At 44.5% G+C, this 283,984-nt stretch overlaps 9 protein-coding genes, 1 long non-coding RNA gene and 3 pseudogenes across 21 annotated transcripts in view; 5 read left to right on the forward strand and 8 right to left on the reverse strand.

Moving 5' to 3' along the window:
- The first annotated feature begins 23,186 nt into the window (after positions 1–23,186).
- Positions 23,187–41,409, forward strand: Spty2d1 (SPT2 chromatin protein domain containing 1). The gene is made up of 6 exons (XM_021167409.3): positions 23,187–23,502; positions 31,626–31,740; positions 32,495–34,027; positions 35,447–35,615; positions 36,993–37,070; positions 38,264–41,409. The coding sequence occupies exons 1-6, from the start codon at positions 23,443–23,445 to the stop codon at positions 38,355–38,357; spliced, it is 2,049 nt and encodes a 682-aa protein (XP_021023068.1). The 5' UTR covers positions 23,187–23,442; the 3' UTR covers positions 38,358–41,409.
- Positions 41,410–43,771: 2,362 nt separating this feature from the next.
- Positions 43,772–48,204, reverse strand: Misfa (mitochondrial sheath formation associated). Of its 2 annotated transcripts, none has more exons than XM_029480091.2 (4): positions 47,976–48,204; positions 47,435–47,527; positions 44,546–44,583; positions 43,772–43,887 (listed from the first exon to the last, which is right to left on the reverse strand). In XM_029480091.2, the coding sequence occupies exons 1-2, from the start codon at positions 48,042–48,044 to the stop codon at positions 47,435–47,437; spliced, it is 162 nt and encodes a 53-aa protein (XP_029335951.1). In that variant the 5' UTR covers positions 48,045–48,204; the 3' UTR covers positions 43,772–43,887; positions 44,546–44,583. The 2 variants fall into 2 exon arrangements, with proteins under 2 accessions (XP_029335951.1, XP_029335950.1); XM_029480090.2 differs by having other exon boundaries at positions 47,426–47,527.
- Positions 48,205–56,296: 8,092 nt separating this feature from the next.
- LOC110297513 (elongin-B pseudogene) lies at positions 56,297–56,632 on the reverse strand (annotated as a pseudogene).
- A 5,727-nt stretch (positions 56,633–62,359) lies between these two features.
- LOC110297510 (thymosin beta-10 pseudogene) lies at positions 62,360–62,540 on the reverse strand (annotated as a pseudogene).
- An 8,138-nt stretch (positions 62,541–70,678) lies between these two features.
- Uevld (UEV and lactate/malate dehyrogenase domains) lies at positions 70,679–107,256 on the forward strand. The gene is made up of 12 exons (XM_021166869.3): positions 70,679–70,813; positions 73,603–73,687; positions 74,858–74,923; positions 79,263–79,426; positions 81,971–82,106; positions 84,732–84,850; positions 86,150–86,252; positions 89,728–89,898; positions 91,860–92,033; positions 99,470–99,533; positions 102,730–102,853; positions 103,949–107,256. The coding sequence occupies exons 1-12, from the start codon at positions 70,772–70,774 to the stop codon at positions 104,114–104,116; spliced, it is 1,416 nt and encodes a 471-aa protein (XP_021022528.1). The 5' UTR covers positions 70,679–70,771; the 3' UTR covers positions 104,117–107,256.
- A 3,633-nt stretch (positions 107,257–110,889) lies between these two features.
- Positions 110,890–141,972, forward strand: Tsg101 (tumor susceptibility 101). 3 transcript variants are annotated; one of them, XM_021166906.3, is made up of 10 exons: positions 110,890–111,054; positions 117,820–117,904; positions 120,469–120,534; positions 122,178–122,341; positions 124,089–124,215; positions 127,759–127,825; positions 130,063–130,154; positions 138,696–138,898; positions 140,294–140,533; positions 141,642–141,972. In XM_021166906.3, the coding sequence occupies exons 1-10, from the start codon at positions 111,013–111,015 to the stop codon at positions 141,729–141,731; spliced, it is 1,176 nt and encodes a 391-aa protein (XP_021022565.1). In that variant the 5' UTR covers positions 110,890–111,012; the 3' UTR covers positions 141,732–141,972. The 3 variants fall into 3 exon arrangements, with proteins under 3 accessions (XP_021022565.1, XP_029335623.1, XP_021022566.1); XM_021166907.3 differs by lacking the exon at positions 110,890–111,054 and having other exon boundaries at positions 122,255–122,341; XM_029479763.2 differs by lacking the exons at positions 127,759–127,825; positions 130,063–130,154.
- Positions 141,973–154,640: 12,668 nt separating this feature from the next.
- On the reverse strand, positions 154,641–171,915 carry LOC110297509 (L-lactate dehydrogenase C chain). Of its 3 annotated transcripts, none has more exons than XM_085841717.1 (8): positions 171,835–171,915; positions 171,224–171,356; positions 166,256–166,373; positions 162,910–163,083; positions 160,574–160,747; positions 156,861–156,978; positions 156,066–156,189; positions 154,641–154,953 (listed from the first exon to the last, which is right to left on the reverse strand). In XM_085841717.1, exons 2-8 carry the CDS (start codon positions 171,347–171,349, stop codon positions 154,789–154,791), a joined length of 999 nt encoding a protein of 332 aa, XP_085697843.1. In that variant the 5' UTR covers positions 171,350–171,356; positions 171,835–171,915; the 3' UTR covers positions 154,641–154,788. The 3 variants fall into 3 exon arrangements, with proteins under 3 accessions (XP_085697843.1, XP_085697844.1, XP_085697845.1); XM_085841718.1 differs by lacking the exon at positions 171,835–171,915 and adding an exon at positions 171,760–171,800; XM_085841719.1 differs by lacking the exon at positions 171,835–171,915 and adding an exon at positions 171,556–171,578.
- Positions 171,916–174,142: 2,227 nt separating this feature from the next.
- LOC147003256 (uncharacterized) lies at positions 174,143–178,752 on the forward strand. The gene is made up of 3 exons (XR_015047951.1): positions 174,143–174,211; positions 176,342–176,454; positions 178,700–178,752. It is a non-coding gene; the product is annotated as an uncharacterized LOC147003256 (long non-coding RNA).
- Positions 178,753–178,812: 60 nt separating this feature from the next.
- LOC110297508 (L-lactate dehydrogenase A chain) lies at positions 178,813–188,787 on the reverse strand. Of its 3 annotated transcripts, none has more exons than XM_085841716.1 (8): positions 188,687–188,787; positions 186,868–187,017; positions 185,335–185,452; positions 184,282–184,455; positions 183,381–183,554; positions 182,460–182,577; positions 180,377–180,500; positions 178,813–179,506 (listed from the first exon to the last, which is right to left on the reverse strand). In XM_085841716.1, exons 2-8 carry the CDS (start codon positions 186,991–186,993, stop codon positions 179,342–179,344), a joined length of 999 nt encoding a protein of 332 aa, XP_085697842.1. In that variant the 5' UTR covers positions 186,994–187,017; positions 188,687–188,787; the 3' UTR covers positions 178,813–179,341. The 3 variants fall into 3 exon arrangements, with proteins under 3 accessions (XP_085697842.1, XP_085697841.1, XP_085697840.1); XM_085841715.1 differs by lacking the exon at positions 188,687–188,787 and adding an exon at positions 188,155–188,171; XM_085841714.1 differs by lacking the exon at positions 188,687–188,787 and adding an exon at positions 187,232–187,458.
- A 13,323-nt stretch (positions 188,788–202,110) lies between these two features.
- LOC110299356 (interferon-induced transmembrane protein 2 pseudogene) lies at positions 202,111–202,533 on the reverse strand (annotated as a pseudogene).
- A 9,188-nt stretch (positions 202,534–211,721) lies between these two features.
- Positions 211,722–238,713, reverse strand: Gtf2h1 (general transcription factor IIH subunit 1). 2 transcript variants are annotated; one of them, XM_021166118.3, is made up of 15 exons: positions 238,493–238,713; positions 231,750–231,918; positions 229,532–229,724; positions 228,409–228,571; positions 226,449–226,542; positions 225,006–225,155; positions 224,813–224,892; positions 221,629–221,756; positions 221,443–221,530; positions 219,994–220,082; positions 218,431–218,548; positions 217,390–217,480; positions 216,848–216,963; positions 214,402–214,494; positions 211,722–212,186 (listed from the first exon to the last, which is right to left on the reverse strand). In XM_021166118.3, the coding sequence occupies exons 2-15, from the start codon at positions 231,901–231,903 to the stop codon at positions 212,100–212,102; spliced, it is 1,644 nt and encodes a 547-aa protein (XP_021021777.1). In that variant the 5' UTR covers positions 231,904–231,918; positions 238,493–238,713; the 3' UTR covers positions 211,722–212,099. The 2 variants fall into 2 exon arrangements, with proteins under 2 accessions (XP_021021777.1, XP_021021778.1); XM_021166119.3 differs by lacking the exon at positions 238,493–238,713 and adding an exon at positions 235,350–235,478.
- Positions 238,714–238,764: 51 nt separating this feature from the next.
- Positions 238,765–274,769, forward strand: Hps5 (HPS5 biogenesis of lysosomal organelles complex 2 subunit 2). 3 transcript variants are annotated; one of them, XM_021166117.3, is made up of 23 exons: positions 238,765–238,874; positions 243,859–243,990; positions 245,762–245,872; positions 245,970–246,034; positions 246,615–246,807; positions 248,159–248,292; positions 251,104–251,316; positions 251,602–251,673; positions 255,567–255,655; positions 256,729–256,907; positions 257,681–257,839; positions 258,766–258,952; positions 259,778–259,901; positions 261,460–261,609; positions 262,185–262,256; positions 262,733–263,307; positions 265,930–266,050; positions 266,251–266,406; positions 267,172–267,291; positions 268,121–268,234; positions 270,916–271,022; positions 272,460–272,730; positions 274,237–274,769. In XM_021166117.3, the coding sequence occupies exons 2-23, from the start codon at positions 243,883–243,885 to the stop codon at positions 274,295–274,297; spliced, it is 3,381 nt and encodes a 1,126-aa protein (XP_021021776.1). In that variant the 5' UTR covers positions 238,765–238,874; positions 243,859–243,882; the 3' UTR covers positions 274,298–274,769. The 3 variants fall into 3 exon arrangements, with proteins under 3 accessions (XP_021021776.1, XP_021021774.1, XP_085697846.1); XM_021166115.3 differs by lacking the exon at positions 238,765–238,874 and adding an exon at positions 238,952–239,352; XM_085841720.1 differs by lacking the exons at positions 238,765–238,874; positions 266,251–266,406 and adding an exon at positions 238,952–239,352.
- Positions 274,770–281,549: 6,780 nt separating this feature from the next.
- LOC110298809 (serum amyloid A-2 protein) overlaps positions 281,550–283,984 on the reverse strand; it is a 2,493-nt gene continuing 58 nt past the window's right edge. The window contains exons 2-4 of one of the 2 annotated variants that reach the window (XM_021168287.1): positions 283,488–283,582; positions 282,304–282,442; positions 281,550–281,893 (exon numbers count right to left, since the gene is read on the reverse strand). In XM_021168287.1, coding sequence (XP_021023946.1) covers positions 281,755–281,893; positions 282,304–282,442; positions 283,488–283,578 — 369 coding nt within the window. In that variant the 5' untranslated portion in view covers positions 283,579–283,582 and the 3' untranslated portion in view covers positions 281,550–281,754. The remainder of the gene's footprint in view (positions 281,894–282,303; positions 282,443–283,487; positions 283,583–283,984) is intronic. The other variant, XM_021168288.1, reaches the window with a different exon arrangement.

The following is a 283,984-nucleotide window of genomic DNA, read 5'->3' on the forward strand; positions in this document are numbered from 1 at the left end:
CAGATGTCATCCCCAGCTGCCTCCCAGAGCTGCACAGGTGATGAGCGAGCATGGCTGCATTGCATCAGACCCTCTGACTCAGTGCTTCTCAGCCTGCCTAATGCTGTGACCTTTTAATACAGTTCCTTAGGTTGTGGTGACCCCCCCAGCCATAAAAATCATTTTCTTTGCTATTTCATAACTGTGGTTTTGCTATGGTTATGCATCATAATGTAAATATCTGTGGTATCCCATGGTTTTAGATGACCTCTGTGAAAGCACTGGTCGATGCCCAGTGGGTCTCGGCCTGCAGGGGCAAGCCCAGCCCTCCCACCCCCACCCCCAGCAACTACAAGGTAACTTTGTAGTTCTGGTCACTTAGGCTAAGCCGGACTAAATCCCATGGTCTCTCTGCAGTCCCACCACGCTCTGCAAAGCTATGAACATCCCTTTCTACAGGGACTTTTCTGCAGACTCTGATCTTCAGGACCGCCACCATGCCGTATGTGGTAGCTGTCTCTCCTGATAAAGCTCCTCTCCGGCTTCTGGAGGGTAAGGTTCTCTCCCTTGGGCTGGAGAGATGGCTCAGTGGGTAAGAGCACCGACTGCTCTTCGGAAAGTCCTGAGTTCAAATCCCAGCAACCACATGGTAACTCACAACCATCCATAATGAGATCTGATGCCCTCTTCTGGTGTGTCTGAAGACAGCTGCAGTGTACTTAAAAAAAAAAAAAAAAAAAAAAGATTCTCTCCCTTTAAAGGTCCACCACGCTTCCTCTGACATAAGGCACTGCCCCTACTAATGTTCTCTCACCTCAAGGCCCGACCATGTCACTCACACACACACACACACCAACACACCAAGGTTTGGAAGATCTTTCTTATAATCCCGCTCCTTTCTGAAGGGTGACTGTTGTCTACTTTCTTCTCCGTAAACCTGCAACTCCGTCCTAACAGTAGGGCGTACATCTCAGTTCTGTGAACACTTCAGAAAACTGGAAACTTCAGAGCTAGCAGCAACCAGCTCCACTTCACACCAGCGTGGCCACCTTGCGTGAGCTCTCAAAAAGTTCAGAAAGCCAAAAGCTGCAGCAATGGCTCTGGCCTCAAAAGAACTCCAGAGCACCCTCACCCCCCACCCCCAAAAAAAGGTCCAGAAGACTCCAGGGGCCTGCCCGAGGATCCTGGTTCAGTTAAATAACCACTGTGGGAGCGTCCAGGGCCTTAAACTGAGACAACCTTTCTCTTTCCTCTTTTCCCGCATGTGCTAGAGGCATAATTGTATCACTACAAACTAGTAAACAACACAGTTTTTAAAAAATGAAATAAAGAGATCGCTGAGATGCCAACTCTCAGCGAGGCTGCCTGGGCCTAATTATGGCTAAATTTTAAATGTCATTTTTGACAGGAAGTTTCTAAAATGTAAGTGGAAAATGCTGTGGCAAACGGCCAAGTAGTTCAATTACTCAGTACATTTGCATTTAAAAAAAAAAAAAAAGACATAAAATGGTCCTTTCAGCCGGGCAGAGAGGTACACGCCTATTATCCCAGTGCTTGGGAAATGGAGGCGGGTCATCCACAGCTATGTAGCAAATCAGAGAGACCAGTCTGAGCTACATTATAAAAACAAAAACAAAAAAGAAAAAAAAAAAACTGGATTTCCCTGACAAATACTTAGGAGGAATCTCACAGCCAACCATTGGACTGAACTGGGGGGAGGGGGGTCCCCGATGGAGGACATGGAGAAGGGACTGAAGGAGCTGAGGGGGTTTGCAGCCCCATGGAGGGAGCAAAAATGTAAACAGGCCAGACTCCCTGGAGGTCCCCGGGGACTGAACCATCAACGAAAGAGTAAACATGGAGCCACCCATGGCACTGGCCACATATGTGGCAGAAGATGGCCTTGTTGAACATCAGTAGGAGGAGAGGCCCTTGAGCCTGAGAGTGTTCAATGCCCCAGTGTAGGGGAATGCCAGGGCGGGGGGATGGGAGTGGGTGGGTGGGGGAGCACCCTCATAGAGTGAGGGGAAGGGGAGAACAAGATAGGGGGTTTCCAAAGGAGAGACCTGGAAAGGGGAAAACATTTGAAATGTAAATAAAGAAAATATCCAAGAAAAAAACTGTTTTACAATATGCTCACCTATACTTTGGATATTTTCTTCTATACTTTGTATGTAGAATGGCATTATTTCACATCTTTTGCAGAAAATAATAATTATTTTCTTCCACGTAAAAATACATTGTGAAATTTGCACGGGATAATGTGTATTGTGCATTTGGAAACGTGATGGTTTGGGAAGCTTTCAACGCATGGTGCTTTATTTGTCGTTCCTGTGTTTATTATCTATTACTCTTAAATTTAGCAACTTAAAGACAGGCATTTGCTCTCTTTGATCTCTGAGGATCAAAACCAGAAGTGGCTTGGCAGAGGTGGTTCTGGCTCAGGGTCACGTGAGGCTGATGTGGGCAGGCAGGCAGTCACTGGGGACCTGCAGTCGTGCCAGGGCTGAGCTGGGGGGGACACCTGGTCTCCAGGCTCGCTCACGTGATGGACGGCAAGCTTCAGTTACTAGCTGGGCAGAAACATCTCCTCTTCCAGGGGCTTCTCCTCCACAGACTTTCACATGGCACAGTGGGGTAAGCTCCACAGAACAAAGAGCTCAAAGGGACAAAAGACCAAAGCCACAGTTACTTATCACCTTGTCCCAGGAGTGACAGTCCCCCTCTGCTTCTGGTCACACATTCCACTCCCAAACAATGTGGTACACAGGGCTTCTGCTCCAGAAACAGGAGCCATTTTGGAGGCCATCTTGGAGGCAACTTACTACACTGCTTATTGTTAATCTTGATTGAGTTCCTCTTTCTGGCCCCAACCCAAGGGCTTCTCCTTCAGAAGTATTGCCATAACCATGAAAAACAGACAGGTGAATTACCCAGCAGCCGATTAAAGCCTGAGTTCAGTGTGGGTCAGCACATCTCAGAAACAAAAACACTAGGGAAATATTTTAGATTTGATGTGTTTTTTTTTTTTTAAATAAAATCATTACCCTGGAAAATTCAGAGTTTTTCAGACTTATGCATTGTTGCTGTTTAAGGGGTGTTTGTTTGTTTGTTTGTTTTCAAGATAGAGTTTCACTATGTGGTGCTGGCAGTCTGGCCTGGAACCCAGTGAGATCCACCAGTCTCTGGTTTCTGATTGTTGGTATTAGAGATGTGCTCCACTCAACCCCAGTCTTGTTTTTGTTGGCTGGCTGGCTAACTGCTTGCTTGCTTGCTTGCTTGCTCTCTTGTTGTTATTTGACCGGCCGGTTGGTTGGTTGGTTGGTCAGTTGGCTGATTGATTAGCCAGTTGGTTAGTTAGTTGGTTGGCTGGCTGGCTGGTTGATTGGTTGGTTTTTGAGACAGGATCTCACTAAGTATCCTTGGCTGGCCTGGAACTCACTATGTAAACCAGGTTGACCTCAAACTCAAAGACCTACTGCCTCTGCCAGCCTCCTGAGTGCTGGGATTAAAAGTGTGCACCACCATGGCCACATGGTCTTAACAGTTTTAAAATAGTCTCTGTTGGGGTTGGAGAGATGACTCAGCCATGAAGAGCATTGGCTGCTCTTCAAAGGTTTTCATTCTAACATCTACATGGTGGCTCACAACTGTAATATAACTGTAGGATATATTACAGAATATATTCTATAGGATCCTATGCCTTCTTCTGGTGTGCAGACATACACACAAACAACACCCATATGTATAAACTAATACGTCCTTTTTCTTTTTCATTTTATGTTTTATTTGTTGTTATTTGGGGTGTTTGGTTGGTTTGTTTTGTTTGTTTGTTTGCTTTTTCAAGACAGGGTTTCTATGTGTAGCCCCAGCTTGAGTGATGGGATTAAAGGCATGTTCCAAGGCAGCAAAGCATAAATCCTTGATTTGTTTGTATTTGTTTTTGTTGTAGGGCATTGCTTGTTTTGGTTTAGAGTTTTATTCATGAACAGGGGGTCTCATGAATTTTAAGTTAGCTGCAAATTCGTACCGAGGATGACCTTGAATTCCCAAGTGCTGAGATGACAGGTGTGCCCTGAGATGACTGACTGACAGGTGTGCCCTGAGATGACTGACTGACAGGTGTGCCCTGCCACTAGACTTTACTTTTCAGAACACTTTTCAGTATGCAACCAAATGGGATCCTTCATTCTGTCTCTTTATTTCAGTTATGTCTACAGTAGAAAGTGCCTCTGATTTTCTTGGTTAGGGCCTTGACTGGGGTCCACACTTCAGGAACTGCGATTCTCACACCAACTTCTAAAAGCATCTTTCTGTTCCCCAGTTTGACACCTACCCCATGTCCAGTTCCCCCTTTCTCTTCTCGCTACTGCTAATCTTCAGCACCACCACCCCCCGCCACATATGAAGGAGTATTTGTGAAGGATGGCCCCTTTGCATGGGACCTAGGTTCAGTTCCCAGCACCCACAGAGTATCTTACTCCAGTTCCAGGGAATCCAGTGTCCTCATCTGGCCTCCAAAGACACCAGGCACACAGGTAGCAACTTACTTTTACACATGTGCAGGCAAAGCACCCACACACATAAAATAAAAATAAATCTTTTTAAAATTAACACATAAAAGCTTCCCTCCATAGGTGAAAGGTATCTTAAATACCCATTAGGAAATGTTCTTTGACTTTATATGTGTCTCCTCTCTCTCTCTCTCTCTCTCTCTCTCTCTCTCTCACACACACACACACACACACACACACACACGCACACGCAGAAAGAGCTATTGTACAGGGGTCTACAGCTTGCACCTTGTTTTTTCTTTTATTATTTATTATAATTATTTTATTTTGCTTATTCACTTTATATCCCATTCACTGCCCCCCTCCTGACCACCCCTCCCACAATCCTTCCCCCCCCCACTCCCCCTCTTCTTCTCCTCTGAGAGGGGTATCCCCCGACCCTGGCACATCAAGTCACCGTGAGGCTAGGTGCTTCCTCTCCCACTGAGACCAGACAAGGCAGCCCAGCTGGAAGAACATATCCCACAGGCAGGCAACAGCTTTTGGGACAGCCCCCAATGCAGTTGTTCAGGACCCGCACGAAGATCAAAATGCACACCTGCCACATAATCTCGGGGAGCACCTTGCTTTTTGAACTACCAAAATACCTTAGAATTCTTCCCTCTTTATCATATAGATCTGTGTTTATGGCTTTGGGTGTAAAGGAACTGAGACCAGTTCTGGGGAAAGCGAGATTATCTTGTGAGAAGGGGGTTGAGCAGGTCTCAGTGCCTGGGCAGCTTGGAGTAAGGGGTCGGCGATCATTGAGATAGGTGAGAAGTGAAGAATGCATAGGGACATGATCCTGGCTCAGCCCACAGAGCAGCCTGAATGTGGGTGGGAGGTCACGCCAAGTTCAAAGTTTAACTGTGGAAGTGTCTGTGGTCATTATTAACAATGACCTCCTGACTCCATGTTGAGTGCCCTGAGCCAGCGCTGCCCCATTTTGACTTACACTCCTTGCCAAGTCAGCATCATTCTCTAAGGCACGGCAGGATTCTATAATTATACTTCTACCATAGAGTACGTCATCACTAATTCACCCAGCTGCCCTTGGGTAGATGACTGGGCTGCCTGCTTTGTTTTTGTCTGGTACGGACTGCAATGAATATTTATCTGTATGCCTCTGGGAATAAAGACGAGGAACTTTGCTGAATAAAACTTTGGGTTTCACTGATTTCCCTAATTGAAGGTTATATATTTTTCTGGCTTTGGGGTGTGTGTGTGTGTGTGTGTGTGTGTATGTGTGTGTGTGTGTGTGAGCGCACATAAGCAGGTGTGAATGATGTAGGGCAGAGGTCACCTGTGGGTATCATTCCTCAGGATACTGCTGTCCACCTCATCTGTCACTGGCCTGGGCAGGGATTAGCTGACCTGGCTAAGCCAGCAAGCCTGAGGGGTCCACCTGTCTCCACCTGTCCAGTGCTGGACTCAGCCACCATGCCTGTCTTTCTTTTTTTAACATGTTTTTATTAATTCTTTGAGAGTTTCATACACACATACAGTGTGGATAATTTAATCACCTTTACTCACCCCGCCCTCTCTGTAACTCTGTAAGATCCACCCTCCCACCTCCTCACCCATTCCCAGCCTCATGTCTCAAGATCTCTCTGTTTATTTCCCTCCAGTCTATGCTGGAGGTACATACACGCCATACACTCATGGGTCATGGTCAACCTGACCAGAGCCCTAAAGAAAACTGACCCTTCCTTCCTCAGAAGCTGCTGTCAACTGTCAATAGCTCCTCAGCCTAGGGCCAGGAACCCCAGAACCCCCCACTTATGCTGGAATGTTAACAGACATGATCGTGTTCAGACAACCACAGTTGCTGTGAGCTTGTGGGTGCTGCTGCATTGTTCCCCTCTGTCCTCGTGACCTCCAGCTCCTATAGCCCCCGCTTACCATGACAGTCCCTGAGCCTTGAGGGGAGGCATTGTATAGATATGGCATTTGTGGCTCTTGGCTCCACACTTCCTCTCTGTACTTTGACCAGCGTGAGTGTCTGCTTTAGCCACCATCCACTCATGCCTGGCTTTTGAAGGTTGGTTCTAGGGATTGGACTTGGGTCCCCAGAGCAAGCCCTTTACTGTCTGAGACAGCGAGCTCCTCCGACCATTTTTGACATCAAGATGACGGATGCTGCTGTGTGCACTCACTCTGCCAACACTGTGACAAATCGTGCTTGATATTTTAACCTCCGCAAATCTGAGATAGAAACAATTCATTTACTTTCCTAAACTAGTAATGCATGGAACAAAGCACGTTTTCATACTAACTATACATTGTTTATTATGCACACTTATATCATGTATACATTGGTTTTCTGTGAGTTGCCACTGTCTTTTATTGCATGAATTTGAGGATATGTGTGTGTGTGTGTGTCTGTGTGATATATATTCACTGTAGCTGTCTTCAGATGCACCAGAAGAGAGCATCAGATCCCATTACAGATGGTTGTGAGTCACCACGTGGATGCTGGGAATTGAACTCAGGACCTCTGGGAGCACATTTGGTGCTCTTAACTGCTGAGTCATCTCTCCAGCCCCAAGGTTTTTTGTTTTGAGATTTTTCGGGGGTGGGGGGAGGGTTACATTTATTTATTTATTTATTTATTTATTTATTTATTTATTTATTCGTGTGTGCACGTGAGCAAGTACATGCACAAGTGTGGAGTCAGAAAACAACTTGTAAGAGACAATTCTGTCTCTCCAGGAGTCGAACTTAGGCCATTGTGCTTGGCAGCAAGCATTCTTACCCACTGAGCATCTAACTCACTGGCCCAGAACAATCTGAAATTTTACAAGGGGTCTGGAGTAGACACCTGTGCTGTTTAGTGCTCTACTGCCACCCGGTGGTCAGGCAAGGAAGTACCACAGGCCCTCTCTGAGGTTCTCATTTCCTGATGAAGTCACGCCCGCCCTTGATTTCTAAGCAGGGATGCTGAAACATGCAAATCAAAATGTAGGACACTCCCAAATTTAAATTTTGGATGAATAGTAAATAATTTTTTACTTGAGTTATACCTACAGTTAAAAAAAAAAAGGAATTCACTCATCTAAACTCCAGATTTAACTAGGTAGCCTGTAGTTTATCTGAGAATTCTCTTTCAAGGGCTCTGTAAACTGAAGTTTAAAAAAAAAAAAAAAAAAAAAAACCTAACAAAAAGAACCAGCCACACCTGTGTTGACAAGGCTGATTGACAGACTAGATCACCATTACTGAAGAGTTTGGATGTTGCAGCTCTGGAACCAGAATTACCTTGGGCTGTCTCTACTCTCCTAATTGCCACTTGCTGGCTATTTCCATGCCTGGCCTAACATTTTTTCCCACTATATGGTAAAATTTTATTATGTACTAATTTAGCAGGCTATCTTTCCCTAACCCAAAAGCTAAGAATGTCACCAGCCAGCTTCTAGAACCTCTCTATGTAGACTGGGCTAGCCTCAAACTCATAGAAATCCACCTGCCTTTGCCCACCCCCACCCCAACCCCAAGTGCAGGAACTAAAGGTGTGCACCACCTTGCCTGGCAATCTGTGACTTTCTTACATTCCATAACTGTAAAGGACTCTGCAAAGCCATTCCATAATGGAATAGATTGTTTGGAACAAGAAGAGTCTGCAGCTGGGCCACGGTCACTCAAAATCGCCTCAGGAATGGATGATCTCAGCCAGGCAAACCTCTAAAAAAGACTATCTGGCCTGGGCAGAGACCTGAGACTCCAGATGAGCTGTCTCAGTCACTTTGACTAAGGGACTTCCCCAAGGAAGGGAGCTCCCCTTACACCATCCAAAAGAGGTCGGTGGAGTAATTAGTCCTTTTTAACGCAGTGTTTCTCCACCTCCCTGGTGCTGTGGCCCTTTAACACGGTTCCTCACTGTGCCACCGGTGACCCCATGCTACTATTCTCGTTGCTACGTCATAGCTGTAATTTTGCTACTGTTATGAATCATAATGTATCTGTCATGAGACCACTGTGGGGGTAGCAAACCACAGGCTGAGAACTGCCTTCAATGCTACTGTATTGTTCCTGCCCAGTGGAGCCTCAGGGGGCTGTGGCTGTGTGAGAGGCAGACTGTTTTCTGGATTACTCGGAAGTGTGACCTTTCCTCCTCCTCCTCTTTTCTAAGCAAGCTTTCCTCAACACTTTGGGCTTTCCCCCAGCATTTTGGCCTCTCTTCCTCATTTCCTAATGCCTGTCTGCCTGCCTGCCATGTGGCTGCATGTCTACCATGTATCTGACTTCTCTGGTAAGTTAAATAACATGGCTTTTTCATCCATTCCTTCCTTGTCCTTCTCCAGATAACTTCTTGCCTGCAATAGGGTTATTTTTAACTCTAATAAAATGGTCCTTAAGTTTTGATTTGAGTCTACTCCTAAAACCTTTTTTTTTTTTTTAATTTTTTTGGAATGGGTGTTTTGCCTGTGCAACCCCACATGTGCCTGGTGCCCTATGGTACCTATGCTTCCATGCAAGCATTCTTCCTGCCCTAAACCACCTCTTCTGGAAGATTCATAGCAACACAGCCCATAATGCTTCCATACTAGAAACTGTTAAATGCAGGGCTGGAGAGATGGCTCAGCAGGTAAGAGCACTAACTGCTCTTCTGAAGGTCCTGAGTTCTGAGTTCAAATCCCAGCAGCCACATGGTGGCTCACAACCACCCGTAATGAGATCTGATGCCCTCTTCTGGAGTGTCTGAAGACAGCTATAGTGTACTCATATACATAAAATAAATAAATCAAGAAAGAAAGAAAGAAAGAAAGAAAGAAAGAAAGAAAGAAAGAAAGAAAGAAAGAAAGTGTCAAACGCAAGGAAAGGCAACAGCAGCAGTTAGCCCAGAAAGGAAAATGGCACGTGATCACTTCCAGAAGGGTGCAATTTATTAGGAGAAAGGGTCCCCAGGCCATGCTGGGCCTTGAGGTGGGAGGAGAGAGGGGGAGAGAGGGGGAGAGAGAAAACTAGACAGAAACAATATGAAGATCTAAACATGGCTGGACTTTAGAGAGAAGAGTCGGCATGACTCTAAAACCTGGAGAGGAGTTTTATTAAGAATGAGAATGAGGTCTTTTCGCCTCTACAATCAAGCTCTCCCAATAAACGTGTACAGAAGGAAAAAAAAAAAAAAAGAATGAGAATGAGAGCGATAAGAAGACCGAGAGACTATGGATGTGTACGGGGATGTGGAATAGACGCTTCTTCAGAGAGCAGCCTTCCAGGCACGGACCTGAGCACAGGTCACCCGAAGAGCCTCAAATCCAGTCCTCAGAGCAAAGGAGAAGTCTGACTTCTCATAACCTTTCAGGAGTGGGGGAAAGGTTTATAACACGATTTAGTTCAGCACAGCGTATCCGAAGAGTACTGAGGGAGGAGCCAAGGATTCATTCACTGCGGCTGTTGGGCCACAGCCCGGCTTCTTCATCCTCTGTAGGGAGCCGAAGAAGCCCTGCGCGAGCACGTAGTGTAGACATGGGCGTGGCCATGTCAAGAACTCCAACACTTCAGCCTCCTGCAAGTGCCAAAGTCTTCCCCAGGTGAGGCTAAAGGGGATGGCAAAGCCTTCCTTTGGAGTCCTACTGTGAAGGAGTGACCAGTAGGTACAAACAACAGCAAAAACAACCCGGCAACTTCAGGTTTCTTCTCTCCCACTCACGTTTGGCAGCCTGAGTGAAACTGCTCACCTACATAGACCTCCTACTGACACTTATCCTCCTACTGTGCTCCAAATAAGAAACACTCTGAGATTCTGGGCTGTGTGGCACTTAGGTGGCACTTCATCAGCGTGAACACACCCTCACCTGACCCCAGCTTTTCTGCGCTGTGTCTGTCCTTGCTTCATTCCCTCAACCCTAGCCAGGGTTTCAGGACCCAAGCCTTGAAGCTTCGAGGGATGTGGTGGCCCTCTATGCCAGAGAGAGCCGCAGGGAGACTGAAGGATATGGCTCTTTAAAAGCCATGTTCTTCCAAACAACCATATGTCAGCCAACAGGGAGTAAATTGTGACGTACCCATTCAATCACTATGCATAGAAGAATGATGGAGGTGTTCATTGGTGCTTTGTACCACGTGGGACCATTTCCACGAGATTCAAAAGTATGCAGAACCAATCTGCACTGTGAGACAGTGCTGTCCCTTAGGAGATGGGTCGTGACCAGAACGAACGAAGGTTACAGGGACACTCCCTACAGGCCTGACTTGATTCACCCACGGCAGTACACTGTCTTTGAGAAGAATGATGGAGGTGCTCATTTTTAACGTGTTCATTTTCTACTGTTTATGAAAATAACAATAACAAATTATGTAGGCGAGGTGGCTTAGCAATTAAGAGCACTAGCTGCTTGAGTTCAAATTCCTAGCAACCACCTTTGGCTCACAACCATCTGTGATGGGACTTGATGCCCTCTTCTGTCATGCAGGAACACGTGCAAACAGAACACTCATATACATAAATAAATAAATCTTTTTTAAAACACAATAAAAAAATAATAACCCAGGAGCTGGAGAGGCGGCTCAGTGATGATGAGTGCTTAAGGCTCTGGCGAAGCACCTGAGTTCACTTCCTGGCACTCGTGGTGTGAAGCAGAAAGGACTGATTGTTAGATATTGGCTTTTTCAGTGATTTACTCAAAGCGCTGCTTGCATTGCCCCTTCGTCAAGCATGACTCCTTGGCTACCTGGGACAGAATGACCTGGGGAAGGAGCTGCAACAATGGGCCGTTGCCCTTGACAACCGGCTGACTGCCTCTTGTGCTTCTGTAAAAAAAAAAAAAAAAAAAAAAAAAAAAAAATCTCACTTGCTTGCCCACCCACGCTGTGGTTTTAGAGTTTAAAATGAGAATGCAAATGGGACCCAGATGGAAGCCCTTCAGGAGCTGTCCTGGCTTCAGTCCACTGGGGACAGCTCCTCTCTTCCACCCTCACTGTGTTGGAGTGCGTATTCCAGAAGGTTCCTTGCAACTGTTGGGCAGCTCATAACTGCTGTCTCAAGCTCTATGCCTTTAGTTCCAGCACTAAAGGCGAGAGAAGCAGGCAGATCTCTGTAGTTCAATGTCAGCCAGGTTGGCCAGGGCTACAGGGTCAGATCCTGTTTCAAAATCGTGGTTTTTGTTTAATTACTTAAAAGTCAAAAGTAGGAAGGATTATCATCCATAATCTTATCAGAAAACATAACTGCCATGATTTGGGGGTGTAACTCTTGGTAGATGCCTGTCTACTATTCATGAAGCCCTGGGTTCAATCTCTTGCACCCACATGGTGACTCACAGCCACCTGTAACTCCAGTCCTAGGGGATCTGATACCTTCTTCCGGCCTCCACAGGCACCAGGTGCACATGGAGACAAAATACCCATACGCATAAAAAATAAAAAATTAATCAATACAAAATACCGTTATCATTTTGAGGTAGATCTATCTGGGTGAATTTCTGGCCATGAACATTTTAACAATAAGCTCAGGTCCTTTCTATGTTCACCTTTTCCCACTTATCAATACACATTTCAAACACTCATGTGATACTTTAAATGTTTTAAGAATGTCCATCACTCTTAGGTGTTGGTTGTGAGCCTAGCCTTTAACAGCTGAGCCATCTCTCCAGCCACACATTTGGAAGAGCCCACCCCCCCCCTCTCTCTCTCTCACACACACACACACACACACACACACACACACACACGCCTTGCCTGGGCAGCACAGTAGAGCTGGCCCCAATGGTGTGAGCACAGGGAGCTGTCAGGCTGACCAACTCAGCTCCCACCCAGGCCTAGATCCAGGGCTCTGAGTGGGCCCACCATCTACCCCATCTATGAACTGCTGGAGTGCATAAAGGGCTGATCCCCCAGAACCAAAGCTGCGGGAACTCCATGATGCAGGGCAACAACGGGTATCTGAGAGGAGTCCCGGTGAGGATCCAGGACTGATAGCATGGCAGAAGCCAACCAGACCGACTCATTAAAATGAATATTTGCAAGAAAACATGTTTAGGCAAAAGAGTGTACCATCAAGACACACCTCAGCTTCAATGGCAAGATTTGTTTGTTTGTTGTTGGGGTGTTTTGTTTTGTTTTGTTTTTGTTGGGTTTTTGGTTTTTGGTATTTGGATTTGGGGTGGGGGTTGTTTTTTGTTTTGTTTTGTTTGGGTTGGGTTTTTTTGTTTTGTTTTTGTTGGGTTTTTTTGTGGGGGGTTTTTATTTACTTTTTTTTTTTTAAATTTGTCACAATCATTTTATTTTTTTTTTATTTTTATTACATATTTTCCTCCATTACATTTCCAATACTATCCCAAAAGTCCCCCATAGCGCCCCCCACTTCCCTACCCACCCATTCCCATTCTTTTGGCCCTGGCATTCCCCTATATTGGGGCATATAAAGTTTGCAAGTCCAATGGGCCTCTCTTTCCATTGATGGCCGACTAGGCCATCTTTCGATACATATGCAGCTAGAGACAAGAGCTCCAGGGTTCTGGTTAGTACATCATGTTGTTCCAACAATAGGGTTGCAGATCCCTTTAGCTCCTTGGGTACTTTCTCTAGCTTCTCCATTGGGAGCCCTGTGATACATCCAATAGCTGACTGTGAACATCCACTCCTGTGTTTGCTAGGTTTATTTACTTTTTTTTTTTTTTTTTTTTTTTGGTGAGAGGTTGCAAGGGCAGAGAGTAAATACGGAGGGGCAGGGAAATGACTGGGATTGATGTGCACGGCGTGAAATTCACAAAGAAGCAATTAAAAAAAAAGGAAAAAGGAAAAAAAGCATGTCTTGCATACCTTAGTTAACTGAATCAGCTTGAAGGAGCTAACCATGTAAGTCATCTCTCCCTTTCGGCCAGTAGAAAGTAGACTGGGGGTGTAGCTAGACACTTGCCTAACATGTTGATCCAATCCTCAACACCACAAAATAAACCAGTAAGCAAATAAAAAACACAAGGCCTGGGGGTGTGGTGGCACAGCCTGGATAGCTCACCCTCACCCTGGGGGGAGAGGCTAAGGCCCACAAGACTCTTTCTGAGAGAGGGAGTTGAGAAGAAGGCAACAAACCAGTCTAAGTCTTTTATTGTCTCCTTTCGTCAGTTCATCCTCCCTGTGTTTTTGTTGGAGGTTGCGTGTGCGGTAACCCCCGTGATTCCGAGGGCCTGGTGTACACTGGGTTGTTAGTGCAGTATCCCCCGTACTAGGGACAAGTGCTAGACCTTGAAGCTCTTTGCAGACCCAGGCTCTGTCGAAGATTCTTTTCTTTTCTTTTCTTTTTTAGATGGATTTATTGTATGACAGTACACTGTTGCTGTCTTCAGACACACCAGAAGAGGGCATCGGATCCCATTACAGATGGTTGTGAGCCGCCATGTGGTTGCTGGGAATTGAACTCAAGACCTCAGGAAGAGCAGTCAGTGCTCTTAACCGCTGAGCCATCCCTCCAGCCCTGAAGATCCTTTTCCAAAAAGGACTTTATGTATATGAGTGTTTTGCCAGTGTGTGAGTGCACTGTGTGTGCCTGGTGTTCCCAGAGGTCAGAAGAGGGCAACAGATCCCATGAAACTGTCATCACAGATGTGAATATTCGCCACCACGTGGGCTCTGAGAACTGAAACCAGCTCCTCTACAAGAGCAGCAAGTGCTCTTAGCCAATAGCTATCTCTCCGGTCCCGCTTGGAGATATTTTTATCCCTGCAACCTTCTTTTCTTCTGTCCTTTATCACTTCCCAAAAACAGTTATGAGCCCTTAGAAGCCAGGTGTGGTGTGTGGTACTTGCCTGTAAGCCAGTACTAGGGAGGTAGAATCAGGAGGGTCAGGAGTTCAAGGTTACCCAAAGTCAACCTTTGTCACACAGTGAGTTAAAGACTAGGATCGTCTACACGAGACCCTTTCTTTAAAAAAAGGAAGGAAGGAAGGAAGGAAAGAAAAGAAATAAAATTTAAAGAAGCCACCACTCCTAAAATCCCTCCAGGACAATGGATATAGATCTGTCACTTTCTCTTAGTTTTTGTACTGCTGTTTTGTTAGGGGTGTTGGGTTTTCTTTTTCAGAGTCTCACAGTGTCTCTCAGGCTGGCCTGAACCAGGCTAATTTCAAGTCATAGAGATCCTTCTGTCTCGGAACCCTGGGATCACAGGTGTGGCTTGCTGACTGATACATTTTAAAGTGTCTGCCCCAGCACCTCACAGAATGAGTGTTCAGTAGTCTTGATTGGTTCTATCGCTGTGAGAATACCTAGGTTCTTTCACTATCATTTTGAGGATGTCCAGGTCATTTCTAGTTCTTAGCCATGACGAATAATTCTGTGGTGTTTCCTTGTAAGTAGAACCCTACCAGTTTGGTTATTGTACTGGCTAGTTTTGTGTCAACTTGACACAGCTGGAGTTATCACAGAGAAAAGAGCTTCACTTGGGGAGATACCTCCACAAGATCCAACTGTAAGGCATTTTCTCAATTAGTGATCAAGGGGGAAAGGCCCCTTGCAGGTGGTGCCATCCCTGGGCTGGTAGTCTTGGATTCTATAAGAGAGCAGACTGAGCAAGCCAGCAGAAGCAAGCCAGTAAAGAACATCCCTCCATGGCCTCTGCATCAGCTCCTGCTTCCTGACCTGCTTGAGTTCCAGTCCTGACATCTTTTGGTGATCAACAGCAATATGGAGAGTGTAAGCTAAATAAACCCTTTCCTCCCCAACTGCTTCTTGGTCATGATGTTTGTGCAGGAATAGAAACCCTGACTAAGACAGTTATCAATTTATTGTCTCAGATCCAAATTTACCCTTTTTGACTGCTTCATGGAAAACAGTTCTAGGTCCTTTAAATATTTTTCCTTTGCAGTGATGAAGTTCTGTCATTAGAGGGCAGCAGAGAAACATGGAAAGAACGGGTACTCTATGTCCTAGAGCCTCTCTGCGCCCTGCCCAGTCCCCCAACCCTGGACAGGCTCCATTCTTGCCTCTGGGGCCCCAGGCTCCTGCTGTGTGAGACTGTGTGTTGAGCCAGCTTCAGGCTCCTCCCACTCTCACCCTCAGGCAGCCCTGCAGGAACTATGATAAGAGATAAGACGGCCCCCAGCACCCTAGGAGGCAGACGGCAAGTTCCACCAGGCAGATTTCCAGCAAGTTCCACAGATCTGTTACCCAGTGACCCATAATCCCATCATCTGCAAGAAGGTCTTAATCTCAACGGTAGAGACAGGGAATTCTTTCCTGGATGTTATTTCCGAGAGCTGGTGGTGAGCTTCTGTGGACATGTTGGAGAATTCCATCACTGGGCCAAGAGACAGGACTGTCTGTGGGGCTCTCTGACTACACAATAGCCTACCTTAGCCAGGGAGCCACAGGTCCCAACGAGAGACCCTCTCTCAAAAGCCAAGTTGTAGCACATGAGGGACCCATGGACACACGAGAGGGAACTTTCAAGAACTCTTCTTATTAACCAATCGCTCATTACTCAAAGCCCGTATACTACAGAATTCTTTCACATTAAACTACCTCACTCCAATATCATAGGTTGAGTGGGTCGCCGTGAGTGTTCCTGCCCTCCTGAGAGCATCCGAGTCATTTCCAGGGTTTTGCTGAAACACATAAGCCTGCAGTAAATATTGCACACGCATCCTTGTGTGCTGCTGGGTTTTATGTCAGTGGAGTGTCCTCCATTTCAATGGCTGCTGCACGGGTACCAAAACTTCAACTGCTTCACAATGAACTAAAAAAGTGTCCACAGACCGTGACCTGCCCCGCCCATCTTCCTTGCCTTATGCTTAGTCAATCTTCTTGCCTTTTAGTTGAGGTGGGAAAACATTGTGTCACTTCCTGGCCTCTGGCCCTTTAGTTTAACGCAAATATCTTAGTTGTCTTTCTTCTTCTTCTTCTTCTTCTTCTTCTTCTTCTTCTTCTTCTTCTTCTCCTCCTCCTCCTCCTCCTCCTCCTCCTCCCCCCTTCTCCTCCTCCTCATCCTTCTTCTTTTTATTTATTTTTTTTATTTTTATTTTATTTTTGAAGCAGGGTATCATTATGGAGCCCTGGCTGGCCTCAAACTCCAGCAGAGCCATCTGCCTCTCACTTGACCCTTACGAGCAGTTACTTTTCTAGACTTCCTCTTTTATGAGTCATTTGGGTCAGGTCCCACAGTGACCTCACTTAGCCTTGATCATTAACATTAAGGGGCCTGTCTCCAAGAACATTCATGCCGGAGATTAGACTCTTGATACGTGGTTTTGGAGGGGGCATGGGAAGAACACAGTCAGAAGGACCTTACTTAACACGTGTACAAACAAGCAGTATGTGTGTAATTTCTTTTTTGTTTGTATGATTGTTTTGAGACAGTCTCATCTGTAGCCCAGGCTGGCCCTAATTTTCTTTTATTTTTTTAAATCCTCCTGCCTCAGCTTTAAAACTGCTAATACGATTAGTCAGGTGTAGTGGTACATGCCTTTAATTAATTTAATTAACTAATTAATTTAATTCCAGCACTCAGGGGGTGGGGGGATGGTGGAGTTCCAAGCCAGCCTGGTCTTGCTAGAGCATACCAGGATAGCCAGGGCTACACTGAGACCCTGTCTCGGGGGCTTGAGGAGTGCTAGGTTTACGGGCTCTATCAGAAGCCCGTATCTTAATGCATAAGCCACAGACACAAAATTATAGTTATAAATAAACATATTTGTATATATAACGGGGGGGGGATGGCGGAGAGGCCTGGAGCACACTGGGTTGTTTGTGTAGTACTCCCAGTTAAACCTCGGGCCTGGTGCACCCTGGGAGAGTGCTACTTATACATTTCTTGTATAACTGTATACTTGTATACCAAGACAGGAGTATAACTTCTTGTTATACAAGTAATGACTTGTATATTTCTATTTTTTTAATTTTTTTATTTGTAAGTACACTGTTGCTGTCTTCAGACACACCAGGAGAGGGCATCAGATCCCATTACAGATGATTGTGAGCCATCATGTGCTTGCTGGGAATTGAACTCAGTGGTAAAGCAGTCAGTGCTCTTAACCACCAAGCCATCTCTCCAGCCCCTACTTGTATATTTCTTGAATAAGACCGTTCTTAACTCACCTGTTAGGAAAAAGCCCTTGTACTCCCCTAAAGGACAGACCAGCTTGAGAAGAGGACGAGTGAACTCCTGACCCTCAGCTTCCCCTTCAAAGCCTTGGGACTCAAGGTGGGTCACTCATCCCATCACTGTACTTTGAGACAGGGTCTTGGGCTTTCTGGGCTGACCTCCACTGGAAGCCTTCAGCTAGGCAGGCTTCCACAGCCCTGGGATTGGAGGAGTTTCTGGCCGTCTCTGTTTGCCTTCCTCCCAGCAGCCGTGAGGTGCCCCTCCCTAACTGCACACCTCTCTCGTTTCTTCATCTCCAACCAGCTTAAAGCCCACACACCTGCTTCCCCTCGCAGTTCATTAACGCGAGTCCTCTCTTCTTCTTTCACCATCTGCTGAAGCCTCTTTAAAAGTGGTGTGTCAGGGTGAGGCTACTGAACCATGCAGAAATGATGCTGAGTAGGCTGAGCCCATAGGGCCAGCCCTGCCCTGCCCTGCCCTGTCCTGCCCTGCCCTGCCCTGCCTCTCACTAACCATAACAGAAGCTCCACCACAGCAACCCTGAGGACCAAAGGATGTGCTTCTTGTGAAAAATGACTCTCAGAAAGGGGCAAATACTGCTAAGCCGTCCTGGAGAACTCTGAGGAAGAAACTCAGGATAACTCATGAATCTAAAACGGCATGGTATCATATCCCCTTCCAAAAGATAAAACAAAAAAGAAAAGGAAAAAGAAACAGTAGTAATGGAAACGTTTACACAAGAAAGAAGCATTCAAACAGCCGAAACGTGGTGGGAAACCCACTTCCTTCCTGACTGGAACTGATTCTTTCCATTTTCTAGACCATCTTCTGGCCCGCTGTAACCCATCTATAGACAAGCCTGTATGTGTGAAGATACTTTAAATTTATCTTAAGAAACAAACAAAACAATCCTTAATTTTCTCTTGGTGCTGGGGATTGAGGCTAAAGTTCTGCATGTGCCAAGTGCAGGCTCTGAGCTGCCCCTGCAGATTACACAGTTTAGATTGACTCGCTTTCTTTTAGAACACACTTACTTCAGGCCCTCTCTAACAACGGATCTCAGGGATAGTCCTGGCACACATACAGATCTAGTTCCTTCTTTGTCGGGGATACAAACTCCCACTCCATTGTTCCCCAACCAGCCGACACTCATGACCTTTTCCATGTTGTTTTCCTTTGTTAATTCCTGACTTACATTCTATGGTGCGCTCGTGTGCGCGCGTGTGCGTGTGTGTGTGTGTGTGTGTGTGTGTGTGCGTGTGCGTGTGTGTGTGGTTGGGGGTGGGGTGTAAGTGTAGGTGCACATGTCACAGCAGGCACCGAGATCAGAGGACAACTCGCAGGAGTCAGGTCTCTCCTTTCACTGTCTGGGTCCTGAGCCTCCAAGTCATTTGTTGGACTTGGAAACAGGAGCCTTCTCAGCTGACCCAGTCCTCTGCTCTTCTAAAGCATGCTGCCGTGAATACCTAACTGTCCCAGAGACTTTGTATACACACATGTCGGGTTTTGGCAGAACATACATCTAGAAAGATAACTTCTACATCTAAGTAGTTACTTAAAATTTTTAAATTAAAAGTAGGGAGAGTGGGGTGGGAGAGGTGGTTCAATAGTTATGAGGACTGAAGTTCGGGTCTCAGATTACACATCAGACAGCTCACCACTGCCAAGAATTCCAGCTCCAAGAGACCAGACGCCCTCCTATGCTAATTAATGTACACATATCTACCGACGTACACAAAATTAAAATACTAAGGTCAGGTTTATAATCCAGGGAGGCAGAGGCAGGCAGATCTCTGTGAGTTCAAGGCCAGCCTGGTTTACAGAGCAAGTTCCAGGTCAGCCAAGGCTGTCAAGAAACACTGTCTCAAAACAATCAAACAACAACACTAATAATAAACTCTAGGAAACCACATGAAGTCACTGCTGACACAGACAATATTTGGGAAGAACTCAGGCAGTCATTTGACCCAATTGTTTACTATGTAAAGGCTACTTAGAAGAGAGTCTCGTACACAAGCGTATCTGCAGCATTAGACTTCAAGATATTTTACCAAACTGATCTCAAATATTCATGATAGTATATTCCCCTCGCCTTTATCAGCATTGCTTATTTGGAATTTGAATTGTGTCAATCTAAAGGGAATAAATACTATGTCATCGGGACTTCCATTTATTTCTGCCTCCCTGCTCAGAATCTCACTATTGTAACTCTGGCTGTCCAGGCTGGACTCAAACTCAGAGATTCACCCATTCCTGCATTTCAAGTGCTGGGATTAAAGGCGTCTGCAGCTATCCAAGCTCTGACTGCTGTCTTAAATGCTTCTTCCTACCCTCCTACTCTGGCTCTCAATGCCTTCTCAACCTTCGTCACATTTCTGATCTTTCTTTTTTTTTTTTTTTTAAAGATTTATTTTATGTGAGTACACCATTGCTCTCTTTAGACACACTAGAAGAGGGCATCTGATCCCATTACAGATGGTTGTGAGCCACCCTGTGGTTGCTGGGAATTGAACTCAGGACCTCTGGAAGTGCAATCAGTGCTCTTAACTGCTGAGCCATCTCTCCAGTCCCTGATCTTGAGAGGCCAAAGCTTTTCAATTCAGACTTCATTTTAGAGAACCTGACCTAAGTTTGAACTCAGGTAGACTAACAGGCTGGTATATAGCATTAGTTTTACAAGTTGCTCCCCAACAAAACCTGAACCTAGCTCCAGTCTCTAGGCTAACCCCCAACAAGACCATCAGCTCCAGGTTAGTCCCCAAGCAAACCTGCACCCCAGGTTACAAGCCCACCCCTTGAATAACGACCACCCATGCAGAAGGGAGCATCAGTTAAATTTATGAGCTGATTCCCAGCAGCAGCCAATGATGTTAAAGGCCACAGGAGCTTTCCAATGAGATGCTTGCAAACGTATTCCCTGCTTGCTGCTTGCTATAAAGCCTTGCCTTGATAGACATTCAGGGCTCCCCGACTACCAAAACTGTCCTGTGTGACAGTGGGGGGCAGGGCGGGGCCCAAGCTAGCTCGAACAGAATAAAGACCCTTCTGTGAGTTGCATCACATTGGCTCCTTTGTGTGTTTTGGGGGATCACCAACATTTCCCTGGCACAACAATCTTATTTCTTGTTTGTGTTTTTGTTGTTGTTTGTTTGTTTGTTTTGGAGACAGGGTTTCTCTGTGCAGTCCAGGCTGTCCTGGAACTCACTCTGTAGACCAGGCTGGCCTCAAACTCAGAAATCTGCCTGCCTCTGCCTCCCAAGTGCTGGGATTAAAGGCGCGCGCCACCACTGCCCAGCTAACAATCTTATTTCTTATCATCGTAAATATACCTGCTAAGTCCTTGATTCAATCTGCACTCACGTTCCAACTGCAGCTCTATTAAATGCTAATCTTGCCAGCTGAAGCATAGGAGACCCAACTAGATCTAATTTCAGAAGCGTAGGAAAGGTTTTAGCTGCCACTTTATTTGCAAACTCTAGCAACTCTCCACTCGGCACTTTTCTTAATCAGTGGTGACAACTTTCTGTGTTATGGTTACTCGTGATCAATCTGCTGAGTTAATTGTTTCTACTTGTAAAGGTAGTGTGACGGCTATTCCTGGTTGTCAACTTGACTAGATCTGGAATGAACTACAATCCAGAATTAGAGGGCTCACCTGTGATCCAGATCTTGAAGCTGGAAGACACAAGTTTCTGACCTGGATCTTGGCAAGGAAATTTCTGAGTTCAAGGTCAGCCTGGGGCAAAGCAAGTCCCAGATCCAGGCTGGGTGGTACACACACCTTTAATCTGGGTCACACCTTAGGTTGGACCACACCTTATGCAAGGCCACACCTTATGCTGGAGCCTATATAAGGACACTGGAAGATGGAAGAATCACTTTTTTTTTTTTTTTTTTTTTGCCTTAACTTACTTGCCAGCAGATCTGTTGGAACTTCCACAGAAGACCAGCCGAGACCACTAGCCTTGTGGGACTAAGTACTAGATTCTTGGACTTCCCATTCATAGTTGGCCATAAATTCCCTCAATATAGAGACATTTCATAAGTTCTGTGACTCTAAAGAACCCTGACTAATACAGATAGGGATTCTGCCTTTCCCTTACTCCACAAACAGCAGCAGTAATTTAACATTAGCTACTGTGCATGTTCTCTCTCTCTCAGACATACACGCATGCGTGTGCGCACACACACACACACACACACACACACACACACACACACACGCTCGTGCACACACACGCACAAGTGCACATGCACACAAGCACAAGTGCACATGCACACACACGCACAAGTGCACACGCACACACATATATGCATGCTCATTACTACTATATAGTTACTGACAGTTTCATCGGTACACATTTACAGCAGCTCAAATGAGCTAATTTAACATGGAAGAGACATGCCCTGTTTAGTGGTGCACAACTAAGTTCTGGTATTCTATGGAGCCCTGCTAATATACAGGCAAAAACACCCACACACACAAATCTATATATGTATGTATTAAAAAGCATCTATAAGTACAAAAAAAAAGAATCTATAAGAGGAATATTATGTTGAGTTAGGGAGAGTTCTTAAGATATCTGAGGCTGAGGAAGAGGAAAATTTCTACACTGCCAGCCAGTGATGGTGTATGCCTTTAATCCTTGCACTTGGGAGGCAGAGGCGGGTGGAACTCTGTGTGAGGCTAGCCTAGTCAACAGAGTAAGTTTCAGTACAGCCAGAGCTACACAGACAAACCCTGTCTTTAAAAGGAAAGGAAAAGAAAGGAAAGGAAAAAATTCTAGGGGGAAGGCAGGCTTCATCTTGGTCTTTTACTCAGCCTGAAGTGGAGCCATTCCAATACAGGAGTTCACATCAGTTCACAGAATGAGGTCTATTGTATACACTCACCCTTTCAGCTGTACAAAAAATAGTAAATAATGCAAGCACCCCCACAGTCCAGTTTAGGGGTATTTCCATCACACCAAACCGGTCCGTGGCCCATTCCCAGGCCCAGACTCAGGTATGCCTAGTTATTCACGTCTACTTTACTGAGTCGAAATGACCAAATTCAAGATAACGCAAAAGAAAGTCAAGCTAGACTCCCAATGAATGCACTATATTCTGCAGTGCGTCAGGGTCAAGTTCTGCTTGGCATGTGACTAAGGTCTTCGCTCCTTCCCTAGGTTTTTAAAAGAACATCAGGTGCCTCCAGGAGATAACTGGCGTCCCAGGGACAGGATTCTTGTGCGCATGCGTAGCTTCGGGGCTCCAGCGAAACGAAACCGAGATCCCTTGCTCCAGACCTGTCGCACCAGCTGTTGGAATACCGTCATTTGGAATCTGTACATCCACGCGTGACACCTACAGAGCCCAGCTCTAGAATGGGGTCGGGTCTCTCCTCTTCTCCACCCCCACCACCACCACCGGATCTCGCTCGGAAACCCTCTCTCGCCGCGAAGATCCTCGGGCTGACCGCTCTCCCCGCCCCCTTTAGCCACACCCCTAAACTGCCATATTGCGTCTGATTGGCTGGTAAAAGCCTCAGTCCCACCCATTTGAGCCAACGCCAACGGCCACGTACCCGTTTTCCGTGTCTTATCCCCAAAAGCGGAAGTTGCGCAAACACTTGCGAGCGCTGCGGAGGCGCTGAGTGTGTGTGTGTGAGTGTGTGTGTGTATACATACACATACACATACATCGTATTCGGCTGCAGCGCGGAGGCGGTACACGGCATTAGAAGGCGCCGGAAGTGTCGGTGTCGAGGGGCGGCGAGAGAAGGGCCACCAAGGCAAGCCAGTCAGAAGCGCTTAGGCTCAGCGAGAGGCAAGACTCGCATCCGCCGCGTCCCGAGTCCCCGGCCCAGCCGGGCTTTTCTCTTCGGCCAGACATGGACTTCAGGGAAATCCTCTTGATCGCTTCCAAAGGACAAGGTGTCAACCACGTACCGGTGAGTCCCCGGGGTTGCTGTAGGAAACCTGGGCGTCAAGTTCGTGTGTGGTGGGTGGAACTTCTCGGGGAGCGTCTGTCGGCCTCGGGAAAGCCTGAACTACGCACGCCCTCTTCTGGAGTTTTAGCGGAGGTGTGGGTACACAGGAGCTGGGGATGGAAAAGGGAGCGCTTTCTTGGGGTCGCTTTCGCCAGCTCCTGTGCCCTGAAAGGTGGTAGGCTTTGCGGCTTTCGGTGTTTTTAAGAGTTGCGCAAAGTCGGGGGGGATAAGCTGCGCCTGACTCAGTACAGTGTAGCATTAGTAGCGCCTGGCTTCGAATAAACTTCAGCCCCTAAATTGAGGACCAGTATAGTCAGGAAACTCGGAGACTTTTAAAAACTTTAAGGACTTGTCCTGATAACCTTTGGGTCTTTTTAGCGGGTCGAATACGTATTTTCAGGTGAACGTTTTGTGATTTCTTGAAAGCGTTCTCCGGTTCGTGGCCCCACCCACTGAACCAAAGATGGTATCACCTGCCAAGGAGGTATCTTCTGTTGGAAAGAGTTCAGGGCTTTGCAGGAAATCCATAGCCAACCGTGAGGTGATCATGTGGGCTGCGGGTGTGCTGGAAGACCTTTTATTTGCCGTATGTCCCTTGGATCTATCGGTTCCCTGTGCGAACGGGTTGGGCAAAGCCTTTTTCAGCTTTCATTTCCTAGTGGGCTTCCAGATTTTTAGGTTCCGTTTGCTCAGTAGATGTGTGAGTTCGATGGTATTTTCAGAGGTAAATACTGAGTGGCCCCACATCTGCTTTCTGGGGTTTTAGCTGCTTTGCATAAACTAATCATTTCTGGATCACCAGAAGGTACCCACAGAACAGCTGTAAACCGATATATCGCATTGTGATACCCGAGATTTAATCAGTGAAGTGTCCAACTTAAAAGAACCTTTCAGAGTCAATCAGGTGGAATTTGCGATCTCACTTGGATTCTGCATTTCCTAATTTTGTATGTTGCAGTATTTCTTTCCTATCTTGTCACTTCCTGTCAAATCCAGCCTATTTTTTAACTCTTGAGTATATCTACCTAAATTAATGAGTAAAAGTAGTTATATTTGTATGCATGCACACACACATATTATATATGTGACCAATCATGTCCCACCCTGATAATAATCACTCAATAAGATTCTTCTAAGCCACATTACATCAGCCTTGCAGGTTTTGCTGTGGGCACAAGCCTTTCTGCATTTGTACTTTATGCACTTGTAGATTATCTAGTCACATTACTGTTAGATCTCATAATAATGTTTGCATAATTTGGTCTGTATTTTATCTTAAATTTTCTTGAATCTTGAGAAAGGTTTAAAAAAAAAAAAAAACAGATACTAGCTTTAATGCCCAAGAACTGTCTTGTGGAAGAATCAGAACCCAGATTTAGAAAGCCAATATCTGGTTGGGTGTAATGGTTCATACCTTTAATACCAGCACTCACAGAGGCAGGAGGATCTTGTGAGTCCAAAGCCAGCTTGGTCTACAATACTGGGTTCCAGGACAATCAGGGCTAAGAAGAGAGACCCTGTCTCAAAAATAAAAAAAAGAAGGGAGGGAGGGAGGGAGAGAAAGAGAGAGAGAATGAGAATGAATGAATTATTAAAAGCCAAAGCTTCTGGGAAAAGGACAGACAGATCATCCTAGAGCAGAAAATTTTAAAATGCATGATATTTAGAGTGTACTTGTATTGGTTGCTTTGTGATTGTACTCTGTAAAGTGATTTATATTTATAAATCATCCTTCCCTTCCCCTAAAAGAGATAGTAAACTTAGAGGTTTGGCTCAGTTTGCATCCTTAACTTCTTTATCTTTTACACAGAATGAAAGCCATAAAGAAAAAAAAAAAAAAAAAACAATTGGAATAAAACAAGCTAAATAGTGTTAAATTTAATCCATGATCTTGCTTAATCTGACCCATCTATCCAGCTTAATTTTATCAGCTCAGGATAATTTGAATGCTGATTAAACACCGAGTATTAACAAGTTCCCATGTCCCGTGCTTTATATTTAATATACATTAACACAGGTTGTATTACATGTGTGTTGCTTTCATGTTGCTGTTTCCTCGGTGCTCTGCTGTTTTATTTCCGGGCCCTATTTCCAGATCCCTCACATGCTTCTGAAAAGTAGCAAGGCCCCAAGGCCCCTCCTACTTTCATGATGTGGGTGAGTGGGTGAGAGAGAGAGTCACAGAAAGATCCACTGAGTTTAGATAGTGTCACATGCATGAGCATTGGGGAGGCATGGCCAGTTTACCAGAGACTGCATCACCAAAGAAATCACGCCCCCTCCCTGAGCATCCATTACCCATTAGCTCAGCCACCTTTATTCCCTACCTCCAAGAGTTCCTTTCCTATTGCTGTGATAAGACGCAATGACCAAGGCAGCTTATAGAAGAGTTTACTGGGGGCTTTGAGGGTTAGATTTCATGACTAGTATGACACCAGGGCGGCAGGGATGGCACTGGCATGTAACCGAGCGCTCACATCTTGATCCACACGCAGAGAGCTAATGGAAACATCATCTTAGGAAGTCCCAAAGCCCAACACCAGTGATCCACCTCCTCCAAAGCCACACCTTCAAATCTTGGTTCCAACTAGGGACCAACTATGCAAACATGTAAGCCTATGGAGGCAGTGTCATTCAAACTACCACGGGTCTCATGAGCCCCTCTCCCACACATAGTGTTCAGAATGTCAATTCCATCTTGTATGGGTCTTGTACAACTTAAAGATTCCTTTTGTTCCTCTTTAAAACAACTTTAAATTTATTTTATGTGTATGGGTGTTTTGCTTGTATGTCTGCACCACGTGCATGCAGTGTCCCAGAGGCCAGAAGAGGCCTCAGGTCCCTTCCAGCTGGAATCACAGAAGGTTGTAAGCCTCTCTGAGGGCTGGGAACTGAACCTTAGTCTTTTGCGGGAGAACTAAGTGTTCTTAGCCACTGAGCACCTTGGAGCACCACTGCATTGACTTTCACCCAAGGTGTGAAGGCAAATATGCAATTTTCCACTTGTTGTGTCCTATTGTTGGAGAGGTCAGAGTTTGGGGTGGGTGTTTCCAGGTTCTTGGCCTCTTATCCAAGAGTTGAAAAGGGTGTGTGTGTGTGTGTGTGTGTGTGTGTGTATACACATTTACTAAAGAAGCATGATATTTGCAGCACAGCAGTAGTACAGTTTAAAGGCAATAATACTTGACAGCATAAGAGTGACTATAACTCAGGCCCCAGGCTACAGCCTGGAGATGAACAGCCTGGTTTACTATGGGTACAATTCTTTATTTTGATTGATGGGTAGATTATATAATCATTTCTCTACTGTGCATGTTTCTCTACATCTGATTTTAACCCTGTGCACCCCCAGTTCTGCAGAAGCATAAGAAGGTAAATAGAGATTCTCCTTAAAAGGTTACAAGAGGGTGCACTTTTCCCTCACTGTGCATGCACCTAAAACCATTTCAAGCCTAATTGGCCCTTAGAATTGTCAGACCTGGAAATTGGAAATCCGCTTGAGTAGAAATTGTAACTTTGATTGTTAGGTTGGGAAAGTATACCATTGTTTCAGAGATGGGAGAGTGTGTAACTCATACAAATGGGAGATTGAGTGGTTTGATGTTGCTAGGTGCATTGTTTAGAGTGGCTATATGTGTGTGCAAGTAAAGGAACTAGGCTACCAAGGACAGTTTTCCAAGGGTTTGTGAATAACTCAAAACTAAATAGTGGTCCCACTAAGTTGTCTCCTATACTTTTACCTGACTTCACTATCAGTCCCTAGGACATTTTAATTTCTGGAGCATGTTGGATTCTGGGTTTTTAGATTAAGGATGCTCAGTTTGTACTAACATTTCCCTTATTGCTCTTGTTTTTAAATGGAACAATCATCTTAATGTTTTAGTTAAAACAAAGGTAGGATTGCATCATGTGTGGAAGTATTAGGCAGAGACTCTTTTTCTCAGTGGAATTCTGAATGCAAAAATAACAGCTGATCAGGATGATGTAACCAGTCATTGCCAGTGGCCTTTCTTTTAAAGACAGGATCTTGTGTAAGGCTGGCCTATAGACCAGGCTAGCCTCAAACTCAGAGAGAGCAGCCAGCCTCTGCCTCCCAAGTGCTAGGATTGTAAAGAACTTGTAAAGAACGGTATGGGCTAACAAAGGTTTTTGCTGCAGTAGCGACTGCTCTCTGGAAATTGGATCTTGGCCTTCTCCTAAGGGCTAAGTAAGTGCTGATGAAGACATGCCTGCTATCTCAGGCAGCTGCTCTCTAGTCTAGAGCAGTCCTAGTCAACCAGAGCTTTATGGACAAGGTCTTTAGGAACCGTGCTGCTTCTTTCTCCACAGGGATTCTGTTGTCTCTCTTCCCCCATAACACCTTAGAGAATCTCTAAGTAATGGTGATAGCAATTAACTTTCATTGTGCTGAGCCTGTGCCAGATTCTGTTGTAAGGACTTCATGTGTTAATTAATTTAGTCACAGTAATGAGCATATGAATGAGATTTTATTTTAGGCTGAGGCCTAGTGAGGTGAAGAAATTGCCCAAGGCTGCATAGTGAGTTATAGGACTGGTTATAATGAAACAGGGGATCTGACCCAGCAGACTGCTTCACAGCTCCTGCTCTTAACCGCGGCCTCTGTTGAGTGAGAGGGTGTATTGAAGTGAGAGAATTCACCATCTTCATAGGCCTCGGCCCTTCTTTAATACAGCTTTAGCCAGTATCACTGTTGGATTTTTATGACAGTCAAAATATAAAGTTGGAGAAGAAATACAAAAACCAAACCAATAGCATTTAGAAACTGGAGGACAACTCTGCCCAACACCTGACCGGGCCTACCTGATCATGTCTGAGCTCTGCCACTCAGCAGGATTGGGCCTGGGTAGTACATGCATGGATGGGAAACCGGTAGACAGAGGATATTTGAAGACTGTTCTTAAAAGTGTGGGAGTAGTTACTCTCCCAAGGGGGGAAAGGATAATACATGGAAGGTCAGCTGTAGACCTGTCTCTGGTAGACATGCGTGGAATTTAGGGAATTCTATTTAAGATTGAAATCTGAGCTGCAGAAAAAGTGTTGGAGTTAGAAAGTTAAAGTATGCAAATATGTTTGTTTTCAGCTACAAAGCTTATGCCTAAGCACCAGGAAAGCCCAATTACCCCTTTTAAAGACAAAGACGTATTCATTTAAAGGGAGACTTTGTTAGATTTGAATGATACACTAAGGATTGGACCTCAACACGCTAGCAAGTTCTCTATCATTGAGCTGTGCCCTGACTCTAACCAAGTGTTTTATAAACCCTTTAATGCTTTGTTTTGGTCTTAACACATAGCCACCATGAACGGATGCTCTGGGAGTTTTCTTCTCACTGTCCTTTCTGACATCCTGCTGAGCTAGCTTAATGCAAAGAGCTCCTGCCTGCATTCGTTCCCTAGCTAATGCCTTGAGAAGGTGTTGAAAACTTGGTATGTTGATTAAAGTTAATATGTTATTTGGCTACTCTAATCAATAGTTAAGTGATATAAAAATCATCAGAAGATATCTATTTTCTACAAGAGCCTCATTTCTCCTCAGGAGCAGTTTGGAGGTGGAGCATGCTGGCTCTGATTAAGCATTCTTGCTGAGCAAGGTTTCCAGACTGCAGGCTGCTTCTTAATCCGCTCGAAACTGGATAGTTTCAACGCAAGGAGTGTTTTTAAATAGCTTGATGTTTTCTAAACCCATGGGCTTTAGAATTTCAAATCTTGGCAAACTGTGATACCAATATTAAATGATAGAAGTGCCGTGATTGTGGATCGTTCATCAGGGTCCAGGGGTGCATGGCTGTGCAGGGTGAAGAAACTTGTCCAGCAGCTTTTCATGAAGCCTAGACAATGAAGCAGCCTTGGGCCTTGAATCAGGAGTCAGAATTGATGGGTACATCTTGATGTGCCGCTGCTATGGCCGTGTATGGCCATCTGATGCAGGAGACATGCCAAATGACGTATAGAGAATACAACGTGCTCTGACCGCAGGCTTTTTTTTTTTTTTTTTTTTTTTTAAACATCATTCTCTACTGTAAGTTGGGAGAAATCTTACAAAATCTTCTATCAAAAAATATTTTGGTCTGCTTAGAGCCCTTTTTAGAAAGGTCTACGGAGCTCAGTGTTAAAAATATATAATCATATACCCAAGAGAAATTTAAACATACATCCACCTAAAATATCACAGCAGCATTTTTTTTTATGAAGCCAAAAAATGGAAATAGTCCAGCTGGCCAGCTGGGAACAGATAATATGTTGTGTGTCTATGCCCTGCAGTATCATTCAGCTGTTTAAAGACCGAGCTCCTGACAGCAACATGAGCCTGAAAACCTTACATTCATCAACAGGCCAATTGAAAAAAACTGTTCTGTCAGTCGCTAGTCTCCAGAGAAACACAAGTAGGAATGATTTGAGGCAATTATTTGTGGGGTTGGCAAGTCCAAAATTTGTATGGAAGGCCAGGCAGCCTGGAGTGAATGCTATCATTCTGAGGTGGTTTCATCTCTGCTGACCCAGAACTGTTCTGAAGTCATTGAACTAAGTAGGAGACCATGGACATTCTGGAAGTTAATTTTATCACTAAAGTTCCTCCAAGCAGCATAAGATAAGCACCTGCTTAGGCAGTCAAGTGAGCACTCAGAGTTGACTATCAATCACATTGTAAGTTCTCATCCCGTTAGCTGTTTAAACAAATGCATCGTGATAGAATGTTCACTCATGCTTGCCAGACCCATCACTCAAGAGTAAGGGATTCTTTTTGAGGTTGTTACTATATTCTGAAACTCTGCATATACCAAAAGATATTTAACTTGTGGAATGCTGCCTATGAGCTGTATGTCTTAGTAAACTTAAATCAGGTGTCACATTCATGGTAGTATTTCTAGATCTAAAGAGATCTAGAAATTCCCAATTCAGTTTACAAAGAGGTAGACTAATTATAGGATCCGATTGTTTCCTAGCCTGGTTGACTAGAAAATAATTGGTGCTGTCTTGGGATTTCTCTGTCAGGGATGAGTCAGTGGTGAACACTGCCATCATGCGGGATTTTCAGGTTGGATGAGGCCTGCCTTCTCAACCAGCTGCTTTTTAGTTGACTAATTTACTTGGAACTTGAGCCTGTTCCAAGATACATTGTGTTTGTCAGCCCTGTAGTAAGCAGATCCTTTGGCTTTCTTCCAAGGATGTCATACACAGGATGGGAGATGGGGGTGATAGGCTGTCTGTCATACACAGGATGGGAGAGCGTGGGGGTGGGGGAGGTGATAGGCTGTTTGTCGTACATAGGATGGGAGAGCTTAGGGGGAATGCGGGGGCGGGGGGGAGTGATAGGCTGTCTGTCATACACAGGATGGGAGAGCATGGATGTGATAGGCTGGCTGTCATACATGTGTTTAGAGAGCATTGGAGTTTATAAACTGCTAGCTTTTTCCACAAAGATGGTTTTTACAGCCAGCACAGACACAGATTCAGTAGATAAAAAGAGCATCTGTCTTACATAACAGAAAGGGTTGGAATATAGCCCAATAGTACAGTGCCTGGCATGTGTGAGGCCTGGGTTTCTTCTTAAGCTGTGATTTTTTTTTTTTAAACCTACTGGCCCATAAATTATGTCCAAAATGGTCCCAGACCTGAGATTTAGCTCTGTTTATCATGCTTCTTTAATAGATATTTAAGAGATTGAAGTCTTTTTCTTTCAAGGTTCAAATCATCCTTATTCCTGTTTCAGTCACTTTCTTTCCGCAGTTACTTAAAAACCAAAGTCCATACATCTGTGCCCGGGCAGTATTCATGATCTTGGGATTTTGGAGACCAGTGTAAAGGAGCTTGTATAGCAAATTAATATTTAATGAACTTATATGCCACAGTTGAAGAGTACAGAGAGCTGTGCTCTTTCTTTAGATTCCGTCCCTTCCTCTTCCTTCCTTTCCTCACTTTGTTTTCTGCAGTACTGGCTGGGGATTGAACTCGGAGCTGATAAATGTCAGACAAGCATTCTTGCTCTGAGCCTCACAACCCAGCCCCTAGACTATATTTGTAAAGTGTTGTTGCTTATAGCTTTTATTCTGCTTTTGTTTTTAGAAAAGATACAGTTTGGCGGTGGGGCCTCCAAAGAAAGACCCAAAAGTGAAAGGTGTCCAGTCGGCAGCTGTGCAAGCTTTCCTTAGGCGGAAAGAAGAAGAGCTTAGACAAAAAGGTATGCGCTTGTACTGCATCTTAGCCTGTCTGCCACCAAATCCGTGTGTGTGTGTGTGTGTGTGTGTGTGTGTGTGTGTAAACATCCTGACAGCTTAGTAGTTGGGAGATGGTGTATAAGTGTCTGGGTTAACTTTATAGACAAATATGTGTGTGCATGTTTGTAAATGTGCTCATAGGTTGGTTTTTTTGGGTTGTTTTTTCTAACCCCGTCTCACCTACCCCCAAGGCTTTGTGGAGGTGGCACAGTGATGTTCACCTGTCATCCAGGTATTCAACAGGCTGAGACAAGATCATTTACTGAGCTCTGGAGCTTCAGAGTAGCTGGGACAACGCATCAAGGCCTTATCTCTTGAAGGAAGGTGGGGAGACATGAAAAGGCCTGGTGTATCAACCATTTAACTAGCCACAATATGTCTCCAATTCTTTACCATGGTCCTGGCATTGTTATAGATATTCATTGATTCATTCTTAACAGCTCCAGTGAGTGCTGGTGTCCTATTGACTTGGTATATTTAAGAGCCTTTTTGTGCATTTTAAGCAAAAGCCAAGTCTTTTATCTGCTTAGTCATAAAGAGAAGCTCATATATGACCCACTTGTGTAGTAATTACTCAGTTTTGTTAGATGGCTTCCTCATTTACACAGATCTCTAGAAACCATAACTCAGATTGAGCTTTGACTGTGGAGTGGCGTCACATGAGCGCTGCTATGCTGAGACTGTTGAGATAATGTGCTCTTGTTTTATTCCTTTCAGCCTTGGAAGAGAAAAAAAGGAAAGAGGAACTAGTGAAAAAGCGAATTGAGCTCAAACATGACAAAAAAGCAAGAGCTATGGCCAAGAGGACAAAGGACAATTTCCATGGTTACGATGGGGTTCCTATTGAGGAAAAGGCGAAGAAGAAGCAGCTGGTGGAGAGCCACCTGAACCAGGGAACTGATCAGGAGTATGATGTGGACGAGGAAGACTTCATAGACTACAATCAAGCCGAGCTGGACCAGGACTATGAGGAGGAGCAAGAGCCACCCAAGGCTGAAAGCAAACCAAAGGCCCCCCTTAAAAGTGCCCCGTCACCCATGAACTTCACTGACTTACTGAGGCTAGCTGAGAAGAAGCAGTTTGAACCAGTAGAGATCAAGGTAGTGAAGAAAGCAGAAGACCGGCCCCTGACGGCAGAGGAACTGAGGGAACGAGAGTTTCTTGAACGAAAGCATAGGAAAAAGAAACCTGAACCCGATGCTAAACTACCTCCACCCGTGTTGAAAAAGGCGCCCTCTCATAAAGACATCATGGGTACAAAGCCCAGCAGAGGTGCTGGGGACAGGCAGCTTGCTTCCAAAGGACTGCCTTTTCCTCAAGCTGAGAAGAAATTCAGACCCAGCACAGCCAGTGAGAAGCAAGTAGCTTTGTCTTCACCCAAATCCCTGCCAGGCGAGAGGACCAAGGTAGGATCTGGCAGCAGCGCCCAGCCCTCTCTTCGGGAGGCTCACAACAGGCCTGTCTTCAATGGGGCCGGAAAGCCCCACCCCAGCACCTGTTCACCAAGTGTCCCAAAGACTCCTGCTAGCGGGACTCAGAAATCTGCTTCTGAGCACAAAGCCAAAAAACCTCTTCCTTCTCATCCGAGCCATTCCAAGCCTGGGCCCACGGTTCTCTCACACAACAAATCTAAGAGTCCAGGTGTCAGACAACCAGGCAGCAACTCTGGCTCTGCTCCTGGGCAGCCTAACCCAGGGACAGCTCGACCCACACTTAGTTCTGGCCCTGTGCCCAGGCGCCAGAATGGCAGCTCCAGCTCAGGACCTGAGCAGTCAGCCAGTGGGAGCAGAAAGCTGGCCAGCAATTCACATCTCTCTGGACGAACACTCAATGGCACAAATGGTCCTGGACGACCTGCAAGCAGCTCAAGTGGCCCTGGGCGACCCATCAGTGGATCTGCTGGTTCCGGGAGACCCGTGGGCAGTTCTGGAGGCCCCGGGCGGCCTGTAAACAGTCCACATGACCTTCGACGACCAATGAACAGTCTTAGCTCTCCTGCACGGGCAGTCAGTGGCCCTGGGAGATCCATAAGTGGTTCCATTCCAGCTGGACGAACTGTCAATTCAGGCCCTGGAAGACCAGTGAGCAGCCTAGGCCCTGGACGAGCAGTTAGTAACCCAGGCCTCCCTACAAAGCCCAGATGTACTGTTGTCTCAGAAACAATTTCTTCGAAGAATATTATTAGTCGGTCAAGTAATGGACAGATAAATGGAATGAAACCTCTCCTCTCTGGCTACAGATCTGCTCAAGGTACAGTTGACCCTTATCCCAAAGAGTATATTTATCACTATGCCTTTGGAGAAAGTACCTAGCTTTATATAATCAGGAACCCTATGACCACTTTCACAAGCCCTGTAATGTGCTCATTGCTGATAGTGGAAAAGAGGCTTATCTAGGACCCGCTGTTCACACCCCCCACCTCGTTCTCACACGCAGTGGTGTGACGTGTGAGAGAGGGTGACTGGACGCAGCTGGTGGTTTGTAGGATAATGTTCTACATGAAGACTAAGACTTGGAGATGAGAGGATGGTTAAGAACTTAGAGCCTTTGCTGCTCTGTCATTCAGCAGGTGTTTATTGAACACCTCCCCTGTAGCAGCTGCTATTTTAGACTGTCCTGAGTTCTATTCCTTTTCATGGTGGTGTCACTTGGCGCTTTAGGCATCTGCCGTCTTAAAATTGAGAGTCATTGACAGCTGCATGTTGTAGGCATTGCATGCCGCACAGGCCCTTGTTAAAGCACTTGTTAGGACCCATGGAGAGGACAAAAAGAAACCTATGGCAGAATTCCTCACTTTACAGTCAGACTAGAAAGTTGCTCTCAGATACCGGTCTGTTGTTGAGTGCCTGTCTTTTGCAAAGTTGTTCTTCAGTTTTTGGGATGTTTGCTTCTTGTTTTGTTCTTGTTTCTTTTGTTCATTTGGGGTGGGGATAGGGTTTGTTTTGTTTTGTTTTGTTTTGTTTTAAGACAGATAGCCCGTATTGACCTGGGATTTACTGTATAGCTGAAGGTGACCTTTAATATCTAGTCCCCACCTCTACCTCCTGAGTGCTGGATTACCAGTGTATATCAACATTACTATGTTGTCCAGGACTTCAACCTGTTAACTCAAACTTTCAAGCCCAGAGAGCTGAAACTTTGAGCATGTGCTGGTCGTTGAATTTTTTTTTTTTTTTTTTTTTTTTTTTTTTTGGTTTTTCGAGACAGGGTTTCTCTGTATAGCCCTGGCTGTCCTGGAACTCACTTTGTAGACCAGGCTGGCCTCGAACTCAGAAATCTGCCTGCCTCTGCCTCCCAAGTGCTGGGATTAAAGGCATGTGCCACCACACCCGGCTCTGGTCGTTGAATTTTTAAGTGAAAAGAAAATTTCACTTTCTTCAAAGAAAAATGGGGAACCACTTTTGGTATGCTTATTTGGTAACTTGACTCAGTTTCAGAAATTTTACTGATCTCTTAAATCCCAGAAGTCTGCATAACTAAGCTAGAAAACATGACAGGGCACCAAGGCACGCTAAAGTGCCACAGCAGCTTGGGGACTGGAGCCAGTTGGTGTACTCTGCTTTCCGGGGTGCCGTCTTAGTGTCAGTTTCTCTGACTCCTAGTGCCATGGTTCCCACAGGAACTAATTCTCCATACAGTGTTCTTACAAGTCATGGCTTTTGTTCTTAGGTCCTCAAAGGCTTCCCTTCCCTACTGGCTACAAAAGGCCTCGAGAGTATGAAGAAGATGATGATGATGAATATGACTCAGAAATGGATGATTTCATCGAAGATGAAGGAGAACCTCAGGAAGAAATATCCAAGCACATTCGAGAAATCTTTGGCTATGACCGAAAAAAGTAAGCTGAAGATTTACCTAAACAAACCCTTATTATCTGTAGGAGAGAAACTAACAGTAGAGGCGTTAAATGCTTAGCTAGAAACCTTTGGGTGGTGATGGTTCTCAAAAGATTTAGTCTTAGAGCACGAGCTGACTAGTTTTTGTCAGCTTGTCACAGCCTAGAGAGAACTTAAAATTGATAAGAAAATACCCCTAGTGAGATTGGCCTTTCGGCAAGTCTGTAGTGCATTTTCTTGATAGTTGATTTGGGAGGGCCCCCAGCTCTCTGTGGGCAGTGTCACTCCAAGGTTGGTAGTCCTGGGTGCTGTAAGTAAGCTGGCTGAGTGAGCTCTAAGGAGCAAGCCAGCAAGCAGCCTTTGCATCAGCTGCTACTTCCAGTTCTTGCCCTGGCTTCTCTGGGTAATGGACTTTATATACAATAAAATTAACCCTTTCCTCCTAGGGTTGGTTTTGGTCATAGCAATAGAAACTTTAAGATAGGGCACACGATAAGTTTCTAATGTATTCATAGTAGTTAATGCTTTTGTATGTAAGCTGCTTTCTTTAAAACAGAGATGGGGAGTGAAGCAGGTTCATGGATAGAGATAGATGGCTGTGGCGCCAGAGGTAAACTGAAGCTTTGGAAGAGCTAAGTGAGGGTCTATGTGTGCAAGACAGATGAGGCCTAGCACACTTCCTATGACAAAGTGTTTACACGCCTTTAGAAAGCAGCCCATCCGAAAGCATCCGAGATACACAGCCCAGTTGGAGGAGGAAGCAGTTGCTCTGGAGCTAGAAGCAGCCAGTGGAGAAGCAGCACTGTCTGCTAGCCTTGCCGTTAGCTTCTCTGCCTCAGTTTACTGTTGGGAAGGTCTTGTCTCCAGGTAGTCGTGAGGTCTAGTGAGATTTAGATAAATTTTCATATAACGATTTCAGGATTTAAATTATTAGATAAATGTAGCTGGTTGAGAACACCTTGTCGAGTTTGGTGCTTTTGCTAATGCTGGGTTCTGGAAGACTTGCCTTGCAGACACCCAAGGCTCCTTTACTACAATACCCATTTCTACCCACTCTGCCATTCTCACTCCCAAACAAGGCAGGAGGAAGCCTAACACTGAGTAGTTTAGTTGTAATTGTTAGCAGGTTGGTTTTGTTGTAATGAGAGGCTGTAGCTCTTTAAGAAAATTGAATCTTGCTGGGCAGTGGTGGCACACACCTTTCCCCCAGCACTTGGGAGGCAGAAGCAAGACGATCTCTGAGTTCAATGCTAGTCTGGTCTACAGAGAGTTTTGCAGGACAGCTAGGGCTATTACACAGAGAAACCCTGTCTCAAAAAAAAAAGAAAAAAAAAAAGGAAATTGAATCTGTTCATTTTTTAACTTTGCTTTCTTGCCAGATATAAAGATGAAAGTGACTATGCCTTACGTTACATGGAGAGCAGTTGGAAGGAGCAGCAGAAGGAGGAAGCCAAGAGGTGAGCAGGAGATGGCATGTTGTGTAGAAACATCTCAAAGCCTGCAGCTGCCTGGGCCCCAGTTCTCTGGATGGTGGTGCTGCTGGCTGGCTGTAAAGGCCGCAGACAGATTCCCTGCCTTTCTAAGGTTTTCCCATTTGTAAAACTAGAATATACTGCTTTTCTCACTGAAGCTTGTGAGGGTTAGGACAGTTCTGTAACCACGTGCTTGCAGCATCTCCTGTGTGATGTGTAGTAAGGTTAGCAGCCTCCCACGTCTGCCATGGGCTGCTTGCTTTTCTGTGCCCATCAGACTTGTCTTGGTGTTGGAACTTGTAATTGTGCTACCTCAGGGACCTCATGGGAGATTAGATTAGATTCCCTCCACCTCCTTGTTTGACTGCCCAGTTGTGAGTTCCCAAGTTTCTCAGGTAAGGGTAACAAATGATTACTTTGCTTATAGTGTTAATAATTCCCTATTATAGAGGAATAATTTACCTCAGTCCCATCAAGAATATGGACTATTATTAATGAATGTTTCCTGGGTCTTTATACTTAAGTGTGTATGTGGGGGAGGGTCACTTCTCTTCTACCTTTATGCGGATATCAAGGATCAAACTCAAATCATGATGCTTATTTTGAAATGTTTTTGAAAAGGATGGAAAGATTGCTCCGTGGTTAAGGAGAACTGCTCTCCTAGAGACCCGGGGTTTAGTTTCCAACACCCATATCAGGTTGCCCAGAACCGCCTTTTACCCCACCTCAGCCCATGGAATCTCTCTTCTTACCTAAATAGACACCTGCACTCACGCACATAGACTTTTTTTTTAAAGGGGGGGTTGTTTATGTAGCCCTGGCTGTCCTGGAACTCACTCTGTAGACCAGGCTAGCCTTGAACTCACAAAAATCTGCCTCCCAAGTGCTGGGATTAAAGGTATTCACCACCTTACCTGGCCTCACAGTCTTATTTTACTTTTTCATCATTCTTGTTGTGAAATCTTTATTCTACATTTTTCTGTCTGTGAGCCTGTTTTAAATTGTGTATATGAGTGTGTGTGTGTGTGTATGTGTGTGTGTATTATGTCCCTGTCACATAGGGAGACTCATCAGCCAGTCCACATGAAAGTTCAGTTGAGATGCCAATCTTGCTTTTTTTTTTTTAAAGTTGTAATTTCATGTATGTTAACATTATCCTTTAAACAATTTCTCCATAGTTTAAGACTTGGTATGCAAGAGGACTTAGAGGAAATGAGGCGTGAAGAGGAGGAACTGAAACGTCGAAAAGCCAAGAAGCTGAAGCGACACTAGCTGCTGCTGCTGTAGATTCTGGAAGGGACACTGCAAGGATCGCCTGCCTTCAGACTGAGCAAGCCTCTTCCCGGCTTAGATTCACACTTGGGCCCGCAAGAGGAAGGAATACATACTGTCGTTTGCAGGCTATCATTTGAGTGTGCAGTGTTTTCAAATAGTCCAGGGTGGAACCTATAATGGAGATGATACGATGCTGGCCATGTGCTCTGTGAAGTTAGCCATTCACAGGTGCCGGCCTTGATCCTGATGAGCTATGCAGGCTAATGTGGGACCACTCACCAGGCAGCTGATCATTGTTCTTTTGCTACTTCAAAAGGAGAAAAAGATTGATGTGTGAGTAGGGTACCACCCAGATCGCAGTCTGACTTCCTTAGGAAGGGCCTGGCCCTTCTGTGAATGCTGCCAGCAATAAAGTGACCTGTCCTAGTCTATGTTTGAATTGAAAACCCAGGAAAGAGTAGGCTTTATAGATATTAGTCTCATCCTTGTGACTTTGACACACAAAATAGAATGAATTATATTGTATTTAGCTTATTTGTGGATTGGATGCTAAGCATTCTTAATTGATCTTAGGTAATAAAACTTTTAAGTTAAACTACAAATTTTGCCAGAAGAAGAATGTTCTTTTCCAGTTTTCTTTCAAGCTTTCTGTTACGTTGATTTTACATGAAGTAGATGTGAGGGCCCATACTATGTGGTGATTGTTTGTTGTTTGTTGTTTAATTCCTTTTTATAGTAAAGAAAGATGGCTATTCAGATATTAGATATTTGAAAGGGTAGTTTAAAGATTAGCAAGCAACATGTATTTTGGCCCCTTCTGCTTTATTCTCCCCCATTACAATGCTATTTGGGACCCTAAGGTGCCCCTGTACCTCTTGATGTTAATAATTAACATTTCATTTTTAGCTTAAATTCCTTAGAAAATGTTAATAACCAAAAAGCCAAATGTTTAGTGTATCAGGAATACCACCTTCTCTTTGTCCGCGTTGCACTTTTATTTCTAACTATGCACTGTGAAGAGAATGTTTCCTGTTGGTGTGAAACCGTCTTAACTTCTATCCTGCTTAAAGCCAGACCTACAGACTTAATGCCATTTCAACCTGGAGTCCATCCAGGCTGATGTATGGTCTGGCTGGAAGGAAGCCATGTCTCAAGGACAGTCAGCAACAGAAAATGAAATGACATGCTAGAGACTGGAGTGTGGAGGTTGGGAGCAGCCAGAATTTGGTTTGTGGGATGATCCACAATGTATCTGGCTTTCTTATCTGTTAAGCCATGAGGGGTGGGAAGCCGGAGAGGCTCTCCTACAAAGAATTCTTACTTTTCAACAGGTCCAGACTTTATGCATTTGTCCATGATGTCTTCATTCTTAAGCTTGAGTATTATGGGTAATGATGTTTTGCCTTCCTTTGTGGGACCATTTGACCCAGTTCTTATAACAAACTCGTTTTGAATTGAGTTTCAAACTTTGAGAAAGTGCAAGGATTTAATTTTAGAAGGTATAGAACACTTCTAACTCTCCATGTAGGTCTTTATACACTGGTAGCAGAAAGTCTATTGTTAACTTCCCTTTCCCTAGGCCCTGGTTAATATAAAGGGAGGAATATTCCACTTGATAAGTAGGTTTGGAACATTGTTATTGCTATCACTTGTGTGCTTCCCCACCTCTGTGATTTTCATATTCATACTCTGGAATCTGTAATTGCGGTCAAAGTTACTGGTGGCTGAAAGTTTACTGTACTCAATTTCAGGGTGCAGCTGTTTGCACAGAAAGGCGCCATTGTGCTAGATTAAAGTTTCAGAACTTGGTAGAGTGAGGTTGTAATCTCTCATGTATGAATGCATTTCTGTAACAGGCATGCCTCAACTTTTACATAAGTACTCTTGTGTGGCTCATTAAAAAAGAACACAGGAAAGATTGTAAGTCCAGGGCCGGGCGTGGTGGCGCATGCCTTTCATCCCAGGCAGAGGCAGGTGGATTTCTGAGTTTGAGGCCAGCCTGGTCTACAGAGTGAGTTCCAGGACAGCCAGGGCTACACAGAGAAACCCTGTCTCAAAAAAAAAAAAAAAAAAAGATTATAAGATTGTAAGTCCAAATCATGTCTTCCATTTTGCTCTTCTGTATTTCCTGACCACTTAGAAAAAGTTCACAAGCCTTTGAAGAAACAGCAGCAGGCTGTTATTGTTTTCAAGGTTTACAAATTAAGTGCTTGATTTTTAATGTATTCTCTCTATCTACTGTTTTGATTTTCAGATTTTGACTCAATATTTGAAGATGTGCCTTTTATTGGGTGTTGTTAATTCTCGAATGTAGTAATGTTTCACAATTGTAATGTTACATGATCATTGGTGTGACATTCTCTAACAAATTATGCGATAAGAAAGTCATTTTCATGGAACTCATGGCTCTGATTGCACAGTCCCCTTGCTAAAGCAAAGGGCACTCTTTTAAGGCTACTTCAGAACTGGTCTTTGTATTTTCTCTAAGTGATGGATGTAGTCATGTCCATTTAGAGGCAGGGTACCACATGTCACAGGCAGCCCTACGTGTGTGCCATGAGAAAGTTCAAAGACTATAACAAAGTCTACAGGAACTCAAAATTTCATTTTTGTAATGGTAACCCCCAAGATTTTCTCCAAGAAATAAATTATTTTGTATTTTATAACTTAAAAGCAGCTAGTAGTACATTTCTGAGATACAGCAGGAGACCAAAACATTTTTCGAAAGAGAATAAATATATAAAGAGAGACTGGTTGTTTTATTTTCAGTGTGCTGATTAGACTATTTATTTTGTGAGTGAATGTGATGAAATACATATTCAGGTGTTTGGTGTGTGATTAAGAGTGGAATATAGATTTCTTTGGCATTACTAAATCCATGTCTTTTACATAATGGACAAATCGAATATGAAAGAAGGACACTTTGACATAGCTTAGCTTGTTTCCTGGTGCTGTTGGCCTGCAGAAGAGTTTACTTTTGCATATACAGGTGAATGTTTTGCAATTTATGTATACAAGAAATTGTAGGCATTAAAATATTTTATTGATATTTTTACTGGTTTTCATTTTTTGATCAAAACTTGAAGCTATTCCTTATCACCTGGAACACCGTGCTAGCTAGGAACCTCTGTAGGCTTACTAGATTCTAAGGTGAGGCTTGTCCCTTGGACACACTCCTGCTTGTTGCCTCTTATATACCTGTGTCTGCCTACCACTGATTTCCCCTCTACCCTCCCACCTCAGCTAGAAAACCATTGTGTCCTCAGACACCAAGTTAAAAAACGGAAAGTGGGTCCTGGAGAGGTTGCTCAGCGGTTAAGGGTACTCTTGTTATCCTTGTAAATGACTCAGATTCAATTCTTATCATCCACACGGTGGCTCAATGCCAGTCCCAAGGGCTCTGACACCCTCGTCTAATCACCAGTACCATGCAGGCAGAACACTCAAAACATAAAATTTCAAAACAAACCTGGATGTAGTTAGAGCCATGGAATCTAGCTTTGTGACGTGGGGTTTTGAAGGTTTATTCAAATGGAAAAGAAACAGCAGAGCTGATATTTAATTCTTCTTGGCAGAATTATCAGTTCAAATTCCCTCTAACAAACAAGCGTGAGGAGCTGGAGAAACGGCTCAGTGGTTACAGCATGCTCCCTGGACACCCTTCAGGACAGGAGTAACACGTAGCACACACACAACCAGATGAGCACCGTACACCCACGTGTAAGCCCAGCTCCAAGGATGGCAGGACAGGAACTGGGGCTTGCTGGCTTCTAGCCAAGCCTGGGGAAAAAAGCCCCCAGCTTCTGAAGACAGCTTACCTGGAAAGCAAGGCAGTGATAGAGGACACCCAGTGCATCTGGCCTCAGTACAAGCACAGAGACGCACATGGACTGACATGGTGGGTGATAAGACAAAACCTTAGGAATGTCAGGAGATTCGCAGCCACACCCATGCATGCAGGGAATGTAGATAACTACAGTGTGCTGAGTCTGGGTCATATGAGAAATGGAAGCTAGACTCCCTAATCACTACGAGTTACATGTGTGGAATTTATATTCATTCTCCTGTCCATTGGCAGGGTAATCTTGGGGGCCAGAGGATGAATTGATGTATAAAGTGCTTGCCAAAAAAAGGAGTCTTCTGAGTTCAGAGTTGCAGCACATAAAAGGGAGGCATGATGTCAGCCGTCTGTAAATCCAGCACTTTGACAGTGCAGAGATGGGTTCCCAAGGCTCCCTGGCTGCCCAGTCTAATCAAGGTAGAGAATAACACCAGACACTGACTTTTGGTCTCCACACAGGTGAACATAAACACACTCTCAATGCAGGACCTCTTAAATGGTAAGAAGTCCAAAGAACAGAATTTTTCTGTGTAAACTACAGGGCTACTTTGCTGGGGGCAAATCTGTTCTCTTAAACAGTGGGACCAGAGATTTATCTTACCTCCCCCCACCTCCATCACACTCGTCTCCTGATTAGCTGCTTAGATCTCAAAATTAGGCTCCCAGCCCTGGACTTAAATTCACTGGATCATATTGAGAGCTGGTTAGGTTTTGTTTCTATATATCTTATCCTTTAAAGGATCATCAGAGGTCTAGAGATGGCTCAGATTAAGAGCAGGACCTACCCAAGAGCTCTTGCACAGAGGACCTGCTGTACCCACGTTTGGCAGCTCACAATCACTTTAAAACTCCAGAGGAACCAGAGGCCTGTGCATAGCTGTCCTTCAATGCACAGGGCATGTCTTTTAATCCCAGTACTTGTAAGACAGAGGCAGGTGGAGTTCTGAATTCACGGTCAGCCTGTTTTTTAGAATTCCAGGACAGTAAGAGAAACCCTGTCTCTAAATATCAAAAATAAATAATAATAAAAGTAAATATTTTGAAAGGAATTTTGGGCAACTTCTTTGTTTTGTCTTGTTTTTCCAGGGGAGGGAGGTATTTAGGCAGCACGTGTTGTTTGACCATTGCGTTAGCACATAAGGCAGAGGTGTTCCTGGTGAGATCCTGTGTCTCAATCTCTCCTGTGCTGGCAAGCAAGACACCTGAGCCTCTTAGCTTCTTTGGTCACTTGGTAAAATGAGGCCAACACCCAGCTTTAATGGGTTCAGGTGAAGATTAAAAGCTCACATTAGCATCTCAAATTGGAATGAGTCATCCACACACAGATCCCCTTGCCCCTCTTCATTCCTGCACAGGGTAATTTTTACCTTTGGAGCCTGGACTTGGAAACTGGGCCTAAAAATCATTAAGATTACAGAACAAGGGGCAATTTAAACTAGTTGTCTCAGTCTTAAAGGCTCCAACAAACAGAATGTGGTCATCTCCCATTCATGCCCACCTGCCCACTCACCCTCATTCTCTATTAGAATGTTGCTTTTGTTCTTAAAAAGTGTGGTAACTACACAGAATATGACAAAATAATGTGCGATTACTTTATGCGAAACCTACAACAGTAACTGTGCAGTTGGGTGATCTTCACAGCTGCATTGGTTCACCAGGGTCATCTTTGTTTACTTCCAGAGGGGTCTGGGGGGCAAAAAAAAGCATATGTCAGGAGGCTCTAGCATTGCTTATGTGTGGAGCAGTCTGATCCTGTTAGCAGGAGGTGCTCAGCCCTGTGGGGATCTGACAGAGTGCAGAGATGTCTGCCACCAGAACCACTGGTAGGTTTGCAGAAGTGGGCTGATCTCGAAAATCATGCTACCAGCTAAACATTGTAAACATCCTGTCAGCTTTACAGACATTAATGTTGACCCTGGGCCACAAATACTCTCTACCTCCATTCTTAAATAAATATAAGAAAATGGGAAGCTGAAGTGTGTCTCAGACAGTAGGTGCCCACCATGCAGGAGGCCGTGGTCTGATCCCAGCACCACATAATCTCAGCAGTCAGGAGCCAGAGGCAGGAGGACTAAGGCAGCCTTGGTTCCATTGCTCTTTCATCCTAGGCTGTGTGTGACATCTGCTCCTTAAAAGTACGTGAAAGAAACCTGGGAAGCTAAGCTCCCAGTTCTGAGTAGCCCACATAGGAGGAGGTAAATTACTGGGAACTTTTTCTAAAAAAAAAAAAAAAACCTGGAAAGAATCTGTTTCTAAAGTCACTAAGGGTTAGATGGTCATGTTTCCTGTGTTAATGCTGCCAGCAGTAAAGAAGTCACTTACAGCAGTAAAGACGTCCACTTACCCCTCCTGGGGGATATTTATATCCCTTCCACATCGTTCCTGCAATGAGAACCATCCATAAGACCACGATCATTCTGGGCCGCCTTGGCTGCTGGTGGCCCGCTGGTTCTTGGAAGGCCTGGATCTATCTGCAGAGTCCTGGGGATCCCTGGCTTCATTCCAGACCAGATGGTGGGTGGCCCAGCATGGCACTTCCTGACTGGTGAACTTTGAGGTCTAGTCTAAACTAAAATGGCCATTTTGAGAGGCCAGCCTCAGACACTAATTGTGACATCAGTTCCTATGACATGGGGAGTTGGGGGGCTCAAGGGTTAGAGCGGCAAAGGTTGGCCAGGACGTTAGGTTTGTTTGGATGAAAGAAACCTGGAAAAGGAGCTACCCCCACTTCGGTTTAGAACCTTAATAAGCCATCTACATAAGCTATGTATTTGCTTAAACTATTCAAGGCAGAAAAGGATTGCTGTGAATAACAGATCAGAACCACCTGGGTTGATTTGGGGGCCATGTAGGATTAACAAACTAAGCAGACAGCAGCTTAGCTATTGTTAAGCTATCCAAGGAAGAAAAGTCTTGCATTTTGTGAAATGATACCCAGCCCCCATCTTGCTGCCTTAAGCCTCCTAGTAACCTCCCTGGGAAAGGAGCAAAAGGAAGATAGGAGCTGCTTCTGGGGCTCTTTCACGGCTGGCACACGGGCTTAGAGTCACATAACTCAATAAACAGTGACTCAATAAACAGATGGCGCTTCTTCCGTTACACCCGCACACTGTGATCCTTTGAACCAGTGGGGCTGAGGGAGAGCCAAAGACCAGCAGCTACCATCTCCTGCTTTTATTATACCTAAGGCTGGGGCTACCATCCCCTGCCTTCTGGGGTGCTTTCCCCCCAAATCCTTCTACTCTTGACTCAGCGTGTTAAGACTATGAAGAGTAGGCTTTATTTATAAATGGCACTGCTCTAAATAAAATAAAATAAAATAAAATAAAATAAAATAATCTGGATGAAATGGGTGGACGGCTGGAAGCCCAGACCAGGGGTTACTGAAAGGGTGTCGCCCTCTGTTCCCAGTGGGAGGAGTGTGAGAAGCACTGAGGTCTGGCTCGAACCACACACACACACACACACACACACCAATAAGGTGGTTGTGCAGTGTTGAGGGTGACCCAGCCACTGTCACCAAAGTTCACTGACAGGTTCTCATTTTCACTGAGTGAAATTTGTAGGGGCTGGAGAGATGGCCCAGCAGTTAAGAGCACTGACTACTCTTCCAAAGGTCTTGAGTTCAAATCCCAGCAACCACATGGTGGCTCACAACCATCCGTAAAGAGATCTGATGCCCTCTTCTGGTGTGTCTGAAGACAGCTACAGTGTACTTCCACTTAATAAATAAATAAATCTTTTAATAAAATAAATAAATTGTAGTTCACTAGTTTTCAAGCTTTGCATTAAACACCTTACATAGATTCCCAAATGTGACCTTCACAAAAATAGTGGATGATCAAAATATCTCCAGTTGTACCAGTGAAGAAACGGACTTTCGCAAGATTTAAACCTCTCAAGTTCTCTCAGTCAGTTGCAAAGTTAGGGCTTAATCTCAAGTTTATGTTAATTCTTGTTTCACAGACCTTCAGAGAGATCCTGAACTGACTTATGCAAGCTAATGCCAGCCATTTAAAACTCTAAGAGTCTTTTTTTAAATGACCAGACCAAGAGTGGGCTTGTGCCTCCAAAATGTTTCTTAGTGCCCAAGCTCAGGTGTCCAGTGTTTTTTTTTGTTTGTTTGTTTGTTTTTTTAAAGATGTATTTATTTATTATATGTAAGTACACTGTAGCTGTCCTCAGGCACCAGAGGGCACCAGATCTCGGTTACGGATGGTTGTGAGCCACCATGTGGTTGCTGGGATTTGAACTCTGGACCTTTGGAAGAGCAGTCGGGTGCTCTTACCCACTGAGCCATCTCACCAGCCCCCTAGTGTTTTTTAAGACAAACACCACAATTGCATCAGTAGCGGGGCCAATCACATCAGTGATTTGGAGTAACCTAGGAACATGTTTTCTTGCAAAACTCAGCACTGTTTTCCAGATACCAAATGACAATTATCTTTGATTTGCACAGCCTCTTAATTATTTTAGTTTTATGTTTTAGCTTGCACAAGATTCAGGTTTTTTTGTTAATATGTCTGGGCCATGTTTAGGGTCACAAAGGTGTTGCTAAGACAGATGCAGCTGCTGGGTGGGTGGGTAGAAGGCTGAGAAGTATCTAAGCAGCTGCAAAGGAAAGCTATGACAAGATGGCAGTGCCTTTGTCATTTCAGTATGAGCCATCTATGGTGGCACATGACTGTAACACTAACACTCAGGAGGCAGAGGAAGATAGAGACCTCTGTGGTCGAGTTTGATGCTAGCCTGATCTATGTAGTGGGTTCCAGGGGCTGCCAGGGCTGTGTCTCAAAAAAGAGAGAGAACAAAGACTCTATTTAGGAAGTGAAAGGAGATGAGGGAGGAGAATGAGAGAGAGTAAAAAGGAGGAGTAACAGGATCAAAGTCTCATATACATGGATACATAGATGCCCTTAATATAATTGTTATTACATATGTATGATAAAATAGCTTATATGGTTAACATACACTAATATGGTTTGAGAAAGAAGGGATTAATAAATGGGAGTTGTTCAGAAGGAGCCCTGTGAGGCACCGTTATTGACAGACTGCCCATCCTCAGCCTGCTTGCCCCAGCAGTAGCCCCCAGGCTTCTTCCCTTCCCTGCATCTGCAGCCATTCCCCTTCTATGGTTTGCCTGTTTCCCACAAGGGTAAAACTTCCCCCTGAGCCTGCAGGGTGTTGGAGCATTCTGTGGCTCAAAGGACCCAGACCAACAGACCTGACTCACTCATAGCAGCAGCTCCTCCTCCAAAGCTTGGATCCTTCTTCGTGCCTTGTTCTCCCGACCAGGCAACCTCTCTTTCCACTTTAGAGTTGGAGGCTGAGTCAGAAAGAAAATTACAGGTAGACATGCCCCACTCATTGATGCCAAGGAAAGTCGCTGTGTGTGGTGATTGAGGAGGGACTGCTCAAACTATACCCCCAGCCCGATGTCCCTAATAGAAACTCATCTACTTGGTTTAAGTTAGTCACCGTGTTCAGTGTAAAATGCTGTAAAAACAAAATACAAAACAAAAACACACAAACAAAAGAATGAAAATGTCATAAAGCCTGGATACAAGTGACATCTAAGCAGAGGTAGGGGACACTAACCTCTCCAGAGAAGAGTGCCCCCCCCCCCCCCCGTGGATGAGGAGAATATACTGGCTTCGTTCTGTCATCCTGACTTCCAATTAGTGGTAAAAACCCTTTCCTCAGAAATCCCAGATGGGATGTGAGGCAGAGCCAGAATGAGAGATCCAGATCCGGGATGCAAGGCTGATACTTACCATCGCCTCTGGAAATGTGCCCATGTAGGTCGCAAGGCCAACAAAAAGCATCCAGCCCAGCACGATCATCACCAAAAGAAAAATAATTTCTGAGCCTCAATCACACGGTAAGGGACTGTTCGCCAAGATCTTGGCAAAGGAGCGAACTCATGAAACTTTCAGTTGACAGACTGTCGCATGTTAGTTCCATTCCTTGGTTCCAAAGGATCTGAGACTCTCTAATGAAGAAGCTGGAGTCTAGGGAGGCATTGTGACATCATTGGTCATGCGACTTGGATTCACTATGTCATAGGTACTTCGGCCATAAGTTCTTTGTGTACATTAATGCACAGCACTACCAAAAAGTAGGAACTATTGTTATAAATAACCCCATTTCACTAGTGAGAAATGAAGGTTCAGAAAGCCCACATGACTTGTACCAGGGGTCACCAGGCATACTACTGATTAAAGATCAGATTTGAAAAGGTGTGGCACTATGACAGCTGCCAATGAAACAAACTGAAGTCTATGAAAATGATACATCTATTGTTTTGAGACAGGGTCTCATTGTAGTCCAAACTGGCCTCAAGCTTTCTATAGAGTAAGCTTGGACCCTGTCCTTGGACCCCTAACCCATTTCTTCCATCTAGCTCTATTTTTATCCCTACAAGACTTCTCCTGTCTTGAAGATAGGGTCCTCTGGAAGAAGAGGGAGGCTTCCTCAAAGCATTAGGTACTCACATTCTTCAATGACCATGGTCAGTTTATTACTGATCCTCTTCTAGATTATCAAAAGCCACAGGAATTCCTGGTCTTTTAAAAGAGGAGGAGGGAGAGGAGAAAGAGGAGGAGGTGGAGGAAGAGAAAGTAGCCACCTCCATTTGACACAATGATTTGCTTCCAAACTATCCTGTGGCAAATTTCCTTTTATGGTCAAACATCCTAGATGAGTGGCCTACACAAAAGTCCCTTCTTTTCAATCTACACCTATTTTTTCATATATTTCATTCTGATCTAGCCCCTAGCGTGGAACTTAGATGCTTGCTAAGACCTCTCTCTCTCTCTCTCTCTCTCTCCCTCCCTCTCTCTCTCTCTCTCTCTCCCTCATCAAACATAGCATATTTTGTTACCTAAGATCTCCACATAATGCCTAGGTGCAGGATGTATACCCTCTACCAATGTTCTTCCTACATACATAAAACTCCACACATACAGATTATAGAGGGTCTTCTCCTTGTTGTTTTGCTAAGGATAACCATACTTTACACACTAATAAGAAACCTGCTTCCCTCATTCTCCCCTACTCCTGCAATAATACATCTGAATCATTAAAATAAATACTACAGAACCATATGTGGTGCCATAGAATCCTAGCTCTAGGGAGGTTAAAGCAGGAGGGTTGCTGTGAGTTCAAGGCCAGCAGCTACTTAGTAAATTCCCTTCTGGTCAGAGCTCTATAGCAAGACCCAGTCTCAAAAATAACAAAATCTGCACATTTTTATTTTGTTTTGTTTTGTTTTGATCTGGAGGCAGCAGAAGGGGACTGGGTTTGTTTCCCATTGGACGTAGTTTGAGCATAGGAGACTTCAAAGCCTTACCCCACAGTATCAAACTTCCTCTAACAAGGCCATATCTCCTTCAATAAAGCCACACATTCCTAATAGTGCCACTCGCTATGGGCATTCAAACACATGAGTCGGGCTGGCAAGATGGCTCAGTGGGAAAGAGCACTGACTGCTCTTCTAAACGTCCTGAGTTCAAGTCCCAGCAACCACATGGTGGCTCACAACCACCGGCAATGAGATTTGACCCCCTCTTCTGGTGTGTCTGAAGACAGCTACAGTGTACTTATGTATAATAATAAATAAATCTTTGGGCTGGAGTAAGCAGAGCCAACTGGAGCAAGCAGGGTTGACCGGAGTGAGCAGAGGTCCTAAAATACAATTCCCCCAAAACACATGAAGGCTCACAACCATCTGTACAGCTACAGTGTACTCACATACATAAAATAAATGAATAAATCTTAAAAAAAAATGGGTCTATGGGAGTCAAACCTAGTCAAACCACCACACAGTCCTTATATAAGAACACACCCAAAAGATCATCTACCATGATCAAGTAGACTTTTTACCCAACAGATGCAGGTTCAATATAAGAAAACCGATCGTTGTAATCCACCAGAGAAACAAATAAACAGAAAGAAAGGAACTGCATGATACAATAGATGTAGGAAAAGCCTTTGACAAATCCAACACCTCTTCATAAGAAAACTTCTGGAAAGATTAGGGATAAAAGGGACATACCTAAACATAATAAAGGCAGTTTACAGAGAGCTCATAGACAACATCAACTTAAATGGAGAGGAACTCAAGGCAATTCTAGAGAGAGAGAATCTTATGTATTATATGGATGCATTACCTACCAATTAAAAAGCCTATGGCCTACGGCTTGAGCAAAGAATGAGAGGTGGGAAATCTGGAAGGCAGAGAGGATCCTGGAAGAGATCCAAATGGGAAGAGCTGCCCAGGAAGATGTGGGGAGACAGATGCATAGTACCTGAACACAGGGAACCAGCCACATGGCAGAATGTAGGTTAAAATAACTGGGTTATCTAAGTTATGATCTAGTCAGAGAAGAGCCTAGCTTTTAGCCAAGGTATTTGTAAACATAGTTTGAGTCTGAGTCTTATTTCTAGGAGCATGGGACTGGGAGGAAGAACCAGGCATAACTTTTATACAATTCCACTAAAATCAGGAACAATGCAAGGCTGCCACTCTCTCCACATCTGTTCAGTACATTACTTGAGCTCTAGAGCAATAAGAAAATTGGAAGAGAGCAGGACATGGTGGCGCACGCCTTTAATCCCAGCACTTGGGAGGCAGAGGCAGGTGGATTTCTGAGTTCAAGGCCAGCCTGGTCTACAGAGCGAGTTCCAGGACAGCCAGGGCTACACAGAGAAACCCTGTCTTGAAAAACCAAAAAAAAAAAAAAAAAAAAGAAAGAAAAGAAAAAAAATTGGAAGAGAATAAGTTAAAACATTTTTATTTGCATGTGATTTGATGGTGTTCAGAAGTGACCCTAAAAATTGCACTGATGAATGCCAACCATTGATAAATACTTTCAGCAAAGTAGCTGGATACAAAATAGACTCAGAAAACTCAGTAGCCCTCCTACATACAAACAACAAATTGACTAAGAAAGAAATCAGAGAAACAACATCTTTTACTGTTGCCCCAAATAACATGAAATATCTTGGGGGTAACTCTAACCAAGCAAGTAAAACACTTTTATGATTAAAAAAACAAATCTTCAGGAACAATTTGAAGAAGATGGAAAGATCTCTCATGCTCATGGACCGGTGGGATTAACATAGTAAAAATGACCAGCCTACCAAAAGCAAGCTATAGATTCAATGCAACCCACTATCAACATCCCAATACATTGATTCACAGATCTTGAAAGGACAATTTTCAGCTTCCTATGGAAACCACAAAAAAAGGAAAAAAAAAAAAAACCCCAGGATATCTAAAAAAAATCCTGAACAATAAAGGAAATGTTGGAGGTCTCACCACTCCTGATTTCAAGTTGTACTACACACAGTGTTATGATACAAACAGCATAGTATTGGAATAAAAACAGACACATTGATCATGAGACTGAATTTTAAGACCCAGACATAAACTCATACATATATTGACACCTAATTTTTGATAAACTAGAAATTCACTCTGGAAAAAAAAAAAAGACATCTGGCGCTGGTCAAACTGGGTGTCTGCATGCAGAAGACTAAGAACAGATCACGGCGTACAAAACTCAAGTCCAAGTGGACATAATACCAAATACAATGAGCCTGATATAAGAGAAAGTGGGCCTTTGATGAAGACTGCCCCCATTGCACAGCTGTAGCCATTTTGTTCCATGCCTGCCAACTACTTCATACTGTTACTACATACCCTCTATGTTCTGTGTATTATGAGGTTTGTTAATCTTAAACTCTGCGCCATGCGTGGTGGTGCACGCCTTTAATCCCAGCACTCGGGAGGCAGAGGCAGGTGGATTTCTGAGTTCGAGGCCAGCCTGGTCTACAAAGTGAGTTCCAGGACAGCCAGGGCTATACAGAGAAACCCTGTCTCGAAAAACCAAAAAAAAAAAAAAAAGAAAAAAAGAAAAAAGAAACTCTGCAACTCTAAGGACCCATTGATTAAAGTATTTATCAACGGTTGGCATTCACCAGTGCAATTCTTAGGGTCACTTCTGAGCACTATCAAATCACATGCAAATAAAAATATTTTAACTTCACATAGGACCCATCAAGGCAGCCCTTCCAACACCTGTGTAAGAAATCATTGTGGGGTTTGTAGTTTTAGCCTTTATGAGTGGAAATAGAAAAATGTTTGAGGTCATAAACTCAGCCCTCAAATTCTGAGCTATAGCCCTGATTGATCAGTCTTAGGGTGTGCATTCAATAAACCATCCTGTTTGACTGAGATCGTTGTTAGTGTGGTTTGTAGGCAACCCCTGGGCCCCAACAACCTTGAATACCTTGGTATAGGAGAAGACTTTCTGAACAGAACTCTGATAGTGTAGCCACTGATTAACAATTACCAAATGGGACCTCGTGAAACTGAAAAGCTATTGTAAGGCAAAGGACACTGGCATTCAGACAAAGCAGAAGCCTAGGAAATGGGAAAAGATTTTTGATAACTGCATATCTGACAGAGGCCTAATATCAAAAATATAAAAAGAACACAAGAAACTAGATATTAAAAAAAAAACTAATAATCCAATTAAAATGGTATACAGATCCAAACAGAGAATTCTCAATAGTGGAACATCAAATGTCTGAGAAACAAACAAATGTTCAACATCCTTAACCATCAGGGGAATACAAATCAAAACTACTTTGAGATTCTATCTTATACCTGTCAGGCTAGTTAAGATCAATAACAGGAGTGATATCTCTCATACTGGTAAGGATATGGAGCAAGGGGAACACCCCTCCCTCACTGGGAGGAGTGAAAACTTATACAGTCAAAATGGAAATCAGTGGGGCGGCTCATCAGAAATATGGGGATGGGGGCTGGAGAGATAGCTCAGCGGTTAAGAGCACTAACTGCTCTTCTGAGGGTTCTGAGTTCAAATCCAAGCAACCACATGGTGTCTCACAACCATCCGTAATGAGATTGGATTCCCTCTTCTGGTATGTCTGAAAACAGCTACAGTGTACCTACATATAATAAGTAAATAAATCTTACAAAAACAAAAACCAGAATTATGGGAATGGATCTTCCTCATGATCTAGCTGCACCACTACCCAAGGGATGCTTTTTCCTACCACAGAGACACTTGCTCAACCATGTTTATTGCTGCTCTATTCATAAAAGCCAGAAATTGGAAATAACCTAGGTAACCCTTCACAGGAAAAGGATAAAGAATATACAGTACTGATGGACCAGCCTGACTCCATCTTAAGGATGGAAACCAGTTTGCTGTAAGGTTAAAACAAGTTCATTTCTGTTGGTTGCAAAATTCAAATGGACAGTGCTTAAGCCTGTATGCAGAATTTGACAGGCTTACCATCCTATGGAGTCTGAATCACACTGTGAATGTACATTGAGAAGATTTTCTGCCAAATGATTTTGAAATGTGCAGCTGAATTCTATGTAACCAAAATTCCTCTGGACATCTCCTGACCCTTGAAAACTCCCTAGCCTTGCAGTTTGGGGGACTATATAAACCTTACCCTTTCCTGTATCCGATGCTATATTTCCAAACCCTGCTTTACAGAGATATCCCTGTCCTACAGAAAATAAAGCTTGCTTAATTTGACAAAAGAGTATGAGTGATGGTCTATACTCTTGTTCAGTGGGAATAACAATACATTTACACAACAGGATATTACTCAGCTGGTAACAAAAATGACATCATGAAATTTTCGGGCCAATGCCTAGAACTTAGAAACAAGAAAAAAATCATCCTGAGGAAGGTAACCCAGACCCTGAAAGACAACTGTGATATGTGTTTTCCCTTATATGCGTATCTATCTCTATGTATGTCTATCTTTCTATCTCGATCGTGTCTGTATGTGTGTGTGTGTGTGTGTCTGCATGTGTGGTGTCTATATGTGTCTGCGTGTGTGTGTGTGTCTGTGTGTGTGGTGTCTATGTGTGTGTCTGTCTGTGTGTGTCTGCCTGTGTTCATGTCTGTGTGTGTGTGTGTCATGCCTGTGTGTGTCTGCCTGTGTGTGTGTGTGTGTCTGTGTGTGTGGTGTCTATGTGTGTGTCAGTCTGTGTGTATCTGCCTGTGTTCATGTCTGTGTGTGTCTGCCTGTGTTCATGTCTGTGTGTGTGTGTCATGCCTGTGTGTGTCTGCCTGTGTGTGTGTCTGTGTGTGTAGTGTCTATGTGTGTGTCTGTGTGTGTCTGTGTGTGTCTGCCTGTGTTCATGTCTGTGTGTGTGTCATGCCTGTGTGTGTCATGCCTGTGTGTGTGTGTCATGCCTGTGTGTGTGTGTGTGTGTGTGTATAATGTAACCGAGACGCAGAAGAGGAATGGGAGGTGGGAGGTGGTTCAGGTGTAAAGCATGAGTAGAAACAGGACTGAGGGAAAGATTGCGAGTCACAGAATTCAGTTGCGTTTGAGGGGAAATCAGGGAACCTAGAGCAGTGGAAAGTAACAATAAACTGACTCTTAGTGGCATTTTGTTATACTTATAGATGGGTGCCTTCATCAGCCATCATAAGGATGGCTTCCTCAGCCTAGCGGAGGTGCCTCACACCCTTAATTGCAGCACTCAGGAAACAGGCAGTTGGATCTCTGTGAGTTCAGGGTCAGCAGAGCTACAGGGAATAACTCTGACTAGAAAAACAAATGAGCAAACAAGCAAACAAACAAGAGTGGCTTCCTCCTGCAGCAGATGGAAACGAATTCTGACACTGCCAAACAGTATATACAGACAGACAGACAGACAGAAACAGAGAGAGAGACAGAGAGGCCTTGAAATACACCACTGGAGTCTCTGATTCTTGTGCCTGCTCCTGGGGCTTTTATTTTTCTGTTGGCTTGTCATGTCCAACTTCCATATGACAGTTTTTGTTTCATCTTATTATATTTTACTGTGTTATGTTTTGTTGTTATCTCTCAGAAGCCTGTTCTTTTTCGAATGAGAGACAGAAATGGAGTGGATCCTGATGGAATCGGGGAGGGGAAGAGGTTTGAAGGAATAGAGGTAGGGAAATTTGTATTCAGATTCTATAGTATGAGAAGAGAATCTATGTTTAGTAAAATGGAAACAAAGACAACTACAAATGCAATTTTCCGTGTCTGGAATCCACTCCCACCTTCTCCGGCTCTGGCCTGTGCAGCACATAACTTGCATGTCTTCTAGGTTCTGGCAGCTCCACCCCACTCCTGCTGCTGTTCTGGGTAATCCTCCCATAGTTACTGCTATCTCCCAAATGCTGGGGTCTTCTGCTGCAACTGGGCCGCACTTTCATCAATAGCCTCACCTGGGCTAGCTTCAGGGCCACCAGCTCTGCTACACAGTGCCAAGCCTCAGCTGCTCTCCATGACCCCTTCAGACCTTCAAAACCAGCAACACCTGGGGTACTCCTCTGTAAAATGGCTAGCCGTTTTTAATAACCAGTTCTCTTAGCTCCCCGCTAGCCCTTTTCCCAGGTTTAAACATTTCTCCCAACTGTTCCACCCTCAGTTTCCCAAGAGTGTGCTTAAACAGTCCCTTCTCCCAGTTTTCCCAATACTAGCAGCTCCAAACTGTAACAACTGATCTAGCCTGTCTTCTCAGCACAGCATCTCCTGGCTCAGCTGTCTTCTAACACAATCTTCTAAACCATCTGCCTTCTCTTCTCTTCTAGCCCATCCCCTTTCCCTTTTCTTTCTTTGGCTGACTTTCGTTCATTCGTTTGTTTGCTTGTATGTTTGTTTGTTTGTTTGTTTTTAATAACCTATCCAGTTCCCAGAAATCCAAGAGGCAAATAACACTGAAGCTCTTAGGGTCAAACAGTTCTAACAGCTAAGAATTCTTTAAGGGCCAGTAGATCCCCAGCTGGGGACCCTTTAAAGGGCCAGGCCAGGTGCACAAGACAAATCACACTACTTCTTATATAAAGAAATTCAGCTGCCAGCACAAGGCAAAACCTTGGGGAAGCCATGAACTAAGCTACTGTGTGTTTCCGGAAGATTTTGCCTCAATGATGCTGGTCTTTTTTCTTTTTCTTTTAATGTTTTATTTATATTGTTTTATTTTATTTTTAAAAAGCCAAGACTTTTATATAATTTTTTTTTAATTGGGGGAACGGGTCTCTAGTGGATGGGCCTGGGGGCCTCACTGCGCAGCTTGTTCATTGGCACTGCCCCCAGAATCCTGTGGCTTCGTCACGTATGGAAGCTCCAGAGGACTAGAAAAGAGGTGGCTGCGCAGAGCTTCAAAGGTGTCATCTGCTCAGAAGGCCAGGCCTATTGTGGCTGGGGCCAGGAGCTGTGCTGTCTGACTAGTGACGGCCAAACTCAGAGTTTTCCTGTCATGAAGGAGTTGGTCCTTGTATAGCTTCTGCTTCTCCCGCGGCTGCTTAGGGATGCCCTGGACGTTACGCTTCAGCTCGAACACGGTGCTCGACTCCTTGACTTCAGTGAAGATGATGGTCTTATGGCTCCCGATCATGAGAAACGCGTCCTGAAGACACCAGGCTGACATCAGTGCTTGTCTGAAGCAGAGCCCCTGAAGCCCCCCACCCCCCAGCCCTGCGTCGCTCCTCCCGTGCCCGCTCACCTATGTTTTATCTTTGATGTTATATGCGTCGGTGTTTTGCTTGCATGTCTGTCTGCCTGGGTGCGGGTATCAGATGTCCTGGAACTGGTTATGGACAATTTTTGAGCTGCCATGTAGGTGCCTGGAATTGAACCCAGGTCTTCTGGAAGAGCAACCAGTGCCGTTAACCACTTGAGCCATCTCTAGAGCCCCTGCTTGGTTTTTTGGTTTTTTTTTTGTTTTTTTCCCTTGATCATTGAAAATTTCTCCGCTCCAGTGACCAGCATCAAGTATCACAGCAAAGCAAAGGTTTCATCTAGTGGCCTGGTATCTTGTGAACCACAGCTGATTCTCCAACCCTCAACTTAATCAGAACCACCAGGAAGGATCTTGGCAAGACCGGAGAGCCTGCTGATACTCAGGGTGAGTTAGTCAGTAAGGCTAGTGTGTAGATAAGATAGTGAGGGTGGGGTGGATATATCTACTAAGAATGAGGACGTATCCCTCTCTTTTTTTTTTTTTTTTGGTTTTGGTTTTTCGAGACAGGGTTTCTCTGTGTAGTCCTGGCTGTCCTGGAACTCACTTTGTAGACCAGGCTGGCCTCGAACTCAGAAATCCGCCTGCTTCTGCCTCCCAAGTGCTGGGATTAAAGGCGTGCGCCACCACCGCCCGGCTTTTTTTTTTTTTTTTTTTTTTTTTTTTGAGAAAGGGGGGGGGGGGAGAGGGAGAGGAGAGACAGAGCTTTCTTTCTTTTTTTTTTTTTTTTTTTTTTTTTTAAACAATATTTATTATATGTAAGTACACTGTAGCTGTCTTCAGACACTCCAGAAGAGGGCGCCAGATCTCGTTGCGGATGGTTGTGAGCCACCATGTGGTTGCTGGGATTTGAACTCTGGACCTTCGGAAGAGCAGTCGGGCGCTCTTACCCACTGAGCCATCTCACCAGCCCCCCGCCACACATCTTGCAGGTGGGACGAATTGTAGATTAAAACTTTGGTGATTGGGCTGGTCTCCTACTCCTTCCACTGCCTGATTATGGAAAATGGCAGATTCAGGGACCATATCCCCCACTGCTAGGAGGACTATCTAGGGTCACCCTGATAAATTCCTGGGAGTGTGTATAGCCCTTGGTTTCTAACTCCTCCCAGATATGTAGCAGCCCATTCCAGTCGTCTGTCCTTATACTCTCTCCCCCCCGTCCCTCATACCTAATCCCTACTGTTTCCATCCCCTACTTTTCCCCCATCCAGTCCTCTCTCCCTTTCCACCCAAGATGTCTGCTGTTTTCTGCTTCTCAGTGAGAGTCAGTCATCTCTCTTTAGCCTTTCTTATTACTTAGCTTCTTTGACCTGTAAACTGTAGCATGGTCATCCTTTATCTTTTCACTAATATCCACTTATAAGTGAGCACAATACCATATTTGTCTTCCTGGGTCTGAGTTACCTCACTCAGGATGATATTTTCTAGTTCCACTCATTTGCCTAAATTTTCATGATGTTCTTGTTTATAATGCCTGAATAATACTGCATTGTGTAAATGTACGACATTTTCTTTATCCATTATTTGGTTGAAAGGACGTCTAGGCTGTTTCCAGTTTCTGGCTATTATAAATTAAGCTGCTGTGAACATAGTGGAGCAAGTGTCCTTGGGTGTGGTGGAGCATCTCTTGGGTGTATGTGCATGAGTGGTATAGCTGGGTCTAGTCTCAATTTTCTGTGAAACTGCTGAGCTGATTTCCAAAGTGGCTGTACATGTTTGCACTCCCACGAGCCGTGGAGGAGCGTTCTCTTCTTCACAACCTCAACAATCTGAGTTGTGATTTGAGTTTTTGATCTTAGCCATCTGACAGGTGTGAGATGGAATCTCAGAGTCATTTTGCTTTACATTACCCTGATGACTGAGGATGTTGACTATTTCTTTAAGTGCTTCTCATCCATTAGACATTCCTCTGTCAAGAGTTCTCTGTTTAGCTCTGTTTCTCTGTTTTAAAATTGGGTTATTTGGTTTGTTGATGTCTAGTTTCTTGGATTCTTTACATAGTTTTGATATCAGCCCTCTGTTGGATGTGGAGTTGGTAAAAAAAAAAAAAAAAATCTTTTCTCATTCTGTAGGTTGCTGTTTTGTTCTCTTGATGCCATTCTTGCTTTACAGTAAAAACTTTCAGTTTCATGAGGTTCCATTTATTAATTGTTGATCTCAGCACTGGGGCTGTTGGTATTCTGTTTAGGAATTTATTCATCTCCTATGCCAATGTGATCATGGTTATTTCCCACTTTCTGTTCATTAGTTTCAGTGTATGTGGTTTTATGTTGAGGTCTTTGAACCACTTGGATTTAATTTTTGTGTAGGGTGATAGCCATGGATCTATTTGCATTCCTCTTCATGCAGACATTGAGTTAGACTAGTACTATTTGTTAAAGGTGCTTTCTTTTTTCCATTGTATAGTTTTGGCTGCTTTGTCAAAAATCCAATGTCCATAGTTGGGTGAATTTACTTATGAGCCTTTGATGCAATCCCACTGTTTAATGTGTATGTCTTTATGCCAGTAACATGTGTTTCTTTTCTTTCTTTCTTTCTTTCTTTCTTTCTTTCTTTCTTTCTTTTTTTTTTTTTTTTTTTTTTAATTACTATGGCTCTGTAGTAGTGGTTGAGTCCAGGGATAGTATACCTCCAAAGATTTTTATTGTACAAGATTCTTTTAGCTATCCTGGGGTTTTTGTTTTTTCATATAAAGGTTCATATCAATCCCAAGTATGGGTGGGAATTTTGATGGGAATAGCATTGAATCTGTAGGTTGCTTCTGGTAGGACAGCCCCTTTTCCTGTTAATCCTACTGATCCATGAGCATAAGCGATCTTCCCACCTTCTGATATCTTCTTCAGCATCTTTCTTCAAATACTTGGAATTCTTTTTTTTTTTTTTTGGTTTTTTAAGACAGGGTTTCTCTGTGTAGTTCTGGCTGTCCTGGAACTCGCTCTGTAGACCAGGCTGGCCTTGAACTCAGAAATCCTCCTGCCTCTGCCTCCCAAGTGCTGGGATTAAAGGTGTGTGCCACCACTGCCCAGCTGGAATTCTTTTCCTATAGGCCTTTCACTTGCTTGGTTAGAATTACACCTAGATATTTTCTATTATTTGTCTAATATGAAGTGTGTAGTTCCCCTAATTTCTTTCTCAGCCAGTTTATCATTTCTATATAGGAGGGCTACAGGTTTTTCTTTTTTCTTTTTTACTTAATTTTGTATCAAGCCACTTTGCTGAAGGTGTTTATCAGCTGTAGGAGTTCCCTGGTAGACTTTATGGGGTCACTCACGTATATCATTATATCATCTGTGAATAGTGATACTTTGACTTCTTTCTTTCCAACTCTTATCCCCCTGATCTCCTTTTGTTGTTTATTGCTCTATCTAAAATTTCAAGTACGTTGTGAAGAAATATGGAAAGAGTGCACAGCCTTTCCTTGTCTCTATTTTTTGTGTAATTGCTGTAAGTTTCTCTCTATTTGATTTGATGTTGACAATTGGCTTGCTGTGTATTGCATTTTTTGTGTTTGTGTATGTTTCTTGTATCTCTAGTCTTTCTAAGCCTTTTATCATAAAAGGGTGTTGAACTGTGTCAAAGACTTTTTCAACACTTAATGAGAAGATCATGTGTTCTTTGTTTACAGGATGGATTCCATTGATGAATTTTTATATGTTGAACTATCTCTGCATAGCTGTACAAAGCCTATTTCATAATGGGAACTAATGTTTTTTATATGCTCTTGAATTTGGTTTATAAGTATGTTGGCATCAATGTTCACAGGGAAATTGGTCTGAAATTCTCTTTGTTGTCTCTTTGTGTGGCTTATGTGTCAGGCTGACTGTGGTCTTACAAAGTAAATCTGACAGTGTTCCTTCTGTTTCAATTTTGTAGAATCATTTGAGCAGTATTGGTATTAGTTCTTCTTTGAAAGTCTGGTAGAATTCTTCACTAAAACCATATGGTGATAGGTTTTGTTTTTGTTTGTTGTTGTTTTCTTTTTTTGTTGGCATATTTTTAATAAGTGCTTCCCATTGCCACAGATAATCAGAGGACACTCTGTAACTCCAAGATGCTCCAAGGTGCTCTTACCCGCTGAGCCATCTCACCAGCCCCCGTAAATTTCTTACTCTTAAGAGATACATCCTTAATCTGTAGGTTTGATGTCCAGCTCATTCTGCCTCCATTCTTCTTGGGTTTAAAAACCTTAGGGTTCTGGGTAGAGACCAAGTCCCAGGCTTTTCTCTAAGCAGCTTCAGATTTGAGACACAATTGGCATACCATGCCTCTCCTGATCTCTGCTTTTTTTTTTTTTTTTTTTTTTTTTTTTTTTTTTTTTTTTGTCTTTCTAGATCTGGTTCCAGAATTGATGTGCTGGGGAGTACCAGAAGAAGGCTCAAAAACTCCCCGGGAAGCCTGGATGTGGGACTCAAGATAGGCCTACAGACCCCAAAGGCTGGGAACTTACTGTTTCCTCTGCCAGTGCAGTTTCTTTGTGCCAGAAACATATGGAAGTCTGCTGTCCTGAACTCAGTCCACCGAGTTCCTCCCCAGACCAGGAATCCATCTTCTCTAACACTGATCCAGCCTGTACGGAGCTCTACCCAAAAATACAAGCTCTAGGCAGCAGAGGGGAAAAAGCTATAGTAAAAAGGTGGAAGCAAGGCCAGAGTACTGTGCTAGATCTGCAGCCCCAAAGGCAGCGCCTTTCCCCTGGCCTCTGACTGTGGGCATTCCTTGTCCCAGAGACATTCTGTCTTAATTGTTCTCCTCTGCTTAGCCCTCCAAATATTTCCCCAGATTCAGAATCCACGTTTGCTATGTGGGGAGAGACCATGTGTCAGCCCTCCTCCCCCACTAAGCTCAGTATGTTCTGGAATCTGTCTTCTCCATTGCTCAGACCAACAAGAGTCTCTCACGTGAAGCCCTGGTGTCTGTACAGGTTGACCAAGCCGCACTAGAGACAATCGCAGACCAATCAGCAGCAGCTTATGAAATAGCTACACACCCAGCTCTACCCCAAGGCCTTCCCTAAAGGAGCTCCAAACACCATCACAGCTTCAGAAACTCTGGTGGTAGCTGTGAAGGTATCTAGAAGCACAAGGGAAACTCCATTCAAAGGCGGGGGTGGGGTGGGGTGGGGGTGTGTTTTTAAATTTTTTTCAAATTTGATTTTATATTAAATATTTTTACTATATAGAAAATATACAGCTATTTTAACATAACATTTTTACTGATTCTTAGAATGTTAGATCAAACACTACCTGGTCATATTCATTTCCCCATCCTTCCAAATCCACCCAAACTTGTAACCTTCCATAACAAAAATAGTTAGAAAATAAAATAAAATAAAAACAAACAGGACCAATTTGTATTCTCTACGTACTCATCAGAGTGTGGTTGTACTCTTTGTGGACTGCTGGTTTGTTTTTTTGTTTTTATTTTTGTTTTTCCAACGAGGTGTGTTTTATTTTCACCAATTGTACAAATAATTTTCTATAATATCCCAGGGAAAACCGGTGAAACTTGGCAGTCCAAGCGGCCGGTGGCATCAGCTCAGTGTCCGGGTTCACAGTGCAGCTTGTGACTCGCGTCCATCTTGCAGGTGGCTCTTCCTCCACATCACAAGGGGGTCTTGGAGATGATGGGGTGGGGTGGGGTGGGGTGGGGTGGGGAAATCTTCGTCTTTTCCTGTTCAATGGTCTCCTTGGTCGGCAGAGTGTTCTGCTCCTGTGTCTCGGTTTTCTTCAGCTTGGCCTTGTCAAAGCTGGCCATTTCCCCCCATGTCTGGCTTGTCTGCCATTTTCTTACAACTCATGGATTCTCGTTCTGAGCTCACGTTCCAGTTGCTTCCACTGCAGCAAGAGACCTATGAGCTGCTGCTTAAACTCAACTGAGTCCTTCCCCTCCTTCACCCTTGCCAGAAGCCATCCCTCGTGAAGGGCTGCACTTCAGCATCTCGGCCCATTTTAAGGAGCTCTGTTTGCATACTCGAAGACTTTGACAAGTCGAAGGCCTGGTATACTTGGAGATACACCCTGACTCCAAGCAACTCCTCTCACCCCCTTGACCGGTCCAGGCCTTTGTAGCAAGGAAGAGGTGTGTTAGTGCATACCCTTAATCTCAGAATTGGGGATATTAAACAGCCCTATTTGTCATGGCTTCGTGCCACTGTGGTTTATTTAGTGCGATTGTTTTGGTTTTTTTTTTTTAATTGAAAATATTCATTCCTTATTGTTGGATTATATGTTCTTTAAATAAAAGAAAAAACTAGGGGCTGGTGAGATGGCTCAGTGGGTAAGAGCACCCGACTGCTCTTCCGAAGGTCCGGAGTTCAAATCCCAGCAACCACATGGTGGCTCACAACCATCCGTAACGAGATCTGGCACCCTCTTCTGGAGTGTCTGAAGACAGCTACAGTGTACTTACATATAATAAATAAATAAATCTTTAAAAAAAAAAAAAACTACTGCAAAATTAAATGGTTTTGCCAGACTTCCCCCACCCCAAAATATTTATACATGTGAATGCCTGCAATGTATGTATGCAAGTGTCTTGGACTTGGAGGAAGAAAAGCGTGTAGGATCTCCTGGAGTAAAACTATAGGCATTCCAGGTCTCACGTGTGTGTTCTGGGAAACGAGCTCAGATCCCCTGCCAGAGCCACAGTTCCTCCTAAGCAGTGAGCTCCCTCCGTTCTTACAGATTAATAATTATATAAACCATTCCCCCTTCCCTTTTCCTCTGGGAATGGGGAGGCCACCTGAGTATCCCTTCACCCTGACACATCACATTTCTGCAGGACTAGGCATATCCTCTCCCACTGAAGCCAGGCAAGGCAGCCCAGCTAGGGGAATGGGATCCACAAACAGAAAACGATTGAGATAGTCTCTGCTCAAGTTCAGGGACCTGCATGAAGACCAAGCTGCCCATCTGTTACATATGTGTGGAGTTCTTTGTCTAGACCATGGTAGCTCTGTGTTTGTGGCTCCATCTCTAGAAGCCAGCAAGTGTCCAGATTAGTTGACTCTGCTGGCCTTTCCACAGAGTTCCTACCCCCTTCAGAGCCTTCAATCTTTCCCCCCAACACTTCCAGAAGAGTCTCAGAGGACCATTTCGCTAGGCTCCCGAGTGCAAGCATAACAGAGTATCAGTAGTAGTGTTAGGAATTCGTGCTTGCCAATGAAATAGTTTCAAGTTGGACTGGTTATTGTTCATCCATTCCATCTGTCTCTGCTCCATCTTTGTCCCTGCGTTTTATTAGAGAGGACAAATTTTGGGTCAAAACCTTTGCGGTGGGTTAGTGTCCTGATCCGCCCCCCCCCCCAAGTGGGGTCCCTCAGCAATCAAGCAAAACAAAATTGTTGTGTTGGAGCTCAGTGGGCAGAGTGGTCACCATCCTCACTACCAAGTCTACTAGGTGGTGGGTCAGGCTGGTAACCCCAGCTCTTCGGTGTCATTATCAACTGCACAGCACATTCAAGGGCAGTTTGTGATACTTAAGGCCCTACATGAACCAAAAGTATTGATACTTTTCTTTTCTTTTCTTTCTTTCTTTCTTTCTTTCTTTTTTTTTTTTTTTTTTTTCCGAGACAGGGTTTCTCTGTATAGCCCTGGCTGTCCTGGAACTCACTTTGTAGACCAGGTTGGCCTCAAACTCAGATATCCGCCTGCCTCTGCCTCCTGAGTGCTAGGATTAAAGGCGTGCGCCGCCACACCTGGCTGATTACTTTTCGATAAAAAAATGCATTGGTCAAATCTACCATGCTTCCTTGTCTCTCTGGCTTTTTCCAAAATCAAGAGACCAGTGTCTTTGCAGAGGCCAAAGAAACTGGATCCTGGGCAGTGGTAGCTTAGGCCTTTATTCCCAGCACCTGAGAGACAGAGGCAGCTCTGTCTCTGTGAGTTTGAAGTCAGCTTGGTCTATGGAGCAAGTTCCAGCACAGCCAGGGCGACACAGAGAAACTCTTTCTCCAAAAAAAAAAAAAAAAAAAAAAAAAAAATTTAAGGAGAAGGAGAAAGAGAGACACAGAGATAGTGAGACTCAGAAAGAGACAGAGAGACACAGAGATACAGAGAGACAGATTTAGAGACAGACAAGGAAAGAGAATGAGAGAGAGGGACAGAGACAGTCAGAAATAGTGTGTCAATAAAAGCAAGCAGGTTAAAGCAGGCGTGCTAGAGGGCCATGGCCACATGGGACTAGAGGACGTTCTGAGTCCCTGTCTGGGGTGGGCGTGGGCTCAGAGAGCCAAGGGCTCTCACCATCTGGTTACTTTTGTTTCGATCCTCGAGGAGCGGATGAGTTTCTTGTATATGCGCGCCACCTTCTGGTTGTTTTAAGGTAGCGTGTTGAAGTGCAGAGTCCCTGAAATTTTTCTTGTGTTTTGTCTTTGTTGTCTATGCAAAGGGGCAACTTTCTGACAGACGTTTAACTTCACTATGTTAAAACTAGGGGACAAAAATCTTTCTGTCACCATTCGGAAAACTTTTTCTCCCCAGACACCAGGCAGCACCACCACCTTATTCAACCCCTCAGGCAAACAGCAGCTCTGTCACAGGCAGCCCCACAGCATGCTGGGGAGGGGAGACCTGCTGCAGGAACACAAAGCCCCTGGGGCGGGGTTGGGGGCTGCCTTCTGAGCCTGAGTCTGCTGTCCTACCTTTGCAAACAGCAGGGCCAGTTGGTGATCAAGGAAACCAACCCCACCCATCAGTCTTGGCCCTTTGCCACTAGTGACCTTATAACTGAAGAACTCAGAAGTCCCCCTTTTCAGTAATTAATCTACTGGAAACAGTCCTCTTCACCCATCAGCCCACTTGGGATGACTGCCAGTAGCTTTTGCAGGAGAGAGAGAGAGAGAGAGAGAGAGAGAGAGAGAGAGCGCAGGAACCAGGGGAACTCACTAGCAACCAGGCATCTATTGAGGCTGGCTTTCCCTTAAACCCACCCAGATTGGGACTTCAACACCACTAAAGGTAAAGAGAGGCTCTAAGTCATACCTCCAGTCTCTGTTGGCAGGTCTCAAAGGGACTGTAAAACAGCCCACCAATTTGGCCAAAGATAAATAAGATATTAGAGAGAGAAGGTTCTGCAGCTTTCTTAGAGAGACATAGAGACATTCCAAAGTGAAAGCTGCAGCAGCTCTAGCTTTTATCAACCAGGGAGCATCAGATATTAAAAAACAAGCAAGCAAACAAACCTCCAGGGGGTTGAGAGGTTAAGAGAAAGAATCTGAGAGACTTCATGATAACACCAGGCGGAAAAATGTTTAATAAAAGATTAAGTGTGGGGCTGGAGAGATGGCTCAGCAGTTAAGAGCACTGACTGCAAGAGACTCCATGACCTGGCAAAGATCCTGTTGGTAGCCATAGCCAAACCAGAGTACTGTAGGAGACACCTGAAACAAATGACTTCAGAAACCAACCTGCTTACTCAGGCCTTGGTGCCGGCTAGTGGCCTCCCTGTGTAAGAGATGTCTGAAACAAATGACTTCTAGAAAAAGAGGTAAGGGGGGAGCCCGCCCTAAAAATCAAAAATGCCCCCACTTGGAAAAGAAAAAGATGCCCAGGGTAACCCTAAAACTAGAGGGGGACCCACCAGCTTCCTTATAATTAACAGAGCTCAGCACTCTATCTTGCTAAAACCTGAAGATAAAGTCTCTTCAACAGCTTATAAATGACCTCCTGGTAGCAGCAGAAACAAAAAAAATGCCTAGAGCAGTCCCAGACCTCTTGGAAGCCCTGGGATATTTGGACCATCCATCCTCCATTAAGAAGGCCCTACTATGCCAACCACAGGTGATCTCCCTAGATCCTGGGGGATATATATTAAGAGAAGGTCAGAAGTGGCTCTCTGAAACCAGAAAGAAATTTCTACACAAGCTTTGGGGTTGCCTGAAGTGACTAAACCCTTCCATCTCTTCATGAACGAGAGATCTGGGATGCAAAAGGGGTATTGACTCAGACTCTAGCCCTGGCACCAGCCAGTGGCCTACCTGTCACAGAAATGAGACTCAGGTACAACTGTTTGCGAATCATCACAAATGGCCCTCCTGGTCAAAGATGCTAACAAACTGTCACTGGGGCAAAGCCCGTCCATCACCAATGCCAGAATGACACATTACCAGTCTCTCCTCTTAAATGCCCCCAGGATAACCTTTCTGGCCCCTGCTGCCCCAAGCTCAGCTACCCTGCTGGCTGACCTGGACCTCAATGGGCCTCTGCATGACTGCTCAGACATTTTGGCCCACACCCACGGGACCAGACCAGATCTTCAGGATTTCCCCTTTGATGGATACAGAGGTAACATGGTTCGCCAAATGCAACAGCTTCATTCAGGATGGACAGAGGTATGCTGGGTCGGTGTGGTCTCAAACACACACAAGTTTCCTCTCATAGAGCTAAGCTCAGTACTGATAGAATTTGCCCTGAGCCTCAGAGCTCGGTCAGTTCATTCCTCTGTTGGACAGAAGCCATCCCACAAAGTACTAACAACAGATAAGGTCGCTGAGACCATGGAAAAGTGTGACACAACTGAGCCAAGAACAAGGAAATACCAAACAGGTTCCTGTTTGCTAAGACCAGCTGCCCCGGCTGCTTTGTCAGTCATTGCTGGTTATAGCCTTCCTTTTTCCAAGTGTACCCATCTTACGTATGACCTTCACAGGGAAGTTAGTCACTGAAACGTGTCTGCTTCTGATAGCACTAGTCCAGAGTGAGCCCTTTCTTCCTTAGAGCTTCCTCCAAGTGTCCAAATCCTCAGATACTTCAGACACCATCTCCCTGAGCTGTACTGCTGTCCCTCCCTGTAAGGAGCAGGAGACCTAGTTTCTTCCTTTCTTTCTTTTAAATATTATTTTATGTATGTTAGTACACTGCAGCTGTCTTCAGACACACTAGAAGAGGGCACTGGATCCCATTACAGGTGGTTAGGAGCCACCATGTAGTTGTTGGGAATTGAACTCAGGACTTCTGGAAGAGCAGTCTGTGCTCTTAACGGCTGAGCCATCTCTCTCTCCAGCCCAAAGCCTAGTTTCTTAAGTACAGCTATGTTCCAGCCTCTGGCAGGAAGGTCTTCATAAACCAGAGTCCTAGGAGAAAGCCCCATAGTACAGTGTCCTGACCTCACTCCTTCGGGATTGTCTTGAAGGCTGGCTGAAACACCCTGCCTGACAGCTGGCAGTACAGGTCAGCCACAGAGCTGGGGACCTGATTTCCATCCCCAGCATCCAAAACATTTCTCAGACTATCCCTAGAGTTTCTGTTTGCCTAAGTCTATATCTTTCATACTAATTGTTTCAATTTAGCCATTCCACAACATATAAATATTTCAAAATATTTCAACTATACCAACAAATATATACAATTTCATGTCAACAAATAAGTTCTTCAAGATTCTCTTGTTTATTTACTCATCTTTATTTTATGTGTGTGAGCTGCCTGTATGTGCACCATAAGAGTGCCTGGTGTTGAGGGCTGGAGAGATGGCTCAGCCGTTAAGAGCACTGACTGCTCTTCCAGAGGTCCTGAGTTCAATTCTCAGCACCCACATGGTGTCTCACAACCATCAGTAATGGGATCTGATGTCTTCTTCTGGTGTGTCTGAAGACAGCAACAGTGTACTCACATACAATAAATAAATCTTTTTTTTTTTTTAAAGAGTGCCTGGTGTCAGAAAAGGGTAGGAGAGTGTCTTAGTTAGGGTTTTACTGCTGTGAACAGATACCACGACCAAGGCAAGTCTTATAAAAAAACAACATTTAATTGGGGCTGGCTTACAGGTTCAGAGGTTCAGTCCATTATCAAGGTGGGAGCATGGCAGTATCCAGGCAGGAATGGCCCAGGAGGAGCTGAGAGTTCTATGTCTTCATCCAAAGGCTGCTAGTGGAAGACTGACTTCCAGGCAACTAGGGTGAGGATTTTATTTTATTTTATTTTTTTTGGTTTTTCGAGACAGGGTTTCTCTGTATAGCCCTGGCTGTCCTGGAACTCACTTTGTAGACCAGGCTGGCCTCGAACTCAGAAATCCGCCTGCCTCTGCCTCCCGAGTGCTGGGATTAAAGGCGTGCGCCACCACGCCCGGCTAGGGTGAGGATTTTATACCCACACCCACAATGACAAACCCATTCCAACCAGGTCACACCTATTGCAACAAGGCCACACCTTCAGATGTTGCCACTCCCTGGTCCAAGGATATACAAACCATCACAGAGAGGGAGGGCATAAGGGCATCAGATCCCCTAAAATTAGAGTTATACATAGTCTTCAGCTGCTATGTGGGGCCTGGAAATTGAACCTTGTTCCTGTAACTGCTCTTAACAGCTAAACCATTTGTCCACTAAACCATCTGTCTACCTGCCTGCATTTAACATTTTGCAATTAAATGTGTGTCTATGTGTGTTCATGTGTGTGTATGTGCATGTTTGTATGTGTGCACATGCATGTGTATTTGTGTGTGTGTGTGTGTGTGTGTGTGTGTGTGTGTGCACATGAGTGCAGGTGCCCTGGAAGCCCAGAGATGCCCTATACCCCTGGAGCCAGAGTTACAGTTGGCATAACTACTGAGCCATCTCTCTAGCCCCAGGAGTCTGCACTTCTAACAAGATATTGTGAGTGTTCTATGCCAGAGACAAAGATGGATTTTGCTAGCTATGAAGCTGGAGGAACCTCAACTCAAGGGGGTCTCACCTCAGCTGCAGCAGGGATCTTGACTGCTACTGCACAAAGACTTTGAGGAGATATTAGAATGAAAAAGATAGTTCATTAAGCAGAAATAAAAGGCACACTTAAAATATTATGTGGCTTAAGGAGAATGAGCTAAGATTGCTTTTTCAGTGTGGTGGTATACTTATTTCTTCGTAGAATTCCTCTAAGGTAAGTAATATTATAAGGTGATTTATGAAGACCATATAGACATGGATCAAAAGAATAAAAGCTATTTTGCTATGTGTAGGTCAAGACTGATGTGTTTTGATTCTAAGCATAGCTTACTAGCCATTTTAATAATCTTGTTAGTGACACTTGTCAGGGAAAAGAGTCTAGCCGGGCATGGTGGCGCACGCCTTTAATCCCAGCACTCGGGAGGCAGAGGCAGGTGGATTTCTGAGTTCGAGGCCAGCCTGGTCTACAAAGTGAGTTCCAGGACAGCCAGGGCTATCAGAGAAACCCTGTCTCGAAAAACCAAAAAAAAAAAACAAAAAAAACAAAAAACAAAAAAAAAAAGAAAAAGAAAAAGAGTCTAATTTCTGTGCAGTTGGTTTTTGGTTAGTTGTGTCAACATTATTTTTGAAATTTGTTTTTACTTTATGTGTACGGGTGTTTTGCCTGCAAGTACAGTGCGGAAGTAGCTCACCACGAACACGCAGCACCCAGAAGAGGGTGTGAGAAGCTATTCAACTGGAGTTACAGTGGTTTTCACTCTGTGTAGCCCTGGCTGTCCTGGAACTCACTTTGTAGACCAGGCTGGCAGAGACCAGCCTGACCCTGTCTCCTGAATGCTGGGATTTAAAAACGTGCGTCACCATCGCCCGGCAAAACCTTGATTTTGAACATCAAAATTCAGCTCCACTTTTTGACTTTGATAATTCTCCCCCACCCCCCAATTTTGTGCTGAATTCAAGTCTCCCAGGAAACTCGCACGTCGCTTGCATCTGTTCATTCTTTGGTTCTTCCTAGCTAAATTCCCCCCCCCCCGCCCCCCCCCAGCAAGCGGGCGGTATTTTTCCACCTCGCAGGGCACTCCAGTCCCCGGAGCTCTGGGCGGCTGTTAGTCTCTGGTTTAGGGTAAAGGTAGATGCAGAACCCGCAAGGGCGGGGTGGGGCGGGGCGGGGCGGGGCTCTGAGAGCTGGTCTCCCGGTCCAGTCGATGCCTGACTGACCGGGCGCGGCGTCTGCATGCATCCTACCCGAGCTCCGCCTACTGCAGAAGGCGGGGACCGTCCTCTGCGGAAGTTTGGGCTCGTGCGGCCTCCGTTCCCAGCGTGTTTTGAAACAAGCCCAGTGACTGCTGCCGAAGAACGCACCCCTGCGGACCATGGAGGTCGACTGTGAGGGCGTGAGACGGCTGCTAAGCAAGGTGCAGGCAGGTCGGGGGCCGGACGGGACCTAGCGTTCTCGTCACCGCGCGTCGCCCCAGCCCATTCCCCCCACCCCATGTCCTTTTTTCCAAGATTGTTTTGACACACCCATACATACTCTTTCCCAGGCTGGCCTGGAAGTCTCGGCAATCCTCCTGCTTCAGCCTCCCGGTGCTGGGGTCACAGGCTGGCGGTGCATCGCCCCCCTTGAATGAGTCACTCCCAGCTAGTGACTCTACCTGCTTTGAGAAATCCGGGTTATCACCTTGTGGAAGCCATTCTCCGCAGTGCTTCCTCCTGGAGCGTTTGTGACTGTACACTGTACTCTTGTCTCTGTAGTCCTCTCATCTAGCACTGTGGTCACGTTGTAGGTACTCACAACGAGAACCCCGCAGACGGGAGTGCAGGCCTAGACAGGGCTTTACTGTGGAAAGGTGGATGGAGGTTTCTTCCACCCTCAAGTCTCACCCCACCCCACCCCCAGGCTGTATGCTCTGCATTCCTGACTCCCGTCCTCGAGCATACTAGGGCTGTTCAGAGGTTACCTTGTTAAATGATCCTGGCCGTTCAGATTGCCCTGGAAGAGCCCCGAAACATGATTCTGTGCTGATATTCTTGGACGTAGGGGGTGTCTCTTTGTTGGGACAGTTTTTACACTTGTAAGAGTTTTAAGAGCTCTTAAAGTTGAAATCGTGTATGTAGTTGATTCTGATGGTTTAGCTTACAGTTACAGATGTAGGTTGATTGAGTTGGTTGTAAGACTTCTCATCTGAAAAAAAGGAAGAGAGAGAGAGAGAGAAGCCTGCTGTGGTGGCACATGGCTTTAATCCAGGCACTCAGGAGACAGAAACAGGTAGCTCTCTGTGAGTTGAGGCCAGCCTGCTCTACATAGTAAAGTTCTGGACAGCCAGGGCTACATAATGAGACAAAATACAAAAAAAAGAAAGGAAGGAAGGAAAGAAGTGTAGAGAGAGAGAAAAGTCCTCTCTTTTAAATTTTTGATGTCTTATTATGTTCCCAGGCTGTCCTGGAACTCTTTATCTAGACCAGGCTGGCCTCAAACTCACCAAGATTCTCCTGCCTCTGCCTAGCAAGGGCTTGGGATCAAAGGCATTCATCAGTACAGCTGCCCCGTGGAGCTGAGACTGTGTTCCAGTGCAGCTGTGTCATCCCACAGCAGTGCAGATAGGTACGGGGGAGTTCTGAGTTCCCCACGTCCTCTCCAGCACTTACTGTTGTCTCATTTTGATTATGGTTTGTATCTTGATTATGCTGCGATTTTGCCAAACTTTTTTGTTCATTTCCAAGGTTATTGTGGCTGTTCTAAGTCTCACGAGTGACCATATCAATTGGTGTTTAATGGTGAGGTATGTGTGTGCTGCAGACCGAAACCAAGCCTTCTGGATATCCTAAGCAGCTGCTTTATTGTTTAGATACATCTCCAGCCCAGTTTTCAGACTTTTGTAACCGCTGAAGTTTCACTAAGGGATTATGCCGAACCTTTCGGGAAATGTGACGATCGTGGCGATCTTAGATCCACAAACACAGGGTACTTTCCCACTTAAAACAGCTTTCCAAGCCAGGTCTTTAATCCCAGCACTTGGGAGGCGGAGGCAGGCAAATCTCTGTGAGTTCGAGGCCAGTCTGGTCTACGAAGTGAGTTCTAGGACAGCCAGGGCTACACAGAGAAACCCTGTCTTGAAAAAACCGAAAAAACAAAACAAACAACAACAACAAAACCAAACCTTTCCATTTTATTTCTTTCAACAGTGTTAGGTTTTCAGTATCCCTTCTGTACCTTTCTGAACTGATTTCCAAGTAGTTTTATTCGATTTCCATGATGTTGATAAACTGCCTCCTTTCAATTAATCCTCATGGTGAGCCTCGGGAGTGGGTAGCATTTTTCTTTGTAGGTAAGAAAATAAGTTGAGAGGAGTTACATGAGGGCGCTCACAAGGCCACAAAGAAAGACAGGGAGAGGCAGTTCACCTGCTTGTAGCAAACTCTTGCTTGTATTTCTTTCCCCTGTAAAATCCAAAATACCAGCTGGAGGCGGACAAGGGAAAGTCAAGTTGTCTCTAGTGAAGGAGGCATTCAGACAAAAGGGCTGACAGGCTGGTGAGACAGCTGCCATCAAGCAGGACACCGTTGAGCTTGATTCCTGGAAGCCTGGGGTTGGAAGGGAAGAGCTGACTCCTGCGAGTGTCCTCTGCCCTCCACATCAGCACCCGCACTTACATACCTGCATTAAATTAGTAAATTAAAATGTAGTTAAAGACAAGTGGATCTTGAATGCTCATGAGTGGTTCATCCTATACTGTCCCACAGGCTCTCGGGGGTGTTTGGAGGCATTTAGACTTAACTGATCAAGGCCCAGGGCTTGGGGTTAAGCTTGGAGTTTAATACCTTGCTTGATATCCAACTTAGCAAATTGCATGGATTCTCTAGATTTCTTTTTTTTTTTTTTTTTTTTTTTTCTATCAAGTGGAGCACCTGTAAACTCTCCGTGCTCCTCAGCACTATGGTTTCAATGATGAAACCAGAAATCCGTGATGATGCATACCTGTGTTCCTGGCATCTAGGGGGCGGAGACGGGAAGGGAAGATGGCTAGCTTGAGGTCCGCCTGAACTGTAAAGGGAGACCCTGCCTCGCATTCATAATGAGTCAACCTCTGGTGACACCTGTAGTGCTAGAACGCTTGGTCCTTGTCCCACAGCAGGTATTTAGTCTTGTCCGTCCACCCGTAGCTCTGTCTTCATTCCGTGCTGCTCATTGCTCTCATTTCAGTACAAGTTCAGGGATCTGACTGTGGAAGAGCTGAAGAATGTGAGCATGTCTTTCCCGCACTTCAGATACTCCGTGGACACCTATGGTATGAATAGCGTCTTCTAGTCCTCACTGCATTATTTGGGTTATTAATTATTTGTTGTTTTTTTTTTTTTTTTTTTTTTTTTTGAGACAGGGCTTCTCTGTGTAGTCCTGGCTATCCTGGAACTCACTCTGTAGACCAGGCTGGCCTCGAACTCAGAAATCCACCTGCCTCTGCCTCCCAAGTGCTGGGATTAAAGGCGTGCGCCTCCACCGCCCGGCCTAATTATTTGACCTAAAGAGCTTCCATTTTTATTTCTCTTCTTTTAATCTCAGAACTTGCGATGTAGCTAGGAATGGCCTTGAACTTCCGATCCTCATCCTGCAGCTCCTGAGTGCTGGGATTGCGGGCGGGCACTGCCACTCCCTGCTTTCTTTGGTGATAGAGGTTGAAGCCAGGGCTTTGTATATCCTAGCCAAGTACTCTACCAACCGAGCCCCATTCCACCATCTGTGGTTTTGAGACGTGATTAGTTTGCATTCCTTTGCTGGTCTGGTAGCGGCCTTGAGCTCATGACTGTCCTTCTGCCAATGCCTCTCAGGGTCTGGGGTGACAAGTGTAGGACATTATGCCTGGCAACTTATGTGTCTCTCTCTTTTTTTTTTTTTTTTTTTTTTGGTCTTTTCGAGACAGGGTTTCTCTGTGTAGCCCTGGCTGTCCTAGAACTCACTTTGTAGACCAGGCTGGCCTTGAACTCAGAAATCCGCCTGCCTCTACCTCCCAAGTGCTGGGATTAAAGGCGTGCGCCACCACGTCCAGCAATTTCTGTGTCTCTTAAGAAAGGAAGGTGCCGGGCTGGTGAGATGGCTCAGTGGGTAAGAGCACCCGACTGCTCTTCCGAAGGTCTGGAGTTCAAATCCCAGCAACCACATGGTGGCTCACAACCATCCGTAACGAGATCTGGCGCCCTCTTCTGGAATGTCTGAAGACAGCTACAGTGTACTTACATATAATAAATAAATAAATAAATAAATAAATCTAAAAAAAAAAAAAAAAAAAAAGAAAGGAAGGTGCGCATCAGATTTGGACTTGAGTGTCAAAGTTTTGTGCTCATACACTTCCCTTTTAAAATTTTTAACCATTTACTTTGACATTTCTGTGAGTGCAGAATTGATACACCCTTGGATTGCTAGTCTCTACTTCTGACTGCCATTTTGGAACTTTGTCTTCTAGTTTTCAAAGATACTTCCCAAAAAGACCTGCTGAATTTCACCGGTACAATTCCTGTGATGTATCAGGGTAAGTACGGAAGCCGAGAGAACGTGGGACTTCTCTTCAGGAGCGGCTCAATAACTTAGTTCTTTGGTGTGCACTGCTCTGAACGTGTCTTTACATATCCCTGAGGTCTGCTCGGGACCTTACTAGGTCTGGCAGGATCCTGTAGACGTCAAGGAAAGCCTAGATTAATTTTAAGTCCAAGTAACAACTTGTCAAATAGTGCCTGTTAGGCTGGCGGGTTGTGAGACCAGAAGAGAGGGTGAGAGACAGAGACTTGCTCTGGGGAGAGAGCCTTGCTCTCAGTAATGGAGGGCCAGGGTCCTGTGTGTTCCTATTGATGCCTGTGCCTGTCCCCGATTTCCTTCTCTGTGATGTGGCGTTCTACCTGTTCTGTAGGTAAGACTGATTCTCAGCCTGGTCACATGATGGAGCAAACACAGCCAGTGTCGCAATGCATTCCTAGACATTTTAGAGTTAGGTGACAGGTTGAGATAATGAGGATTTACTCAAAAGGAAAGGAAAAAAAATAATAATTATTATTATTAACCATTTCCTAACTGTTCCCTGCTTACTGTTCAGCAATGTAACCTTCGGTATAGAAGATCGCTTAAACAATATCATTTGAAGAACACCAGCTCTGTTTTCAAAAGACTTCTCTGAAGTAGTGCCCACGATTCCACCATTAAACATTTGTTCTTGCTTCGTGTGAAGGAGGACAGTTGTAATCCTGGACTCAGGATGCTGAGGCAGGAGAGTTGAAGAGCAACCTGAGTTACATACTAAGACTCTGTCTCAAATGAAACAAAATGTCATTCATTTACAGGGCAGATCTCCCCGGGAAGAGTAACCCCTGCGAATACAGAATGACTGATACTTGCTAGCAGTTCTTAGGAAGTGTAGCGCACAGTTAGTTTACTTGTTACTGACTGGAAGGCACAGGAACAAATGAACTCAGTAGGCGTTTGAAAGAGTTGATGCACAGAGAAGAGGGCTTTAGGAGATCAAATCACACGGGGAGAAAAGTCTCTCAGAAAGGGTTCAGCATGGGACAGTAGGATTTTGAAAGACCAGGCATTTCTGTACATTAATTTCTAAACCAAGGCCAGCCTCGCTAATTCCTGTCTCCCCACCAGTGGTGGCATTTTTAAGAAGTATGCTGAGGCTTCTTCTGCCTGTGACTGAAGATGAAAGCCTTGGCTTTGAGGCAGAACTCGTCTGTCTTTGCTTTGCTTACTTCTCTCCTGCCAGGATCTCCTCCTGTCCTCTGGCTGTCAAAACTGCACTCACCCCACAAGTTGTTTCTTGTATTCTGTACTTTGCTTGGGTGGATGTTAAGAAGAAACAGAGGGAATGAGGAAAGAGAAGAGGGGGCAGGAAGCTGAGTCCCATAGTTCCATTTTGAGGCAAGAGAATAATTCTTATTACTTTGCTGATTTCAATTTTATCATTTTAATAATCACTGCCTAGTAGCATTTCAGTTTCTAGGTATCGTAGTATCCCTCACGAAGCTGAGTTCAACCCCTAAACGTGCAAACCGCTATGCTCCACGTTCACACCCCAGCCCCATCAGTACTGTGCAGTCCACTGATCTTCTGCTTTTCGAACAGGCATGTAGTTAAGCCATCGACCCTTATGCCAAGTCTTCCTTGAAGTAGTCATGCTGGTTGCAGTACTCTGTCTACCCCAGTACTGGAAATCAAACCCAGGGCTCCACACATTCATGTCAGGTTATCCAACTCCCTGCTTCTACCTTGAGCAGTTACTACCTCTGGAGGAATGTGGTGGTATATCTTTGTACTTGGTCACTTTATGGTCTTTGGTCTCATAATTTTGTAATCGTAGGGTTTTCTATGGCCAGACCCACATTGTAAATATTTAGGTAAAAGCTACACAGCAGATGTTCTGTGAATTGCTAATATAAAACTGGTCGGTTGCCAGGTTTTAACATGTCTATAATGTACTAATGGCATCCTGTTTGTACTTAGCGCGGCAGCTTTAAAGAAATGTTGTCTGGGGCTGGTGAGATGGCTCAGTAGGTAAGAGCACCCGATTGCTCTTCCAAAGGTCCGAAGTTCAAATCCCAGCAACCACATGGTGGCTCACAACCACCCATAATGAGATCTGATGCCCTCTTCTGGTGCATCTGAAGACAGCTACAGTGTACTTACATATAATAAATAAATAAATAAATAAATAAATAAATAAATAAATCTTTAAAAAAACAAAAAAAGAAATGTTGTCTGGACCCTGTTGGGTTGCATCAGTCTCATGAGGGATACGGCCAAAGCGCTTTACATGTTTATAAAACGTGTAGTTGCTGCTGAGTATTATTGTGCTTGGTGGGGAGGAAGCAAGATGAGAACAGTAGTAGCTTTCAGTAGAAAGGCAGTTTCCATAGAGAGGAAAAAATGACGGTGAAGAAGAGAACCATTTGTTTACATCTGACCTGTTTCCAAGTGGGTTTGAAAGTACAACTCATAGTGTTTGCCGTGTGCATACATGGATTTACCCCAACGGTGTATGGAATTAGAATGAATATACTTTCAGTTTATAGAGGAAAGGATTAGGCGGAAAGAAGTTAAGTAACGTGGGTGAAGTCATACAGCTAATAGTGTGTAGAGGTAGGTATCCGGTCCCGAGCAGAATATTTTTAATACAGTGTAAGACACAGTGTATTAAAAATTAAAAATTCAGTAGACCATGAAACAGGAATCAGTGTTAAAGACAGAACAGTTCAAGTGTTTTTTCGGATGTCTAGACAGTTTAGTTTTCATTGTTACATTGGATTTAACTTTGGGCTTTACAGCAACCAAGGCATGACCTACACGAATAAAGTCAGAAGAGCGTGTGGTCGGGTTCCTTCCTATCCATCCCATCCATTTTGTTGAGGTGGGTTAATGATCTAAGACAAAACTTCAGACAAGCTACCGGCCTGACAGGAAAGCCAGGTGGCAATGAGGCCATGTGCAGGCAGACAGGAACCAGACACCTGCCCAGGGCAGCACGTGATGAGCATCTACTGGCTTCGCCTGACTGGGAAACCACAAAGAGCAAGTCTACACTTGAAACCCTCTAGCCCAAAAGGTCCCCCTTCAAGCCCTCTGCACCTGAGGGCAGCCGCCTCCATGGTTCTTGTTCAGAATCCAATCTAACATAATTGCAGTGCTTGCGGCCGACTAAACCCAGAGCCTCCTCACATCAGGCAAATGGTCTGCTCAGCTAGACCCATTGACTCGTCTTTGACCTGTTATAAGCCTGCTTCTTTTTCTGAAAAGAATACTGAGGACTTCCAAAGTGTAGTATTTCTAAAAGATTAGTGGCCCGTTTGTGTGTGTGTATGGCAGGAGAGGGGTGTATTCAGACTGCCCTACCCCACTTTCACCTTGGTGGGGTCGAGGGAGGGTGTTGTTCAAAATGCAGAGCATTTGGGCCTTGTCCCACTCTACCTAGGTTCCCGGAATCCGCATGGTTTCCAGTTTCTTTAAGTCATTCTGACATACACTAAAATTTAGGTGTCACTAAGAAAAGATGACTTACCTTCCCCTCTAAGCTCAGTGTCTATCCATTCTTATTTCTTCTTTTCTTTTTTTTTCTTTTTTTTTTTTTTTTTTTTTTTTTGGTTTTTTTGGTTTTTCGAGACAGGGTTTCTCTGTAGTCCTGGCTGTCCTGGAACTCACTCTGTAGACCATACTGGCCTCGAACTCAGAAATCCACCTGCCTCTGCCTCCCAAGTGCTGGGATTAAAGGTGTGCGCCATCCCGCCCGGCTCCATCCTTATTTCTATGACTGACTTATTTAGCAGCTAGTATGTTAGGCACAATACCTGGTGTTGGGGATATAGGGAAGAATCAGAGAGAATGCACAGTAGACATTTACACTGGAGTAGGAAAGCAGGCTGGGTAAGTGTAGAATAATTTAAAAGTAGAGCAGCTACAGTGTCTCTGCTTGGGATGTGCAAGGTAACTACGTAGAAGAGATTTGGCATCCCACACTAGTGGGACAGCACAGCCTGTGAACTGTTTCGGAATTGCTCAGGTGACCACTGTCCGTTTCCCAGCTATGCTGGTGCTGTGTTAAGAACCTCTTTCCAGTGCAGAGAGAATGAAAAGTGAGATGGTTTGCATCCATCCTTACACACAAACTCAGCTACCCCTTTTCTTCCTTTTATTCAGAACTTAGCACCTTTTTTATCTTGGGACAGGGTCTTGATGTTGTCTAGACTGCCTTCAAACTCACAGTCCTCCCACCTCAGCATCATTAGGTAGAATGATAGCTTTTCCTCCATGCCTAGCTGTGTGTTTCTCTCTGCATGGTGCATCCACTGCATATGTGTCATGATCGTTTATCTTTTCTCAACTAGGTAAGACATACAACATACCCATTCGCTTCTGGATTTTGGATTCCCACCCTTTTGCTCCGCCCATTTGCTTCTTGAAGCCAACTGCAAACATGGAAATCTCGGTTGGAAAACATGTGGATGCCAAAGGCAGAATATACTTGCCCTATCTCCAAAATTGGAGCCACGTAAGATCAACTTGGATTTTCTTTGCGTTTTATTTTATTCTTCTGAATATTTGTCTTTGGTTTTGATCTTGGTAACACAAGTAAACATACTGCATCTTCCTTCCCTGCACCCTCCCCCTGCATGCACGACATACGTGCACACACACACATACATGCACTAGTGCATACTCGTGCACACATACGTATTGTTGTTTGATTGTGGAGTCAGACTCTTATCATGTCGGCCTTTTGTGTCCTGGAACTTACCGTGTAGACCAGGCTGGCCTCAAACTCACAGAGATCTGTTGCTTCTGCCTCCCAAGTGCTGCACCACCATGCCTCGATGATCTTTCAATTACATTCTTCATGTGATCGTTAGAAATAGTTTATAATCGAGCTTTCTTGAGTCTCTGACATTCCAGAACCCTGATAACATCAGCCTGCAGAGCTGCCTTCTCCAGGTCTGGGAGCCAGCTGCTGGTGTCCCTGGTTTTATTATCATTTAGTGCTTGAAGGGTTATACAAAAGCTATTAGCAAAGTACTGGAACTCTAGTTCCTAGTTCCTGTCTATTCATGATTCTCATGCTATACATAGATACCTTTTTAACTTTGTCTAAATTGATCGTACTCTATTTAATATATAATGTGCCTTGTTTAAGTGATTGTAGTGTGTGTGTGTGTGTGTGTGTGTATGTGTGTAGGGACAGTGTAATCTAGGGCTCAAAGCATGGTAGGCAGACATTCTACTGCTGAGCTTTGTCCATTAGCCTTGGCTTGCTCTGTAGCCCAGCAGGCTTCTGCCTTACTCTAAAACAGCTGTGATTCCGTGCTCCAGGGCTTGCTCATCCCAGACAAATACTGTACTGCTCAGTACTCAGCCTAGCATTCAGCTACTTTTTATCTTCTATTTATTGTTCAAACACAATTTTGTGTGTGTACCTATGTGACATGGCATGTGTGCATGCAGAGGACAACTTGTGGAAGTTGGTTCTTTCCATTCATCATGTGAGTCCCAGGGATCAAGCTCAGGTGGTCAGGCTTGGCAGCAAGCACCCTTGCCTACTGAGCCATCTCTCAGCAAGCACCCTTGCCTACTGAGCCATCTCTCCAGCCCTTTCTTTGTTTTGTAAGGAAATACACAATAAACGTTTTAGGGGTAGAGGACTCCTGTCTACATTTTATTTTTACATGCTTTAGAAAATAGACCTAAGGGCTGAATGTGACCAGCCTGGGTGGCAGATAGACGCTGTTTTTGTCTGAAGTGACTTCAAAGTAAAACATCTCAACCCTGTATATTCTGTTACAAAGTGTGTTTATCCTATTCTTCTACATTTGGAAGATGTTGGGTTAGCATTTTTCTCTTTGTATTGTATAGATCTGTGGAGTGTTTCCATGAGATCTCTAGGGAAGGTACTTACTGTATGACACAATTCGTTTGTGCTTTTCAGTTCAGAATATTAAGAGTTAAAGACATTTCCTATGGTGGTTTAGGAAAATGAAAAGAAAACTGAAGATACTTCACCTTTGACAACCTGGGTTTGAAGAAAAGATTTAAGTCATAAATGTGTAAAGTAAAAAGACAGTGTATTTATTTAACTATTGCTACCATAAAGTCTATGTAAACCTGTTATGAAAAGTTAAAATCTATCAGACATAAAGAACCAAGTGTGGTTAACACTTGGAATTCTAGTGGCAAGGAGGCTGAGGTACCACAAGTAAAGGTTGAGCCAGCCTGGGCTACACACAGCAAGTTCTCATCCCAGGCTATAAATCACAAGACCTTAGAAACAAACAGCAGGTCCAGAATTCACCCAAAACAAAAACCTAAAAAATAAAAAGCTTGCACATGTTCTTATATGAACAAGTGTAGTCTGGGGCCTTTACATGTAACAACAGTGTGAGTAAACGCACACTACTAAGTGAGCTGTACCATGTAGAGCTTACAATAGCACTGACGGACTTCCTTCTGTTTGCATGGAGTGAAGTCTCTCGTGATTGGTTAATCCTGTAACGCTCTGCATAATAACGTGCGGTCAAAGGGCTGCTGTGCATTTTTCACTGTACAGTGATACAGCATACAAAATATGTGCTGTCCTTACATACAAAACATGTGCTGTCCTTGCATACAAAACATGTGCTGTCCTTACATTCAAACCATGTGCTGTCCTTACATTCAAACCATGTGCTGTCCTTACATACAAAACATGTGCTGTTCTTACATACAAACCATGTGCTGTCCTTAAATACAAACCATGTACTGTTCTTACATACAAAACATGTGCTGTCCTTATATATAAAACATGTGCTATTTTTATTATTGGTAAGGGCTGCAGTGTAGCTTGGTGTCAAGTACTTGCCTTGCATGCACAAGGCTGTGAATTTGGTTCCCAGCACGAGTGGAGAAAGCAAGCAGCAGGAATAGTGAAGATGAGGAAGTCTGGGGAGACTGCGTCGGTTTCCAACTGTGCATTGTTCAAGGATGACTTTGAGTGACTGACAATATAAAATAAGTGTTCTGTAGGAAATACAGCTAGGTAACTTTTCCCTTTGCATGCATTCTCCAGCCCAAATCTGCCATTGTTGGATTAATTAAAGAAATGATTGCCAAGTTTCAAGAGGAACTTCCTCTCTATTCCATACCGTCGTCCGATGAAGCACAACAGGTGGACTTGCTGGCCTATATCACAAAAATCACGGAAGGTTTGTATTGTCAGTGAGATCACCTAAGAGTTAGGACGTTAGAATTTCTCACTAAGATTCTGTAATCTTTGCTACTTGAATTCAATGCATAAGCTTATGGATAAGTTTTATTTATATATATATATATATATATATATATATATATATATATATATATATATATTCCTGTTTAATATTCCTCTATATCAGTTATAAGACACTTCTATATAGTTCCAATTAAAGTTTGTTAAAATGTAAAAATGTTACTCTTATATAATCAGATAAAATAGCTCTTCTTTTGTTCAGAGCCTCTTATAAATTAATTATACCAAAATTTTATCATTACATGTTTCTGTAGTTTTGGGGGCTTATTCAGTGAATGGGACAAGAGATGTATAAGTCTTAGCTTCTTATTGGGATAAAGCCAGTTACTCATGCCTAGAACATTTCAGTGGGATTTTTGTGAATATTGAGGCCAGAGGTCAGTACTGTCTGTCTTCCTCAGCTTTTGCTAACATATAGCAATTGTGTCTAGCAGTAGGTTTCAGTATGGCATCTTCACACGGTACACAATGTGTGTCTATCATGTTCATCCTGCACCCTCCCCTTAAGCCCCTTAATTTATCCCTTCCCTCTTCTTAGCTAGCTTCTACTTTTACCTCTCTGCCCCTCCTCTCCAGTGAGCCAGTGCGTTTCATCGGGGTTGTTTATAGGGACATGGGTGAGGATTTGTTTACAGAGGCACTGGTGCCTTACTAGGCCACACCCCTAAAGAAAACATCTACCTTCCTTAGAAACAATTGATTGTCTATAGGTTCTTTTTTTATATACCTTTAAAAATTATTATTTTATTCTGTGTGTATGGGTGTTTTGCCTGAATGTATGTCAGTGCCTAGTGCCTGTAATGGCCAGAAGAGGGTGTTGGATTTCCAGAACTGAAGTACCAGGTGGTCGTGAACTGCCGTGTGGGGGCTAGGAATTAAACTCAGATGCTCTTGACTACTGAGCTGTCCCTTTAGCTCCTTAAATAAAAAGTGGTTTTTGTTTGTCGGGTGTTTATGGTTTATTTTTTTTATGTGCATTTGGTGTTTGGCCTGCATGGATGTCTGTATAAGGAACTGGAGTTACGGACAGGTGTGAGCTGCTCTGTGGGGGCTGGGAATTGAACCCAGTCTTCTGGAAGAAAGCCAGTGCTCCTAACCGCTTAGCCATCTCTCCAGCCTCAAATGAAAAGTTTTAAATGTTTATAATACTGTCCTTAAAAAGGAGAGCCTCGTAAAATAACATTCAATATAACACTCCTGCTTTTCTCAGGGGAGGGTGCAATGTATTAGTTTGAGAAAGGCTCTCGGGTAACTCTGGATAGCGTCAAACACGTTTGTTTTGTTTGTTTGTTTTTTGTTTTTTAGATTTATCTATTTATTTTATGTATATGAGTACATTGTCGCTCTCTTAGACACTACAGAGGAGGGCATTGGATCTCTCATTACAGATGATTGTGAGCCACCATGTGGTTGCTAGGAATTGAACTCAGAGCCGGGCAGTGGTGGCGCACGCCTTTAATCCCAGCACTTGGGAGGCAGAGGCAGGCAGATTTCTGAGTTCGAGGCCAGCCTGGTCTACAAAGTGAGTTCCAGGACAGCCAGGGCTACACAGGGAAACCCTGTCTCGAAAAACCAAAAAAAAAAAAAGGAATTGAACTCAGGACCTCTGGAAAATCAGTCACTTAACAACCACTGAGCCATCTCTCCAGTCCCCCAGCCTCAAACACTTACGTAGCTGAAGATCACCTTGAACTCCTGACCCTTCTGCCTTCACCTCCCTGTTTGGGGGATTACAGGTGTGCACAGAAATGTCCAGCTACCTCCTTTATGCCCACCCCTAAGAATAGGTGTTACTATAGAACCCAGGCGCTGCCTCAATCTCCTGACGGCTGGAGTTATAAGCGTGAGCTTGATTTCAGGCTCCTGTCCTTGCCTTCATTAGTACAGCAAATATTAAAAAAAAAAAAAGAAAGAAAGAAATGCTGGCCAGCCAGTGGTGGCACACGCCTTTAATCTAGTGCTTGGGAGGGACACAGAGGCCTGTGGGTCTATAGCCTGCTCTACAGAGGGAACTCCTACGTAGCCAAGACTACACAGAGGAACTCTGTCTAAAAACAAAACAAAAAATCTATAGAATCTCTATGAGAGCTTTTGAAGTTCATTTTATTTTTTTTAAATTGTATTTACTATTTTTTTTTTTAGATTTATTTATTGTTATATGTAAGTACACTGTAGCTGTCTTCAGACACACCAGGAAAGGGTGTCAGATCTCATTACAGATGGTTGTGAGCCACCATGTGGTTGCTGGGATTTGAACTCAGGAACTTCGGAAGAGCAGCCAGTGCTCTTAACCACTGAGCCATCTCACCAGCCCTTCATTTTATTTTTAAGAAGATGCTAGAAAAGCATTTTTGCAGGGAGAGGGGAATGGGAAACAAGGTCACACTGTGTGGTCCAGGCTACCCTTGAATTTACAATCCTTCTGCCTCAAATTGTTGAGTGCTGGGATTATAAATGTATGCTACCTCACCAAGCTTATAAATGCTAGAAAAGACCTTTTAATATTAGTTTTTTAATTCTCAGGATAATCTTTTTATTGTAGGTGTCTCAGACATAAATTCAAGGAGCTGGACAAATCATGAGAATAAAATACTCAATAAAATCACTGTGGTTGGAAGTGGAGATTTGGGTATTGCCTGCACATTGGCAATTTCAGCAAAGGTATGTGGACAGAGTGGCTCTACGTCTATTTATGCTTTCTTTCAACTTAACACTTTTTTCTTTTTCCATTTTTCATGTATGTGTGTATGCATTTTTGGGCATGTCTGAGCACACATTGTGTTTATGTGTGCACAAGTATGCTTGTGCCCATGGAAACCTGAAGCAAGAAGTCAAGAGTTATCTTCAACTGCTCTTCCACTTTCTTCACTGAGGCAGGATCTGTCAATCAATCACAGAACTGGATAATATGGCTTGCCCACCATCCAGGTTACTCTGGGGTGCTCTGTCTCTGGCCTCCTAGGCTGCAGTTACCGGTGGGCTGCCATGCTCATCTGGCGTTTACACTGGTTTCTGGGGATGGGAACATACAGTCTAGATCTTTAACCACTCAATCAAGAGACAGGGTTTTGCTGTGGAGCCCAACCTGCCCTCAAATACTCTTCCTCCCTCGGTCTCTGGAGTGCTGGGGTTACAAACATTTATAGCCACACTCCAGCATCTCCTAAGACAGATAGAAATGCATGGCCTAGGCAAAGTCTTCATTTCCTGCAGCCCAGCTGACTCGGTGGCAGTCAGTTTAGCTGAAGCCCCTCTTCCAGGCCCTGTGTTGTATTGCTTCTCGGCTTGTTCACAGTGAGTAAGGGCTTGAGTCTCCTCGAGAGTGTCTATACAGTTGTGTCATTTTTCACAGGTGCTAGTACATTTGTAGGATACCGTCTATACGTGAGATCAGCAGGTTACGTAATTTACTAATTTTTGAACTGTAGAAATGATCACATTGAGCTGGGCATAAATGGCACAGTCCTTTAATCCCAGCACTCAGGAGGCAGAGACAGGCAGATCTCTGAGTTCCAGGACAGCCATAGCTGTTACACAAAGCAACCATGTCTCAGAAAAATATTTTTTTAAAAAGGAAGGAAGGAAGAAAGAAAGGCAGGAAGGGAGGAGGCGGAGGAGACGAGCAACAGCAACACTGAATTAAAGTAAAAACTTAAACTCAAGAGGAACAGTAGCATACCTGCCTAGTACACCTTGTCCCCTTTGTTATTTATTCCATCAAAAGAAGCGATAGTTTGCTCCTGAGTAAGCCCTGTTAGGTCCTGGTGCACAGTAGTCAAGCCTCAAAGGCAGTAGCAGTCACATAACAGCGTCGTGCTTGCGTATCTCCCTTATTGCTGTTGTGTTGCTTGTTGTTCTTAAGCACTTCAGGAGGCCTCCTTTAGCCTTTCTCGCAAGCTTAGTCCTGAGTAGCTAGCTGTGTCAGTGAAACGCTGTTCTTGTTCTACTCTTTCCACACAGGGCATTGCAGACAAGCTGCTCCTCTTAGACCTCTCAGATGGGACGAGCCAAGGGACGATGGACCTTGATATCTTCAACCTACCTAACGTAGAGATCAGCAAAGGTTTGTTTATCCTATTTAAAGACAGTTATAGTAGTCTATAGTATTCTTTTGTTTGTTTGTTTTGTTTTGTTTTGTTGAGACAGGGTTTCTCTGATAGTCCTGGCTGTCCTAGAACTCACTTTGTAGACCAGGCTGGCCTCGAACTCAGAAATCCGCCTGCCTCTGCCTCCCAAGTGCCACCACCGCCCAGCAGTCTATAGTATTCTTGTGGTTGGGTCTTAGATTGTTTGTTTACTTGTGGAACTTGGAATTCCAGTCTGTACTGGCTAGTTTTGTGTCAACTTGATACAGCTGGAGTTATCACAGAGAAAGGAGCTTCAGTTGAGGAAATGCCTCCATGAGCTCCAACTGTAAGGCATTTTCTCAATTAGTGACCAAGGAGGAGGTCCCCTTGTGGGTGGTACTATCTCTGGGCTGGTGGTCTTGGTTCTATAAGAAAGCAGGCTGAGCAAGCCAGGGGAAGCAAGCCAGTAAGGAGCATCCCTCCATGGCCTCTGTATCAGCTCCTGCTTCCTGACCTGCTTGAGTTCCAGTCCTGACTTCCTTGGTGATGAACAGCAATGTGGACGTGTAAGCCAAATAAACCCTTTCCTCCCCAACTTGCTTCTTGGTCATGATGTTTGTGCAGGAATAGAAACCCTGACTAAGACAAGGTCCTAGAATTTTTTTAATTATATTTTTACTTACTTTAGTAAGGGGGCACACATGTGCCATAGCATGTGTGTACCTGCGAGAGTTGACTCTCTCCTTGTGCTTCTCGGGTCCTGAGACATCAAACTCAGGTTGTCTCCTTTAGGGACAGGAGCCTTTATTCACTAAGCTGTCTCTCCAGCTCAGGTCCTAGAATTCTAAGGCTGACAAGTATCATGAAGGTCATCTGTTCCAAGGGTCTATAACCAGTTATAACAAGTTACGTTAGCTGTAGTCAGTCAAATGAGCAAATAGCATTCAGAATCACTCCAGCCAAAAGTGTTTGTTTTCTCTGATTTACATCCATCCCCAAATCAGCATTTCTCTGGTTGCATCCTTTCTCAGCATACAGTGGTTCAGAGCCCTGGCTTTAGAGTTAGGCAGATTGAGTTTGCATCTTAGCCTGGCCACATTATAGTCTGACATTTGCAGGTTAAGTAAGAAAAAGAAAGGAAGTTCTTTTTGCTGTTCCATCCTTTCTGTGTGTGTGAGCCTTATCTTGTTGTTTCCTGGCTGCCCCTGAACTCCCGCCCGGCTCAAGCAGCCCTCCTGCTCTCCACTGCTCTCCCAACTGGTGGTGATGGTGGGCGTCTCCACAGAGTCCAGGCCTTTTAAAAAAGCATCACTTCAGGCCCCGAGAGATAGCTCAGTGGTTAAGAGCACTGACTGAGTTTAATTCCCAGCAACCACATGGTGGCTCACAACCATCTGTAATGGGATCTGACGCCCTCTTCTGGTAGACAGCTACAGGGTACTCACATACATAAAATAAATCTTAAAAAAAAAAAAAAGCATCGTTTCATAGGACATGTAACATTGTATTAGTACAGGTACATTCATCTAGATAAAGACTATATTTGGAGATGCAGGTTTAAAAATATTTTACCGGGCTGGTGAGATGGCTCAGTGGGTAAGAGCACCCGACTGCTCTTCCGAAGGTCTGGAGTTCAAATCCCAGCAACCACATGGTGGCTCACAACCGTCCGTAACGAGATCTGACTCCCTCTTCTGGAGTGTCTGAAGACAGCTACAGTGTACTTACATATAATAAATAAATCTTTAAAAAAAATAAATAATAAAAATATTTTACCAGGAATGCATGAGTTTAAAAAATAAACCAAGCCTGGTGAGATGGCTCAGTGGGTAAGAGCATGCTCCTGCAGAGGACCTGAGTTTGGTTCCCAGCACCCATACTGTGCACCTCACAACTGCCTCTCACTCTAGCTCCAGGGGTTCCAACAGCCTTTTCTGGCCTCCACAGGTACCCACACACATGGCATACATACCCAGACACATAAAATTGTGTGTGTGTGTGTGTGTGTGTGTTTTGACATAGGTTTCTTTGTGTAGCCCTGGCTATCCTGGAGCTCACTCTGTAGATCAAGCTGGCCTCACACAGAGATATGCCTCTACCTCCCAAGTATTAGAATTAAAGCTGTACGCCACTGTGCCTGGATTAAAAATACATTTTAAAAATCAAAATAATAAAAACAGATTGTTGAACAAAATGTATTTCCTAAAACATCGCCACCAGTTTATAGATAAGACCAACTTATACATGGCACAGTGATGTGGGCATCTTTGGTCATTCCCTTGGTTTCCTCTATTCCTTGACTGTTTTCCAAACAATTTTTAAAGTCTCACATACGAGAATGTACAGATGGCGGTCAGTAGAGTTGACTTGCCTGTCTGTTCTAAAAATAGCACGCCACAGTGCAGTAAGCATTCAGATGCCTGGAGGAGACAATTGGCTCATTTTCCTCATCTGAGAGGACTGTAGTTGCTTTAATGGTCCTTTAATGGCTGGGAAGAGGTTCCTTAGGGGCTGGATAGTCTCTTGTGCCTGTCATTCCCAGTCCTGAGTTCTTAAGGGACCTCTTAACTCTTCGGATCCCTGTGGGAGAGCGTCTTTAGTACCCAACCCTAGAGAAAGTGAGGCCATTTAGGACCTAAGGAAACTGGTTTTTTTCCTTGTGTCTCATCAGCCCTTGGTAACTGGTGAAGTAACTGACTAATTGAAAGAACAGACTCTTTGGAGGAAATGTGCAGTACGTGGTACTTACCACCAAGCAGGGACTCAGAATTACCTGTGAGGACGAGGACATCTTATCATTCAAGGCAGAGGAAGGAAGCCAGAGGAAGACTCTGGCAGGGCGGTTGAAGCTAAGATGTACTGTTTTAAACTAAACTGGTTATTGCTTTCTGCTGCTCTGCCCGTGCTTGTCAACCTCTCCAGGTACCAGTTTTCAGTTTTCCAAGGGGGGCTGATAGATTGGAATCTGAAAGCAGACTGCCTGGGCCTGACCAGCCCCTCTGCTGACTTGCCCCAGTCACTTCACTTCTTTGCTCAGTCCTCCTCCAGTTCTCCCACATTGTATACGGTCACTTTCAAAGACTGCTGCAGCTCCCAAGCTCAGTACAGGAGCCAGTGGCTATTGGATCATTTTGCCTATATTACTCATTTCCCTTTCAAGCGTTGTGAACCACATAGAAAACTTAGTCTTTGTATATTGGCACTGGTTCTTTCTAATTTCCTGCCTATTTTGTTCTGTATCCCAGGCTGGCCTCCAACTTGGAGCCATTCTGCTTCGACCTCCCAAGTCACAGCTGTGTACCACCATGGTTGGCGATGGGATACATGCTGTCACCCCTAAGCATTCTGAATGACAGCTGTATAGGAGTGTGTATGCCTATAGTCTCTGTTCGTAGACTAGAGAAACGCTCTATCTATACTGGCATTAGTGTAGGCTATCCTGAACTCAGACTGTTTCTTTTTGTTCATTAGATTTGTCTGCCTCTGCTCATTCCAAGGTGGTGATCTTCACAGCCAACTCTTTGGGCGGTTCTGAATCCTATCTGCATGCAGTACAAAGTAATGTGGACATGTTCAGAGCTCTTGTTCCAGCTCTGGGACATTATAGTCAACATGCTGTCTTGCTTGTTGCCTCTCAACCAGGTAAACAGCTTTCTTTTAAATTCAAATGATGGTCCAGATCATCAGTATAATTGCCTTTGCTGATTTAAAACAAAAACAAAAGCCAAATCGCCGTGGTGTATAAGGGATATTCCGTAAGACTGCTCTTAGTATGACCAGCACGTACAGTTACTCCTTATAGCTGATAGCACATAGTTTGCAGTTCACAGCTCTTCATGAGCGTGGTATTATTTCCCAGTTGTTAGCCATACCTCCTTTAGTGAGAAAGTGGTTAAAACCTCCGAGAGAATCATACAGTGATGTTTATGTGTAAGATATCTAAGGCTCTGGTGTTATGAAGAATTTAAGAAACATATCACTACTATATTTACAAAGACAGTTCTTTTCTTTTGTGTGTGCGTATACGAACATGTGCACACATTCACACTGTGTGTGGAGGTCAGAGGGCAGCCCTCCTTTGATGTGGGTTGTGGGTTGAACCCACATTGTCAGAGTTGAGGGCAGCTACCTTTACCCACTGTGCTGCCTCACCCACACTCACTGTGCAGCTTTAACAGTTTATAGCTTGTAGACTGTTTCACTTAAGAGAGATGTTTCCAGAGACTGGGTGGTTTGGGCTCAGTCAATGTTTCAAGCATGTGTTTGAAAATGTTCCACATTTACATGTTTCCTTTATGATTGTCAGAGGCATTGGTCCCTTTAAATTCTTTTGGCATGTAAAAGAAAGGGGAGTTGTGGTTTTTTTCTTAAGGTGATGTACTGCATAGTAATATATGAGTCAGTATTTTGATTTAAGCCTAAAACAAAAGAAATTTATCAGTGAAATGGAATTATTGGGCTGGGGCCATGGCTTGGTAGTCGAGTGCTTGCCTAACATTCATGAGGGCCAGGGTTCAAACCCCTGCAGGTGCATGCACACTCAAAACAATAGTGCTTCATTGAAACAAAATGATTATTTTCCTGCTTTCTGTTGGGGTGTGGGATTATCTGTGCACTGACCACTCGGACACCAGTCTCAGATATGATGAAGGATTACTGAACACTTTCAGAATGGTCAATCAGGACCACAAGAAGGGAAAATTGGGGTACCTGTCTGTCCTCAGGGCAGACTTTCTATAGGAAAATGCCAGGTTCAAAAGTTCAAAGGCAAACCATGAAGTGGTAGAACATTCTCGGCTAAGGAGACAAAGTATCATCAGCTTACCTGGAAGCTGATAGGTTCTGAGTGTGGCAGGAGGGGTGGTGGGCAGGTGGAGAACACGGAATTGCAGAACATTGAGATAATGGTACAAGCCCTAACTCTCTGGCTTCTAAGTCACATTCTTCAGTGTCGGGTAAAGTAGTAACAATGAGCACAGTTTCACCTGTGAGTAGCATGGAACCTGAGTATAAAATGGCTACAGTTACCTTAAAAGGAGCAAGCCTCAAACACGTCCTATACCCAGTTTTCACCTGCCTTGCTCAACTATTCCTGGAACTTAATTGTTTTCTATCCTAACAATTTATGTTTCATGAAAAAGTTATATAAAAACACTTTAGCTTGGTTAGTGTTTTCAGTACACTTTATAAACATACTGCCAGCATGGTGGTACACTTTTGTAATCCCAATACTTGGGAGCAGAGGAAGGAAGATTGGGAGTTCAAGGCCAGATAGACTTTTTAGCAAGGCCCTGCCTCAGAGAGTATGATGCTCCCGTGCATTTAAGACCTCCAAAGACTCTGTAGAAGCGCTGATGTACTTCACTAGTGATGATCCTTTCCAGGTGAGCCAGGCTACAAGCAGGTTTTGGGTTTGTTGTTTGTTTGTTTGTTTGTTTGTTTGTTTGAGACAGGGTTTCTCTGTGTAGACCTGACTGTCCTGGAACTCACCCTGTAGACCAGGCTGGCCTCGATCCCTCTGCCTCTGTGTCCTGAGGTATGTGCCACCACTGCCCAGCTAATTTTTTTTACCCTTAAATTGTCACTGTGTGTGTAACATTTAGTGGAAATCATGAGCTATGTGACGTGGAAGCTGAGCACATTTCCTGCGACTAGAGTGGTCGGGATTGGCTGCAATCTGGATTCACAGAGGCTGCAGTACATTATCGCCAGTGTTTTGAAGGTGCAGACTTCAGGCAAAGAAGTGTGGGTTGTTGGTGAACAGGGAGAAAACAAAGGTAAGTACATCGTTATTAATTAATGCTACTAACTCTAAAGTCGTGACATTCAGATGTGTGCTGGGACTTTAGACTTAGTGAGAGCTGTGTGTGTGCACGCGCCCGAGAGAGAGAGAGAGAGAGAGAGAGAGAGAGAGAGAGAGAGAGAATATGAATGAATGTTGCTAGGGATTAAACCCAGGCCTCAAGTGTGTTAAGTGTGTTATTACCAACTAAAAACTCCAGCTCCTGTCATAACTCATACATTTGGGGTTTGGGGAGGGTTCTTTTTAGTTTTTTAAGTTTAAAACAAGACCCCTTAGTCATGCAGGGCAGTGGTGGTGCACACCTTTAATCCCAGCACTTGGAAGGCAGAGGCAGGTGGATCTCTGAGTTTGAGGTCAGCCTAGTCTACAGAGTGAGTTCCAGGACAGCCAGGGATGCACAGAGAAACCCTGTCTCAAAAAAACCAAAACCTAAAAAAAAAAAAACCAACCAACCAAACAAACAAAAAACCCCTTAGTCAGGTTTTCAATTTTTAGTTGAATTTTGGAGTTTAGATTTAAAAATCTTACTTTTCCATTTAAACATACATGAAGCATTGAGAACGCCCCACTGTTCTCTCACATTCAACTCTGTTTGCTTTTCCTAAGCTCAGTCCCACTTCCTAAACACACGCCTCCTGTTTTTTTCTGAAAGAACTTTCAGTCTGTGGACTTCTAACAAGCTGCTTGTTATTCCCTATCACAAAACCATCATTTCAGCTCCCTGTATGGAAACAAAACCAAAACCCTTTTCTTACCCCAGAAGAAAGCCTTCTGTATTTGAGATGCCTTCCTTCCCTCCTTCCGTGTTTCACGTAATCCAAGCTGGTAGGTGATATGCGGCAGCTTGTTCTCATCAGTCAGTTTGACATTCATGTAACAAGAATATGCGTCTACACTGCACTTGTCATGTGAGATACCCGTATACCGTGACCGGTGCAGAACACAGTCTGCTGTGTTTTAGAGCAGTTGCTCTCGGTCTGTGGGCTGTGACCCTTTTGTGGATCGCAAAGTAGATAGCCTGCATATCAGACACTTACATTACAATTCAGAACAGTAGCAAACTTACTGTTAGGAAGTAGCAACAAAATAATTTTATGGTTGCAACAACATGAGGAACTGTATTCAAGGATCGCAGCATTAGGAAGGTTGAGAACCAGTATTTAAGAGAGAAGAAAATATCAAATATAGGATACTATTTGATTAACTATTACTTTGGTGCTTACACATTTACATATGCATTCAAGGTGGGTTGAAATCGATAGGAAAAAGATGATACTGTTGCTATAGTACCCCAAGTGACGTAAAGGCCATCACTGAATTAGACGTTGGAAGAAGGAAATAGTGGTGAGAACATCCCAGGAATGGGAAACAGAACCAGGCAGAGGCGTGTCGTTTGCTCCCAAGAGGCAGGGAAGCCATTGGGACTAGACGAGGTACTTTTGATTTGAGTTCTCAGCAGGGAAGCAAAAACAGAAGGATCTAGGAGAATGCAAAACTGGGATTACTTCAGTCCGTTGTTGTAATATTTGCCATATATGTGTGTATACACCTAATGGAGCAAGCCCTCATGAGTGTGCGCAGTCAGGAGCACCGTGAGCACCGCTGGACTTGCCGGGCCATCCTCCTGCTTACTGTCTAGGAAAGCTCAGATGGCTTTTTGCTTTGTCTTTTACTGTGCTAGGATCCAACCCAGGGATCCTTGTGCTTGCTAGGCAAACTCTAACCACAGAGCTCCACTCATGACCCTAACCTTTGTGCTCTCCACTTGCTTCACAGCAAGATACACACACACACACACACACACACACACACACACACACACACACACACACACACACACACGGCTGAGTTTCTTGCCTGGCCCTAAAGGCAGAAATGGATCAGAGACTCCCTCTGCTGGCTACATGTTAGATACCAACTAGTAATTTTTTGCATAAGTGACAATATAATAGTAATGTGATAAAATTGATTCTTAATAATTATCACCTTTATGAAGTACTTTTCAGACAGGTATCTCACTTAAATTTTACAAGTACCCTGTGAAAAAGAGTTTCCTTTTATAAATTTATTTATTTTCATTTTATGTGCATTGGCGGTTTCCCTACATGCATATCTGTGTAAGGGTGTTGGATCTTCTGGAACTGGAGTTACTGTGAGCGTCTGTGTGGGTACTGGGAATTGAACCCAGGTCCTCCGGAAGAGCAGTCAGTGCTCTTAACCACTAAGCCATTCTCCAGCCTCAGGTTTCTTTGCTTTTCTGTTTGTTTTATTTTGTTTCTGCTTTGGGCTTTTGAGACAGGGTTTTTCTATGTAGCCCTGGCTGTTCTGAAACTCATTGTATAAATCAGGCTGACCTCAAACTCAAAGATCCCCCTGCCTCTGCCTCCTAGGTGCTGGGATCAGAGCACCCTCTGCTGAGCCCTGCTCTTCTAAATGTATAGAAGAGGAAGCACAAAGCCAGGATGAGTGAGGTGCTGAGGGTGGTCTGTCCAATGAGAGCAGCTCTAAATTGATGCTAAGATTTGCTCCTCCTTACAGTCAGTGGCACCGAGTAACCAATCCATTGTTCTTCTAAGATTTACAAGACTGTGATAAATATGAATTAGTAAAAGGAAACATGAAACAGTTTGAAGTAAAGTATTGTTACGTCTTGAAAACAGTTGTAAGAGTAGAAGTGTCTCAGTAAAATCCTCCTCTTCAAGTTCTTCAGAGACAAGTGGTAGTCACAGCCTAGGGAGGATTCCCAGGGCCAATAAGACCTTTAGGCTCTATTTCCTGCTTCCTTCCTCAGCTTCAGCTGCCTGGTGCTGGGCCAGGCGTCTGTTCCGCACTGGCCAGATGGTCCCTTGCAGTGGTTCATGCGCTCTCATTGCATCTGCTGCTTCCTTTTCATGACCATCCATTCACTTAGCTAGTTCCTGCTTACCTCCAGCAAGCACTCAGCACTAGGTAAGTTCATGCATGTGTTATAAGCATTAGCACACGGTCGTACCCCCATGCCTGTGCTATCATCATCGCCATGCTAGTTACATGCCTGTGTTTCACAAGACAATCATCTCCTGCAGCCCGGAATGCTTTGTCCATCTTGGATTGAACGAATGATCCTCATACCACCTTGTTGTAACCAAAAAAACAATCACTTATTCGGTATCAAGGTGGATTATTAGCAGAACATTTGCTTAAGAGCTACTCTTTTTTATTATTATATATTTTCTTTATTTACATTTCAAATGTTATCCCCTTTCCTAGTTTCCCCTCTGAAACTCCCCATCCCCTTCCCCCTCCCCCTGCTCCCCAACCCACCTGGCATTCCCCTATACTGGGGCATAGAGCCTTCACAGGACCAAGGGCCTCTCCTCCCATTAATGACTGACTAGGCCATCCTCTGCTACATATATAGCTAGAGCCACAAGTCCCACCATGTGTTTTCTTTGATTGGTGGTATAGTTCCAAGGAACTCTGGGGGTACTAGTTAGTTCATATTGATGTTCCTTCTATGGGGCTTCAGTCCCCTTCAGAAGAGCTACAATTTTTTAAGTGTGCTATTAAAATCATATATAAAGCCGGGCGTGGTGGCGCACGCCTTTAATCCCAGCACTCGGGAGGCAGAGGCAGGCGGATTTCTGAGTTCGAGGCCAGCCTGGTCTACAAAGTGAGCTCCAGGACAGCCAGGGCTATACAGAGAAACCCTGTCTCGTAAAAAAAAACCAAAAAAAAAAAAAAATCATATATAAAGCAAAGATTACTGCAGTAGTATTTTAGCAGTCTGAGGGTTGGCTCTCAGAGTGTGTTATCTCTTTTGGCACAGGTTTGTTGTTTTATATAATAGCAAAAAAGCAATTCTAAAAGCAGTATTTTTATTTTATTAATTTTTTATCAGACAGGGTCTCATATACCCAGGATATCATTAAACTTGCTATATGGATGAAAATGACCTTGAACTTTTGATCCTTGTTCCCTCCCCCTCCCCCAGTGCTGGGATTGCCGGTGTGTGTCGCCACACTCCCTTATAATTATCCAGTGCTGAGGGCTGAATCCAGGGCTTCATCCATGCTAAGCCAGCACCCTGCAGACTAAGCTATAATCCTTGTTCCCAATGGGCATTTTTTCATGAAAATTCTTGGGCCTGTTTTGAGGATTGGAACAGGAGGTAAAGATGACTGAGCACACTGTTTCGAATGTCTTAAGCAAGGATGGCTCTACATTAGGAACGTAAAGTGCTGGGCACTAAACAGAAGGTTAAGTAGTTAAGGGCATCCCGGTCTTCTTTACTCATTACAGGTAGATGTGAACGCTCTAAACGTTCTCTCTTTTACGTAGTGACTCAAGGCTTCTCTAGAGGGAAGATCTGTAGGGCCAGAGGCCTGCTGCAGGGGTAAGAGCACTTGTTGCTCTTGTAGAGGGCTCAGGTTTGCTTCTCAGCAGTACATGGTGCCTCACAACTGCCTGGAACTCCAGGTTCAGGGGCTCCGATGCTCTTCTCTGGCCCCTTTGGGCACGGTATGCTGCATATACATAGATGTAGGCAACACACTCAAAGAATAAGTAAATCTAAAAAATGAACTGAAGAGATGGCTCAGAGGTTAAGAGCACTGACCACTCTTCCAGAGGTCCTGAGTTCAATTCCCAGCAACTACATGATGGCTCATAACCATCTGTAATGGAATTCAATGCCCTCTTCTGGTGTGCATGAAGACAGCTAGAGTGTATTCATCGAAATAAAAGAAATAATTAATTCTTTAAAAAAAAAACAAACTAAAAAACAAAATTAAGTAAAAAAAGAATCTGAGATTCCTCCTTATCCATCTGTCCTATCTTAACTGTGCACATAATGACAGCAATGCTCATAATTTTCTGATTATTTTATCTCCTTTGTGAATCTTTTTTATGTCTACCTGTTTTTATTCATCCTTTCAAGGTCTATAATACTGTATTTCAGTTAGCAAATGTCCCAGTTTTTAATTATTGTTAATATATTAATAGTATAACAGAAACCTTAAATAAGTAATTTTTTTAAAGATGTATTTATTATATCTATATGGGTACATGGTAGCTGTCTTCAGGCACACCAGAAGAGGGCATCAGATCCCATTACAGATGGTTGTGAGCCACCGTGTGGTTGCTGGGAATTGAATGCAGGACCTCTGGAAGAGCAGTTAGTGCTCTTAACCACTGAACCATCTCTCCAGCCCCAGTAATTCTTACATAACCAAAAAAAAAAAAAAAAAAAAAAAAAGCCGGGTAGTGGTGGTGCAGGCCTTTAATCCCAGCACTTGGGAGACAGAGACAGGCGGACTTCTGAGTTCAAGGCCAGCCTGGTCTACAAAGTGAGTTCCAGGACAGCCAGGGCTACACAGAGAAACCCTGTCTTGAAAACCAAAAAAGAAAGAAAGAAAGAAAGAAAGAAAGAAAGAAAGAAAGAAAGAAAGAAAGAAAGAAAGAAAAAATTGTTATATAACCCTTCTAAGTAGAACATTTTAAAAATTTCTTGGTCTTGGCATGGGGGTGCACAACTTTCATCCCAGTACTCAGGCAGCAGAGACAGGAGGATCTTGGGAGTCCAAGGCCAGCCTGGTCTATAAAAATAGTTCCAGGGCTGGCAAGATGGCTCAGTGGTTAAGAGCGCCGACTGCTCTTCCGAAGGTCCTGAGTTCAAATCCCAGCAACCACATTGTGGCTCACAACCTTCCGTAACAAAATCTGATGCCCTCTTCTGGAGTATCTGAGGACAGCTACAGTATACTTACATATAATAAATAAATAAATCTTAAAAAAATAGTTCCAGGCCAACCAGTAATATACAGTGAGACCCTGACTCAAAAACAAACAACAAAAAAATCCCAGCAAAAATAAGTAATAGAAAATGTTTTAGCCTTTTCTATGCATTTATATTTTTCATATGGCAATTCCTGGGTTTGTGCTCTTTTTCACTTGCATGAAAGGGTTGTGGGTTTGTATTGTTTGTTTTGGAGGTGGAGACATGTACTCAGCAGGGTGTTGAGTGTGGTGGTGGAGCATCTGCCCAGAATGAGCAAAGCCCTAGGTTCAGTCCCAGCATTATAAAAAAGCTTGAAGCTGTCCCATGGTCTTCGCCTTAACTCTAACTAGTCTTTTCCTCTTTGTTAACAAATACGATCTTGAATGGTGTGTGGGGTTGATTGTGCGTTAGCTTCTGTGTCCTGAGCACCAGAATGGAGAATCTACTGGAAAGGACACAAAAGAGGAGTGAGTGGCCCCCGCAACAAGGCACCATACAATCAATCAATCAGCTTGTAAAGGGAAGCGTCGTGATCCTGTCAATCACTGAATGATCTGAGTTTTGTTTTTAATGCAGTTTAGAGTATGTTAATCTTAGACATAAGATATTGGTTTGGTTTGGTTTTGGTTTTTTTGAGACAGGGTTTCTCTGTATAGCCCTGGCTGTCCTGGAACTCACTTTGTAGACCAGGCTGACCTCAAACTCAGAAATCCGCCTGCCTCTGCCTCCCAAGTGCTGGGATTAAAGGCGTGTGCCACCATGCCCGGCTTAATATATTGTTCTTATGTATTTTTGCTTTGCCTACCCCCAAAACTAACTTATATAAAAATCTTTATATAGATGAATACTGGAATGGTTTCAAGTGTTGCAATTTTAAGTCACTATTAAAAAGGGGCACAAATATCCAGTGTGTGGGTGCTTCTGATGCAGCACTGCCTTAGTGAAATTTGTGCACGACATACGCAGAAAGAAGACTTTAGGTCCCATCATACTTTAAAAACTGCAGCTGGTTTGTGCTGAGTCAGATTTTTTTGATTTCTTATAAACACCATGGCTAGAGGATGTGGGTAATCTGGAAGGTGTTGCTTTTCTTGCAGCTGTAGAAATTCCATCCCCAAAATAGGTTACCGAGTTATTCTTCAAATTAGTCAGTGTGCTTGCTTGCCAGCAGAATAGATGTCAAGTGCTCATACCATGTGAAAGCCTGTTGTCTGCAGCCCCCTGAGGAAATAGCTCTTCCTACATGAACAGTAAAGCTACCTTTGTATAGCCCTGTTGCTGATGAGTGAGAACAGGTAAGGAGCCACAGTAGGCTTTAGGGATCACGGTTTTAGGAGATGTAGGTTTAAAAGCTTTCTTGTGCCAAGACGGAAGGTACAGTGTCATCAGTGGGAACGTAACTGTTCTCGGAAGGGCGAAAACTATAAAAGGATCAGGCCCCTTGACCTCAAAAGGCCAGTGGTTGCAGGCCCGGAACTCGTTAGATAGATTCCCCTGGCCTCGAACTCAAGGAGATTTGCCTTCCTGCCTTCCTGCCTCTGCCTCCTGATGGTTATGATTAAAAAGCCTAAGCCACCACTCCAGCCATAGTCACATGCTAGTCTTAAGAAAAATCTCTGACAAACTGTAACAGTTTCTCTGTTTAATTCTAGTGTGCTCATGGAGTGGCCGAGATGGAGTACTGAGTCCCAGCTCTCAGGCGCAGCTATCCAGCAGGTAACAGTGCAGAGTTGAGTGTATCCAGCTAAGACACATGCGCTTCCTAGCTGACAGAGCAGCTGCTTACACAGCAGCTTCTCGCCGGGCTTCTGTAAACAGGACCAGCTAACAGGAAGTCCAGGGAGCAGTGCGCGGCAGTCCTGGACTTCCAGGAGAGCTTGCAAGCTCACCTAGACACGTGAAAAGGAGAACGGTGGCTAATTTGAGACCGTGGTTTGCCTCCTTTACATCTAACATCAAGTTAGTGTAAAGAGGCCTTCTCTTAACTCCCTAGAAATGAATCTAGACTGAGCACACCGAACACGTTTGGAGATCAGTCAAAGAGGAAAGTTTTCTGTATCTCGTCCAAGGGCCATGCAGTGCATGGGCACTGTAGGTGGAGGCCTCTGAGGTTTGCCGTGCACTTGGGAGTCACACTCAGACTATTTTCAGACCGTTTGCTCTTTCACCATCACAGATAACGCCCTCCTCAAGTCTGGCACAATAGTAAAGTGGCGATGTTTAAATCTTCAGCTTGTGGGTTTCAGTACACGTGTCAGGTGGAAAGAAGAAGGTGTGAGGGATTCCGTCAGGTTAAACACTGCACTCCAGGTTCTCCAGCTTTGTTGTCATTTTTGCTATTGTGGTGTTGCTATTTTGAAGATGCTAGAGATTAAGCTCAGGATGTGCTAATTAAGATGTGTTTTACCGGCCGGGCGTGGTGGTGCACGCCTTTAATCCCAGCACTTGGGAGGCAAGATTTCTGAGTTCAAGGCCAGCCTGGTCTACAGAGTGAGTTCCAGGACAGCCAGGACTATACAGAGAAACCCTGTCTCAATAAACTATGCTCCCTATAATTTTCAAATGGAATAAATTTACACAGTTTTAATTTACGTACTTTTTTAAAAGATTTATTTATTCATTCATTCATTCATTCATTTATTCATTCATTTAAGGTATAAGTGTTCACTGTAGCTGTCTTCAGACACACCAGAAGAGGGTATTGGATCTCATTACAGGTGGTTGTGAGCCACCATGTGGTTGCTGGGAATTGAACTCAGGACCTCGAGCAGTCGGTGCTCTTAACCGCTGAGCCATCTCTCCTTTAAAAAAAAAAAAAAAAAAGAAAAAGAAAAGTATGCCTACTTGAATTTCAAATACCACAGCTATTTATAGAGAGTAAAAAGCTGAGATAATCCCGTCTTCTAAAAACAGCATCCACATCCCCACATGCGCACATGCTGTTCATCTGTAACAGATTTCACTATCTGTACCATCCTGCCCTTTGATTGGTCATTAAATCTAAGAGATTTCTGTGTTGTACATGTACATCTGCCTTTCTTTTTGAGGACTTACTTTTATTTAATATGTATGAGGGTTTCCTCCTATGTATGTATGTATATACCGTGTGTCTTGCACATGTGGAGGCTAGACAAGAATGTTAGATCCCTTGGAACTGGAGTTATGGGTGGTTGTAAGCTGCTACGTCGTTGCTGGGAACCGAACCTGCGACTTCTGTGCCCCTGACTGCTGAGCCATCTCTCCTAGTAGACACTATTGTAAAATACATTCTGTGTCAAGCTCAGGACAGGTCACTGTGTTTTTATTCCTGTATTTTAGACTCTGATCATATAAAGGCAGGGCTGCTGTGTTCAGAGGTCAAACTTACTCCATCTTGGGACTGACCTCCATTGTATAAAAAATAAAATAAAAAAGCCTGAGAACTTGACTTACAGCACATCCCATGCTGCACCGGTGTACCAGGAAGGACCCTGCAGCTTGTCCTTGGCCAGAGTTACTCCCTAGCAACTTCTTAGCAACAGCTAACCAAAGATTAATCTGATTGTTTCAGATATACTTTCAGACCATAGTCTTGCTTCAGAGCACCCACCTGCTGGCTTATAGTCATTCTATTAGATGCTTGCCAGACTGGACACCCCCTCCCTCAGCCCCTCACTTGCTGCTATTTCCTGTTAAAACTTTTCATGCTGAGGGTCCAGGGCTGATCCACCTTCCCTTCCCTTCCTGCCCTGCTGTGTCAGGCTTGGGTTGGAGGAGAGCCCGAGCCCAAGCCTTTAATAAAGAGACAAAGCCTAATACTGTTACATCGGAGACGGCTCCTTGGTGGTCTTTTAGGGTTCACGAACACTTCCTGGCACAACAGTGTCAGCACCAGCAACTTTGGTGCAACCTGTGGGAGTTTAGTCTTTTAGCACAGCCATGGCTCTGAGTTTAATCTCCAGCACCACCCAAAGGAAGCAAAGCAGAGGAACCTATTAAAGCCGTAAGCACTATGTCATCAGATCACATTCCCTCGCACTGCACTCTCTCCAACCGCGACATGCTCTAAAACTCAGGAGCCGAAGATGTAAAACCCGACTCTCTGCTACCACTCCAGACCGGAGGAAAGTGTTGTTGGTGATGGTGAAGTCATAAATGGCCTGAACACAGCTCCTCCTTCTCTGGGATCTGTATGTAAGTGTATGTGTGTGTACGAGTGGGTGCTAAAAGGTAGTGTCAGCTGCCCTGGAGCTAGAGTTAGTGGCAGCTGTGAGCCTCCTGACATGAGTGCTGGGAACTGAACTCTGTCTTCTAGAAAAGCAGCACCCACTTTTAACTTCTGAGCCATGGCTTCAGTCCCAACCTTATTCTTGTAAGTGCTATGTAGTTTTTCTTAAATACAGCAAACGTGCTCATACGTATACATTTGCACACTTGAGCTTGCTGACCACGTGTGAGAAAGGGCTTTCTAGATGAGGGCTGCTGGTTTCCCTGACACTACTTTGTCCTCTGAGCGGCAACTGCAGGCTTGTCTCCTCATACAGCCTCCAGAACTGGCTGTCAGTCCCTTTTATCCTTGTTAGTGTTGATGCCCTGGACTGATATTTATTATGGCTTTTTGTTCCGTTGTTTTTGTTGTAAGACAGTCCTGGCTAGCCTGGAACTCACAGAGGTTCATTTTCCCTTGCCTTCCAAGAGCTGGGATTAAAGGCATGATGAGCCACCATACCCAGCTGATACTGTTTAATTACTTAGTTAAATATTCAAAATGGTGAGCATCTTCTTATGCTGTGAGGGTATTTATGTTTGCTTTGTGAACTGTGGATCTCGTATTTTAGGAAAAGCTTAAATCATATATTATCTGTAAGCCTTTTAAATTTTTCTGATCTCTCTCTGTCTCTGTCTCTGTCTCTTTTTCTCTCTCATTATCTAGAGCCATGGAACTGTTGAAGGTAAAAGGTCAGAGATCTTGGTCTGTTGGACTGTCAGTGGCTGACCTGGTGGATACTATTATAAACAATAAAAAGAAAGTGCATTCTGTATCAACTTTAGCAAAGGTAACTGATTTTCATTCATGCATTTTAGACTTTGATGTCTTTGCTATTACTCATATGTAGGCAGCAGGACTGGTGTGTCAACACCAGCAGCTTTGGTGAGGAAGTAGGATTTTAGTGCTGAGTGGCTTCTGGGAAGTCTTGATAATCAGCTTGTCCTGTCACTTCCATAGAACCTGGAGGATTTCTCAAGGGTTCTCATATAATCTATATCCTGGATGGCATCTACTCCAAGCCAGCAAGTCACCCCAGCAGTTCTCCACCTTTTACCAGAGCATAACCCCCCAAAAAAACATAGCTAAAATGAGGTTAGATTTTCTTGAACTCCAGGAAGGAAATACAACATGGAAAGAAAATGTAAAATAATGTATTGTGTGTGGCTGTTCCCAGAATCCATGCAGTCTTTCCACAAGGACTCTACTGTCCACCTCTGGATTAGCCTTCAGACTGCTGACATTATTACAGAAAGGTAGTTTACCTCTATGCAAAGAGGGTATCTTTGATCAGGCTCCTCCCATCTCAGATGTTTCCTGAAGCTATAACTTGAGTTTAGAAAAATCAGTAAACAAATTAAATTTAACTTGTATCATTTTGTACTAGAACTAAAAAAAAACAAGAAAGAATTCTTTTATCTTTTTTTTTTGTGTGTGTGTGTGTGGTTTTTCGAGACAGGGTTTCTCTGTGTAGCCCTGGCTGTCCTGGAACTCACTTTGTAGACCAGTCTGGCCTCGAACTCAGAAATCCGCTTGCCTCTGCCTCCCGAGTGCTGGGATCAAAGGCGTGCACCACCATGCCCGGCTGTTTTTTATTATTTTTAATTGTGTATATGGCAGTGGTTGCTTGTATGAGTGCAGGTGCCCATGGACTCTAAAGACTGTGGGATCCCCAAAGCTGGAGTTACAAGCAGCTGTGAACTGCCACACTTGGGATCCCCTGAAGCTGGAGTTACAGGCAGCTGTGAGCTGCCTGACATGGGTCTGGGAAAGACTGTCCTGAAAGAGCAGCACACTCTGAACTGCTCAGCCATCTCTCCAGCCCCGTAAGTTTAATTTTTTGTAGTAATTCAGCTTTATTATAATCCCATCTTTTTCATTTCAGGGATATTATGGTTTAGATAATGAAGTATTTTTAAGTTTGCCATGCATCCTGGGAACCAGTGGGGTATCCGAAGTCATCAAAACCGAAGCAGGAGAAGACACAGTGACTGAGACACTCCAGACCAGTGCATCCTCCATCCATGGTCTCCAGCAGCAGCTGAAACTGTGACTCCCCAGCGCAGTCACCTGGAGGGGGAGCTGAGTTAATTTTGCCAACACACATTGTTTTGAGAATTTCCACAATTTACTCTTTATTCTTAAAAACAGCCTTTCTAGTAGATGGCTTCTTAATTAGCTTTATAAGTTGAATCCTTGAGAATGGAAAAGGATTAATTTCTTGTGGGGTTTTTGACATACCTATACTGTTGTTTAAACCTGCAACAGGGATAAATATTCATTTGCATTGTATTTCATTTTAAATTACATGTTGTAAACTTAAGGCACATCTGGCACTTTAGAGATGTTCTGTAAAGATTCCTGTTGGACATTTCTTCTGAGTATGGTGAGCTGAAGGCAGGATGGGCTCAAAATCTGTGCTAGGTGTCCATTCAGAGAATCTTGGCTTCATGGATCAATACTGCTTTTGCAAGAAGCAGATCGTAGTAATGGAGAAGTGTTTTATTTTCCTTCTTCAAATTCACTAGCTCTCCAACACTAGAAAGGATTTTAGTATGCATTTTAAATTGGTTAAATGGAATTTTTTAATATATGAAAAATAATGTGGTTTAATTTCCACTGAGATTTCTTTTCTGAAAATTTCTATAACCTCTTCCTGGGCTAGAAGATCTCCAATCTGTCTTAAAACTGTATTAGTAGAAAAAGAGATGTGTTTTCCTGTGGCCGTAGGTAATGAATAACAGCCACACAGTGTATTTTGAGACCAAAATATGAGGCTTTCCTAAAAATCCTTGGTCTTCCAGAAGAGAAGCCGGCTGGTCTGCTGCTCCTCCCCAGAAGAAACCCTTCTGACTGTGCCGTGGTGATTGGTCAGTCACAGTATTTCCTTGTGAGAGACAGCATGGTTGGTGACTGTTGTGACATGCAGATGACAGCAACAGCTAACACAGCTCTTGTGTAGTGAGCACTTTGTTTGTACAATCTCCCCACACTAACTGGCTGACTCCCCACACTAACTGACTATTTATCTTCATTACAGAGGTGGAAATGAACTTTAGTGACTAAGATCAAGTGGGTTCTAAGGACTCTCACTTGCCTGTACAATCTTTTTTTTAAATAGTTAGCAACAGGGGTTGTGGGGAGGCTTCTGTGCCTAAACACCAAGTCGTCACAAGACACTAAAGTTGAGGTTTGGGATACTATGAAAGAATTGCTTTTATTCTCATATGATGGGAGCTTCTTTCTTTTTTTCTTTTCTTTTCTTTTCTTTTTTTTTTTTTTTTGAGACAGGGTCTATATGTAGTCTTGACCATCTTGGAGCTTGCTATTGTAGACAGGCTGGCCTTGAACTCATAGAGAACTGCCTGCTTCTGTCTCTCAATGGGATTAAAAGTGTAGGCCATCATATCTGCCTTTTTTCTTTACAAAGATTGCTGAGCCTCTTCCCCAGAGATTCCACGAACAGCAGACAGTGTTTATGTATTTAATCCTTCAGCTAGTATTTATTAGAAACTTCTTCTGAGTTAGGACAGGCCCTGCCAATGCCTACAGACTAGCAGGGAATACAGTAGCCAAATACCATGTAAATTCAAGAGTGCTAAGTACTGTGAAGTCCAGAGTGTTAGGAAAGCCCGTGACAAGGAACCCAGTCTAGTCAGAGAGAAAGGAACTCCGTGGTTTATGAGACAGAAAGGAAACAGTCTCTTTCTCAGGGTGACTTGTGTAATTATAATGACAAGTGACCTTCAGTATCCCAAAATGGAGAAAGTAGAAAAGTAATGTGGTGACAACGACTCCCACCACGTTTAACTGGATGAAACCCTGGACATCCAGGCTAGGGGTATAGCTCACTGTTAAGATGCTTGCCGGGCATGCAGAGCCCTGGGTGTGGTTCCAGAACACAGAACTTGGGGTCCTTGAGACGACAAGCATGAGCTCTTTGTAAATAATTTGGTGTTGCTTTTACTGGCCTTTTGTATGAAATGGGAAAGTAAAGTTGAAGCAGTCATTTCTTAGGTGTTTTTCTAGTATTTTTTAATAGGTGATAACTAATTAGGAACTCAGTAATTCCTGATTAGAATTTCTTTCTCTTCATTTGGCTTTGAGACTACTCAAAGTCAACTCTCAGCAGTCATCTGCCTAAATCTCCTGGGTATTGGCTGCCATGCCCAGCAACAAGTCTTTGTTTGTGGGGATCTAATCCAGGGTCTGATGCATGTTAGGCAGGTTCCTCCCCAACCCTGTTTCTATAATCAAATTCTAAAACTCTCTTGAACAATAAACCAACTGCAGAATGCTGTAACAATGAACTACCAAGAACTCTGTTATAGAAAGAAATGTCAGATATTTATTAAATACTCATCATTAGCCAAGTATTTTGTTAGTTTGACCTCATCCCCAGGTTGCAGTACAGAAGTCCTTCACTTCTTTTTTTTTTTTTTTTGGTTTTTCGAGACAGGGTTTCTCTGTGTAGCCCTGGCTGTCCTGGCACTCACTTTGTAGACCAGGCTGGCCTCGAACTCAGAAATCCGCCTGCCTCTGCCTCCCGAGTGCTGGGATTAAAGGCGTGCGCCACCACGCCCGGCTAGTCCTTCACTTCTTTGAGTGAAGTAGCAATTGTACGTTCCTCCTCAGTCAGGTGGTGCCATCACAGCCACCTCACTTTGATTTAATTATTAACAGTTACTCTATGTGGTGACTTTCATTTTTTTCTAATCGTTTATTGGTTTGGATGATGTTGACTTGATTAACCTAAATACTGTATTAGTCTCCAAACCAATTGGAAATGTACAGTGTTTGCATATTTCTCATCTGAAGCACCAGGACAGGATCAGAATTCCTGTTCATTCTCTAAGGTGATAAGCTACCATATGATACGGTTCAATTCTATATCAAGTTATAAATCCTGACTTTTTTGTCTTGTTATATTCTGAAATGCAGGCTGTGTGAAAACTAGTAAAAGATTTATTTCTTCATTTAAAAAAGTACTGTCCATAAAACATTGCTTTTCCTCCTTGCTATGTGAGGGGAAACTTTCATTTTTCCCAAAGCATGCAGAATCTCAAGATTTTTTATTGGGTCTTGGGTTAAAATGCTTTTTGATACTATAAAGTATATTTTTTATTTTCCAATTTACATTGTTTCCTTAAATATCAAAAATAATGAATGAAATAAACTTTTATTTTAAAAGGACTATCTGCTGTCTGATTAAGTGAAAGGAGATACATTCAGATTGAAGAAGGATTTCATAGTATTCTCTGAACAACCATATCTGTTATTCATTTAAGTGACTTAAATATAAGATGAAGAAAGTGGCCTTTATCAGTTATTTCTTTAAAAAAAAAAAAAGTTGTTTTGGTTTTTTGACACAGGGTTTCTCTGTGTAGCCCTGGCTGTCCTGGAACTCACTCTGTAGACCAGGCTGGCCTCAAACTGAAAAGCTCTGCCTGCCTCTGCCTCCTGAGCGCTGGGATTAAAGGTGTGTGCTGTCACCAACCAGTTTAGTTGTTTTTAATTTTAAATGTGACTTTTCAAACAAGATAATGCTATATAGCCATTGCAGGCCGTGATCTCTTGATTCTTTTCCTTTGGCCTTCCAAGGACTTGATTTCTAAATTAAGATGGCCATACCTGGTTAGAAAGCTTCTAAAGCAGTATATTCCATAGTAGTCCTCCAACTCATAGAAACTCTGGTTAAAGGAACTTTAACTACATGTGTAGATGCTCTAGTTAAAGGGACTTCTCAGTAAGCTGTAGCTTTAAGAACAGTTTAAAATGAGTGCTTCTCAGTATGTTTAAAGACATCGTGGGAGCCAGGCGGTGGTGGTGCACGCCTTTAATCCCAGCACTTGGGAGGCAGAGGCAGGTGGATTTCTGAGTTCGAAGCCAGGCTGGTCTACAAAATGAGTTCCAGGACAGCCAGGGCTATACAGAGAAACCCTGTCTCGAAAAACCAACAACAACAACAGCAAAAGACATCGTGGGTGACAAGGCGTTCAGTGTCCTCCATCACTCATCCTGTTGGGAACAAGCCAGAGAAACGTACTGTACGGACTACCATCGCATTTTCAGACTCCATTTAACCATAGAGAGAAACTAAATTCCAGGTCCCAGGCCCTGGGGAAGCTAAAGATTTCTCAACAGCTGAACAGCTTTTGTTGTAAGGAAACAGTTGTCTGAGTCCAGACATCTCAAGGACAACTTCTCCATCTTTCTGACAGGGTCAAACTAAGTTCATGTTCCCAGGCCCAGGGACCAACTTCTATCCTAATTGATGGAAACTCCCTTGCTCAGCCCATTGTGTCAAAATATGATTGGACAATGCTATAGCCCACCCCACTCCCCCTTGCTTTATGGTTTCATCCTTTAAATAAGCTGTCCAACATCCCTTCAGTGTCCACTCCCAAGTATGTTCTGCTGCCCTGACAAAAAAATAAATTTTTGTCATCTGCATTGACCTAGCATTTGAGTTAAGTTGAATTTAAGAGGACCCCACAACAGTCTCCTCCTGAGCCTGGGGCTTACCTCTTTGTGAGGCCGGAAGTCAGCAAGTCCCAAACATCCTTCTTCACCCCTCTTGAAGCTGGTATTATAGATGTTGCTACAGTCATGGGTGGGAATACCCTGTGAAATCTGAAGTCTCGCCATCAGACTTGTAGAGCAAGTGCTTTTAACCACTTAAGCCATCTCTCCAAGGCCAAGACATGATTTTAAACAGTGGGTAGTAGGCTAGACTGGAGTTTGACTGGAGTTACTCAAGGCTGCTGTTCCCTTTTAAGATAGAGTCTGCTGACACCTGCCACACACTTTCCCTTAGGCCGTCCGTGACCTTGGATTTAGAGAGGCATTGATTATACACTAAGATCATCCAGATGTATTCTCTTTCACTACTGTCTATACTAGGCTTTATACCTTGCATGATTGTATTTATAAAACGTATTAAGAGGGCTGGTGAGATGGCTCAGCGGGTAAAAGCTCCGACAGCTCTTCCGAAGGTCCTGAGTTCAAATCCTAGCAACCACATGGTGGCTCACAACCATCCGCAATGAGATCTGACTCCCTCTTCTGGAGTGTCTGAGGACAGCTACAGTACTTAGACATAATAATAAATAAATCTTTTTTAAAAAATAAAAATAAGGGGCTGGTGAGATGGCTCAGTGGGTAAGAGCACCCGACTGCTCTTCCAAAGGTCCGAGGTTCAAATCCCAGCAACCACATGGTGGCTCACAACCATCCGAGATCTGGCGCCCTCTTCTGGAGTGTCTGAAGACAGCTGCAGGGTACTTATATATAATAAAAATAAATAAATCTTTTTAAAAAAATAAAATAAAAATAAAAATAAGAATTAATGGTTAATATGTCGCTTTTTATTTTAAAGATTATTTTACGAGCATGAGTGTTTTGCCTGCACTGGATGTATGTGTACCAACTGCGTGCCTGGTGCCCATGGAGGCTATCAGGATTCCCTGTAACTGGGAACCTAACCCTCTGCAAAAGCAACAAGTACTCTTTACTGCTGAGCTATCCCTTCAACCCCTCTAACAAGCGTTTTTTTTTTTTTGTTTTTTGTTTTTTGTTTTTTTTTTTTTTTTTTTTGGTTTTTCGAGACAGGGTTTCTCTGTGTAGCCCTGGCTGTCCTGGCACTCACTTTGTAGACCAGGCTGGCCTCGAACTCAGAAATCCGCCTGCCTCTGCCTCCCGAGTGCTGGGATTAAAGGCATGCGCCACCACGCCCGGCCTAACAAGCGTTTATTGGAAATAGAAACTCAACTGAGATTGAGTATCACCTCTTGCATTCTACAAGGCAATTAAGATCTGGAAATAGGGCTGGTGATGAAGCCAGCCTGTCTCCATTTTAGGCTTGAAAGCCATCAGCATCGTTCCTGTTTGTGATTAAATCTGTTCCTCAAGGGTTTGGGCTATGCCCCACCTGTAACCTTAACTTCAGATGTTTCTATACGGCACCCAATGCCTTTGTTTCAAAAGGTTATTAGGACCACCTGTCGTTATAACCACCTGTCATGACCACTTTGTCATGAGTACCTTGTTAAGACCCCCCTTGCAACCACGTCTTTGTTTCACAAGATGTGTTATGGCCATTTTGTTCTGTTCCTGTAACCCTGCCTATGTGCCAAATCGCCCATTTGGAAACTCCCTACCCCTGAGCTATAAGACCCATTTTCTAGCCTATGTCCAAAGCTGACTTCCTGTACACAATTTTAAAAGTTTTAATTAATTGCTTGCTTTAGTTAATTTGGCTATGATGATTTGGGTCCACGATCTTGCTCCTTGCCTCTTTGGGATTAACACTGGAGAGGCTTCAAACTCAGAAGTTTGAAGGGGGAAGTTCTTTATAATCTGAAAAGAAGCCTGCCCTCAAACAAGGCAAACTGCGGCCTGCGTAATCTTTATGTGGGCACACTGGAATTGTTAGGGGAAAGTATCCAGCGGAGAAAATTACCGCATAGCTTCCTAACGCGAAAAAAAAAAAAAAAGTCTCCTTTGCCCTTGCGAACTTGACATGAAGGGCTTTCGAGCGTTTAAACTGCAGTAACAAAAACGGATGTGATAATCAGAGGTGCCTCGGGCGCAGTCACCTAAAAGCAACTCCTGGGTCTAGAGTGTCCACGAGCTAGTTCCGTGAGCGACGCGAGCCCAGGACCTTCCGAGCCGCAGCGGGTGGCAAGGCTCGCTAGAGGGCCGGGACTTCGGGACCGCGAAAGGCTTGCAAACAACCGCACCACCGGCATCCGCGGACCGGACCCGATCTCTCGCCCGACTTCGCACCGCAGACCAGCGGCCCCGGAAATGACGCGCGGGAAGCGGAAGCACAGCGTGCCGGCTTCCTGCTTCGCAGGGGCGGGGCGGCGGCGGCGGCGGCGATTGTCTGGCGGCCTGGGGCGGCCCCGTGGCGCCTACCCTCTGCCTGTGGGGACGGAGGAGCGCGCCATGGCGGTGTCGGAGAGTCAGCTGAAGAAGATGATGTCCAAGGTGAGCCCGCGCCCTACGGGGCGGCCCCGCGGGCTGGGCTAGGCCGCCTTCCCTCTGCAGAGCGGCCCTTCCCGCCTTCGCCTCCATAAACAAAAGCGGGGTCGTGCCTGGCGCGGCCGCTGCTGTCCGCTCGGCGCTGCTGACGGTCCCGCCGGCCGGAGCCCGGCCCTGCTCAGAACCAGTCCCCGCGCGCCTTTCCCCGGCCCAACCCGGCACACCCCACCGGAGCTCGGGAACTCTTGGTGCAATTGGTTCGCTGAAGTAGAGCAGCCAGAAAATCGAGCTTGGCAGCCCTTCCCCGCTCCAGAAAACTCTGCAGTTGCATTCCATTGTTTGCCTTAACTGTGATTAACGCAGTTGTTTGCTTGTTTACTTTGAGTTGAACTTAAAAATTCTTACTGCTTTACTGGTTGTGGGTTTTTTTTTTTCCTCTCACTTTTTAAAAGGCCTTTTGGATATTTTGCACATTAGCTACTTAGTACTTAATACTGCGCATCGGACTCCAGAATGCCTTGCTTTTTGTAATTTACCAAATTTAATTGGAATGAAATTTATGTAACGTAGTTGAGCCCTAACTCCTTTAGTCATTGAAGTTGACTTTGATGCTCTTATCAGAGCAATAATAGAGATCGTGGGGTTAAGAAGTTTCTAGTTTACCAGGAAACACGAATACGCTGGGCGTGGTGGCACAGGCCTTTAATTCCAGCGCTCTGTATGCAGTTGATGACAGATCAGGACAGATCGTGAGTTCCAGACCAGCCGGGGATACACAGTGAAACCGCATTTCAAAACATAAAATTTTTCTTTTCTTTTTTTTTTTTCTTCTTTTTCTAATCTTTGTAAAACTAGATCTTTTTTAGTAAAGTCATTTCCCTGAGTCCTTGAAGACCAAACCTCTTGTCCCTTGGTTGTCTAACCATTTAATCTTTTAGGCTTCCTTTTTTTTTTTTTTTTTTTTTCCGGTAGTTATCTGTAATGACACAGGGGTCAGGGGGAATGTACGTGGTCCCTGTAAAGGTCGATATAGTAATGTTTACCTTCAAATCATTTGTTTTTCAAAGCCTCAATTAAGCTTTTAGAAGATGTAGCCCATTAACTTCATCTGATTGGGGATCTCTGCCCTTATCGAGACATTCTGGCTCACCCAGAGAGAGACAGACAGTTTTGATGTTTTAACATCGCTTCAGATCATTTTTCTCCTTTGAACATCATCTTATCTCCCATCCTAAACAGACTTTTTGTAGCACCATTTTTGGTTGTGATTTTTACCAATTAAGTATATTTCTACAGTTAGTCTATCGTTCTTTATGCAAATAACTCTCTACTTTGTTCATACCAGTAACCTGTTTTTTACATACAATGTTTTACAATAGAAGATGAGTCACTACTACCTGGGGAGAAGAAAGTGGTCATAATAAAAGTTGTTATTGAGTTTGAAATGGTGCCATACATGTTTATTGGTTGGGAGGCAAAGGGAGGTATATCTCTTGAGTTTGAGGCCAGCATGGTCTTCATAATGAGACCCTGTCTCCAAAACAAACTGCTATTGTTCCATAACTTGTAGGGATCTGACAGTGGGATCCGCTAGACTAAAACCTGTACTTCTGAGCTTAATTACATGGAAGCCACTATCAAAGTCATGGCAATAGCATTGGAAAGTTGATAACAGCTTTGGAAAGTAAAGCGGGAAGAGATGGTGGTGGCAGTGACAGTGCTGAGGCTGTGGGTTTCTTTTGCTTGGTAAGGGGAGAGCTTTGTGAGAAGTCTATTTGACCAGAAACCTGAGCAATGAAGGAAATGAGCTCTGGAACAGTCTGGGGTAAGGACAGTTCTAGGAAGAAGGAAAAACAAGTGCAGAGGCTTGAAGCAGAAGTTCATCAGCAAAAGGCTGGTAGCGAGACTGACTGAGCTACAGGAAGTAGTGCTGTTTGACATTGAGCTCTAGTGATGTGAGAGGTTTTGAGGGGCCTTGCAGGCTGGTGTAAGGATTTGGGGATTTGATTGGATTGTGCTAAGAAACAATTAAGTTTTTGTTTTTTTCAGTTATGTGTATGGAGCCAGATGTAGTGGCACATATCTTTAATAACGGATCTCTGTGAGTTTTCAGGCCAGCCAGGTCTGCATATTGAGGTCCAGGCTGGCCAAGGCTACACAGTGAGATTCTGTTGCCAACAACACACCTCCAATAAAACAAAGAGAAATGTAGGGATATGTGCACATGAGTCCCATACACACACAGGCCAGGGCATTGGATCTCTCTGGATCTAGAATTAGAGCTATTTGTGAACTATCTAATAAGCAAGAGCAGTATGTGCCCTTGACCACCAAGCCATCTCTTTAGCTCCCCCCGCAAACCCCCCCCTTTTTTTTTCTTTGAGAGTCTCCCTCCCTAGACCAGGCTGACTTCTAAGAGAGAGACACCTTACTCTGCCTCTGGTGAGACTAAAGGCTTGATACATAGCACCCAGCCGAGTTGAAACAGGGATACCCTAGATGCTCTACTAAGAATCAGGTTTAAGAGTGGAAGTAGAAGCCGGGCGTGGTGGCGCACGCCTTTAATCCCAGCACTCGGGAGGCAGAGGCAGGCGGATTTCTGAGTTCGAGGCCAGCCTGGTCTACAGAGTGAGTTCCAGGACAGCCAGGGCTATACAGAGAAACCCTGTCTCGAAAAACCAAAAAAAAAAAAAAAGAGTGGAAGTAGAGAAAACCGCTGCTGCAGCTCACTTAGACCATAGTTACAGCTATGGAGGTAGAAGTCAGACTCTGGAGGTAAATGTGTACATACATTCTTTTTTTTAAAGATTTATTTTTAAGTGTGTGTATGTATGTGCATATACACGTGGGTGCCCACAGAAGCCAGAGGAGCGTTGGAGCTCCTGGAGCTGGAGTTACAGGCAGTTCAGAGTCTGCCACTGTGAGTCTTGGGAACTGAATTTGCAAGAGTAACAAGGGCCCTCAGCCACTAAGCCATCTCTTCAGCCCAAGATTCTGGATGTGTTTTGGAGGTAACGCTGAGCAAGACTTGTTGTGAATAGAGCGGGAGATGCTCAGGACAACCTGAAGGTTTGGTACCTGAACAGCAACTAGAGTTAAGATGTGGGAAGAATACAATTGGGAGGGTGATAAAGAGTTTTGTTTCTGATCAGTTTAATGTTCATTAGATACACTGTCAAACTGGTAAATGGATATAGCGTACTCCCTTTTCCCTTACCCATAGGGAATACATTCCAAGACAAAGCAGATAGATTCAACCATATATATATTGTGCTTTTTCCTAGATATGCCTCCCTGTGAGAAAATTTAACTTACCAGTTAATTTCAGTAAGAGGTTAATAATAATATAACAAGATAGAAAAATTATAAAATTAAGATATCCTAATACTATTTCTGGCATTATTCCTCTTGAACTTGAGGCCCACTGAGTAAAGTAGTTCCTTGAACACAAGCACTAGGACAGTCACTCTTAGGCCAGTCAATCACTAACAGGCGGGGTAGCCTATATAGTATGGATATGCTGGGCAAAGAGATGACTCACTTCCTGGGCAGGACAGCAGGACTGAGATGTCATCAAGATGTCATGCTACTTAGAAATGCAGTTTAGCACACCTTTAATCCCAGCACGGGGAGGCAGAGGCAGGTGGATCTTTGGGAGTTCCAGGACAGCCAGGGCTACACAGAGAAACCCTGTCTTGGGGGTCAGGGGAAGAGTAGTGCAATTTAATGTATATGAATTGTTGATTTCTAAAATTCCCTGGTGTTGTGTTTTGTGACAACAAATGTTTATTGGTGAAGGAGAGGGGCATCATTCCTTCCTCATGACTGCCTGCACATAGCTCAGCTCCTCCTTTCTCTCTTCTCGGATATGCCTGCCCATCCTCCTGATGAAGTTGAGTGCTTTTGTCCTTGGATACCTTGAGCAGCTCCATGGCACACTGTTGATTGGGTGCAAAGCTGCAAACCTCCCAGCTCATGTCCCACATGTGCAGTGCTTAGTGAGGCTTCCTTGCTGACGTTCTTTGTCACCTTGTGGCCATGGCTGCTCTCTTTTAAATATTTTAGAATTGAGGCTAACCACGGATCACAGAAACTGCAGAAAGAAGGCACTACTACACATGTCTGCAGTTTATGGGAGAAGTTCAGAATGAAAGTGTTTCAGAAAGATGCACATGTGTGAATTGATGCACTTATGCCAAGGCAAGTGTTTCAGGTCCAGAAGACAATTCACTGACGTCATCTCTCTCCTGCCACGTGGGTTCCAGGGGTCAAACCTGGGTCAGAAGCTTGCTCAGCATGCTCTGTTACTTACTGAGCCATCTTGCCAGCCCTATGTGGAAATCTATAATGTGGGGAGTTTTATTTAACATATTTAAAAATACAAGAGAGAACACTAAAGAAGTGAGGTTAGATGAAGAGAAAGGAGTTAGTCTTGTGGCTCAAAAATAATTGATTCTAGAAGAGAAAGAACAAAAAAGATGGGAAGGAAGTCAAACTTTGAGACTTCAGAAAATGTGGGGTTTGCTTTTTTAGTTTTTTATTAACGTTCATCCAGTTGTATGTGCGAGTGCGCATGCACATGCATGTGGTGCACATGCACATTTGCACATGCAGCAGTGAGCAGGTGGAGGTCAGGGTATAACTTACAGGAGTTTACTCTTCCTGCCACGTGAATCTTGGGAATTGAATTCAGATTTTCAGGCCTTTACCTGCTGAGCCATCTTAGCAATCCATGAACACATTTTAAGAGGGAGAACTCAACTTGGTCAAACACCACTTACAAATAAAATGAAGACGGTATGGTACACCATATAGCAGGCATTGATGACTTTGATAAGCAATTTTAGTGCAGGGGTAGGTATAAAATATATATGCACCCCTTCTTTTGCTGAGACAAAAATTCTAGACACTGCGCTTAAGACCTCTTTTCCCATCACAGAAAATCTTACAAGCTTGCCATTCAAATACATCCAAATCTGATCACATCTAACTGTCTCCACGTAGAGTATCCAAAACTGAAGTAGGCTGGAAGAAGATTGTTCTAGACATTAAACAGTGATGCTGACGGCGTAGGGGTTTCTTCCCAGTGAAGAAGCATGGTCATCTGTAGTGAGCTTGCTAGAGAGAAGGGGGAAGAACATAAATATCTCGAATATCATAACCTTTAGATCCCAAAACTAATTCAAAGGATCATGTGCGTTAAAATAGACCAAGAGAATTAAGTGATCGGCCAATTTGATAGGCTAGATGAACAGGTTTGCAATGAAGGTTAAAGTAGAGATGAGGCTGTCATTATCAGCTAAATACTAGGTTAAAACGGGCTTTCCATATGATTAACATAATTTAGCAATAAAAAACTGTTCCAGCCAGGCATGGTGGCGCACGCCTTTAATCCCAGCACTCGGGAGGCAGAGGCAGGCGGATTTCTGAGTTCGAGGCCAGCCTGGTCTACAAAGTGAGCTCCAGGACAGCCAGTGCTATACAGAGAAACCCTGTCTCGAAAAAACAAACAAACAAAAAAAAACTGTTCCATACTGATGCTTTGCTTTCTGCCTTGTTATTTAGAATCTGTTGGGATAGCTGATTGCTTTTTATGTTTTTGTTTCCCTTGTACTAAAGGAATTGAACATAGGCCTGTGGGTGAGCAAAGTGAGCACTCTACATCTGGGTCATACACACCTTAGCTGCTGACGGCTTTTCCGATTTTTAAGACAAGCCAATTAAGAGCTTTGCATGGATGGGGCATCAGTGTATTATGATCAGTTAGCTCCTGCCAGATGTGCCTAAACCAGTTGCTAATTCTAAAGTAGAGAAGAGAGCATTGGGGTAAGAAACAATAATGGGAGTGATTTGTTTCAAATCGACAGTGAGTACTTCAGTGTGAGAATGAATGAAGCATGGGAAATGCTTTGTTAAAAGGGAGAAAGATGTCAAGCAGTGGTGGCGCACGCCTTTAATCCCAGCCTTGGGAAGCAGAGGCAGGTGGATTTCTGAGTTCGAGGCCAGCCTGGTGTACAGAGTGAGTTACAGGACAGCCAGAGCTATTCAGAGAAATCCTGTCTCGAAAAACAGAGAGACAGACAGACAGGCAGGCAGGCAGACAGCATAGAGTTTGAATAGCCTGTAATTCCCCAGCTTCTCAGGGCTTGAGGCAGAAGATTATTAGTTTTGTTGCCAGATTAGGCAATAAAAGAAAACCCCATTAAAAGCAGTTTTTGGATGGAAACTTTTTTTTTCTTAATGCCTGCATGTATGTCCATGTACCTACCTTGCACTTGCCTGGTGCCTGCAGAGGCCATAAGAGAGTCCTGAAGTTATGGACTGTTAGTTACACCCATGCAGGTGCTGGGATGCCATCCTGGGCCTTCTAGTGGTCTTATCCACTGAGCTGCTTTGGTGGGTCCTTTTAACTTGAAGAAACGCACTAAAATAGTGGTGAGCATCTTCAGTAAGAGTTCACTTAGATTAAGAAAGGCGAGCCTGAGGTCCCCGTAGGCTTTAATGTTAATGATGAGTAGAAGATTCAAGAAAACTGCAGCAAAGAAAATAGCATTTTAAGAAAATACAGCTGGGCGTGGTAGTAGTTCACACTTTTAATCCCAGCACTTGGGAGGTAGGCATGTGGATTTCTGTGAGTTTGAGGACAGCCAGGGCTGTACAGAGAAACCCTGTCTCAAACAGACGAACGAGAAAGGAAAAGAGAAGAAGGAACACGATCCAGTAAAATGGTACACATTGGTTTTAATTAAACTTGTAATTTTTGCTTTTCAGTACAAATACAGAGATCTAACCGTCCGTCAAACTGTCAATGTCATCGCTATGTACAAAGATCTCAAACCTGTATTGGATTCATATGGTAAGTTTATATGACAAAAAGATCTGTCCCTGTGGTTGAGTTTGTTCCTGTGTGTATGTATGAATACATTTTTCATGGTTTCCTTTGCAGTTTGTTGGATTTCCAACTGAAGGATTGAGTTTCCACCTAACAGCTGTCAGGAAACAGGAGAGTATAAGTCTGAAAAAAAAAATGGATCTGTTGAGTGCTTCCAAGTCTTAAAAAGCACCGCTTTGATACAGTAGTGCACAGAGTTAGGCTGGGGATATTTGTTCTTCTGTACTGGGGGGTTAGTCCCAGAGTCTCATGCATGCTGTACATCCAGCCCATAGAGGGAATTATTTTTTTAATATACTAATTTTTTTTAAAGATTTATTTATTTTATGTATGTGAGTACACTGTAGCTGTCTTCAGACACATCAGAAGAGAGCATCAGATCCCATTACAGATGGTAATACAGAGCCACCATGTAGTTGCTGGAATTGAACTCAGGACCTCTACAAGAGCAGTCAGTGCTCTTAACTGCTGAGCCATCTCTCCAGCACCCCCATAGGAGGAATTTTAAAGATAATTTAGTTTGTCATTTTCCAAAGCCTTTCTGAGAGAGTCAGACAGTCACACAGAGATACTGCATGCTGCTGCAGGCATGTGCAGGTCAGAGAACAACCTTCCATAAGAATCTATTCTCCTTTCATTGTGTCAGTTATAGGGACTGAACTCAGGTCATCAGGCTGACCTTACCCAGTGAGCCATCTTGCCAGGCCATTTAACAGAGTTATGAAGAAGGTTGCCAAGAGCAGCTGAGGGGGGAGGTAAAAGGCAACATTCTGTGCTTACGTTTTAACAGTTACAGATTAAACACATATCCTGGAATCATGAGCCTGGGATCTCAGCTACTCAAGAAGCTGCTGGAACAGGAGGATTACTTCAACCCTAGAGGTCTAGGCTAGCCTGGGCAATAGTCTGTCAGTCGGTCTGCCTGCTTTTCTCTGTCTTTCTCTGTGTCTGTCTCCCTCCCCTAACATCTCTATAAGAGAGTTTTGGGTTTGTTGGGGGGAGGAAGGGGTTGTATTTATTTTGGGGTTTATTTTTTTGTTTGATTGATTGGTTGGTTTTTTTTTTTTTTTTTTTTTTTTTTTGAGGCAGTGTCTCTCTATAGCCTTGAATGTCCTAGAACTCGATCTGTAGACTGGCTGGCCTTGAACTCACAAGGATCCATCTGCTTCTGTCTCCCAAGTGCTGGAATTAAAGACAAGTGCCACCACTGTCCAGCTAAGACAGATTTTTAAAACCAAGTTTCATTGCAGCAGAATGTCTTAGCTGAGAGGAATGCGGTGCTGACTTGCCTAGGTTCTTAGCTATGGATACTCAGCTCCCCCTTCCCCCATAGCATCTCTATGCTCAGGAGCACATCACAGGACTACTGAGAATTAACTGTCCCTTTCATTTTGTAAATCTTGGAAGTCTTTTTTAATATTGGTCTTTAGTTTTAGTTGCCAATTTGTCTTTATACTGAGACAAAATTGTAACTTAAGAAATAACATCTGCATCTGGAGAGATGGGTCAGCGATTAAGAGCACATACTGATGTTCCAGGGCATCTGGTGCCCTCTTCTACCCTCCATGAGTGCATGCATACATGATCCACTTATATACGTGCAAGCAGAACACACACGAACACATAAAGTAAAAACAAATACACGTTGAAAGAGAAGGTGTCTGTATTTAACTGTGGAGACATTTCTATTTTCAGTACTGAGGTTTGATACCACCTTGGGTGGAGAATGACAGTGAGGATGTATGTAGATGAGGATGGCCTTGAACTTCCAATTCCCTTATAGCTAGGACTATAGATTGTGCCACCATGCTCAGTTTACGAAGTGCTGAGATGAGACCCAAGGCTTCAAGCATCTCGGCGAGCACTCCACCACCAGCTTGGCCACGGCCCAGGCTGCAGTGCAATGATGGGAAGTTAGCTTTAGTATGGCATCATTTAATAGTGACTTCTTACTCTTTTCAGTGGTACTAGGGATTGAGCCCAGGGTCTTGATTCTAAAGTGTTCCAATGTAGTATACTCACAGTTTGATGGAGATTTTTTTTTTCATTTACTGATATATTTATTCTTAAATTTGTTTAAAACAACTTTATTAGGAATATATTTTTTGCTTAATCATTAGCATCCATCTCAGGTGTAGTGGCCAGAAGCTTCAGAGTGATTTTAATTGTATTTATTTAGGTTTTTTCGAGACAGGGTTTCTCTGTGTAAACCTGGCTGTCCTGGAACTCACTGTTTAGACCAGGCTGGCCTCAAACTCAGAGATCTGCCTGTCTCTGCCTCCCAGTGCTGAGATAAAGGCTCGGGTGATTTTTAAATGAGCTTAAAACCATGCTGCTTGCAGACTGAAAGCTTGTTATGTGGAAATGCAGTACTCAGATCCATCTTTACAGGCAGCTCAAAGCTTTTAAACTAAGGGAGTCACTGAAGGAGTCTTTGATACTGAACACTAAGTTAGCCTCATTCCATAGTTACCTGGTGGTGTGTACAAAAATACTTGTGATTAAGTTTTTGTCTTTTTCCCTTTTAGTTTTTAATGATGGCAGTTCCAGGGAGCTGGTGAACCTCACTGGTACAATCCCAGTGCGTTATCGAGGTAAATAATATATTTGTGTGTTCATGGTATATGTATCTGCAGGCAAGAACATGCTACCAAGGAGTTAAAAGTACAAAGTGTACTTTCTAATGGCCTTCTTGACAACAGGTTTTAACTTCAGTCCTAATTTGACTTTATTTGGCGGCAGCACCTCACAGTTGTTGTTTTTAATTTCTCTGTCAAGATAGAGCAATGTGCAAGTGCCTCACAATTCGGCTGGCACTTAATGTTTCCTGGGCTCATGGCACTGTATTGGATCTTCTGTGTCTGCTAGTTCAGCCTCTCTCATAGTGATTCGTACCTTTCCAACCATGGGAAGCTGTACTGTGCAGTGGTGAGGTGGTGCCTTAGGGACAGAATTAGGCTTGACTCTCTGCTGTGTGGTCTGAATTATGAATTAATAATGCCTAGATTGGGAACTACAGTTCATGGAAGTGATACATACAAAGGCTTGTCACTGCCTGGTGTGCACTAAACAGACCATAAAGAGCACCTGTTATCTCTGGTTAGCATGCTGGTAATGATACTGATTTGGATGACTGGTCTCTGAAGCAGTCAGTGATGAGCGAGTGCTCACTTTCATATTTGGGACGGTTATGTTTATTATTCCTTGTGGCTAGTTAGAACATGTCGCCAGAGAGAGAGGCTGGGACCAGGGGCCGGTACAACCTGCAAAGGTCCTTCCCTAGTGACATAGTCCTGTAACAGGCCCCAGAATATCACCATCAGCTTGGAGTAAGTATTTAGAGCAGTGGTTCTCAACCTTCCTAAAGCTGCAACCCTTTAATACAGTTTGTTGTGGTGACCCCCAACCATAAAGTTATCCTACTTCCTAACTAATTTGGTTACTGTTTTGAATCATAATATAAACATATGAAAAGCAGAATATCTGTGTGTAACCTGGTTGGGAACCGCTGCTTTAGAACATGAGCCTGTGGGGGACATTACACTGCAGTCCTGTGATTGCTGTGCTGTGGAGAGCAGGGCACAAGGAAAGATCACCGAGATCATGACACTTGTCAGTCGTTTGTGCCTCACATGGTCCTGGAGAAAAAGCAGTTAACGGAGAGCACCTGTGTTGACCTGAAACTCAATTACTAGCTCCACGGTTGTGTCCTCAGAATGTGCTCTGCTGAGGGATGCAGGCTGTGGAAGCGTACATAAATACTGACTTCATCTAAAGGGATCCCCCTTTTCCCTCAGCCATTCTTTGTGACTCATAAAATTGGGTCCAAATTATTGTGGGAGATTCTTGTTTTTTTTTTTTAAAAAAAAATAGGGAATTCACAATGTTGGTAATAAACCTCAGGCTTTGTGTATTAGAGTTACATATTGTAGATGTGTTTGGGGGCCGAGAAAGAAAAATCACAAGTCCTTAGTATCTGATTTCTTTAGGTGAAACATGCTTTTGCCGAAACTAATCAGCAAACATTAAGTTGGACGATCCAAAAGCGTGTTGTCCGCAGCGAGCAGTCGTCACTTTCACTTTCTGTGTGGCTTACGTGCCAAAGCTCCAAGAAGCATCTTGAATTAAAAATAGCCCTAGTGGCAGTCATGGTGCTGTGTGTTGCTCTCAGCCTTGTGTGTTACACTCGTGAAAAATAATAGAAGTAGAGTAATTGAGGTTTCTTCTTCTCTCTTAGGTAATATATATAATATTCCAATATGCCTGTGGCTGCTGGACACATACCCATATAACCCCCCTATCTGTTTTGTTAAGCCTACTAGTTCAATGACTATTAAAACAGGAAAGCATGTGGATGCAAATGGGAAAATCTACCTACCTTATCTACATGACTGGAAACATGTAAGTATTATGTGACTATGAAGTGATTGCATGTATGTTCTGCTCACTAGCTTCTCTCTTCAGTTTACACTCAAGCAAGATTCTAAGGTAGGTAAGTTCAGACGGTGGACTAATCACTGACTGAGTCTCTTGTTTATTCCTTTGTTTATTGGTGATTTTGTTTGTTTGTTTGTTTGTTTAGGTGTCTACCTCAAATTGTGCTGGCCTCAAACTTGTAGTGATCAATTCTCCCTCAGCTTCCCAGGATGACAGACATGAGCTGTAATACTATCCAGCTGAAAGATTCTGTTAAAGACTCCATAGTGCTCACTCACCACTTTATATACTTGAATATAAACTTAGACAAAGTTCAGAGGTAGACTCTTACTTTTTAAAACAGGGGACACTGATGGGATATGTTTGGGAACTCAAATCTTATCCTTCAAAGCATTGCTATCAAGAGTAACAGTTGGGAACTTGTGTCTCTGCCTCTAATAGTGTAACTGGCAGAGCAGCATTTATGCTACAAACAACCAGAAGCCTGTATTGTATTGGTGTTCTCTAGAGGAACAAAATCAATACAATGAATATGTTACAAAGGAAGGGTTGGTTTTGTTTTTAAAGATTTATTTTTATTTTTTTTGTGTGTGTATGAATGTTTTACCTAAATGTGTATACACACTACATGTATGCCTGGTGTCTTTGGAAGCCAGAAGATGGCATCAGATCCCCTGCAATTAGTGTTGCAGGCAGTTGTTAGCCACCATGTATGTCCTGGGAACTGAACCCAGATCCTCTGCAAAAGTAGCCTGTGCTCTAACTGCTGAGCCACCTCCAGCCCCAGAAAGAGACTTATTAGATTGGTATATGTGCTGGGGTGAGGAGACAGTGGTGGTCTGTACACTGGAGAGGCTGAGGACTCAGTAGCTTCTCAGTCCCATCCTGTGTTAAATGCCTGGAGGAAACCTCGAGATCCAGTAGTTGTCAGTCCACATAAGAAAGCCAAAAAAAGCTGGTGTCCAGTTTCAGAGGAGGTAGCAGCAGCAGTGCTGGCAGAGGGCTAAATATATAGATGTACTCACAAGCAAGTGGAAGATGGGCAGGACAGAACAACAGAGCGCTGCACTCTGACCTCTCTGTGTCTGGGCTGAGATGGGAAGGGTTTGCCTGCTCGTGGAGGGTCTTCCTCCTTAGTTGTCAAGTTTATAACCAGAATTAACCACATTTATTTTGAGAGAGAGAACTCAGAGATAGAATGAACTTGTAAGAGTCTGGCTTTGAGCAGACCCAATCCTTTATATTGTTCACTAGCTCCTGTTACTGGAAGGCTTGTGCCTGCTCTGTATTTCTTCACAAGTTGATACCCAGTATGTAAGATATCAAAAGAGCTATTTATAGGTAAAGAAGATTCAGACGTGTTTCTGTGCTTTCATGTAACCCATGGTCCCATTTGAAAATTGATGTGTTCAGGAAAATAGCTGGGCCAGCCACATGGTTTCATGTGTAAGGACACAGGCCACACAAGCCTGGTGATGTGAGTTTAATTCCTGGAACTCAAGTAAGGATGGAAAGAGAGAACTGATTCCATAGTTATTTCTGACCTCAGCACACACACTGGCAAAAGTGCTCGTGCATACAGATAATAAAAAGCTGAGAGAGTAAAGAAGATTGTCAGAGTTGAAAACTAACAACAGTAATGCCAAACACTTCTATTTTGCTGAGAACTAATTATAGGTGACATGATTTCTTGGGTTTCTCTCCTTTTTAGCCCCGGTCAGAGTTGCTGGAGCTTATTCAAATCATGATTGTGATATTTGGAGAGGAGCCTCCAGTGTTCTCCCGGCCTACTGTTTCTGCATCCTACCCACCATACACAGCAACAGGGCCACCAAATAGTAAGTACACTGAGATCTGACATTAAAACTGGCAGAAACAAAACAAAGCCTTGCAAAACTCTTAAAATAACTTCACTTTGCTTTTTAGCTTGTCAAGTTAGTGGCGTTTTGGGAAGTATTCTGAGACCCCACATCTGCATGTACAGGTTCCTACCAAAGACTGGCCTTTGGGCTTCCATCTGTGGGTAGAAAATCAAAGTGTGGATGTTCTGGATTCTAGAGTGGAAGAGAAGATGCCAAATCGAGCTAGAAGTTTTAAATTATGCATGCCATGGAAAAGCCATATTTGACCACCTGGAAAGATGTAATTTTAAAAGGTAGTCTATGATTCCAGGATCAATGTTGTAGAGAGTTAATTACAGTCAGCTCATTCCCTTGAGCTCTTCTGGGTATACACAATTGGACATCTAGCTCTTGGCTGCTTCTCAGTGGTATAGCCAATTTGTACCTTGTCAGAAGGGTGAGAGCAAGTGGACAGTACTGGTCCACCCCTGGGAGAGCTCCATCCTGTTCTGTTTATCTGAATGATTCTTGCTGATACTTCAGAATCATCCAGATAATTGGAAGTTGGTTGTACTTACTTGTTTTGACGTTTTTGTTTTGTACTGCTTTTATTGTGTTTTAAGTTGTCATTCTGACAAACTTCTCTTTGAAAACCAGTTATGTGAGCTTTATTTCCTTCTGCCTAAAGTCATTCTCTTGTTTTTAATCTATTTTTCATGAAGACTATCTTGATTCTTGAGTAGAATGAGAATGTAAAAGAAGTGACTCATTCGCCCCTCACCTCCAGCATAAGCTTGCTAGGACTCTTGCTTCCTGTATTAAGGATGGCAGTGATTGTTTTGACTGGGTGTGTTGAGTTTAAAGTGGCAAATATTTCCTAGACTGATCTCCCTGTTTATTTGACGAGTTAATTTATTTACCACTTGGGACAAAGGGACCCTTTCTCTATTTCTTTCCATTTCACATTGCCTTTGAGAGTATAGTGTTCCAGAAAGCTAGCTCACACTAGGCATTGTTGCAGTCAGTTCTGTACTCACCGTCTCATCAAGCACTGAAGAGCTAGCTTAAGTAAATCACTAAAAGACCATTGTACTGTCCATCCATTCCAATTGTAATGACATGTTAGATGTTTAGATGATAGCCATCATCATCATCAGGTATGACTGTGAACAATGGTCTGGATTCCTCCTGTAAACATACTAAGTAATAGCTAAGAATCTTGGATACATATTTGAATAAATATTTAATAGTTGAGAAATCATTGCTCAGAACATTTCTTAACTCTTCAGGGTAATTTTTAAGTGATGAGTTGTGTTACAAGAAATTGTTAAAAACAAGTGCAATAGTATATGCTTGTAATTCCAAAGAGTTTGGAGGTTTAGCCAAAAGAATTATTATGTGAGCCTAGAAGTTCAGGGTCTGTCTAGGCGGCATAGTGAAACATTAAGTCATTAAAAAGTCAGCATTATGAGACTGGGAAGACAGTTCAGCAGTTAAGAGCACCTGTTGCTCTTGCAGAGGACCCATATGGCAGCTTACAGCAATCTATAAATTCCACTTCTAGAAGATCTAGTTCCCTCTTCTGACCCTGCAGGTACCAGGGGTGCATGTGTAGCACATAAGTAGTTGCAGGCAAGATACTCAGATACATAAAATTAAAGCCAACATCATATCCAAACCTCATTTTTAAAATTTATTTTAATGCTATTTAAAATTTATTTTAATGAGTGTGTCTATGTGGGTATATGCACATGAGTGCAGGTGCCTGAGAGAGGCATCAGGTACCCTGTAACTGGTGCTGTAAGCTGTGAGCTGTCCCGTGTGGGTGCTAAGAATAGAACTCAGGTCCTCTACAAAAGCAGTACATGCTTGTAACCACTGAGCCATTTCTTTAGCCCCTTACACCTTGTGTGTGTGTGTGTGTGTGTGTGTGTGTGTCTGTCTGTCTGTCTGTCTGTCTGTCTGTCTCACTCTGTTTTGTCTTTTAACTATGGAGCCATCTCTCCGGGCCCTGAAATGACACATTTTTAAGGAAAGGAAAATAATTTATGATTATGAGGAAATTACAACTCAGAGATGGTGCTTTATATATTGGAGAAGCCAGCATGGAAGTGAGTGATATTGACTATGTGTGTTGCAAATATGTAACAGAGGACTCACTTTGTTTAAGAGATATTCAATAATGTCAACTGTGCTTCCTACTTAGAAAGTGTCTATGTGTGTGGAATGGAGTTATAATATTTGGGGAGTTTTTTGTTGTTGTTTTAGTTTTGTTTGTTTTTTAATGAAATACTGAATTTCTTCCTTCATTATACTTAGGAAAAGGTATTCTAGCATCTACCATAAATCCTAAGAAGTCTGTAAACCCTGAAGTGTTAGGCTGATAAAAGCTTCCAAGTCTGCTGTTGATAGCAGCCCAGCGTACTTCTCCCACTTGGTTGTACTCTGTCACTAGAAGGTCATTCTTGAGAAGTTCTGTGCCTTTTTCTTCAGGCTTCATCTGTCATACTTCTACTTGATCACTCTACCTTTAACCTTAACCTTAAGAGGCTTACTCTGCCTCTTAGATTTAAATTAGCTCTTTTCCTGGGCAATCCCATAGATAGCACTCTGCTTGCCCTGCCAGCTCCCACTTTGACTCTTTATCCCCCACCTGGATTCCAAGCAACATGTGGCCAAGGATTCCTCCTCTTCTTCTTATCCGCTCCGCTCCTCTTCTCTTCTCTTCTCTTCTCTTCTCTTCTCTTCTCTTCTCTTCTCTTCTCTCCCTTCCCCTTTCCCCATCCATCTCTTCCCCAACCCCCCACCATCACCACCAAATTCCTAATTCCTGTCATATAAAAGATAATAAAACATTTATTTATTGACTTAAGTGTTGACTCACCATTGATCTAATGAGAAAAGTTGTCTCTGAAGGCAAGTCCTTTTCCATCCAGGCCAAAGTTAGCCTTTGGCACCACTGACCTTACAAGCTTCTAAAATGAATGAGGCATTCTTGAAGACTAATTGCTTTTAACTTTTTTCTCCTAATATTTCCAAGCTTTTGAAAGTCAATCTATAGAGTGTGGATGTAAGTTTTGTGTAGGACTTCTTACCGTGATTTGGAGTCTTAAGTTCTAAACAAGCCAACAAAACCAGCTAAGCAATTCAGTCAATCTGGTGTTAAATGTCCCAAGATTTCTTAGATGCAGAGGCGGCTACCCTCTAAGAAGCAGTCGTAGAGCAAATGAGGTCAGCATTACCTTCTCCTATTACAGGTGAACTTGGCGCTGAAAAGCTTACCAGGTTGGCCTGTCTGCCAGTCAGTTCTTACTAGGGTTTGCATGAATGTTATTCACACTTAATGAGTTGGGAATTAAATGACTTCAAATTACTTGTTCTTTAAGAAACAATCTAGGCCAGATGTTGCTTTTGTTTTGAGCCTGAGATTGGATTCTTGGTGTGAAATTCTGCTGTGGTTTGATAGTGGTTCATATTGCTCTATAGCCTTTATATTCAGGACTGTGCATATGACTTTCAAATGTTAAAAATTATTTTTAGCCTCCTACATGCCAGGCATGCCAAGTGGAATCTCTGCATATCCATCTGGATACCCTCCCAACCCCAGGTAATGAAAATCTGTTAATTACATTTGTAATCAAAATAATGCTAACTGGGGAATTAAATAAATGTAGTTAGAATTCACTGAGGTTGGTGTATTGATGTTTGTTTTTTGAGATAGGTATGGCTGAGTAGACTCACAGTCCTAGTTCAGCCTTGGTATTATAGATATGGATATAGATATAGATATGAAAGGAAGGAAGGGAGGGAGGGAGGGAGGGAGGGAGGGAGGGAGAGAGAGAGAGAGAGAGAGAGAGAGAGAGAGAGAGAGAGAGAGAGAGAGAGAAGTGTATTGGTGTTTGTTTTTTGAGATGGGTATAATAGATATAGATAGACAGACAAACATATATGTATACTGCTGGGCTTGGTGGCTCACGCCTTTAATCCCAGCACTTGGGAGGCAGAGGCAGGCAAATTTGTGAGTTCAAGGACAGCCAGGGCCTCACAGAAACCCTGTCTCGACCCCCCCCCCCAAAATACATATATACACACACACACACATTTATATGCCTATATTCATATTATGTAGGTATGCTATTATATACCATATTTGGCTTATTGGTGGGATTTTGTGATCAATATGTGCCCATAATTCCAAAGGAGGTATAGGTTATCTAGAGAAATTCAGCTTTGCTTTATTTACAAGAGGGGGATTGTGGGTAGGCTTCGTAATAACAGTAATCTTGATTGGTTTGGGGCCACTTGCTTTTTCCTTTTTAAGAAGTTTATAAAGGTTAGAGAAATGGCTTATTAATTTAAGAGCACTTTCTGCTTTTCCAAAGGGACCTGAATTTGACTCCTAGCACCCAGATTAGGAACTCTAGCTACAAAGGATCCAACATTCTCTTTTGTCTCCACTGGCACCCACACTATACACTTAAAGTCAAAATAATAGCTGGGTGTCAGCACTGCAGAGGCAGAAGCAAGTGGTTCTTTATCAATCCTAGGCCAGCTAAGACCACATAGTAAGACCCTGTCTCAATAAATAACATAAACACAAATAAATCTTTAAAAAGAAAATTTGGATTTTCTAGAATGGAAATTTAGGACTACTTATTAGAATACATGAGTGACACAAACTATCCAAAAACATTTTTTTTTTTTTTTAAGATTTGCTTTCAGAGTGAACATTTAAGGTTAACAATAGGACCCAGGTTGTCCTTAGGAATATTCTAGCAATTTCTGCCTCTCTGAAAGTAACCTCATATAATCAAAGCCAAGCAAGACCATTTGACCTTTTACTACTTTGGTTTTCTTCTGATATAGGAGCTCGCACTTGTGTAGTTTTTAAAGATATATTTATTTTAACTTTATGTGTATTGAGTGTTTTTCTCATGTGTATGTCTGTGCACCACTTGCATGCCTGGTTCCTTACGAGCTCAGAAGAGGATATTGAATCCTCTGAAACTGGAGTTATGGACAGTTGTGTGGGTGCTAGAAATAGAACCTCGGTCTTATGGGAGAACAACTGAGCCATTTCTCCAGCTAGTCTGGAACTCACCAAAGCTGGGATTATAGGTGAGAGCTACCTGTTGGACTCTGTTTTGTAGATTGATTTGATTGAATTTTCTGAGATACAGTCTTGCTATGTAGCCCAAATTGGCCTCATACTTTGTTTTGAGACAATCCTTGTGGCTGTCCTAGAGTTTTCTGTATAGACCTATGCAGCTGGCCTCAAAATCACAGACATTCTCTACCTCTCCATGCTGAGTGTGGGAGTCAAAGCTGTGCACCACCAAACCTGGCTTTTTTCTCTCCTTCCTTCTTTCCTTCTCTCTCCTCTTTTTCTTTTTTAATGTATGTGAGTGGTTTTTTTGCTTATATGAATCTGTGCACCACGTGCATACTTGGCATCTACAGAGGTCAGAAGAGGGTGTCAAATTCCCTGGAGCTAGAGTTACCGGTGGCTATGAGCTAGCGTGTGATGCTGGGAACCAAACCTGGGTCCTTTGCAAGAACAGCAAGCACCCTCACCCACTGAGCCGTCTCTCCAGCCTGTGGCCTCATACTCAAAGCACCCTTTTGCTTCCGCCTCCTTCCCAGATTGGAGGCACACACTGCCATGCTTGACCTTGATAGTCAATTTTCAAACCCAGTGTAATTTCCATACACTGTTCCTTGAATAAACACTTTCTCTAAAACTTTATATTCATTATCTGGCAATATAATATGTCAGTCTTAACTCTCTCAGTGGGGTTCTCAGTAGTGTTGGGTCATCTTTACATTTGGTGTTCTTTTCTATAGTGGTTATCCTGGCTGTCCTTACCCACCTGCTGGCCCATACCCTGCCACAACAAGCTCACAGTACCCTTCCCAGCCTCCTGTGACCACTGTTGGTAAGTATAAGCATTTGTATTTTTCTTTATAAGTCAAGGTCTCCTGTGGTAAAACATGTATTTCATTTTTACATGTAAAATTTTAGAATATTCTTCCATATTGGAAAGCTCTGGTGATCACTGTCTTGTAATGTTAAACTTGATGTGATTTAACATTCTGTAAATGAGCCATTTAGAAGTCTAAAAATGTGGCTGATAACTCACTAACACTTTCCTGTTTGCCACACTCTTACTGGTGGATAACACATGTTTTGAGTCACTAGGGCCTAAGGCCGCTGGAATAGTCCTAAAGACATAGCCCCAAAAGTAAGGTTGGGTACTACTAGCAAATCCTAGGGCCTTGTGGCCTAACTGTAGATCACACCCGGAGTTAGCATGAAAGGGTCAGTAAGATGGTGTCACACACCAGTGGTGTTTGCTTTTTTGAGCTGTCTGACCCTGGAGGACTTGTGCAAAATTGGCCTGCAGAGGGCCTCCCTTTTATCACTGCATCTGCCTTCTGTTTCCGGCTGCCTCTGCTTCTGCCTAAAGGGTTTCTCTACTGGAGCTTATGTCTTCTAACTCACACTGGGTTATCATTTCAGCCATTTCCTTTCTTGCCTTCTGGACTGCTGTCATTAGCACACAAAAACATCCCTAAAACAGCCTTTGGAAGCATCAGCTGCACCTCCCTGTTTGCACTACCTCGTCTCCTCACAGCAAACTTCCTTGTGCCTATGGCCTTTCCTCACCTTCTTCACCCTTCTTGCCTTCCCACTATCATTCCTCTAAAACTGCTTCTGTCAGAGTCACAGTGACCTTTATGGGTTTAAATCCAGTGGCTGGTGACTGCTGTCTGTTCCTTGGTCTGTCTGTGGCATCTGACACAGTGGGCCTCTGCCAGCTTGGCTCTCTTTCCAGGGAACCACACTTTGTCCCTTTCCTCCTATAGCTCAGGTGCTTGTGCTCAGTCTCCGCAGGTTCCTTCTCTTATGTTGTAATGCCCGATTAGTTCTTGGCACTTCGATTCCTCACTCTAATGATAGAGCTTTAAATGTCCTGTCTCTACCCACAGCTGCTAAACTGTGTTGGTCTGCACCTCTTTCCTCTCCACTTGAGGTTTAATAGACATCTTAAACTCAACATGACCCAAGTTGAACTCAGGTCCTTCTACAGTTTATCCATCTCCATTGATAGCTATTCCATATGCTAACTCAAGTCATCCTTGATTCCTCTAGAACTCACTTATCTTCAGAATGTATGGAAATATGACCATACCCACTGCCAGTATAAGTCACTGTTATCTCATCTAAATTACTGTATGAGAACCTCAGCCCGTGCATTTGTTTTTAACATAAGCAGCCTGAAGGATCTTACTCAAACATGAGTTGATGATGTCACTCCTCTACTGAAAACCTTGTTTCTCTCAGAGTTCAATACAAAGATCTTAGGCTTAGGTCTTGTTGATCCTGCTCCTCATTGTTTCTATTACCTGCTAGTTTTATCTCAAAGAGTTGTTTGTTGATTATTTCCTTTGTATTGTCAAACTCACTCTTACCAATCTGTGTTACTACCTCCTCATACAGCTGGCGGGTGGCAGCTCTCCCTGCGTATTTGCTGAGTGCTTAAGTGAGTGCACTCACAGGATGATGAGAGGCTACTGTCTTTTATGTTTTCCCATGTCATGAGATCGGATACCAGGGTCTCGTGTCTATGCCTTTGCTCTCCAGACAGGGTCTGCTTCTGTTGTCATCAATAGGATCTAATGGCATGGCTTTGATACATTAAAATATGCTTGCCTTGTCTGTAATATAGCTTCCTTTAAGTAAGAAAGGTTTTGTTAATTTTGAGACCAGGTCTCATTGTATAACCCTAGCTGGCCTGCAATTCTGATCATCTCTGTTTTCCCAAGAGCTGACCTTAAAGGCGTGTGCCCACATACTTGGCCCTATACAGTCTACTTTAAATTATTTGAATAAAAAATGCTGGGAGTCTTTAATCTGTAAGTTAAAAACAAAAACAAAAAATAACAACAACAAAACCCTACTAAATCTGGGCCTCGAGAAATGGCTCAGTGGTTTAAGAACACTGGTTGCTTTTTCCAGAGGTCACTTGTTTGATACCCAGCCCCCACAAGTTAGTCACCTTATTTCTTAGATAAAACTGTACTATTATCCCTCTGATCTCATTTGTGAATATTTAAACATTTGTTACATTTGTTTGTGTATGTATATTCTCAGCACTAGTGTGGTCAGAGGACAAGTTTGGAGAATCTGTTCTTTCCTTCTACCACTGGGTCCAGGGAATGAACTCAGGTTATTTGGTTATTGGACCTATTAGCTTACCTTTTGCCCATAAAAGTCTTGTAATTCACTTCAGAACATTAGTTTTGAAGAATTTTATAGCTTAGAAATTTTTCATTTATCCTCAAAATGAGCTTTTATGGAAAATGATACATTAAAGTTAGATTTGACTTGAGATTGAAGAGTAGCCACATCAGCTAATACCATGGTTTATAAAAACAGATCGCCCGTGACCCAATGGTTTCAGTCATGACTGCACAGCAGCTGCTCTGTGGTTGCCTGCACAAGCCTGGACCTGACAGTAACACACTAGTAGGTAGTGGTCTATTGAGTCCTTAGCCTCCTGCTAAACTATTGGCTATTTTTGAAAATTGAGGATTTTGAGTAAATGGAGTCTCCTATGGTGTGTTGTTGGTAGCTTTCTTCACTTTGCTTTACTGTGATCACATAAGGTTTTTGGGTTTTGGGTTTTTTTTTTTTTTTTTTTTTTTTTGAGCTAGAGCCCATTGCTTGCATAAAGCTGGCACACTGTCAAACCTGAACCCATCTAAGAGCCTTCATTAGCACCCTGCCAAGTACCATACATGAAGATTCTGTGTATGCAGTTGTTTGGAAGGTTTGCTCCTTATGTCAAAAAACCGACCTTTCATGTTGTTATTTATATAAAAAAGTAATCCTCGTGGTTTGATCTACTTTTGGACAGATAGTTTGTGATAACTCAGGCTCCATGGTTGCTGTACAGTGACTAGTGTCTTCACTTACCCTTGGCTTTGTTTCCAGCAGGTTCTGCCTACTGTCAGTTCCAGTCTAAAAGTATTATTTGTCTTTTTTTTTAAACATGTATGTATGTATGTTCCTGTGTGTATGCTTTCATATGTGTATACAGATGTGAGAAGGAAGACTAGAGATCAGCTTGGGTGGGTGTCTTCAATTTATACTCTACTTTTTGAGAAAAGGTTGAGAGACAGTTTTGTGGACCAGGGGTTAAGGGTTAAAACTCAGAAAAGTCCGGGCAGAGATAATCAGTCAGTGGTTAAGAGCACTGGTTGTTCTTCCAGAGGACCCAGGTTTCATTCTCAGCACACATGTGTGGTTCACAACTGTCTGTAGCTCAAGTTCTGGGAAATCTGACACCCTCTTCTGGCCTCTGCAGACAAAACACCTATACTCATAACATTTAAAACATAGAATAATAAAAAAATTAGAAAAGCTACCGTTTATCTTGTTTTCTGATAGGCTAATGATAGATTCACTCACTATGAATAATCATTCAATATGAAATGGTGTCTTTTATAGGAAATAGTGGTCAGTAAGTACTGTCAGAGAGCTCGGTGAGGTCATTTCAGTTATCATATGCTAGGGTGATTGCAAGATACTGGCCTAATTACTTGATGAGTTTTCTGTTCCCTAACACTGGGAAAAATATGTCTTATTTTCTAAGGGTTAAATTTGGTGATGGATACCATCTGACATGTTTTGAGCAGATATTAAAGTTTTGTAGAGAGAATTGCGTGTACTGTGTGGAAGAATCACCTGTCAATAAAAAGCCAATGGCCTGTTAATTGAGGCAGGAAATAAGATGTGGGTGTTCTGGTAGGGAGAGAGGAACTCTGAGATAGAGTCGGGCATGGGAAGATGACCACGATCTCTGCAGGGACAGATGAATGAAACTGAGGAGTCACCATCCATGTGGCACTCACAGACTAGAATAAAGGGGTTAATTAAGGAGTTAGTCAGGAAGCAAGCCTAAGTTCGTGGCCTGGGCATTTATTCATAAAGAGTTTTCTCTCAGATTCATTATTTGAGAATTGGGGGCACTGGTGGAAAAGCCCATGGTTACAAAGTTTTTGACCTTTTTCACTCCACAGTTCTGAAATCTACTTCTGCTTGCTTGGGTAATTGTCATTGTGTGGGGACTTGATATAACAGATTTGCTCAGTATATAGTAGATATGGAAAATATGGGATTTCTCTTCAGTCACTTAAAAAATAGTGTTATGTCTGACTAAAAGCTGAGACTCTTTTTTTTTTTTTTTAAAGATTTATTTATTTTATTTATTATATGTAAGTACACTGTAGCTTTCTTCAGATATTCCAGAAGAGGGCGCCAGATCCTGTTACGGATGGTTGTGAGCCACCATGTGGTTGCTGGGATTTGATCTCTGGACCTTCAGAAGAGCAGTCGGGTGCTCTTACCCACTGAGCCATCTCACCAGCCCCCTAAAAGCTGAGACTCTTAAAGCAGTTCTTCTCTCGTGTTTCAGTAGAAAGCAGCTCACTGAATTCACTGAATTTTGGACTAAAATTCAGAATGTTTGAGATTTTTTAAGATTATTTTCATTCATCCATATGAGGGAACAGAGGCCCTTGAGCTGGAGGCACAGGTGGCTGTGAACTGCCACATCAGTCCCGAGAATTGAACCTAGATTTCATGTAAGTGCAGTGAGTTTTCCAAACCCCTGAGCTGTCTCTCCTGCCCCATCACTTCTACTACTTCAAAAACCCTGGGATTTTCCATTTCAGATTGTTTTGGTTTTTGATATAGGGGTACCATGCTGGCCTTGAACTCACAGAGACCTGTCTGCTTCCCAAGTGCTTTTTTTCCTTCCTTTCTTTCTTTCTTTCTTTCTTTCTTTCTTTCTTTCTTTCTTTCTTTCCCAAGTGCTTTTTTTCCTTCCTTCCTTTCTTTCTTTCTTTCTTTCTTCCTTCCTTCCTTCCTTCCTTTCTTTCTCTCTTTCTCTTTCTTTTCTTTCTTTTTCTTTCTTCCTTTCTTCCTTTTTTTCTTTCTCTTTTTCTTTTCTTTTCTCTTTCTTTCTCTTTCTTTCTTTTCTTTTTCTTTCCCTTTCTTTCTTTCTTTCTTTCTTTCTTTCTTTCTTTCTTTCTTTCTTTCTTTCTTGCTTTCTTTCTTTCTCTTTCTTGCAGGTGAAAGGTAAAGACAGGGTTTCTCTGTGTAGTCCTGTCTCTTCTGGAACTCACTCTGAAGACCAGGCTGGCCTCAGACTCAAGAGAGATCCACTTGCCTCTGCTTCCCAAGTGCCAGAAATAAAGGCCTGTGCCACCACTGTCAGGCTCACTTCCTCTTTCTTGATTGATAGACTAGTTTCCATATGTGAGAGAAAACATGACGTGTGTGTGTGTGTGTGTTTAATACCTTCTATAACACTTTTTTTTTTAACCTAGGCTTATTCCATAACCTGATCCTTGTTTTTAAGGCTTTGTTTTACTGTTTTACATATTCTTTTATTTTGTATGTACAGTGTATGTGTAGGCACCTGTGGAGGCCAGAAGCAGACATGGAAACGCCTGGAAATGGCTTAGAGGTGCCCAGGAGCCACCTGACGTGGGTACTGGGAACCAAACTTGTGCAGTGTGGCTAGGATGTCTACCACCATGCCTCGTTCATAAGCTAGCAGGGATCCACCCAGGGGTAAGCCAGGCAAGCACCCTTATCGGCTGCGCTATCATATTAGCTACTTTCATAGTAACTGAACAAGGGGCCTGACAGAGTGAATGTAAGGTATAGTTACCTCATAGTTTGGGGGTAGTGTCCATCTTGCCCAAGAAATCAGGGTAGCAAGAATATGGGGACAGATGGTCACATTGCATCTGCAGCCAAGCAGCTCCTTATTCAGCCGAGGACCCTAACCCATGGAGTGGTGGCACTCACATTTAGGTCTTCCCACCTTAGTTGACCTAATCTAGATTAACCAGGAGAGCTACATCCACGCTTCCGTTGGAATTAGCTTCCCACAGACTTTATAGATGCTACGTAAACTAGAGTGGACAGAGGCTTCCTCATGTACTATGGGCTGTCTACTCTCTGTGCAGAACTTTTTTAATTTGATGCAGTCCCATTTGTCAGGTGGTATTAACTGAGCTGTTGAAATCAGATTCAGAAAGTCACTGGGTACTCCTGGATCTTTAAGTCTTTCCTCAACATGCTGTCATGCTGTTGGAAATTCCAGAGTTTAGAGTCTTAAAGTCTTTGATTCTGTTTATTAGATTTTCTGCAGATTAGAGATAGGTACCTAATTTCGGTCTTCTACATTGGAAATGTTGGGTTTTCATGCCTTTCATCTTTGGTAAAAATCACATGGTAGAATACTTGAGTTTATTTCTGGCTTCTCCACTTTGTTCCATTATTCTGCATGCCCCTGGCTTTATAGTATGACTTGAAATGTGTATTGCCAGCATTGTATTTATGCTCAGGATTCTGTGGGCTTCTTGTGGTCTTTTGTATTTCTATATGGACCTTATGGAGAATGCCCTTGACCTAGTTTATAAGAACTATATAAATTCTAAAACTAAATGTGTATTCTTTAACATAGGGATTTGAATTTAACATCAGTGTGACATGATCCATTAGACCAGATAAGGTGACTTTAACCAAATGTGTTGGTGTGCTTGTGTATGAAAAGCCCACATAAAAAGACCCTTAAGTTTTGTTGTTTAAATAACTTCTACAAATGGATAAATGAGACGGGGAGTGCTGCTGTTATCATCCAGGCACTTGATCATGGGGACAACAGCATTTTGCATCAGATAAACATAATAGGATTTCATATGGGTTATTGTGGACTGGGGTCTTTTAAAGACAAGTATAAACTCTAGTCCTTATGTGTCTTTGTCAGAATGGGCACATAGTAAGATCATCATCTTCGCTGGTCTTCTGATCTCTTGTAGGAAGTATCCCCTTTTAGGTGATGCGTGTTTTGCCTTGTGTGAGTTTATGTGCACCAAGGGCAGATAGGAGCTCAGAGGGCAGATGGCCTGAAACTGAAGGTACAGGCACTCTGAGCTGCCATGTGTGTGCTGGGAACTGAACATGGAGCCACTATAAGAGAACTAAGTGTTCTTAACCATTGAACCATCTCGTCAGTCCCTCTTCCTTTTTGTCTTGTTTTGTTTTGTTTTGTTTTGGAGGGGAGGCTTTTTTGTTTGTATTTTATTTATTGTTATATTAATGTAAGGCTGAAACAAAATGTCACAACAACATCTGACAGTTTAAGATTCCACAGAGAACTCCATGCTTTTGCTACTGAAAGACTGAAGCATCTGAATGTTCACACCTGAAAACTGAAGTCTAGCAATTCCAAGCCTTCTGTGAGCACAGTCATTTACTTTCTACCCTCCCTCTTCCTTTCTTTTTTTTTTTTTTTTTTTTTTTTTTGATTTTTCGAGACAGGGTGTCTCTGTATAGTCCTGGCTGTCCTGGAACTCACTCTGTAGACCAGGCTGGCCTCGAACTCAGAAATCCACCTGCCTCTGCCTCCCAAGTGCTGGGATTAAAGGCGTGCGCCACCACTGCCTGGCCCCCTCTTCCATTTTAAAAACTACTTTATTAATTAGTACAGTGTAAGTAACCAGAGATTTTAATATGCCCTTTATCTTGTCTGGATGACAGAATAGTTAGGCCCTATTATTGTCATCATCATCATCATTATAGTTATTATACTTATTTGGTGTGCATGTGTATGTGACGTGTGTACTGGTGCCCAGGTGCCCGTGGTGACCAGAAGAGGGTGTCAGATACCATGTAACTGGAGTTAGAGGATTTTGTGAGCTTCCTGATTATGGGCACTTATATCCACAGAGCTGTTGCTCCCAACTCCTGAACAGTCAGTCAGTCAGAATGAGTCTATGAATGGGGCTTGTGGAATACATCTCTCTGATAGCAGCTGAAAACATGTCTCCTACCCATCTTGAATAGTAAAGTCTCTGTCCCTGTCTCTATATTTCTCTCTGTCTCTGTTTGCCTGCCTGCCTGTCTCCACCCCTATCCCACGTGTGTGTGTGTGTGTGTGTGTGTGTGTGTGTGAGAGAGAGAGAGAGAGAGAGAGAGGTGTGAGAGTGTGATGGTTCTCATTTTCACTTGTTGAATATGGATCTCTCTTGGTTCTACTGCTGGCCTATAGACTTCCATGCAGTTCAGTTGCTGCCTCCTATCTCAAGACAAGAGTGTTGGATGAGGGCTGCTGCATCAGGCTTTTTACTTGGGTTCCAGAAATTGAACTAGGGTTGTCCACTTATGGTATGTGCTCAGTGGTCTTAATTAAGTTCAGCAGTTCCAAGGGCGTCTTCAGTTCTAGCATTCTGTAGAAGGATTGACACAGCTCTTCAAACTATCATACAGCTGCTCACTTACAGCAAAAGGATACAGATTATAATTGGCTAAGTATTAGTGGGGAAGTCCAAGGGTTCTGACTGGCGAACACCCACCTGAGCCTTGATGTCCAGAGTGTGTGCATTATCTCCTGCAGGTCCCAGCAGAGACGGCACAATCAGTGAGGACACCATCCGAGCATCTCTCATCTCAGCAGTCAGTGACAAACTGAGATGGCGGATGAAGGAGGAAATGGATGGTGCCCAGGCAGAGCTTAATGCCTTGAAACGAACAGAGGAAGATCTGAAAAAAGGCCACCAGAAACTGGAAGAGATGGTCACCCGCTTAGATCAAGAAGTAGTAAGTAAGCCGGGCGTGGTGGTGCACGCCTTTAATCCCAGCACTCGGGAGGCCGAGGCAGGCGGATTTCTGAGTTTGAGGCCAGCCTGGTCTACAGAGTGAGTTCCAGGACAGCCAGGACTACACAGAGAAACCCTGTCTCAGGGAGGAAAAAAACAAAAAGTAGTAAGTAATGCAGTGAAAACATATCGTGGGTTGAATTACAGCTAAGGTAAAGAGTTCTGTGCAAACCTTGATGTTGTAAAGTAAAAGTTCAGTGAGCAGGAGTTGTCTTCAGGTATGTGAACAAAGCTCTCTAAGCAGGGTTGGTGGAATGTACCTATAATCTCAGTTCTCAGGAGCTGAGGCAGGTCATCAGTTAGAGAAATACTATAGCCCATAAGGTCTCAAGTGCGGCCTCATTGATCTTCCACTGGAAAGTGCTATCTGGAATACTGCACTTCTTCCACGGTGAATTGCTGCCACTTCACAGGGAATATGAATTACAGAGGTCTATGAATGGCAAACACACTCGGACCTTGAACTATACACTTAAGAGAGAATTGTATTTCTAAACATTTAAGTCAGTATTAGAAGTGCCTTTCAGGGACCTGGAGAGATGGTTTAGTGGTTAAGTGTCCAGCACCCATATCAGGGTGCACACACACACACACACACACTCACACTCTATAATAAAAATGTGGCTCAGCAGCTTCTTGGTTTTGTCATCCAGAGACATCTGAGGGCCTGAGAGCTTCAAATCAATAATACAGCTTGTGCCTCTTCCCTCTCCAGGCTTTCTCTCTGTGTGTGTATAAAGTGAGCATCATAATAGCCAACCATTTCAGTTTAAGAATGTAGTGCCGGGCTGGTGAGATGGCTCAGCGGTTAAGAGCACTGACTGCTCTTCCAAAGGTCCTGAGTTCAAATCCCAGCAACCACATGGTGGCTCACAACCATCCATAACAAGATCTGGTGCCCTTTTCTGGTGTGTCTGAAGACAGCTACAGTGTACTTACATATAATAAATAAATTTAAAAAAAAAAATAATGTAGTGCCGATGTAATGCAGAGCCTGCAGCCACCACCTGCAATGCGTTGTAGCTCTGAAAATCAAATCCTTCCCATAGATGGGAGGAATTTCTCCTCTGGGAATTTCTTGTTTCATGGTTATCTATGGGGAGAGACTTTATTTTGGACTGTGTCTGGCAGTCCAGTTGGCAGTACCATGTATCTCTTTCACAATTATGTTCATTTTGGGGAATTTTTGTCATTCCTTCCCACATTCCACCAATATATTATTGGAAGTATTAGTCTGCTGCTCCAAATACCGTCTGAGGTTGAGTTGTAGATGTGTCTTAGCAAATAATCGTGTACAAATCAGTATAAAGTTATGCATGGACTGTTCTGTTTTCAGGCTGAAGTTGATAAAAACATAGAACTTTTGAAAAAGAAGGATGAAGAACTAAGTTCTGCTCTGGAGAAAATGGAAAATCAATCTGAAAATAATGATATTGATGAAGTTATCATTCCCACAGCCCCACTCTATAAACAGATTCTAAATCTGTATGCAGAGGAAAATGCTATTGAAGACACTATCTTTTACCTTGGAGAAGCTTTGCGGCGGGGAGTGATAGACCTGGATGTGTTCCTGAAGGTAGGTGTCCTTCCTTCACCTTCCAGGCCTTTGGGATCTGTGCTGCAGGTTCAGTCACACCACCTAAATTTGAGGTTATTACCCACCCCCATTTTGTTTTGTTTTTAGTCCCGTAATGGTCTTAGAGTTGGATAATTTTAGATTAGTTTTCCCAGATCAGATAGTTCTAGAAAGAAGTGGGCTACCCTTTTTAATGCAGGTTATCTCTGGCTTGCTAATAGTGTACAGCCCGAAGTCTTAGTAAGCTTTGTTTATTGCCCAAGGAGAATATGGTTTTAGGAATAATAACCAGATACTCAGTATATTTGACCTCGTTCCTGGTGATACCTTAGTGTTTATGCAAGCTGGGCAGAACACTCAGGTGAGTGGCTAAACCACGTGCCTTGGATCTAATGTAAGCAGGGTGAATGGCCGAGTGTACGCAGTGATCACAAAGAAGGTTCTACCACTGCCTTCCGGCTGGGTGGCAAGGCACATGAAAAGATGAATACGGAGACAGGAAGAGCAAACTGTTTCTGAGATGCTGAGGAGGGTTAAAGTTAGTACCATTTCTCCTCAGCCCTTCTCTTCCTGTTCTCGTAGTAAAGGGACAGTTTGGAAACTTGTATTAAGCATGTTTTCCTGGCATCTTGGTGTTTCAGGATGTAGGTAGGTGAGGGCTGGAGAGATGGCTCAGCAAATGAGAGCACTGACTGCTCTTCCCAAGGTCCTGAGTTCAGTTCCCAGCAACCACATGGTGTCTCACAACTACCTGTAATGGGATATGATGCCATCTTCTGGTGTGTCTGAAGACAGCTACAGTGTACTCGTATAAATAAATCTTTAAAAAAAAAAAAAAAAAAAGAATGTAGGCTTGGGCTGGGGATACACCTCCGGGAATGGCTCATACCTAATGTGTGCAAAGCCCTGGATTCCATCCTCAGCACTGCAAAGGCAAAGCATTCCATTTAGCAAAGCCAGGCCCTGCGATATAGTAGAGTTTTAAAAGTTTTCATAATGTGGAATTGGTGTCAAAGGTTGCTGTATATATGTAGGATTGCTAGATGCTGTCTGGCATCATGGCTGGATCAACGCCATTCTGAAATGTCAACATTGTCCTCCTTCCTAGCACGTCCGCCTCCTGTCCCGTAAACAGTTCCAGCTAAGGGCACTGATGCAAAAGGCAAGGAAGACTGCGGGCCTTAGTGACCTCTACTGACGTGTGCTGTCAGCTGGAGACCGACCTCTCCGTAAAGCATTCTTTTCTTCTTCTTTTTCTCATCAGTAGAACCCACAATAAGTTATTGCAGTTTATCATTCAAGTGTTAAATATTTTGAATCAATAATATATTTTCTGTTTCCTTTGGGTAAAAACTGGCTTTTATTAATGCACTTTCTACCCTCTGTAAGCTTCTGTGCTCTGCTGGGACTGACTGGGCTAAATAAAATTTGTTGCATAATTTTTCTCTTTCTTGGACTTGAGATAAGATGCACAAAAGAAGCCTGTCTTCTCATTAATAAACAAGGCACAGTGTTCATCTTAAGTTGCAGTTCAGTATTCTGTAGGTTAAAGAGAAGTTCCATTTAGTGTAGAATGTCATGCAGAGAAATGTATATATTGGAGGAGATGTTTATTTCATTCTAGAACCAACTGAACCATGGTTCAGAACTTTTTTAATCAAGAAGTCAATTCCCGGCATTTGCATTAGGCAGCTCACAACTGTATTCTAGCTTTGGGGATCCAATATTGTCTTCTGGTCTCTGTGGCCACTACACTCATATGTACATAGACATAGATACATATTTTTTTTTAAAAAAAAAGCTTGGGAAAATGTAGTAAGACTTTCAAATAAAACACTGAGCATGCTGGGTGATTTAAAGGAGGTACTCTTTGCAAATGTATTTTAATTGTTGAGGGAAAAGTGTGTTAAAATGTCAATCTCTAATTGATTTCTTCAAAGCTTTCCTCAGATTTCACTGTCACTGCCAACTCTGACCTTGTGACAGCCACACTAGGTGCACAAGCCACACCTTGTGCAGCAAAAGGCAGTGTCCATCTCCCAGCTTGGAGTTCAGCATTACCTAATACCTGGAATACCTGCTGCAGATGGGTGTTGTTACCAAGCCAAGTCATCTCAAATAAAGGAAGTTTTCCTGCTGATTTTCACAGAAAGAGAATTTGAGAATTAAGTCTTAGGCTACCAGTAACATTTCAGATCTTTACATGTTATATGTCATCGTGAAGATGTCTTTAAACTGGTGTTTGTGGCCTGCATTCTTAAGGCTGTGCTAAGGTTTGTGGGAAGTGAAGCAGCACCATGAGGACCATGAGACTCCAACTGTTGAGAACTGCAAGCACACACGTTTGGCAAATCCAAAGTGGACTTTACAGCTGTTATGCTGGAGTTCTGGTAGTTACATAGTGTAACGGATGAAATCCACCCCCAAAACACCCCTCTTACAACTTAACTGATCAGATAAGAATTCTTTTTTTTTTTTTTTTTCCTTTGAGACAGGGTTTTTCTGTGTAACCCTGGCTGTCCTGGAACTCACTCTGTAGATCAGGCTGGCCTCGAACCCAGAAATCTGCCTGCCTCTGCTTCCTAAGTGCTGGGATTAAAGGCGTGCGCCACCACTGCCCGACTTTTTTCTTTTTTTATTGGTTATTTATTTAATTCACATGTTATCCCCCTTCCCAGTTTCCCCTCCACAAACCCCCTATCCCACCACCACCCCCCACCCTGCTTCTATGAGGGTGTCCCCCACCCAACCCCAGGTCCTGCCAACAGCCTCAGCATTCCCCTATGCTGGGGCATTGAGCCTTCTTCACAGGACCAAGATCCTCCCCTCCCATTGATACTAGATAAGGCTACATATGTAGCTGGAGCCATGGGTCTCTCCATGTGTATTCTTTGGTTGGTGGTTTAGTCCCTGGGAGTTCTGAGGGGTCTGGTTGGTTGATACTGTTGCTCTTCCTGTGGAGTTGCAAAACCCTTCATTCAGCTCCTTCAGTCCTTCCCCTAACTCCTCCATTGGGGTCCTCTACTCAGTCTAATGGTTGGCTGCAAGTATCCGCATCTGTATTTGTCAGGCTCTGGCAGAGTCTCTCAGGAGACAGCTATATCAGGCTCCTGTAAGCAAGCCTTCTTGGCATCAGCAATAGTGTCTGGGTTTGTTGGCTACCTATGGGATGGATTTCCAGGTAGAGCAGTCTCTGGGCAGCCTTTCCTTCAGTCTCTGCTCCACTCTTTGTTCCTGTATTTCCTTTAGACAAGAGCAATTCTGGGTTAAATTTTTTAGATGGATAGGTGCCTCCACTGACTGGCACCCAGAGAAAGAACCTGTTGAGACCATATCCAGAGGTCTGGTTGGCCCCTGGTTGAGGCCAGCCTGGTCTACAGATGGAGTTCCAGGACAGCCAGAGCTACCCAGACAAACCCTGTCTCCAAAAAAAAAAAAAAAAAAAAAAAAAACCTGCACTAAGCCTAATGACCTGAGTTGTGATCCCCTGGACCCAAGGAGACTTGGTTCCCATACGTTGTCTTCTGACCTCCCCACACATACACACAGTTAATGTAGCTGTCCGTGTGCAGTGTGGGTGTGGAGGTCAGTTCTCCCGTGTGCTTATGTTGGTTCTGGAGATGGAGCTGCAGTCACAGAAACTACGCTCACCCACGGAGCCACCTCGTTGGGTCAGAGCTCTTGACTGTGTCAATAATGCCGCTCTATTAAACCTACCAGTTCTATTTCAATAGACAGGAATGTCCTCCAATCATGTTGGGTAGAATTTTCCCCCTTTCTAATCTACATGCCTTTCTTGCCTGATCACCTTCCCCAAAATTCCAACATGAGAGGTGAGATGAGGTATCCTTGCCTCCGTCCATAAGTGTGGAAAGTGTTATTAAGAATGTTAGCTTTAGGGCTGGTGAGATGGCTCAGTGGTTAAGAGCGCCAACTGCTCTTCCAAAGGTCCAGAGTTCAAATCCCAGCAACCACATGGTGGCTCACAACCATCCATAATGAAATCTGATGCCCTATTCTGGAGTGTCTGAAGACAGCTACAGTGTACTTACATATAATAAATAAATTAAAAAAAAAAATGTTAGCTTTAAGTTCATGTTTTTGAACTCTCTTCTGTTCCTGTTTATTTGCCCTATGATTATTAGATGTTATTTGTGTATATGTTTTGTTTTTCAAGTCAGGGTTTCTCTGTATTGCCCTGGCTGCCCTGGAACTTGGCTCTGTAGACCACGCTGGCCTCAAACTCAAGAGATCTGCCTGCCTCTGCCTCCCAAGTACTGGGATCAAATGCATGTGCTGTCACGGATTGTCAATATTGTTAATAGAGACATATGTGACTTACACTTCATTTTAGCATACTATGGCAAGTAATCCTTGCATGTAAGATTCGCTCTTGGAGAAGTCTTAGTGTTGATTATTCCTTCTGAGCATTGTGGGTTGGGTTTGCTGGCATTTTGTAAAGGATGGTCACATCTAGCCTCTTGAGAGATACCATTCTCTAGTTCTTGTCCTGAGGATTGAATTCAGGGCCTTGTGCAGCTAGGCAAGCACTCCACCCCCATCTCGTTTACAGGTTTGGGATTTTCTTCTGTGTAGTATATACACACACATATGTGTGTGTGTGTGTATGTGTATGGGTGTTTCACTTGCACGTATAGGTCTGTACCATGTATGCTCGGTGTTGGCAGAAGACAGAAGAAAACACGGGATCCCCTGGAAATGGAGAATATAGTTGTAAGCTGCGATCTAGTTCCTGAGTATCCAACTCAATTCTCTGGAAGAGCATCTAGTAATTTTTTTTAAGATTTATTTTATGTATATGAGTACACTGTAGCTATACAGATGGTTGTGAACCTTCATGTGGTTGTTGGGAATTGAATTTTAGGAACTTTGCTTGCTCCAGCCAATCCTGCTCGCTCCTGCTCAAAGATTTATTATTATAAATATGTACATGGTGGGTATCTTTACACTGATAGATGCACCAGAAGAGGGTGTCTCATTATGGATGGTTGTGAGCCACCATGTGGTTGCTGGGATTTGAACTCAGGACCTTCGGAAGAGCAGTCGGTGCTCTTACCATTGAGCCATCTCGCCAGCCCCCCCATCCAGTATTCTTAACTGCTGAGACAGCTCTCCAGCTCCCTGGCCTACAGTATTGCCGTATCTTTCTTTAGTATCAGGGTAACAGTGGCTTCATAGTAGTAGTAGGGTAGTTGTTCGTGTGTGTGTTAGTTTAATATTTACACAGAGCTTAGAGAACAACTTGTAGACATTGGTTCTGTCCTTTGACAATGTGGGGCCCAGGGATTGGACTCAGGCCACCAGGCTTGGCAAACAAGCTCTTTCATCCATAACACTGAGCTATGTCAATTGCTCAGGACTGTTTTGGGGAGGGTTGTTGTTTTTTGGGTTTGGTTGTGAATGTTTTGGTGAACTGATCTGGTGGATCCAGTCAGCTCCAGCTTTGCTGTAGAGAGGGTTTTCAGATTACGGACTATATCCATGTTTGTCGGAGGCCTAGTCCTACCTTGTTTTGAGTCTGTCTCAAAGGTTGGTTGTGTTTGTTTGTTTGTTTCAGGTCCTCTGGAAGAGCGGCAAGTGATCTTTTAAAAAACAAACATTTTTCATCCCAGTCATGGCCCTCTTTTCTTCCTCCCAGGTCCACCCTTAGAAACTCCTCCATTGCTCCCCTCCCCTTAGGTATCACCCAGCCCTGGGGCATCTCATCCCACCAAGACTAGGTACATCCTCTCCCACTGAGGCCCAACCAAGTAATTCAGGGAAGGGGATCAAATGACAGAGAACAGAGACTGAGATAGCCCCACTCCCCACCCCACTCCACTTGTTAGGGGACGCACGTGAAGACCAAGCTGTACATTTGCTACAAATGTTCTAAGTCCTGCTCCTACCAACTCCCTGGTTGGTGGCCCAGGCTCCGTGAGCCCCCATGATCCCAGGTTAGTTGACTCTGGAACTTCTTGTGGTATCCTTGAGCAGTGTCTTAGGGTTTTACTGCTGTGAAGAGACACCATGACCAACACTTAACTGGGGCTGGCTTACAGGTCAGAGGTTCAGTCCATTATCAAGACGGGAGCATGGTAGTATCCAGGCAGGCATGGCACGGCACAGGCAGAGCTGAGAGTTCTACATCTTCATCCAAAGGCTGCTAGTAGAAGACTGACTTCCGGGCAAATAGGGTGAGGATCTTAAACCCACACCCACAGTGACACACCTATTCCAACCAGGTCACACCAACAAGACCACACCTCCAAATGGTGCCACTCCCTGGTCCAAGAATATACAAACCATCACAAGCATCAAGTACTCCCAATCAGAGCGCCACTTCTCTAGTCCCAAACTGTCGTGTACGCCAGACATCTTGCCCCAGTTTCATAAGTTGCTGGGATTACAGCCATGTACCACTGCCCAGCCCCTACTAAACATTTCAGGAAATCAGTACCAATTAAGATTAAAATGAGGGGCTGGTGAGATGGCTCAGTGGGTAAGAGCACCCGACTGCTCTTCCAAAGGTCCAGAGTTCAAATCCCAGCAACCACATGGTGGCTCACAACCATCCGTAACGAGATCTGACTCCCTCTTCTGGAGTGTCTGAAGACAGCTACAGTGTACTCACATATAATAAATAAATAAATCTTTAAAAAAAAAAAGATTAAAATGAGATGTCTAGTAAAGGAAAAATATTCGCCTAGACATACATGTGGTATAAACAGCCCTTGTGTTTGTCAAGCAAGAGCTTAGCTTTGGACTTAGACGCGAGGTTCAGATCTGTACATCGTACGTCTTTAACTTCAGGTCACAAGCCATTTGTAAAGAGCTAGGCTCAGAGTTTAAAGCTATCTGAAGTGCTGAGGACAGTGCTGGCACAGGGTGGTAAGGACTTGACAGCCACCAGTGCTGCCCGTGAGGAGCTGGCTGTGGTTAATGTGGGAGGCCTGTAAATAAAGCACAAGACCTGAGCAGGAGAGGCCCAAGTAGGAACGCCCAGCTGGAGTACAAGAACCTCAGGAAGGTAAAGATGGTGCTCACACGTTTATTCACATGGAATTGCTTATAATCTTTATTTGCAAAGTTTACAGCAGAGCATACCAAAAGCTGATTTAAAGGGGGCCTCCCAGGTGCTGGGACCAAAGGTGTGGACCCCACATCCCACAGAAGAAACATGCCAAGGACGTTTGTTCCGTTGGGTTGGGTTGGGGTTTTCGGTGGTTTGGGGGGTGGGGGGGGCAATGTTTTTTCAATAGAGGGTTTCTCTGTGTGGCCCTAGCTGTCCTGGAAATCACTTTGTAGAACAGAGTGGCCTCAAACTGATGGAGCTCTTCCTCTGTTTCCTGAGTGATAAGATTAAAAGGCTGTGTCTCCATGCCCAGCTTTTTTAGCACATTTGTTAAATTTTTATTTTATCTATATGGGTGTTTTGCCTCTCTTTCCCTCCCCACCATCTATCTCTCCCCCTCTAGCTCTAGCTCTATCTCTCCCTCTAACTCTAGCTCTAGCTGTGTGTGTGTGTGTGTGTGTGTGTGTGTGTGTGTGTGTGTGTGTGTGTGTAAGTCCATGGAGGCCAGAAAGGGGCATTAGATCCCATAGGACTGGTGTAACACTGTTCTGAGCTGCCAGCGGGGTGCGAATGCAGGCAACTAAACCTGGGGCTCTTCCAGAGCTGTTGCTCCAACCCCTTAAGTACAATTTTATATATTGTTTACATTGTCTTCCTGCAAGAATAATTCCTTCATGTTCTATGTCAAGCACAAGCCCAACTTAGATTATTCAGTTTGTTTTGCTTTGATCCACTTAGCAAAAATCCAGGGCTGCACATTTCACCTTTTTGGTTGGTTGATTGGTTTTTTGAGATAGGATTTCTCTGTGGCCTTGGCTGTCCTGGAACTCACTCTATAAACCAGGCTGGCCTCCAACCCCCAAAGATCTGCCTTCCCCTTAAGTACTGTGAGTAAAGACGAGTGCCATCACTGCCTGGCTATGCACTTCACATTTTAAACTAGATCACACCAGATTATCTGAGAAATCGAAGATGTGTCTCAAGAAACAAGGTGCTGTTTTGAGAGGCCCGAACCTCCCAGTTTTGGGGAGGGGAGTGTGTTGGCAGTTCAGCTGAGTGCTTCTGGCCTGTTAGTCCCAGTTTCTGGGAGCTTAAGGCAGGAGCATTACAAATTCAAGGCCTGCCCATACCCCACCACACACACACACACACACAGGTTAGAGTAAGGCCAGCATGAACAGTTTGGCAAGACCTTGTCTCAAAAAGAAGTGGACTAAAGATACTGGTAGAGCAGTCCTAACATTCATGAAGCCTTTGATTCAGTCCCCTCTTAACGAACACATTCAGCCAATATTAGAACCTAAAGGAGGTAAAAATAAAATCCATGAAACAATAAAGCTATTGATAAATGATAACTAGGTGAACAGAGCCAAATTTTCCAAGCAAAAGAAAATAATACTTGAAGGGTGGAGACTCTCCTCTCTTAGTGTAAGCAAATGCCGTACAAAACAAACAGAAACTGCACTAGAGATGCAGAACCAGATGGCCAGGCACAAGCCAGCAGTCTGTACCCTGGGAACACAATGAGGTGGCACCTTACCCATCTTCCCCAGAGCCCAGTCTAACTGCAGACATTCCAACCGAGGGCTGCTATCAGCTACCTCAACAGTACTCTTCCAACTGCTCAGTCATGAGAGCAAGCCTCGGAACCCAACACATCCTAGAGATACCCACCCAAGATTAGGAATCCCTGGTGTTTTCATGGGTCATAAAGAGCACATTAGCTAATGTGACTATGAGTCTAGGTGGCCTGCAGCGGCTGGCAGAGCCACCTGCAGTTGGAGTTACAAGTACCCATAAACTCCCTAACATGGGTGCTGGAAAGTTAAGCCTTTTGCAAGAGCAGTGAGCACTCTTTTAAAGACAAAAAATTTAGATGTATTTTATGTGCATGAGTGTTTTGCCTGCATGTATGTATGTGTACCATGTGTGTAGTGCCCATGGGGATCAGAAGATCTCTTGGAACTGTGAGTTACAGATGGTTGTGAGCCATTTGTGAGTGTTGAGAACTGAACCCAGGTCCTTTGCAAGAGCAGTATGGTCAGTGCTTAGCTCTTGACAGCTGAGCTGTCTCTCCTGTGTTAGAGTAGCCACTGCTGCACACGCCAGTCATAGGGTGAACAAAGTGGATCTCATAAGGAGAGTTCATGTATTACAGTTTAATTCAATAATTTTTGGAGACATTGCTATTTCACTAAAGGATTTGTACCATTAAAGTCCTGCCCTACTCCACCCCCCAAAAAAACCTGCCAAAGAATTCCTATTGAATTCCTCCATCAGGGAGCTTTTCAGACATCACAACTCCCTGGAATGAATGAAGAGTCTTGGGCAGGGTGGAGGAGAAATTAAAGAGAGACCAGGCCTGGGTCTGTAAGAGTCTGTTCATTTCCTAAGTATGCTATGGTTGCAAGATAATATGGTGCAAGCTCCACAGACCTGAACCACTTCCTTAATTTGGGGAAAAGATATAGTCATCTCCTGAGAGGCCCTGCAGAACAAGAGGTTGGGGTTTTTTTTGGTTTTTTGGGGGTTTTTTTGTTTGTTTGTTTGTTTGGTTTGGTTTGGTTTGGTTTGGTTTTGGTTTTTCAAGACAGGGTTTCTCTGTATAGCTGAGGCTGTCCTGGAACTCAGTTTGTAGACCAGGCTGGCCTTGAACTCAGAAATCCGCCTGCCTCTGCCTCCCGAGTGCTGGGATTAAAGACATGCGCCACCACACCCGGCTTTGCTTTGTTTTGAGAAAGGGCCTCATTAAAAAAAAAAAAAAAAAGTCCTAGCTGTCTTCATTATGTAAACCAGCCTTGCCTTGAATTTACAGAGATCTGCCTGCCTCTTCTGGGATTAAAGGTATTCGCCACCAAGACAGGCATGAGTAAGATTTTACTTTAAGTTTTACTTATATATTATCTGTCTACATATATATATATATATATGTGTGTGTGTGTGTGTATATATATGTGTGTGTATGTATGTATATATGTATACACACATATATACATATATGTATATATGTATATATATACACACACATACACATATATATGCGCAACTTGGGGTTGGTGTTGGAAAGAGATCCACACTCACTCTTCAGGCCTGCTGTATGGATAATATGCACAAGCATATTGTCAGCCATGTTGATTTTCACAGGTCCTCTTCATTCACTGCTGATAAAGACACTAGCGCTAACAAGGCACAGCACGTCATATACCCATGCACATATGAGTGCAGGTGCCTATGAAGACCAGAGATGTATCCCCATGAAACTGGAGTTATAGGTGGTTGTAAATTGTCTGACAGGTGCTGGGAGCCAAACTCTGATCTTAACCACTAAGCCATCTCTCCAGTCCCCCTCGGCTGCTACTCCTAGTATATGAGTACTTAAGACAAAATGGGAGGGGCCTGAGAATGACTCCAGAGTTAAAGAGATTGGCTGCTACAGAGGGCAGATTCAATGTCCAGCACCCGTGTGTCGGCTCACAACCATCTGTAACTCCAGTTTCCAGGGATCTGAGACCCTTTTATGGCATCCACAAGCACTGCATGTGGCACACACACACACACATACACCCTTAAACATAAAACAGTCTATATGAATGCTTACGACATCTAGCTCTGAACCCCAGGCCTGTCCACTAGTAATCATGCCAGTGTTAAAGTCTACAAAAAGACAGTGTAAGGACATGCTGCATTCTGTGAATAAGAGCAAAGCAGAAATACTGGAGGGTGTTAGAGCCGGGCATGGTGGCACACGCCTTTAATCCCAGCACTCGGGAGGCAGAGGCAGGTGGATTTCTGAGTTCGAGGCCAGCCTGGTCTACAAAGTAAGTTCCAGGACAGCCAGGGCTATACAGAGAAACCCTGTCTCGAAAAAAAAAAAAAAAAAAAAACAAACAAAACAAACAAACAAAAAAAATCGGTCTCTTTAAAACTCAAAAAACTGGGCTGGTGAGATGGCTCAGTGGGTAAGAGCACCCGACTGCTCTTCCGAAGGTCCAGAGTTCAAATCCCAGCAACCACATGGTGGCTCACAACCATCTGTAACGAGATCTGGCGCCCTCTTCTGGAGTGTCTGAAGAGAGCTACAGTGTACTTACATATAATAAATAAATCTTAAAAAAAAAAAAGACATAACTTAAAAAAAAAAAACTAAAAAAACTAAAAGTTCAAAGTCTCTCAACTATGGGCTCCTATAAAATCAAAACAACTTATTTCAAGAAGGAATGACTAATGCAAAGTCCAGGGGTGGCAACGCCCACATCAGTCACTACGACAACAAACTGGGCCTGCCTGTCTAGAGCCTGGTCTTGTGGAGGCATTTTCTCAGTTGAGGTTCTCTCAGAAGACTCTAGAGCAGTGGTTCTCAACCTTCCTAATGCTGTGACCCTGGTTCCTCATGGTGTGATGACCGCCCAGCCATAAAAATGTTTTCATTGCTACGTCATAACTGTAATTTTGCTGTTATGAATCTTAATGTTTTCTGATGGTCTTAGGTGACCCCTGGGAAAGGGTTTTCCACCCCAAAGTAGTCTCAAACCACACATTAAGAACCACTGCTCTAGCTTGTGTCAAATTGACATAAAACTAGCCAGCTCTGGGGGGTGGGGGGAGTCCAATTCCCAGCATCTGTGTCCAGCAGCTCACAACCATCCATCGCTCAACTCCTGGGAAATGGAATATTAAACATTTTCTCAAGTAAAGCCAAGTCCTTGTCATAGCTAAGATTTTTGTATTTAATTAGAATATAAGAAAACTCAGATTATTTTCCTTTCTTCTCCCCCCTTTTTTTTTTTTTTTTTTCAAGACAGGGTTTCTCTGTGTAGCCCTGGCTATCCTGGAACTCACTCTGTAGACCAGGCTGGCCTTGAACTCAGAAATCCACCTGCCTCTGCCTCCCAAGTGCTGGGATCAAAGGCGTGCACTACCCCTGCCCTGCTCTTCTCCCTTTTACATTCCCTCCCAACCATGGCCTCCTTTTCCAAAAAAAAATTTTTAGTGTGAGTGCTTTCACAGTTCCCCAGAGCTAGAGCCAGTTGTGAACCATGTCAGAGCTCATAACAGCTGAGCCATGTCTGAATCCCAGGCCTCTTTTTTTTTTAACCATTGTTGCTACACATAGGTACAGATGAATAAGCATAATACAACCTGACAAGTCACTTGTATGGATGTGTTTTAGGGCTGACCATCTATATTGGATAGCCAGTTGGTCTCATCCCAAAGTGAAGTTCTCATTTGGTGGACAAAAGGACTTAAGTGGCTAGAGAATGGTTCAGCACCTGAGTACTGGGTCCTGGTCCCAGCACTTGCATCAGGTGGCTCACATTTCCTGTAACTTTAGCTCTGGAGGATCCATCACCCTTGTTTCTTCAGATACATGCATGCATGCGACACATGTACAGGCAAGCAAGCACACATAACACATAAAGTAAAAAAAATCATGAAAAAGTCAAAACCCGGCAGGGCGGTGATGGTGCACACCTTTTAAGCCCAGCACTTGTGAGGTGGAAGTAGTTGGATCTTTGGGAAGAGACTCCACCAGTTTTTTTTTTTTTTAAGATTTATTATACATAAGTTCACTATAGCTGTCTTCAGACACCCCAGAAGAGGGCATCAGATCTCATTACAGATGGTTGTGCGCCACCATGTAGTTGCTGGGATTTGAACTCAGGACCTTCAGTAGAGCAGTCAGTGCTCTTAACCACTGAGCCATCACTCCAGCCCTCTGCCAGTTTTAATAACCATATTTTATGCATCCAATGAAGAAAGTAATGGTATGTTCGCTAGATAAGTGGCTGAACGTTGTCAGGACAGCAGGGCTCTGAGGGCCTTGATAGTAGTAGTAACAGTCTGAGCAGCTGGACAGTGACTGGCCCGATGGAGCATCTCTAGAAGATGGAAGTCTCCACAGCCCATTTCCAGCGAGTCCTGCCCTACAGGATGTCATCTTGCACTTGGTTTCTTAGATTTTGTCAATTTCCAGTGTCTGTCTCAAGATCTTCATGGAATCAAGGAAATGGCTCGAAAGTGTAAGTCAGGAACTGCACACACATTCCCACCTTGGATGTCAAGAGGAAGCAACGGCCTGGCGTGGTGGCGCACACCTTTAATCCCAGCACTCGGGAGGCAGAGGCAGGCGGATTTCTGAGTTCAAGGCCAGCCTGGTCTACAGAGTAAGTATCAGGACAGCCAGGGCTACACAGAGAAACCCTGTCTCGAAAAACCAAAAAAAAAAAAAAAAAAAAAAAAGGAAGAGACTATTCTCTAGCAGTAGTGGTCAGCAGTTGAGACACCCTGAACACTGGCTCACTGGACAGAGTCCTAATCGCAGCACAGCACTACAGTGGTAGTTTGCTGAGCAAACCACCTCCTCTGCCTCCTGGGTACTAACATGACCACACCCAGCCCTGTCCCCACCCCTCCAAAGTGGCATCTGTTTTTCTTCCAATATATGATTTTTTAAAGCTTTATTATTAGTGTCATATTTCACCTGCATGTATGCCTGTGTACCACATGTGCCTGGCGCTCAGAGTGCAGAAGGTGTCGGATCCCCTGTAACTGACTTTACAGCCACTGTGTGAGTGCTGGAAACTGAACCAGAAACCTGTGGAAAGGCAGCAAGTGCCCTTAACCACCGAGCCATTGTCTCTAGCCCCTTGATAATATCTTATATTTAGTAAAGAGAATACACACAGACTTGGGAGCTAATGAAGCAAGGCGAATATGTTGGCACTGTAATAGAAGAGAGCACCACAAGCCTCAGGACCAGAAGTCTCGGCTGGCTTGTGAGAACTTCAGTTCTGTGTTGCAGTGAGTTGTCACATGTCAACTTGCGAGCTACTCACTCATGGAATTTTGCCCTGTGCAAACTAAATCTCTAGAAAGACACAGAAAAGATTTATAGAAGGCAGAAGTTTTAGCTGGGCCTGGTGATGGTTGCCTTTAATACAGCACTGGGAGGCTAGCAGACTTCTGTTTGAGGTCAGCCAAGGCTGTATAGTGAGACCCTGTCTCAAAAAAAGGGGTAGTGGGGAGATGCCTTTGGCATTAATCTTTCTAGCCTTGAGATTGGTCTTAACAGGTTTCCAAAATTTTATTGAACTTTGTTATGATGTGGAAACACTTTCAGTGGGAATGCCCTGATCAGTGATGTGATCAGGCATCTGTTACACAGTTGAAGGTGGCGAGTTTATAACTGCAGATCCTTCTGCATATTCCAGAGTGTGTCTGCACTCTTCTTGAGGAGAGCCTCCTCCTCAGCGGTCATGTTGACTTTCACAAAGTCTGTGATACCACTTTGTCCCAAGACACAAGGGATACTGAGGAAGACCTCTTCCTTTATCCCATGGAAGCCCTGAAACACACAGTCATACCATCAGTTCCCTGGCCACCATGCAAGAAAGCTCTACAATAAAACTGTGTAGGAGAGACCATGGCACCAAGTAGAGCTACGCACAAGACGTAGCAATCTTTGGGAGAACTGAGATCTCTGTCCTGGATCATGTGGATGGCCAATGACAAGGACAATGTGCCAGAGGCCTTCAAAAGGACCAGGAAAAGGCAAAATGTTCTTCATCCCTCACCAGACCCAGACATCTTGATGTCTAAGGGGAAGGAAATAATGCTGTCTTTCTGTGACCTCTTTATCTGGTGATGGACTCAGAGCAAGCGGCCTTTGGACACATTGAGGGAAGGGAGGTGGTGACCAGGGAGCCTCTACTTAGACCCTCAACAGAGGGCGCCACAGAGTTGGAACTGCAGTTGCTCCAGATGGCTTCTCAAGCCTCCACAGAGCAGCAGCCCAGGGCCACTCTAACACACCCAGCAGGGTGTGTGAGCACTGTGACCTCAGGCTGTATTCCTGCCCTTCTGCACTCCTAAACTGCTGCCTTTCCTGCAGTTCCACCCTAGGACTCACAGGCTGACAGAGACATGGGAAGTGTGTAGCCTCATCATAGGAGGGTGCATCCTGTTACCTCACTGGTGCCAGTAGCCCAGCATTCTTACAGTTTCTATAACCAAAGTCAAGGCTACAGAAACAGCTGTGAGAGTCTGGGCAACCTATACGTGTACTGGCATAAATTAGCACCTGCTTCCCATACTACCCACACCACCATCCCCGCCCCACGAGGATAAAAAACACCCAGTGAACTCTTCCCATCTCCCTGCCCCCTTCCCACCCATCCTTATGTGGTGGAGGCTGGAACTGTGAATGGCAATGGTACAGCTTTGACTGTAGACACATCAGGTATGAGCATTGGAGGGTCGGAAGGTCTCAAGACTCCTGACAGCGCATCCCAACCCCTCATACATGCCCAGAGTTTCATGCTCCCAGGAACTTTCCGAGAAATACATCCTTTTCCTATCCTTGTTTCTGCAGGGACCTCCGTCACCTGCCTCATTCTGAAATCACTTTACACTCAGCCTCACCGGTGACCAGGCATAATAAACATCCTCACTGCATACCTTAACCAGCGTGGTAACAGGATGCACCCTCCTGAGATTCTTCAAGATGGATCTCGACAGATCAGTCACAGACAGCCCGATAGCCCAAGAGGTATAGCCCTTCATGTTAAGGACCTCATAGCCGCTGCAGTTGCAAAGGAAAAAAAAAAAAATCATGATATGTCAACCCAGGTCCTCTGGAAGAGCAGCCAGTGACCTTAAACACTAAGCCATCTCTCCAACCACTTGCAAAATTTATTCTGTTTTTGTTTTCCAAGACAGGGTTTTTCTGTGTAGCCTTGGCTGTCCTGGAATTCACTCTGTAGACCAAACTGGCCTTGAACTCAAGATCCACCTGCCTCTGCCTCCCGAGTTCTGGAGTTAAAGGTGTAAGCTGCCACCACTGTCTTGCTTAAGGTGTATTCTTTTTTTTTTTTTTTCTTTACGTATATGATTACACTATAGCTGTCTTCAGACAACCAGAAGAAGGCATTGGATCTCATTACAGATGGTTGTGAGCCACCTTGTGGTTGCTGGGATTTGAACTCAGGACCTCTGGAAGAGCAGTCAGTGCTCTTAACCATTCTCCAGCCATTTCTCCAGTCCCTAAGGTTTTGGATTCTTTTTTTTTTTTTTTTTTTTGGTTTTTCGAGACAGGGTTTCTCTGTATAGCCCTGGCTGTCCTGGAACTCACTTTGTAGACCAGGCTGGCCTCAAACTCAGAAATCCACCTGCCTCTGCCTCCCAAGTTAAGGTGTATTCTTAATACTGATTATCAGGGCATTAAAAAAAAAAATATCGCACAACTACTATTACCCTTCCACCACCTGCTTGTGAACATTTTTCCACTGTTCCTTATCTGAGTCAGTTCCTATTGCTGGGTTCAGTGACTTCAGAGTTACGCCAGCAACGTTTACACCACTCCATATGGGCACTAAAAAAGAAAGAAAAACAATAACAAACTCCTCACATGAGCACTTCTTGCCAAAACCGAGTCAGTTACTGTGAGTTCAGTGCTGGGGTGTTTTGTTGGGGGTGGGGCAGGGGTGGAGGATTCTGTTCTGTTCTGTTTCTGTTCTTTTTTTTTTTTTAAGATTTATTTATTTATTATATGTAAGTACACTGTAGCTGTCTTCAGATGCACCAGAAGAGGGCATCAGATCTCATTACGGGTGGTTGTGAGCCACCATGTGGTTGCTGGGATTTGAACTTCGGACCTTTGGAAGAGCAGTCGGGTGCTCTTACCCACTGAGCCATCTCACCAGCCCCTGTTTCTGTTCTTGTAAGAACAAATTCATGTCTTCCTGCCCTTGCCTCCAAGTGTTGGATGACAAGCTTGTGTTACACACTTAGTGGTTGGTTGGTTGGTTGGCTGGCTGGCTGGCTGACAGGTTTTGTTTTTTTTTTGTTTTTTTTTTGTTTTTTTTTTTTTAAAGATTTATTTATTATATGTAAGTACACTGTAGCTGTCTTCAGACACTCCAGAAGAGGGCGCCAGATCTTGTTACGGATGGTTGTGAGCCACCATGTGGTTGCTGGGATTTGAACTCTGGACCTTCTGAAGAGCAGTCGGGTGCTCTTACCCACTGAGCCATCTCACCAGCCCCCAGGTTTTGTTTTTAAGACAGTGTCATATAGCTCTAGCTGGCCTCAACTCAATGCATAGCCAGAGATGGCCTCAAATTCCTGATATCCATCTGCCTCCACTCCCACACCTCCCATCCCCAAATTGTTAGACTTTAGGCATACATACATCACCACTCCTGGTTTTGGTTGGCTGAGAGTATTGAACCTGCTATGTACCTGAGGATGTCTGTGGACTCCTGATCCTCCTGCCTCAACATGCTAAGTGCTGGCATTCCAATTGTTCGCTACCACACATGGATGGAGGTGTTAGGGCGATTTTTGTTTATATGTTTGTGTTTTTCACTTAAGAACACATGTGTGTCTCTATGTGGGTTTGGGCCCTGAGGAGAGTGTTGGCCCCTCTGACGCTGGAGTCACAGATGGCAATGAACCAGATTCTCTGTTGTGCCACCTCTCCAGTCCCCAAAATAAGTTTTAAATGGACAGAAAGGGAAATAACAAGACACATTATAAGACACATAATTGAATTATTTATAATTATAGTACAGAAAGCATTTTAAAGTAATAGACAAAAACACAAGATTCTACAAAGGAAAGGATTGCTAAGAAACATGTTATCAGTTAGAGGAGAAAGAGATGCACACAATGTGCTGAGGAGTGCTACGTAGTCACAGAAACTCTTAGCATAAACTGTCCCTAAGGGATGGGATGAAATCCAAAGACCTTCACAGAAACAGGGCACAAATGCAGGCATTCTCAGGCAAGCAGGCTATGCAGATTATCAGGCATTGGTAGAGCACCAGGTTCAGTGAAAGACCCTGACTCAAAATATAAGGTGAAAAGTGATGGAAAAATGATGCTGGCCGGGCGGTGGTGGCCGCCGGGCGGTGGTGGCGCACGCCTTTAATCCCAGTACTCGGGAGGCAGAGGCAGGCGGATTTCTGAGTTCGAGGCCAGCCTGGTCTACAGAGTGAGTTCCAGGACATCCAGGGCTATACAGAGAAACCCTGTCTCGAAAAACCAAAAAAAAAAAAAAAAAAAAAAAATGATGCTGGATGTTGGGTGGTAGTGGCATGCCTTTAATCCCAGCAGTTGGGAGGCAGAGACAGGCAGATTTCTGAGTTCGAGGCCAGCCTGTTGTACAGAGTTGAGTTCCAGGACATCCAGGGCTACACAGAAAACCCCTGTCTTGAAAAACCAAGGGGGGGGAAAAAAAAAGATGCTGGAAGGAGTTGGGGAGGGATGAAGAGATGGCTCAGTGGTTAAGAGCACTGGCTGCTCTTCCAGAGGACCTAGGCTCAAATCCCAGTACACACATGGCAGCTCATGGGAAACAATATGGTGGTGCCTCAGAGAGTAAACCTGGAACTACCCTATGACCCAGCATCCCATTACTGGGCATGGAATACAACCAAAGAAAGGAGGTCAGGGTACTGAGGACAACAGCTGCTTAACCGTGCCTACTGCAGCACTGTGCAGCTGCACAACTTACAAGCAGCCAGAGGCCAATTAAAGACACACTGAAAAGGCCGGGTGTGTCTCTCTGTGTCTGTGGTGCAATACTGCTCAGCCTCAAGAACCTATCACTTGTGACAACATGCATAGAACAGGAGGTTATGTCTAGCATCTAGCAATAAAAGCCACACACAGAAAGTCAACTGTGAAATGATGCCATTTACATATGAAATCTAAAATAATAATAATAATAATAATAATAATAATAATACCCTGACATGAGAAAGTAGAGAATAAAAATAAAGTTATGATACTGGGGAAGGAGGAGAAAATAGGACCAAGGGGCAGCACACTCGCGAAGAGAAGCAATGCTAGCACTCTGGTGCAGAGTAAGGACACTGTCCTAAGCAATTATGTGCTGCTCTTAGGCTGGGGACAGAGTATAGCAGGTAGAACACTTGGGAAGGAGAGGCAGGAAGAGCAAACTTCAGGCCGTTCTCAGCAATAGAGCAAGGTTCAGCCCAGTCCAAGTTTCAGGAGTCCTTGTTCTTTATAGTCAAGTACGGTCTCTGGCTGAAGAGTTGGCTTGGTGGTTTGGAACAGATATTGGCCTTCTGGAGACCTGAGGTCAGCTCCCAACCACCTGTCACTGCAGTTCCAGGGAGATACGACACCTCTGGCCTCTGCAGGCATCAGGTACACATGCCCACACACAAACACCAGAGTACAACAGAGCTTAAAATAAGAGATTTTAAAGTATCACCTATCTCAGACTGACCAGGTTTCACTATTCTTTTTTATTTGTTTGTTTTGTTTTGTTTTTTGTTTTGTTTTGTTTTTGAAACAGGGTTTCTCTGTGTAGCCCTGGCTGTCCTGGAACTCACTCTGTAGACCAGGCTGGCCTCAAACTCAGAAATCCGCCTGCCTCTGCCTCCCGAGTGCTGGGATTAAAGGTGTGTGCCACCACCGCCTGGCTCAGGTTTCACTATTTTTTTTAAAAGATTTATTTATTTATTATATGTAAATACACTGTAGCTGTCTTCAGACACACTAGAAGAGGGAGTCAGATCTCATTACCGATGGTTGTGAACCACCATGTGGTTGCTGGGATTTGAACTCAGGACCTTTGGAAGAGCAGTCAGTGCTCTTACCCGCTGAGCCATCTCGCCAGCCCAGGTTTCACTATTCTTAGCATAGAGAAATGATGGGTTTGTGAGGCGACCCCAAAGCTGGTGACGCTGATGTGATCCCTATGTCACATGCAAATGCATCAAGTCACCTCGGTCAAGTGTCCTCTCCATCTACACACAGTTACGCATCAATCCATTTGATCCTTGTTTCAGACAGGGAATGGTTTTGTAGCTCAGGCTGGTCTAAAAAGACATGCACCCACAAAAATGAAAAAAGCTATGCAGCTCTATTGGCAGAGACTACGCTGTGAAGAAGAGCATTGCTGCCCACCACAAGGGCACCTCGCTCACACTTACCACTGGAGTCCCCATGTTCTCCAAGAACCCAGCCGTGGCAGCTTGTAGGGTTGACACCCAGCTTCTCCCCAATCAGGTAACGAAAACGTGCTGAGTCTAGGTTACAGCCACTTCCGATCACACGGCCTACAGGAAAGCCACTTATCTTCCAAACCACGTATGTCAAAATATCCACTAGGAAGAAAGTCAAACAACATTTGAGAAAGATCTATAGCAATTTCTCTACAGTTACTTTTCCAAATAGAGAAATTATCTTGGGAGTCAAATGTAGATTTATCATAGTTCAAAGTCCAGTGAATCTAAATGGTAGGCATACTCAGGGTTTTTACATTAAATCATTGACCAGCAGAATCTTAAAACATCTCTGAGACCGGGCAGTGGTGGCGCACGCCTTTGATCCCAGCACTTGGGAGGCAGAGGCAGGCGGATTTCTGAGTTCGAGGCCAGTCTGGTCTACAGAGTGAGTTCCAGGACAGCCAGGGCTATACAGAGAAACCCTGTCTCAAAAAACCAAAAAAAAATATATATTAAAACCAAGAAGAACTGGCAGAGTTAGGAGATGTGGGACAACAGCCAGGGTGACAGCATATTATCTGGCCAGATTTATCCTCAACAATGAAAACACTGGAGCTAAACTTTTGAAAGGCTGACAATAGCAGGGTTGGTAAGAACACCAGAGACGATTTCTGAGTTCGAGGCCAGCCTGGTTTACAGAGTGAGTTCTAGGACAGCCAGGGCTACACAGAGAAACCCTGTCTTGAAAAAATCCCCAAAACAAAACAAAACAAACAAGAAAACATGGACACAGCGCTGGTGGGAATGTCTAAGGCACTGCGCAGACCTTTGAAACTCTGTGTGCAGCTTCTAACAGAGCCAATCACTTCAGTCTGTAGCCCACCTGTGCTCTCCTGCTCTCATCACTGACACCAAAGAAAGGAACATGCATGATCACAGGCGTGCTAACACATGAATGTTCACCTTATCCTTAGAAATTCATCGCTGGGCTGCAGAGGCAGCTCAGTGGTTAGGAGCATTGCTGCTCTTGTAGAGGACTCCAAGCACCCACGTGATGGCTCACAACTGTCTGTGACTGAACTTCCAGAGGACCTTTACACCTCTTCTGTCCTCCATGGGTACCAGGCAAGCCATGTGGTATCCATGCATACATGTAAGCAAACATTCATACACATAAAATAAACCAACTTTTAAACACCAACAGGGGAAAATAGTATTTGAAATGTATAAGGAGGACTGCAGAGATGGCTCAGGGGGTAGAACTAGATGTGCTTAGGTGGTTGAAGTCATCATGTGGGCGCTGGGAATCAAACCTGCGTCTTCTAGAAGTCTAGCCAGTGGTCTTAACTGCTAAGCCACCTCTCCAGTTCTCCACAAAACAGCAAGCATGAGGACCTAAGGTCAGATTCCTAGTAGCAATGTAAAAAGCAAGACATGGGGTGGGGGGGCTGGAGAGATGGCTCAGTGGTTAAGAGCACTGACTGCTCTGCTGAAGGTCCTGAGTTCAAATCCTAGCAACCACATAGTGGCTCACAACCATCTGTAATGAGATCTGCTGCCCTCTTCTAGGGTGCCTGAGGATAGCTACAGTGTACTTATATATAATAAATAAACCTTTAAAAAAAAAAGCAAGACATGGTAGGTATATTTACAACCCTAGGTCTGCAAAGACAGGTTGACCTAAGAACCTTTTCCCCCTTCCCTTTCTCCCTTTTGCTCTGGCCCATAGGTTGTGAGCCACCATGTGGTTGCTGGGATTTGAACTCATGACCTCCGGACGAGCAGTAGGTGCTCCTAACCACTGAGCCATCTCTCCAGCCCCTGACCTAAGAACTTAATGGTTAGCAGTCTAGCCAAAATTCTAAGCTCCAGGTTCAGTGGGGGATGCTGAAGAGCAGTGGAAGACGACACCAACCACTGTGCATGCAAGAGCACATACATGCTCATCACATACATATAGGAAAAATTAAGAGAGTCCAGGGATGCAAAGGAGCAAATCCAAGACATATCCCAGACATGGATGAATCCAAAATAACTGAACTATAAATGGGGCTGGGTAGAAAAGTTTGTCTCAAGTCTGGTTTTGGTCTGGTTTTGTTTATGAAGTTCTAGAAAATGAGTCAAGTGGTAGAATGAGGGATGGACTACAAATGAGCACACAGCCCTTCAGAGAAGCCAGAGATATTCCAGATCTTACTGTGATGGCATCTATCAAAACTTATGGCATGGAAGACTTATTAACCATGAGTACAACCTCTGTGAGGTTTATAATGGAATACTATGAACCAATTATTATTCAGAAAAGGCAGAGGGAACCTCACCTGGGTTTGTGACAACAATTATTTTACAGTCCGGACTGTTTTGGACAATGCCCGGAACAATGGCTTTCATGATAGCGACATTACGTTGGAGCAGGTCAAGGCGAGTTTCTCCAGATACCATTCTTGCACCAGCTGTGATAATAACCAGTTTGGAGTTGGCAGATACATTGTAATCTAAGAAGGAAATAGAAGACGGTCTTTACATTAGCACTGCCCCCCACTGCACCTTGGCTCTGTAAGCTTCTATCCCATGCTGTTGGGTTTGAAGTAGACACCTCCTATCCTGGATTTGGAAACAGAGACCCCACACTGTAGCATCTTACAGAAGTCAAACAAGGCTTGGTGCCACTTGCCAGCTTTCACACAGCTGCCAGTCCCTTCAACCCACATTTCTATTTGTCAGAAAGATCCCGGGCAAGAAACTCAGTAGCTCTCTGGTTTCTGTTATTTTGCCTTTTGGTGTTGCTGGAAAGTGAACCCATGGCAGACCCACGGTGGAACTCCCTCCCCAACACTCTGGCTTTTCAGAACACCCAAATGAATTAGCAGCTTACATCTGATAACTTCCATGTCTCTTTTAGGAATCTAATGGCAAGAAGAGATTTACCTCTAATTATTATAAGCAACCATATTAGAAGGAACCATGCTTTATTTGATATTACAAATAAATTAGATCTTCATACAAGAAAATAAACTACTTATAGTAAGTGTAATTACCAGTCTGCAAGTTGTTTTACTTACTATATTCAACACACTGACACAATGTTTGCTTACATTATTAGATACTTTTTTGATTAGCAAGTTCTCTAAGCATCTCTTAGACATACCATCCATATTCTTATTTGTGTGTATGTGCCCATATGTGTGTATGTGTGCATGTGCGTGCTGCTATAGAATTCGCGTGAAAGTCAGAGAGGAATTTGGGAGAGTCAGTATTGCTCACTCTCACATAGAGGTCCCTGAAATTGAACTCAGGGCATCAGGCTCTGTGAACATTTACCTCACTTTTAAAACAAACAAACAAAAAAAAAAAACCACCACAACAAAAACAGGAACCCAGGGCTGCAGAGATGGTTCAGCAGTTAATAGCACTTGCTGGGGGCTGGAGAGATGTCTCCGCAGTTAAAAGCACTGTCTGCTCTCTCACAGCTCCTCAGTTCCATTCCCAGCAACTACATGGTGGCTCACAACCATCTATACTGAGATCTAAGGCCCTCTTCTGGCATGCAGATAGAGAACTCATATAAACAAACCTTACCCACCCACCCCCAAAAAGAAAAAGGAAATCCCATCCATACAACAAACAAACAAGCAAAAACCACTTACTGCTCTTCCAAAGGATCCAAGTTCAGTTCCCAGAACCCGTATCTGGTGGCTCCCCTAACTTCAGATCCAGGGGATCCCATGCCTTTGGTCTCTGCTGTTATGTGCACATAACTACATGCAGACACATATACACACACATCATTTTTAGGAATAACAAAAATTGACTGCGTTTGGTGGTGCACACATTTAGTCCCAGCACTTGGGAAGCAGGGGCAGGCAGCTCTCTGTAGAGTTTGAGGATAGTCTGGTTTTCATAATGAGTTCCAAGACTATGTAGAAAGACCCTCAAAAAAATAGTAGTAATAATTTAAAAAAACAGATTAGATAAGATAGATAGATGAATCAGCAAATTAATAAGAGCATTTACATGTTTTAGGTCAATAGTTTATGGTACCTCTTTTTTGTTTGTTTGTTAGAATTATTTATTTTATATATCTGAGTACACTGTAGCTGTCTTCAGACACAGCAGAAGAGGGCATCAGATCTCATTACAGATGCTTGTGAACCTACCATGCAGACACATATACACACACATGTTTGCTGGGAATTGAACTCAGGACCTCTGGAAGAGCAGTGAGTGCTCTTAACCACTGAGCCATCTCTCCAGCTCCCTTAATGGTACCTCTCTTAAGGACACTTTTAAATTAAGTGACTATCTTGAGTGCCAATCATTTTAAGATTTATTCATTTACTATTTTCTGTGTTTGAGTGTTTTGCCTGCATGTATGTTGGTGTGCCATATGTGTATAGTGCCCCCAGAGTCTGGAAAAGGACATTGGATCTCTTTTTTTTCTTTTTTGGTTTTTTTTTTTTTCGAGATAGGGTTTCTCTGTATAGTCCTGGCTGTCCTGGAACTCATTTTGTAGACCAGGCTGGCCTCGAACTCAGAAATCCGCCTGCCTCTGCCTCCCGAGTGCTGGGATTAAGGCATGTGCCACCACTGTCCGGCTGAATCTCTTGATATTGGAATTACATACAGTTGTAAGTCACCATGTGAGTGCTGGGAAGCAAACACAGATCCTCTAAAAGAGCAGTAAGTGAGTCTGTATTGTTCTGTCTTCCAAACATCCCCCAATTGTAATTTAATGATCTTTTTTAATCCCAGCACTCAGGAGGCAGAGGCAGGTGGCTCTCCATGAATTTGAGGTCAGCCCGATTTACACAGACTGTTTTAAAAGAAAAACAATTGATCAATTAATTAAGCCTTTTCTCTGGGCTTGATGGCACACACCTTTAATCTCAACACTGCCTAGGCAGAAGCTGGCAGATTTGTGTGAGTTCCAGCACTCAGGAGGCTGGGGTAGGGGAGTCGTGAATTTGAGATGCACCTGGGTGGTTTAGGGACACGGTGGTGGTGCGCTCCTTTAATCCCAGCATTTGGGAGGCAGAGACAGGTGGATATAGTAAGATTCTATCTCAAAAGAAATGGAACAGAATGAGCACTTAAATGACAGTGATTTGTTTTGTTTTAAGGTTGTTTAAGATTGTGCAGATTGTTGTGAGCCACCATGTAGTTGCTGGGAATTGAACTCAGGATCTGTGGAAAAGCAGTCAGTACTCTTAACCACTGAGCCATCTCTCCAGCCCCAAGTGATGTTTTAAATTACATACTGATTAAAGTCAATTTGGTAAAATTGCCTATTCTTTTTTTTTTTTTTTTTTTTTTTTTTTTTTTTTTGGTTTTTCGAGACAGGGTTTCTCTGTGTAGCCCTGGCTGTCTTGGAACTCACTTTGTAGACCAGGCTGGCCTCGAACTCAGAAATCCGCCTGCCTCTGCCTCCCAAGTGCTGGTATCAAAGGCGTGCGCCACCACCGCCCGGCGCCTATTCTATTTTTTGAGACAGGTCTCATGTAACCCAGGCTGGCCTCAAACTTGGTATGTAGCTGAGGCTGACCTAAACCCCCCTGATCTTTCTCCTACCTCCACCTCCCAAGTGTTGGGATTACAAAGTGTCCAAAGAATTATTCATGATAAACTCAGTCCTTTTCACAAAGCTCTGGAAGTAAAATTAAAATGAACCTTTTCCAAAGACGATTTTTGGAGTGCTAAGGAAAAGACTGCCGTGCAGAAGATCCAGTGCCTCTCCCCTCAGTTTGTTCGTATCAGCATCAACAAGGGCAAGTTCATCAGCCAAACCCTGAAAGGCATAAAAGTTAGGAGTATGAGTGCCAAGTTCCAAACTCTGAGAAGAAGGAGGGGGGGGGCTGGGGGCTGAGGATGGAGTGTGGCTGGGGGCTGAGGATGGAGCGTGGCTGGGGGCTGAGGATGGAGCGTGGCTGGGGGCTGAGGATGGAGCGTGGCTGGGGGCTGAGGATGGAGTGTGGCTGGGGGCTGAGGATGGAGTGTGGCTGGGGGCTGAGGATGGAGCGTGGCTGGGGGCTGAGGATGGAGCGTGGCTGGGGGGCTGAGGATGGAGTGTGGCTGGCAAAGGGCCTGCCTTGCGTGTGTGAGGCCTTGAGTCTGATCCCAAACACTGAAAGATAATACATTTTGATATCTTGTTGGGTTTTGTTTTGTTTTTGTTTTTGAAGGCAGGGTTTCTCTGTTTAGCCCTGGCTATCCTGCAACTCACTGTGTAGACCAGGCTGGCCTCAAACTCAGAGATCCACCTGCCTCTGCCTCCCAAATGCTGGGATTAAAGGCATGCACCACCATGTCCCGCTTTTTTTTTTTAAGATTTTATTTATTTATTATATGTAAGTACACTGTAGTTGTCTTCAGATCTCATTACGGGTGGTTGTGAGCCACCATGTGGTTGCTGGGATTTGAACTCGGGACCTCTGGAAGAACAGTCAGTGCTCTTAACGCTGGGCCATCTCACCAGCCCCGGGTCAGTGTATTCTAACACCGACTAAACTGTGTGTTATGTATCAGGAATGGGAAGAAGATAAACTTCACACAGGGATAGAAAACTGGACTCTGCCTACAAATTCACTTTTACATCACTGTCTACCTGGGTCTGGTCAGGAAGTCAGAAATCACTTTAAGCTTTCCAACAGGGAATTAATTTAAGGAACAGCTGAGAGGGTGGAGAGATACAAAGAGAATATTTGAGGTAACCCAGAAATTGCAGATATGTCTGAACCAACCACCCCTCTAGGCTAAAAGAACACAGGAGGGGAAAGGAAGGGAAAGATGAAGCCAATACCGGGAGTTCCTACAGAAGCTGGAGGCTAGAAGCAACCTCTAAAATGGGCAGGTGACTGCAGGTAGTGTAGCAATGGCTAGAACCACCGGCAGCTATGGTGGAGGAGTGGCCAAGGTTCCCCTCCTGCCTTGCAGATTCCTTCTAGAGTTACCTATTGCCTGAACCTAACAAGATGCAAACTATAAAAGCTGCGTTTCAGTGAGAGCAAATCTTTTCATTCATTCATTCATTCATTCATTCATTCATTATGTGAGTACACTGTTCCTGTCTTCAGACACACCAGAAGAGGGGCATCAGATCCCCATTACAGATGGTTGTGAGCCACCATGTGGTTGCTGGGAATTGAGCTTAGGACCTCAGGAAGAGCAGTCAGTGCCCTTAATCACTGAGCCATCTCTCTAGCCCAAGAGAGCAAATCTTTAGGAGTTGGTTGTGTACATGTGTGTGTTTGTTCTCAGACAGTCTCATGTTTCCTAAGATGGTCTCAAGCTTGGTAGGTAGCTGAGGGTGACTGACCTTCTGGTCCTATCTCTGCCTTCTGAGTGCTGGGATTGCAGATGTGCGCCACCAAACCAGGTGTATTATTCCATTTTACTGATCAAACCCAGGGCTCTTCACTTGCTAGGCAAGTACTCTCCAGCCCAGGTAGGTTGGCTGTTTTGTTTGTAAGTCACTGTGTTAAAATAAGGTTTTGCGGGCTGGAGAAATGGCTCAGTGGTTAAGAGCACTGACTGTTCTTGCAGAAGTCCTAAAATCTATTCCCAGCAACCACATGGTGGCTCACAACCATCTGTAATGGGGATCTGACGCCCTCTTCTGGTGTGTCTGAAGACAGCTACAGTGTACTCATATACATAAAATCGAAAAAAAAAATAGGGTCTTGCTATATAGTGTAAACTGGCCTCCAACTTGTAATCCTCCTGCCTCAGGCATTTAACATCATGCCTGAAAAGATTGCTTGCTTTTTTTAAATTAAAAAAAAAAAAAAATAGCCGGGCAGGGTTGGCGCATGCCTTTAATCTCAGCATTTAGGAGGCAGAGGATTTCTGAGTTCAAGGCCAGCCTGATCTACAGAGTGAGTTCCAGGACAGCCAGGGCTACACAGAGAGACCCTGTCTTGAAAAAAAAAATCAGACAATTTCATACTCAGCCTGTCATGGCTGAGCATCCCAGATCATTTCTCCTGGGAGGGCCAGAATGGCCACAGTGCTGGAGACAGCCATCTGGGGAAAGTCATGGTGACCGCTTTGTCCTATGTGGGACACAGGAGCAACCTGTGCTTCTCTCTCTGCTAAATTCGTGTGTGTGTGTGTGTGTGTGTGTGTGTGTGCGCGCGCGCATGTGTGTCACAGTTCTTTTCCTTCCTGAGGGTTGCAGACAGGGGCTTGTTGTGTAGTTCTAGCTAGCTTCAAACTAGCAATCCTCCTGTCTCTACTTCTCAAATGCTAGCTAGAATAGGACTTTGTTTTGTTTTTTTAAGACAAGGTTTCTCTGTGTAGCCCTGGCTGTTCTAGAACACTCTTTGTAGACCAGGCTGGCTTCGAACTCAGAAATCTGCCTGCCTCTGCCTCGCAAGTGCTGGGATTAAAGACGTGTGCCACCACATGTACGCAGTGCCCATGGAGGTCAGAAGAGGGCATCTGAACCCCTTGAAGTAGGGTTGCAGGTGTTCCTGAGCTACTGATGTGGGTGCTGGAGAGCAAACCCAGGTCTTCTGAGAGAGCAGCAAGCACTGTCAATCAATGAACCATCTCTCCAACCCCTGGATTAGGCTTTTCGGGGGGCAGGGGAATTTAAACTCAATTAGCCACAGACCCACATCCTTAAATTTTTGTTGTGTGATTATTTCTTCCCCTTCTAGGTTCCTGTTGAATTTCAGTTAACCATCCACTTCAAATCCTGATCTCCCTTTTGTATAGTCTGCATTTTCCCAGTGGTATATTTTCTTGTTATTACTTATCCTTGTGTATGTGTATAGAATGTGTGTGTGTGCAGTCATTCATGCTTCGTGGTGAACATGCCACAGCATAGGTACCAACATCAGGGGTTGAGCCACCTCGGCAAGGCTCTTCCCTTCCACCTTGCTTGTATACAATACAAGGGCTCTATTTTCATTTCCGTGGCATACATCAGGCTAGCAGGCACAGGAACTTTCAGCGTCTCCTGACTCCACTTCCTACCCACCTCCAGGTGTGCTGGGACCACAGAGCTACACAGGTGCACGTCCAGCTTTCTGTGGGGACTAGGGCTTCAATCTCAGATCCTCCCTCACACTTGCGTGGCAAGTGCTGTGCACACTAAGCCATCTCCCCGGCTTGATGGTCTGCTTTTTGTCTGGTCATAGCAAAAAGAATCTACCTCCTGTGGCCAGGTGGGATGGGGTTGGGCAGTACGGCCTGCGCCTAAGATGCAGAGTGGACCCTGGAAGCTTTCTGTCTCCCCAGACTTTCATCCTCTTCCTCCCTGTTCCCCTTTCTCCTTTCCCCTTCTGCCTCCCCCACCTCCACTTTTGGGTTCTGAAATTGAGCTGGCTCGGCTTCCTACCTTCCTCTGCAAGTTTCCAGTCAGGATCTGAGTGAGAGTGTCTGCGCTCAGCTGGCCAGGGTTGGAATCCCAGAATTCAGGCAAACTGCTCAGCTAGGATCACACTGCAAGCCACCATGCCTGCCTTCCTGCCTGCCTGCCTGCCTGCCTGCCTGCCTGCCTGCCTGCCTGCCTGCCTGCCTGCCTGTCTGCCTGCCTGTCTCTATCTCTGTCTGTGTCTCTATGTCTATTTCTATTTCTGTCTCTATCTCTCTGTCTTTGGCACTGTCTGCCTTTGTCTTTGTCTGTTTCTGTCTGTCTACTCTGTGTGTCTCTTTGTTTCTATCTCTATCTCTTGACTCTGTCTCTATCTGTCTCTATCTCTGACTCTCTATCTCTCTGTCTCTCTTTCTCTGACTCTCTGTCTCTATCTCTGACTCTGTCTCTGTCTCTGTCTCTGACTGTCTCTGTCTCTGTCTCTATCTCTTTGTCTCTATCTCTGACTCTCTCTCTGTCTCTATCTCTGATTCTGTCTCTATCTCTCTGATTCTCTGTCTCTCTTTGTCTCTATCTCTGATTCTCTGTCTCTATCTCTGACTCTGTCTCTATCTCTCTGTCTCTATCTCTTTGTCTCTATCTCTGATTCTGTCTCTATCTCTCTGATTCTCTCTCTTTGTCTCTATCTCTGATTCTCTGTCTCTCTCTCTCTCTGATTCTCTGTCTCTCTCTCTCTCTGATTCTCTGTCTCTATCTCTGACTCTGTCTCCATATCTCTCTGCCTCTCTGTCTCTCCTCTCCCTGCTCTTCTTTCTCTCCCTCTCTTAACATTTCCTTTCTCCCTCCTTCTACCCTTCCCTCCCCTTCCCTGCCCGCCCTGCCCTGCCCTTCTCTCCTCTCGTTTTTGTTTTTCTTTTTTAAATTTATTTTATTTATATGAGTACACTATTGTGTCTTCAGACACAGCAGAAGAGAGCATCAGTTCCAATTACAGATAGTTGTGAGCCACCATGTGGTTGCTGGGATTTGAACTCAGGACCTCTGGAAGAATAGTCAGTGCTCTTACCCACTGAGCCATCTCTCCAGTCCTCTCCTCTCCTCTCTGAATTCTGGCCAAGAATTTCAAGAAGCTGATCTGTAGCTGTGGATGATCTTGAACTCCAGACCTTCTTGGCCTCCATTTACCAAGTCCTAAGGTGACAGGCCCGCCTGTGCCAACGACCACACGTAGCCAACACTTAAAATTTGTCAACACCACAGGTTTTACACATTCCCATTAATGGTTAATTTCCTGCCAGAAGGCTTTATTGCTTTCTTACCTTCAGTAAAATACTAATAGCACACGCCATGCCCACATTTCCAACTCCGACCACAGTAATCTTACACCGGGAAAGTTTATCTTCCGGAACTAGGTTCTGAATTAGCTGCTCCTTGACGTTGGACATGTTGAGCCTGTAGAGTAGAAGGAACCATCAGTGAATACCCACTCCTGTAGGCAAGACATTAAACAACTTTTTTTGGTAGGGAGCGGAGTTAAGGGTTTCACATTGTATCTAAGGCTAGCCAGGAGGTCAATATGTAGTCTAGGCTGGCCTTGAACTCAGCCTCAGCCACTCAAGAGTGCTGGGATTGCAGGCCTGGATCATCCCACCTGTCTAGGAACTCTATGGAGTTCGCAGTGCACAAGGAAGCGAAAGCCTTCTCTAGCTAGAGTGTGGGAGTGAATGAAGCCTCAATGAGGCAAAGGATGACTTCTGGCGACAAGTTCCTCCTCCCTGCAGGCTCCTCCTCCCTGCAGGCCCCTCCCTCCCTGTAGCCCTCCCCCTCCCCCTCCCCCCCCCCCCCCCAAGCTCACAGGCCTACAATGGCTTTCCTTCCCAGGTGGAAGAAGACACTGGCCACTTCCTCTGGGGAGGCCGAAAACACACACCTTACTGCTGACTCCGCAGCACAGGTAAGAAACCAGGATAACTGTTGGGTCCAGGAGCCAACAGTTATAACGGAAAAGAAACGTCACAAAGCCTACGTCAGCATGCAAGCCCCGCCCACTGCCTGGTCAGGAACCTTGGTGCGTGCACCTGCATGGCTTAACCTCAGGTTTTAGGAGATGGACTCCAGAAGGTTTCCAAGGCCTCTAGTGTAAGAAGCCCTGGGACCACAGAGAAGATGGCAGCCAGCTTGGCCAGCGTCCCTTTAAAGGCCCCTGCATTAACTGTGCTACTTTTCTGCTGGGAGGAAATGCAGAACTTTGAGTTTGAGGAGCATACCCATGGACCCTTTGCCCTTACATCTGTGTGTAGGCATTGAGGGTTGGGGGCATCTGTCTGTTTGCTTGCTTTTGTTTTGCTGTCGAGACAGGGTTTCTCTGTGTAGCCCTGGCCGTCCTGGAACTCACTCTGTAGACCAGGCTGGTCTTGAACTCAAGAGATCTGCCTGCCTCTGGGATTAAAGGGATTTGCCCCGACCTTGCTACTGGTCTAGAGAGAAGGCTCCTTCAATAAAAAGCTCCCAATGCAGCCGGGCGTGGTGGCGCACGCCTTTAATCCCAGCACTCGGGAGGCAGAGGCAGGCGGATTTCTGAGTTCGAGGCCAGCCTGGTCTACAAAGTGAGTTCCAGGACACAGGACAGCCAAGGCTACACAGAGAAACCCTGCCTCGAAAAACCAAAAAAAAAAAAAAAAAAAAAAAAAAAAAAAAAGCTCCCAATGCAAGCGTGAGGGTTTGACTTGAATCCCCAGAACAAAGGTGTAAGTCTTTACTTAGTCATTAATCCATGTATGGGAGTAGCAGAGACAGAGGCTCCCTGGGGCTCCCTAGACAGCCATCTTAGCTTTAATTATGAGTGTCCTTGTCTCAAAAAACAGGGTGGATGACACCTTGGGGCAGGGCAACAATACCTGATAGCATCCTCTGGCCTCCATGTATACTAGCTTGCACATGCATGTGTACACACACACACACACACACTATGTTAGGGCTCTCTAAAGCAGTGATTCTCAATCTGTGGGTTGCTACCTCTGTGTGTGTGTTGGGGGGTGTCACATATCAGATATTTACACTACAATTCCTAACAGTGGCAAACTTACAGTTATGAAGTAACAAAATAATGTTATGCTCTGCCATTGCTGGAGCAATCCCCACTCTAAAACCAAAACTTCTAGGCCATCAGAACTTAGGTGTCAGGAACAAGAAGCAAAGAATTTCCTGCGGAGTCACTAAGGGTGGTGGAGAGTGGAGCCACCCTTTTTTTCTGCCTCTTCATTCCTGGCTCTGTGGGTCCTGGCTATGGGAGAAACTGTGCCGTGTACGGGTGCTGATCCAAACACACTCCCTTCTGGAGAGCTCTCCCCAGCCCTCCAGGCTGCTGCCACTTAACCAGTGCTGTGACGGGGTCTTCAAAGAGCCAGCTCACTCCTACCAGGACAGGTGCTTTAGCGTGGCTGTGGAACATGGCAGACCAGTGAGTCCATGAGCCACTGTCACATTTCTCTGGCTGGAAAGCCAGTTTCTTGGTCAGAAGCAATGACTGTGGACATGGCATGCTGTAAGCCCACCCATGGTTCTGGCAGAAGCATTATGTGTGGGGAAGGCAAGTCCATAGCTAGAGTCATCTCCAGTAAGGACAAAGTGTCCAATCCATGAAGCAAGGGGTCTGCAGCTTGCTGTAACTCCAGAGACTGGTGTCATACTAGGGGATTCAGTGTTGGTCTTTGTTACTCGGCAGTAACTGCATTAGCCTTGATGAGTGGAAATCTATGTTGTCAAACCCCATTTCTGCCAAAAGTCTGACCTGGTGCATCAGATAATACCCAACTCATGGTAGGCAGCTCATGGTAACTTAGTGTCCTTTTGTCAAATGGTAGAACAGTTTGCACAGCTGCCTGGACCTGGGAGGCTTCTCTTGTTCCAGGGCCCACACAAAGCTAGCAGCTTTCTGAGTCACTTGGTATATGGGCCTGAGTAGCACACCCACGTGAGGAGCGTGCTGCTTCCAGAATCCAAAGAGGCCCACCCAATGTGGTGCTTCCTTCCTGGTGGTAGGAGGGGCTAGGTGCAGTAACTTACCCTTCACCTTAGGGGCAGTATCTCTGCGTGCTCTGTACCCCTGGACTCCTAGAAATTTTACTGAGATAGAAGGCCCTTGGATTTGGCAACGTTGACTTTATTTCCCATATATTTTAATGGTTGCTACCTCTGGTCATTTCATCCAATCAGTATAATGTCATCAATATAGTGGACCAATGTGACATTTTGTGGAAGAGACAAGTGATCAAGATCTCTTTGGGGGATGGAGAGTTGGCTCAAAGGTAAGGAGGACTTTTGCAGACAATCTGTGTTTGTTGTGTGTGGGAGTCCAAAAAAGAAGGGTTGAACCCCCTGGAACTGAAACTACAGGTGTGTGTGTGTGTGTGTGTGTGTGTGGTTATAGATGTATGGGTGTGAACTTCCATACCAGCATATAGGGTAGGAATCAAACCTGGGTCCTCTGAAGGAGCACTCTCTCAGAGCTAGCCTGCAGCTCAGTGTGTCTGCATGTTCTGGTCCACACGACAAAGTTACAGACCACCATTAAGTACAAGGGCAATTAAGAGTTGTTTTTTGTTGTTGTTTTTTTAAATTCAAGCCAGCTACTGAGAGCAGGCTCCTGCCACAGAGAACTCTCAGCCCACAAGTTGGGCAGAGTAGGGTTTATAAAGCCAAACCACAATTACATCATACCAGGGACAGGCTAAGAGGTCTTTTTCTTTTTTATTGGTTTTGTGGGGCTTTTTTTGCTTTGTTTTTTGCTTTTTTTTAATTAGGTATTTTCCTCATTTACATTTCCAATACTATCCCAAAAGTCCCCCATACCCTCTGTACTGGCTATTTTTGTGTCAACTTGACACAGCTGGAGTTATCACAGAGAAAGGAGCTTCAGTTGAGGAAATGCCTCCATGAGATCCAACTGTAAGGCATTTTCTCAATTAGTGATCAAGGGGGAAAGGCCCCTTGTGGGTGGGACCATCCCTGGGCTGGTAGTCTTGGGTTCTATAAGGGAGTAGGCTGAGCAAGCCAGGGGAGGCAAGCCAGTAAAGAACATCCCTTCATGGCCTCTGCATCAGCTCCTGCTTTCTGACCTGCTTGAGTTCCAGTCCTGACTTCCTTGGGTGATGAACAGCAGTATGGAAGTGTAAGCTGAATAAACCCTTTCCTCCCCAACTTGCTTCTTGGTCCTGATGTTTGTGCAGGAATAGAAACCCTGACTAAGACACCCTCCCTTCCCTCCCCTCCCCCCCACTTTTTGGCCCTGGCGTTCCCCTGTACTGGGGCATATAAAGTTTGCAAGTCCAATGGGCCTCTCTCTTTCCAGTGATGGCCAACTAGGCCATCTTTTGATTCATATGCAGCTAGAGTCAAGAGCTCCGGGGTACTGGTTAGTTCATAATGTTGTTCCACCTATAGGGTTGCAGATCCCTTTAGCTCCTTGGGTATTTTCTCTAGCTCCTCCATTGGGGGCCCTGTGATCCATCCAATAGCTGACTGTGAGCATCCACTTCTGTGTTTGCTAGGCCCCAGTGTAGTCTCACTAGAGACAGCTATATCAGGGTCCTATCAGCAAAATCTTGCTAGTGTATGCAATGGTGTCAGCATTTGGAGGCTGATTATGGGATGGATCCCTGGATATGGCAGTCTCTAGATGGTCCATCCTTTCATCACAGCTCCAAACTTTGTCTCTGTAACTCTTTCCACGGGTGTTTTGTTCCCAATTCTAAGAAGGGGCATTGTTTTTTTATTTTTAATAGATTATTTCAGGGTCTTTCCATGTAGCCCTGGTTTGTTGCACAAACCCCTCTCCAGTACAATTTTCACGGCAAGTGTCTTAGTTTTTTATTGCTGTGATAAACACCATGAGCAAAAACAGCTTGGGGAGGAAGTTATAGTTGGAACTTAAGGCAGAAGCCTAGACACAAGAACTGAATCAAAGAGGCCAGCCTGGTGTATAGAGTTCCAGGACAGCCAGAGCTACCCAGAGAAAGCCTGTCTCGAAAAACAAAACAAAACAACAACAACAAAAAAAAAAAACAAGCAAACAAACAAAACAAAAAGAACTGAATCAAAGGCCTTTGCTCCCTATGGCTTGCTCAGTCTGGTTTCTTTTACAATCCAGAACTACCTATCTAGCGGTGACACCACCCACAGAGAGCTGACTCTCCCACATCACTTACAAAGGAAGGAGATGCACTATAGACTTGCTTCCAGGCAAATATCCAAGTGGTTTCTTGAGTTCCTCTTCACAAATGACTGGCTTGTGTCAAGTTGACCTCAAAGTAGCAGGGGATGCCTAGGTTGGTTACAAAGTACCTTGAGGACAGCTGAAGAAAGGAATAGAGGAGCTAAGGGCTCTCAAGTTTGTGTTTGGACAACTTGCAGGAATCAGTTCTCCTTTAACTATGCAGGCTTTGGGGACTGGACTCAGATCAGGCTGCAAACATCTGCTGAGCCTTCTCACCAGGCCCGGTTTAGAAGTCGGCCTGCTTTGTAATGGAGCTCTCCTGCTAATGGTCAACTGGTAAGATTTTGGGGGTTTGGTTTGGTTTGGTTTTTCGAGACAGGGTTTCTCTGTATAGCCCTGGCTGTCCTGGAACTTACTTTGTAGACCAGGCTGGCCTTGAACTCAGAAATCCACCTGCCTCTGCCCCCCAAGTGTTGGGATTAAAGGTGTGCATTACTATGCCCTGATTTTTTTTTTACGTTTTTATATTGATTTAGAAAATGCCTACATGAATGTGGGACATCATAGTTATGATTCTTGTAATTCCTTGTACTTAGACTACAAAAACCATCCATAATGGAAATGGGTTGGGTTTTGTTTTTTTTTTTTAAGATTTATTTACTTTATGTGAGTACACTGTAGCTGTCTTCAGACACACCAGAAAAGGGCATCAGATCCCATTACAGATGCTTGTGAGCCACCATGTGGTGGCTGGGAATTGCTCTCAGGACATCTGGAAGAGCAGTCAGAGCTCTTAACTGCTGAGCCATCTCTCCAGCCTGATAATGGAAATAGACTAACCAAAAAATATCTAGTTACACCATTAGTGTAAATTCATACCAAATAGCTGCTCATTCAATAGTACCTAGAGAGACTGGAAAGTCAGCTCAGGATTATGGTCACCTGCTGCTCTTGCAGAAGACCTGGGTTCAATCCCCAGCACCTACGGCGCCATTCATACCTGTATGTATACATACAGGTAACACCCATACACATTCTCCCGACCCCCACAAAATAAACAGTACCTGAGAGGGCTGGCGAGATGGCTCAGCAGGTAAGAGCACCCGACTGCTCTTCTGAAGGTCCAGAGTTCAAATCCCAGCAACCACATTGTGGCTCACAACCATCCGTAACAAGATCTGACTCCCTCTTCTGGAGTGTCTAAAGACAGCTACAGTGTAATTACATATAATAAATAATAAATAAATCTTTAAAAAAAAAAAAAAACAGTACCTGAGAAAAATCTTCTCTTGTCTCAGAACCATTATTATTATTTGGTTATTTATTTCTGAAAAACTCAAGTTTTATTACTATTTATTTCAACTTTATGTTTATACATACATGAATGTATAGGGGTTGGCGAGATGGTTCAGTTATTAAGAGCACTGGCCGCCGGGCGTGGTGGCGCACGCCTTTAATCCCAGCACTCGGGAGGCAGAGGCAGGCGGATTTCTGAGTTCGAGGCCAGCCTGGTCTACAAAGTGAGTTCCAGGACAGCCAGGGCTATACAGAGAAACCCTGTCTCGAAAAACCAAAAAAAAAAAAAAAAAAAAAAAAAAAAAAAAGAGCACTGGCTGCTCTTCCAGAGGTCCTGAGTTCAAATCCCAGCAACCACATGGTGGCTCACAACCATCTGTAATGGGATGACACCCTCTTCTGGTGCGTCTGAAGACAGCTACAGTGTACTTATGTATAGTAATAAATCTTTGGACCAGAGCAAGCAGAGCCTGAGCAAGTGGAGTTGACCGGAGAGAGCGGAGCCAACCAGAGCCAGAGGTCCTAAAATTCAATTGCCAACCACATGATGTCTCACAACCATCTGTACAGCTACAGTGTACTCAGATACATACAATAAATCTTTAAAATATATATATAACGTTTCACCTGAGATGTTTTCCTAATAGTAGTTTAGCCGGGCAGTGGTGGTACATGCCTTTAATCCCAGCACTTGGGAGGCAGAGGCAGGTGGATTTCTGAGTTCGAGGCCAGCCTGGTCTACAAAGTAAGTTCCAGGACAGCCAGGGATATACAGAGAAACCCTGTCTCAAAAAAAAAAAAGTTTAATTTTTTGAGACAAGGTTTCTCACTGTGGTTTGAATAAAAATGGCCCCCAGACTCATACTTGAATGCTTAGGGAGTGGCAGTAGAGGTGGCCTTGTTGGAGGAAGTTTGTGTGTGGGAGGGGTCAACTTTGGGGTTTCAATACCCAAGGCAGGCCCCATTAGTTCTTGCTCTCGTTGAATCTGGATTTTGAGTCCCAATTCTAAGTAGCTATCAAGCTCTATCTAGATCTCCACCTCCCCAGTGCTGAGATGAGTGTCCTGGGGACCCTGTGTCTTAGCAACTCAAGTCTTTCAGCTCACTCAGCCTTTTTTTTGAGTACACTGTAGTTGTCTTCAGACATGCCAGAAGAGGGCATCGGATGGCATAGGTCAGCCACCAGGTGATTGCTGGGAATTAAACCTCTGGGAGAGGAGTCAGGGCTCTAAATCTCCCCAGTCCCAGGCCACCAACTTAACATTCTTTTTAAATCTTGATACAGGGTGTCACTATGTAGCTCCAGCTGTCCTGGAACTATGTAACCAGGCTGGCTGAAAGGCAGGAGATCAATCCACATGCCTCTGATCCTGAAGTCAAATTGACCAGCTACCCAACTTCATCTTAATAAAAGAGCAGAGCCATCACTGTTCAAGGTTTATTTGGTGTTTTCATTGGCATGACACTTGGGTGGTTGGTTCCATCATCCATATGCAGATCTTACATCTCACATAATATTGCAACGCACACTTCAGACACATATAATATATAAAATATCCTGTACAACATTTATGCACAAGATATGCATCATGGACGTACACACTGGAGCCAGGTTAGGACTAACTGGGAACTCGTTGGCCTAGGCATGTTTGGTGAGGGTGCGCAGGGCAGCAATGCAGCAGGCTCACAGGGTAATCGAAGCCTGCACAGTTGGCAGTGTGTCTCGGAGACAGTGGGACTGTCACACTAACCAGGTCACCACTACACAAGTACCACTTGGCAGCAGGGCAGAGCTGTGAGGAGTGAGATGTTTCCCCACACCACCTCAACACCGCTGAACTAACCACAGCTCAGACGAGAGGGGTATGGTCTGCCTAGAATCCCTGCTGCAGCCTGGACAGTGAAGTGCTAGGACACTGGGAAGACTTTAGAACTGCAGCTCCTTCTGGATTCCCCAGAGGGTGTCTGCACTCTTCTTCAGGCGGGCCTCTTCCTCGGGAGTCAGTGTCACCTTCACAACATCCGAGATTCCATTTTGTCCCAGGATACATGGGACACTGAGGAAGACATCATCATTGATTCCATAGAGACCCTGGACACAGAATGACAAGAGATTACACATTTATTTTGTCTATACCTCCTAATATTCTTTGGGATTTAAACCTTTACAAGTATAAAGACTTTCTTTTAGATAGATCTACCTGCCTCTATCACCCGAGGTCTGGGATTCAAAGTGTGTTTTACCACTGCTCGGCTTATAAAACAAGGTGAGTGTCAATGCTATTCTATTGCAGGTGTCCAGGTAGGATAATAATGAACAGTGAAGTCGGGCAGTGGTGGCGCACACCTTTAATCCCAGCATCTGGGAGGCAGAGGCAGGCGGATTTCTGAGTTTGAGGCAAGCCTGGTCTATAGAGTGAGTTCTAGGACAGCCAGGGCTATACAGAGAAACCCCGTCTCGAAAAAAACCAAAACAAAAAAAAGCACTGAAATAGAAAGTCAGTAAGAGAGCAAGAGCTAGGTTTGGCACATGCCTGAAACCCCAGCTAGAGGCAGGAGAGAGTTCAGGGCTATCCTCAACTACCTCACAAGTTCAAGGTCAGGCCAGCAGGCACCATTTAATACCAAAGCAAACCAAATCATAAAAAACCCCAAACTCTAACCAAGGTACATAATAAACCACACTTCTCTATTTCTGCTAGACTCTGGTAACTGGGACAGGGTCTCCCGCCTGACTCAGCGTAACTCAGCTAAGGTTCTTGGAGTCAGACATCTACAATGGCAGTGTCCATATAATTCCACAGCTCACTGCTGTGTTCCAAAAGAAGAGCGTGAACTGATCGATGCATTTACTTCAGTTCAGCTAGTGATGAGGCCTCCGTTCTGTAGATTGTAAAGAATCTTTGTAAAGTTGAGAAAAAAGATCTCTCAGATACAAAATGTGTCTCCACAGACCCATTACCTTAATCATGGTGGAAATGGGATGCACCCGCCTAAGGTTCTTCATTATGCTCTCGGCCAAGTCTGCCACAGAGAGGCCAATGGCCCAGGATGTATAACCTTTCAGCTTGATCACCTCGTAGGCACTGTGGGGTAGGAAGGATGGTGAAGGGTTGAGGGAAGGGAGACAAGCGGAATAGGGCTTTACTGAGCACGCTTTACCATGTTATACATTCAAGACAAAAACGTTTGACCCCCGGTGGACTAGAATCTTGTACATTGATAGGAGGAGTATTACCGTGTCAAGACAACTGAACCCACAACGATAAAACTGGTATTTCTCAAATATCAAATATGAAGGGGCTGATGAAATGACTCAGGGGTAAGACCAGGAGTGGTGGCTGACAATGAATCGTGTCCCTAGTATGCATGAGAGTCTACTCCATCCCATGCACCTCAAAAATAACCTATGGTGACGCCAATGAGTGAGAAGTCCTCCTTCCGTAAGGCTAGGGCACTGGAACGTTGGGTCCCCTGTTAATAGGTGTGATTGGCGGTGATTAGGAGGTACTGTCTTGCAGGGGCAAACATCACTCTAGGGTGGGCTTTAGGTTTCCAAAGAAAGCCATTGAGTTAAGCTCTCTGCTTCCTGTTTGCGGATGAGGTCAGTACTGTGGATGAGGTCAGGCTGTGGCTGAATCCACTTGCTTTGTACTGTGCTCATCTCTCTCCGCCCAGCCACTGTGGTCTCTAACCCTTGGGAACCAGGAGCCCAAAACAACGCCTTCCGTAAGCTGTTTTGGTCCTGATGTTTTATCACAGCAACAGAAAAAAAAAAAAAAAAAAACCTCACCAGTACAACATCCCAGAAGCTTGCACATTACACAACTGAATCAAGGGCGTTGAACCAGGCTGGGAAACAAAGTTCACCAACAGCATTTCTAATACAAAGCCTCTGAAGCAGATTTAAACTGTATTAGCCAAAAAATGAACTTGGCTATGCTTCTCTTATTTCTGGGGGGCTGCAGGGGTGGCTCAGAGGTTAAGGGCTCTTCAGAGGACCTCTAAGATGACTCACAAGGGTCTGAAACTCCAGTGCTAGGGAATCCTTTTCCTTCTCCTGGATTACCTGGAGACTGCATGCATGTGGTGCAGACATAAGCAGGGAGAACACCCATGTTTTCAGTTGTAAGCCATTTTCCAAGGAGGAGGTACCACCTTCTACCCCCACCAAGGTGTTAGCATATTACAAACGGGAGAGTCCAAGAAGCCACTGGCAACAACCTTGCCTGCACTTGGTGATGCTTTCATCTTAGCCTTCTGTTTATAGTATGAAGATTAACAAAGCTTAAGAAAAACAAAATTGGGGTGGACAGATGGCTCAGTGGTTAAGAGGTCCTGAGTCCAATTCCCAGCAACCACATGGTGGCTTATAACCATCTGTAATGGGATCTGATGCCCTCTTCCTGTGTGTATGAAGACAGCTACAATGTATTCACATGTATAAAATATTAAAAAAGGAAAAAAAAAGCACTCAAGTGGAATTGCTGTTAAAATCTTAATCCTTTAGAGTTGCAGACTCACACCCCAACATTAGATGGAGCTCAGGGACTCTTATGGAAGAGTTTCTGAGAAGGACGGAGGCATCCAAAGAGGACAGGGACTTCACTGGAAGACCAACAGGATCAACTAACCTGGACCCTTGGGGGCTCCTAGAAACTGTCCACCAACCAAAGAGCAAGCACAGGCTGGATCTAGCCCCCACCCCCACCCCGCCACACACACACACACACACACACACACACATATGCAGCAGACGAGCAGCTTAGTGTTCATGATCTCCTCCAACAACTGGAGTAGGGGGGTTCCCTGAGCCTGTACCCTGACTGTCTGTGGATCCCGTTCCCCTAAACGGACCACTTTGTCTGGCCTCAGTGGGAGAGGTTGTGCCTAGTCCTGAAGTGACATGATGGGAGGAAGGGGGGGTGGAATGGGGGGTGGGGAGGCTTGTCTGAGGGGGTACTAGGAGGAGGGGGAGGGACCGGTAGCTGTAAAGTAAATCTATCTTCAGTCTTCCATGCTGCCTGTCAATCATGAGGCCTCACCTGTCCACCACCTGCTTGTGAACCTCCTTCCACTGCTCCTTGTCTGCGTCAGTGCCCAGTTCTGGGTTCAGAGACTTCAGGGAGACGCCGGCAACATTCACACCACTCCACACAGGCACTGGAAGAAAACGGGCAGCTCATACTGTTTCCACCCAACAGCACAGAATAGTGACTATGTCCCACCTGTCTCCTCACCTGCAGGGGAAGGTCCCCCACTCCTCAAAGATGGTCAGGATTACCAAACCCCAGTACATTAATACCAGCCGTACATTCTAACCTACCTTCCTAATCTGCTGAAACCTGTAGGCTATGTACTTTCTGTTCACAGCTAAAGGAGATTTCCTTGGCATAGGACCTCTAAGAACACTGTATAAACAAATGGAACCTTCAACTGCTCCCTGACAGGGTTTCCCCCACACCTGATCTCCCTAATCCCAGCAGGGGCAGGCATTTCAAGTCAAGAGTAAACTACTGAATGAAATAAGTGACTAAAGTTGTCCTAAGCCAACATGCTCAACATGTCCAGGGACTGAAGGCAAGGCTCAGTGGACTGTGTGCTAGCACACATGAGGTTCCCATGTGCTTGGCATGAAGATGAATGAACAAGAGTCAATAGGCATGATGGTGGCTCACGCCTGAAATCCCTATACTCGGAAGACAAAGGCTGGACTGGTAGAAAAGAAATGCCTGGAGCCTGGAGAGATGGCTCAGTGGCCAGGAGCACTGACTGTAACCACATGGTAGCTCACAACCATCTTTAAGGGGGATCTGGTGCCCTCTTCTGGTGTGTTTGAAGGTAGTAACAATGTATTCATAAAATAAATAAATTTTTTTAAAAAAAGAAAGAAAACTGCCTAGAGCCATTTTTTATGCTAGGTTTTTGTTTTCAAAGAGCAAAGAAACTGGTATTAAAAGACTTACCACTGGAGTCACCATGCTCTCCCAGGACCCAGCCGTGACAGCTCATGGCGTGAACCCCCAGCCTTTCTCCCATCAGGTAACGGAACCGAGCTGAATCCAGATTGCAACCACTTCCAATAACTCGGTTTTTGGGAAAGCCACTGATTTTCCAAGCCACGTAGGTCAAGATATCCACTACAAAACACAGACAAGACATTTGCATGATGGGAAACTCAAAACACATGATTTTGCCCCTGTTGACCATGGATCAGTAGTCTATTAACATCTTTACTATAATTCATGTCCAATTAGTCAAAGTATTATTATTATTATTTTATTTATTTATTTATTAATTTTTAATTTTTTTTTTTTGAGACAGGGTTTCTTTGTAGTCCTGGCTGTCCTGGAACTCAATCTGTAGACCAGGCTGGCCTTGAATGCAGAAATTCACCTGCCTCCCAAGTACAGGGAATTAAAAGCGTGCACCACCACTGCCCGGCCAAAGTATTATTTTTTAAATATATTATACCAATAAATTACTCATAGTTGGGCTGGTGAGATGGCTCAGTGGGTAAGAGCACCGACTGCTCTTCCGAAGGTCCAGAGTTCAAATCCCAGCAACCACATGGTGGCTCACAACCATCTGCAACGAGATCTGGCGCCCTCTTCTGGAGTGTCTGAAGACAGCTACAGTGTACTTACATATAATAAATAAATAAATCTTTAAAAAAAAAATTACTCATAGTTCCTTACTTCAAGATCATGAGTAAAAATTCTAAACTTTGCAACTACATTTAGAGGCATTTATGCTTTAAAATGAGCTGTTTTATAAAAACAGTCCATACAAAACTGAGTCTGTATACGCACAGTGTAGCTAACGCACTGTGCAACAAACAGGGTTGAGCACAGGCTGGCTGCTCACCTGGATTGGAGACGATCAGCAGCTTGCAGTGTGGACTGTACTTGACAATGTTGGGAATGATAAACTTGAAGATGTTCACGTTTCGCTGGACCAGGTTGAGTCGGCTCTCCCCCTCTTGCTGACGGGCCCCCGCGGTGATGATGACCAGCTTGGAGTTCGCAGTTACACAATAGTCTAGAGAAAAGACCAGAAATGAAGGTCCCCTCAGGGAACTTTTCTACCCAGCAAAGCTTACTGCATAAACCTCCAGTGTAGACAGTTTTATCCCGGCCTCCTGTACATGGCTGACGGAGTCCTGTTTCCATTCAGACCCCCTCGCTTTGGTGTGTAGTTTTAACTGCAGTCTCTCAGAGAGGGATGCCTTTCTCAGACATGATCATTGTTAACAGGAAGAAAGCTGGTGCATTTCATTCTCATATCAACTCCTTATATGGCGACTATTTTCTACCCTAAATTAGTGTCTTCTCTTCCCTCACCCCTTGAGACATGTACTTCGTCCATGCACACCACACCCTGCATTCTGTCCATTTGTTTTCATTACACACTTAATAGTTGCCAAGAGCCCAGCCACAGGACAGCTGATCCCAAGAGCTGCCTAGCAGGTAGGAGGTCAGACTTTCAACCGTGGGTTCCTGGCTCATGCCATGAAGTGTAAAAGGTCAAGCCAAGAACATCTGCTGGGCAGGCCCCCGAGGGCAAGTCCTCAGCTGTTTTATATGTGACACAGGGCAGCAAGGTTGGGGCTGTCACTCTGCAGTGAGAGCTTGGGCCTGGCAGGTACAAGGCCCCAGGCTCCATCCTAGCCATATACACTTGAAACAAATAATGTATATTTGGAACTTACTCATGTCCTAATTCAGAGAATTTCCATATATGTGCAAATTAGGTTTCCACTTAAAATCCTCTGCTAGCAATCAAAGCTTTGATAACATACTGAGAACCAGTATAAAAGTATGCCAAGGTTCTCCTGTCTTTGAAAGAGCTATAGAGATGGAGGTTCAGGCCCGAGGAGGAACTTAAGTCTGACAGCAAGAGAACCTGGCCACCACCAACCTTTGCTGGAGACAATTTTTGGTGTTTTAAGGAAGAGGCTGCCATGCTGGAGATCCATCATCTCGCCCTTGAGTTTGTCTTCCATGACGTCAACAAGGGCAAGCTCATCCGCCAAGTCCTAAAAGACAAACGTTTTATTTAAATGGGAAAATAATTCTGATTCTTCTCATCGCTCCCCAAAAGGCCCCGTGTTGTCTCTCTCCTGCAAGCCCTCCACTGGAGCCAGGCAATGTTGCCAGTACCAAGGCTTCAAAGTAGGCCTAGGCACGAAGCTCAGGGTAGACTGTTGCTTAGCATGAGACCTTGCGCGGGGGGGGGGGCGGGACTCAATTAAAGAAGCAACACTCCAAGTCAGGAATATCTATGCATGCCCTTAATGGCAGTTCTAAGGTAGCAGTCAAGTCTTCAAGAAGGAGAAAAACAAACAAACAACTTAAAGACAAGAAAGAGCTCTGTCTTAGTTAATACCTGTAGAATAATAGTATTCTACAAAGCTAGGCGTGATGTTGCAGACGTATAAACCAACACCCAGGAAGATTGTTCCAAGTTTAAGGCTAGTTTGGGCTACATATGAACCAAGAACCTTTACTTACCCTGCCTCAAAGTGTTTTCTAATTCAGTGATAAAATTATAACTAATTAAATTTTAGCCCTATGATTGATAAGAAAATTAGATCCGAGATGGCTTGGTGGGTGAAAGCAGCTCCTGCATTTGTCTGCTGGGCTGAATTTCATCTCCAGAACCCATAAGGCAGATGAAAACCAAAAATTTACCCTCTCACATGGGGGTGCTCACAGTTATTTTTCCAAAGGAAAATTATATACCCCAGGAAACAGTGGGGTTTGAATAGAAGTTCAAGACAACCTATTTAGTAGGATTTTAATTTTTTTTTAAAGATTTATTTATTTATTATATGTAAGTACACTGTAGCTGTCTTCAGACACTCCAGAAGAGGGCGCCAGATCTTGTTACGGATGGTTGTGAGCCACCATGTGGTTGCTGGGATTTGAACTCTGGACCTTCGGAAGAGCAGTCGGGTGCTCTTACCCACTGAGCCATCTCACCAGCCCAGATTTTAATTTTTAATCAATATGCACATATAAATTCCAATTCAAAAATCACTTGGGCATATAGGTCAATGGTTACCTAGCATGTTAGAGGCCCTTAGTTCATGTAACTGAGAAAGTAGAAGAATAGGTATTTTTGGTTTTGGTTTTTTTTTTTTTTGAGACAGCCCTGGCTGTCCTGGAACTCCCTCTGTAGACCAGGCTGGCCTCGAACTCAGAAATCCACCTGCCTCTGCCTCCCGAGTGCTGGGATTAAAGGCTTGCGCCACCACCGCCCGGCTGACACTGTTACTTTGGATAATCCCTTTCTTGTGTATCACTATGTTGCAAAATGTTTCACAGATGATTCTGATTGAGTGTGTGTAAACCTTGATAGTTTTACATACAATGTGACAATGTAGGGATGTCCTCACCTCCCCCCCGACACCCCCTCCATAGGCTTGGGACATGAAGGATCCCCACTTACCTTCATTAAGATACTGATGGCACAAGCCATGCCAACAGCACCAACCCCAACAACTGTAATCTTGTTCTGGGGAGCCTGTTCTTCCTTAAGAAGATTCACAATCAGCTGGTCCTTGAGGGTTGCCATCTTGGACTTTGAATCTTTTGAGACCTAAGGGGTAAGCATCGTGTGTCATTGTAACCCGTCCAAGGTATACACACCAAGTCCCTGTATTTAGAAAAACGCTGACTTTGCTACCTTTGGACTCCTTTTCCATTAAGTGACAATGTGACAAAGAACAGATGTGGAAAACCAAGAATAGCCAGAGTGTATAAAAAAGCTCAGCGCCAGGGTGTAGTCTGGCTCTCAACATTAAGGCTCTCACCTTGAAATGGAAAAATAATACTGAGGTTTCCGTGTACGTGTAGCCGCCTGAGGACTTACTCATCTTGATGAACCCCAAAAGGGGATGTATCTCCTCTTATACGGTTAGAAAACTGCCCTCCCGCTCTTCTCCCATCACCCAAAGCCCTACAGCAAGTAGAGCACCAAGTTGCTCCAGGAAGTACCAAAAATCAAGAGCAGAGGGCGCCAATAACGGCCACAAGGTGCGACCCCAAGGCATAGCAACGTGCTTAAGCCGGCGCACGCGCAAGCTTCCTTCCTAACCCCCCACCCCCGCAAGAACCCAACTTGTATGACCAGCCCAGATGCATAAGACTGGCAGGCGGGGGAAAGGCGGTGCGCGTGCGCAATTTCAGAACCAGGTGTCATATATAGGTCTAGCGACTGCTAGCCATGGATGAGACCTCTGGCAGGCAGTTCGGCCCTTACTAGAGCCCAAAGCACAAGCACGGTCTCAAGTGGAGCTGGCAGCCACTTTAGCCTGGCGCCAGGGTGAGATTTCAAATGCCACTAACAGGAATTAGGGCCTTCACCCACCAGGGCGGGGCCTCATCACTCAGGATGTGGCCGCTAAGGCAAATTTCTTCAGTTCCAAAATGGGGATACAATTGCGGAGGGCCTGAAGCCCACCCCCACCCCCCGCGATGGCCACCTTTCCCAGCAAGCACCATGTCTATTTTTGAAATCGTTCCAAAGTGCAAAAGGACTGGACAAGATCTCTGGGCAAGCAGCCTAGGGCCATCAAGCAGGAATCCGGTCTCCTTACAACCGCTGCTATTTCTAGACAGCCTTGTGAGATCTCTGCTGGCTGGGGGCAGGGCGGGGGGCTCTTCCCTCAGAGAATCTACCTTACGTAAACCTCAAGTCGGTGCTCTATTAGGACAGGGTGCCTCTACTTCCCACCTACGACCCGATGGGTGTCGCAGGCCTCTCAGCTACAGGTTTCCTCCTTCCGTCTAGGGTGCAGAGGAAGGACTGCGACTCTTCCCGCTTCCTCTCCGCACGCAGCGCGCTTAGCACGATCCCCAGTCACACCAGGAGCGAGCCTTTTAACAAACTGCGTTTGGGGCAAGAGCGCCCTATAATCTGCAGGAAACAACCACTCCACCGAGCCCACGCAAGTGAAAATGCAAACCGCACGGCTGCTCCGAAGCACCCGCCCCGGACGTGCCGAGGCTTTTTCGGCCCCATGGGCTCGAGTTACGGGAGATCAAGTTTCGCACCGCTCCCTCGCCCCTGTTGGGTGGCTCCCAACCTTCAGGCCATCCACCCTCTAGTCCTTCTCCTTACACCGGTCTCGCCGCCCCAGGCTGGGTGGGGCCGCCTGCTCTGTTCCCCAAAGCACAGTAGCCCACGCGTACCCAGGTCTAAACACCCTGCACCACCACCCCGGGTAGGGACCCCCCTATTCGGGCAGCGTGGGGCCCAACCGTACCGCTAGTGCACGATGGGGGGCGACGGGCGAGCAGAAGCAGCGTGGCCTGGGCTAGGCGACAGTGGCTCCAGCACGCAGAGCAGCACGCGGGCGGGGCCTTAAATGGAAGCTCCGCGCTGACGTCAGAGTGGGAGCCCAGCGGACGTGCGGGAACCCACGTGTAGGCTGGGCCAGGGGCGGGCGTCCAGCCTGGCTAGGCGCCGCCGAGACCGGGGCGGCGCGCGCAACATGATGGCCCTGCAAGAGTGGCTCCACGTGTGCTGCGACACCCCAAAGAAAGGCCAACCCGACATGCTCCTCAGCCTCAGAAGCAGGAGCCCGAAATGCATCGATCCTCTGCCTCCTTCTCCCAAAAACTTGTGAGACTCAGAAAAAACTCTGGTCACTTTCTTTATTGCTGTTCCCAGCACCGGGGACAACTCCTGGCAAGCAACAGGCCTTAGGTAAATATTGCGTGAAAGCACATGCCAGCACCGTGCCGGTCTGTCCGCCATAGCAGCCTATCAGATGGGCCTTTCTCCTGCCCCACTTCCATCTCCCAAACCATGAGAGGGGTCTCAGCTTCTGATGGCTTGCTAGTGACTCGGCCAGCTTACATCCATATCTGCCCTCTCCCTTGCCATCCCGCAGGCATTTGTGTTTAGCCTTACCAAGGAGTACCAGGGCCCTTTGCTTGTTTTCACACACCCCCTCTGCCTTTAAACTTTTTCTAGAGGCCTCATTACGCTGTGGGGCCAGTTCCTGTTCCTCTCCCAGCTCAGGCTCAGTCGTATGTGAATCTTAAGGTACTCCACCACTGATAGGATGTGAAATGGAGTTTGCAACTGCTTTGATTTCCTTAGTGATGGGAAGAACTGTGACTTTCAACCCTGCTCACCCATCTCCCCGGAAGGGATGCGTTCACTGCAGATTAATATAGTCTTGAACAAGATTTGAAGGGCTTCTGGTTGCAGGGTGCTGGAGATGCAGGGATCACATAAGAGGGAATGAAGCTCACAGCCCCCCTACTTTCGCTTGTCTGTATCCCTTGTGATCTCTTTTATAACAAACAACAGACTAGGAGTGTGGCCAGGACAGGGGCACTTGTCTTGCATGCACCAAGGCCTGAGTCCCTCAGCAGAGCGCAAATAAAAAAAAATTAAAAATTAAAAAGTCAAACAGTTGGACCTGGAGAGATGGCTCTGCCATTAAGATCACAAAAGCTTAAAACTCCAGATCCAGGGGTTCCAATACCCTCTTTTGACCTTCATAGAGTCTCTCTTCTCTATATATAGTTAAAATTATTTTTTAAAAAATCAGAACAAGAGAAATGAAATTTAACTTTTTAAAAGAAAAAAGTGAAGGTGAGTTCTAAGAGACACCAGAGCAAGTAGTCAAGCAAGAGGAAGAGGAGAGCCTTGTGGATACCTCAGTGTAGAGCGGTGAGGGGGAAGCACAGGTGGAGATGTAGTAACTACTTGTGCTTATGGTCTCAGATTGGGGGCAGTCCCATGGGACTGAACTATTAACCTGTGGAATACAGTGCTCTAAGCAGAATGTAAACTGGGTTATCAGATGCCCAGGCCAGGTTCATCTGCTAGGAAATTGCTTTGTGTGGAAAACACACGTGTGGAAACCTCATGTGCACACACGCTCCTTTGACCCCAGAAGGATTCTGGGAAGGGATACTGTTTCTTCCCTTCCCTTATCCCTACCCATATACCCACAGAATGGAAACTCCCTCTTTTCATCACCCTATACTGTGGCCTGTGCACCCTTCAGGGACCCCCCCCCCCCACAGGTAAGGAGTAGGACTCTGGACCCCATGCAGAACACAGATAGGCCTGCTTCCTCTCAGCATTTGTGTAGCAGCATCACAAGGCCAGCTTCCAGAAAGACCCATCCTTTGCACTTTCCCTTTGCACTTTCTTGGTTGCAAAGGGAAAATTCACCCCAGCTCCAGGAAAAATGGGACATTGGTTTAGCTCACTACAATGGTTTTCCAGATACTGCTGGATGTCCAGGGACCACAAACACAGCTGGAGGCATTGAGGGTGAGGCACAGGGTGCCCAAGGGCAGCTTACAACACCTCAGGTCCCCAGGGCTGTGGGACAATGTTCTTATTCAGTGAAGGATGGGACCTGCCAGCTTGTTAAATATGTCCCAGCTGGGAGAAAAGCACAGGCAGAGAGCCAAGAGGGGGTGGGGTTGAGAGACAGGTAAGACTCCCAGGAAAGACCTGTGAAGATACCTCAGGCAGGTTCTGTTGCACTACACCAAGACACTTGGTGATCGCCACTCAAGCACAGCCTCCCTCCTCCAGGCACATCGGCCCTGTTCTGAATCCAAGATAAGTAAGACAAATGCTACTTGCAGAGACTAATGGTAGGTGTCTTCTGGGTTTGTCTTCATTCTGACTCTGGAGTAGGCAAGTTCCTTCCCATTTTTCAGATGAAAAAAACCAAAAAACAAAAACAGGATTCAGAAAGAGTACTGGCTTTGCCAAAACCGTGCAATTTCTAAATGATTTCAGCCAGGACTTTAACCTGGCACTGACTGGCTCAAAGCCTATCTATCTCTCTTCAAGATCCTATGCTCACAAAACATAGGGCAAGAAACTACCCAGGGGTTTCAAGGCAGTTTCAGGTGCAGGAGCCACATAGCGATCAGTGGGTGTCTCTGATGTCTGGCTGCTTCGGCTGTGATGTCATCCTTTTCTCCCCTCACCCTGGCCGAACACCATCTTGCTTCTGATTTTCATGTCTGAGCAGGACCCTCTGCCACCTGGTTTCCTGAGTCTCCAGATTAAAGGTGGCAGCTGGTGGGAATTCTCCCCCTCCACAGTCAGGTAAGCCAAGTCCTCAGAATAAATCTATGCCATTTCTTTGTGCCTCCTGTATACCAGAGTCTAGGCTACTCTCCACATTCCTCAAATGCACTGTCCCATTTCCAGTCTTTCACTCAGGCCGTTCCTTCTACCTGAATAACTGCTTCTCCCTTGCCACCAGACCTGACATCCTGAGCCTGCATAGACATAGTCAGAGATAAAGTGCCAGGAACTCAGAAATGAACAAGACAGTCAGCGGTGGCACAGGCTCATAGATCCAGCTACTCATGAGGTATAGAAGCTCATGAGTTTCAGACCAACCTGTACGAGAGAGAGAGAGAGAGAGAGAGAGAGAGAGAGAGAGAGAGAGAATTACAAGCCTTCAAAGACCAACATGGAGGGAACTGAGAGCATCCTCCTCCATAGATAAAATGCAAGCTAGAAGCCAGTCTTGGTGACTCACACACTTGTGATCCCAGCTCTTGAGAGGTAGAAGCAGGAAGATCAGAAGTTCAAGGCTAGCCTTGGATACACAGTGAGTTCAAGGCTAGCCTGGGCTGTAGGAGACTTAGTCTGTAAAACAAGCTCTAACAAAGCCAAACATAAAAGAGTGTCAGGCTGCCACAAAGAAGGTTAAGAATATTAGTTCAGCATTCAGAGAGAGCACCGGCTAAAGTCACTGTTGGCATTTAGTCTAGGCTCCGCCCCACAGTTACCTGGCAACAGCCAGGTGTGCCTGACTCACTGTAAGAGGAGCTGCTTGCCCCCTCCTCTCTCTGGCTCTCTTGCTCCTGCTCCTTACCCTCTCTCTCCCCATTCCCCTCTCCCCCTCTCTCCATGTGTTCAAGGCTGGCCTCTAATCCTCTCTCTCTCTCTCTTTTTCTGCCTTTCTCTTGTCTCTACTACCCTCTGAACTCCCCTCCCCATGCCCTGAATAAACTCTATACCATCATGTGGCTGGTCCCTCAGTGGGAAGGTATGCCTCATCATGGGCCCAAAGAGGCACCCCCTTCCCCCACACCTTACCACACCTTCCCCAAACATATCTCTGGCCTCTCCTATCTTTGTATAAAACACAACAGTCACCTGAGCAAAGAAACCAGAGAAGGCTTTCCGGAAGAGGCAGCATCAGGGCTGGGGCAAGAAAAAGATTTCTGCTGATGGATTACACATTGAGAAAGCAGGGCAATGGGGATGAAGCAATGCAGAGACCACAAGATGCAAGGTGTGTCTGTCGGGACATCCTTAGCCGACAATGCCAGGCTAAGACAGTTAGGTGTGCTTTCTTCTATTCAGGTTTTAGTGGCCAGAAGTCACTGAAGTTTCTAAAGAGCGCGAAAGATGGGGTGAAAACAAGATGACCGGAACAAGGTCGTGGGAAAGATGGCACCTTGTGTGGTGACTACACACAGCACACACGCAAGGACACGTGAAGACCACTAACTTCTATAAGCCACATCTGTCAGGGACATACATTTCCCTGACGCAACCCTCCACACCCAGAAACCCCTCTGAACACTCACTGGCAGCCTGCCTGTTTTCGCCTTCTCCATGACTGCAAGGCCGATGACTTTCCTGATTTGCAGGGCCCAAGATGCAGAGAATCTCATCTGTCTCAGTCCTTGACCTGCTAGAGAGTGCTGTGTAGGAGCCAAAGTAGAGGTTCCTCTCTCTCCTCTTTCCCTCCCTCCCTCCCTCCTCTCAAGTGAGAGAATGGCACCTGTCCCAAGAAACTGCTTTGTGTCACAAGCCCCCTCCCCCAGTCCCCAGCCTAACCACCCCTCTGGCTTTCCTGGTGCCACCCCCTGGGGTCTGGATGACTTCTCCTCCCCCTCTGCCCTCTGCTCTTCCAGGCCTACAATAAATGGCACCTCTGTTTTCTTTTGGGACTTAGCCTTTTCCTCACTCTTCTCTGAGGTTCTGGAGACTCCAACTCTAGTCCCTCCCAACCACTTACTCCTGGGGGAAAGCTCAGATCCATGCTCTCTACTCTTCCTGAGATGTCCTGGTTAGCAGGTCCCAGAAAAACACTGTCACAAGGATGTAAGTGACTTTCAGACTGAGGTCAGTGCTGCAGAGGGAGTCCCAAGTCCTGCCAGTTAGTCCCCAGTGTAGGTTTCCATACCAAAAGATGTCCCTTGCCTAACCACAGCAGGGAGGGTCGTGGACAGCTGGGGCAGTCTTTTCTTCTGTTACTTTGGGTGACAGGAACAAAGATGAGTGTGCAGCTTGTTGAAGAGGGGACACTGGTGGGTGGGTGTGGGTATCAGGAGCCCTGTCTGGTTGAGCAGGCAAGGTGGCACACATGAACAATCCCAGTACTTTGCAGATGGAGACAGGAGAATCAGGAGTTCAAAGGCAATCTAAGCTATGTATGTAGTGGTCTTGAGGCTAGCTAGGCTAGTGGGGGTGGGGAGTCCGGAGATTTCTTGATAAAACCCTATTCTAAGTCTTGGCTCAAAGAAACAATGGTAAATTATTGAGAAATACCAGGGGATCAGATCCAATTAAAAGTATGAATACAGTCCTAGAAGTCTATTTGTCATTTCCTGGGGTTGCAAATGAGAAGGGACAAGGACTGAGCTGTGAGACTGCTGGCTCCCTTTCCTTTAAACTGTTTACACAACACTTATGTGGTCTGGTCTCAGAAAGCAGGTTCTAGCTGGCCATGAAGCTAGGCAAGGCATGCGTCCCTGCTCCCTGAGCATGCTCGGGAGGTCTCCCGTCCTAGAAGGCAGTTTAACCTTTTTGTAGTGGTCCTAAGGTCCTAAAGTCCTCTGCTTCTGCTTCTCAGCCTAGGATTTCGCTAAGAGGGGTTAAAGGGAAGCCCAGGTGCTTACAGCAGAGACCTCAGGCTGTGGAGAAGGCTCTGTTGGAAAAAAACACATTCCATTCACTGCGTCCTTTGTGTATGGCTCCTGATGGTTTTCCCATGCATTCATATATATGTATGCGTGCATGTATGTATTTACAGGGTCTCATTTATCCCAGGCTGGCTTTGAACTCACTTATGTAACCCTGACCGACCTTAAGCTTCTGCTTCTATTGCCTCCACATCCTGAGTCTTGTGACTACAGGTGTACACCACCCGTATATATAATACTAGCAATGAAACACAGGGCTTAGCCGGGCGTGGTGGCGCACGCCTTTAATCCCAGCACTCGGGAGGCAGAGGCAGGCGGATTTCTGAGTTCGAGGCCAGCCTGGTCTACAAAGTGAGTTCCAGGACAGCCAAGGCTACACAGAGAAACCCTGTCTCGAAAAACCAAAAAAAAAAAAAAAAAAAAGAAACACAGGGCTTGCATGATGGAGGCACCCTATCAGTTGTGTCACATCCAACCCGCCCCTCCCTCCCCCCATTCACTGTCAAGTCATTTTTACCCCAGCTCAGAAACCAGAATAGGAATTTGAACCTTTATTGATGTTACCGAAGCACAAAAACATTTAACAGCTTCAGATCACACAACTGGGGAACACCAGTAGCCTTTCAAACATCGATACTAGCTTTCCTTGGGCAAGGCTGCTGCCTGGACTTCCCTGCTGAGCTACCTGGGAGGACAGTGTGGGTGGGGTAGGGGTGGAAGTCGTCGCCCTTTGCTCTCTAGATATCCAAGGGCAAAGGTGACCAACCGTTCCTGCCCAGCAGAATTTCCCAGGACTGTGACAGGAAGATCCAGGCAGCTCACTAGGCCACAAGGGGACTTTGAGGTCATCTAGTCAGCCGCCCTTTCCTGGCCCCTCCTTAATCTTGTATGACCCACGCGTGTGTGCAAGCCCTACCTATTGTGTAAATGCTTGCAGCTTAAGTCCTATGCCCAAGCACATCTGAAGGTTCCTGATCCCCCAGCTGTAGTTACATAAGAGGCAGACGCTTCAAAGCTCTTCATAGCTTGGACCTGTCTATACTTATCAAATCAGAGGGACATGTGGCTCTGCTTCACTTGGTCCTCAGGAGAGGACATTATTCATTCAGGGGGACCCAGAGAAGGGAAGTGCTCAGACCACTGGAGGTAACTCAGAGGTCATAGTCTCAGACCCAGTCTTGGGCTTTCTCTGAAGAATCTGCAAGCCTGGACTTCTCCCTGGTCTCAGGGTGTGGCTCCGTTGCCGGTCTCTGGCTTCTGGGTTTTTCCACTGTACCGGGGAGCCTCCTGCCGCAGTCCTTGCTTGGGAGTAGGGGTGGCAATTGGGCATTGAGGATTTGCTCTGCCAGGAGGCCACGCCCCAACTATTAAGGCTGCTGGCCTAGAGGCTACCTCCCCAGGTCCTTTAGCCCCAAGCAGAGCTGGCTCTCCTGCACCCAAGTCCCTCCTCCCCACTTCTTAAAGAGGCTGCTTGTCAACCGCAGATGGGCCCAAGCTCTGCCAGCATCTCCATGACAACTAGGGCTCACAGCTTCTTGCCTTCCTGCCTGCCTGGATCAAGTGCTTGCATACTCATAGGGCTTCCTTGTAGACCCCGAGTTTGGCTGTGGCCACAGGCCTCAGGCTCACACACCCTACCATCACCAGTATTTGAGATTGTTAATCAACAGGTTGTCCTGAAGACCTCAGACCTAGCAGGAGTTATTTGAGGAAGATCTGAAATGAGGAAGGCTAGAAACTGTTGTTTTGTTCTGTTTTGTTTTTGGAGGTGGCCTCTTTGTAGGCTCTGATGTTTAAACTTTTTCAGGGCAATGGGTAAAAGTTAAAACTCCACTCTGTTAGCTGGCTTTAGACTTTGTCCCTTGGATGTGGAAATGAGGATGACAGGAGATGGTCTGCAATTCTTAGGCCACCATCCAGAATTTTTCCACCCCTGTTCCATCAAACTGTCCGGGGCTGTAGAGGGACGCCAGGCTCTCAGCCGGTCTGCTAATGGGTGGAATGAAAGACGAGGGAGAAAGTGATCAGCAGGGGAGGGAAGGAAGAAGAGAGGGAGGGGGGAGGGACAGAGAGGGAAGGGGGAGGGAGAGAGTGTGTCAGGCCAAACCAATCTGCACCCTGGTTGGCAAGTCGACTCCTCCAAGGGATGGGAGTGAGAGGAGGAGAAGGAAGCCCAATAGAAACCGAGGGCTGGGCTCCTCTTGTGCCCGTCTCCTTGGCTTCTAGCCGTGGAGGAGGCAGAAAATAGGTCTGAGCTGCTTCTGCCCAGTCAGTGTGGATCCAGCAATTCTCAGCTCCCCTGCTTCCTTCCGGGACCTGCCTTCTCTTCCTCTTCAGCTTCTTTCCCAGTCCCTCCGGGGAAGCTGTGTCTTTGTTTGACTGGTTCTTTGGGTGTTTAGGAAGCAGACATCAGGATTAGAGGCTTTAGAGACCCGCAGGGAGGAGGATTTGAGTCTCTACGGGCTGTTAATTGACATACTAAAGGGCTGGGGAACACCTCAGAGGAGCTGGGCCCGCCCCAGAAAATGCCCGGGGTTCTCCACTCTTTCGAGTAAAGCACGGATTTGAGCTGTTCTGAATTATCAGTAGCAGTAGCAGTAGTTGTTGTTGTTGGACACAGAGTTTCTCTGTTCAGAGCTGGTTGTTGTGTTGTCTGTAGACCAGGGTGGCCTCGAACTCAGAAATCCGCCTGCCTCTGCTGGGATTAAAGATGTGCTGGGCACCACCAGCTCCTGCTTGTTTTGAATTATTTTTATTTTGTTTATTTATTCTTTTTTATTAGTATTATTTTGGAGACACGGTCTTGCTATGTCTTTGAACTCCTGATTCTCCTGCCCCCACTTCCTGAAGTAAGAACACCAGGTCAGAATCTAGCCACTGGTTCTCCAGGTGGCCTAAGGTATTGGCAGGCACCTACTGGGATACTGTAGATGGGATTGCTCACCTGGCAAGTGAGTTGACATCAAAGGGTATTGTTGGCAAAATGTGGGCCCACACTCCTGCTGCTTGCTTCCGGCCTCTCCCCACGAGGTGTCACAAAGCCTGTCTGCCCAAGCTGTGAATCTCCTCTTTCTCAGGAGGGACTAGAGGAGCCTCCCCCACCACCCCCTCGGCTTCACAGGATCTTGTGTCCCTTCAGAGACCCTGACATATGTCTGTCTCTAGTGCTGGGGCTTAAACACCCCTCAGAGGCCCTGCCACGCTGTTGACCATCTGTTTGTCTATCCATAGCATTAATAAATCTTGTAATAAACTCCTTAGTCTCCAGTAATCCATCTCAGGAGACTGATGCTAGGATTACAGGCACAGCCATCACCACAAACAGCTTTAAGTTATTTGTAATTATTCTTTTGTTTGTTTGTTTTTCAAGACAGGGCTGTCCTGGAATTTCTTATGTAGACCAGGCTGGTCTCAAACTCACAAGAGATCCACCTGCCGGCTGCCTCCGAAGTGCTGGGATTAAAGGTGTGTGCCACCACCACCGCCTGCTGATTTTTTTTATTGTTCTTATTCTGTTGCTGATAGAACAAAACAAAACAAAATAAAACAAAAAACACAGCTCTCCTCTTAAAGGGAATAAGAGGGGCTGGAGAAATGGCTCTGCGGTTAGGAGCACCGACTGCTGTTCCTGAGTTCAAATCCCAGCAACCAGCTCACAACCATCTGTAATGGGATCTGATGCCCTCTTCTGGAGTGTCTGAAGACAGCTACAGTGTACTTACATATAATAAACAAATCTTTAAAAAAAAAAAGGAGGGGGAATAAAAGGGAGTTTGTTCTGGAGCCATTTGAGTGGCCCTAGCCTGGGAGCACAGATGTGGGATACCCCAAATCCATGTTCCAACATGGAAGAAGCAAGCAGTCTTACAGAACCAATAAAATCATACATCAAAACGAGTTGAACATTCTTTGGTGGGTACACCAGAGAGGCAGGTAGGTACTACATGGTGGGGGTGGAGTGGGCTAGCTAGGTCTGGACCACTGTCTGAGCTGTTTGACTAGTGGAAGCTATCCATTAGTCATTAGATCTTTGTTTGGCACAGAGGTGGACTGGGAACGGCTGTTCCAGCAGGCTAGAAGTAGCCCAAGATAAGGCAGCTAACTCCTGGACCAGCAGCATCCCTCCCTCCCTCTCCACAGCACTGTGGTTCTGTCAGTCTCTGCAGACAAGGCTTCCTTCCAGAGATTCACATACCAGGAGAGCAAATCTCACAGGCCTGGACCATGTAAGGATTGCGAGAGAACAAGGCCAGCAAGGAAGTCAGCGGAGTGAGTGGCTGAGGCACTCTCTTCCAGACACTATGGCCTGAGTTTGATCCCCACATCGGATCCCACAAGGTGGCTGGAGAGCCAGCTCCCAAGAGCACTAGCTGTTCTTTCTGAGGACCCAGGTTCGATTCCCAGCACCCACATAGTGGCTCACAACTGTCTGTAACTCCAGTTCCAAGAAATCAAATGCCCCCTCCTTTTTTCTGATCCCTGAGGGCACTGCACATATGGTGCACAGATATACACGCAGGCAAAACACCCATACACATTAAAAAAAATCCACAAACAAGCAAACGTTGCTCTCTGACCTCTCCATGCTTTGGCCTGTGCTTGCATACCCACAAGCATGGACACACACAATAGATTAAGTAAAAATTAAGAAAAGATTCATAGTCCCTCATACTTAGTGAAGATTTCATATCTAATAACTCTTTTAAATCTAATTTGTTTATTATGGTCCCTCTGTTGAGGGTGACAACCCATTTCACAGGATTAGAATTTTAGGTAAGGTGACAAAGTCAGATATGCTGGAGCCAGGCTTCAGTGACATGAAATCCATGTGTTATCCTGGCATGCGCCCTTTGTGGGACCAGGTCTCTAGTAAGGGTGGGCACAGGGCTGTGGATGTAGCTCTGAGGACGGAGTACCCAGTTTAGAAGACCCAAGGCTCGAACCCTCTCAGCACCACATAGCGGGGTTACCGACCTGTGATTACAGCCCGGGGAGGTGGAGGCAGGAGGAGATAGAAGACGTCATTCTTGGCTATACAGAGTCTGAGGCCAGCCTGGGCTATATGAAACTGTCTCAGAAGAGCAAGACAAAACAAGAAGAAGAAAAAAAAAAAGCCAAAACCAACAAACAAACAAAACCCAGGGCAGAGACAATGCCTCTTAACAGTTCCCAAGGGAACTGCCAGGCCTCGCTGAAGAGCCTCTCAGAAATCTAACGAAGCAGAAAAAGCAACGATGAGGCTGACAGCTGAAGGCTGATGGCTGACGGAGGACACAGCTGCCCTGAGGCTGCTCATTCACTGAGCGAGGCAGCAGGAATGTGCTGGTCCAAGTGAGCACCAAGAACAATTCCTGCCAGCATGCTGGTCATCAAATTTACAGGGCGAGGTGCGGGATGCAAGGCCCAGGGACATGAAGGTCCCCAGGGAGCGGGAATGCAGGGCCCAGGACTGGGGGATGCAGGGCTCAGTGGGGAACTCACTAGGGCCTTGGGTAGAATGCAGGGCACCAGAAAGGAGGACTCAGGGCTTAGAGGGGGATGCAATGCCCAGGAGGGGTGCATGCAGGGCCCAGGGGGTGGGGGTTGGGGGACGACTCCAGGCCTGTCCGGAGCTCAGGGCCTTGGGGTACAACGCAGGGTTCATGAGTAATACAGAGCCCAGGAGGCCCCCTACCCCATTTCTCTCTCTCTCTCTCTCTCTCTCTCTCTCTCTCTCTCTCTCTCTCTCTTTCTCATTACTAGATTTCTGAGAATATAGACAAGGCGCTCCTCTTCTGCACTTTAGGAAGAGAAGCTCATCACTTTCCAGGGAGTAGGGAGGTACAGGCAGTAGGCCCCAACCCCTTGCACGGTCCCCCAGGAGCCTGGTCACTAATTACCACAGAGTTGATCTTGGAAGGAGGGGCCAGACAGACTTTAGTCCACTGTCCTGGGCTTCTAGGCAAGTCATTTATCACAGTAAATATTTTATATCCGTGAACTAAGAAAAGTTACAGCCCTAACTCATAGTTGCCTTATTATTATTACTATTATTTGATTTTTGTTTGTTTTGTTTTTGAGATAAGGTCTCACTATGTAGCTCTGACTGGCCTGGGACACGATATGTAAAGCAGGCTTACCTTAAACTCATACAGATCTCAAGTGCTGGAACTAAAGGTGTGCACCAGCAAGCCTGGCCCAGCTACATTTAAGGAAAACACAGCACTGGTGTGGGTTGATTGCTCATGAAGCCACACGGTCCTGTAGGAAATGAGTTGAAGGGGAATTTGTGGCCACTTTTCTAAAGAGTTTACTAAAGAGTTACTCAAGTCTTATGTATTTATTCACTTACTTACTTCAGAGGCAGGATCTTACTCTCTAGCCCAGGTTGGCCACTACTCTGTAGTTCAGGCTAGACTCCAACTCCTGGCAATTTGCATCTCTTCAAGCTCAGAGTTCTTGGTCCTGCACCAAGATCTGTTCCAATGGATGGCTCAGGGGAGGGCTCCCCTAGAGCCTGCCCTCCCCGTATTTTTGTTGTTTTTTGACTCTTAAGGAGGAAGAGACTATAACGACTATAACGCAGTCCTAGAGCCCTATAGTACAGGTTTGGGCTTCCTGTTTCCGTTCTGTTTATGGAGTGAGTCCCTAATCTCTGATGTAAGTGCATGAGCGTTTATGGTTATTGCTGCACACTGGCTGGTCTCTGCCCCTCACAAAAGTCCAGAAAGGCATTTCTGCAGAAAAGGCCGTGCCTTGCAATCACGCTTGCAATCACCTGATTAGGACAATGCAGCCATATACTTGTCCACAGAGCAAGGAGAGCAAGACACAGGTCTCTGACAACACACCCACTCCATACGCTGGCCTGATGAAGTCCTGGGTTGGATTCCTGGTTCTGCCATCTCCTGGGAGAATTTGGCAAGTTCCTTGATTTTTGTAGAGTTGGCACTGAATGAGAATGACATTTTATAACTTGTTGTGACGCTTAACAGTAAAGATCTAGGCACCTAGTAGGTGTTCAATTAACGTTAATCCCCGTTTCAAATCCCTTTTGGTTGTGTGGAATGTTGACTTGAACCACACTTGTACACTCACAGAACAAGGATACCTTTGACCCCACTGCCTAGCAAACTGCTGCTGTTTAGTCAGGGCCGCTTGACTCAGTATCAGCTGCTGCTGTCTGTAAGGCTGAGAAGGAAGCTTCCAGCTGTCAGTTACCAGCTCCTCCCACATCCTCAGCCTGCTTATCAGAGCCTCTGTACAGGGTGCAGAGTTCAGTGGTTGCTGGGGAGGCTGGCTCTGCAGGCCTTAGAGATATTATTGCAGCCGGGCGTGGTGGTGCACGCCTTTAATCCCAGCACTTGCGAGGCAGAGGCAGGTGGATTTCTGAGTTTGAGGCCAGCCTGGTCTATAGAGTGAGTTCCAGGACACCTAGGGCTACACAGAGAAACCCTGTCTTGAAAAACCAAACCAAACCAAACAAACAAACAAACACCCAAACCAAAGCAAAACAAAACAACAAAAAAAAAATAGAGATATTATTCCAGTCCGGGGACCAAGGGTAGGAGAGCCCCAGTGCTGAGCTGGAGATGTGGTTTTTTGTTTGTTTGTTTGTTTGTTTGCCACCACGTGTACTTTATTGAATCCACTGTGGACAGATATGTGAAGGTAACATTTGCATACACATAGGGTAAAGGGTCGAGCCTTGATCCTGGGGGTGGGAGGGGGCGGGTGGGGGGGAGCCGGATGTGGACCATTGAGCTCAGGGCAGCTAGAATCCAGAATGTGGTGTTCTTTGTGAAAATGACTGAAAGACTGCCACAGAGGTGGTAGAGAAGATAATGATGCAGATAATGACCATAAGGATGCTGAAGATCAGGGAGCTGATATTCAGGTACTTGGCAGTGGAGGCGTAGGCCTGGGCTCCAATCACATCGCCCACCATCTTCCTGTCCCTAGACTTCACAGAGTAGGCATAGGCAATGAAGCCCAGGCAGCAGGTGTGTATTGAACAGGGACCAGGCCACATGGTCAGGCACCGACACCTCTCTGGGCATGTTGATCCTGGTGGTCCTCACAACAGCTGAGTTGTTGGGTTCCCCAGCTCAGTCAGCCCGTACTCCTCTTTGATTGTCTCATAGCTTGGAGGAAGTCCAGCATTGGTGGGCAAGAAGGCTTGAGAATTGTGACTCATGGTATTGACTCTGGAACAATCACCCCGTCTGGAGGATGACTGCTGCTATCCTGGTACTGTAGACCCGCCCTTTCTCTAGCAGTTTCCTTTTCCTGTTGGAGATGTGTTCTTAAAGTCTGCTTTGATCTCACTGTCTGTCTGTCGTTCTTGAGATTACATCAGTCCAGCAGCACTCTTCTTTAAAGTGTCTGCTTCACTTGCAGCCCTCGCTGCATACAAGTCTCATACAAGCCCTGGCTGTCCTGGAACTCACTCTGTTGACCAGGCTGGCCTCAAACTCAGAAATCCGCCTGCCTCTGCCTCCCAAGTGTGCTCCACCACTGCCCGGCTGCACTTACTATTCTTTTTTTTTTTTTTTTGGTTTTTCGAGACAGGGTTTCTCTGTATAGCCCTGGCTGTCCTGGAACTCACTTTGTAGACCAAGTTGGCCTCGAACTCAGAAATCCGCTGCCTCTGCCTCCCGAGTGCTGGGATTAAAGGCGTGCGCCACCACGCCCAGCGCACTTACTATTCTTAATGCTGAATTGTGCCTACATTCTTTAGAAAACACTGGGAGCCGGGCGTGGTGGCGCACGCCTTTAATCCCAGCACTCGGGAGGCAGAGGCAGGCGGATTTCTGAGTTCGAGGCCAGCCTGGTCTACAAAGTGAGTGCCAGGACAGCCAGGGCTACACAGAGAAACCCTGTCTCGAAAAAAACAAAAAAAAAAAAAAAGAAAACACTGGGTTGGTGAGGAGCTTACAAGCGTAAGCTAGTCAGTGAGAGAGTTTATTTTTTTCTTTTTTAAAATGGCCCAACGTACCCTAGGGCGGTCTCAAACTTGCTTCGTAGTGAGGAGGATGCCTTTGAACTCCTGACCCTCCTGCTTTCACCTCCAATATGTGGTGATTACCGCTGTGTACCACCATGCCTGGTTTGTGTGGTGCTCAAAACTGAACCAGGGCTTCCTGCACATTAGGCAAGCTCTCTACCACCGGAGCCCCTAAGAGAAAGGGGGAGCTAGGGGTTGAGAAGGTGAAGGCACCCCGGTCAGCTGCAATGCTGGTCTCTCACATCACTCTGGGGTGTGGGGACTGACCGGAACAGAGCACAAAGAAACTCATCCCATGCAAGTGTGGAGAATGGGAGGGTATCCTGCCTGAGGGAGCACGGTAGACTGTGCCCTTAACTCTTGGCATCTTCTGTCTTGGTGACACCTTTTCTAATCACCGTCCAGGCCTAGGCTTGGGTTATGTACATCTGTGGTTACTCTACGTGCTGGGCACACCTCCATGCAACAGTCCCCTCAGTAAGCCCCTCAAATTAGTCCGTTTAAAGGTGACAGGGCCCTTTTACCCTTTTGCCTAAGAAAAGTGTTCGCACTGTTGCACTGTTATTTATTGAAAAAGTCTGTGAAGTGACTCTTGAGAGGCAAGAGGGGGAAGGAAGTGGGGGTTAAGAGCAGAACCAGCTGCCATGGTAGTCAGGAGATAAGGAAACCGAATGAAGAATAGTAGCTTGGCAGGCTGAAGTGGCTGACTGTGAAGTGATAAGGGGCGGGGCCGGAGGTCAGCAGACACGACGTGTTCACATGTGTGCCTTTGGCCCCTTTGACCTTTTACATTATGCACATGCCTAGTTGTACAAAGAAAAAAGTTAGCTCTCCTCCAATGTCGCCATCACAGCAGGCAGAGCTAATAAGCTGTGACCTGCAGCCTGGAGAAGTAATAACTAATAGACAACAGGACACGAGGGGCCTCTCATTTGAGGCTAGACACTAAGTGAAGGGCCTCATATTTATTAGCTTATTTAATCTTCCCAGTAAATCTGTGAGTACTGCTACCATGCCCATTTTACAAATGAGTACGGAAAGCACCATCAGATTAAGTCACTGCACTGTGAACTCAGGTGCCCCAACTCTATGGGCTGAGCTCTGAATGTTAAACTATTCTTTTTAATGTTAGATTTTTCTTTATCTATTCATGGGAACTGAAAAATTGTTTGTTCTGCAAGACATTTTCCTTCTTGCCTATGTTACTGTTTTCATAGGAAATCCCCGTATTTAGGTCTCAGGACATGGGCGCTGAAGCCTGTAGTTATGGTCTTGAAAACACGCCCTGTAGACCCCATTATGTCCAGTTGGCTTTCCTGTTAACATCCCATTTTCTCCCTCATCATTGCTGGGGAATGAACTACGGCCTCCAGTCCCACAGGCAAGCGGTTTACCCAAGGTCCATCCCCAGTACCAGGAGTCACCCACGACGTGCTCTACTCCCGTGAGGTTCCTCGGGTGAACAGAGAGTTCACAGTGCTTCAGGCCTGTCCCTTAGGGACCATCAGATGGTTTCTGTAGAACAAGCACAGGCGTGGGCGGGCTGGGTAAACTGTTCAAGGTCACACAGTCAGTGAGCTGCAGTAGTTGGGACTGGAATCCAAATAACCTAGTCCAGAGTCTGTGCCCTGCTGGACAGCTCTGGGATGCCACGTCTCGTCAGCAGCCAAGGCTAACTCCGTTACTCCCAGAGGCCCGCTGGCACACTTCTCTCTGGGTTTCAATGTAGAACAGTAAGGATCTGTTGGTACAAACAAAAGGCCAAGGATCTGTTTGAGTCTGGACGCCAGTAAGAACAGGTGCCGGAAATGGAATGTCAATGGATAGGTCCAAACTTCACCAGAGTCTGGCTGGGAAAGGCAGGGCCGCTATCGGATTCCTCTTCTGGGTCGAGCCTCTTTGCCAAGCATTATCTAAAGGGCCATGGGCATAGTCTCTGTGTCTGAAAACCTTAGGTTTCTAGTTAGAACAAAGAACTCAAGTACTGAGAAAACTGTCTGTAAGGAAGTGCGGAGCGTTAGAGGCAGCATGAGACCTAGGTCAGGGTAACAAGCAAAGGGAGTTTTTCTACTTCACACACTATGACAGTACATCTTAAAAACCGAGTTACAAGCCGGGCGTGGTGGCGCACGCCTTTAATCCCAGCACTCGGGAGGCAGAGGCAGGCGGATTTCTGAGTTCGAGGCCAGCCTGGTCTACAAAGTGAGTTCCAGGACAGCCAGGGCTATACAGAGAAACCCTGTCTCGAAAAAAACAAAAAAACAAAAACAAAAACAAAAACAAAACAAAACAAAAAAAAAACCGAGTTACATGGCTGGGCGTGGTGGCACAGGCCTTTAGTCCTAGCACTCAGGAGGCAGAAGCAGGTGGATCTCTGAGAGTTTGCCAGTCTGGTCTACAGAGTGAAGTCCAGGACAGCCAGCCAGGGCTACATAGAGAAACACTATTTAAAAAAAAAACAAAAAATAAAATAATAAATAAATAAATACAAATGATGCCCCCCTTTTTAAAAAAAAAAACAAACAAAAACCAGACAGAGTCTCAGAGTAACCTAGGTTGTCCCCAATCTTACTATGTAGCAGAGCGCACCTTTCTAGTGTTTGAGCTTCTATTGGGATACAACACCATGACCAAAAACAACTTGAGGAGGAAACGGTTTACTTTGTCTTACATTTCTTATTAATAGTCTCTCAACGAGGGGATCGGGTAGGAACTCAAGTAGAGAAGCAACCTGGAAGCAGGAACTGAAGCGGAGGCCATGGAGGAGTGCTACTTACTGGCTGGCTCAGCCTGCTGTCTTACAGGAACAGGGCCGTGCAGGGTGGCCCCATTCACAGTGAGCTGGGTCCATCACCACCAATAAAGAAAATTCATCACAGGTTACCCACAGGCCAATAGAATAGGGGCATTTTCTCAATTGAGGGTGCCTCTTTCAAAACGAACCCGACTTGTGTCAAGCTGACAATAAAAACTATAGCCCGCACAGAGGATGGTCTTGAAGTCCTGACCTTCCTCGCTGTCTCTCTGGTGCTGGGATTACAAGCATACACCTCCACACCCAGCGCTTTTCAAGGTTTTTAAAGTGAACATTATTGAGCAGTAATGAGTATTTCACAGCTCTGTTCTTTACTAGCTCCTAGAGAGGAAGACATTTGAGAGTACTGAAGGCCTTTGATGTCTACTGACATCTAGTGAGGCTGAATTGATACCAGACAAGAAGGCGAGTCCATTTCTTGACTATCGCCAGTATGGAGGTGAGCCTTGTTTGATTTGCTCATGCTTGCTGTAACTGCTGCACTAGGACTTAGGTTTGCACGTTTACTATTTATTCCTGTGATAACAGCTACGTAAAATTTTATACAAAATTTACCTGTTCTTCCAACTTCACTCACTTCAAAGGAGTGGTGGCCAGGGGTCTGGGGAGGCAATTTATGCTGTGTTGCTTTGGGAGGGTGGGAGGAGCTCCTATTTTTAAAGACAAGGTATGGCCATATGGCCCTGGATAGCCCAGCACTCATGATAAAGGTCAGGGTGGCCTGAAATTTGCAGTGTTCCTTTTGCCTCTGCCTCCCTAGCGCTAGGATTACAGGTGTGCCACCCTGCCTGGCAAGGGGCTGGATCTGTTACAAGTAAGTGAAAGATTGTACTAAAACAAAGTTTTGTTGACTATCAAGTTTGAGAACCACTAGATGGCAAGGTTTCCAGTCTCTTCGGTGACTTTAATCCACATCCAAACAGGGAGGATGGATTACACACAAGGCTAATCACGCCTTAATCAGGTTAAGGTAATGCCCCAGCTCTGGACAGTTTAAGAGCTGAAAATAACTAAGACGGCCCTGGCCTCCAGAACTCAAACAGCTGAGTCTTGAACAAGCTAAACTGGGAAAGGGCAGAGGTAACCCTGAGGAATCCCAGGCAAGACCTGACACCGGAGACTGCGGACCTAAGTTTAAAACTGGCAGCTTTCCAACCTGGCTCTAGTGTGTGCAGTGCAGGAAGGTACTTCCCGGGTACTCAGCAATCCATTACCTTTTCAGAATGAAGGAAATATCACAAAGTCACCTAGTATGATTGCGGACTAATCTTTTTTTTTTTTTTTTTGGTTTTTCGAGACAGGGTTTCTCTGTATAGCCCTGGCTGTCCTGGAACTCACTTTGTAGACCAGGCTGGCCTCGAACTCAGAAATCCGCCTGCCTCTGCCTCGCAAGTGCTGGGATTAAAGGCGTGCGCCACCACGCCCGGCCGGACTAATCTTAAGAACCTTAGTTAGCTGTCTCAGCTTCTTTGCAGAAGGTAAGACACGCTTCCCAAACCATCAGCTAACTCAGTTAAGCCTGACTATTTGTTTTATGTGCACGAAGTGTTCTGCCTGCGTGTAAGTGCACCACGTATATGCTGGTGCTCACAGCAGAACCCTGGAACTAACAGTTCTGAGCAGCCACGTGGCTTCTGGGAAACAAACTTGGGTCCTCTGCCAGGGCAGCAGCGCTCTTAACCAGTGAGCCATCTAACGCCAAATCACTTCTAATCTATAGAACAATCTTCAGGATGCTGTGTGTCACTGGCTGCTTTGCCTAAGAAGTGAGATACAGCAGTTGCGTGTTCTGAACAGGTCTGGTTTATGACAGCCCTGTTAACGGCCATTGCCATCCAGAAACTTGGGGTGATATTGGGCTTTTCAGTGGTTAAGCTTCATTTTGTTTTTTTAAAAAGATTTATTTATTATATGTAAGTACACTGTAGCTGTCTTCAGACACTCCAGAAGAGGGTGCTAGATCTTGTTACAGATGGTTGTGAGCCACCATGTGGTTGCTGGGAATTGAACTCAGGACCTTAGGAAGAGCAGTCAGTGCTCTTAATCACTGAGCCATTTCTCCAGCCCTCATTTTTCTTTTTTTTTTTAAAATTACACTGTTTAAGAATTTTATCATTGTGTTGCCTGATTTTTGTATGTGGACCACATGCAGTGTTCACAGTTCAGAGGCAGTTAGATTCTCTGGTACCGAAGTTACTAATGAACTACCATGTGGTGCTGGGAACTGAACCTGGGTCCTCTACAAGAACAAGCCATCTCTCCAGCTTCTCAAGTTCATTAAAAAAAACAAAAACAACCCCCCCCCACACACACACACACAAACTCTGCCAGGTGATGGTGGCTCATGCTTTAATCCTAGCACTTGGGAGGTGGAGGCTCTGAGGTTGGGGCCAGTCTGGTCTACAGTTTCTCGGTATAGCACTGGCTGTCATAGAATTTCACTGTAGACCAGACTGGCCTCGAACTCAGAGATCCGCCTACCTCTGCCTCCCAAGTGCTGGAATTAAAGGTGCTGGCTAAAAAATGATTTGTAATTATGTGTGTGCATGTGCACAGCTGCAGGTGCCTACCAAGGTCAGAGGTACAGGGTTCCCCTGGAGCTGAGCTGACAGGTGCTGTGCCGCCTGACTTGGTGCTGGGAATTGAACTCAGGTCCTCTGGAAGAGCATTATGTACTCTTAACTGCTGGAGCCATACCTTAAAGGGATCCCAAAGCTAAACTATTTAATGTAGAAGATAGACAGAGCGTAGAAGACCTACCTCCCTTCATTCCTTCACACTCCAGAGGCATGGTCACATAAGGGTGTTTTTTGAAGATAAGTGTCTCAAATAGCCCTTGAGAACTTTCAATTCTCCTGCCTCCACCCTCTCAAGTGCTTATAGGGCACCACCAGGCCTAGGATGTCTTTTTTTTTTTTTTTTTTTTTGGTTTTTCGAGACAGGGTTTTTCTGTGTAGCCCTGGCTGTCCTGGAACTCACTCTGCAGACCAGGCTGGCCTCGAACTTAGAAATGCACCTGCTGCTGCCTCCCAAGTGCTGGTATTAAATCTAGGGTCTCTGGCATGACGTGCTATACAATCTACATTCTCCCAGCCCCTGAAGTGACCCTTTCCACTCTGCTTATAGGGCTCCATTTCCTCACCTTCCTAGTCCAATTACTCCAAAGCATGGCAGATTCTGGCTTCCCTGCCTGCCAGCCCTTTACTTCAATCACTACCATCCACATATACACCCACATACTCACCATATAGATCTTATACAAACAACTTCATACTCAACGCTTTTCTTCCATTTTTACTATGCCTAACACATGGGGTTCAGGTTTCTCACTTGGGTGTACAAAGCCATTTACAATCAGAATTAGAGACACTTTTCCAAGCCAGGTATGGTAGCTCAGGTCTGTAACTCCAGCACTCAAGAGGCAGAGGGGACACTGTAAATTTGAGGCCTCTCGGTCTGCACAGTGAGTTCCAGATTAGCCTAAGCTATATAGTAAGACCATTTCACTTACAACTATCAGCCCCGACCCTGATATCTTTCTGGACTCTGCTACACCCAAGTCTCCAATTTGAATACATTTTCCTTGTTCCTCTAGCAGTTGGGAGTCTTGGAAAGGGATCCTCCCTGAAGTGAATGACTTCCACTATAAAGCTTTAGCCTCCAAGGCTGAGCTGGGATGTCCTGAGGTTTACTGTGCAGCTCAGACAGACCTGGGGCTCTGGACCCTCCTGTTTCCACCTTGAGTGCTGGGCTTACAGAAACGGTCTATCCTGTATAGCAAAAAATGTTAATGGTGTCTACCCCAGTTCCCTAAACTTGCCTTTTCTAAAGCTCCTTTGTGAGCACCATTCTGTCTTCATTTCTTTGCGGCCCTGGCTGTCCTGAAACTCGCTCTGTAGACCAGGCTGATCAACTCAAGAGCTCTATGTGCCTCTGCCTGTCATTAAAGGTGTGTCACCATACCTATTGCTCTATCATTTTCTCTAACAACACTCCAGTTTTGCTTATGCTTGCCTATCCCAAAGATATCATTTCAAACCTTTTTCTTTTTTCTTTTTACTGAAATCATTCTGAGTAAACTGTGTAACATTTGAAAAGCAGGCTGTGGGGGGAGAGGGACTGGGGAACTTTTGGGATAACATTGGAAATGTAAATGAGGAAAATACCTAATTTAAAAAAAGAAAAAGAAAGAAAAGCAGGCTGTGAAGGTGTAAAGCGATATAGCCTCTCTTCCTTTACCAGTTTGGAGTTTAAGGAGGTCTCCTGTACGAATGCTATTAAAATAATCAGTGTGATAAGCTGGGTGGGGTGGCACAGGACTTTAGTCCCAGCACTCTGGAGGCAGAAGCAAGTGGATTCCTGAGTTTGAGGAATCCTAACCTAATTAATGACATCCAGAGCTACATCAGGCTGATGGTGGTGGTGGCGGCAGCTGCAGGCCTTTAATCTCAGTGCTCTGAAGGCAGAAGCAGGCAAGTCTGAGTTACAGAGGCAGACAACAGCAGGGACTATATACTGAGACCATTAAAAAATATACAGCTTGCAAATATACATAAAAGAAGAGGCAGCCAGTGGTGGCGCACATTTTAAATCCCAGAACTTGGGAGGCAGAGGCAGGCAGATTTCTGAGTTCAAGGCCAGCCTGGTCTACAGAGTGAGTTCCAGGAAAACCAGGGCTCCACAGAGAAACCCTGTCTCGAAAAAAACAGAAAAAAGAAGGAGGAGGAGGAGGCAGCGGTGGCAGTCCCTGGGCATCATCTGAGTTTGCTAACCTTCCTCGGAATGAGAAACTACAAGTGATGGGTGTCCAGTTAAAGCAGCAAAGCCCCTGGAGAAGGCTCTGTGTTTGCAGGGTCGAATCCAAACACCTGCAGTTGTTTGCAGAGGCAGGAGCCGACACAAGAGAACAGAATGGGGCATGGACTCTGGGAACAGGGCGGGTGTGTGTTACCAATGTTAGTGTCACACTTAGGCTCTTCAGTGACTGCAGTGACCCACTCACCAAGACAGTAGCAGTCAAGACTCCCAAGAGAGGCAGGTATGAGAAACTTTCTTTATTTCTTCTAAACAGGTGAAAATAAGCAATTCTTATATTTCTCACTTGTAAGATTTTTAAATTCTTAAAAATGCAATTTTTTTCTTTTCAAAGCACATGCCATCTTTAAAAAAATTCTCAGCAATATACATTTGCACCCAAGAAATCCATGCAGCATCACTGTCCCCTGACAATGTCCTGCACTGACCACCGACTCCCGCACATGTGCCTTCTACTTGGGGACTCAGAGCACAGGCTTCAGTGCCACACTTATTTCCGTAGGAAACACAGGACTAGTGGAGTCTTCTGACAACTGTTTCCTGATGGCTGAGCAACAGCATCCCTCTGCCTTATTTAAAGCACTCTCTTTAACATGCTGAAGTAAGGAACAACTAGAATTTAGTAACATTTGAGGATCCCAGTGCGGGTCTGAGGAAGGATTCTTAGGGCTACCCTGTGCCACAAACTTAGGGAAAAAAATTTACCCAGAAAACAAAACTGAAAAACTTAGATTTTATCAATGCACCCTTTAAGTATTTTTTTCTTTTAGTTTTTTTTTTTTCTTAAATTTTGAAAGCAGCTTAACGTGAATGAAAAGCAGTTCCTGAGTAACTGCAGTAAACAGTCTTTAAATACATATACATGTACACATACATATATATTTGCAACTTAGCTCATTTTGGTTCTGCCTTGGTTTCCCTCCCCAGAGTTAGGTGAATCCTGTCCCTTCCTTCTTTGTTTCAGTTCTCATGTGCAAGTACAACAGCATCAGCTCTGGGAGTCGGCGGGCGGGCGTGCTGCAGATGTTTCCCCGGTGTGAGCATCTGCTTGTCTTCAGCCAGGTTTCCAGAGTCACTGCAGGTCAGTTTTTTTCAACCCACAAAACCTGTGAGCACCATAAACGCTTCACGTCTTCTTCATTAGGCGCCGGGATTGCCACGCGTGGAGCTTGTTGTAGGCTGTCTGCAGCATCTCTTCTATGTGACTTACCAGCTGCAAGAGACAGGGAGACACTGCAGTGAGTAGTCAGGGAAGCCACTGCTTCACATTCTCAGCCTGGCACACACACACTTTCCAGCACATCTCGCAGTCAGCAAGGCGTGTACAAACCCTCAAGCAAAGGTGCGACCACACACTGTGCATGCACAAGATAGGTGGTAGGTGCAGGGCAGGATCTGGACAGTCACCTCCCCTATCTGGGCTCTGATACTATGCCTGGCCATTAACCAGCACCAGCACCAGAATGTGAAAGTTCCTATCGCTTTTGTGCAATGAGAGCCAAGCCAGGTTGATTTCTTGATTTATACATTGAAAGTCAGGACAGCAACAGCAACAGTCTGGCTTTGAACTTATAGCAGCCTCCCTGCTCCTACCTGAGTGCCAGGACCATAGGCACTCACTGTCAGACCCGACTCAACGCTGAACTTTTACTACTTTGAAGAGCTCTGCCTTTGGGGGTCTGACAAAGTCAGGTAAAAGGAGCGCACTAACTCTTGAGGTCAGAAAGCCTTGGAATATGTTTCCGTGGTTACAGTAAAGTCTTTCAAGTTTATCATCCTGGGAGGAAGGGGATAGACTTGGGGTGCTCTAAATCAGTGATTTTGATCTAAGCGAGAGATTTAAGTAGGCCCCTACCCCAGCTGCATATGCAAGACAGAAGCAGAGCACTTGCCTAGAATGTGTAAAGTGCACATTCAATCCTCAGCAATCCCCAGGTCTAATCCCCCTTTCCCAGGAGGAGGGTGTGGCCCTAGCTTTGTCTGGAAAATGTAGCAATTCCTTTCTGCTTGACTGGTAGCAGTGGCTTTACAGTACCAGTGAGATGTATTTCATATGCTACGATATGGCTACCCATAGCCTGTGAATCCTCAGCACAGTGCTGTAAACACAATCAATCGAGGTGGCACAAAAGGCAGAGAACCTGCTTAGTGTTCTTGGCCTGCTGTAAGAGACACTCAGGGCCCACTGGGAAAAATCATAAGTCATCACGATTTTGCTAAATCCCATTTCTGATCATCCTAGTTATAGCTAAACGTTATGTTTGCATATACTATTTCTCAGAAAGTCAGTTTCTCTCCAAGAAACCTCTTCAACATTTGTTCTAGTTCTGCTTAGAAACAATACTAAAGACCTTGTGCAAAGCAACCCTGCTCCACCACTGGCCTTATTGCTGTAGAGCACCATCCAAGGACAGCCTTGCTTCCTATCATTAACATTTTACCTGTCTGTCACTGCCGGGTTTGTAGTAACAGATTTTTTTTAGGACTATGTAAATCTATCAGGAAAAACCAGAAAAAAAAAAAAAAAAGAAAAAAGAAAGAAGAAAAAGAAAAACCAGAAGGCCAGAAGAGACGGCACTGGAGCCAAGCCTAACAGTCTCAGCTTGACCCCCACACATCCTACTTCGTCTGGAGAGAGAACTGCCTCCTACAAGTTTCTTCTGAGTGTAGCATATACACACCTCCATCCTGCTTTAACACACTACATAAAACAGAACATAAAGAGAAGCAGCGGAATGATTCTCATAAAGGCTGGTAGGAGGCACTGCTGTGCAGCTGATTGGGCACTGAGAATATTTTCACTAACTGGCAAGTACTTTTTGGGGACAGATCTCATTATGTAAGTGGGGCTAGTGTAGTTGAGAATTCTGGAATTTTGGTTTCTAAAAAAAACCAAAAAATCCAAACAACAACAAACCAAACCAAACCAAACCAACCAACCAAACACCCCCCCCCCCGAAATATTATAGGAATATCCTTTTGTTTTAAGTGCAATACCAGGTTGCTCTGCCTTAGCTAACTGATTTGCCTCATGCTCTAACAGAGGCACAGTTTCACCAACTGCAGATAGAGTTTCCAAGACTGTGTGATGCTGGAATTCTGGCAACTTTCATAGAAAGGCTTGGGAGGGCCTGAGAGGTGGGGTAGGGGTTGGCTGTGGTTTGTTAGTAGTCATGCTCTCTCTCTCTCTCCCATCTAGTGATAGGGAGTAAAACTGGGGAGAAGGGAGAGATAAAAATAAGAACTCACAAAGCAGCAAAGGCCAGCTACAGGTCAGCTTAAGTACACATACTTTATATACTCTTTTGAATACAGTGAATGTTTTAAAATGAAAAATAGCACCCTGAGCAAAGAAAAGAACAATGTCCTCGCACATATGAGAACAAAGTTAATTTCATCATTCAGAAAGAGGCAGACATGGGGCTTACATTTGTGCTTAAATACTGCCTCCGAATCTTTTCTTGGAATGGGCAGAGCTTTGTAACTTGGAACCGTTCCAAATTACTCTTCATTTTCACTACCTAAAAAAGATGAGAAACAATGAGTTACAGAGAAATTGTAAAGAACCTGCAGGAACCGAGAGAAAGACTGTCTTCTCAGAGGTGACTTCTGTTAAAATGTGTGTATCTCACTACTATCACTCATCTTTATGCTTATAATTTATGTTCCACATATTTAGTCATGTGAACATAAACCTTCGCAAAGACTCAGCTCATACCACTTCAGCGTGAACATCTTTTATTCAGTAAATAATTCTCAATTCCTCTCGTAATTACGTGAGCATAAACATATGCAGAGGCAGTTCACACTGTTTTAAAACTTCTCTTCTTTTAATGTGAACATCTTTTACTCAGTAAGTACTCGTCCCAGTCACCATTTTAAATGGCCACACAATGTTTGACTTTTGTGACTAAACCATGCTTTCTCAGCCAGTTCTCTTTTTTTTTTTTTTTTTAAAAGATTTATTTATTTATTATATGTAAGTACACTGTAGCTGTCTTCAGACACTCCAGAAGAGGGCGCCAGATCTCGTTATGGATGGTTGTGAGCCACCATGTGGTTGCTGGGATTTGAACTCTGGACCTTCGGAAGAGCAGTCGGGTGCTCTTACCCACTGAGCCATCTCACCAGCCCGCCAGTTCTCTTGATAGGTATTTTAGCCTTTTCTGTTCCCCCCTCCCCGCTCTGAGACAGGGTTTCTCTGTGTAGCCCTGGCTGTCCTGGAACTCACTCTGTAGACCAGGCTGGCCTCGGAGCTATAAGTGATTACAAGTCACCATGTGAGTGCTGGGAACCAAACTCAGATGCTCTGCAAGAATAACTGCTCTCAACTGCTGAGCCATCTTTTCAGGTCCAACTTTAAGGCAATTTATTGTTTTCATTATTATTATTTACTTTATTATTTATTTATTATTATATTTTATTATTGTTTTTTTCAAGACAAGTTTTCTCTGTGTAGCTCTGGCTGTCCTGATATTTGCCCTGGAGACCAGACTGGCCTTGAACTCATTGAGATCCACCTAATTCTGTCTCCCAAGTGGTGGGATTACAGGTATTTGGCCCCATTACCTGGCACCTTAAAGCAAAATTTGAAATGAATTTGATATATATATTTATTTAGGATAGGGTCTCACTACATAACCCTGGATGCCTTGAACTTCCTATGCTGACCAGGCTATCTTCAAATTTAGAGTTTTGGAGTCACCATTCCCCCAGCTGATGTTTAAATCTTGAACTCAAAGTTTTATCTCCTCTGTTTGATTTTGACTCCAGCCTGCTTGTTTCTTGTATTCTCTAGAGTACTGCTTGTTAGGTCCTCTGACTACTGTTTTTATTCTTTTCTCCCTCTTCTGCTGCTGAGCGAGTCCTGGACTTCAAGCACACTAAGCTCATGCTCTGCCACCAGTTTCACCACCTGCCCCGTCTTTTCCTTAATATTTGCTCAAAGAGCAATTTATATAGGGAAGCTAGTATTGCCACTGATGCTACAAATATTTTTGTTAACTGCTCTTTAATAGGCAAGAGGAGTTTTTTTTTTTTTTTTTTTTTTTAGTTTTTCGAGACAGGGTTTCTCTGTGTAGCTCTGGCTGTCCTGGAACTCGCTTTGTAGACCAGGCTGGCCTCGAACTCAGAAATCCGCCTGCCTCTGCCTCCCGAGTGCTGGGATTAAAGGCGTGCGCCACCACACCCGGCTATGGCAAGAGGAGTTTTAAGCTTCAGACATTTCATGCTAGAGCTTGGGACGCAATTTAGTGGTAAAGCACTTGTGTGGTATGTCTGTATCTCTGGGGTTAACCCTAGGACTACAGAAAGAAAAAAAAATCTAGTGTTGTTTGATGTCAGTTTTTATTTGTGGTTTTATTTTTTATTTATTTATTTTTTTAAATTTTATTTATTTATTATATGTAAGTACACTGTAACTGTCTTCAGACACTCCCGAAGAGGGCATCAGATCTCATTACAGATGGTTGTGAGCCACCATGTGGTTGCTGGGATTTTTGAACTCAGGACCTTCGGAAGAGCAGTCGGTGCTCTTAACCGCTCTCTCCAGGCTCCTATTTTTTATTTTTATTTGTGATTTTAATCAATAACAAATGTATCAAATAAACAGCAAGTTGAGTCTGTTTTCCAATTGTTTATGATCTAGAGGTAGAGTGGCTAAACTGTATGCTCAGAGTTAGACAACTGCCATGGCTCAATTTCCTAATCTACGAAATGGGAATTATGACCAATACCTTCTCCCTAAAGACACAGGGACCCTGGCTTCCGTGATGTGTGGATGGCTAACAGTCATCCTAAGCTGGCGCACAGTAATGCATGTCCGCCTCTCAGTCAGTAGCACAGCAGCGGGTTGTAGTTACACTCAGTGCTCACCTTTTCTTCTAGGAATGGTGTATTAACAGGAAAGCAGGACCAAAAGTGCCGCAGAAGCTCCCCCACAGCCACATACAAGTGTTTCAATTCAGACTGAATGTCGCTGGGCACCATCTCTGCAAAAAGAAGATCAGAGTCCTAAGGCAACAGCTACTCCCAGTCCTAAAAATGACCACTCTAGGTGCTGAATGTAAAGTTCAGCAGAGCAGTGTATGCACAGCTTGAAGGAGGTCAAACTTTCACCAAAATATCCCAACCCATTAAAGAAAAATTAGTACAGCGCTGGTGAGGTGTCTCAGTGGATACAGATGCTTACTGCCAGGCCTGGCAACCTGCGCCCAGCAACTTACAGAGAGGAGAGAACTGATTCTTCCTGAGTCATATGCCACCACCTCCACATGTGCCATGGCACTCTGACAATTTCCTCACCCCCAATAAAGAAATGTAGCAATTTAAAAAGGACAAGTCAGCACAGCCTTAGCATTTCTTTAGCATTAACTGAAGCAAAGAGGAAAAGGGAGAGAAGGTGGCCCACCACGTACGGTTTACGGCTTGCTGTGTCCCTCCCTGCATAAGAGCTCCTCCAGGTGACAGGGCTGTGATGGTGCTACTAGCAGCACTGCTTGAGAGAACCTGCAAGAAAGGAGTCAAGAACTGACTTACCTCCCTTCCAGCATCTGCCTCAATAGTTGTTTTACTCCCATGCAAATACATTATGCACAGCAACCAGAATGAACAACATTTCTTGAGGCTAGAAATAGTCTGTGTAGAAAACCCATCTGCCAGGAATATAGCAGACCCCATAACAGAACCTTAAAAACAAACAAACAAAAAATTCAGGTTCCCTGGAGCTGAGTTACAAGTGGCTGTGAAACCCACTGTGGGTTCTGGGAGCCAAGTGTGAGTCTTTTGAAACAAGAACAGCATACATCGTTAGTTTCTGAACCACCTAACCTCTCTGCCTGCTACAATTCTGACTTCTGAGGCTTTAATTAACTATAGTCTGACATTACTAGACAGGGACAGTAAGTAAGATACTTCCTTTTGTAAAGACACTGCTGCCAAGCTTGACAACCTGAATCCAATCCCTGGGACCCACATGGTAGACAGAGCCAAGCTGTCCTATATGCTTGCAGTTCTGCAACTGCTCTGGCTCTCAGTTTCCTAATCTATGGGTCTGAGTTTTACAGACACAATTAGTTATATACAGCTCCAAGTACACGATACATTTTCCCAAAAATGGCCCTGCAAAACCTAGTATAAAAAAGCAACAAATGAGCCAGGCAGTGGTGGTGCACACTTTTAACACTAGTGCTTGGGAGGTAGAGGCAGGTGGATTTCTGAGTTTGAGGCCAGCCTGATCTACAGAGTGAGTTCCAGGACAGCCAGAGCTACACAGAGAAACCCTGTCTCAAAAAAACCAACCCCCCCCCCAAATCAAAAAAACAAAAACCAAACAAATAAACAACAACAACAAAAAAACCCCACAACAAATATCCAGCCATACAGTTCAACTGACTATGCTTACAACCTGAGGTAGTGGCTACAAGAATTCTGGCCGTAAAACAGTAGAAGTCACCTACCTGAGTTAACCTGGGTGTATAGGCTTCCATTTCTTGTCTAATACTTTGAAGAGAGTTAATAATGTCCTGACTTGTTGCATACTGCAGTGACTGAATTGGAGTAGGACCATGGTAATACCTGGGTATCAGCACAGAAGTAGCCAATTATATATAGAAAAAAAAAATCTGCCTTTCAAATATTTTTGCATCAACAAAACATTCCCTTACAGCAAAAAGAAATTTCCCGTTTGAGTTTTACTTTTTAAAAGAACTATTTATTTTATGTATATGAGTATACCATCACTGTCCTCAGACACACCAGAACAGGGCATCGGATCCCGTTACAAATGATTGTGAGCCACCATCTGGGCACTGGGAATTGAACCCAGGTCCTCTGGAGGAGCAACCAGTGCTCTTAACCACTGAGCCATCTCTCCAGTCCCAGCTTTATTTTCATTGTTAGTTCTATACTATGTGGTTGTGGGCAGGTATGTGCATGTGGGTTCAGGTGCTTGTAGAGCCCAAATGTTGGATCCCTGGAACTGACATTCCAAGTGCTTGAGTCATTTTTGGGTGTTTGAAATCAAACTAGGGTTCTCTGCAAGAGCAACATGAGTTGTCACTGAGTCATCTCTCCAGCCCTTGTAATTTAATTTCTATAAATGACAGTAAGAAAAAAACAGCATGAAAATTCAAAATTTGAGCCTGTGAGATAGCTCATTGGGTAAAGGACCTGTTGCCAAATGTGATGACTCGAGTTGGGTCCCAAGTGGAAGGAGGGAACTGATCCTAAGCTGACCCCGACTTTCACACTTGCTGTGATACATAAATATACACCATTAAGTTTCCTTGACCTTAATCATTTAAGATGTATTCCAGGTATGTATAAAGTTGAAAAAAATAAAGATTTTATTAGTGTTTTGCCTGTATATATATCTGCACCACATGTGTGCCTGGTGTCAGGAGGGAGCTGGATCCCCTGGAATTTGAGTTCTGAATGAGTCTTATTATTAGCTTAGGCTAGCCTTCAATTTGCTGTACAGCTGAGGATATCTTTGAACTACTACTTCTACTTAAGTCGCGGTCGCATACAATTACATCAAGTTCATAAAGCAAACTTTTTTTTTTGTTATTTAAATATACATATATTTTTTAATAGATTTGGAGGTAACAGAATCCACCAAAACTGAGAAAATGGGAGACTGGTCTGTCTTTACAAACTCTTCAAAAATGGTGCAAATTGAAATAAAGGTTTACATATTTGTGAGCAATGTTTAAATTTTGAGATTTGGGAATAATTTTGCAGAGGCATAACTCACTAGGACTCAGTAGATCACATGAAGTTGAAAATTTGAGTTCACATATCTTCATAATATTTTACACAGTTACATAATAAAATGGCAAAGTGTCAAAAATATATTTGAAGTTTTGTGCATGTGTGGATACAGGATGGTGGTCCATAAAGCAAACTTTTAAAGAAATTTGTATATTGCACTTTTATAGCAACAAACTGACTTTAGACTTGCAGAGTACACTCTGCAATGATTGTTGCATAAGTGTTTCACTTCCATCAGCCAAACTGACCTGTCTGACTTCTTGAGATTCAGTGCAATCGTTTTCACAGAATTGTTGTTTCCCAAGTCTTCATATTCAATGGACTCCTGTAACTTTGCCTGCGATTAATGATATGGTATTTTTGTTAGAAACTAACTGAAATTTCAGAGCATGAAAAATAAAGCCCTTCTACCATGGTTAAGCCAGTATTTCACCAATAACCAACATGAAGTAAGTACTGGTTTGGTCATACCAGTTATTATATTTGAAAAAAAAATTGAGACAAAGTCTCTCTGTGTAGTCCTGGCTGTCCTGGATCCCTCTATACACCAGGCTTGTTCTGAATTCAGAGACCCACCTGCCTCTGCCTTCTGAGTGCTACAATAAAAGGCATGGGCCACCATACTTGGACTTAAAAAAAAAAACCCAAAAAACATGAGTGATGTGTAGTTTATGAGACGTAGACCCCTCCACCCCCACTTGGTTTTTCGAGACAGGGTTTCTCTGTATAGCCCTGGCTGTCCTGGAACTCACTTTGTAGACGAGGCTGGCCTCGAACTCAGAAATTCGCCTGCCTCTGCCTCTGCCTCCTGGAATTAAAGGCGTGCGCCACCATGCCTGGTTGAGACATAGACTTTTGATCTTTCTATCTGTCTGCTAAAGGCTAGGATTATAGGCATACACAACCATATCTGATGCTGTGAGCTCTTTTTGAAGTAATGTAGATATTCTCTATTTTGAATTGGGCCATACATATCCTGCTACAACAAGCTGAAGATACAGAACGCTGAAATGTGTTTTAAGCCCGATAAAGCTATCAAAAAATAAGATTAGGTTCATTTTATTGTTTGGTGCTTGGGAACTGAACCTAGCCCCCTGTGAATCTTCAGTAAGCTATTTACCACTAAGCTGTATCCTATTGTTTACAAAGTAACACTAGCCACACAGACCTCATCTATGTGGATATGTTATAGACATCACCCCTCCTTTCCTTAAAGGTAGAAATGGAAGAGTATAAACTTTAAAGTTTTCTTATGTACTGCTGACAGGCATCTAAGTATCCTTTCTATAAATGGGGAGAAGAGACTTAAAAGAAATGAAGTAAAGAGCAAGCAATTACTTTAATGGGAGGGCTATTTAACTTACTTTGTAAACAAAACATAAACCCCACAAAACTTTCTCTCCACTGTCTTTGTTAGATACTTTCCCCAGAAAACAGAATCACACATACACACAAAATTGATGTGTATGTACACAAAGGGAGGGAAAAGCTGGATAAACTACTGGTCAGAACTAAGTCAATGGAAAGTTAGTCGCTTCAGTCTATGATAAGTTTCACAATGTTCTACAATGAGGGTAACAGCTCTGTCATCTCCGTTAAGAAACCAAAACTGCCCCTAGGAAACACAATATATAGGATTTAGGTCCTTATACCCAGAGATACATAATCCCCAAATGGCCTAGCTTTGTTGCCCATACCCTTTTGACTGCTGGCTGAAAGCAGTCTGTATCTCCAGAATTTCCATCCACGCTGCTGGGCTCACCATTCTGTCCATTTTGTGCTTGTCTGAAAAACAAATGGAAAAACAAGCTCATGTTAAAACTGCTGAACTTCACTTGGTTATTCTGAAAAGGTCAGCAAAAGCTTCTACATGTACACTTAACTGTTTCCTGAGACCAGCAGCCAGGACCATGGCACTGTGGTGGTTAAACCTTTTGATGATGGCAGCGTTACTATTCTCCTTTATGGATTTGGAATTGGAAGTAGATGGCACAGAGGAAATGCCATAGCCCTGTGAGAAACAATTTAGTAAACAAAATGAAATACATGGTTGGATGCCTAGATATGTAGTACATACTTGCAACCCCAATACTAGGATATGGAAATAGGTGAAATCCTAGGGCTTGCTCGCCATTCTGCAGACTACCAAATGAGATCTGGTCTCACGTCACAGCCGGGCAAGATGTGCCCATTGGTGTAACAGGCATCAGTATTATGAGGGTAACTAACTGCTTTCTGATTGGATTTCAGGACTTATCTGTCTACAGGAAGTACTCATGCTTGATACAGCTAGCCTGATTAAGAGCTGGTAGCTAGAGGGATCACAGGTCCAAAGCAGGAATCCCACTACCATCAATCTGTTAAATGGACATCTGGTTAAACTGTTTTCTAAGTATCTCATAAAAAAGTAAAAAATAGGGCTGGAGAGATGCCTCAGTGGTTAAGAGCACTGACTGCTCTTCCAGAGGTCCTAAATTAATTCCCAGCAACCATATGGTGGCTCACAACCATCCGTAATGAGATCTCACACCCTCTTCTGGTTCGTCAAGTCAGCTACAGTGTACTTAGATATAATAATAAATCTAAAAACAAAACAACCCATATAAAATTAAAAAGCTAGGTTTGATGGAACACTTCCTTTTTTTAAAATTAGGTTTATTTTTATGTGTATGAATTTTTTTACAGTACACTGTAGCTATCTTCAGACACCCCAGAAGAGGGTGTCAGATCTCATTATAGATGGTTGTGAGCCACCATGTGGTTGCTGGGATTTGAACTCAGGACCTCTGGAAGAGCAAGCAGTTAGTGCTCTTAACCACTGAGCCATCTCTCCAGCCCGATGGAACACTTCTTTATTCCCAAGCACTCAAGAGGCAGAGGCAGAGGCAGGCAGATTTCTTTTTTAATATTTATTTATTGATTGATGTATGTGATTACACCAATCTCATTAGATGGTTGTGAGCCACAATGTGGTTACTGGGGTTTGAACTCAGAACCTCTGGAAGAGCAGTCAGTGCTCTTAACCACTGAGCCATCTCTCCAGCACAGGCAGGTGGATCTCTAAGTTTCAGGTCAGGTATTCAGAGAAACACCCATCTTGGGGAAAAAAAAAAGTTTTTCTTTTGAGATTATGATATAAACAGTCTTCCCTTTTTATCTTCCAAAATTTCCCATACCCCTTCTTGCATTCCTCCAAATTCATTCATCTTTCATTAATTACTGTTATATGTACATATGTATAGCTTCTTATTGTAGAGGACAGCGGTCATAAAGTCCTGAAAATAAGGGACAGTAGAGAGCTTGGCCCTAAATAGGGCATTTATTTTACACTTCTAAGGCTTAAGGAACATTGTAGAAGAACAGGCACAAAGAATGGGAGAGTCAGAGGATGGAGAGGCGTTGCTGACATCTTCTGGATATGAGGCCACTGCTGCAGTCTTTTCAGTTATTGCACAAGACCCACATGAGACTGGGCACCAATATTTCATCATGGAGGGGGAAAGAGCCCATGTTCACTGATAGTCAATTGCCCCTGGGGAAAGGAGTGCCACTTTTTTTTTCCCTAAGACAGGGTTTCTCTGTATAGCCCTGGCTGTCCTCGAACTCAGAAATCCGCCTGTCTCTGCCTCCCAAGTACTGGGCTTAAAGGCATGTGCCACCACGCCTGGCTATTTCTTTTTTGAGTGACACTTTTTTTATGCCAAGAATCAATAACCGACGGTGGCCCTGCCTCTGAACATACGTGTATACACACACACAATGAACAAACAAAACACGGAGACTTAACTTCTGGTTTTATTATATTTTCTGATTGTTAGTCTAGGCAGGCAATCAATTTTAAGGTATAACTATAGCTAACCCAGCAGAAATCCACACCACCCTCTCTGTTATCTTCACAATTTTACCCCCAGGGAAAAAAAAAGGCACCAGTCTTTTCATTTGACAAGTGCCAATCTGCTCTCAACAAAGTGTGGGTGCCATGAGGCTGCCTTTCCTTGTAAGCCAGTTCATCAAGGTTAGTTAACAAAGGAGCTATGAGGGAACATGATTAGCATTACTGGAGGGGAGGTGGCTCAAAGTCATTACCCCAGCAAATGTTAAAATGCTTCTTAAATAAAATACGGAAGAGCTGCAAACAGGCTTATGAGGATCATAAAGGTTGGCTTCATTCTGCATGTGAACTAGCTGAGCAGAGGTACTGGCCAGACTGCTTGGCAGTAAGAGCACTTGCAAAGCGAGCAGGCTGTTCCCAGCGCCCAGATGGCAACTCCTAACTGTCCGTACCTCCAGCTCCAGGGGATCTGATGCCCTCTTTTGACATTCATGGGCACCTGGGTGCACATGGCACACATTCAGATAAACAGGCAGGCAAACTAAAAAGAAAATTAAAAAAAAAAAAAAAGGAACTACCTAATTAGTAAATAACAATCATATAGTTGATAACTGATTTAGGACCTTTGAAGTTAGATGAAGACTATATGGGATAATCATGACTTAATTAATATCCAAAGAGATGAGTTGGAGGCCTAGAATCATAACCTGGAAGGATTAAAACAGGTAAAGGCTGGCAGATAATCAACAAATATATGCTTGCTTATTAATATTCACCCTCATTTCTTTAGATTAAAATTTTACTAGAAAGAGGTGAGTCCAGTCCTGTTCAAGGGAAAGCTTAAAAATTCTCTTAAAAACATTAAGCAATTCTCAGAGAACTTAGTTCTCTAAGGCAATGTTAACTTATTTATGATGTATTTATGATACGTGTATGTATGATGCACATGTGTAAGCATGGGTGCTCATGTGGAGGTTACAGGATGTTTGGGAGGTGGTTCATTCCTACCACTTCCACTGAGCTAACTTACTGGTATCCTAAGACAAACAGAGGTACCAAAATAGGAATCAAACCCAGGGCCTATTGCATACTAAAAAGCACTTCTGAGAATATAACAGCATTCTGCTTATTTTCAGATATTACAAGTGGAGCATCTAATTTAGGGCATATACATAAACAACACTGGAAACCAGGAAAAGATCATCTTGTCATTATGTCCCTTTATTAATTCTTACCTCGTCTAATGGCTTATCTTCCAACGATGTCAAATCTAGCATTGGGTTTTTCACTCCTAATGAAACCATTGTTTTTAATCCTAGAAAAATTAATGAAATCATAGGTTTAAAACTCATCTTTCTAAGCTATATTTTAAAACTCTATAAATAGCTTCAACAGTAAAGAATGGCAAGGTGTCAGGACACCACTTACCCTTCTCATCTATTTTGGCACATTCTGCAAAGAGGTCCTTCGATCCTGTATTTAGTCGGTCCCTGTGAAAATAATGGGACTGGAAAAAGCGTGTCCAGAACTCCTTTTCTGTCATGTTGTGTGGTACAGTCTCTGCATATTTCATTTTTACTGTGGGAGGAAAAGTCCACATAAGATAGATAGCTTATACAGTGAGTTCCTAGTTCTTAAGAACCTTCTAGTTCTTAGTAACTGGATAATAACTAAAGGCTCTCGTGACAGTCTTACCTTATGCACTATAGAATTATAAATACAAAATAAAAGTTAATAGATTTAGGTGAGGTACCATTTATGACTCCTCACAAACTATGGACATTATTACATACTGCAAAGATTTAAAAAAAAAAGCAACCCCGGAAATCAAACCTTATGCTACAAGGCAGCGTTAGGTAGAGGGAGACTAAGACTTTTAGTACCCATAACTCCACCCCTCCATTCTCCAGAGGCCCCGGTTAGTGGTCAGAGGTCAGAAACATTAGGTTTGCCATTTACTGTAATCCTGGAAGCAGATTATTTTCTTTGTACCTTGTTTCCTTATTTAAAAAAATATTGACAGTACTTACTTCACAAAATATTTATGATGATTAAATGTATATGGCAAAAGGCTTACAATACCAAACACTACAGACTGTGAAGATATTCTAGAACAACAGCTCTCAAACTGTGGGGCACAACCCCTTTGGGGGAGTCTCATATCAAATATCCTGCATATCCGATATAGTATGATTCATAATAGCAAAGTGGCAGTTATGAAGTAGCAGTGAAAAGATTTTATGGTTGGGGGTCACAACACAAGGAAGTGTAGGAATGTTGAGAACCACTCTTATAATGGAACAAAGCAACCATTGTTGGACAATCTGGCCTAAGGAGCACTGTTTAGTGAGAAGAGTAACTAAACAGTAGCTCTCACTCTTGGCTACATATTATAAACCATCAGGGCTTGGCTCAGAGATGGGTTGGGAAGGTCACCTCTGAGGGATAAAATGGGAGTAGGGCAGAACCGGTCACTTACGGAGATTTGTAGCAGTTATTTCATTAGAATGACAATTATCACACGCATGTGAAAAAAGCACGCTGAAGATCTTCCTGCTCTGTCCCCCAAATACAAGGATTACAGACGCATGCATACTGACATTCCTGGCCTCCTACTCAAATTTTTGTTGAATGAGTATTTACTTTTCTCATTCTTTTCCTATAAAGTAAATTTCATTTCCTAATAAAATGAACTAATGACTCTACAGCATTTACTGAATCCGTATCTGGAACTGGGAAAAATATTTTTTACATATTCTATTGTATTTAATCAGGACTAAAAGAAACTTTCCATTGATAATAAATACATAAGACTCATTAAACAATTCCTTTAATCTCTAAAGTTAAAAACCAGTAATTGAATTTTCTTACCTGCTGGATAGGTCCTAAATATAGATTCAATGATATCAGAAGTTAAATTATATCTCAGACCATTACAGCCATCCGTTTGGGGCCGGACATCAGCCTAAAACAAAGACCACACACATATGCACTTCTATCTGTCAGCCATTTGAGAGTATGTCTAAGTTCCTGATGGATAATACAGAGGTGCAACAGACTTTCTGAGCAAACTGCAGAGATCGGAGGCCCCTCAGTAACCAAATACTGAGACAGGGCATAAGGAAACTTGTTTATCACGGTCCAGGAGACTTCTAAGTCTGCATCTTTGGAAGCCTGAAGTGACCAAATAGACATGTTCAAGAGCGGCCAACATCAGATCTACCCCAGCTTTAAAGCAGAACTCTGTTATACGGTTGCCAAAACCTCTGTGAATCTTGACATAGTTAAATGCATATTATTAGCTAACTCATTTTCTGAGGAAAGGCTTTATGAATTTGCCTATTTATTAATCACCCAGAAATGTACCGAATTTATGTAACTGGTACTCATAGTTTTCAGTTTGTCTGCTGAGACAGGGATTCTGTATAGCTAGGTTAGGCTGGAAGTTTATGTAGCCCAGGATGACCTTAAACTCAAGACCCTCCTGCTCTGCCTCCCAAATACAGGGATTATGGACACACACTACCATTCCTAGCCACCCATTCAAACTTTTGTTGAATGAGCAAATACTGTTCTCATTCTTTTCCTAAAAAAATAAAAGTTTCATTTGCTAATTATGAGTAAAACACAGTCATCACTTTACAAAAGCACCAGAGTTACTGTCTTTTCTTGGAAGCAGAGGCAGGAAGATTGTCTCTAGTGGGAAGCCAGCTAGGACTATACAGCATGAGCCTATCTCAATGTAAAAAAACATGTTCTGTATTAAAAAAGATCATGACTACCATTGACACCAAAATTTCTTTTCCAGACAAGATTTCACTATGCACAAGTCTTGGAACTTAAATATAGACCAAGCTTCCTTGAACTCAGGCATCCACCTGATTCTGGCTCCCGTGTGCTAGGATTAAAAGGTCCGTGCCACCATGCTTGGTGACAACAAGTTTCATTAATGTCTTTCAAAGAAAATGCCAAAACTTTCAAGAGAAATCATTCTGGCCTGAGAGTGGGTAAAGCACGGGAAGATTTGAGTATCAATGCCCAGAACCTACTTAAACAAGCTGGATGCTGTAACACATGTATGTGTAAACACAGTACAGCCATACACAAATGGGAGGTGGAGATAGAATGGACATTCAAAGAGTACGGGCCTGGCACATGGGGCAGAAAACGTGAAACCCCAAACCCAAGGACACTTGACTTCAACAAAGCAGAAGCCAAGGACAAACACCTCAAGTTATCCTCTGATTCCCATATGTTTACCGTATGTTTACACACACACACACACCAAACCCAGAGGCTTTTTTCTTTTGAGATATGTTCTCACGTAGCCGACTGTGGTGGTCTGAATGAGATGTGCACCACAAGTTTCAGGCATTTGAGTATTTGGTTCCCAAGTAGTGGCTGTTTGGGGAGGACTAAGAGGTATGGCTTTGCTGGACCAAGTATGTCCCTGAGGTTGTGCTCTGAGCTTTCAAAAGGCTCATAGTAATCCCTCAGATGTCAGCTTTCAGTTGTTGCTCTAGTAGCCTGCTGCCTCACTTTTGCTCTGCCACCACTGTCTATAACCCTCTAGAACTATAAGCTCAATTTAATTCTTATTAAGTTGCCCCAGTCAGGATGTTTTATCATAGCTGTAGAAAAATAACTAAAATATTGAGATTGGGCTTGAATCACTGAGCTGTAGAAAAATAACTAAAATATTGAGATTGGGCTTGAATCACTGATCCTCCAGCCTCTTCCTAATAGGGTCCCCTAATCCCTAAATGGCCCCGTTATAAAAATACTGGAGTTTTCATATCTTTCCCTTCAGAAATTTAGAAAGGTCACATACCAGAAATGCTGCAGAAATACCAACATCCTGCTTATGACTGGATGTAGAGCTATCTGTTGCATTCACATTTAGACGATTGGCCCAGAATTCCTCAGCACTGATCACTTGGCTCACAACAAGGTCTTTATAGAGTTGGAATAAAACGGGATCTTCTTGGAGCATTCTGGTGAGAGATATAGTAAATGTAGTTAATCTTCTGAGATAGTCCGCACATCTACCTTCACTCTGTGATGGCTGAGCTGGAGAAGTCACTTCATTAAATCATTTTTAGAGTTACAAATGCAAGTACAGACAAAGGAACTCTGGAAAAGTAGACTAAATTTTCTAAGACAAAGAACCGATCTTATCCATCTTTGCAATACAAAGTCTACTTTGTATCTAAACAGTACTATATTCTTCACTGCATAAAGGTGAATAGAAAAGGCTGGCAGTATTCATCCATCATTTTGACAAGCACAAGGAACTGTAAGTAACAATAACTCAAAACAGGTATTATTAATGAAATAATCTCTTATTAGGTATCTTCATTGCTTCTCTATGTCAATCTTTCACAGTGTGGATTCCTTTTAAAAATTATTATTATTAGGCCGGGCGTGGTGATGCACACCTTTATTCCCAGCGCTCGGGAGGCAGAGGCAGGCGGATTTCTGAGTTCGAGGTCAGCCTGGTCTACAAAGTGAGTTCCAGGACAGCCAGGGCTACACAGAGAAACCCTGTCTCGAAAAACCATTGAAGAAAGGCTTTTATTGGGAGTAAGGAAACAGAACAGCACACGCAGGGAGAAAGCCCCTCTGCAAAGCAGAGGTGGGACTCAAAAGTCTGAAACCCTACAATACTGATTCTTGGTTTCTTATTCACAAACATTCTTCTAATAATTTAGTATCTTCTCTGTAATTCAAAACCTGGAGAAAGAAAGGAAAGAAAGCAAAGAACCATAGTGTTTTGTGGTATCAGGTCTGTTTCAGTAACTTTTGGGGCTGCACGGTCCTGTTGCCTAAAGTCATACAGTGAACAAGTGGTCCGTCCCAGTGAGAATCCGAGGCAATGACAGCACAGATCCCACTTCCTACAGGAGACTCGCCAAGCCCACGAGGACATGGAGGAAGCAGATCCCCACTCTCACCTGTTCTTCTCCTCCAGTTCTTTATTAGCTTTCCGCTTGAACTTGGGCAGCAGCTGCTGAAGGAGGTCCTTCACTGCATCCCGCTCTTTCACTGCCGTGCTTTCGTTGGAAAAATGGAAGTTTGTTGTGTCCCCTGCATGCAGAACCAGCTGAAGTTGTATTTTAGCTTTTCCCTCTGGACTGATTTTCTGGCCTAAAAGAAGCATGAAGCTAAGTAGATGAGGACAATCACAATGTAATCCTAGCACTTGGGAGCTGGAGGCAGGACAATAAGAATTTCAAGGACATCCTAGGCTATAACAACAAGCTTAAGCCTAGCCTGGAATACTGGAGACACTGCCACAAAAGTAAGTGAGAATCAAAGTGAAAATAATCAGAGCACATCATATACATGTATGGCACCGTCAAAGACTTGTATTAACAAAACAAAACTTAAAGGGAATGAATAAGAAACAGCCTGGGAGGTGGTAGCGATTCATGCATGGAACTCTGTTCACCTCCTATGAGGACCCTATGTCCAATCCTCAGCAATGTTAAAAAAAAAAAAAACTTACCTGTGTCTAAGCAAACTCCAAGGATACAGATATTGAAAGTATTTGATACAAACCTATTGTATATTCCAGAAGAGGCCAGAGCCCACAAATTGTGGGCTTTTTTCTTTGGAGGCAGAGCCTCCTATAGTCCAGGATGCTCTCAAATTCTATTTGTAGCTAAAGATGACCTTGATCTTTTGATCTTCTTTCCTCTCCCTACTAAGCACTAGGATTACAGGATGTGCCACCATACTGAGTTTATGTAGTGTTAGGGACCAAACTCAGGACTGTGTTCATGCTACACAAGTTCCCTACCTACTGAGTTATATTCCTAGTCCCTGAAGATTTATCATCATCACAACCACCACTACCACCATCACCACATGAAGACTGAGAGTGCTAAAATACACACTCATAGCAGAACTTGTGTTCTCTTTTTCTTATGCATTTTGCCTCCACGTATGTATGTGCATCATATGCACAGCCTGGTGCCCAAGGAAGCCAGAAGAGGGAGTTGGATTCCCCCCTCTTCAAACTGGAGTTACAAATGGGAGACGGCATGAACATTTCTTTTAACATCTGAGTCAGTGCTCCAATCCCGGAATCTATATAGTTTGCAAATGGCTATCAAGGCAACAGTGCTTTTCCTTTCTCCCCTAAGAAACAGAGATGGAGGGCTGTGTTCCAATAGGCAACTCACTAAATATGGCATGTGGTAAAGAGCTCTTACTGTAACATAAACAGATTTCTGATGACCATACTGGCTCTGTCTAGCAAGTGTTGGGATTACAGAAACCTGCCACCTTACCCAACTTGTCTAGATAGATTTTATAAACCTTAAACAGGTATTTTGTCCTTAAGGATGATGCTTCCAAACCACTCGTTTAGACGAAATGTTTTAGTAACAATACATGTATTTAAACCACCAGCCTTTATGTTGCTTTGTTCTGTCCCTCCAAAGCAATCACTTTTCCCAGGCTTTGTTTTGAGACAGGGTCTCACTATGTAGCCAAGCTGGCCAGGACCTAGAACTTTTCATTCTCCTTTCTTAGCCTCTCATGTGCTGAGATTAAAGGCATGTACATTACTTAGAGAGAAGTTATACTCAGATGTTTAAAGACACCTGTACTTTTCTGAATTCCCACGAAACATGTTCCAGGGTACAATCTCTACCTCATCCTTGCTGTTTTGGGCTCCTGCACGAGTCCTTGGGTCTGATCTCCAATACTCCCTATTGTGACCTCAAGAGCTCTGTATTTCTCCCATCTACCTTTATTATGAAGTTGAGTCTTTTTTTTTTAATTAATTAAATTTATTTATTTTTTTTTTATTTATAAAAGATAATGACCATAAAGATAATGACCATATAACAAAAGACTTGATTACTTGCCTAAATGCAAAATTTTGTTGAAGGGACAATCTGGCATTATCTATCAATCAACTTACAAAACCTCAAGAAGGTATTAGCATACAGTTTTATGTGAAACTATTTGCAGTAACAAATTCTAAATCTCCTAATTGTCCTTCAAGAGAGAACAGTTACACACCAGACTATATCTACTCAATGGAACATTACTTTTTGAAGCACACGCGTTATATTTGATGATCCTATTTTTATAACTACCACTATCTGTTATCCTAATTAAAATACAAAACCAACATTAGATGTAGCATGTATGACTCACATTTAATATCTGCATACATATGGCTGATTGTAAATCTGTCTTTGCCTTCAGGTGCCCAAGCAATTCTCTCTGCCATGAGGTACAGTGCTCCATCCTGCTTTTTCTGACGAACCTTCTTCACAATCAGCAACACTTCTTCTGATGAAGTCGCCATGATGGCTATAAGGTGCTAATGGGGGTGGGGGTGGGGATAGGGGAAGAAAAAGAAATCAACCACATCAATGTGAGCTGAAACAAACAAACAAACAAACAAACAAAATACACGTGCAGGGGCTGGAGAGATGGCTTAGTAGTTAAGAGCACATGCTGCTGTTTCTGAGGACCCAAGCTCTATTTCTAGGACCTACATGGTAGTTCACAACCATTTGTAACTCAAGTTTGAGGGAATCCAACACCCTCTTCTTGCTTCTGCAGGTATAGCATACCTGTGGTACACATACACACACATATAATATATATATATAAATAAAATTAACAAACCAGCCGGGCAGTGGTGGTGCACGCCTTTAATCCCAGCACTTGGGAGGCAGAGGCAGGTGGATTTCTGAGTTCGAGGCCAGCCTGGTCTACAAAATGAGTTCCAGGACAGCCAGGACTATACAGAGAAACCCTGTCTCGAAAAACCAAAAACCAAACAAAACAAACCAACAACAACAAAAAACAAACCAACAAAAAGCATACTATTTTAAAAACAGACAGTGTATGCACACACACCATAACCCAAACAAATGCCCCAAACACATGGAACATTTCTGGAACATTCCTACTGCCTATGAATGCCAATGACTTATTTTTAGTCAATTCGTTCTCTTCTCAAGCAATGGTTTCCTGATCTGTATTGCCCCACTTTTAGTAAAGGAATCCAAATGGTGTGCTATGTAATGTCTGTAATCATAGTACTTAGGAGGGCAAGGCAGGAGGATCAGAGGTCAAAGCCAGTGTAAGACCCTGTTTCAGACAAAGAAAGAGGGGGAAGATATCTTGAGGAGGAAGCAATGGCAGGTAATACAGAAGGACATTACAGGTTTTATGTTTTTATAAAGCATCCAATAAGTAGAACCAGGTTTCTGTCCGGATTGACATCGGAGTTAACTACATATGACATGTATGTTCTGCATGTATGACTAGAAGGACAGGCAACAAGTTGATTGTTTTCTTCCCTGATTACCTACAACAAATATGTATTTTTGCACTGAGTGACCTAATGACCTCAATTTAATCCTTGGGTCCCATAAGATGACAACAGAGAACTGTTTCTGACACGTCCTATGACTTCCCAAGTAAGCTGTTGTTTTGTGTGCATCTGCAGACTGAATAAAATGGCCAGCATATAAGAGGTGGAGGCAAAACTATGGCTGCAAGTTCCTAGTCAGTCTGTTCTATTTAGTGAGTTTCATGACAGCTAGGGTTACATATAGAGAAACATTGGCTCAAAGGGATTAAAAAAAAAAAAGAAAAAGAAAAATTCCTTCCCAACAGCTGATTCTCTATAAAACCAAATGTAGAATAACATTTGGATAAGAACTAAAGGGGCTGGAGAGATAGCTCAGCAGTTAAGAGCACCGACTGCTCTTCCAGAGATCCTGAGTTCAATTCCCAGCAACCACATGGTGGCTCGCAACCATCTGTAATGGGATCTGATGCCCTCTCCTGGTGTGTCTGAAGACAGCTACAGTGTACTTACATACATTACATAAATAAATCTTTAAAAACAAAACAAAAACAGCATTAGTTACTTGTAAATCTGCAAGAGTAAAATTTAAATTTTAATTTATAAATATTAGCTTTATAATACTTATGGAACTGTTAAATACTCCCCTGCCCCCATGAGACTGGGTTACAGGGCTTCTCTGTGTGGTCCTGGCTGTCTTGAAATCACAATGAAGAGCTCTCTCAGAGATCTGCCTGCCTCTCTCTCCAGAATGCTGAGATTAACAGTGTGCTGCACACTGCCTCCCTCTCAGCCCAAAGACATCCTACAGCACAAGCTTCCAATGAACTGGGCTAGGAAACTCACAGAAGTATCTGTGAGTGGGAAAGGTGAAGAGGCAAATGGGTGCAGACAACCTGGAAAGTGAAGAGCTCACTACACCACACAACTGACTTTTAGTACTTAACCAGGACCTTCTTACATAACACAGAAACATTTCAACAAAATGTATTTAGGGCAGGACTGAGATGCAGCTTAGAGGCTGAATACTGACTGGCCCAGCCTTCTCCAGGTCCTGGGTTAGTCCTCCCTCTCCTCCATTATAAATTTAAAAGAGAAAAAAAAATCAAATTATTGAACAGTGGGTACAGCTGTCAATTGTCTCAAATCATTTGCTTGCCAGTTTCTCTGGTCATCTGTAGCATCTTTGTTAACTGTAAAGAGAATGAATTTGGGAGCGCTAGCAGACACGTTAGGGCCACATTACAATGGTTTCTGTGGTTTTCAGATTCCTCGGAGGGGTCTCCGTGGGTTCTCCCCAGTAGAACTCTGTAAGAGCTATAGTGTTTCTTTTATTTAAAATATTACTGTAGGCTACTTTAAATTCCATCTGGTCAATGAAAAGATGCAATATTTTATGAAATTATCTGTCACAAGACTTTTAAACAGTAAGATCCCTTAGAAAGGCATGAATGCATTCCTTGTTATAACCTTGCCTGAAGCTGCATGTGAATGTCTTTGTTCTCAAGACTTGATACATGCACCAGGTCCTCTGAATATATTATGCCTTCCAGTTTGGTGTTTTTTGGAATTCCCGAGTGTGTGGACGTGTGGGTCTTTGCTTCTTGGGCTCTTTTCCTCGGTTTGGTTTGTTCGATTTGTCAGCTTTATCTTATTATATTTTATTTTACTATTATCCCTTAGAAGCCTGTTTGTTTTCTAAGAGAGACAGAAAGGGAGTAGATCTTGATAAGAACTGGAAGGACCAGAGGGAGGGAAACCCTGCAAGAATATATTATGTGTGGGGGGAAAAAAATCTGTTTTTAATAAAAAGAAAAAATTTAATAATAATAAAGTTTACAAAACTAAAAATGTACTGCTTTTCAGGAAACTATGTGAACATGTTATGTGCTACGTATCTCTTAATATTTAATCATATAAAGGCATGACTAAAAACTTTACAAAGACAAATCCTTTCCCCCCTTTTAAAACTATAAGCATCATACTTCAAAATTGCACCACAAACAAACTACTATTTGTTTTAAAGTCTCAGGGTCATACTAGAGGTATTTAAGCTCTGTATAGCAGATGCAGTTTGGGTTCACAGTACTGTGTTTTTCTTAGAGATGGAGTCTAAGAGTGAAGGCTTAGCACTTAGGACATCCTTGGAATAGGAACTGTTCAGAACGCAACATTTAACACCACTGTTACATGTTTCTTGGAACCAGCAGCCTAATTTGGTGTTTAGGATATATGCATACTTTAAATAGTTCTTTTGACTTCCAGAGGATTCTAATACACAGGAAATCCTAGCAGAAAATCTATGGTACTGACAACAATGGGATCAGATGCATTGTATTTTATCTCTCAATAAACTTCACAAAGGCCAAGATTCAATGTGTTGTGTTCATTACAATATAGCAATCTTTATTAAAGGAATTTGGTCTCACCAAGATACAGGAAACCTTTGCACATATATCTTCAACTCAACTCTAGGATACAATAGCTTTTCATCCATAGACTAGAGTATCACTTCACATAAAGATTCCCCAAGTTGGATCCTGTCCTAAAAAGAAATGTTAGGAAAAAAATCTTTATTTACTGACTCTGAATCTGCATTGCCCATCTTCTTTCTCAATGTATATAGAAAGATAAGCTCCTTTTCACGCTTGCCTCCTGGAAAAGTTTGAAAGAGTGAGCTTCATCTATTGGCATAAAACATGGCTATCTGCCCAGAAGATCAAAGGCAGAGGGCAGAAGTGCCATGTTCAAGGGCAGCCTAAGATACATGCAAAAATCCTACCTTAAAGAAAACTAAGAGTGAAAAGAGCTCTAGAATGCTACTTGCTATCAAGGAGTCCAAAATGTTTTATCAGTGCAACAATACAGGGAATAAAACCTTGGAAAGTATGTAAAAGGGACCAAAGTGAGGCTGCATAGATGGCTTATCACTTAAGAGCACTTGCTGATCTTGGGGAGGCTCTGGGTTTGACCCATATAGTGGCTGGGACTCCAGTTCCAGAGGATCTGGAAAACTGTAAAAAAAGAAATAAGCAAATATCCACTGATAAAAACTGCATCCAGAAAAATGCTGGGATCAAAAGGTACCTACCACCACACCCAGTGCTTTTACTACTTTTGCTGATCTTTTTTTTTTTTTTTCAATCTTCCAAGTGTAATTACTCTTTTTTTTTTTTCCTGAGATAGGGTCTCACTATGTAGCCTTAGTTAGCCTGGAACTTACTACATAGACCAGCCTACCCTCAAGCAGAAGATAATTCTCTTGCTTCTGCCTCCCAAGTGCTGTGTGTCACCAAGTCCAGCTCTTAAACTGCTTTTTCACATCTGGAGAATGAGACTCAAATAGAATCTGTTGCACTGCTCAGTTGGTCAAGTAAATACAGCAGATGATCTCTCCCTTTGAAGGCAGATGATTTAAGCTGGGTGTGGCAGCTCAAGCCCGTAATCCCAGTACTTCGGAGGCAGAAGCAGGTGCTACCAAGAGTTCAAGGCCAGTTTTTGTTATACTGGGGGACCCCCACCCCTCAAAACAAAACCTACTAATAGGTTAAAATACTTTCCTGAGCTGTTTTCAAAAGCCACTGGGCTGTCACTAGAGGTTATTTCTGCCTTGAATTTATCTCTTCATGTGAATACTCTAGTTTTGGTTTTTAAGAATCTTAAAGGGGCCGGGCGGTGGTGGTGCACGCCTTTAATCCCAGCGCTTGGGAGGCAGAGGCAGGCGGATTTCTGAGTTCGAGGTCAGCCTGGTCTACAGAGTGAGTTCCAGGACAGCCAGGGCTACACGGAGAAACCCTGTCTCGGAACCCCCCCCCCCCCAAAAAAAAAAAAAGGCACATGCCACGAACTCCCAACTTCAATGTAGTTTTATGTTGGAATTCCAGGCATAAATTCATGGAAGAAATGTTTCATGTCTTTAAAATGTTTGAAAATCACTGGGGATGGAGCGATGACTCAGCCATTAAGAGCACCCAAAGAGAGCCTGGCGTGGTGGCACACGCCTTTAATCCCAGCACTCGGGAGGCAGAGGCAGGCGGATTTCTGAGTTCGAGGCCAGCCTGGTCTACAAAGTGAGTTCCAGGACAGCCAGGGCTATACAGAGAAACCCTGACTCGAAAAACCAAAAAAAAAAAAAAAAAAAAAAAAAAAAAAAAAAAAAAAAGCACCCAAAGGACCCAAGGTTTAATTCCAGCACCCACATGGCCGTTCACAACTGTACTTCCAGTTCTAGGGGATCTGACACCACCTTACAAACCCACAGGCAGGCAGAACACCAATGCACATTAGTAAAACCAACCAACTTAAAAAAAAAAAAAAAAAAAAAAAGGAAATCACAAGTCTAGGGTTAGGTGTGGTAGTGCACACCTTTAATCTTACCATTCAAGAATCAGAGGCAATTGATCCCTGTGAGTTCAAGGCCAGTCAGGGCTGTTACAGAGAAAACCTGCGTGGGGAATGGAAGATCGGGAAAGGAAGGAAAGGAAGTCACAAGGCTGGATATTGAGAATATTGATTGGAGCCAAGCCCTTAGTGTGTTTCAAGCCAGTTTTCTGTACCCAGGCCTGCATGCTTACCAAGCAATTTACATTGGGCTCTACGTACAGTCCTGTATTTTTTTTTTTTTTTTTTTTTTTGCCAGTTCTGGAAATGAAAACCAGGATCTTACAGGTACCTAGCATGAACTCTTAGCTTTGAGCTGCATTCCTAACTCAGAAACCTGTTTTACCATATTTTAAACTGGTGTCTTTAAATGGACGACATCAAAAGACAGAAAGCCAAACCAACCAAACAAAAGCCAACAACGAAAAACAAAAACTAGCAAACTAAAATCCCAAATTAAGCTGTGTATACCTGAGGACACAACTTCCGGAGATCGGTTCTCTCCCTCCACCACGTGGGTCCCAGAGATGGAACTCAGGTTTGGCAGCAAGCACCTTTACCAGTTGAGCCATTTCACTGTAGCCCTGGGCATAAGTTTTAACATCTTTTCCCCACCCTTGTTTTGCAGATGGTAAAATAGGCATGTCCGAGGGTCAACTTCACATGAATTTAGTTTCTAAGAACACTGGAGAATTTATAAAAATAATCACATACTTCCATGTATTGATGGTCCACTTTACACCACATGACTGTCAAACGGGTCATAGCTAGAACTGAGTGTGTGGCTCAAGTTTTAATAATAGTTTGAAGAGCAGGATGACAGGTGGAAGCAAGAAGGCACGAGGCCACCAAGGTTAGAGGACTTCTTTAACAGGAAAAGAAAGCCTCTCCCGGGCAGGCTTCCTAACGGGAAGGGCCTCGGTGTCTCGGAGAAGCCTCACTTCCTTCGTTCTCGTTCAGGTGAGTCTGATCCTTCCAGTTCCTCCCAGCGAAGAACCGAATGCCTTCGGGCAGTAGATTAAGGGTCAGGGCACCTCCTTCCCATTCCGGGAGAAGAAGGGCAAACCACACAGCCAGCCTGTAGTGTCGTGGAGACGACTACAGCGAAGGGCTCCATCCGCCCGGCCCGGCGCCCCCGGGGCCTGTCAGACCCTCCACGCCCGCCCAACCCCATTCTTCGGTCTCAACTTACCAGGTGGGAGCTAAGGTCTCCGGTCTGGGGCGCGGGAAGCGCGTCCCGTCGGATCTGCCTCCGCCGCGCTTCTCACAGTCGCTGCACGGAGGAGGCTGAACCCCTGCGGCCGCAGCCGTCGCCACCGCCTCTGTTGCCGGGGGGTCTCGCCTCCATCGCTGGCTGCGAGGGCGCTGAGGGCACGTGACCGGAAACGCCGGGGCGGGCCTCCGGAGCACGTGACCACCACCGCGGCCGCCATGACACCTTCCGCAAGCTCCCGCCCTCCCCCACCGATTCCCGCCTGTTTCGCTTCTCCTCCTCCGGTCTCGAGCGGTGGAGAGTTTCGGGGATTCGGTTTGGCTCGCCTTTCTCCCTAGAGAGCATCGGGTCCGGCTCCGTGGTGCGTCGTCGGCCCGAGGCGGCTCCCCGACTGCAGGCCGCAGGGAGCGGAATCGCGACCCGCGGCCGGAGGGGGAGGGAGCACGCGCGGGGAGGGGCGTGCTCGTCACGTGACGAGGAAGTGCCGTTAACAGCGCTTTCCTCCGGTCCCTGGCGCCCCTGGATGACGTCGCTAGGAGGGGGCGGGGCGATAGGGTGTGTGAGGTTCAGGTTCCGCTGTCAAGGGGTGTTGAGTGTCTGTGGAGCCTGCTCGGGGAAAGCGATCGCTGGTATCTGGGGGGGCGGAATTCGGCCCGCTAGTCAGCCTGAGGTTCTATGAACCTGGCTTGGAAAAACCTGCTTCCTGGACTTCTCCAGAGTGACAGCTGCGGTTTAAAGTCATAAAAGTTAGCTGTGATTGACGGGAGCTTCTTGTGGTCAGGGACTTGGTCAGCTGCGCATCCTTCATCTCCAGCAGCGCCTGCAGGGCCTAGAACACGGTAGGCACTTAGAACGTTGAATGAATGAATGCATGCATGCATGCATGAGCGAGTCGTTAAGTGTTCTGAGGTAGAGTTTCCTGATCATTATTGGATAAGGAAGATCCTATTATGGAAATAAAGTCTATTAAATTCCCCTTTGCATAATTTCTTCAATCTTTGTTACTTTTCGTCTTTCGAGCCTTTCCTTCCACGCACCTTGTGGGACTAGATACACCATGGTTTGCTTTGGCTTTGTGAGCAGCAATCACTGTCTACCACTCTTGAATTATCATAAAAATAATCTTGGGAAGCGAGAAAAATGTCTCGATCTCACATATATTCTACTTTCATTTATTATTGGGGGAGAAGGTGGCATGGCACCGCAGTTTTTTTGTGGGTTTTTGTTTTGTTTTGTTTTTTCTCGAGACAGGGTTTCTCTGTGTAGCCCCGGCTGTCCTGGGACTCACTCTGTAGACCAGGCTGGCCTGGAACTCAGAAATCTGCCTGCCTCTGCCTCCCAAGTGCTGGGATTAAAGGTGTGCTCCACCGCTTCCCAGATGACACCTCAGCTTTTTGTAATTGGTTCTCTCCTATTTTTCTGTGAGTTCTTGGGCCCTTGGGATCACCAAGCATAGCAATAAACCATCTCTTGGGCCCTCCTCCTCGCCCTCCTCTTCCTCCTCTCCCTCCTCCACGTTTGCCTTTATTATTATTATTATTATTATTATTATTATTATTTTAGCATTGTGACCCTTGGGAAAGCCAACCTTTTAAAAAGATGGTAGATGTTCACTGATTTGCCATCTTCTAAGAAGCTAGCATTTTAAAATTTTTTCTTCCTAATAGCACACAGAGGTAATGTTTACGCTCAGTTTTTTAGAAAACTTGTTGGTTTTTTAGAAAACTTATTGGTTTGAGAATATTTAATGAACCGCATAATTAAGGCTACAGAAATTCACATTTATGAACAGAAGGAGGAAGGGAAGAGTTCAGGATAGCTGAATAATAGGGTAAGATGGGAGAGGAAGCTTCAAAAGGAAGAGATAAGATCACATTTGCTTTTAACTAGTACTAGCTAGAAGTCAGTTTTAAGTCTCCTCTATTCAGAATGTCAAGAGAGAGGTTTCTTCTTCGCACAGATTTCCTGGGTAGTAGGAAGGCTTGACTTTCACTGACTTATCACGCCTTACTTTAACACCTCTGTTTCCTAGCATCTGCCCATACACTTTACAGAAACTGTACAAACTCCTCATTAAATCCTTCCGTGACTCTGCGACCTACCGTCTTGGGTTTAGGCTCCTTGGTTTAGAGTTGGAAGTGTTTTGTAACCTTGAGCCCAAATTTGCATTTTATATTTAACGGAGGACTGAAGTCCAAGGGGGTAATTCTAAACCACATCCAGCACTTTTGCTGTCTCTGCTGTTTCAGCTCTGCCGGCTGCCTTTCCCCTCCCTCCTAACAAACGCTGGCCTGGGAGTATTTCTTTAGGAAGTGCTTCTTTGACTTGCTGTTATCCTTTAGGAGAATTGTATGTGTGTTTGTACATGTGTATGGTGTTGGTGACTTTCTTTTTGACTAGAATTGATTTCCAGAATTCTTTTACTTATCCTCATGATTAAGCTTATTATTTTACTAACTACTCAATAAAATAAGTGACTAAAAAATAGTTTTCTTGGATAAGGAATTGTTAAATATTTTGAATGTTGTCATGCTAAATTGGGGGGGGGTTATTTATTTATTTATTTATTTAGACTTGTTTCAAAATACAATTCTTGCAGAGGTCAAGCTGTAATAAGAGTATGTTACTAGCAGAGAATAAAGCTGTATTATATATATATATATATATATATATATATATATATATATATATATAAGTTAAAAAGTCACGATGAAGGACAGGGGCACAGTCAGAGATAGGAGACATGCCTAGTATGTAAAGATCTTGGGTTTTATTCTATAACACCAAAAAATAAGGAAGACAAACCTCCACATGTTTCTGAATGCTTTCCCAGGGGCAGCTGTGCTCTGAGAAGATGAGGGCTTTGTTTTGTCCTCTGTTGTTATCTCTAGAACAATGCCCAGCATATGAGTGATGCTCAGTATGTATTGCCTGAATGAATGTGCTTCTAAAATAGTGTCAAAAACATAAATCATAGAAAAAAAAGATGCTTTTAATTTTTCCATGTATCTGTTTGCTTTAGAATTTTTTTTTTCTTTTTTTCTTTTTTCCAAGACAGGGTTTCTCTGTGTAGCCCTGGCTGTCCTGGAACTCACTTTGTAGACCAGGCTGGCCTCGAACTCAGAAATCCACCTGCCTCTGCCTCCCAAGTGCTGGGATTAAAGGCGTGCGCCACCACTGCCCGGCTGCTTTAGACTTTTTAATTGTTTTTATTTTTGTGTGTATGTGGTATATGTATGTGTATGGGGACACCTATGTCCATGTGCATGTGAAGGCCAAGAAGGATATCATTTTGTGTCTTCCTCGACGTCCTTCCATGCCTGGCTTTTCTGTGGATGCTGGAGGTGCAAACTCAGGATCTCATGTTCATACATCCGGCTCTTTACCCACTGTCTCATCTCCCAGCTGCTGCTGCTGCCGCTGCTGCTGTTCCTCCTCTTCTTCACTAACTTGGTAGGCAGCAAAAGATTGAAAAGTTAGAATGAATGAGTAGAAGGTTTTGAAGCTGCTTGGCATCAGCTATGGTCAACTGCACTGAGTTCTTTGCCATAGCCACTGAGGGCAAGCCCCTTTCGGGTCCATTTCATTCAAGCTGTTTCCAGGTAAATTTCAAAAGACAGCAGAAAACTTGCATTCTGATCACTGGAGCGATTTGATAATAAGGTTTCCTGCTTTCATAGAATTAAACCAGGACTCATGTGCTTTGAGTGGTGACATCATATACCATCATGGCACTGTGACAAGTCCATTTGTGGAGTAAAAGCTCATGATGATGATGGGAACCTCAATGTGAAGCTTGCAGGTCCTAGCATCGTGTCCGTGGAGAATGCTGGACCAGTCACCAAGTGCTTTCTTGTTTGTTATGTGCACTGCCAAGACTGATTGGAAGGCAACCATGTGGTTTTTGTTTTTTTTTTTAAAGATTTATTTATTATTATAAGTAAGTACACTGTAGCTGTCTTCAGACACTCCAGAAGAGGGCATCAGGTCTCATTACGGATGGTTGTGAGCCACCATGTGGTTGCTGGGATTTGAACTCTGGACCTTCAGAAGAGCAGTCGGGTGCTCTTACCCACTGAGCCATCTCACCAGCCCCAACCATGTGGTTTTTGCTCATATGAAAGATGAATTGAGCATCTATGAATCTGTCAAAGACCAGCAAGATCACCAACTTCTTTTTATTTATTTATTTATTTCATGGAAATTGGTGACATTTGGTCTCCCTCTCTCCCCAAAAAAGTGTACTTGAGAGCAGTTGAACAGATAAAATGGTTCATCTGGCACTTACTTACTTACTTACTGCTTTATATTGTTAGCTTACTCATTCCTCCCTGGTTTCTTGTTAAAGCTTTATTCTTAATTAATTAATTAAAATATGGGGTGTGTATATGAATAATGAGTGTGAGTGCCACAGAAGGGGTGTGTGTGTGTGTGTGTGTGTGTGTGTGTGTGTGTGTGTAAGTGTAAGTAATTCAGAGAACTTCTGTGAGTTAATTCTCCCACCAGGTGTGATCTAGGGATTAAATTTAGGTCATCTCAGACTTGACAATAAGCAAGTCTGGGCCTTCTGGCCAGCCCCAAAGCCCTTATCTTTGAGGTCCAGCTCTCTGTGCTCACGTCTCAGTAGGTGCATTTGCTCTTCCGGCATCATATGCTCCAGCTAGACTAGAGAGAAGGATCCAGAGGCTTATGCCTGCTGAGCATTGTACAACTGTTGGCAGACAACTAGGGTGTGATGAGGGGCTCTATCATTTGAGGTCTTTTAGTTTTGTTTTTTGTTTTTTTTGAGACAGGGTTTCTCTGTGTAGCCCTGGTTTTCCTGGAACTCACTTTGTAGACCAGGCTGGCCTTGAACTCAGAAATCTGCCTGCCTCTGCCTCCCAAGGGCTGGGATTAAAGGAGTGTGCCACTACCGCCCGCCTGGCCATTTGAGGTCTTTACAGAGGTTGCCTCTTACTTAAAGCTATAGACAGATGGTTTATGATACAAAGAAACACAGTGCGATTACTACTTTACCTCTGAGGAGCTTGGCCAGTTTCCCTTGTAAGTCCTACTCTCTGTCCATTTTTCTTACTTATATTGTTCTATAGCACAGTGGGCTAGGACTATGGAGGGACTCTGAGAGTCAGTGAATGGCTTGGTGTGAATGAACCTTTGCATATAGTTGGTACCTAGGTTTGCCTCCCACTCCCAACTTCCAGAGGTGGTTGCCTCTTTTTCTGTTGAATGTTAATATATGCTGCATAATTAATATAACTAATTGTAATATTAATATATGTTACAATTTTAAAATTGTATTTTTGTAGTTTTTTGTTTTTCAGAGAGAAATTCTGTGTCTCTTACAGAACAACCTTCATCTTTCTGGCTAAATGACTTTTGTGCCAGTGATACCAGAAGCCTACAGCCATGTTCTTGCAGAGTTTGAGTCCTTGGATCCGTTACTCACAGCCCTGAGGCTGGACTCCAGTCGTCTGAGGGTGAGCTTCCATTTTGAAACAGTCTCGTGTAGCCGTTACTTTTGTTTTCATATCCCTGTTTCATGTGCTCTGCCATTCTTGCCCCTGCATTAGTTCCTTGTTTTGTGGGCTCTTGGGGCTCCTGCCTGTTGTGCCTTAAATAGCTCATTCTTTATTTTTTGAGCTATCATCTGAATTCTTTGTCAATTCTAGAATATGATACTGTTTACTTATGACTTATTTCCCCCTCCTTGGTGAGCTTGCTGTCTCCTCTCAGAAAGGAACATACTGTATTGGCATTGATAGTATACGTGAGCAGACCACATTATGTTTTGGAGCAACGTGAACTACTGCAGTTACTTCAAGCGGAGGATTTTGATACATCTCAGTATAGGGAATAAGGCAAAACCTCAGATTCTCGACTACACACAGGGATGTCACAGTGAAGAATAAAGTCTTAATCAATCTCAGTCACAAGTGATTTGGTTTATTTATTTATTTATCTTTGTTTTTTGGAGACAGGGTTTTTCTGTTAGTCTTGACTGTACTGGAACCTGCTCTGTAGACCAGGCTGGCCTCGGCCTCGAGAGATCCACTTGCCAGTGCCTCCCAAGTGCTGGGGTTAAAAGTGTGCACTACCACCACTCAGCCTTATTTCATTTTTAAACCTTTGCTGCTGCTTCAAATCACCCAACCTTCTCTCTTTTCTTTTTTTATCTTTTTCATTCTTTTCCTCTCCTTCCTTCTCTCCTTTTGTCTTCTTCTACTTCCTTCCCTCCCTCCCTCCCACTTCCTTCCTTCCTTCCTTCCTTCCTTCCTTCCTTCCTTCCTTCCTTCCTTTCTTCCTTCCTTCCTTCTTTCCTTTGTCTCACCCTATAGCCCAGACTTGTTGGAAACTGTGCAGCCTAGGCTGTCCCGATTCTCTCGGTGGCATGCCTGCCTCACCCTCCTCAGTGCTGGGATTGCAGGCGTAAGCCTGATGTCTCAATGCAGATTTCTGTCCTCTGAGAAAAGGGAAATACTAGCTAGGCTAGTGCAGTCAACAGTGGTGAAGGTCAATATCAGAAGTGTTTTCAGCTGCAAGACACAGCACAGCTTACTGTCAGATACAACAATCACTACATCAGTAGTAGAGTTGTGTGAGAATTTTGAATGCTTGTGAGAAAACCAAGAAACAAGACCTCAGTGTCCTCAAAATACAGAATCATTCTTGGAATGCGTTTCATGCTCATCCCAGGTATAGTAGATAGGTGTTACAGGATATTGAACCTGTTTCTTGTTAGGACGTGACTCAGCCCTTGGCACACAATTTAATACCTCTGGCTGGAATACACTCATGCCCTTAGTAAACACTTGTAAGTGAGCAAATGATTGAAGTAGCTGTTTTGTCCCTGGTAATTATTCTGTTTCCTCCACTGTAACTAGCACTGGAATAACCAGGTCAAGTTATGAAAATATGAACTGTTTAATAACTGGTTTTAACAAAGAAAAATTACACATTTATACAATTGAGCCTATTCAGGTTTTGGAGGTTCAGCTAAAAAAAGGGCAATGTTCTTTGTCTGGCATATTTCAGTATTCTAGGACTATAAAGGAGTGCTGTTACATTGTGTCCCGGGCAGGGGAGAGAAGGAAGCAAGTGAGCACAGACCTGCAGTACTTATTCCAAGTGGCTCGGTTATTTTTAAGTGTTGGGAATGCAGCCTAGGTTCTCGTGCATGCCAGGTGTCCTGTAACCGAGGGGCATCCCCAGTGCATAGCAGATCTCACGATTGTCTCCTCATGCTCTTAGTGTACCAGCATAGCTGTGTCTCGGAAATGGTTGGCGTTAGGCAGCACAGGAGGAGGACTCAATCTCATTCAGAAAGATGGCTGGAAGCAAAGGCTGTTTCTCTCTCACCGGGTAAGACCAAGGACATTCACCCACTTTCCCCACAATGTAATCAATTATTTAGAGTAAAAGGAGGATGAAAACGAACTATTCTTGTCTGATGTTCTAGGAAGGGGCAATCTCTCAGATTGCCTGCTGCTCTCATGATGATGATTATGTTGCTGTGGCTACCAGGTAAGAAACCCTTAAAGCTGATATGTGTGCTTGTCAGGATGACCAACCATCTCATCTCACCCAGCACTGGCCTGGTGTCAGTTCTGAAAGTCACATCCTGGGGATCCAAGTCTGCTCAGTGCCCAAGTCATCTGGGAGGGGTCGTTGGTCACCCTGGTGTTTGTGGAAAATGCTGATTTGAGGCAACAACATCTAAAAGGTCTTAAAAGAGAAAGGGAAGGGTCGTCACCTCTCCCTGAAGAGCTAGTACATATCTGGATGTGTCTTACGGTCCTCTCAGGACCTGCTTCTTTTCTCAATCTTCATGCGTAAGCCTGTACTATCTCTAATCTTGCTGAGAGAGAATGGGAGCAGAGGATGTGCAAAACATTTCAACACTTAAGTTCTCCTAATTTATTGGTTTGATGGCCAAAACAAGGAAGTGAATACTTTGATTTATAACTCCTTCCCCTAAGAACAGAAGTTTATATTGTATTTAATATGGCTAATATTTTGCAGTTGAGTTTTGTTTTTTGGTTTTTGGTGGGTTTTTTTTTTTTTTTTTTGTGGTAACTTTTTGTTGCTTGTAACTTGTCTACAGTCAAGGTCTTGTAGTTGTTTGGGAATTAAATCAAGAGCGTCGTGGGAAGCCAGAGCGAATTCACGTGTCCTCAGAACACAAAGGCCGAAAAGTTACTGCCCTCTGTTGGGACACGGCTGTTCTGAGAGTCTTTGTAGGTGACCATGTGGGCAAAGTGTCTGCCATCAAACTCAACACTTTGAAACAAGCAAAGGTGAGGAAACACTCCAGCTCCTTGTGTGGCTTGTGAGGTGAGGTGTTAACTTGTGGAGCTTTGAATGAAGGATACACTTTGATTTGCTGTATTTTCTAGAAGCCTTGGAGAATTTATCTGTTATTGGCCTGCTTCAGTGTAGAGTCCTGGGAGAAGAAACATAACTTGTGTTGTCCAAGTTACTCGAATGGACATACCAGAATATTCTGGTTCATTCATAATGACTGACCAAAGTTATTTGATTTCTGATACAAGTTTGATTCGAAGTACAAGTAAGCTGGACATGGTGGTGCATGCTTTTAATCCCAGCACAGGGGAGGCAGAGGCAGGCTAATATCTGAGATGGAGGCCAGCCTGGTCTACACAGTGACTTCTAGGACAGCCAGGGCTACACAGAGAAACCCTGTCTTGAAAAACCAAAAAGAAAAGTAGAACTGATACTACTCAAAAGGAGAAATATTGTCAGTAGGTGAAAAATTCTCCTGAATACATTATATGCTAATATATATATATTTTTCATTCTAAGTTCACAGATAATTACAAACAGAACTTTGAGAAATTTTTGTAGTTAAGTATCAAATTATTTCACAGATTTTTATTTACTTATTTTGTTTTTTTGAGACAGGTTCTCTCTATCAGTCCTGGCTATCCTGGAATTTGCTGCATAGACCAGGCTGGCCTTGAGCTCATAGAGATCCTCCTGCCTCTGTCTTCTGAGTACTGGAATTAAAGGTGTGTGCCGCCATATCCAGTCTCACAAATGTTAAGTGATGGAAACTTTTATATCCTTGTATGCAAATTAAGTTCTGGCTTATTTTATTTCACGTTTTTACATTTATTTATTTAATTGTACATGTATGAGTATTTTATTAAATGTATTTCTTTGTTTTACACATTTTGAAATTGGAGTTATGGACAATTGTGAAGTACCAGGTGGGTTCTTGGAACAAGAACAACAAATGCTCTAACTACTGAGCCATCTCTCCAGTTTTTTGTTTCTTTATTGACAGGATCTTTTTACATAACCCTGACTTTCCTGGAACTTTCTGTGTAAACCTGGCTGGCTTCAAAGAGAGGATCAGCCTGCCTCTGCGACCCAAGTGCTGGTATTAAAGGTGTGCACCACCATGCCTGACTTTTTTTTTTTTTTTTAAGTTTTTTGAACTTTTAAATTTTTTCTTGATTTATCACAGCAGACCTTGCTTTCATAGGAGTCCTCTGGCTCAGTTTCCCGAGTACTGAGAGTACACGTGTGTGCTTCCACTCCTGGTGTATTTTGGCTTATTTCAACAGGTCAAGCAGACGAGATGGTGTGTGTTGTAAATATATTTCCTTCTCACATCCCTTTTAGGCAGCTGCTGCCTTTGTGATGTTTCCTGTTCAGACAATAATAACAGTGGACTCCTGTGTCGTCCAGTTGGATTATTTGGATGGAAGATTACTTGTGTCTTCACTGACTCGATCCTTCTTGTGTGACACCGAGAGGTACTCATTAGCTGACCACGACATTAGCTGTGTAGAATTCCAGGCTTTTTGGGTCTACGTTCTGCTTGTCACTGAGCCAAAACCCTTTGAATAATTTTGTAGATGTAAATAAGGCGCCGTTTACATGCAAGATGATGTCAGAGAAGAGGAGACAGAGGTAGTCTGGTGGGTGACTAACACAGGCAATCAGTGAACCCTACCCAGCAGCATCACCTAAGAGCCAGGAGAGTGCCGGGCGCCTGCTTCCATGTGTGCGGGCAGAAAGGCTGCCTTGATTTCGGCTGTTGCTCTTTTTAAAATTTCTTGTCTACTTAATGGCATTTTACTAATGGAAAAAATTGGGTAAGGAATCACTGTAGGCTTTGCGAAGCTGACAAAATCTCACTAAAGTCTGAAGGGTGGGGGCGCAGGTACAGTGAATGGCAAAGGAATGTGCCAGAGGCGCTGTGCAATACCAGAGCAGATCAGGACACGGCTTAAATGAGTAGTATCCGTCTCTGACAAAGTTCTTCAGTCACTCTCCGTACTCGGCAGTGTTCAGTGGCCGTTGTTTTCATGCTGGCTCTGATTGGTTTGCTAGTCACCCTATTTCTTAGATTATCCCTTCTTTAAAAAATTGTTATGCAAAACCTCAAGCTTGCTCAAAAAAAAAGTGAGAATTCTACAATAAACGAGGCCATAAGTGTGCATTTCATGGGGTACAGCTAGAGTTGAATTGCAGTAATGTAGAACCTGCTATGGAAATAGCATGTAAGATTGCTCCCTTCCATTAGCTGCAGTTCAGTTTGGGGGATCGTGGATAGCATAATAACTTAAAAAGTTCACACAATTTTTTTGTTTAGTTTTAACCTACATTCTACCCAATAAATAGCGTTCTCTAAAAACTGGGACTCCTGAGCTGGGCTTGTTGGCACATACTGTAACTCGAGCACTGGAAATAATGGAGGTAGGGGGATCAGGAGTCAAACTTCTCATTGACAATCTAGTAAGCAGCCTAATAATTAAACTTAGAACTTCTTATAGTGCTTTGTATATTTCAAAGCTCCTTCTTCCCACCCCCAGCCCCCAACAGGTTTTTTTTTTTTTTTCAGTGTAACCAGCTCTGGCTGTCCTGGACTGGCTTTGTGGACCAGGCTGGATTTGAACTCACAGAGATCTGCCTGCCTCTACCTCCCAAGTGCTGGGAGCAAAGGTGTCTGTCTCCATGCCCAGCTATTTCAGAGCATTCTTACATCATATTCTTACAGTAAAACAGTTTTTTTACAAAGGAAATAAGTGGAAGAATATTTATTGACTCACCGAGGGTCTTAGCAGACTCCTGTAAGAGAGCATATTAGGTCGTTCTCCAAGAAGAAGAGACTGAATTCATGAACTGAGTGAGTGGGAGCTTGCCTATAATCCCAGCTCTTGAGGACAGAGGTGTGGACTAGTGGGCAGAGTTTGAAGCTGGCCTGGACTGCTTAGTGAGACCCTGTCTGAAACAAAACTAAACTGAGTGCAAATACAATAACTAAGGAGGGAAAAGACCCCTGTGTCCTGAAAACCCACAATCTACCATTGACGCAGACACAGTTGCCATGTGTAATGTGGTACTTTCTGTGAAAACAGTCTAAGACATGGATAGTTGAGCATTTCTCAAAGGAAGAATGATGCAGCCACGTCATGAAGGATTTATCTGGAGACACATTTTCTTCCATATGTAGAATCTACATGTGAATAAAAATACATATACAAACATGCCTGTATACACAAACGACCTGAAACAAGGGGAATGTTCGAGGGGAGGGAAGGAACAAACATTGTATGTTGTCTGTCATGGAGATTCTGGAATTATAGAGAGATGTGTGTATAACAAGCACTTGTGTGCATTTGTTTAACTGTATGTGTACCAGTTGACCTGATCAGAGGGTGATGTCCAAGAGACGGGGAAGGGCTCTGGTAGGAGAGGAGAGAAGAAGATTGGGGAGGCGAAAGGGTGATGTTGGCAGTAAAGGGCTGATGGGGGAATTGCCAGTAAAGTCCCTGACATTCATGTATCAAATGCCAGAGCAAAACCCACTATTTTGTTTGCCAACTAAGAACAATTGTAAAAAGGAAGTAATCTGAGCATATGGGAGGCTGAGGCATGAGCACTGCTGAGAGTTCATGTCCAGCCTGGCTACATAATGAGTTCTATGTTGGCTAGGGCTGCAGAGGGAGACCCTGTTTCAAGCACACAAAACCAAAATTCAAACAGACAGGTAATGGAAACAGTAAGAGGAATTTTTAGGAAGGCGCAGCTGGCTATTATCCCCTCTGTGTCCCATGAGCTCAGCTCTCACATCTGTCCTGCTAAGGGAACAGAATGTCCCAAGACACAGAATTTCAAAAGAACCTGGATTTTAAGAAAAGGAGGAGTTCACTGGATGTTTGAAGTGGGGCGGGGCCCTGGACACAGTTGGAAAGTAACTGCCTGCATGGAGTGTTTAAAGAATTGTGTTTTACCGTGTCTTGGAAAGCAGTCAGTAGGGTTCCTATGTGAACAGAGTGGTGTTAGCAGTAATGCCTTTCGGATCTGAAACAGGCCTTCCTCGTTGTGTGGATAGTAAACAGTAATGATGTGAAGAGCTTGGCTTCCTGTTTCAGAGTGGTTACAGGGTAACCAGCCCGGTTTGGACCCATCCGTGCCATTGTTTTCTAGTGTAGTACTGACAGAGCAGAAAGAGGAAAAGGGCATTGTGGGTAGGGTTATATGTCCATGTTGAATGTGAGTGCTTTGACATTTCTATTTTTTGTAGGTAAACCACCTTTGTCTTTGTTTCTGGAAATTAGGGAAAAGTTTTGGAAAATCGGAAATAAGGAAAGAGATGGAGAATATGGGGCTTGTTTCTTCCCCGGGCGGTGTGCTGGGGGCCAGCAGCCTGTGATCTACTGCGCCCGCCCAGGCTCCCGGATGTGGGAAGTGAACTTTGACGGGGAAGTGCTCAGTACGCACCAGTTCAAGAAGCTCCTGTCAATGCCGCCCCTCCCTGTGATCACTGCAAGGTAGCCGCTACATGGGACTTCCTGGAGACACTGCGTTAAAATTGGTGGTATTGTGGGCTGGTCAAGATTTGATTCTACCTTCTAAGAGTGAGATAGAATCTTTATTAAAAGATTCAGAGAAACCAGAAGAGTCCTTAAACAACTGTCTTCCTTGTGATTAGAGTGACTTGAGAAGGGGAGATGTGATTTAGATGTGTAAATTTGGCAAGTTGGCCCTTCTTTATATTGCAAAAAGAATGCTTTTAAGTTGTGATTCCCTCGTTAGCTGGTGTGTTTACCTTCTAGATCAGAGCCTCAGTATGATCACACTGTTGGATCCTCCCAGTCTTTGGCATTCCCCAAACTCTTGCATCTCAGGTAAGTTTCTCCTTTGCCCCTTTCTCTTTATTCGGAAGCCATTTGCATTTATATTTAGTTTTCAATTTTTGTTGTTTGTTTGTTTGTTTGTTTTTCAAGACAGGATCTCTTCTGTGTAGCCCTGACTGTCCTGGAACTCACTTTGTAGACCAAACTGGACTCAAACTCAGAGATCCACCTGCCTTTACCCCCCCCACCCCCCCGAGTACTAGGATTAATGGCGTGCACTACCACCACCTGGCTTATTTTACAATTTTAAAAAATGATACTAGAGTTTGAATACAGGGCTGTGTGTAGCTAAGTTATTTCTCAACCCCTAAGCTAAACTCCAGGGGTCAGGTTAAAATTTGTTGTTGTTGTATGCTAGGTAAGCAGCCTACCACTGAGCTGAACCCCAAGACAGACTCTTGCTATGTTGCTCAGGCTAACTGTACACCATCTGCATGTCTGGTGCCAGAGGGCATGAGATCTCCTGGAGCTGGAGCTACAGACATTTGTGAGCCAGTGTGTAGGCACTGGGAATTGAACCGAGGTCCTCTGGAAGAGCTGGTGGTGCCTTTTACCACTGAGCTGTACCTCTGGCCTCATTACCAGATTTGAAGGTTGATTTTATGTTAAGTTATCTTTGGGATGTTTGGAGGTGACTGTGTTAATACAGTATTCGGTGCATAAGAGAAATGAAGAGATCTCTTTCCAAACCAGTAGGAGAGTTTGTAATAGAGAGCTTTCTGGCTATCAATGCTCACTGGTAAAGGACCTCATTCTTACACACTCCTACGTGGTGGGGTGCTGTAGTGATCTAGTATGCCAGTGTTGGCCTGCAGGACATAAGCAGTTGTGGAGCCTGTTCTTGTAGGCTCACTGGAACTTCAGCTCTCTGCCTTTTAGGTCCTCCAACAGGTAACTTGCATGAAAGCTCTGCTCCAGGCTGGCTCAGCTCATTCTCACTTTGGGTTTAGCTCACCTCATGGCACTAGTGCAGAGTCAAGTACTGAGCAGCACAGAGTGCCACTCCTGGTGTCAGCTGCGTGTCCTGCATAGGCAGATGGATATGAGCTTGAGCTCCACTTTATAGTGAGAAATTATTTATTAGTATCTCTTCTGCTACTTAATATAGCTGACTGAAAACTCAGAGAGTGACAGTGGTTTTTATAGGTATGCTGCAGTGTGGACACCGACTGGGCTTTTTCAAGGGGTACCGACCTTCTAAATATAGTAAAGATGTCAACTTAATTTCCCCACAGGTTAAAACATACTCACGTCACGATGTGTATATATATATATATATATATATATATATATATATATATATATATGGTGTTCCTTTAGTTTCTCAGACTCTATGCATGTTACTGTCGAAGATTGCCCTCCTCTCTTAGGTGCTGTGGTCAGAGGCAGGTGCTGTCAGGCCCAGCTTATTTGATTTTTTTTTTAATTTATATTTTTTTTCTTTGACTTCTTAACTGATTCTTTCAGCTTTGGTGTCCCAGTTTATTATCAGTGAAGGAATGACACCATGAAGAATGTATGAAGTATAAGCATGGGCTCTTAAGTCTCCTTGTCTCCTTCACTGAATCCAGGCTACTATGTCTTTTGTTTTGTTTTGTTTTGGAGACAGGGTTTCTCTGTGTAGCCCTGGCTGTCCTGGAACTCACTCTGTAGACCAGGCTGGCCTCGAACTCAGAAATCCGCCTGCCTCTGCCTCCCGAGCGCTGGGATTAAAGGCGTGCGCCACCACGCCCGGCTGCTATGTCTTTAATATTAATTTTATTTAGGTGTGCACACACACACACACACACACACACACCCTGTATGTAGTAGGTCCTGGTGAGGTCAGAAGATAATGTGTTGGACCTCCCATTGCTAGTGGTGGCAGCAGTGCTCAGCTGCCAGGCATGGCTCCTGGGAAGAACAGAACACTCATATCCACTGAGCCATCTTTCCAGCCTCTGGGTTATCTCTTCCTTCCTTCCATCCTTTCTTTAATTTTTCTTTTACTATTTTTAAAATTTATTTTTATGTTATGTACATTGGTGTTTTGTCTGCATGCATGTCTATGTTGAGGGTGTCAGATGCCCTGGAACTGGAGTTACAGACAGCCGTAAACTTCCATGAACTGGGAATTAAACCTGGGTCTTCTGGAAGAGCAGCCAGTATTCTTAACTGCTGAGTCATCTCTTAGTCCATGGGTCATTATTTCTAAGGCATTTTATAAATTGGGAGTCTGAAATGGCTCAGTGCGTAAAGGTACCTGCTGCCAAGCCTGAATACCTGAGTTTGGTCCTTAGGATCCACATGGTCAAAGGAGAGAACAGATTCTTGCACGCTGTCTTCTGACTTCCACAAATGTTCATGGCGCATGCATTCCTGTATACGTGGATACAAAAGAAAGAAAAATAGAATTTTTAGCCTGGGGTAGTGTCACATGCCTTTAATTCCAGCATTCAGGAAACAGAGGCTAGCAGATCTCTCAGTTCCAAGACAGCTAGAGCTACACAGAGAAACTTTGTCCCAAAAAACAAAAGCAAAAACAAAATGTAATTAAAATAATAAATTTTGAAAGTTGAATACCAAACTTATGATCATATTTATCTTTACCCCGTGGTTGTCTGTATCTTAAAGGTATCTTTCTAATTTTAGTGATTCTGAATTAGGACTTTTAACAGTGCCTTCATCTTTGTCACGTTGGCTGCTTTCCATTAGGGATAGAGAGAACTCTTGACTTTCGCACTGACAGGATGTTTAGTATTTATACATGCACTCAAACACTGTGGCTATCACTGTTGCTTTCCTAGCCACTTTCCAGCTTTAATACTGTTAGGTATACATAAAGGAAGCTCTGAGTGTGTTTGTTTCTGGAAAAAAATAAAACAAAACCCCAGTGAGGTGCATGGTAAAGCCGTGAGTAGGGCGGGTAAGAAATAGCCATGTGCAGGGCAAGCTGCTAGGCTGTCTGGGCTTTAGAGGGAAGTGGAACTGCGGATTCTTTGTGAGTGCCTAGAGTAGGAGATTTCCTGCTCTGACCAGGAGAAAGGAAGATGTGTGTGCACTGTAAAGCCTGCAGCTGTGACACAGTGAGTGACAGACATGAGATACATTCATACTTAGAAGAGAAAGATGAGAGGAACAGAGAGGCCAGTGGAGGACTGGGGCTGTGTAGGGAAGAAAGGACCAGGAGCAAGGATCAGTTTTTGCCTGGGGCCAAGGAAATGGGGAATGGTCAAGGACTGTGGGTTGTGTAGTTAGGGAGTCCATTGCTTTTTGAGAATTCAGTAAAGCGGAGTGATGAGGATTCCAGGAAACAGGGAGGGAGTTTCTGGGGATAAAGGAGGGAGAAGGCTCTGTGAGGTTGGAGGGAAGCTCCAGCAGTGGAGCTGAACTCTGCAGTCTAGTGTGAGGCCTCTGCCCTTATGCTGAAGGGCCCTGGCTTGTTATTTAAGTTCCCTGACAAAGCATACCTGTACCTTGATGGGCTCTTAGGTAATAGGGCTGAGCCTTCACAGTCCTCCTGGCATGGTTGGCTAGTTGTTCTCAGCCTTTGTCATCTACACACACTGAGAATACTGCCTTTCCTGATGGGGACTCCTGCTGCTCTGTTTAAATGAGTGTCTGTGTGTTATATCTGAAAGGCTGAGTAAGTGTCATGTAAGTCCCTCTTATGGGTATTTCTTTTTCCAGATACCAGCCTTTTCTTCCTCTAGAAACTATGTGTGTGTGTGTGTGTCTAAATCTTCCCATTTAGCACCATTTGATGCTGTGTTTTTATTGAGCTTAGAAAGGAGATGGTAAGGTTTGTTCAGCTGGGTCATTGCTGTACATAAAGTACTATGCGCTAGGAAACCTGAGGGCTTGGTTTGCTTTGGTTATTTGACTTCTTTTACTTTCTTTTCCAGTGAACACTGCGTGCTGGCTTGGACAGAAAAGGGAATTTATGTTTTCATTCCTCAGAGTGTTCAAGTTCTTCTTTGGAGTGAAGTCAAGGGTAATTATATTTTTCTTTCTAAGGTAACTTAGTCTCATAATTATGTGTGAAAATTAATTGTATGATGATTCTTTTATAATGAGAGAAGTTGAAAATGCAGGGAATAATTGTGTGTGACTAACACAGAGAAAATCCGTCCCTGTACTCTTGGTTAAAACCAGACGCATGGGAAAGTTTGCCACTGCTGCTAAGATAGTTCCTTGATCTTGGCTTTTGGGGTCTTCTGAGAAAGGAGAGGGTCATCATTGATCCACAGTGTTTTCTTGTAGTTTTTTTTTCCCCAATTGAGGATGCCCCTTGCAAACTAGTTTGTTAAATTCTTTCAAGGTGTTTAGTCAAGACAGATACCTCTTCATGTATGATTAATTTTACTCACTATATTTTAAAAGATATGTAACTTCACTCTTTTAAATACTTGTTAAAATCTGTTCATATAGCCGGGCGTGGTGGCACATGCCTTTAATCCCAGCACTCGGGAGGCAGAGGCAGGCGGATTTCTGAGTTCGAGGCCTGCCTGGTCTACAAAGTGAGCTCCAGGACAGCCAGGGCTATACAGAGAAACCCTGTCTCATAAAAACCAAAAAAAAAAAAAAAAAAAAAAAAAAAAAAGACATAAAATCTGTTCATGTGAACACCAGGCTGTAACTCTCTGGAATGTTCTTTAGCTCAAAGCATAGTTCCTACGTTTTCACTCCCAATTCCTTTTCATGGGAAATAGTGTATTATACATAAGACTTTTAGATCAGAGAGCTGTGGGCTTTTGTTTTGTAATTTTAGAAAAGTATCTAAATATGATTTCTTTATTGAAGTACAAGTATAAAAAGGTGAAATTTCAGTGAGCCAAATCTTATTCACTTTATAAGTATGATTACAGTCCATGTCAAAATGGTAGCATTTCCCAGTTCTCTGCTGGGAATCTAATGTGGGGCTTGGTACATTGTGTAAGTGCCCTTTCACAAGCTGCATCCCTAGCAGGGGCCTTACAAAAGCAGTAAATGGTGTTTGATTAATATCCTATCTGTTAACCCTTGTGGGCTTTTTTTTTTTTTTTTTTTTACCTTTGTTGTTTTTAGATATTCAGGATGTAGCTGTCTACAAGAATGAATTGTTCTGTTTACACTTTAATGGGAAAATCTCACATCTTTCCTTGTTGTCTGTGGAGCGCTGTGTAGAACGCCTGTTAAGGAGAGGCCTGTGGGACCTGGCTGCTCGCACATGCTGTCTCTTCCAAAATTCTATTATCACCAGCAGAGTGAGTTAGAGTTTACTTGTGAATGTTAATTATGGGTTGGTCACACCATCCAGGCTTTCAGGGTTGTTTTAAAATTGCTTGTCATTATTAACCTTTCTATATGTCTTACACATGTAGAGATAAAGTCTCCAAAAAAGCATGGCAGATATATCTAGGGTCGGTGAAGGGTAATAAAGATGGTGTGGTTTTGATTTTAAGAAAGTATCAGCTGAGCTGTGGTGCCATATGCCTTTAATTCCAGCACTTGGGAGGCAGAGGCAGGTGGATTTCTGAGTTTGATTCTAGCCTGGTCTACAGAGTGAGTTCCAGGACAGCCAGGGCTATCCAGAGAAACCCTGTCTTGTAAAAAACAAAAAACAAAACAAAACAAAAGAAAGTATCAGAGCAGGGCATGGTAAGACACTCCTTTAGACCTAGCACTTGAGAGGCAAAGGTAGGTGGATCTACATGAGTTTGAGGCTAACCTGGTCAACAGCGTGAGCTCCAAGACATCCAGAGCTACACAGAGAAATTTGGTCTTAACAAACAAAACAAAACAAAAATCAGATTAACTTATAAATATAGTTAAACTGTAGAGCTTGTTTTAAGAGGGCTGATTGCACATATATTAACTCTTAATATAGAATATATTCTAAGTCTTGCTAGCTTACTCAGCCTTCTCAAAACACCTGGGAAGGCTTCTTGTGGGTGTGCTTTTAGCCCTTTGGCTCTTTGGCTATAGATGCAGTAAAACAGTAAGCTGTTTTGTTGGGGTTTTCTTATCCTTTTATTAGGCAAGAAAAACATTGAGTGCAGATAAGTTGGAGCATTTGAAGTCTCAGCTGGACCTTAGCGCCTGCAGTGAACTAATTTCTCAGCTGGATGAGTTGATCTTAAGGCTCGAGCCTTTGGAGTCCGCGTGCAGCAGCAGAAGAAGCTCCATCTCATCGCATGTAAGTGCGTTTCTCTTCCACTTAATTATTTAGTGGGTGTGTGTTGTAGGGACATGGGGGACAGCTTCCAGTCGTCAGTTCTCTCCTCCTTCTGTGTAGGTTCTGAGGGGTGAACTCAGGTTATCTTACTTGGCATCAGGTGCTTCACCCACTGAGTCATTTGCTAGCTTAGTAACTTTTAAAGGTGTTTGAGATCTTACAGGGAAATGTAAGTCCAAGGATCTTTTTTGCTTTCCATGTAGTACTTTTTGGGGCGATAGTGGCACGGAGATGTCAGCTTTTTTGGTTACTTTGACCGACTGCAGGGAGCTAAATAGTTTGTAAGAAGGGAAGAGTTATTTTGGCATGTGGTTTGAGAAAGTTTAATACATGCTTGGTTGGTATTGTCCACTTTTCTGCTGAGCTCCACTTTAAAGGCTTCCCACCTCCCAGTAGCACCTTAGATTGAGCATCAATATAGAACACATTCAGAATCCAGCATGTAGCAGGGGAGTTTTCTTCCATGATGCACAGTGAAGGAAAAGCAGGTGTGTCTTGAAGCTGCATTTGTTCACACCACTGTTTACCGCTTGCCGGTCCCAAATGTTCTTCATAGTTTCCTGTCTAGGTGAGGTTGTGTTCAGTTTGTGATTTCAGATGTTTTATGTCACCTGAGGTCTCTGGACTATCTCATTCCAACGGCCTTCCTCCCTGCCTGCTTTCCAAAGACAGGACAGGCTGAGCAGTGTGGTGCGTGACATGGTGGCATTAGCTTATGTGACACCCCCACGCAAAGCGCTCAAGCTCTTCTTCCCCTGGTGTGTGCTGGGGAGCTGTAGCTGTTGCTGCCGCTGACCTTAGACTCTAGCACTGGTGTTATTTGAGAAAAGCTGTGTTGTGTTACCTGGGAGAACTTTGATTTTGAGGGGAATTCTTTTCATTTTTAGGAAAGTTTTAGCATCTTGGACTCTGGTATTTATCGTGTCATCAGTAGTAGAAGAGGCAGTCAGTCCGACGAAGATTCTTGTTCCCTTCACAGCCAGACCTTCTCAGAAGATGAAAGACTTAAAGAATTTGCCTCACACCAGGAAGAGGAGCAGCCAGAGCAGGGCTGTGGTGTCAATAGGAATGAAGGTGATGGCTGTGTCTCTTGTTGGTCACTGACAAGGAGCAGTTGCTCTCTGGGAATTGACAAGATAATGTTATACAAAGAGTTTCTGTCAGGTCTGAGTAAAGTTTACCATGTTAGAGACTAGCTGCCTGTAGACCTGCTGGTCACTAGAAGATGGTGACACATAGGTTGTCTTTTTTTTTTTTTTTGGTTTTCCGAGACAGGGTTTCTCTGTGTAGCCCTGGCTGTCCTGGAACTCACTTTGTAGGCCAGGCTGGCCTCAAACTCAGAAATCCTCCTGCCTCTGCCTCTCGAGTGCTGGGATTAAAGGCGAGTGCCACCACGCCCGGCACATAGGTTGTCTTTAACCTCTTGTTTGAACTAACATTTGTAAAGGGCCTAATTTGGGTCATGCATCAAAAATGCTGGACAGATGAAGACAGATGATTAGCCAGAATCATGTCGCTTTTTACCCTCACTAACCACATTATTTTCCACCAGGAATGAAAGATGGCTCCGGGTTTGGGAGCCATCGCCTTCCCTTTTCAATGCTCCAGCATTCCTGTGACTGAACTGTTGAGAAGAGATTAGTAGAAACTCTAAACTACCTTTGTGGCTTATGGGGATTCAGGGTTAGTAGTTGGATGAAGGTACCTGGCTCAGTGTTTCATGTGGACCATCCATGCATCCCATAAACCTGTGTTCTGTGCTCATTTGTATCTGGGTCAGTTATGATTTTGGTATCGAATCCTTCATTTCCTTTGGTTTATTCATTTCTGAATTTGTTTAGCTTTTTAGAAGTCTTCCATGTGATTAGATGTTTGTTTTTCCCTTCTTCCGTTTACCAGAGAGTGCTTCCCACAGTCCAGTGATGTCTGAGGTAGATAAGAGTGAAGCTTTTCTGCCCTTCAGCATTGCACTGCCATTTCGTTCTCCATCTCCTCTCGTGTCTCTTCAGGCTGTTAAAGACAGGTAAGTGAACCATCTTGCCCTTTAATCCCATTTCTCACTTGGCTTTAGTTGTCAAATGACGTATTGAGAAGGAAGACATTTTAAATGATTAAAAAGAAGGCCTCTTAAGTTACTTCTCTAGTAAGCAGTTACTATAAACTACTAATTTCTCCTTTTAACCTTGGGGAATTGAGTGTTCCTCTTCATTTGCATAGCTGAGTATTTAGGTTGTTGTAGATGAGCCCCCACTTCCACCCCAGACACAGCAAAGATGAAATACTTTGGTCTCATCTCTGGTGTATGCTGTAGTGTGTCCACGTAGAGGAAGAAGACCACCGTGTCTCATCAGTTCTCTGCTGTGTGGATTCCAGGGATGTCACTCGTCTTGTCAGGCTGGGCGGCCAGTGCCTTTACCACTGCAGCCGTTTTGCTGGCCCATTTGCTTTTTCTGTGTATGTGAGGATTTGTGTGTGAGTTTTATGTGTACTATGTGTATGTGGGTGCCTGTGGGAGCAAGACCATGCTGGGTCCTCTGGAACTGGAGTTAGAGGTGCTTGTGAGCCTTCACGTGAGTGCTAGAAGTGAACCCAGGTTCTCTAAAAGAATAGTAAGTACCTTTACTTGCTGAGGTGTCTTGCTGGCCCTTTAAGTCCTTGATCCTTTCTCACTCAATGGGTCAGAATTGGAGGATTTTTTTTTCCCTTCTTGAGGCATATCCTCATTACATAGCTCTAGCCGACATGCAGCTCCATATGTAGAATGGGCCGGCCTCAAGCAGAGATCCACCTGCCTCTGCTTCTTGAATGCTGGGGTTAAAAGTACATACCATCATCTGGGAGAAAGGAGATTTTTGAAAGTTTTTCCAGTCTTGGCCCTGAGAATGAATGAGAAGACGTATCTTCTGCTCGGCTACTTGCCCGAGTCCTGCTGAGTACACATTCCTCTTGTCTGTCCTTCTGTATCTGTTGTGAAAAGTTGGGAGCTAAGACCCAGGAGGTGATCCTTGTTTCTCTGACTAGAAAGTGGCTGATGGTCACATGTTTACCTTGCTTGAGTTGAAGGAGGCATGACATTGCAGGAACAACTGGATTAGAGACCTGCCCCTCAGCAGTGACTCACTGATCTCAGGACAGGGGCTTGTTGTTGTTGTTGCCATTGTTGTGTTTTTGTTTTTGAGACAGGATTTCTATGTGTACCTTTGGCTGTCCTGGACCTTGCTCTGTAGACCAAGGTCAGCATGGTCCCAAACTCACAGAGATCTGCCTCCCTCTGTCTCCTGACTAAAGGCTGGGATTAAAGGCATGTGCCGCTACCACCCAGCTTCAGGGCAGTTCTATAAACACAGTGAATCACTTTATCGTAAGTTTATATGAGACTCATGTGAAATGTGGTTGACTAGAGAAATTGTTACGGCAGAGTCTGTCTTTTTATTAAGTTCAAGCTGGCTTAATAGTACTAATGCAAACAGAAACATCAGAAACAAGTGTTAGAGCAACCATGATATATAACTAGTGTTATATATCAACTCTTGACAGTGTTGATATAATTTCATGTTAGATTTTTGGTATTTGACTTCCAGTGTTTCTAGCTTTGTGCGTAAAACTACTGAGAAGATTGGCACGCTTCACGGAAGCCCCGAGCTGAAAGAGCCATTTGAATCCAAGGATGCTGACCGAGCACATGAAGAGGAAGTGAGTGCAGTCACCTGCCCTCTGGAGGAGGACACTGAGTAAGCCTGTGTCTGTGTCTAGAATGCTAGGGCAACTGGCAGTGTGCAGAAGCCATAGATGGTACTGTGGGAGACCCTGTATGTGTGACGCTGCTCATCAAAGACTGTTGCGTAGCGCAGATTCTGCAAATTCCACAGTTTACAAAGAATTAATAACTGTTGAGACAGAACTTCAGTCTCATACCTCATTCACCTTTCGCCTCATCTGTCATCTTGTCACACTTCTGGAATGACAAAGGAGTGCTAGATTAAGAGGAGATGACTAAGATCAGGTTGTGTTCTAGCCTTCTGACTAGCTTGTAGCTTCACATCTTTAATGCTGTCTGGCCTGTCAGCTCTAGGATGTGCCATTGCTTGATGAATTAGAACAGAATAGTTAATGAAGATACGGGGTTTGTGGGGAGTGACAGGAAGACTCTTTAAGGCAATGCAACATGAAACATACTTGCCATTGAGTAAGTAGCAGAAGTCTTGGTCTTAAGAAAGCTTTGAAAAAAGAAAAAGGACAAAATAAGAAAGCTTTGGTTGCCCCTATTGCCTGTGAATAGGATTCTTTCTTTTTCATGCTTTTCTAGGGAGAAAGAAATTCATCAACCTCCTGAAGAAGACAGGCTTCAAGAACTCACAGCAGCGACAGCAGAAGCAATGTGAGTGTGGAGGGTCTACAGTGCGTGGGGGTGGCCTTTGCACTGCATTTGCACTGGTCCTGATGTGAGTGTGGAGGGTCTACAGTGCGTGGGGGTGGCCTTTGCACTGCATCTGCACTGGTCCTGATGTAAGTGTGGAGGGTCTACAGTGCGTGGGGGTGGCCTTTGCACTGCATCTGCACTGGTCCTAATGTGAGTGTGGAGGGTCTACAGTGCGTGGGGGTAGCCTTTGCACTGCATCTGCACTGGTCTTGACTGTCTAGGTCAGAGGTAGCCTCATTTGCAATGGCTGTTCCAAAATTAGTAACAAGCACCAGAGTCAGTGTTGTCTGCCTTGTAGGCTTGCGGGATAATTGTCATTTAAAATGCTCAAAAGCAACATTTATTCTATATGAGTATGCTTTAATCAGTTAAGTTTGTTTAAATTGTTTTAAAAAAACAAATGAAACAACTTTACATTCATCTCTTTTATATAGGACCAAGTTATTGGACCCTCTGGTTCTGTTTGAGCCCAAGGTGCTAAGAATGGTCTTACATGAGTGGCTTTCACAGTTAGAGAAAACATTTGCCATGAGAGACTTCACTGGCATTTCCAATACCAGCAGTCCAACCGTGAAATCAAACCTGGGTGCACACCTCCTCGGTGAGACAGAAAAGAGAGTATTAGATGAAGAGAGTGGAGAAGAAAGAAGGGTCTCTTTAGACACTGAAGAAACTGGAGGTCAGATAACCTGTGACCCTGTAAGCAGCCTCAGTGAGCCCTCGGCTGACCGTTTTCGAGTATGTTCTCCATACGCCATCGCAAACAGCCTTCAGAAGGACCTGGCGGAATTGACAACGTTGTGCTTGGAACTGAATGTGTTGACTTCAGCAATGGAAAGCGTAGGTGGGCATGTGGACCCGGCTTCACAGCAGCTCTCTCCAGAAATCCTGGCTTGTCGTTTCCTAAAAAAGTACTTTTTTCTTCTGGACTTGAAAAGAGCAAAGGAGAGTATCAAGCTTACTTACGACAGCCCTTGTGTTTGGGACACTTTTGTCGAAGGACTAAAAGGTAACTATCAGGTGGCATTGCCAAATGTAGAGGTATTTTATAATGTGGGCACTAGACAAAAGATTTGGATAGAACTCTCTGTCTGGCCAGACTGCCTTCTGTTTTCCACTCACTCTTTTAAAAAATATGTATTTGTATGTATGTGTGTATGCCTCTGATACATGGAAATACACACTAATAATAAGTGAAGTTACTTTTCACGTTAACATAGGAAGTAAGGGGTTTCACCATGGCATCTTTGTATGTACTTTTCCTCATTCATCCCTGGCCTTCTTTTTCCTCTTTTCAGCGGATGCCTTTTTCCCTCCAGTTCTCCTCTTCTGTTCTATTACTTTCTCTACAGCTGCGCAATAGAAAACATGCGGCATTTCTGAGTCTGACTTATTTTGCTTAACATGATTCCCAGTTCCATCCATTTTCCCACACAAGTCATGATTTCATTTTCCTTTATGACCACATACATTCCATATTCTTTATGTAGCACATTGTTTTTATCCATTCATCCTTTGATGGATGCACAGGCACGTTCGGTTTCTTAGCTGTTGTGAACATCGCAGCTAGCTTGGCTGAGCGGGTACCTTTGCTGTGCTGACTTGCGATTCTTAGCATGGATGCCTGGCTCACATGGCAGATCTAAACTCCAGTGTCACAGCAACTGTAGCAGTTTGCATTCCTGCCAGCAGTGGGAGCTCTTCTCTCCCACATCAGAGGCAGCTAGCTGTCCTGACACTGTTCTTTGGTGTGTGCCTTCAGGACCATTGAAAACTACCAGAAAAAGCCAACAACCACATTTTACTTAGGTCCCGAGTCATACCATTTTTGCTTTCTTTGTTTAGTTAGTTAGTTAGTTAGTTAGTTAGTTAGTTTATTTTGAGACAGGGTCTTTGTACAGAGCCCTAGCTGTTCTGGAAACTTACTCTGTAGACCATGCTGGCCTCAAATTCATGAGATCCACCTGCCTCTGTCTCCCAAGTGCTGGGATTAAAGGCATGCTCCACCACTTCTGACCGTTTTTGAAACCAAAAAAGTTTTTGTTTGTTTGTTTGTTTGTTTGTTTTGGTTTTTGGATTTTTCAAAATAGGGTTTCTCTGTGTAGCCCTGGCTGTCCTGGAACTCACTCTGTTCCTGGTCTACACAGAGTGAGTTTCTGGCCTCTAACTCAGAGATCCGCCTGCCTCTGCCTCCCGAGTACTGGGATTAAAGGCGTGTGCCACCATGCCTGGCGAGTTTTTGTTTTTCTATCTAGCTTGCCACTCACTTCATTCACTGAGGTTGGCTGTGAATGATTCCTGAGTGCTCCCAAAAGGCAGTTCTTCCTTCTTAGGATGAAGATTTGCTCGATTGCTGGTGTGTGTTTTGGTTTTATGTTTTAAAGGTCAACTATTTTTAAATCAATTTTACTGAATTTAAATCTAAAAGATGATATGGGATACAGGGGATACATGTTCTGTAAAACCTGAGCAGGTTGTCTTCAGTAATAGAGATATGTGACTCATAAGTACACACATGCATGGTACACACACACACAGTGCACACATACATGGTACACACACACACAGTGCACACATACATGGTACGCACACATACATGGTACACACACACACAGTGCACACATACATGGTACACACACACACAGTGCACACATACATGGTACACACACACACAGTGGACACATACATGGTACACACACACACAGTGCACACATACATGGTACACACACACACAGAGCACACATACATGGTACACACACACACAGTACACACATACATGGTACACACACACACAGTGCACACATACATGGTACACACACGGTATACACATACATGGTACACACACACACAGTGCACACATATATGGTACACACACACACAGTGCACTCATACATGGTACACACACACACACAGTGCACACATACATGGTACACACACACACAGTATACACATACATGGTACACACACACACAGTGCACACATACATGGTACACACACACACACAGTGCACACATACATGGTACACACACACACAGTGCACACATACATGGTACACACACACAGTGCACACATACATGGTACACACACACACACAGTGCATTCATACATGGTATACACACACAGTACACACATACATGGTATATACAAACACAGTACACACAGAGTCCTATAAACTTACTTTTTCAAAGCATAATAGTCCCTTCCATTTCCACTATTTGTGCTTTTGTCCTCTGACAGTTTGCTATATGTGAGTCTGACAAGGAGACTTAGAGGTTAGGAGCTGGCACTTGCTGCTCTTGCAGAGGACCTGAGCCTGGCTCACAGCACCCACATCAGATGGCTACCACTCCAGCTCCAGGGGATCCCGTGCTGTCTCCTGGGCTCTGGGTACACCAGTACACACATACACAAAAATAAAAATTCCATGGAGTTTTATCTCCCAGTTTAACTTATCATCTTTAAAAGTTGAGCTTAGATCCTGGTAGGTTTTATTTTTGTTTCCTGCAATGCTTAGCCAGTCTTGGGGTCTTGTACTGGTGGGTGATAGCAGGCCGTGATAAAGGCTGTTGAAAGAATGTGTCCATGGGTATTTGCAGCGAGGTGATGGGAAAGGCTATGCTTTACCTTTCAGAAATGGCAAGTTCTAATCCTGCCTACACGGAGCTGGAAGAAGGAGACCTGCCCACGGGGTTACAGTTACTGGATGGCTCCGTTCCTTCTGATAGTCCCTTGTTGATTGCATTTGCCACCCGGTAGGTTGCCCTGTATGTTGTTTATGGGAGCTAAAGCATCTGCAGTGTTTTTATGGCTTCGTATCTAGTGTTTGACTCATTTGCATATTGTGCATCTTCTTATTAGAATATTTGGTTTTATTTCTAATGAGTGCTAAGTATGACCGAGCCATATGATGGCACTGAAGTTGGAGACTGACGTGCTCTGTTTTCAAGTGCAGGTTGTATGATAGATTTGGGGAGTCTGCCCTTCGAGCTTGCAGCAAGTTTTATCCGTCCATTTCGCCCTCCGACATCGCGCAGCTTTGCCTTCATCATCCTGCTCAGTTCTTGGCCTATCTAGACAGTCTGGTGAAGTCCAGGCCGGAGGACCAGTGGTGAGAGGGCGTGTGTGGTCTCTGTCACCACTTGTCACGTTTTCACTGTCAGCTACTCTGGAAGATGGCGATTTGGGGAGTTTTAATCCCCTTTCTCCCACCATACACACCGCAGATGCACACATACCACACTTCACCGCCTCTCTCCGAGAAGGTCTCAGATTCTCTGTGGACGATTAAGTCCTTTGTGCTGTCGAGGTGGCTCAGCAGTTAAGAGCACTTGCTGCTCTTGCAGAGGACCCAGGCTCTACTCCCAACAGTCACATGACAGTTTACAGCAGTCTGTAGCTCCAGTTATAGGAGGTCTGAGGCCCTCTCGAGGGACCTGAGGGTAGTGCATACATGTGGTGCACATATAGGTAGGCAACACACATATAAAATAGAATAATTTCCAAAAAGGAAATACATTCTTGGCATAGCAGGGCTTCAGCTAAGGCAGACAAACATGTGTCAGTCCCCGCCCCCCCACCAGTGAGTGCTTTTCAGTGTAGTGGCCCAGCTCTCCTCAGTGATCGATTCCTGCTTCTCCTCTCCCAGGTGGGGCCATCATTTCTCTGCTCCATAGCAGTAAACTCCCATTTCATTATTAGACTGAGAACTTTTCCTTTCTGTTTGTCACACTGACCTCCTGGCACCTACCCCCCTTTAGCTTTTCCTCATTGTCTTACAGCGTGGTTACTCCTTTAGCAGACTGGTACTCTCAATAGCGGAGCTATCATTTTCTTTACATCCCCACACTTTGTTTTCTCTCCAACTTGCTCTCAGGCCATCCTTCCTTGAGTTCCTTCTACAACCAGAGTCTTTAAGACTTGAATGGCTGCTTTTGGCAGTGTCCCATGATGCTCCACCAAGCACAAGTACAGTGGATGATGAAGGGCATCCCAGGTAAGCAAGCAGTCTGACATGTTCACCCACTGTAGGAACAGCAGTAGGAAAGCTTAACCGCGTAGCGGGAGCAATGAGCGCACATAACCTTGTAAATCCTAGTGGTTCTAAACACTTGGGAGCTTACAGACCCTATATGGATCCCACAATTCCATTCAGGAAAATGCACACTCATGTAAAAATGTGCACATAACTTCAAAGAATTAAGCTAGCCTGTCTGCAGCTCTTTTACAGACCCACAGTGAACCCCGGGTTAGCCTATCTGAAAGAAAAATGTGTGTGTGTTTGTGTTTTCTTTCAAAAGACATGCTAATTAGTTTAAAAATGTACCAGTAGGATTTGAAAAAAATAGAATCTGAATAAAACAAAAACAAAAAACCCACCAGTATGTAACTCAGAGACAGTCCTTGTATTTTCCTCTAAAGAAAGCGCTTTTGAAAGCACTGCCTCCTGGCAAATGTCTGTTTTATTTGATTTCCTCCTTGGCAGAAAGCCTAGGAAGACCCATAGTGGCTGTGAGTGATACACTCCGGGTTTTGATTGCTATTATGATTAAACTCAGTATCTACATACTAGACAGGTACCCTAACACTGAGTTACACCCTCAGTCCCTATTTCTGGTGTGTGTTTGTTTGTTTGCTTGCTTGCTTCATTTCAAGATGAACAAGTTTTAAGAAAAGTAGCTCTTTTTAATGTTTTAAGAGCACGAGAGAAATATTTGGACATATTGAAATATGCTTCAACTGTAGTCCTACCTACTAGATGATTCTAAGGTACTTTGTAGGGTTTATTTCCTGTCTAATTGGCTGTATTTTTGTTGTTTTTGTAGGCCCCATTCACACTTGCTTTCCTGGGGTTATAGTCAGCTGATTCTTCTTCTGATTAAACTTCCTGCAGACTTTATGACCAAAGAGAAAATGACTGACATCTGTAGGTCTTACGGGTAAGTGAGGGTGTTTATAGATACTGGTGTGGAGATTGGGATCCACAGATAAGCCTCTAGTTAAGGCCCTGCATTGGTGGCTTTATTATGCAAGGATCCAATTTAATACTACAATGTAAATGCACCTTCTACAAAAGTACTAACATTTTTATTTTCTGTGTTTGGCTCTTCTGCCTTCGTGAATGTTTGTGCGCCAGAGACCAGGAGACGTAACTGTGTTACATCAGGTTGTAACGGAGTTAGCCATGACGTAGGTACTAAGTATGGAACCCAAGTCCTGTGTAAAAGCAGCCAGGAATCTTAACTGCTGAGCCGTCTCCCCAGCCACATGTCTTAAGTGATAGTAAACACAAGCTTGCTTTGAAAGTTTGTTCCTGTATTATACAAAGGAGTGAATGGCCCTGTGAGTTCTCTGTGTGCCCTTTGCCTAGTTGCTGTAGCTAGTGTGTAGGTTGTTATGTATTATGTCCATGCCAGTCACAGTAGCTAAAACATTTCCACGAAGGCAGAAATCAGATTAGGCTCCCTGGAGGAGGTGCTCAGGAGGAGGAAAGGTTGGGGGTCAGCCCTGGAAGCTGTTGGCTGGGTGGGTCTGCTGAGGGAAAACCCACACATTCCTGAGAGGGTTGGTCACTGTCCCTGAGCTTGGCTTCTGCTCCACCGGAAGCGGAATCTTTTAGAGGGACCTCTGTCTTCCTTTCCCCTTAGATGGAACTCACACGATGGCGACTGTGTGATACTTACTTGTTCATTGATATTGAGGGATGAGACTGGCCAGGTGGCAGGTATGGGCGGGGGTGTGTCCATGCCATGTCGTCTGTGTGGAGGTCAGACAACAGTCTTCTAGAGTTGGTCCTAGAGATTGAAGTCAGGTTGTCAAGCTATGCAGCAAGTGCCCCAACCTGCTAAGCCGTCTCTCTGGCCCCTTTTAGACTCTATGGAGATTGTATCTAGTGTCATGCAGGAGAAAGCAAAGCCTGCAGAAAGGGTTGCATTTTTTACTAAGGATGCTGGACTGCTGAATGGGGACAGTGCCAAGGAAAAGTCCATGGGTTGAGATTTGTTTTGAATGTTTAAACTCATAAAAGTAGGGCCTGGTTCAGAGGTTAAGAGCACTGGCTACTTTTCCAGAGGATCCAGGTTTGATTCTCAGTACATCCATCTGTAATTTCAATTCTTGTTCTATTAATTATTTAAACTCAATCGGAGGTTTCTACCCCTCCCCCACCTTAGATCATTTAGTTCCTAATAAAAGACACAGAACTTTTATATTTTTTTTTTAAAGATTTATTTATTTATTATATGTAAGTACACTGTAGCTGTTTTCAGACACTCCAGAAGAGGGCACCAGATCTCGTTAAGGATGGTTGTGAGCCACCATGTGGTTGCTGGGATTTGAACTCTGGACCTTCGGAAGAGCAGTCGGGTGCTCTTACCCACTGAGCCATCTCACCAGCCCGAACTTTTATATTTATATTTACTTTTACCTTTATATTTTATATTTATGATAAGCCTCTAATGTACTAGAGCTGGGCAGAGGTCTGTCCTGGAAGCTATTAGGATCTGCTTCCCCATCAATAACCTCACCTTATAACCTGCCACGTCTCAAGTTCCATCTGGGCAGCTCTTTACTGCAATTGGCCAGCTCTCATGGGCATATTTTCATGACTCACCTACCCAATGGTGTCTTCTCTCTCCACCTTCTCTCCTCTCCTCGTGGTCCCTGTCTCAGACCCCCAGCCTGGGAACCAAAACACTGCCCAGCCTGTTTTTCTTCTGCCCAGCTGCAGGCTGTAGGCATCTTTATTCACCAATTAGGGATAACTTGGGGGCAAGGTTACATAGCATCACTTGGTCTGTGTGACAATCTCCTCATCCCTGGGGGCGACCAGGGTCAGTATATTTGCATTACAGTCCATGGCAACAGACCAGCCTTGGCAATTTCTGGGGGATCTGACATTCTCTTCTAGCCTCCACAGGCACCAGACATACATGCAGGCAAAGTAGCCATATACATAAATAAAATTAAAAGCTACTAGCAAAGTACATAAAGCTTTGTTTCTTAAGTTCTTTAAATCAAGGCTATTGAACAGAAGTTTGTGTGATAGTGGAAATATTCTGCTGTACTAGCCACTAGGGACATGTGACCATCAATTTTTAATTACAAAACTGATTTTTGCAGACTGGAGAGATGGCTCGGTGGTTAAGATACTTGCTACTCTTGCAAAAGACCTCATTTCTAGCACCTACTTGGCAGTTCACAACTAATGTAATTTTAGTTTCAGAGGATCTGATGCCCTCTTCTGGCATTTGGGGGTACCAGGCATGTACATTATATGTAAACAAGCATTCACATGACAATTTACAACTGTCTATAACTCCAGTTCAAGGGGGTCTAGTACCTATTTCTCTCCCCCCACCCCCTTGGTCAGCAGGCATACATATGGTGCACAGACTCACATGTATGCAAAATGCCATATACAGAAAAAAAATGAAAGGTTTTTTAATAAATAAAAAATTTTTTTAAAAAAGGACTTATCTCAAAACAACAAACGAAGCCTGTGTTTTAATTTTTACTGACTTTTACCTTAAGCTTACTGAGCACGTGTGGCTAATGTGGGCAGTGCGGGTCACAGACACTCACTGTCCTTCCTCCTTTCATCAACTTCCGCCCCTTTAAGTTTCTGGCCTGGATATCTTACCCTCTGTCTGGAGCTGGAGAGGAGGAGGGAGGCCTTCACCAACATTGTGTATCTGAATGACATAAGCCTGATGGAAGGGGACAATGGTATGTAAACCCCGTGCTCACTCCTCTTTGTGCTGTTCTGCAAGCCTGTCCTCACTTTCAGTAAGCAACCCTGAACCTTTCAGTGGTTGTCTACATAACCATGATAGCCGTTAAAATTGTGGGGGCTTTACCTACTCTTTGGCATATTCTGGCATCTTTCCTATTTAGCAACTGCTTACTGTTTTAGGCATAATACGCCATGTTTCCCGTACACTGTTGTAAATGAGACAACAGACTCTTGGGATAGACACTCTCATGCCTGTACAACTGGCTTTTATTCTTGCCCACTTTAAAGCACTTTTTGTTTCAGCTGCCAGAATGATTCTTAAACAAACAGGCAGACAAATTTAAAAAAAAAAAAAAAAAAAAAAAGCCTGGCAAGGTGGCCCAGCAGGAAAGAGTTTGGTTCCCATGGCCCCATGTTCAGTGGATCATACTTGCCCACAACTGCAGCTCCAGGGACTCTTGACTCCCTCTTCTGGCTTCTCTGGACACCCGTGCACATGTTCTCACAGTAATGCATGTGTGTACATCTTGCATGCATGCATGCCTGTGAGCATGTACACACACACACAGCAGTAAAGTAAATCTTAGCAACAGTTGAGCAGTGTGGCTCCTGCCCTGAAGGCCCTTGCACGGAACCTATACGACGTAGTTCATACTGTTAGCCGGTGCTGTGGCCTGGCCTGACCTGTCATCCTTACCGCACTGCCACATGTCACATAGGCTGTTGTGTTGTGTTGTGTTTTGTTTTTTGTTTTATGTTTTTCGAGACAGGGTTTCACTGTGTATCAGCCCTGGCTGTCCTGGAACTTGTTCAGTAGACTAGGCCAGCCTTGAACTCAGAGATCCACCTGCCTCCTGAGTGCTGAGATTAAGGGCGTCTGCCACCACTGCTGGCTCAGTGTAGGCTTTTAAACATCCGCTTAACTCAGCTGGTTCTTTGCGGTGTCACATTACCTTCTGTGTCGCCTGTGACATAAGTACAATCCTCTGCACTCCCTGCCTGCTCCTACTCCTCGTTTGGACGCCATGCAAGACATAAGCATGCACCCTCCCGCCTGTGCCCTTCTGCCTGGCTTAGCTCTTGCTCACGTGTTGCTTATCGCAGAACGTTTCTCAGATGCTCTGAGCGATGCCCACAGTCCTAAAGTTCACCATTCTTTCCCTTAGTACACTTAACATGGTGTGTAAGTAGCGATTTGTTTATGTATGTAAGGCCTTTACTAACCTGATTGTGGGGTTGTGTCTGTTTTACTCCTCGTTGAAATTCAAGGAAGTTTGAGGATAAGTTTTAGTTCTGTGTGTCAGAGAGGTTTGCGCTGAGGTGAAGAGACCCCGTTCTTGAGTGTGCTTTAAGAGTTCTTACAGTTCTGAGGCTTCGTGGATGGAGCCTGTGTGCTTTGTGGCCAACACCACTGTTGTTTCTGTGTGCAGGGTGGATCCCTGAGACCTTGGAGGAATGGAAGCTTCTCCTACATCTACTACAGACCAGGAGCACAAGGCCAGCTCCCCAGGAGTCACTAAACGGGAGCCTCAGTGATGGGCCAGCCCCTATCAACGTGGAGAATGTGGCCCTCCTCTTAGCTAAGGCCATGGGCCCAGATCGGGCCTGGTCACTGCTACAGGAGTGTGGTCTGGCTCTTGAGTTGTCAGAAAAGTTCACCAGAACCTGTGACATCCTGAGGATTGCTGAGAGAAGGCAGAGGTAATGCCAGCCTGTCATGCACTCTCTGTGATGCCGGGGCGCCCAGACTCTCGCAGATTCGCAGAGGTGGACAGATGGGAGTGCAGAGGTCATGTAGCCTGCTCCCTCCTTCCCTAGCACACGAGGAGACTGAGGTGTGTCTGCTGACCATGGTGTAAAAGAGGAGGCCAAAGTACAATTTACTCATAATCGTGATCAAGATACTCTTCAGTTAGTTAGGACGAGGGCCCCAATACTGTACGTCCTCGGTTCTTTGAATGATTTTGACATTGCCAGGCCTGATAGCTTGGGCCTATGAGCTAGCTCCATAGAAGGCCAGGGCAGGAGAACCATGAGTTCAAAGACACCCAGGGTGATTTAGTGAAATCCTGTCTCAAAAGTGAAAAAAGGCTGGGGATGTAGCTTAGTGGCAGAACACTTATCATGCATGAAGCCTTGGGTTCAATATCCAGTTAATAAACAAAGCAAAGTATTTATGTATATATATGCATGCATTCGAGCGTGTACACACGTGTGCACACACACACAAATATTTTAATCAAGTTTTTCTTCTATTCGTGGTAAAATAGATATGGTGGAAACAACAAAAGCAAGGCAAGCATGCTGGCACACACCTGTAATCTCAGCCCTGGGGATAGATACTGAGACAGGAGGATCAGCAGCTTCAGGCCAGCCTGGCTGTATAGCAGTAATGACTGTGTTGTAAAAAAGGAAAGAAAAGGAAAGCAAACCCATGGGAAATTACTGTCTGGAGCATTTAGTCATCTAGTGCATGCACGCTGCTATGCAGCTGGTCTCCACTGTGTTCTCTTCTGTGAACTGGGGCACTATAGCTATGAAACAGGCCTTGCGTCCCATTCCCTGGCTACCTCCATTCTGCTTCTGTTGAGTTTGAGCGTCCCAGATGCCTCATCTAGGTGCACTGGTGACAGGATAGCTTGACGGTCCCCTCTCTGATATGTCTGAGAACAGAGGCATTTCAGCCTTCTTAGTCTCTGGACTCGGAACAGTTACTCAAGTTTAAAAGTTTTAGGATTTTGCAGTAGAGTTGCTTAGCTGGTTTGCATTTTCCTAATGACGATTGATGCTGAATGAACATTTGTGCTTACTGGTTTTGATATCTGTCTTTGGAGAAATAACTGAGTTCATTGCCCATTTTAGAATCAGGTTGATAATTTAGTTGTGGAATTCCACCACATTCGAAGTATAAGTACCTGTTACCAGGTAGGATTTGCGTATATTTTCTTCCATTCCAGGTTGCTGGTTCATTCTGTTGATCCCTTCCTTTTTCCCCCCCAACACTGGGCATTGAACCTGAGGCTCATCTGTGCATGGCCAACATTCTAATTCCCTGAGTCATGATGCCCCACCCACTCTGCTGGCTTCAGCCTGGGTCGTTGGATCACAGAACCAGTGTTTTGAATCCTCTTAAGTGTACAGAGTTTTTAATTTGTTATTAAGAACGCATGAGGACAACTGAATTTGTTTCTTTCTGTGGGATTTCAGAGCGCTGATACAAGGCATGCTTGAGAAGTGTGACCGCTTCCTCTGGTCACAGCAGGCCTAGTGGGGGATCTACTTTGACCAAGTGGAATCCTGCTCTCGACCCTGCAGAGGGCTTTGGCACAGAAGGGAAGAGGACACCCCAAACCATGCCATCTGCAGACCGCCGCGCTGCTGCAGCTGCTGATGTCTCATCACCGCCTGGCCAGCCCTTGGCTTTTGTGGCTCTGTGACCTCAGAGTTTCTCAAGGAAGCAGTGGGCTGTCCTTCACTGGAAGCAGCCTGGGGGCGCTCCCTGCTGGGTGGGATTCTTTGTGAACACAGTGAATCAGGGAATTGGTTTCTACTGATGCAGATCTGTAGGGGGCAGAAGCTTTGGTACAGGAAGACAGATAACTAACATTATAAACTGGAGTTCAATACTTTTTCCTACTGAGTTAGGACCTGGAACGATGACATCATCCTTGTTGGCTTATGTAATAAATCCTGAATCTCCAAACTAGAGTTTTAAATAAAACTGCCCATATCTGAGTTGAGCTCAGTTTCAAGTGTTTTTCCAGTATGTATTTGATATTTTCTAATCTAAGCCTATATGTGCTGACTAACCCCTGGAAATATATTGTCTGTAATTTTGAAGAGCGGGTGATGCCCTCTGTTTTATTTTTTTTTTTATTGAGTTATGCACTTTTTCCTTCATTCCTTTCTTTCTTTCTTTCTTTTTTTCTTTTTCTTTCTTTCTTTCTTTTTTTTTTTTTTGTGGAAACAGTGTCTTAATTTATAACCCTCGCTAGCCTGGAACATGTAGGTATACCAGGCTGTCTCAACTTTAAATATCTACTTGCCTCTGCCTCCTGAATGTTGGGATTAAGGGTATGTGCCATCACACATACTTTAAAATTTTATTTTAAAAAGCTATAGTAAGAGAAAGCCACGAACTAACATAAATTATAACAAATAATTGTATTAGCCAAGCCATGTAGCTAGATTGTCATTTATGAAGCTTTATGTAGCCTATTATGTTGGTGATAAATGATGAAGGTTTTCTTTAAGCAGAACATGGATATGAGATTTATTTTAGAGCAATTAGAAGGAAGATATTAGGTAAATCCAGTGTGGAGTAGTGTTAGATACACTGAATGAGTGACCTGTTTCTTTTTCCCAATTTATAACAAATCAGAGAAGCCACACATTCTGCCTTAATTACGCATGACCTTGGATATGGTCTGGCCTAGTAGACTGAAGGCTTCACGGGGTGGTTTCGAGTTTTGTGGGCTGTGGCAGTCCTCCCCACCGCAGCACCTGGCTTGTGGATGTGTAGGCTGAAGCTGACCATGAGACTGGACTGAGGTAACAGTAGAGAGCTCTCCTTTACTTTCAGCTTCAGTCACTAGGCAGTGGCTAAAAGATGGTCTACAGCACACCTCAAGGCAAGCAGACAGCAGGAACTGGCACGGCTGCCATCGATCGTGTCATCATATCCCCTCCGAGGGCAAGTGACCACAAGGCTCATTTCCCAAACAGTATTCCTAGCCCACGCCCACTGACTTAATCTTCCAAGGCAAAGAGAAAAGAAAATCCTCTTCAGCCAAACGTTCCCATCTGAACACGAGGCAGTGTTTTCAAATACAGCTGCCGTTTGCTGAGAAGTTCCAGGCACACTTGCTGGGTGGTTGCCTCAATGTCATTTTGTGTCCAGATCTGAACTCTGACCATGATGGAGTGATAGAGCCGCCAGAAGACTGCTAATGAGGCCGACTGCTTGGGTCTGGATATCTCTCCCCACCCCCACCCCAATGACCTAAGGGAAGGTTCTATATTTGTTTTTTTAAGTTTTTGATTTTGTGGGTTAAAAGGTAGAGAGCTCTGCCATAGGACTGGCTCCTTGAAACAGTGTGGAGCCACCTGTCCTGGCTAAGGGCTGACACTAGCATGTAGAACAGGTAGATGGGTCATGCTAGCTGCCGTTAGAATTCGGAATATAACTGTCTCCCCTGGCAGTCACCATACCAATAGAAAATGTGTTTAGGGAACTGGAGGGAGGGGCAAGTCAAACCCTGACGTGAGTAATTTCCTGCACCTGTGAGACTTGTCATTGTGTAAAGCCTTGTCCCTATGCCCTCCTTCCCCCTAGCCTCACTTTTAATGAGATTAGTTAAACCCTCTGATCGTCTGTCTGTGCTGTTCTCCATTGGTCATTTCCCCTTTTGCTAGTAATGTAAAACCCCCACTACTTCCTGCCTAGCCCGCCTGCTGGGGCAGCGCAGGGCCTTTTGAAGACCATCCTTTCTGCCAGCGGACAATCTGAGCACATGAATAGGGAAGCAGCTTTGGTCTCAGCCTAGCAATGTGACTGTCACCCCAGCAGCTCAGACGCTGACCTGACTTGGATTCTGTACTCTGGGGCTTATTAACCTGCTTCCACCTGGTTACATCCTATGTCATTCCTCAGTTCAGATACAGCGTTGTTGCAGGGGTTGGTTTATGGAGGCAGGGTTGCTCTGTATAGCTCTGGCTGTCGTGGAGCTTGTTCTGTGGAGCAGGCTGGTCTTGGACTCACAAAGACCCACCCACCTCTGCTGGAAAGAAAGGTCTGCACCCCCACTGCCCTGTGGGTGTTCTTTTTTTTTTTTCCTTTGTAAGATACATATTTTTAAAATATTATGTCGAGTAATTTGTATGCATATGCATCTGTGCTACCAGATGTGTGGGGTGCAAAGGAACCTTTGGATATCCTGGAACTAGAGGTACAGGAAGCTTTGAGCCACAATGTTGGTACTGGGATTTGAACCCAGGTTCCCTGGAAGAGCAGCCAGTGTTCTTCCTTTCACTGGGCTAGTTTATTGTAAACCCAGGACCTAAGCAGTGATCGCCTTGGAAATGTTGTAGGAGATACACAGCGTGATCCTGGTCCAGTCACACCAGCACTGGGCCCCCAGCAGGGTCCCCTAGGGCTTGTGTGCTCTATGTACATTGACATCCCTGGGTAGCTTCCTGTTCAACTCTAACAAGTCCTTTACCTTGTAAGTCACCAGCTCACACTGTCCGGATTCTGTCCTAGGTTCTCTATGATAAGGACCAGAAGACTGAAAATCTCTTTTACATCAAGGTCACAGGTAAATCTAGGATTTACCTAGGTTTTCCTAGTAAGGAAATGCAAAAGGCCTGCTTGGTTGTTCTTTGAAGGGGTTTAGCATCATCATGTTTTTACTGTAGAGGACTTGCCCAGTCGAAACCTTCCCATGCAAGTGACTCTGCTTATTGCCGTGGTGGCACAAGCCTCTTAGGGGCATAGAGCAGCAATATCACCATGAATTTCATGCCAGCCCAGGCTACATTGTAAGAGTCTTTCTCAAAAGCAATCTTAAAACCTCCACGTGTCTGCATTCCGCTACCCATTGGGCAGCCAAATCTGAGTCTTTATAGTATTTCCAACCCCGTGTATGTGGTAATTTTTCTTAGTGAATTGTCCCATTTCATAGATGGGTGAGGCTTTGTGGAGTCCCTCAGAAGGAGTTTGGGGATGCCTTGGAGCTCAGTGGACCTCCTCTGTGCCCGAGGAAGCCCTATGTGCACCTGTAAGAACAGAGTCTCTTGCTTGGGAAAGGCAACTGCTCTTGGCTTATTAATCTGTTTTCTCAGTCTTGAAATTCTAAATACTTTATATACTGGGGCACCCACATTTCTGGTTTTCATGGTACCCACAAATGACACAGCAGATCTGGTGGGGAGCCTGAGTTTTTGTATATCTGGCAGGATCCAAGGTGACCCTGAGGCTTCTGATCTTCATCACTTGCTGGGACTCTGTGGGTTCAGCTTCCCAATGACTAAGGAAAGTGGTAGCTGAGGGGCAAGGCCTGGGAGGTGAGAAGGGGGTGACATGATTGGTGGGTTAGGTGGGAGCCTTGAGATCTGAACATCGCTGTGGAAATAGCCACGAACTAAGTGCACAGGTCTCACGCAGTACAACAGGGTAGAGGCTGCTGGGGTGGGCCCCTGGGGGTATGAGATCTGGGTTGCCAGAGGCAGAAAGTTAAAGAGCTCCAGGAAACCCTTCTATCAGTGAAGGGACAGGTGGTAGAAAGCAGACCAGGAGATGAGCAGCTGCAGGAATGAGTTAGGGCATACCTCAGTAGGATGAGGGTGCCAAGCATATGATGTAGGCCGCTGATCAGAAGGGAAAGCCCATTAGGGGTCACGAGACAAAGGCAACACACTGAGGTGTCAGTCAAGGGTTTGGAGTCTAGCATCCAGCTAAACCCCATGGCAATCAGCTCAGCTAGGGTTCCAGCAGCCTCTGGACAGGGCGCTCTGCCCTGCTGTGGCAGTCAGCGCAAGCCATGGACAGGTAAGACAGGTAAATCTGAATCCCTTAGGTAATCTAGCTGGACTACCACTGAATCTGTGCAGCAGACTTGGATTTTGCTACTCCTAAAAATTGAGAATGAGGGATTCTGGGGTGTTTCAGCAACACCATCCAAAAAGAAGCCAAGTAGACAAAATCAGTCTCATTCTGCCCTGTCCTTACCGCACCCTCTGCGGGGAAACCAGCTGGATCACAGCAGGGCCAGGACTCAAGTTGATAACTGCTTTTCACCTGGGAAGTGTAACTGGGGAGGACTCCTAAGGCGAGGACACTTGTGATGCAGTCACATTTACAGAAGAAAGACAAACAAGGAAAGGAACCAGGAATTGTGGTGCATGCCTTTAATTGTAGAACCTAAGAGGCAGAAGTAGCCAATCTCTGAAAGTTTGAGGCCAGGCTGCATTACATAGTGAATTCTAAGACAGCCAGGGCTACATAGTGAGACCCTGTCTACAGAAAAACTAAGGCGCAGACAAACGAATGAACGAATAAGGAAATCTGAACACGACCATGTCAGACCCAACAGAATGTCTGTAGTCCCTGGGGGAGAAGTCTCAGACAGAGGCGTGGGAGAGGAATAAACTCTGTCTCAGAGGGGTGACAAAGGAATTGGGGACGCAGCAAATGGAAGAAAGGAGACAGAGGTGGCAGGGTGGCTTCTCAGAGCAAGCACAAGCCACTGGTCTTGAGGGGAGTATGGCCTCGGCAGGAGATTGTACTACTGAGGGGATGTGCCATGGTGAGTTTGCTGAGGCAGAGTCAGGGGACAAGTAACTTCTAGATTTTTCATGGACGAAAGGAAACCAAGGATCAAACAAAGGAAGAGCTGTGAGGCGGAACCCAGCCTTCGAAGATTTTATACATATGAGAAATATTAAAGTCAGTGCATTTCAGGGGAAGATTGCTCAGTGGGTAGTGCTTGTCTGAGCAGCATGGAGTTAGGATCCCCAGAGCCCACAGAAAAGCTGGGCAGCTGTGGTAGCTGCCTGTAGTCCCAGTGCCCAGGAGCAAGGGCAGAGCTAGCAGGAGGCATGCTGCACTGTGAGAGACCATGCTGAGTCACAAGATAGCCATGCTGGCTGGCTTTGTCAACTGTACACAAGCGAGAGCTAGGAAACTATGTTCCTCCATGCTCTCTGTTTCAGTGGCTGCCACGAGCTTCCTTTGAAGACTTATAATCCTAGTGACCCTTTCCCCACTACTTAGTGTTTATTACAGTGAGTGAGAAGCAAAGTGGCACAATAGACTCTCCTACTCCACACACACGCCAATAGGAATCTCCACACGCTAGGGCTACTATTGCTGTGATGAAACACCACGACAAAAGCAAGCTGGGGAGGAAAGGGGTTGTTTGACTTACACTTTCACACCACATCTTTCCTGGCCGGCAGTCAGGGCCTGTCCTGACTCAGAACAGGATCTCGAACAGGGTGGGAACCTGGAGGCAGAGGCAGATGCAGAGGCCATGGAGGGCTACTTCCTACTCTTACTCCTTACTGCTTGCTCAACAGGCTTTCTTATAGAACCTGGGACCACCAGCCTAGGGTTGGCACCACCCGCAGTCACCTTCCCGACACTCCTCAAGCACTGCCATAAATCATGAACTCAGAAAATGCTTTAAGGGGTTGGGGACTTAACTCAGTGACAGAGCACTTGCCTACCACTGACTACAAGGTGCCCTGGGTTCAGTCCCCAACTCCGGCAAGAAAAAAAAGAAAAGAAAATGCTCTAAACCCAGATCTTAAGGAGGCAAGTTCTCAATCAAGGCTCCATCCTTTCTCATGACTAGCTTGTGTCAAATCCACATAAAACGAGCGAGCAAAATATACTCTCAAAATGCATACCCTTGAAAAACATTTTAAAAAGCACCTGGTGTGGTGGCACGTGCGAGTAATCTCAGAATTTGGGATTCTGAGCTGTTGTCTTTATCTCCTGTCACGGTTTGCTCTGGGATATTTCTCTGGACTCAGTGCAAGTCAAACAGACGTGTGCTTGCTGGTATTGTGTCAACTTGACTCAAGATCAGATCATTGGGTGAGAGGGAACCTCAACTAAGAAACTTCCTCTGTAAGACCCGATGTAGCCAGGCCGTAAGGAAAGGTTTCCCTCTTTTCTTATTGATTAATTTATTTATTCACTTTGTATCCCGGTCACTGCCTCTTCTTCTGGTCCCCCACATCACAGTCTCTTTTCCCAATCCTCCCTCCCTTTCTCTTCTGAGAGGGTAGAGCAACCCTCTTCAGTATCCCCCCATCCTGGAACATCAAGTAATGCAGGGATAGGTGCATCATCTCCATTTCCTTCAATACTGATTATTGGGGGAGGCCCCAACCAATGGTGGGTGGTATCACCCCTGGGCTGGTGGTCCTGGGTTCTATTACAAAGCAGGCTGAGTAGGCCATGAAGAGAAAGCCAGTAAGCAGCATTCTTCTTCTAGGACCTCTGCATCAGCCTCAGCCTGCAGCTTCCTGACCTGTGAGGTCCTGCCCTAACTTTCCCCAACACTGAGCCCACCTGTACAAGTCAAACGCTTTGCTCTCCAAGATGCTTTGGTCATGGTGTTTCCATACAGCAACAACACTCAAGAGGAAAGCCCTCCTCAATATTTCTTAGGATAGAGAAGGTGAGTAGCCTTGGGATTGTGTGTTGTAGAGGAAGGAGCAGGACCACGTTGATAGCTGCAGCACACCAGGTATGAGGTGGCCCTTGGGTGTGTCCCTGGTCCCTGGAGGCAGCACCACTGAGAACTAAGACTGGGGCACAGGAACCAGTCAGTGCATGCACTTGACAGGGAGTGGGGGCCTGGACACAGAAAGGCCAAGAAATAACAACAAACACACACAGACACAGGGCCCGAGAAAGGGGCTAGAGCGACTCATGTCAGAGTCTAGAAGAGTGGTGTCTGCCCCAGTGTTCCCCAAAGCGTCGTCACTGACAGATACAGAGGCTCAGATCCACTTCCAAGTTTCTGTTTATTACCCTCTCCCCATCAAGCAGTTACTACTGCGAGAGTAACACACTTCTGAAACCCCTGTGGGATACACACATGAGAGGTATACTGTTTTCCCAGAGAGCATCTTCAGTGTTCCTAGGTAGGAAGAAGCCTAGACCCCACCCTCAGGCCCCCAGCACTGCCTCCTGAGCTAGTAGGAGGACGCTCAGTATTTGTCAGGCAGGCCAGGGGGTCTGTAGTAATTGGGGTCCTTGCCACTGCGGCCATGTCTGTTGGCTTCCTGGTCAGCCATGGTGTCCTCGTGTCCTCTGCCAAAGAATTCCTGAAAGCCCTCTCTTGCATCACTAGGAGAAGCAGATACACAGGAGATCAGTCAGTCACCAAGCTGTGTGGACACAGTCTATCCTCCCAGTTCTCCCCTTTGCATGGGCTGGCTTCAGGAGGAACCAGAAAGTGCCAGGAAGGAGAAGCTGAGACACTGGGCAGCCCAGGCTAGTCCTCTCACACTAGATAAACAAAGCCAGAAACACAAGGCTGAGAGTCCCTCCCTGTCTACATTTGGGAGCAGGCTCACAGAGCATGGCTGTGTGCTGGATCTGCACACAGCCCAGGGTGTACACTGGGCATAGATGGACACACTAGCCTTGTGAGCAAGAGGAGGAGGGACCTTAGAGTGGCAGGATCTTCTCCAGAGTTCACCTGCCACTGCTTTCTCCAGAATAGTTGAGCCCTGCTACCCAGCCTTCTGAGTTACCTGATTTTCTCAGCAGCCCAGACTCCCCCGGGACCTCTTTGGGCAGCATCATAGTTCCCCCGAGCATGGAAGTATTTGTCTCCATCTTTCCAGCCAGCTTCCTTCATGTCAGTGTAGGCTCGCCACATGTCCCCAGCCCCTGCATGGGAAAGACCACAGGAACATGACCCTAAAGACTGCCCATGCCTTTGAGAGGACAGAGGCATTGAAAGGACTCCTGGCCTGAGTCTGTGCTCAGAGCAGCCTGAGAGCTTGAACTGGAAGATCATGGCCTGGTCCCCTCTGGCTTCTCAGAGTAACTCAGGAGAGCCCTTAGGGCATCTTCTATGGTCTGTGTTTGTTTTTCTGCCCACGGAGCTGCTGTGAGCTGCCCCTCACCTGGGTGGGAAGCACTCCACAGAGGCAGGGCAGTGACATCACAGATCAGGGCCTGCCAGCTGCAGCCCTGGAAGCTGTTTACCACAGGCTAACCACTTCTGTGCTTTCCAGCTCCTACCACAGACCCCACAGCACATTTCCCTAGTAGACTCACCTAAAGTCCTACAGCCATTGACAATGCCCCCAGGGAACACACTGCCTGTAGCCAAGGGACAGTGCTGTGGATGTAGCTCCCCTCATCTAGGAAGTTCCATCATGAGGTGACAAAAGGCAGAGGAGGGCTGCATACAGAGAGCATCTGCTCTGATCCCCTAGACTCTGTCCTGACAGAGAACATGCGCAGCGCACCACCGTGACCTGCTGACTGCCCTTTGAGTAGAATGCATGGGTCCTGTGCTGTCTTGCAGAAAGAAACTTAGGAGCAATGACCTCAGCTGTGGGTGCAAGTTCTGACCTCCTGAGGAGACATGGAGAGTCTCCATGCCAGGCCACATGCAAAGCCAGTCCTGAGACTCTAGGTGCAGGGAGGACTGTCTGGACCTCTGAGCTATCACAGCTCTTTAGGTGATGCCAGCAGTAGCTCATGTTCTTCATAAATGAATTTAGGAATTGCCAGGCCGACTTGTCAGTCAGACAGGATTGGCCTCAAGCATTCTGGGTCATAATCCTGTCTGCCTCCTGCTGTATGCAGTGCATAGCAGGAAGTCTTACAGGAACCCCTGGTCCTTCCAGCCAAGCAGAGCAGTGAGTCCAACCCCCCCTGAATGCTCAGGACACCCCTAGAGGTAGTGTCCCTCTCATCTTACCTTGGAAAGCCTCTCTAATAAATGAAAAAACCCCTCCATGGCAGACTCCCAGGAGCAAGGAGCAGAAGAGCAGGCTGGTGAGTAGCTTCATCCTGCTGGGGTGAGAGGAGAGGCTGCAGGAGACCCTCACAGACTGGCGCCTCCCCCTTGGCCTCTCATCCACACAGGCTCTGCTCATTTCTCCTTACTGCTGTTCATGGGTGTCCTAGCAGTGCCTCCTGAGACCTCTCAGCAGGACCTCCCCACCTCAGAGCCACAGGCCTCAGTTCTCATCCATCCATCCTGCCTGCTCAACTACCTCTGTCTAAGAAGGCAGGCAGGCAGGCAGCAGTGAGGGGTCTGGAGGGCAGGGACCACCCAGGTCACCACTTCCTCCAGGAGCCCCTGATTCAGTAGGAAGCATTTCCCATGTGTCCCCTCAGCCTGGCACAAACCCCACAAGTAAGCAGAAGCCAAGAGGTTCCACTGAGAGGAAACACAGCAATCAATCAGTTTCT

Source organism: Mus caroli, unplaced genomic scaffold (assembly GCF_978045245.1).
Source record: "Mus caroli unplaced genomic scaffold, Mus_caroli_1 scaffold_8, whole genome shotgun sequence".
Lineage (NCBI taxonomy): Eukaryota > Metazoa > Chordata > Mammalia > Rodentia > Muridae > Mus > Mus caroli.

Coding starts and splice junctions, on each gene's coding strand:
- Spty2d1 (XM_021167409.3), top strand. CDS start 23,443: ATGGACTTCAGGGAAATCCTCTTGATCGCTTCCAAAGGACAAGGTGTC. Junction 35,616..36,992: donor TTTGGCTATGACCGAAAAAA/GTAAGCTGAAGA, acceptor CTTTCTTGCCAG/ATATAAAGATGAAAGTGACT. Junction 37,071..38,263: donor CAGAAGGAGGAAGCCAAGAG/GTGAGCAGGAGA, acceptor ATTTCTCCATAG/TTTAAGACTTGGTATGCAAG.
- Misfa (XM_029480091.2), bottom strand. CDS start 48,044: ATGATCGTGCTGGGCTGGATGCTTTTTGTTGGCCTTGCGACCTACATG. Junction 47,528..47,975: donor GCACATTTCCAGAGGCGATG/GTAAGTATCAGC, acceptor TTTCTGACTCAG/CCTCCAACTCTAAAGTGGAA.
- Uevld (XM_021166869.3), top strand. CDS start 70,772: ATGGAGGTCGACTGTGAGGGCGTGAGACGGCTGCTAAGCAAG. Junction 73,688..74,857: donor ATACTCCGTGGACACCTATG/GTATGAATAGCG, acceptor TTTGTCTTCTAG/TTTTCAAAGATACTTCCCAA. Junction 99,534..102,729: donor CAGGCGCAGCTATCCAGCAG/GTAACAGTGCAG, acceptor CTCATTATCTAG/AGCCATGGAACTGTTGAAGG.
- Tsg101 (XM_021166906.3), top strand. CDS start 111,013: ATGGCGGTGTCGGAGAGTCAGCTGAAGAAGATGATGTCCAAG. Junction 117,905..120,468: donor ACCTGTATTGGATTCATATG/GTAAGTTTATAT, acceptor TTTCCCTTTTAG/TTTTTAATGATGGCAGTTCC. Junction 130,155..138,695: donor GCCTCCTGTGACCACTGTTG/GTAAGTATAAGC, acceptor TATCTCCTGCAG/GTCCCAGCAGAGACGGCACA.
- LOC110297509 (XM_085841717.1), bottom strand. CDS start 171,349: ATGTCCAACGTCAAGGAGCAGCTAATTCAGAACCTAGTTCCGGAAGAT. Junction 163,084..166,255: donor AAAAATCGTCTTTGGAAAAG/GTTCATTTTAAT, acceptor TTTCCTTCTTAG/ATTACAATGTATCTGCCAAC. Junction 154,954..156,065: donor CTGTTACCACGCTGGTTAAG/GTATGCAGTGAG, acceptor TGTGTGTTTCAG/GGCTTCCATGGGATAAAGGA.
- LOC110297508 (XM_085841714.1), bottom strand. CDS start 187,294: ATGAGTAAGTCCTCAGGCGGCTACACGTACACGGAAACCTCAGTATTA. Junction 185,453..186,867: donor CCATCAGTATCTTAATGAAG/GTAAGTGGGGAT, acceptor TTTGTCTTTTAG/GACTTGGCGGATGAGCTTGC. Junction 180,501..182,459: donor CACAAGCAGGTGGTGGACAG/GTGAGGCCTCAT, acceptor CCTACCCCACAG/TGCCTACGAGGTGATCAAGC.
- Gtf2h1 (XM_021166118.3), bottom strand. CDS start 231,903: ATGGCGACTTCATCAGAAGAAGTGTTGCTGATTGTGAAGAAGGTTCGT. Junction 218,549..219,993: donor AATCTCAAGAAGTCAGACAG/GTCAGTTTGGCT, acceptor GCTGATACCCAG/GTATTACCATGGTCCTACTC. Junction 214,495..216,847: donor CACCATTCCTAGAAGAAAAG/GTGAGCACTGAG, acceptor CATCTTTTTTAG/GTAGTGAAAATGAAGAGTAA.
- Hps5 (XM_021166117.3), top strand. CDS start 243,883: ATGACTTTTGTGCCAGTGATACCAGAAGCCTACAGCCATGTTCTTGCA. Junction 255,656..256,728: donor TCTTTGGAGTGAAGTCAAGG/GTAATTATATTT, acceptor TGTTGTTTTTAG/ATATTCAGGATGTAGCTGTC. Junction 272,731..274,236: donor ATTGCTGAGAGAAGGCAGAG/GTAATGCCAGCC, acceptor GTGGGATTTCAG/AGCGCTGATACAAGGCATGC.